This window comes from Sylvia atricapilla, chromosome 5 (genome assembly GCF_009819655.1).
Source record: "Sylvia atricapilla isolate bSylAtr1 chromosome 5, bSylAtr1.pri, whole genome shotgun sequence".
Classification (NCBI taxonomy): Eukaryota; Metazoa; Chordata; class Aves; order Passeriformes; family Sylviidae; genus Sylvia; species Sylvia atricapilla.
In genome coordinates this window covers 32,116,237-32,404,594 of record NC_089144.1, presented here as the reverse complement: position 1 = coordinate 32,404,594, position 288,358 = coordinate 32,116,237, and the positions used below count along the sequence as shown (strand labels likewise).

The window sequence follows — 288,358 nt, the reverse complement described above, 5'->3', positions numbered from 1 at the left end:
AATATTACTTGTCCCAGTAAAAATACTAAATGATCTCTACCATTGAAAGCAGGAGACATGTTTTTCAAGGTGGAGTGTTTTGGCTCCAAAAAACTTGCAGATTTTGAGGTAAACTTTCTCATTTCAATGGCATTTTAAACAAAGGTGGAAGATCTTAATTTAAATAACATCATTAAAGAAAGTATTGCCAAATATATAACCCTGATATGAACCTATGAACCTACAATTCTGAGATGTGACGTATTAAACCACAGCAGTGACATGACTTACAGGTTGACTATTATGAGTTTAAGTAATTTCCAAAAGACTATGGTTGTAACCATGTTGCTTTAGATTTCTGGCATTCACCTCCTATGGTTTTGTGTGAAATGATGTTAAAAGAATTGAAATGACCATTTCAAAAACATTTTCAAGATGCAGGACATCTTGATGCATATTATGTCTCTCTTAGAGAAGTAAAAAATGCTGATCATGCAAAGATGATGCCATCTATGTTTAGGCTCAAAATAATTCTCCCTAACCTTCCATAGCTGAATGAGGCCGCGCTCATTACTATGAGCCTAGGAAAGCTGTAAAGACACTTCTTTTCCACTTTTGCCCTGGAATTTCACATGTATAAACCAAATTGCAGTTCAAATATGACATTTAAAGAACTTCTGATGTCAATCCCTTTAAGACTGATATGTCCAGGAAAATTAAATCAATCATATTTGATAAGTATAGAAAACCCAGTTACCTTATTTAAGAAAGATTACAGATAAATTTCAGCTGTAATAAACCTTTGGAGGTCATCTGTATCAGGCCCAACTAATAGCCACAGCTAAGTTCAAAATCACAAATTGTTGAAATTGGCTTTATCTAGTGATTTTAGTGTATTCCATGGATGAAAATTATGAAATTTTATAGAGGAACTGTTCCAATTTCTGACCATCCATTTAAAAAAAGGAAAAAAAATCAGCTTCATAATTTTTCTGGAACACATGCCTGCTGTAGCATGGTATTGCCTCTTGCCCTTCTCATATGTGCCTCAAAGAACTGCTACTTTATTGTTATCTTTGAATGCTGAATTAATAACTCTGGAGACAGCTGACCAAAGTATTGTATATTCTCTTTGGTGTCTTCCTATATAAAAGATATAGTGCTTATTATATTTTTATTTATGCCCCCTAGGTATTTATTTTGTTCCATTTTCCATTGAAAATCCAAATTAATATGTTTTTAAGAAGTTTACTTCATCTCTACAGGGCTTACAGGACTTTGTTGTTGAGCATTCCTTCATTCAACAGATAATATTTATTATTTCCTGATATCTCTTTAGATTAAGCTATATACTCCACTTGTTTGAGAGTGGATTTTTTTGCCTCTCTTAGTTAAAATAAAAACTGCATATATAGTAAGCTGCTTTAATTTAACTTCAAAGGTTTCTCCAAACTGAAGCTACAGCTCCTAAATTGGGAAAACCTCATTAAAAAACCCACAAGCATCATCAGAATTTACACTTTTTAAAACTGTGGACAGCAAAGCTGTCCTCTTCTAGGTTGTGTTACCCAATAATCCACTTCTGCTGCAAGCTAAAGGCTAAAATCTAATCTTGATATCAGATTATTGTTTCTTTATTTACCCAGTGCAAAAAATTACATTACTCTGGTATATTACTAGGCAAAAATACCCATGTGGTATGGCCATGCAGCAGCTAGAAATCCGAAGTGGCTTCACTGATACACAAGTCTAACATGAAATACCAACCATTGTGATAATCAATAATGTTATGGTCAGGTTATGCAGTTTTTGTAGCTAATCATTATTTTTAAAACTAAACATTGATCTAACCAGGATCCTAATCTGTACTGCTGAGAATTTATTTCTACTAGCTAATACCAGTAAGAGTGTCACATACCAAATTGTCCTTGCTCTGATTTAATGATTTTAGTCAACTAGGTTAGAGATTAATTAATATATTAAGTCTCAATTTACATATTTTTTAAACTTAAACTCATATTGAATAATTGGAAAAATTGACAGAAACTTATTTCTGACTATTTCTGATAAGCAGACCTTGTAAGGGAACTTCATTTTTTACCAGAATCAACTCTAAACCAATGCTGCCTCAGGTTGGTTGATGATTATTTAGTAAGAAATGAGAGCAATTACATCAAGGGGTAGCTGTGCCCTACAGCATTAGCAGCCTTTCATTCCAATCAGTATCTCAGATTTTACATTCCTTTTATGACAAAATTTCTGATATGATTCGTTTTTTTCTAACACCATTGAAGAAATCATTTGACTAACAAAATCTCAGTCTGACCATGGGAGGTCTACTGTAAATTTCTGAGCACAAATTCAGAACAATTTCTTATAACCATCCTTTCTCAAAGTAATTTTACTCAAAGCCAATTTGTTTACTGCTAAAAGGTACAGACAACCCTACCAGCTATACAGACAGCATCTACCAGCCCTCAAAATGGGACATTTTCTATGAGAGTCAGGTTCATTTAGCTGAGTAAAAACATTTCAAAATGTAGGTTTTTTTGGATTTGTGTGTGTGTGTGTGCCAAGACTTTCTGTATATACTTTTAGTTTTTGTTAGTTTAATTCTTAAGTGGAAGTCATTAAGAAGACTAAAGTGCTGAAAGTGGCAAGGTTTTCCTATGTAGCACACATGTTCTACCTGCCTAAATCTACCTTCTGTTTCAAATGAATAAAAAATGAACTGTATTATCTGTGTCTTTTTTTTTTCTTTTAATTAAATTTATTTTTAGTCCTGTGGTATATTTTATAAAGTAGGAGAAATTTCAGACAATGAGAGTACAGAAATAGGTAGTTTGTAGCTTTAGTGTCACTTTGGTTGGAATTAGCCCACACAGCCTGTTGAGAGACTCACGCATTATATCAGTGCAACTACTATGGAATAAATATGCAAACTAGAAGGAAGACTTGGATACAAGATCTAAAAAACTCTAAGAGTATGGTGGCAGTTATTTATTTTTTTAGCTGTGTGGGGTAGGATGCATCTTGCATACTTAAACACATACTTACAATCTCAGAATTAGTTCCAAGTAATGAGGGGCATCAAAGGTTTGTCATCTGTTAGAAGTCCTGCATCTGGATATTATTTCCTGAGGCCTTGTAAGTCTCCCATTAAAGGAAAATTCTATACATATCAGGGTCCTATTTTTAAATCAGGTTTCCCGTTCTTTTTTTTGTTTATTCAGACTTAGCAGGAAGTCATCATAGGAGTCACATTTGTTAAGAACCATGAAGTTAAAAGTTACAAATATGACTCTGTGTACCAGTCTGTGCTCACCTGCCTGTTCTCACCAGGTCACCTACAGTATGGAGCTGCTCTCTGTTATCCTACAAACCATCAAATGAAAGACCTGTGGAAGTACAGAGTAATAACTACTAACACTACAGTATTACCTGTTATCCAGTAGAAAGTATCTGCAGTACTGTTTTCATCAGTTAAGAGGCAGAAATACACTTCTGCCAGAAAACACATGGGGCACTGTGTGTTTTGTAAAGTAAACCTCAACATTTTCTCTGTGATTTAGACAGTTTCATCAGAATAATGTGAGGTGCTTGGGCTGACTGACACCACTGCATTTTTTAAGGAGCTACTTGAATGTATGTTTTCTGCATCCAAAAGCTCAGCCAGGAAAGAGTTCTTGGGGTCGGGCTGAGGTGCTGTGGGCATGCTGGGGGGTGGCGTGGACTCTGGTGCTGCTGGTTGCACCATAGAGCAGCCACAAGACAGGGCTGGTGTGTCTGCAGGGTGGCTCCAGGTGTCTCCCAAACCAGTGAATCAGGCTCAGGCGCAATCAGAAAAATGTCACCTGCAGGGACAGACACACACCTAAGGGACCATGGATGGCTCAGAGAGGGCAGATCTTGTTCTAATAAGTCTTGTCCATTCCAAGGTCTTAATTCAAAGCCTTTGTCTATGCCTGTGCCTGCTTTCACAGCTTCTGAAATTCTTCCTACCTTTACTGTTTCCCACAGGCAGGGACCCTCTGATGCGCCATGGCAGTATGGGTGTGGGACACTTCACCATCTCTGGCTGGGGCAGGATGCAGAACAGCATAAATCAGGCTTGCAGATGCCTCAGCTGCAGGTATGGATGGGCTGGAAGTGAGAAACAGGAGACGGGGCCCCGAGGAAAGCTGGCAGGGCGAAGAGGAAAGTTGGCAGGGTTAAAACTGCACACTGGAACCAAAACTGAGGAAAACAACCTGTTAACAAGATGATGGGTTTGTCACTCAAAGAAGAACTGAAAATAAACAATAGTGAGGTAAATAATACATAAGTGAAGAAAATGGAACTGCAAAAGACAGTGTTACAGTAAGATAAAAAGGGGGATAATGATGGAACCGCAACAGATTATTTATTAACAGAGAGAAAAGCTGCTTTAAACTGCAGGCGTGATCTGACAAATGCAAAGCACCGGTTCTTTTTCTCATGAGACACTTTCCCAAAGCTCTTCCCCCCCACCATTTGGATGCCAGCCTCTGCCGAGCAGGGATGCTCCGCTGCATCCCGCAGGACAGAGGCGGCAGCCGGGAGCGCCGGGCGGTGCCACCGCCTGTGCCGAGCACCATCTAGTGAGCCCCGGCCGGCCGCTCCTCCTGCCGCACGGGGGAAAGCGCTACAGGTGAGATTCCCTAACCTTCAGCCCGCAGAAACATCTGGAGAGATGCACAGATTGCCCTGACACTTGAATTGAGAGTCAGGAGGAAGAGCTGTTCCAGGTGACTTTTGAGGATGCTGATGTTGCCTTCTTTCAAACACACATATTTCTGGGATAAGGAGCAGAGCAGATGTATGTTATAACAGCAGGGTGGTTATGAAAATGTTCCTTAGATGTCAAAAATTCTGTCTTTAAGAAGCTAGCTTGAGTACCTCTTTTTTTAATAATATTTTTTGTTTAATTGAATTGGTGATTAAAGTAATAGTCGGCTACTTTTAGGATATTTTTTAAAATTTCTTAGAAGTAAATTTATATTCCTCTTTCCAACCACGATGGCAATTAATTTATAAAATACTTACAGCAACCAGAATTTTCCTGGGAAATACAAATTAATTTGTTCCTTAAACATTTCCTGCAAAGAGAAGAATCAGAAAATACTATATTAGTATGATAATAATTAGTACAATTTCCATGCACTTCAATCTGTAGTAATTCATGGAATTAGGGAAATAAGAGGCATTTGATCCACATTTCACTTGGATACAAATTAAACTTTGAGAAAATTTCCTTATTAGTCAACAATAAATCAGAAAACAATTTTCAGGGCTTTTAACTATTTGCTCTCGATATCTAATACCCTTTTGAATAATAAAAGGTAGAGTCAAGAAGAGGAACAGGAAAGTCCAGCAGGCACCAGGAGACAGAATGCGGTGATTCTTTCATGAGATCCATTAACTGAAGGACAGTCAGAGGAGTAGTGATGTTATTGAAGCTCTACTTGTCTATGTTTCTTTCTGATAATGAACTTGCTGATAATTTTCATCACTTTTGTTCTTCCATTCCCTCCTGCCCTCTATAAAACACTGCACATTCAGTAAAACGTGTGGACACCTTAGGGAGCATCCAGAGTCAGGAAAATTAGTTGTCCTTCTAGCTGGGTTTAGGCATTATGCTCACACTACCAATCTGTCTTAAGCACATTCATTCAGGGAAGCAATGGTGCAATAAAATAAATATAAAAGAAAAAAAGTCAAGGAGCAAATTCAGGTTTACAAATGTTTATAGTATTCAATACTAAAAGATAAATAATAATCTAGACGTAAAATTTAATGATTTTTGGATACATGAGATAAATGATAAACATAAATGGCATGGTATTAATGAAGAATGTACTGTTTGTTTAGAGAAAACAAGACTAATTTTGAGATATATTTCTCTCTAAAAAATGCTCCTTTCACTCCTTAAACATCCTACTAATTAACTGTTTAACATAGTCTGGATACATAAATTAATGCAATTTATGTGAAGAAAATCTAAATAAAAAACTTTTCCCCAAGGAAATCAAATGAAGTGCAATAGATTTGAGGGAAACCTGGGTCTAATTTAAAGCTACCAGACATAGTTTTATGCAAAATAGGGATATAATTTTAGCTTTCTCTTCATGCAAGCACTGAAGAAAAATATTAATGCCTTCAACGAGGCCTGTCCCTCATATAGTTTCCTACATAAAAAAACCAAAAAAAAACAAAACAAAAAAAACCACAAAAAACCCCACCAACCCCCAAAACACACGCACACAAAAAACAAAACAAACCAAAACCAAACCAAAACAAACCAAAACAAACAAACAAAAAAAACCCCACAAAAAAGCCAACCCACCACTTAATTTAGTATTAAGATAATTAGATCATTCAGCTCTGCCTAAGAGGAATGTTTCTTCTAATTAAGAACAAATTATCAGCTAAGACCCTTGAGGCCACCTGGAATTATACTTAGAACTGATTCAGAAATTAATTTGGAAGATTTTGTTGTTGTTGTTGTTATTTATACAAGTCCAGGAATGTATAGCCTTATTTATGTATAGCCGGATATGTATAGCCCCATCTGCAAAATAGATAACAGTTGCCCATGACCCTCCCTTAGTTAATTGTTCCACTAATCAGACAGCAACTGAGAACCAGCTTACAAAATGTACTGGAGGCAGCAGACAGAAGCTCTGAAGACAGAGCTCCTCTCAAAAAGGGCCAATGCAGGAAACATGGAGAGAGGGAGCAGAACCAACAACACAACAGGACTCCCACATGGTGAGGTTGTATTTCCTCACCTGCTGTAACTCCAGGAGAAAGTGAGCAGTAGGCTCCAGGTAACAAGCAATCTCTGAGAAGTGGGTGGGGCATTGTCAAGGTGCCTCTGACATTTTTTCCATGTGTTAAAGTGCAGGATCTTTTTCCAGCAGAAGACCTTTTTGTTTCAGAGAGGTCTTGAGTTCTCCAAGTTATTTAGCCACTCATTAAAAGCTAACAAAAACATAAGTCATCTTGATAATGTAAGAAGAAAGGAAAACAGATACACAATAAAAAGCGAGGTGCTATCTTACCTTAAGTATCTTCACAGGGTCCCCTTCTGGTGAAGAGTGGTTGCAAATAGTGAAATCTCCCAGTACTAGTAGTTCTGTAATGTCAGTTAAACAAATAATTGTGAAGCATGTTTATGCAATATCATCAAAGAGGTAAGAAACTGTAGGTTGTTGAGAATGAACTCTCCTGTTTGAAATCCCAAAGAGGTCTTTACAAGTTTTGATTACAAGGTGTACACACAGGTTTTTGTGAAGAAATAAAATGGAGACAGCTTGAGGAGAATTAAAATTTCCTCTTTGCAGACTCTTAAGATCAAATGATCTTAATTAATTTTAATTACCTTTGCTTGTCAGATAACAAGCCAGCTGTGAAAACTGGGTGGGGGTATCATTCCTTATCTCTGTTACGCCTTCCATTATCTGCATGGGGACATCATGTGCTAAAGGGCAATTAAGGATCACCAATGACATGACACCTTACACCATCACATTGTCACCTGCTCTACCCCAGGGAGGATGAGCCAAACAATCACCACCGAGATTAAAAGGAGCTACTGGCAGCACCAGACATCCAGTAGACCCATCGGAGTCACATGGTCGAGAGTCAAATGGTGGGGTACAAATCCTGAGGACACATGGTTGGGAGTCACCTGCCTAAAAGGTGGGAGTTGGGAGTCACCTGCCAAATGCACAGAAGGCAGGTGCATGGGATGCAGATGCAAGGAAGCTGGGAAGCCAAGAGCATGGAAGTCATGAGGTGAATCTTCCTCCTCTTCCTCCTCTCAGTTTTCAGGAAAAAGATAGTTACATCATATCTGGCCCGTTGGGCAAAATACTGCTTGAAATACAGTATTGGGATAGAAATTTTAAGAGTGAAATTTTAGTTTTCAGCTGAATATGAGCACAGGTGAAAAATAATCCCTATCCTTCAGAATTTGTATGTGTTCTCCTAACTTAAACAAAGATTAAGGCAAATGACTGTCTAATATACAGAGGAGGGTCAATCCAGGTAGTTGAGGGCTGGAACTGTTGAACACTTTTCTCATACATGGACATGTAACTGCTACACTGTACTGCAAAGTTACATTCTTGTATGCTGCTGTCCTCTCAGCCCAGGGCATTGTCTTTCTTACTGTGCAGCAGCTCAGCTGCATTGAGAATTGTGCAAGGAAATAATGAGTTCTGCACATATACTGATCAGCAGTAAAGTTATACTATTCTTCTAATATTACTGCCAACAACAGGAAATTGTCCTAATCTAAATAGAGTAACTACACATGTTTTAATAATGTCTGAATCCTAATCTATGCAACTTAAATAATGTATTGGTCAGCTAAAACAAAGTTTGCTTTCTGATCCCCCACTAGAGAAAATCTTGTGTTCATTTCTAACGTGAACCTGCTCCCTGCAAAGGGTTTTTGCTATCTGATTTCCTGTTAGTCTGCCTGCAGCTGACCTGATGTATGCTACCTCTGATGATTCCTCAAATTTGGCAAACAACTCTTCACATTTTAATGTGTCTGGGTGCCCAGGTGCTAACCTGCAGTTGGGAGGCATCTGCCTGCTCCATGCAAGCACATCCCTCTGGACCATATGTCTTGCCATGACAGATTGCCATGTTACCTAATATGAGCCTTGATGCCTGACTGCCCGAGTATTTTGAAGAGGGAATGCAAGCACCAGTCTAATGAAGCACATCCCCCGATGTGCACTCACTCTCATTGCGGGCACATGCCATAGCAGAGGAGGCAGACACAGGTCTTTTAATTACTTAAAGGAAGACTATTAGGTTGCTAATGTGATGCCTCTATCAAAAAGACAAAAGCCAAGCTAAATAAAATAGTCTTGGTGAAAAAGTGTTATTTTAGCATGGTATTAAGGCCAAGGTGAAACATCTCTAGAATTGCCTGCAGTCCTGTGTCAGAAAGTCTGATGTCCAGGAGAGGTAAGCCACTGAAATTATGAATAGGTATAAAGCAACAGTGATGATCAAAAGAAAAACAAAGAAGCTAAAAGAGCACACTTGTCTAGCCCAGCATAATAAAGCTGGGGATAGTTATGACAGTGACTATAAATACACTGAGGGGTGAGTATCGAGGAGAGAGACAAGCTATTCATGATGAAACAGATGGGTACAAATTGCCTGTAAATAAAATTTCAGCTGGAACTCAGGAGAAGATTTCCAGATCTCTCAAATGCCTCTATTTCTCCTGGGCAACAAAAGATTAACTTAAATTTAGATCTTGGATCACTTAAACCATCATGAGACATGACTGCCCATGACAGTAGGGGACTGGAATTAGTGACCCAGCAGGCCTGTGTGTTTGTTTGCTACCCAGAACTCTTTAGACATCCTTTACAAACAGGTCTCAAATAATGGCTCCATAGGGTCCAGTTCTGCTAAGAGAATCCCTTGCAGTGGTGCAATTAAAGCTTCCAGCTGTTGATTGACGAGTGATTACCAAGGCCTACATCAAGACAGCATGAGGTGACAGCCTGTAAGTCATGTGAGCTCTATGTCAGCCAGGAACACCTAACTTGGATAGGTGGACAACCCCGCCTTATTTATGACTACTGGATATTTGTGTTGAAACATGGTTCTGGGATGAAGGAATAAAAAAATAATTACATCTTCTCTAAACTCCAAAAGCTGATAGGCGCACAACAAGACTTCTCCCAAGCCTGCTGTGCTCAGCTCAGAAGGGGAAGACATTGAGACTATGTTTCAGCATGTGCTCAGAAGCTTCTTCTTTTATTCTGAAGAAATAAAACTGAAGCAATAAAACAAAAGGAACTGAATCCTGTGGTTGGGGATTTGAACTCAGGCTGGTGACTCAGCCCTGTGACATCCAGAAATAGTTTTCTGCTTCAAAATAAAATGTGTGTCAGCAACAGGTTCTTCCTTCCGAGAAGAGGTAAGGCCACTGCACTGCATTGGTGACTGCAGCAGTGGTGGGACAAGGACAGACTTTGCTATTACTCCCAGCAGGCAGGGCCTTCCAGAACCCTGCAGTAGTAGGTATTGCAAAGACTAGAGGAGGGGGTTGTTGGTGTCACAGTGTCACTTGCAAAGACAACTTTGACAGGTGCCTGTCAAAGACAACATGCTGGCTGATTTTGTTCTGAAAAGGTAGAAGATGAACTTCATGTTCTTCTGTCCAGGTTCAGGAACAGTCTGATTTATGCACATCTTGTGTATTCAGTAACTCTCATTAATGTCACTGGTTTAGGTCTTTTTGTAAATAACGTATCATTCTGTGTTAATAGAGAAGAGTGCTGCAAGACTGTCAGAATAGTAAACAGCTGGGCTACTGCGACATTTTAATAATGCTCCTTCTAAGTATCATGGCCCTTATCAACACCTTAACTCATTGATAAATGGTTTCATCTTTTATTTTCTTTAATCAAGAGCTCTGGAACTAAATAAATCATTTTACTTAATAGGAGCAGCAAACTTGCTTGAATAATACAGTTTCAGAACTCAAGTCAGATGTCACTTTTAAACAATGTGCTATATGGGTCAAACTGTGGATAAAAAAAGGAGTGGAGACTAGGGTGAAAAAGACAAAAAAAAACCCAAACAGAGACAAAAGCAAAAATTTAATCTGTTTCAGTTTAGAGGAGAGCACATCACATTAAAAGGCTAGAAGATAAACACATCATCAGCTCTGTTTCCATTGCTTAGAGGAGATTTTTAAGAAACTTCATCAACTAAATAGGAAGTTGCTGTGTGGCTAATAAGGAAGATTGGACGAAATAACAACACAAATAGCCTCAGGGAAACCCCCATGATATAAACTGATGACTACAGCTAAAAGCTGCTATTTAAACATTTTTTTATTGATGTAAGAGCTATCATGTGTTCTCCATGCTGCAGTATTCACCATGAAGGTCATGTTGGAAACAATGTGTATTGATCCCAGCCTGTGTAAGAGAAACACTGTAGATGCAGAATAATGATTTGGTCCCCGCACCATGCACTGAGGCTGTGCGTGTCTGAGCCCAAGGCAAACCATTTCTGACATCCCTCTGCATACTGCCCAATCCTCCTCTCAGCCCTGGGGTGTGAGGTAAGCTGGGGGTCCTGCAGGAAAAAACTTTCTTCTGGGGGTGTGCAGAAAATGTGATTCCCTGGGCACTGCTTATGTCTCAGTGTGCTGAGGCATAAGAAGTCCCACAGTGTAGTGTAAAGTCGTGTGAGCAGATCATAGCAGTAAGAGCTGAAAGCTAGAATCCATACCAGCCTTCCTATTGATTTGAAAGCAATTATCTGCCTGTGTAAGCCCTGCTCAACTGAGAAAGGGGTTACAAAGTCATGGTCAGAGACTTCTGAAAGCTCCTATCAGTCCCGGATATGTGGGTTGTGAGTCCTGTGCTCTATTTTCATAAAGTTCTTACAGTCCTGAGAGTTTACCCAAGTCTTCTCTGCTTTCCCTTTTTGGAGTTACTGCATAGAGCCATGGAATTGATTCCTTGGTGTCTTAGAAAGATTCGGGATGTGACTGAGTTTGGCAAGCTTTCTAGAAGGTCCTGAAGTAAATAGCCCTGCCAAGGTTCTTTGCTACTAGCTAGCCCTTGACATGGTTTCATAAATCTAGCTTGGGCTTGTGAGGGTCTGATAAGAGGAGAGGTCTGTGTCCAGCTTGGCTGCTGTTCCCTGGAGACAAACCAGCCCTTTTCCAGAGTCCTAGAAGAGCATAATTAGCTGAGACGGCTCCTTGTTCCTGGGCTGTATGGTGTGCACCATGTATTAGGACTGCCTGAAGGCAGAGCTGGAGGAGATGACATCAGCTTCAATAAACTGAGAGAGAGGTGGCTAAAGAGGCAGTCCAAGAACTGGCTGTAACCACAGCAGCCTTGTCAAATAGACATCCAAATTGCATCCTGCTCAGCTCTGGGCACATTTTATCCTGACTATGCTGTATCTGGACTGTAACTGGCCATCAGTTTGTCCATCCATTATAGTCCGCAGAGTAGAAAGAGCAACAGTAAACATTTTGTTACAAGCAAAAATGAACCTTTATCTAGAAGGTAAAATCCTGAGAAGCGATATCCAGCATATGATTCCTAAACATTTACAGCTGTAAAGAAGTTGAGCAACTCAGTGGACTAAGATTATACAGGAAAAAATTTAGTTCTATTCAGCTTCTGGTTTAGTACATAACTTTTGGTCAGCCATTAACTCTTTACACTCTTCTTTATGTGTAATGGTACAGTGGTAGGACCCAGTTCAGGGTGTTCTCTGATATTTGAAACTACAGAGGTCATATAACTGCTGAGAATCATTTGTGTTATGTTAGTTACATTACCTTAGAGACATGAATGGTGATGACAAATAGTAATAGTAGTGTTACAGACATTAGTCCACCTACAAATACAGTTAAATCTTTGTGTGTATTTTGTCCTCAAGTGGATCACCAAAACCAGTCTTTTGCCTCACACACATTAAATAACCTATCCTGAATCTTAAGAATTTGTGGCTATCTGTAGCACAAATCCTCCACAAGAGCTTGCAGATGGCATGAGTTAAGCATGACCTGATTTGCTTTTCTCCTCTCTTTTCAGAGTTGCAGGTCCATATGCTGAAATCAGAAACACTCATTCTCATGTTGCCATGCTTTTCTTGTCATTCATAGACTTTGGTGTATTGAATGCCACTAACATTTAAAGTACTATGAGTACGTTCAGCTACAAACAAAAGTGTTCAGAGTTTTCCCAGCTAATGTTCATCACCTAGTAGTGAAATATGAAGAATGTGTATGCTTGAGCTTTGCCATTTGTTTTTAGAGTACATTGGTTCTCAAAAGCATGATGGAAAATTTTGTAGGATCAGTGTCTGAGGTGATACCCAGAAAGACAAGGGTCATGTAGTCCTCCAGCACCTTGTTTTCCAGATGTTGAAATGGAGATGCTGATTTTTATTGAAAGAGGACAGAAAAAATTGCCTTGACTGTAGCAGAATAGCAGAGAAATAATAACAAAATCACTTTTGGATGCATTTACGATGCCTATAATACATTCATTTCATTAAAATGCATGGGATTTTGCTAAGCATGAATTGAGTGGAGATAAGGTGTTTGTGCCTGATGCAAGGACAACACCAGCTATTCTCGGAGATAATTGCAGTCCTACCACTGCAGATCATAAAAATCAATCTGTAATCATAAAGCTCTTGTACTCTATTTGAAATGTTGGGGGGTGGGGGGGAATGCAATTCCTAGTATTAAATGAAAATGAAGTATGCAATGTGATTTTCCATTTAGGAAGGGACCTTGAGTAGTCTTCTAGTGAGACCAACCCAAAGCAAAATCAGATCTGTAAGGTAGCTGCTGACAGACATATGTCTCATCTGTTCATAAAAATCTCTGTAAATAAAGATCCTCCACCCTTCCATTGTAAATTTAGATTTGAGAAATTTAGAAGTCTGAACTAGTTTCACTGGAACAACATTCTTTTATCAGAAGAAGTTTCATAGCAGTGATCTGTGCTCTCTCACTCCACTCTCTGGAAGAAATTGCCTACAGCCAAGAGGCTGTCCAACCTCACAATGCTGTCCCTCCTAGCACTGGAAAGACTCTTGACCAAAGTAGCCACAGTGTACTGCTTGATCATTTAATCAATTCGACCAATGCAGTTCAATTTCTTCTGCTATGAAAGAGATTTTGCAGCCACTGTCACATGCCACTGGCCCCCCAGGTCCCCTGAGAGGCAATTGATAGACCAGACTCATCATTCTTTCATGGAAGTGGCAGTCTGTGCCCAGTCTGTGTGGGGGAAGGGAAGCTGATGCAGTGGACCTGACCCTTACTGGTAGAGGAAAGCTCACACATGCAGGGCTGCAAAAAGCCTCACTCATGGAACATGCTTTTTCTTTCTGAAGGAACAGCTCTCAATAGCCGTTTCCTTATGTTTCTTTTGCATTTAGGATGTTGAAAATCCCATCCAGGAGGCCTAAAGAAGTTCACTGGTATGGCTGGCTGAGAAAGTCAAAGTTTCTGAGCCCTGATGCCCATCATATTTATTTGTGAGGCCCTCATAAATAGAATCTGTCCCATGTATTGCAAGTCCTCATAATTTTTTTAATCCCTTGATTTATCTTTTTTTAAAATAGACATTAAGGTGTAAGACATTTACTTCTCTCTTATTCTTCCACTGACATTCATACTGGGATGGAAAAAATTATGCATTTTCTCCTGACACGTAAGTGTTACAGCTGACTCACAAGTGTTGCTGCTTCTCCAGGTCTACAACTGCTCTGTCCCTTTCTGACTTGAAAATACCATGAGATTTGGGAATGACCCTTGCTTATATATGTAAGTAATATAATGTCTTACATTTAAAATACTTGCCTTTGTGTCATGTTCCCCCACATTTATTTAGATCCCCTTTTCACTCCCACAATTCAACTGTGAAAGACTTGCAAACAATTTCAAGCAACATTCAAAATACCATCCTTTATCACATCTGTTTATTCCGTTGACACAGCTTTTCTCTCATCTTGTTTTTCCTTTTTGACCTCATAGAATGGTAGACTAGAATCATAGACTTTGCAAAGTTGGAAGGGACCCATCAGAATTATCAAGTCCAACTTCTGGCCCTGTGCAGAACATCCCAAGAACCACACATGAGCCCCAGAGAATTGTCCAAACACTTCTTCAACTCTGTCAGGCTGTGACCACTTCTCTGAGGAGCCTGTTCCAGTACTCAGCCACTCTCTGTGTGAAAATGTCTTCCTGGTATTCAACCTAAACCTCTCCTGACTCAGCTTCATGCCATTTCCTTGAGTCCTATCAGTGGTTACAAGAATGAAGAGATCAGTTCCTGCCCCTTTGCTTTTCCTCGTGAGGAGATTGAAGACCACAATGAGCTCTCCCCTCAGTCTCCTCTCCTCCAGGATGAACAGACTAAGTGACCTCGGTGGCTCCTCATACAGCTTCTCCTCCAGACCCTTCACCATCCTCATGGGCCTCCTTTGGACGCTCTCCAATATCTTGATGTATTTTATATTGTGGCTCCCAAAATTCCCACAGCACTCAGGGCAAGGCCACAACAGGTGTGGAGCAGAGCAGGACAATCCCCTCCCTTGCCCGGCTGGCCATGCTGTGCTGATGCCCCCCAGGACATGCCTGGCCCTCCTGGCTGCCAGGGCACTGCTGACTCATGTTCAACTTGCCATGGACCAGGACCCCCAGGTCCCTTTCTGCAGTGCTGCTCTCCAGCCTCTCATTTCCCAGACTTTGCATACAACCATGGTTGCCCTCTCTCAGGTGCAGAACCCATCTCTTGCTGTTGTTAAACTTTGTATAGTTGATGATTGCCTAGCCTTTTAACTTGTCAAAAGTTAAAGGCCGCTGCAGTGCCTCTCTGCCCCTGAGGGAGTCAACAGCTCTCCCAAGTTAGTGTCATCAGCAGACTTTCTTACTACTCCTTCCAGTCCTGATCCAAGTCATCAATGAAGATATGGAAGGGCACTGCACTGAGGATGGAGCCCTGCAGAACCCTAGTAGTGACAGTTCCCAAGCCTGATGTCACCCCATTCCTTATATCTCTTTATATGCCTAACCCAGGAGCCAGCTGCTCAATAGCATAGCAGGGTTATTTAGCTGAATGCTGGACATGTTGTCCAGAAGGATACTGTGAGAGATAGCAGTGAAAGCTCTGCTTGAATCCAAAAAGGTAACATCTACCGGCTTTCCTAGATGAATTAGGAAATCAGATTCAACAAGCAGGATTCTACCCTCATGAAGCTGTGCTGGCTGTGACCAGTGATTGTGTTGTTCTCCTGGTGTTTTTCAATACTTACCAGAGCAGCATTTTCCATGGTTTTACTGGCCACCGAAGTAAGACTGACAGGCCTGTAGATTCTGTGGTCCTCCTTCTCTAGAACAAATCTCTTTGATAAAGGAGCAATGCGTTTTCCTCTCCTGCCCTTCTCATAAAACTTCACAGTTTTGCAGGCCCTGGACTCACTGCACCATAAAACACAGGGAAGCAACCAGAGATTGCTTTGATTAGGGTTCCCTGTATTTACCTCTTATTTCTCATTATCTCCTTTCTTTGAGGCTTTTACAGTCTTTTCTATCTTTATCATGTTTGACCTCTGCTCAGTTGATATGTCTCTGCTTTGATCTGTCTCAGTCCCCATACACCTCTTCTCTCCTGCTCTCTCCCTTAACACTTTCTCCCACAAGCACACAAAGAAACCCTCCCATTGCCGGCACTTTTAATCCTTTTGGCTTCTTCAGTTATTCTAAATATACTCCGGACCTGGGAAGACGGCGGCTATTGTTACGTCCCCAACGAAGAGTCAGCAAAAAGCCTCAGTGTCCCAGGTCTGCTCAGTGGCTTCTGTTTATTGCTGTTGGCCCCTGGCCAGCCCAGCCCAGCCCATGGGCTCACTGGCGATGCTTGTCCTGGTTGCTCCGGCTGGATTTAAGGATGCCCCTGAGGAAAGCCCGGGGACTGGAGGAGCAGTGTGCCTGCGTGTCTGCGAGCACGCCTCCATCACCACCCGGCGGCAGCCCCAGCTCCTCGTGCGGGCTCCCGCATCCCTTTTATTGCTAAATTGCCGTTTTCCTGCTACCCTGAAGGGGCCTCTGGCTCCTGCACATCCGCCTGGAACTCGCTTAAGTCTCCTCCGGCATACCTCCACGTTTCCTCACCAGTTCTGCGGGAAGAACAGCACTTAGTGAATGGCCCATTCACGCCGTGGTAGACTCACAAACCAGCCGGCAAACCCCGAGGTCTCCTCTGCAGAGCCGGCTGGGGCAGGAGCAGCCGAGCTCCCTCCCAGGACCGAGCAGCCAGCTCCGGGCACGGGCTGGCACGGCACACCTGGGCCGAGAGCACCGCCCCCATCGCTGCCTGCACACCTGGCAGCTCACTAACAGGGGCAATGGCCTCTAAAACGAAACCCGTGCTTCTCCTTCAGCTCCAAGCAAGGAGCTGGATCTTTTCCAAAGGCAATGTTTTGTGTACTCGTGTGGAGGTTGTGTAAATAAATCGGTTCAAGGAAATTATAACTGGGTTTTATGAGCATAGAAGTTGCAGCTTCTTCTCCCTAGACCCTTGGCAAGGCAGCAGTTGGCTGCACAGATCGCTGTGCTCCCTGTGCTGCCCTTGGTCTGGGCAAATCTCTCTGCTGCCCAGGAAAAGTGCTGGTAGGGCAAGGGGTTTCAGTCATTCACACATATTAACTGGGGAACATCTGTACCTTGTGCATACAGGATCTTTCTGTGCTTAGTTGAAAGTAAAGAATTTGGAACCCTCTGAAAGGCTGGGACTAATTTTAAGACTCTCTAGGTAGAAGTTTATATGCTTTAATAGCATTTTCTGCTGGCACTGCTGGTGATGGCCCTGGTACCTGGGCTCCTACTGTGGATAGAATCACTATTACCTTACATTTTAAAAGGTGCTTTGGGAAGCCCCCAGCATGGGAAAATAGCAATGGTGCCCTTATATTGGGCCCAGTGTCCCAGGCTGTTCAAAGAGCTGCCTTGTTTGCCTGTTTTGACAGAAAAAAATGTTGAGGAAACATAACCCTGAACATATTTGGTTGGACTGGTGTTTACCTCTGGAGTTCTATACATCATGTTTTCGTATCACACACTTTTTCTTAATCTAACTGAACTTCAAATTTTGGCAAAGGAAAATAGCATTTTAGATACAATCTGTCACAAGAGTGGGATGAGGAGCTTTCCTTTCCAAGCCTGACTGGACTTCAGTAAATTTTTGTAAAAATCTCTTTTCATGCTTTCATGTCTAAAACTGAAACAAGGTTGTTTGGACGTTCACCTCACAAGTCCCAAATGGCTTTCGAGGCTGAAAATAATTTCCCACTCTTCAGTCCCCTTTCTCTCTTACATCTTGCTTGGAGGCTTAGAACATCAGAGATGCTGAGGGAACTCTGGTTTTTAACAGGATCAGGCTGGATAGGTGTGGCCCAGGGCATTGGGGGGCTAGGCTTGTAATGCTCCCAAGGTTCATGACAGTAACTTCATCTTGCTTGTAAGTGTTCCCTGTGTGTACAGTTCAGCAAGGGCACGTGTACCTCCAACACACACATGCAAGGGCTACATGTATGGATAGCGGTATAGACAGGAGGGTAAATGGGGTTTTGGAATATCCAAGATACTGCTGCTATCATCCAGAATAAAAAAACCCAACAAATTAGTAACTCCATCTTGCTGTCATTACATAGGTAAGAAATTCATTAAACCAGTGTGACTAATCCTATGATTAAAGACTGCATACCAGGTTTGGGGCTTAATCTCTTCCGAGAAAATCCCAGTTTAACAGAAGTAAAATGATCCTAGGGCCAGTCTATGAGAGCTGATATTTAAACATGCTGAAGAAGAAAACATAATTAATTAGTTTGGGGGGATATTTTCATATTTAGGTAATGCTATTATACATGAGGAGCAATTGCGTCTTTGAGTCTCCTGTTGTAAAGTAATGATAGTTTTTATTAGAAAATAAAGATCATCTGAATGCAAAGCTCTTTCAGGACAGCACAGTAATTTTGAAACATGAAATGAAGAATATCGGTTTTTGTGAAAATGCAATGACAGGAAGGAGATGCTGCTTCCTTTTTCAGGAGTCACATTTAAAGGGTAAGATTAGAAGTGCATTATCTTGATGCGGGATTACAGAAAGTCATTTGCACAGCTGGTGCAACTGGCATTGAGAGGAAGACAATCTGCCTGCTCTTCAGCTTCTAAGCATCAATAACATTGCAATGTTTTCAACACACTGTAGGATAACACTGGGAAAGGACCTTACTTAATTCTAAAATAATTTACATATGTATATGTGTGTGTGTGTGTCTGTGTGTGCCCGTGTCTCTATGTGGTTAGCCATTATCTTTTTGCTATTTCCAGTTTATTAAATACTACATGGAGCAGTTTAATTCATTTTAATGTTTTAAAATTTCCCTTGACTCTTATTTTTGAATGTCCGTCTTTCAGTGTGCTTTCCAGGAAGGGAGGGAAGAGGGAGCTGAATAAACATCCATAGTTGGGTCTTGTTTTCAGAGCAGTTCGGTACATTCCTGCAGGCTGGGTAGAAGAGGAAGGGTGTCTGCTGTGTTTTCTCAGCATTACAGGCTGTCCAGACAAATCAGAGGTTATTCATTTGCAGGAGAGTGGCACATATAGCCCATCCACATATACTGAGTGGATCCAGAAGAAAATGAGAGCACAAACCGATGCAGCCAGCATGCCTTCCAGGTAGGATGAGGTGATCTGTGAACTGAGCCATTAGACAGTAGTTTTCCAATACTTTTATGAGAATATCATGTGCTACCTACAAGGCTGAGACAGAGAGACCTTTGCAAGTTATTTCTATAAATAGCCTGAAACTTCTAACCAGTTTATAGCCTTGGTCTCTACAATTATTGTGTTTGTAAGTACCTAAACTGCTTAAATAGAAGTTGTGTGTGCCATTAGGCATTAGCAGGCACAGTGCTTCAAAGGTTGATAACTCAGTTAAATCCTTACCCTGGTTAGCCTTCACCACCCATCCCTAAATATACACATAGGAAATACAAACGTTCAGAAACTAAGGAATCTGGTTTTGTAAAAATGCCCAGTGTGGAAGTCTATATCTTTTGAATTGGTGGATTTGATGTATTTGTTGGAGATTTTTTTAGAGTGTCACTACAAGTGCAGGTCCCCTATGATGTTGGAATGTCTACGTGCAGTGTCACCAATGCTACACCAAGCCCTGGTGTAGAAGGTAACTAATAAACCAACACCAAAAAAATAATAGTTGGCAAGACAGTTGAGATGGTCAGCTCTTCTTCCTTTTGTCACAGTAAAAGTTTTCTCTTTTGTAGCCCCTTAATATGTAAATTCTATTAGCAAAGTTCGTGTTTTCTTCTCCCAGGTAACAAGAGATCAGATGAGAGGAAACAGCCTCAAGTTGCACCAGAGGAAGTTCAGTTTGGGTATTTAGAAAAATTTCTTCACTGAAAGGATTATAAGCCATTGGAATCTGGCTGCCCAGGGCAGTGGTTGATTCGTCATCCCTGCAGGTAATTAAAAGCTGCATAGATGTGACCCTTGGGAACATGGTTTAGTGGTAGTCTTGGGAGTGCTGGGTTAATGGTTGGATTCAATGTCCTTAAAGCCCTTTTCCAACCTAAATGAGTCTGTGGTTCTATGATTATTTTTTATTTTATGCACCCGAAGGATAATAACCTGAAAATACTATTAGTAATGAGAGTATATTAGAACTGGTGTCCTGTCCCACTTGACTTCTTGCTATCAGTTTGAGTCACCCACAGACAGGCTCCTGGCATATTTATAGCCAATAAAGGGTGTTGTAAGATATCAGGAGGTCAGGAGGCATATTCATAATCACTTTTTTCTTGGTGCCAACTGGGACCGTAATAAAAGACGTGAAGAAGGAGGCCACCAATTTCTTATTGCATTTAGTCAGTTACAGAGAAATTACACTGAAAGTCATACTCCAATAATAGCTAATGTCTCTGCTGAGCTCCAAGCCTATTTTGTGCTTGCAATTTCTCTGAAATGGAGTGGCTCAAATAATTGCCTAATGAGTCAGGCCTCCAAGGAGCAGCATTTGACATCCTGGCAGGCAAAACATAGCTTTAATTGTCAACATTTTATAATCTGAAATTTCAAATGCTAACTGATCATTTAAAAGCTGCTGATCCATCCTGATAACACACATATTTTCCTTACAAATGGTATTTCTTTTGATCTTTAGTTTTTGCTTGATGTATCTCTCTCTGCAGTTAACAGGAGCTATCACTCATTTGGTCCTTGGTTGTTTTTTTTCTGGAGTGCTCCATCTGATTCACCTCTTATCCCCCATCTTCTTTCCTCTTGAAAATGCAATTTGTATTTGTTTAATTGCTGGCCCGCAATGAGCTTCCTCATTATTCATCCATCACTATCATCAAGCAACGTAGAAAAGAATAAAAAACAAAGGAAATACATCTTTAGTGTTATTGAATGTGTCTGAATCTAGTTAGAAAGACACAAGAGGGAAATATTTTGTGTAAAAACCCTGAAAATTACAGTGCTGCACAGATCCTGTTATATATATCAGGCAGAAATTTCTTCTATAACTCCAGGGCTTTCTTATGAAGGAGAGAGATTGATTTTGCTTTTCTGTATTCTATCTTTGCTTCCCTAAATTGGATACCTTTGGTTGCCTTTTCTTCTGTAGAAGAATTGTAATCTCGCTCAAACCTCCCTGATTTTTTCCACTTCACTTGACATACAGAATCATTATCATTTCCCCTTTGGCTGTTAAGCAAAATCTATCATTTACCCCAAGCAGTTTTTGCTAGAGGAAACATCTGAGTCCTTTCTCCTCATTTTTTTGAGGACTATGACACAAAACACAGCTCACTTTACTGTGAAGCATTAAAGGTGAGATTTGAGCTTTTCAGCTCACTCAAAGCACGGTGAGGGCCTAGTTGCACTGTCCAGGAACAAGCCAGATCAGGGAACAAAACTTACCTGTAAAATCAGGGCATATTTGAAAGCAAGGCCAATGCATGAAAATCTCTTATGTGACTGTTGCAGCATCCAGTGCTACAGCTGAAGGCTGGGGCCAAACCCTCATGTCCTGCTCCAGGAGACCTGATTTGGCACTGCCAGATGTATGAATGTCTATTCCCAGCTCCAGAGGGAACAGAGGGCACCAGACAGACGTGGCTCTGTTCAGCACCACCAAACTCTCATCTGTTCTCCCCATGAAGAATGTCCCCAGCCCAGCCGCAGCACTCCCTTGAGCACGTGGATGCACACAAAGGATGTGACTAAGGAGAGGGTTAGCCTTGGCCTCATGAGAGCTACAACTTAGGGGGGCATGGCTGTGCCTCATAGCCAGACCATAGCTGGTGCTCTGTCAGATCTTGAGCTACTTAGGGCATTATGGCCAATGAGAGCTTTTTGAGAGCTTTCTAATGAACAAGTCTTTGGTCCCAGGGTGTAAACTGGTTGCCACATGGCTCACAGCAATAGTAAGCAGGAGTGTGCGTGCTCTGCCCCTAAAAGCACTTGCCTCTGCAGCCTAATGAAGGGAATGCTTTCTCTCTGCATGGTATCACTCACCTCTGATACCCATCAGCAAATTCCCATGACAAAATGGCTTCCTAAAATACTACAGAAAATGATCAAGAACCACCAAGTGGATAGAAAAGTTATCTCATCCTAAGTGTATAACAGAAGCACCCTTACACCTGAGCATGACATCTGAGTTAATGTGCCATCAGAATGAAAGGTGCCATTTAAGGAGCAACCAAGCAGGGACTATTTCTCATTTTTGCAATCAGAAGGAAGGCTCTTATTAGCCTGTTTATTTAAACTGATAAGATGGCACAAGGAGCAAATGGAAAAAGCTCCTAAATGATTCCTCTTTGAGCGACATCTGTGTTCTTCTGATGACAATGACCACTCATGGGAGGGCAGGGTTTGGCCTCCTACCTCATGATATAAGCTTGCAATGGGCCTGAGGACCAGTTTACCTATTGTAGGAATTTTACTCACTACAATTACTTCTTAAGTGTTTTATCCATTCTCATAATGAATCGTTTGACAGACTTGCTACTCTTGAAATGCAGTTTCATTCTCCATAGGCTAATCACAAACTTGATCATGGCACAACACTTCTGAGCTCTAGCCACTCACTTCTCACCAGTGGGCAGTTTCTGGAAATGCTGACACCTGATGGCTTGGAAAAACAGCATCAACAACAGAAATCACATTTTAGCAAAATTTATTTGAGCAGCTAAGAACTACTTCCCAAAAAGTGCGGATGGTGATGATGTGGCCTATAGCACAGTGCTGTAAAAAGGCATCTAGAAACTCAGCAGGATACAGTTTAATTTCAAACTGTTCATTTCCATCTGTTAAGAGCTACATCTTAGAGAAGAAAAAACACTGTGGTGTTTTGGAAAAGGTGAAAATCCTTTTCATCTAGAAATACAGAATTTGGGATCCAGAAGGGATTTGTATTTTTTCCCACAGACTTTTGTGCTTGTTTGTGTCTGGATGCAGCAGCTTTACCTCTCTGCCACTGCAGCTGCTGTTAGGAGGTAGAAACAAGGATGGCAGTGCTGCTGAATTACAGCTGGTGCTCACCTGCATCAGCTGTGCCTGCAGCAAGCGGTGTTCTGCCATCTGCTCCCCACCATGGTCACTCTGATATCCCTGCTGTTGCTGTAAATGAGGATGGAGGAAGGTGCTCCTGTTTTACCTTTGACTTCAGTGGACCAAAGAAATTACTTAATTCTTGTAGCCTTGAGCATGAGGGTTTAACTATGGAAAGTCCAAGCAATAGAAATATCAAGTAAGAATCTTATTTTCCCATTAAAATATGGAAGAGGCATCTTCCCCTTTGTAAGAAAATCTCTCCAGCTGCTTTTCTGTATTAAGTGGAACTGTTCAGAAGGTTAAATATGAAATTCTAACCCAGTAGGAATTTGCTAGTCACTCTATTTAAAAAATCACTCTATTAAATTATACCTTGTTTCTAAATGTAGTACTTTAACAATCTTTAGAAACAAGATTCCAAATCTGATTTGATTTTATTTATTTCCCAATACTGTTCAAAGTCTTGAGCTAATGGCTTCAATCCAGCAAGCATTTCCTACACTTACTTGGTACTATGGCAAGTCCAAACAGTTCAAAATCATTAGTCATAAAATTCACTTTCAAATAAGATTTAAAAAAAAATAATATATATATATATCTCAAAGCTTTTTCAGTTTGCTGTTTTGTTGCTGAAATAACTGTTTGTGTTTTAATAAAATTTTGGAATCTCATATAACTTGAGATTTTCAGAAACTGGGTCAAAGAGAAAAAGCATTCAACACTTTGCAAGTTGTAATGAAATTCAGATAAAAAGAACAGTTTTGTTCTCATCTCTGACCTTCAGGGTATTTACTAGCACAGTTTATTTGTAGTAAAAGTAATTCTACACATTGCTATTTGTCTAGACTTGAGCAAGAAGTAGGTGTAAGTTCATAATTTCAAAATTAATTTTTGGCTTTGGGTAATTTGTGTTCAGACATTTTGCTGAATCGCTGACATACAAGCGTCCCCTGTTATGAAAACAGTAAAGTGACTTGACCACTGGCAAGAAACCACTCTTGTGTTGACGAAAGCTGGGAGGGTACAGTGCAGTTATGGCGTTTTTTCACTGTATTTTAATAAGATTCTTCAGCATTATGTATGTAGTTATCCAGGCTCAGGCTTGCTACCTAGTGAATAATCACCACTAGTAAGATTAAAGGAGAGTTTCTTTTGTTAGTCTAAGATGTGCAAAATTGGGAACCTGCCAAGGAAGGAGGATGAAGGTGACAGAGACAACTGCTTGCAGATCTAACCTGACATTGCAGAAGGGACAGTGTGTGTTGAGAGCCTGGATCAGGCCTATTAGAAAATCTCTCCCATTAAACAAGCCCCTGGAAAGCTGATAGTGAGTGCTTTGCTTGGGTCATGGGAACAAGGAGTAAGAATTTCTCTCCCCGGCACCTCCAGGTGAAGGCAAGTGCTGGGGCAGAAATCAGCACAGGATGGGGTGGCCAGGAGACAGGACTTGGCAAAGACTGCATCTTCCCACTGAAGAGGCAGTAATACCTGAAGAAAGAAAGCACATCTCACACAGAGAGGTGAGAACGTTATCAGGCACAGCCTGAGACAACTAGTAAAGAGGCAGATACTGCATGTTCTCAAAGCAGAGCTCTAAACCCCCCGGGGAACGAAAAGGGACAAGAAAGAAAAGAGAGGGATGACTACCTTGGAGGTCTGTATGCTAATACAAGAAACACGAAAAGCTAATTGAAGAAAAATTTCATCCCCAATCAGAATTATTTTTTAACTGATTTGATAAGTGAAGGGACATGATACATTTATGTTTTATTTTGGTAAGTGGAGAGAGAGGGTCATGTTTCTGAGGTGTGCTAGGAGCACCAGTAGTCTTTGAGCATAAAAAGGAAGAGAAGCAGCCCTGCTGCAATGGAGACTATTATCTGTTTCTATGAAAATGAAAGGCTCCTTTGGATCTTGTCTCTGTTGAGAGAAGAGAGATTGGTCCAGAGAGTGAAGGGAGAAGGCAACCCTGTGACAAGGATCATAAAGAAAGGTATTCCTGATATCTAGCAAGAGAATAAGAGAAAAACAGTAAAATAAAAAAGAGGATTTGAGGAAATAGAGCATCAGTCAACTTAGAGAATGGAGAGAGAAGAAACACAGGAGGAAAGGGGAAGTTTAAAGGAAGCTCTTAAAAGGGTAACTTCAAAAAGACAAGCAGAGATTATTTCCTGCAAAGGAGATACAGGAGGTGTAGTAAGAATCCCCTCCTGCTAATTCAGGAGTTTTCAGTGACCAGAAAGTTATTCGACATTGAAAGTAGGTCAAGTTGATAGGAAGATATATGTCAGACTAGCACAAACTTACAAGGGCAAAATAAGAAAGGCCAAGGCGTAGGATAAAATAGCATTAACACAGGAGGCAACAAGAAAAGAAAAACAAAATATTTGGAAAGAACATTTGCTAGAACACGAGTATGAAAAACACAGTACACTGCTGAGTGCAAGAGTGATAGCTTTCTGTCTGTTGGCTGTAGCACTGCTTTTGACTTTGCTTCCCAAGGGAGTCTCATAAACACATTAAGGAAAGTTTTATTGAAAACTCTATGAAATTGTACAGGTGACTGGAAAATTATACTTCTAGAGAAAAGGATGAGTTAATCTGTGCTAGACATTCTCCTGGGTCTGGTGTTATTCAATATTTAATGGTTTGGGCAGTAGAAACTGGAGTTCTCTTGTACAGGACACAAGCTGAAGTACTCAAGGGGAATTCCAAATTATTTTGAAAAACTGAAGTAGCCTGAAATAGATAATTTAGGTTTCAAGAATACAAGATGGGAAATTGTGGACCAAACAACTGCCTTGTGTTAAAGGCTGTGGGTGTGGATGACCTGAATTGACGATGCTGCACAGCCGTGACAATGTAGTTTCCAAAGGATGCAAAAAGGAGTTGTATGGAAGACATATTCTGCTTTTGTTGTAACTAGTAACATGTCAGCTGTGCTTTAAGAAAGAAGGGACTAGGGCAGAAGAAGAAAGACAGACCAAGAGTCCACAGTCTTGGAGGCAAGAATGAAAACACTAGGGCTGTTAGGCAAGCAAAAGCTGAGAAGTGCGATAAAACTTGATCATTTGTAGAACTGTTCTCCAGACCAGGGACCACAGGATGAGAAGAAATGGTCTTAAAAGGTACCACATGGAGTGTTTGTGTTAAACAACAGATTTCAAATAACCTAACACCATGACAGCCTGTCTTCCAGGGAAGCTGTGAGTTGTGGGAATGTGGTCATGGACAGGGGAGCATCTCAGAGGCAAATTAGATCCACCTCTACCAGGGATAACTTGGCAGAATTGAGCCTGCCCTGGGGCGTGGGGTAGACTACATGATCCCTCAAATACCATGACAGGGCTGGTTTCCATATTTCTACAGTGACTTAAACATTCCCAGCACTGAAATTGTTGTCACAGAGAAATTTCACAATTGACATTTTCCCTGTGAAATTCATAACTGCATTGGTAACAGGAGTGACCAGAATACCTAATGACTCATCCAGACAAAAATATCTTAAGGAGCTGAAAAATGAGAGCACTTAACATCATCTGCTTCAGTTTTGAGGGGACACAGGGGAAGATTTAATTTGCAAATGTGCCACATGTTAAAATGGCGCATTTCAGACACAAACAATATATCTGCTACACCGATATTTCAAAGACGAAAAAATATTTATCAGAACATTATTCTGAATTGAAAGTATAGGCTCATCAGAGATAATTCCATTTAAAGATAGGTAATAATTAGAAAACACTATAATAAAAGCATCTGTTGGATGTGGCTTTTAGATCTGTAATGATCTAAAAGTGGGGATCCTGATTCTGCTGCATCAAACCCACCTCAGAACAGTGCTGCCTCCAAGCTCTAAGACAGGCCTGTCTCCCATTTAGGACTAGGTGGAATGGTGGGAGGCAAGTACTGATAATGAGCTAGTTGGTTTGGTGCTTTGATTTTAACCAAATTTTTGGCTCTTATTTGAGTCTCACATGAAAACTTGACTTAAGCAAGAAATTTGTTCTGATGTCTGGTTTGTTCTCTGTGTAAGAAAAATACCCTCTCTGCTCCTTTGCAGTTATGTGGTACACATGCACTTAAATGCTAACACAGAACATTTTGGTAACTCTCTGTAATAAAGATCCCCCTGAGTGTTGAGAAGGCAGGCAACTGAATCAAGAAATCAGTAGACTAAAGCTGAAAATATGTCTTGGACTTCAATTATGTGAGCAGCTTCTATCTGAAAGAATGTATTAAAAAAAAATAAGCAAAAGGAAATGAAGCTGAGAAAGATAGATGGAAGTCATACCCTCTATGATATTTTGATACAGGAAAATATTATTATCATGATTATCTGTACCAAAGCCAAATGCAATAACTTACATAATTGCAACAACTCAGACAGATTTCTTCATTAAGAAATTACCTGGAGAGTTGGTTTAAGATATGAAAACCATTGTATTCACCATCTATTCCCATTATCTTTTCCTCTTGTCTGTTGTGTAGATGGATAAATTCAAAGATAATCTCTTAAACTATATCTTCCATGAACCCAGATCTGATAAAGGCACAGTGCATTTATAAGTTTGAGCACAGCAAGTACTCCGTTTGATTTCAGTGGACTGTCTGGTATATAAAGACAACAGAAATCCTGGTACAGTTATGTTCTGATCTTTACGAGAACGGAGAATAAAGCCTTTTCTTCCCAAAAGATTTACCACTGATCATAAACAACAAGCTAGCCTTTTATTATTTTGTGTATTTCCTGGCAGAAGAGATGATCAAAGGCTAGCAGAGGGCCAGGAACTCTAGCTATAGCCATGCACATTATTTGTAAGGTACAAGGTGAGAAACCTAACAAGAAACACCCGCCACACTCACGTTTTTTACTGAAACTCTGGTTAGGAAATTATTCCCATCAAATAGCTCTTCAACACAAAAGAAGGGATGTATTTCCTTATAAAACAGACTCTCACCTTGATGCGTAGCTAGGAGCAACCTTAGGATAACCTTCATTTCTTAGATGTGGAGGATGTGTAATATGTAACATGGGGCCAGCTGCTCAAGGAGCTGAGACAATCTGTCCAAGATGGTCCCCAACAAAGCTGTGGTGACTGGAACACCTTAGTGTAGGGGGTCCTGCCTCAAGGGGGCAGGCAACTGTCCCACCCAGGGCCCTTCTAGCATACATTTCTGCCATTCTGTGATGAGTGCTGGGGCAAGAAAGTTAGTTTGAATCATATCCACAAAATACTTTGCTTTTGTACTTGCTAAAGGTTTGTGTGTAGGGGCTCTTAACAAGGTTATGAACTTCCCAGGATGACTGTGCATGTATCTGCACTTTGGATAAATGCCCTGGGACTATTAACTTATGCCCCTAGCTAGGAGAAAACATTTGCTGATTGTCATGCAGATTCTAAGGCTTTCAGACAGCAGGACACATTTCAGGGATTGGTTGCTGTTGGGTTACTTGTGCTGCCAGCACCACTGCTCGGTGGGGTCCGTCCTCTTGCCAGGTAGTCAGCAGGGGAGAATAAAGAAAGGCACAGTGTTATCTTGGCCTCTTGAACCTTTTGCAAAGAGGAGTAATACTCTGCCAAGAAAGTTTGGCTGTCTTTTAAGCCTGATAAAATCCTGATGAAACACAAGTATTAATTATTAATATAAATGGCATCAGATAGCAAAAATTCATGCATATAAAATTGACTTATATTTACATTTGAAATGTTTTTCTTTTCTCCAGTGTAAAAGTTTGCCTTTAATGGCCTATTAGTGCTTAGTTAATGCTGCATTAGCTTATTTTTAATGTACTGAACTACCAACAAAGAAATCACAATCCAGACATTACCTCAAGAAGCAAACACAGAAGAAATCATGCATGGCAAAGAGGTGCTTACTTTTTACCTTTTCACGGTCTGTCTCACCAAATAAAATTCATTAGAATATTAGAAATTCAGTCTATGCAATAATACTCATCACATTACAGAAGATCATGTCAAGGGTAATTTTGTCGTGTGATAGCAAGGGAATTCAACCAGCCATTCACATTAAAAATACCAAGTATTCAATAGCTAATCACCTAGGTATGACTTGGAATTCTTCCTCTGAATGAACATTTGAATGTCTCACCTCTTTTTCTAATGAGTTTTCTTACTCAAGAGAAAAAAGGAATTGTAATGAAATTCTAATGCGGTACCTGTAGCTTTATTTGCAATTTGCATAGAATCTTTTAAATTAATTATTCAAGAGAGCTACACATAATTGTTATAAACATAATAAACATTTGTTTAGTTGGTGGATAGCTGATAGCCTGTAGTTTGAACTGTATAGTTTTCCATAGAGACAGGTTATGTGACTGAGCTGTCCAGACTGATGTAAGTCATGCTAATAGGAGCTTGAATAAATGAAAACTCTTATTGTCAGAGACAACTGGTATGAAAGAACTATCCTCCACAAAGCCCTGGCTACCTAGAAGTAGCCATATCACAAATGAACAATCCAGGTAAATTAGTGTGTGGGCTGAGGCCGGGGCAGAGAAGACTGAAGACTCTGGCCAAGACGCTCCTACGAGTTGTGAGCACTGGGAGCACAGAGAGGTGCTGCACAGCAGGAACACCACATCTCCTCCACAATGATGCCCTGGATGGGCAGCTTCCAGGCAGTGACTAAGCAAACCAAGAAATCATAATCTACTGGAAGTAAGATGGTTTTCTATCATAGTAAGAAACTGTATATGAGTAATCTATGTATATGTACTCTAGTCCTTATTTGCATGATTTACTCTTTATTTATTTAGTGAACTGTATGCTCAAGATTTTCCAAACAGACTTTTAAATATATTAGTTCCTTGTGCTTGTTTCTCAGGGGAAAGATCCTTTATTTCTCTTCATTTATATTTTATATTTAATTTTTCCTGTATATCTATGGTATGTATTAAATGATTCCCACTGAAACACAATCTTTGTTCATGAAAGGTAGGATTCCTGTGACTTAAATTTAACTTAAATTTAGACCCATGGATTTCAGAATCTTGCCTAGTGTCTAGGTTCTCTCTATTATCAGCAGAGAGTTCTCTCCCAAGGGGAACTCATTTGATTTATCTCAGAAGCCTTCTTTAGACAGCAATGAATCTCTCTACCATGGGAGGGCTTATATCTCTCTGCTTTGATTTTAGTAAATGCTTGTCTAGCTCTTTTATATCCAATGTCTGGCTTTTAGATGACTGAAGTCAAGAGAGCTGGATTTAATCTCTTCTTGCTATAATGATGTTCCTCCACAGAAGTGGTAGCTTTAGAGGATCTTCCCATGCAGTTGCTGAAATAAGATATTGCTTAGCATATTTGCTCAGAAGATGACATACAGATAATTTGCCCTCTTTGTTTTTCCCTGGCAGATTTATCTTGATAGAATCTGTGTGGAGATCAAAACCCTACCATGGCAGAGCACAGACCATTGAGCCCTGACTACAAATGTCTCCAAGCAAACAGCCACATGCAGATATAACACAATCTGCAGGACTTCCAGTATGTTATTTCTGTAGCAAGCACTTCTTTTTGGAGGAGCTGGCTGGGATCTCCTTCAATCCACAGCTTTTCCAAATACCTCATTTTCATCACTGTGCCACAATGCACAGTAACAAACATCATGCCTTTTTTAGAGAGGGAGATGGTAGTCAAAATTATAATCTAACCTATGTAATTAATGGGCTCCTCTGGCTGGTAAACAGTGATTTCTGCCTGCTAATTGCAGAGTTTTTTACAGGCTTCAAGGCAAAATCAATTTTGTGCAAGGGTGTAATGTAAGATCTACATAGGGCTTAATTTCCACTTTTCCTTGTTATATAACATTCAAGGAACATTTCAAAGCAAAAGCTCTGATCTGGCCTTTCGACTTTTACTGGCTAATTTAGGATCAAGATACTAAATTTTAAGGTCATTGCAAAATACAAAGAAAGTCAAAGAATAGAAGTCAGTTTCTCTCAGTTGCTAAACCCCAAGAGCTTAAGTGTCCTTATACCTAAAGATACTCACTTCCTGTGCTGAAACTGTTCAACATCTTCTACAGAAGCTTTTAAGACCTTTCTTTTAATGCACTTCTACAGATTTTTGAAGGTTCTTAATAACTTGTTAGCATTTTTTCAAATTGATTTCTGATTACTTTCTCCCTGATTATATATTCTACAGCTGCAGTCTTGACAAGGCAAGCAGCAGGAATCTACTCATCTTTTAGCTCCTTTTACTCTTAGAAGGTGCATTTCATTCATACAGAGACGTAATTAAAAACTTTCTGGCTTCTCCACGCAAGCACAGCTTCTAACTTATCATTACCAGAAACAACAGGTTGTTCTAACAACAATTTCATTTGCACTTCATTATGCTGTATTAGGTGACATTGAAGGTGACACTAGGAAAAGTAAAATAGTTCTGTATTGATTCAGTTCAGTTGTTTCTAATGAGATAGATTGTGCTACAGGATGTTTCCAAAGACTTACATAGTGCCTCTCCTGAGAAGTGGAAAGCTGCCTGGTGTTTGCTTTCACTGTAACCAGAATGTTCTAAACTTTTTTGTTTGCAGGGATTTACTCCAATTACCTTCCTCTAATTCCAGGTGGGGTATTTTTTCCAGCCTATCTCGTATTTTCCTAAGAAAACATTGCTATATAACTCCATAGGAAATTGTCCTCATGCTGACTTTCTGCTGCTGCTGCTTTGGATAAGATAAATTTCTTCAGTAAAGATGTAGCCAGTACAGATGTAAGCTACAGAACAAGGTTTCCTTTACAGCAGTTTCTGTCTTACCTTCCCTTAACTATAAGTAATTCCACATCTCTTGGAGCATTATCCAAAATGCTAAAGTCAGTGAGTCTTCCCACTGATGTCAGTGGTCTTTCTCCCCTTGGCTAGTGATTCAGTTATTTAGTACTTAAAAAGCCATGAAATAATTGAATTTGCATCAGCACAATATCCCTGTTATTTGCTTGATACAGCATCAAAGACCTACAGAGCCCAGGGTGATGCCAAAGCATCCCATCAGGCTGCTGGAGTCTGTCTGCTTTGAAGAGGAGCAGCCCCTTGCCACTGTTCCCTGGGCAGCTCCAGCAGGACTGACTTTACTGAACTACATTGGCCCAGTACCAAAGCCACAGATTTTGCTGTCAATATTTGGTGTCATTCACACACTGTATGGTGTGTGTTTAGTGGAAGGAGAAGCAGGAGACTGCACCCAAAGGTGTATGAGCTTCAAATGCAACTGCAGAGGTGAAGGATCTACTTTTTTTTCTGCTACTTCTCAAACACTACTTGTCATGTATTAGTCCCCATTTCCAAAATGGCATTTTGGTAAAGGCGACTAATACATAACAGATTAAAAAATGGCAAACCACTTCAAAAAGTATTTATACTGAGTGTTGTTGTTGCAAGAATATTTTTTTAAATTAATCAGAAGTGTTAGGACAGACAAAAGAGTCAAGATTTGTGCATACAAATGAGAACTCAGGAACAGAGCAGATTTGTACTGGGAATATTCATGCTGGAAACTCCAGTATAATGAGTGAAACAGGAAATATCTTCCCATATGAGACAAAGAATTCTTTCAGAGTTTATAATCCTTCTCATTTTACTGAAGTCCCTGATCAAGTGCAGGACTGAGTATTACTGAGTGCATCAGCTTTTACATTTCTTCATACTATTTTCAGAATAACCAGGAGTGAATAAGTTAAAAATCTGTTATTCTTTCACTATTTATGAGTTGTGGTAGCTCAACAAAGGAACTAGAAACAAACTCAGTGGCTTCTTTCACACAATCTAAGTGAAAACTTTGTTCCAGCTAGTTCTGGCCTGACATTTACTTCAAGTACTTATCTCTGGGACCATACCAGGAAGGAAACAATAAAAAAACATTTGAAGATCCTGTCAAGTTAAAAGTGGTTGACATATAATAAACCTCTGCTGATACTTCAGTGCATTCTATAAACTCATCCTCTTGGCCAGTTGTGTTTTCCCAGTACCAAAATCAGACACTGTCCTTGAATTTTAGTTGTAAGTTTATAAGCCTATTCCCCCTGTTGCTTTCCTATCACTCTACTTTTCTGTAAAATTCAGAGTGATAACTCCTCCATGTATTTCAAGGGAAGAAAATCCATCTAGTTCTTTCTTTGTAAGTAGCTGTTGACCTCCAGAAGACTCAGGCACATGTGCACAGAAGAAGCAAAGTTTCCCAGGCAGAAAGTCAAATCAGTAGAGACTCTGTTTCAGAATTAGCAAACAGATTTAACTCTTAAAAACTTCAGTTCTAATGTCATTTATATAAAGGAAATGGAAATTATTAGACCAGTTTAATGACAACAATCTTTGTATGGCACAATCACAAGTACATGCTTTTATTTGTATACTTCAACCTCTTGCTCATCTTACTCTTTCTGTGGAAAGAGAACAATGCACACAATAACTGTGTATTGCAATAGCAATGTGTGAAGGGATAAAATCTGTGGTCTAGTAACCACTCTGTGGCATGTGGCTGGAAAACTGTGAGTCAGCAGTCTTGGTGAATCTAGAAGACTTTAGGGAGATTGGACATGGTTTCTGCACCTTCCGCACTGGCTTCTTACCCAGGCTAGATGCAGCCTAGCTCTGATATTTGAGGTAGAGGTTCTAGACAGCTGTTAAAGAGTCTAACAAAATAAGAAAATATGATTCAAGCACACAGATGTTCACTTTAGGGTGATTGAATTGCTCTACTCAGCACTAGTAAATATCCACTGACTTCAGTGGGAATTAACATACCCTCAGATTGATTCAGTTGACAAACAGAAGAAAACAGTGCAACTCACATAAGATGTATTAGCTTATCCCATCCAGCTTGCCCTGCTGCTCCAGGTGGACATGAGGCTCCCACTGGTCACAGCTGCCCAGCCTGCATGGGTGGGTGGTTCACATAACCACAGCTCAGCAGATGAGCAGCTCTGCTTGCTCCAGAAACATGTAGTCAAGCGACTGTACCATGCCTATAGCTCACATTCAGATGCTTCCATTTGGAAGTTTGAAGAGAATTAGATGAATTCTATGTTTGGTTGGAAGAGACCTTACCCAACTCTGCCTCAGTTGTGGCCAGGGAAGTGCCAGAGCACTGTTAACTGATGATGAGTTCTCATTCAGAGCCTACTGTGCAGAGCTAGATACTGAGGTTCCAATGCAAACCAGGTGTAGGTGTCACACAAATTTCTAGCATGACTGCTGAGCTTTACGGATAAGGTTTTTTACTCATTTGATAGAGTGGAATGGATATGACGTGATATTTTACAGTGACTTAGAGACAAATCCCCACCTCAAGAAGCTTAACTGACAAAAGGAATTTAAAATAGATTAATTTCCATTGCTTGTGGGAACCTTAAAATATATAGTTTTTGCTTCATTTTCTACCCAGAAAATCCTTATCTTTGTCTAAAAGCTGACACATAATGTGCTACCAGTTCCTAAAGAGCAGAAGCTAGTTGCAGCCTGCATTGTTGCAATCCAGTGTATAGAGCTATCTGCCTTTTAAACTCAAACCAGGTGGTGGAAAGTTGTGGAAAAAGAAGTAAAGCAGAAGGTGGACCTTTAGTGAAAAACAATCATGAAAGTGACTGCAGAACTACAGACAGGAACTCTCACAAGCTCTTGCAGGTTGCAGTGAAACCATTCCTGCCCTGAGCCAACAGTCCTCTGCAGTGTCTGCAATGTTCATTACTTACAGCTTAACACGTGCAGAGCCGTAGGACGAAAGTGCTCTTTATTCACCAGAACAGCTAGAGAGGGACTCAGCATGCAGCATGTTACTCTAAAGTCTGGGTAGCAGTTAGCTTTTTAAAGAACTCCATAAATAGACCTTCTCTTCAAAGCCATGAACAAGGTACATTGTGGAGGTACAGTACCCACAGAGGTTCAATTCAGACATAGCAGAAAGCTTCAGCCAGCAGCAGCCAGTCACAAAACATCTCTCATGTTTGTCAAAATCGCAAGAGTATTGTAACTAAAATGTGAATTTTCAAGTTTGTCATACTCATAATTTGACCCAAGCAGTATGTACCTCTTCCTCACAGCAACTTCCCTCTGTCCTTTCCCTCTTAAAGCAAAAGTAGACTGAGGGAAGCATTACAAAATATTTCCTATTCAGGTACTCAAGCACTCAAAATAGTTTAAAAGGTAACTTAACACCTATTTTAAACCACTTGCTGTTAAAAAGCAGAGGAGGTTTCCCCACAAAATGCTAATTTAAGGTGAGTTGAAACTTTTTATGTTTCAGTTGAAATAGAAAGCAAGTGTTAGGAGGCCAGCAAACCTCACAAACTTCCGACACCATTTTTCTGGACTTGAAACCGCCTACAGTCACTTTCACCTTCACAATAACCTTGAGAAAAATTTTCAGGCTGATGACAACTGTGTTTTCAGAATATTTTATGCAGAGAAATAGACCTTTCACCAAAGCACAAGGCAATCACAACTCAAGCTGTAGGACACTCCTACTGAGACTCTGAGTACATACCCTATTACCTTATTGTGCAAGTTACAATAACAGATTAAAATCTGGTAAGTAAATAAAACAAATCTGACAACAATCTTTGTTATTTCAGAAGTTAGTCTTAGCAAGATTCTTTTATCTAGACAGGACTTGAAGGGAAAGTGTTCTAACTTTTTTTGTCTCTCACTAAACTCTTACAGTCTGAGCAAAATTTCATGGATAATTTTTTCCATCTTCCAGCAACAAAGTAGAGGAAATATGAAGTGCTTTCATCTACCTACACAAGAAAGTAATGGCTGTAGAAGTGGAGTACTGCATACCAAATGCTCACATGAAATTGCTTAAAATCATTCTCCCATAATCATTAACATTTTGAATAATTAATAAATTCAAGAAAATTACAAAGTGTTCAAAGACAATCCATGAAAAAAGCCTAAAACTGCCAAACAAGTTATTCATCATAAATTACTGCTCTGCTGATGCAGTTACATTACATAAAATGAAGCAGTCAACCCTTTAAGAACCAAATGTTTCACTACCCTTTCTAATAGGTGACAAACAGATGAAATGAAGCACAGAGAGAGAACTAACAGAGGAGAAACCTTGCAGTGACAGGAGATTATCCTCAACATATATCACATTTCCTATATTGGGAGGGCTGCAGTTCTTTACAAGTAGAATAATAAATGAACAAGGTAACACCAGAGCAAGAGGGATGCTGAGACCTGAATGAGTGTCAGTATGAATTTTCATTAGGCACAGCTGGAAGGTCTTTTGTGTTGTGTAACCAAGTCTATGAAAATTAAACAGTGTGAAAACTGCTGACACAACAACTGAGCTGCTTATTCCAAAGGCAGCCCCACAGCTGGTGTACAACAACACACATCCCCACACAGACTAGTGAACACCAGTTGATTCAGAGGTCATCAAAGGCATTTTTTAAAAGAACTTTCAGAGGCTGAAAAACAGGCAAAGTTTAAAATTGTCATAAAATTTTCAGGTTTATAAACTGCTGCTAAATCCTTTCTTGTATATGAATGATAGATTTTAATGAAATGTGGCATTTTCTTCCACAATATACTACAAAAAATACGTGATGAAATAAAGGCTATATCTGAGAAGCTTTCATCCTCCTGGTCTTTTGTTAATAGAACACAGACACTAATCAGATTATACCTTTTAAGTATCAGAGGAGAGATTCGCATTCTTAAGAGTATTTTTACAATGCTTCGTCCTACTGTCAGACATGAAAAGTGTGCAATCTGTCAATGAGTAACTGAATATGCCCTGGAATCATTTAAGTGTGTTTCTATTTTTCAGATTTCTACATCATTTCTATAACTCAGATTCCAGTTTCTAGATGCACCTAGCTCTCCTCCCTGCACTGGCCTTATGCATCAGAAAAATAGGTACTTGAGAGGGGATCAGAGTGTTGGGCTGGCCAAAGAGCCTTGTCCTCTTTTCACTGTCTTGTGAAGCTACATCTCTGAAAAGCTCATCTGGCTTCTACTGCTTAGAGAGGGGTGGATGGGGTAGAGAGTGTCGAGGTGGCTGCTGCCCCCATTCCTTACATCTCTTCAGTGGCAGCAAACACATCTCCCAATGACTGCTCTCCCTAATCTGGTTCACTTCCATGTAAGGTTTATCCTTAGGCTTGACGTTCCTTCCCCCCTGGGAAATGTCCTGGCCCATGCTCAGATCACCATTCCTCCATCATGCCTGTTTTCCTGAGACGTCATCAGTGCTCTGTGCTGTTTGACAAGCTCACAAAACAGAGTTAGAAGAAATCCTTATGACTTCAGTTCTGATTCCAAATCTTTAAATAAAGTAAATTGACGTCTACTTTTCATTCCCAAAGCATACAAAACCATTTCTATAGCAGATTTTACCCTTGACTAATAAGATTCCACCTAAAGTGATTTCACCAGAACAGCATCAAATGCAGAAAACCCAATAAAGATCCCTGGCTATTTTCCCATCAAATATCAGTAGTTAATAATTTTATAAAATTTTGCATGGTTGTAAGATAAATGCTTGATTCTTCCAAGGGAAGAGAGCATGCAAGAATTATGCCTCCAGAGGAACAGAAACTTAAGTCACATCTTGGTGATCTTCATTTCTAGTAGCCATGCCCGCACTATGTGGACCAGAGGATCTACTGCCGCACATCACGGCTGTCTCCATGCTTGTGCAACCTTTCCAAAAGCAACCACTAAGGGATGGTGCACACCAACACAGGATGCCACCATACAGGCCCAGTGTTGTCCATGTGTGCACCTCAGCACCTTACCAGGGATCATCCTGTACAGCAAGAAGGACAAAGACAACGTACCCGTCCTTCACCACGAAGCAACAGTCATGTAAGAAAGCAGGGAGAGATAAAGGTCCACTTTAGAAGCTACCAAGTCAGAGATTCAAAGAGCTCTAGCAACAAGCTTGGACACCAAAAAAAGTATCACAAACCCAGCAGAGCTTTAACATGGTTACTGATTAATAAATGAATCAACTTACTATTACCTGAAGTTAAGAATTACCTTACTAATAATCTGAATTAAGGCTGAGAGAGTTGGTGTTTCATCCTGGAGAAGAGAAGGCTGCGGGCAGACATTATTGTGCCTTCCAGTGCCTAAAGGGGCCCTGCAAGATGGCTGGAGAAGGACTTATTACTAGGGTCTGTAGTGATAGGACAAGGGTCAGTGGCTTCAAATTCCGTAAGAGTAGGTTTAGATTAGATATAAGGAAGGAATTCCTGACTGTGAGGATGGTGAGACAGTGGCATAGGTTGCTCAGAGAAGCTGTGGTTTTCCCATACCTGGAACAGTTTGGATAGGGTTGGATGGGACTTTGAACAACCTGGTCTAGTGGAAGGTGTCCCTGCCCATGGCAGCAGGTTGAAACTTGATGAAGGATGTCCCTTCCAACACAAATCTTCTATGATTCCATGATTCTGTGGTAATCTCTATAAAGGAATAATCTTTGCCTCATTCTTGTTAGTAGCTTCCTTCAGCACCTGTCATCAGCAGAGAGTTGGTGTCTCCATGGCCCAGAGACATTCCAGTGGTGTTGTTGGAGGCTCCAAGCCTAAATGCTTCCTGTCTGCATGTCTCCATGAAAGGGGTTTTCCATTCTTCACTCACCCCAACCATTTAGCACAGAGATGATAAATACAAATAACCCTCAGGTAGTCATATATTCAAGTGTTTCTTCACAAAAATATTTTTTCAGATTTAAATTCATAAGGAAGCCATTTACCAGTTTGCAATAAAGGGGGTATTGGCCTCTTGAAAAGTATCACATAACCAGGGTAAGAAACATTTTGTTCTGCTGTACATTTCCCTCTTCATACATTGCCAGGAGATGGTAATGAGCAGTGAGTCATGAGTAGAGTTTCACTGGAATGAAAAATGGCAGAAATAGAACAGAAAGTACACTGCATCCTTTCAAGATGCCCCATCCCATAAACACTAGAACTTCATTAATTAGGATTTGAATGTAAATTAATGTGATTATTGCAAATTAATGCTGGGAACCAATCCAACAGAGTTGTCCAATAGATGTCACTGAGAATGCCAAGGCACATACGCTTTTCTCCATACTGCCTCATCTCCATTCATGGCTCTCAAGTATGTGCAGGCTCCTGGAGAGGCATATAGCATCATGCCTCCAACAGCTTTGAGGCCTTAAGGCACTGAAAGGATGGGGTGCAGCAATATTTAAGTTTATTCCAAATGCAGCAGATACATTTCTAATTGTGCTTGGATATAAGTATCCAGTAGGTGTTCCAGAAGAACTCCAGGCTAACTGGAAGTCTCATCACTTGAAGGTATTCTCACTATTTGTGCTAAGATAGTAACAAGAGACCAGTGATTAAGGATGTCAGAGACTGTAGGAATAAACAGTCTGTTCTCTTAGCTTTCCTTCCTACAAAATATAAACTGTACTGGGGTCATTGTATGAAGGTCACGTTCTGTCTGCAAGGCCTGAGGAGACTGGGAAGCCCTACTGGACAGCTGTTTTCTTGTCAAGGCCACGATGTTAGAGGTTTGGAAATAGGTACCTCTATTTCCAGAGCTCAGGTATTTTCTTGAAAGTGTCACACTGATCCTTAAGAGGCAGTCACATGTGAAATGTTCTTTGGGCCAGAGGGAAAATGGGTTCTTTCCCTTTCCCTCTTACTGTTCATGACAATCTTTCTATTGCCAGAGAAACTTGGTTATCGCCCAATTTAAAAGTAATGGACAAAGTTTCCAGCTTCTTTATGCTGCCATATGCATGTATTTTTGTTCAAATACATCACAGACAAGACAGTATCCTGAGTTTGCTGCAACACATCTTCCAAGTATGCTCATCACCCTGCCAGGCATCCTTCTATTGCAAATGCCTAGAAAAGCTTCCCAAACTAAATTTGTCAGTATTGGTTCCCTGACTACTTACATGGCATTTGATTTGGTTTTGTCAGGACTCAGTCCCACAACTCTATCTACTTCACCCACTCTTCCCAATCTCTTGCACCTCAATGCCCCCACCTAAACTCTGTATTTTTTCATTCCTTCTCCTTTACCTGTGCTTCCACCAACCAGGACACTGTCCCTTCTCATTCGTGCAAGGCAGGCTGCTAGTCTTTAGGCCACAGTCCTGTCCTCATCTTGAGCCAGACCACATCTGGCATCCTGGACTAGAAGCACACTTGCAGACTTTCAAGTGATGTGTGTTTGAGGAAACCATAGCCACCAGAGCTCTGTCTGTGCTGGTTTGCCGGTGGACAGAAGTACCTGGGTCAGGTCTCTTGAAAAGCCCACATGCACACAAAGGTTGTGGCCACTGCTTCCCAGGCAAACCTTTCATACAACACTTGAGCAAGGTCTAGAGTGATAGTTGGAAGAGCCAGAACCAGCATGTAGTCTGTATTTCCTTGCCTTCAATGAACATCTAGATGTGATCTGAGAAGAACCTCTGTTCTTCTGTGACCTTTTTAACTCTATGTAGTGAATACTCCCACGTCTGAAGGGGCAGCCTGAGAAATCCTACTCTGCAGCTGACCTACTGGTCACCAGCATGAATAATCTTATGAGCTCGTAGCAGATGGCCAGTTAGAAAACACAACAAAATTCTTGAAGGTGTACAGGTTTCCAGAGAATTAACAGAATGGTGTGGAGAACTCTGCCAGTTTTGTTTCATGTGCTGGGTTCAGCAGATTTCTGATTGTGAGCAGCTGGAGGGATCAACATCTGGTGGTTGGTCCTTCGAGCAGGGCATAGCCTGACGTGGCAGATGCAGCAGCAGAATTGGGTGACCTGTAGCTCACATCTCACTAGAGCTGCCAACCCAGGCTATGAGAGCAGGGCTTCATCCCAGTACCACACTATAACCAGGAATATTCTTCAGCCACCCTAAATAGGAACTTGGATTTCCAGCCAAGATGCTGTTTGGAGATCCAACTGAGAAAAACTAATAACTGAGGTAGCAGATGAAGTCTAGTTATCTTAATTCTGATCTTTTCATACACTTTACCTTTAAGACTTATGTCTTAGATTCATGATTTTTGTGCGAATTCCGTCTAAAACTTCTGCAGAACTATTTATAAGTTCAGTAAAACCTGGGAAGAGAGACAAACTAGTTAAATGGCCCACTCCAAAAGTCAGCCATTTGTTGTGACATAGGAGATGCAGATCCTTTTAAACTCAAGTTTGAAAGAACCTGCATGTTTTCATCAATGTCTTTACCATTTTGATCCTACAATTATCATTATTTTAGTGGTCCTAGGGTGATAAAAACTATTAGCATGGCATGATGTGCTGTGTAGTGTGATCCAGACACCCATTAGCTGGTTCATTGTTCTAATTCTCAGGCTCAGTTTTTCTAACAGTTTGGTTATAGTCATGGATCATGATAGCATGCACACATGCACACGCTACACAGCAATTACAATAAATTTGAGTTAAGCCTTTACACTATTTCAAGCATTTATTAATCAATATGCTTATCTAGTTGATTATTTAATGTGGTCTTATTCTTCTGGCAGCAAGACCAGTTTACTTGCATATGGAGGGAAAGATGATCACTGTCATCTAATACAAAAGCAAGTGCATGGTCTCCATCACCATAAGAGCCAAACAGCCAATTTGGCTCAGAGTGAGGCTGGGATAGAGCAATACACAGTATAGCTCCAAAGTGCACACTTAAATGCATGATGCAAAACAGCGAGCACTGGGAATGCCACTCAGAGCCATTCATATGCCAAACAACCACCCTCAGCCTTGCTCTTTCTTGCTGGATGTCTGCAAGCAGATCCAGTCTCTCAGCATAACTCTGCTGTAAGTCTCACCTGCATTGAAACAAGTGCAGGAAAACCAGTAAAGCTTGAGACTTCATTGGGTTTCTAATACAGGAAGGTTTTCCCAGAAAAAATAACAAGCTCAGTGAACCTGGGACCAACTTGCTTGCCAAATTTCCCTGAACTAAAGGGCTGGTACAAGCACTTTATGGTGGAAAAAAAATACTAGGTACTGAGAAATGTCTCACCTATTCCTAGGATTTTTTCAATCACATCAAAACTTTTTAAAGTTAGTTTTGACATTAAAATTCAGTGTAACGTACAGATCAGATAGAAAGTACAACAGTATCACTGAAGTTTCTTAAAGCAATTGAAAATGGGGTAATATAAAAGGTTTAGATTTACCTAATAAAGACACCCAAAGAGGACAGTTTAAATAAATAGATAAATGCATGCTGTTTTCAGTACAAAATTCAGTCCCACTGCTCCTGTAAAATTTAGTTTTCATTTTAATGTAACAAAATGTTTGTAACACTACCATCACCAACTTTAAAACCTGTGTAACACAAGATCAACACCATTTTCCGACAGCTGGTTTTTTATTTTGCATTTTGCTTCAGAAGAAATCATTAGTATCTCTCACTGAGGTGCACTCTCTGTGCTGTTATACTGCTGTTATCCAAAACACATTACAGAAGCAGGCTCATCAGCTGAACAATCTGGTCTCATAATATCTTTGTCAGCATTGGAGAAAATTGTCTGGTTTATTAATGGTGACTGTTTACCTAGAGTTTTTTGGCAGAAACAAAATAATGCAGCTCTATTGCTATCGCTGTGTCAATATAAACTATCTTTTCAGAGAGATATTAAAGAAAAGGAAGTGTTCTTTATAATTTATTTTATCGCCATTATCAAGTCCCAGCTGAAATAAGGATCTCAGTGTACTGGATTGCAACCATGTAATAATATTTGTCTCCCATGTATTTTAACTACCTGTCATGGACTTTCTCTCTTGGAGAAAATCTCTCTATTGAAAAATAGAAAATGAGGATGCATTCAGTATCTCTATCCAAAGGGAGATGTTGTTATTTATTTCAAAGGGATAAAAAGGAGTTTGCATCAAAGACATTTGTAGTTTCCTTTGCTATCACTTTATTTAGGCATATTTCTGATATTTTAATATTTGTACTAAATCAGATTGGGACTAGATTTTGTGGGAATAAAACACAAAAAAATTCAGTTGAGAAATGCAGAAATGTTTGCTGGGTGTGTAGTCATGGAACAATCAGGATTTGTTATAGAACTCTGGAGAAGGAATGCCCTGGGCCATGGGAACAAGGAGATTTATTCTAAGGATTTGAAGCACTGAGGCTGTAGTTCAGATTAAGAAAAACCAAGCCAACCTAATTTATTTCCTTCTGTAGAGCAACAAGTCTGTAAATGTAATATTTTTAGTGAAGCTTTATAATTTTGTAGTACTAATGGTTAAAATAATTTTTCTGGGAAAATACCTAATCAGGTCCAAAAAAAAGTGAATCTTAAAGCCACACACTGGCACATTGAAGGAAAATTAAATTTTAAATAAACTCAACTAAGTTAAATGTCCAAGAAAGGACTGTGACTTGCCCCAGGAAGGTCAGCTACATGTCTGAGAAAATAAAGTTTCAACCTGAGAACTCTTGTCAGTCAGCATCTAGGGGAAGGCAATCTGCAAAATGAAATAATCCAAGACATTTGAGGAGATCATAATATGTTCATAAAACCTGGGGAGAAACAAGAGAGAAAGCTTTATATGTCATAAAAAGATAGCTGCTATTCCTTCTAATGCCTTGTAAATAAAGTCATTTCATTTACAAGATATTTAGGATATCATTATGCTCCCTTTTGGAACAGAAGTTGCTCTTCATCAGCTCGTTTAACTGTTTTTATACTATAATTTAGGAATTCCCAAACAAATATTTAACCATAAGGAAATGTTGCAAGCAAAATATGATTTGTGTACAAAAATGCTTCAATTTAAAATACAAGCAGTCCTCCTTTGACAAGGTTAAATGCAACTTTTAACACTCTAAGGATGCCAGCAGATAAAACACAGAAATCAAAAGCAGAGAGCCAAAAGACACAGATGGAGTTAACAATGCTCTTTAAAAACTCAGCACGGGGGGCTGGTGTTCTCACACATGAGAGAGCCTTCAGTGAGCCCTGCAGGGAATGGGTCTACAGCTCAGGCTTCTAGAACGGGAAACAGCAGCTGCTTTGCCCTGCTGTCTTGGTTTTGCCTGGGATAGAGTTAATTTTTTTTCCTAGTAGCCAGTACAGTGCTGTGTTTTGGATGTAGTATGATAATAATATTGATAACACACTTTGTTGCTAAGTAGTGCTTACTTAAGTCAAGAACTTTTCCATGTTCTGCCGACAAACAGGTTGAACATGAAGCTGTGAGGGAGCATGGGCAAGATGGATGACCTGGACTGACCAAAGGGATATGCCATACCACAAAACATCAAGATCAGTATATAAACTGAGAGGAATCAGCTGGGAAGGGTGCTCACTATAAAGGGATGGGCTGAGCATCAGTCAGTAGGTGGTGAGCAATTGGATTGTGCATCACTTGTTTCTCTTGGCTTTTATTATTCACTTTTCTTATCTTTTTCATTGTTGTTATTAGAATTATTGTTATTTTACTTTACTTCAATTACTAAACTGCTCTTATCTCAACTAATGGATTTTACCTTCTTCTGATGCTCATTCCTGTCCCACCAGGGATAAGGAAGGAGAGATACGGCTCACTGTATTTGGGCCAGAACTCCCCAGGCTGTACGGTAACCTCTGCTCTTCACCTTTCAAGTTATTTGCATCTCAGCAGGACATGGTTTAGCATGCAGTTGGCTGACTTAGTTTGAAGTCTAAACACAGTTGCAAGAAACAGTTGACACCTTTTGATCTCAAAAGTCTTCTTTATAATTACAGCTAAGTCGTCTCCTTTCCACTCTGGGGGAACACAAGCATATCTGTAACATTGAATTGTAGAGGAGGAAGGTGGATAGGGGCTGCAAGGAGCTGGGAGTGAAACCAATCTTTTCCACAATGCAACAGCTCTGGTTTTTGTGAGGCACACTTGTGGTAATTTCCTTGGTGAATCACACTGTCTCGCTGGAAACAACACCAGGGGAAATCAGAAAACTGTTCCTGAATCTGACCTGCTTATGTTTGTGCACCCACACAGCAACCCATTTGCACTGGTGGATGCAAACCACGGCCAGTTAGAGTGAGCTGGACACTTATTGAAGAGCAAGCTCTCTCCCAGACAGCATATACACCAGAACAGTGTCTGGGCTGCTCCAGTTACTTGGACACTGAACAGGCATCTTGGTGCCATCTGGCAAGAGGCTGCCCAGGGGTGCAGCCCTGTCTCTGCAGAGCAGCAGGGGCTGCAGGCAGCCTGGGCAGCAGTGTGGATGTGCAGGGGCAGGGTGTGGGGTCACAGGGACCACCCCTGCACACCAGGATAGACTCAGTCATCCCACCCAGACTGGAAACCTCTTCCACTTGAATTCGGGTGTCTTATAGTGTCATAGGCCATCTACAAAAACATCAGGTGTTTTATATTAACTATGTATGCAGGCAGATAAATGCATGTGCATAATACAGCTTTTTAGCTTTACTAGAGAGATAATTCTTTCCCTATACAGAATAAGCAGAAACCTCGAGGTAGCTTTGTTTTCTCTTATACTACATTAAAACATGGCTATTCAGATTGAATTTTAGTGTGAATCACAAGATCACGTTGATGCTTCAGAATGTAAGTGCAGAATTCCCTTTTGGCTTTAAAGGCATTTATGAAAAAAAAATCAAAAGATCTTGTTCAAATTTAAAATGTGGTGATATGTTACCTTCTAGCTATTTTTAAAATTTTATTTTATTTCTGTAAAAGGAAAAGAAAAAGCATTCTGAAGAGATTTACATTTAAAAAATCAAAAGATCCACCACCCTGGAGGAGATTCTCACATAGAGTTTCTCTGCATTAAAAAGGCAAGTTTTCTGCATAGATTCTGTTGTTGTTCTTGTTGTTATGGAATTAATAATTGATCTCTATTTTACTGAGAGTATTCCAAGCTTACATGCACTTTTTATTATACAAGATACGAAACAACTGTGATACTGGCTAGACGTAATATGCAGAAACACTGAGAACTTGTTTGGGAAGAGACTGAAGAGGAATAACATACATGACTCATACAAAAATGTATTGAGCATTGTGCTTCTACAAAAAACAACTGTCTACAAGCCTGAGAAGCACAAGCTGCTGTGAGCTCATGTTCTCTTTCACAGAGCCCCCACGCTGGCTTTGCATCTGGGTGGTGTGAAAGAAAGCAAAGGTCATCTTGGTCTTCAAAAATGGCAAGAAGGAGGACTCAGGGAACTACTGGCCAGTCAAACTCACCTCAGTCCCTGGGAAGGTTATGGAGTGCCTCAGTCTGGAGGCCATGTCTGCCCACAGGAATGACAAAAAGTGATTGGGGTGGTCAGCACGGATTTACTCAAGGTAAATCATGTTTGACCAACCTGACGACCTTCTACAAAGAAACAACTACCTGAATGGATGAGAGGAGAGCAGTGAGCATTGTCTACTTCAACTTCAGCAAGGCTTTTGACAGCATCTCTCAAAACATCCTTATAGGCAAACTCAGGAAGTGTGGACTGATGAGCGGACAGTGAGGGGCATTGAGAGCTGGCTGAACAGCATATGCCAGGCCTAGTGAGGCCACATCTGGAGTATCCTGTCCAGTTTTGGGGTCCTTATTACAAGAGAGACATGGAGCTCCTGGAGAGGGTCAAGTGAAGGGCTACAAAGACGATTAAGGGACTTGACCATCTCTCTTATGAGGACAGGCAGAAGGAACTGGGACTGTTCAGCCTTAAGAAAAGAAGACTAAGAGAGAATCTCATCAATATCTATCAGTATCTGAAGGGAGAGTGTCAAGAGGATGGATCCAGGCTCTTCTTGGTGATAGCAAGCACTAGGAGAAGAGGCAGTAGGAAGAAACCGATGCACACAGAGTTCCAGCTGAATATCAAGAAGAGTTTATTTACTGTGCAGTGACCACACACTGGAACAGAATGCCCAGAGGTGCTGTGGAGTCTCCCTCACTGGAGATATTCAAGAAGTGTCTGGATGCAGTCTTGTGCAATGTGCTCTGAGATGACCCTGCTTGAGCAGGGACATTGGACCCCATGACCCACTGTGTCCCCTCCAACCTTGCCCATTCTGTGATTCTGTGACTTTATTACAGTAGGCCTGGCTGAGAGCACTTCAGTTTACCTAGGGAGAAACAATGGTTGTGAGGAGATTATCAAATATAATACTGGATTTTTCCTCCAGAAGCACTGTTGTTCTAACCTCTGCACTGTTTCATTTCAGTTATATGACCATGACTGTTATCCAAGCTATCAAAACAAAAACCACATGCATGGCAGCTTCCCTTTACTACTATCGCTTGTATAATGATTATTGAGAAAAAAAAAAAAAAAAAAAAAAAAAAAGACAGAAAATATGGTTATGCGCTAATCCTGCCAATGTTGGTACAATATGGTTATGTGCTTATGTGCCAATGCTGGCACATCACTAATTTGGCATGGGTGAGCAATTCTGGCAAGTTATCATATAAAAATTTATTTAGGCATATGAATTCTTGCAGTAATACTATTATGATACAGTAAGTTTATTTTTCTGAATCAGTTCAAGATAAAACTGATGATGTGTATGTTAGGAAACAACAGGAAAAGATGAGTGTTGAAGGCAGCAATATGAGCCCCTACTTTTGATGAATTTTTATCATGAGGACTTTTTTAAAAAAAATTACTATTGAATCAGAAATTCACAGTCAAGTGCCTAACTCCAGATCCAAAATACAGCTATGGGTACCTGATGGAAATGCACTGCTTTTTAAGACTGCTAAGCACACTATTTTGCTGAAGCTAAAAGGTGGCTGAAGCCTAGTGGAAGAACTTTCTAAAAATCAGGTTTGCCCTCCTTGGCAGCTTCAGAAGCAGTTGGAAACAAATTCTAACCATTTAGTTTCTTATGGCTGCGTTTTGCAGAATAACAGCATCAAGGGGGCTTAAATGGCTATGAACTTCCAAACCAAGACCTTCACAACTTTAAAATTACAGGCAAAGTTTATTATATAATTAATATTTACTAAAACCTAGCAAATCACTCTTTGTTAATGAAATCACTAGTTTCCAAACTTCTTTTTCACTGAGAACTGCAGTCTTTGCTGAAACCTTATTATGAAACAAATAAGAGCATCACAGTATTATGATAATGGTCTAAAATTATAATAATCTGTATTACTGAATTAATGTCTTTATAATTGCTGATGCCTTTTTCACTTCAACCTTCTGTTGCCCCATCTTAAAATCTCAACCATTTTCCCCTCTGTGGTAGCTGCTATCTCCCACAAACCACTTCTCACCACATCTTAAATATCTAATTTCTTTCCCAGGAGAGGCAGAGACTTGTTTCCTATTTCCATTCTTGGGAGGATTTCTGGCCATTTGCAAGCCTGTGGTCAGGGAAGAGACCCTGCCTTGAGACAAGCCCTTCCAGGCAGAGGTATCACATAAAACTGCTGGGGCATGGTCACTGCTCTGCTTGGGTAAGCCCCCTGCAAACTCATAGACAGGGACAGCAAGCTCAGCATACTGCAGTGCAAACACCAGTTTCAGTCCCTTGTTAAAAAAAACCCTGGATGTAGACTCTCACTGGATGGCTTTAGGACATTGAATAAAACAATAATTGTATGTGTGAGCTACAGTCCCATGACACAAAGTCCCTTGTGAGTAGCATATGAGAACACAGGAAACATGGGAAAATTAACAGTCCTGTCACTGTTTTCCTTAAACACGTTTGTTTACACTCAGGGCATGGCTGGGTTTGACTGAAAGCATTAAGAGATCAAACTTTCCTGAGAAACTTCTCTCAAAGAACTCCATCCTTGAAAACCTGATACATTAAGTGTAGCTGCCAACAGGGTTGGAGAGATACCTGCTTACCATTTTGAAATGCTTCCTATGCAGTTTATACAAGCCTTCCCAACCAGCTTTGAATTTCAAGCTTCATCAGTTTTAATGGAACATTGCGGCTGTGTTTGTGCTGTCAACACTTTCCTTTGGTCTGTTCTTGAGCAGCAAGACTCTTTCTCCCGGATATCACGACAGGGAACTCTTTCACCCTGACTTTCAGGCCCACATTTCCCCCCAGCTGCTGCTGAAACAGAGGTCTGCTTAGCAGAGTTATTTTGAGCACTGTCAAGGGAAGTTTCTCACAGTGCTCCTCACCAATATGAACTCTTTATTGTTAAATAAATAATGTATAAGTATAGACAATACATTAGCAGATTTTTCTTAATCATGGGTCTTTTTATGGAACTGTAAATTCCTGTAGCTGAGTTATGTCTTTTTGTAAAAGTGCAAATGGAGATATAACAAAATCCATGGAGGAAGTATATTTTTGATTTGAGATAGCCAAGCACAGGCACAAAGGACCAAGGACAAGAGCATAGATGTGACCATAGTTCCTATTTTTTGACTCAGGATGGATCTGTGAGGGCTGAAGCTTCTAAACCCAGGGTGAGCAGCCCCAAAACTTCCCCATCACGTTCACTGCCAGTTCCACATTGGGCTGGGCAGAAGAAGGCATCAAGCAGCACCAGAATTACTTTAATCTTATCTTTGGGTTTTTCCTGAGGCTGGTGACAAATTTTGGACCAGCCATGGGATGTATGACTGCATCACATCCTTGGAGGCTGAGGGCTTGTGCCAGCCATGGACAGCAAGCCCTTGGCACCTCCCTGCATCAGACAGGGCTTCAGGAAAGAACTCAAGTGGAGGGTAAAAGAGTGTGAAAACACGGGACAAAATGAACTTCCCTGAAGCACAGTGAGAACTGTTTTCAGTGGCTAAGCTGAAAAACAGTTGGCAGCAACGAGCATTATGTTATGGCATGCTAATTATTTACTCTCATTACTTGAATGTATTTGAGGTGCATGTGTCAGTCTCAAAAGGGGCTTCAGTTCCATAGAAATAATTAAAGAGTTTTAAAAAAATATTTTAAATTAAAAAACAAAACATTGTAGATAGAGATGTGCAGTCACAAATAATTATTTTTCCAGAAGGTCAGCATGTTCTATGTCAGCTATTTGGTGGAAGATCATGATTCTTGCTTTATTGCTTTGAGTCTGTTAAAAAGCATCTTTTCTATTGGGTTTCTCCGGTTGTTACACACATAGTTGAAAGACCATGACCCATAAAAGCCAGAGGTTAATTTGATTTTCAGATATGTCAGTTGGAGTAAGCAGAAGGTCATGCAGATTGCCTATTGTTGTGGCACTGTGTTTGCTTAGGACATTTCCTGTGGCTGCCTTGGCTGCGGAAGCAGAGATGTTCAGACAGTCCTGTTTGAACATTTTCCCCATCAGCTCATTCCAGACCTGAACTGACTTCCCCCAATGCAACCTTTTCAGCGCTCAGTGCTTATGTTTTTTTCCTTTTTGAGAGCATCTGAAGAAGCCTGGTTTCTGTGATCTTAGAAGATCCTTCAGGTTAGCCTGAGTCCCACATTACAGCACAACTGAAATGGCTCCAGCTCTCAACCAATGAAGCTCCTGAGTGTTGCCATACTCAGGATGGACATTACTGGCACACTGTTAATGCTCTCACATGCCTGTCCCTTGACTGGCAGCACGGTAGTACTGAATTAAGTCCTGACTTTTCATCACTAAATCAGTTCAAATTGGGAGAAATTAAACAGATATAACAGTTACCTTCTTGTGCCTTTAGGAGGAAGCATGAAGAGATAATTATTCCATTATTATTATTACAACTACTACAACTACTACTACTGCTACTACTACTCTTTTAGGGCTTCCCTTCAGCCGAGGCTGGTGGCTGAAAGCAGACCCTCTTTACCCACGACCCTCGCAATAAAACCACGTGTTTCTAGAATATCTCAGGTCTGCAGAGTTCCTCCCCCCTACCCATGGATGCACCTACACCACATAAGGCACCTGGGATTTCGTATGTCCAAGCTGATATTCAAACCTTCAAGTTCTGCCAGAACTGTTCATTTAATTAATAAAAAATTATTTTAAAAAGCACTGCCTAACTCTAAGCATTATGGTTAAGGCTTGACCATGCTGCTGACAAGAGCTGGCTGATATGCATTTGAATGCCAGTGCCTGGCTGGCCTGAAATGCAGGAAAGCTTGTGCTGCAGAAGCCACAGCCTAAATGAAGGGAGAGAATCTTTTTTCATGTTCACCATCTGCTCCTAAGCCACAATCAGCAGGCAAGAAGCCCCTCATCCACCCATTCTGCTTCATCTTGAGACATCGGCATGTAAGGAGTGTCTGCAGTGAATACAGCTGGCAGGTTACTCCAAAAGTCCCCTCCATGTGGTACATATAAATCACTTCCCTGTGTGTTTAACCCATGTTTAAGCCAGGCACTAGCCAAGACTACCTTGTATTCTGAAACATGCTCCTACTTGATCCGAAATGTTGACGTAGTTGAAACATGTGCCTGTACTCAGTCAAGCTTTTAGTACTGTTCCCCACCTCTACAAACACTTATATATCCTTTTACTTGTTTATTTTCATGTTGTCTCTGCATTGAAAACTATTTGATTACTTTCAGCTTGTTTTGCTGAGACTGTCAGCAAAAGTGTTGCCATTGCTGACATTTTGAAGCATCTCACAACATCATCAGGGCAAGATGTTCTTTCACAAGAGCCAGGGCAAAGGAGCCCCAGAGAGGGTATAATCATCTTGCACATCTTCCCTGTGAAAAGCTGCCAACAAAAGCTCATAAACAAACTAGTCCCTATTCCATCCCATTGTTAGCAGATATAGCTACAGGCATTCAAAAGGAGCAGATAATGGAAAGTAGGAAGAGACTGTAGAAGCAAAATCACAATGATGATGCTTATTGTAAAGCTTATTGATGCTTATTGCTATTGGTGCTTAAAACTGGAAAATTCTTTTCAGGATATTTACAGATAGATTCTTGTAGAGAAAGTAATTCCTTAGCCTTTGGCAAATGTGACACTTGCAGGCTTATGGGCAGCTTATGTTGAAGTATTTATTTATATTTATATAGATTGCAAGAAGTGTTATGATTTTGTGACACCTTTTGCTGTGATTGCTAGTCAATTAAGATCCCTCCTCAGAGCCTTTTTTGTGCCTAGGTATTTAAATGAAGGCTGCTTTCATGCAGCTCATAATGTTGCATTTATTAGCCCTCCACTGTGAGAAGGGATATAGACCCACTTTTCTGAATACTTTCCCCACTCAGCTGGACAACATATTTTTGAGTAAGGACAGGGCTTCTCTTGATATCACCTCCAAAATATTTCAGGGAAGGTGCAGAAAGAACGAGTCTGCAAAGGCAGGAAGGAGAGGCTCTGTTGGGAAATGGGACACCAGGGCCCCAGCCCCTGCTTTGTGAAAGACATCCTGATTCAGTACAACAGTTGTGCTCTGAAAGTACTTTCTCAATTAAGTCCTTCTGGTGAGGGACTTAAATTTCTAGTTTTTGAATCCCTAAAAGGATAGGGTTTTAGCCATTCAGCATGACCAAGAACAAAGGTAATTATCCACATGTTCAGAGATAGGAGTAGGGCAGACAACTTCCAGCTCCTGCTCCTGCCTGCCATCCCAGGTCTCCTGATGTGTCCATGTTGCATATTAGCACTAAACCCATGTGTACTACTAGTTTCACACCAGTCTAAAAGAAACTTTTTATATTTGCTTGGCCTTTCCATGTCCCCAACCCACACAGTGCTTCAGCAGGTCTCTGATACATGCAATACTCAGAGGATGACCTGCAGATGAAGAGCACTGGGCCATGAAAGCTAAATCCAGCTATAGTCCCTGTAGCCTAACAAAGCAAAAATACTTTTGGGTTTTGGCCAACTTGTGGTTAGGATGGCAGTAGAAAAAGAACATTTTACCCTGAATTTCATATACGAGGGCTTGGCCCTGATAACATTTTGTGGATTTTGACTCTTTGGATAGCAGCCTTCATTTGGACTACTCAGCTCATGCTCTGTGGGGAACTAGATTAGGCCACAAAGCCTTGGGACCATCACACTAACCATGTTCTGATGGAGATGCTCTCTCTGAGCTTCAGTTGCAGAAGTCTCTCAAAAGGAAATCCATGTATAAAATTAATATTGACTACAGGTTGATGTAGTAGATACCAGGTATAGCAGAGGAAATATACCACTTCAAGTATTGCTAACATTTATTTATTTTTAAGCTTAATTGGTGCTTCTGCATGCAAACTGGCAAGAACACCAACAGCTTCCATCTCATCAGCTCTGATGAGCCTAGAAATGCTGGGGGTTGCTGCAGGCAGACAGAGATGGGTATTGCGAGAAGTAGGATTGATGTCTTAATAAGAGGCATTTTGTCCTCCATATCACTGTGATGCTTCAGGCACTGTGCTTCTGAAGGGCCTTTCTCTAGAGATAAAGAGCTTCCTCATGCTAATTAAAGGTTATACAGTCCTTTTGAAAAGGTAAGAATAACTTCATTGATCACCACATGACGTAGTAATCTTCCTGAGCAGAATCATATGCAAAAATAAGACTTTCAGTGTTTTTTTTGTATGGGGAATTAACAGAGAAGTGCAACCAATTCTTCTGTCAAAGCTTTTCCTTGCCTGCATATACAACTTCATCCCATAATGTCAGGCACCTATTCTGACACACTCTCCGAATTTGTTCAGCAGCTCAGTTCACACCTGTGGATATTGACTACATCTGTGATAACATGACCCAGAAGTTCAAACCTGTAGAAATGGTGCATTCATATCACATCAGACCTACTTCTTCTCTCACCTGTCTGTGTCTCTGGGAGCTTCCACTGCCTTTATTCAGAGCATGAAAAGCACAGGAAAAACAAACTTCAAGAAAGCAAGCAACATAAGGTATAAACAAGGTACAAGCTAGTGAGAGTTACACTGTTGAAATAAATTCCATTCTTATGAGGCAGAGCCCCAAGCATTGCCACATTATGCAAAAGAAACAAAAAAGGGCCTGAACCAGAAATATTTTTTTATTATCAGAAAAATTTTAAACACATCAAGTCAATTCACTTCCTGGATACACTTCCAGCTACTCACATATCATATACTTTCTGTTCAAGTACTCACAAGCTAGAATCGGAATCTTTACAGCCAAGTGGGTATTTCATTTTGCAAGCTTTTTCTTTATTTAAAGTGAATTTTTATAGTTCTCAAAACAGTAGCTACAAAGGCAAAAATAATACAAAAGAATATTGAATGAAGCTGCATCAAGGTAAGGTCAGACTGGACATTAGGAAAAGTTGTCACTGAGAGTTTGTGTTTGTTCACTGCAAGAGGCTCACCAGGGAACTGGTCACGGCATCAAGCCTGTCAGAGGTCAAGGAGCATCTGGACAATGCTCTTAGCCACATGGTTTAGCTTTAGGTAGTATTGTAAGGAGCAGGGAGTTGGACTCTCTTTTCCAAATTTAGACATTCTGTGGTTCTATATAAAAATAATATAAAAATTATACATATATAAAAATAATAATAATAATATAAAAATAATACCTACATAGTACCATAACATAATGTTATGATAGCCCTAAGAATTTTTTTTGACTGAAATTATTTGTCCTCTTTCCTCCTGGTTCTGTGGAGTAAGTTGATAGTTGGAGCGCAAGACTACAACTCAGAGGGATCTCAGCAGCTTGGAGAAATGAGCTGACAGGAACTTGCAGGAGTTCACCAGGCACATATGCAAAATTCTGCAACTGGGATGGGAAAAGCCATGCAGACAGTCAAGAAGACATCTTAAGTGGAAAAAGCCTGAGGATCCTGGCAGGCAATAAAATATCAGTCACCCTCGTGCCTTTGCAGTGGTGAAGGTTAAACACATACTGGAGATGTACTAGCAATAGTCACAGTAAGTGGTCATACCCCTCTGAAAGGCACCTGTGAGAGTATTGTGCCCAGTTTGGGGCTTCCAACTTGACCTACTGAAGTGAGTCTAGCAGTGGGCCACCAGGGTTCTGCAAGAAGAGATTTGAGATTTGAGATTTGTTCTGCTGAGATAAATGGATCTGTTCAGCTTTTAGAAGGCAGGGCTAAGGTGAAGAAACCTTACTTCTGCCTTCAACTACCTAATAAGAGGGTACAGAGATAAAAGAATCTCAGCTGTATTCTCAAAGGTGAAGGGTGATAAGAAGCAACAGACACAAACTGCAACCACAGAAATCCCAAACAGATGGCAGGGAAAAAAAATTTAATGAGTGGTCGAATATTGGAACTGGTGCCCAGAGAGGCTGTGGTATCCACATCCTTGAAAATCTGTCCTTGGAAATATTGAAAACTTGACTGGACAAGTTTCTGGAGAATATAACATAACTTTAAAGTTCTCCCTGCTTGGGTTGCAAAGGAATAGGAGGACATGATCTTCAGAAGTCATCTCCAATCAGAATTATTTTATGCGTGAAAGTTTAGAGTGTTCTTTGCATAAATCTGTTTTCATTATGATTAATATTATTGAATTTGTTGAATGTTGAATGTGATGTATGGCAAGGTGGCACAATTCAGATGTTTCACAGAACTCATATGAATGTGTTTCTGGCCCACATGCAGCTTCACTCCCCAGCACAACTATCCATTCAGAAAGAAAAGTAGATTTGTTACAATATTACAAATAAGTTAATATTTTAAAAAAGCCTCCAAACTGTCTTTCCTTTGCATTAGTCATGGGATTGCAGAAGAACAGAGAGTCAATTTTTAAACATTTGCATAGAGAATTCAGCCTCAAAATTTCATTGGAACTCAATATCCAAATCTTTAAAGGTCTACCTGCCACCAACAAAAACATCTGGCTTGGACCGTGTGGACCACAGGCTGGGAGACATGAGGAACATGCTGAGCCCTGCAGGGACTGAATATTACTTCCTTTGAGAAGTGAGGCTTCACTTCTGACTCAAAAGTGAACATGATCCTCTCTCCTAAAGAACTGAAATCAAGGCATCTTGTACTTTTCTGTACATCTCTGTACTTTCTCTGTATGAAGAGGCCATATCCCTCTTGTTGCACCGTTGTATCCTTATGGCATTCTTGTCCCAGAGGTAAGCATCCATAGAATTTCAAACAGTGCACAGATCTGTTTTGAGTGGTGAGCTGCTAAGTTGTCTCCCCATATGTCTCATCTGGGCTTTTCCTCGTCACCTAGCAGAGATAATAATTTAAATTCTAATGTATTCCTTCACATTCCTCCATCATGTTTTGTGCAGAATAGTGACTGCAGTATGGGGCCAAAGAAGAAACACTGCATTCTCTCTGTTTGAGTCAGTATTTTTCAATGTCTTTGGGTCCAATAAACTGCAAAGTGTAGTGTGTTGGCACAGCTTCTCCAGAAGTACAATTCATAACTTGTGATGGATACAGGGATAGAGGTCAACTTCTGCTCATGCTCCTGCTCTCACTCCTATCTTCTCTGGGTGGCAGGTCCTATAAGCATTAGTGAGGGAAAAGAGTGCTAGATTATCAGTTAGAAGAAAAACAGAGGCTATCCAGCAGACAAAAGATAATATAAAGAGATTATCTTGGGTGGAAGAAACTGGAAATAAATGAAGAGAGGTTTACTATTCCTCAAAATACTTATAATATCAACCCTGGAAAGGTCTAAACAAGAGACAGGAAAAATAAACACCTTGTCTTAAAGAAAGTGTATCTGTAATGCTTAACTTGGAGCAGATTTCTTTCCATTTTTACTTTAAAAGGCACTTAACATGTTCTTAGCATCCCTGTTCTCTAATATACTTTTGGCTCTCTAGAGTTTATTAGTAGACAGCTTTATCATAAAAACTGGTGTCACAACAGTTTTACATTTCGTATGTCTGTACATAAGGAACCTGAGGCAAACATGGGCATTGTTTGAGCTCAGTTCTCAGGATGTTATGTAATAATCAGAAACTGATCAAGCTCACAGGACTCATTCTTCAAACCTTTGCAACTGTGTGTTCAGTTTCATGCCAGCCGGTTTCCAGTATGAGCCAGCAAGACGATGACCGACCATCCCCACTATATGTATGCCATGTATGATGACTAACGAGCTTTCTCCTGCTAGGTTCCAGTACTGCACTACTCTCAAGGTTTGCTGTATCTACCTGCTCTATCTCTCCTTTCAGAGAGACATAGCTCTCAGGAGGGCTGCAGAATCACAGGGTTCAAAGCCTTGCTTTAGAGGACAGACTTCCTATATGCTCCTGCTCCATTCCTACATTTTCTTAAAGCTTGGCACACCCAGATCGGCAACTATTCCACACATTTGGGTGACCACCACACGGTCACCAAAATGACCAAGACACCAAGAGACCTCCCTTTTTTTTTTTTTTTTTTTTTTTTTTTTTTTTTTTTTTTTTTTTTTTAATTGTGAAAAAGTATGACATGGTCTAAATTATACAACAAGGGAAGAAGGGGTTAAAGCATCTATGTCCGCAAATTTGAAGATTTTTGGGCCCGTCCTTTCACTTTTACTCCATGACAGCATCCTAAACGCCTGGCGGCGCGCAGAGGAGCCCGGGGGAGCCGCTCGGACACCGGGAGGCCGGCAGCGAGGCTCGCTTTCGGCCACTGTCCCATATTCTTTTTCCTAACAAATGGCTTCCTGGGGAAATTATCCTTGGCGCGTTTGAGCAGAAGGCAAGTAATCCCTCCGAGAGGGCGTCTTGTCCCGCAAGATCAGCGGGCTCTGCCGGGGCTGGGACGGCGCTGGCTCAGCCCAGGGGCAGCGGGGACAGCGCACTGAGGGCGGCGATCCCCAGCCCCGGTAATGGAACCCCGAGCGACTCCGAGGGCGCTGCCTCCCGGGCGGCTCATCGCGGCGGCGGCCGCGGGCACGACCGCGGGTCCCGGGCCGCATCGCGGCGGGCAGCCGGGGGCGGCCCCGCCGGGCCCAGGCCCCGCCCGCCGCGCACCTGCCGCGGGCCGGCCCCCGGCGCGGGTAGGCGGGCGGGGGCGGCGGCCGCCCGTGCCCGGCGTGTGCCAGGAGCCCGCCGGTGCCGCAGGAGGAGCAGGAAGCGCCGGGGCGAATCCAGCCGCGCTATCACATGACTCAGCAGCCGCCGCCGCCGGGCTGAGTTCGCCCAGCGCCGCGCCGGGAGGGGGAAACCTGCAATGAGGCCTCGGCCCCGCGGCTGCCCCTGAGCCCGCCGTCCTCTCGCCCGGCTCCGCGGGGCCCGGCGCCCCCACTGCGGGAAGGCGGCGGGCGCTGCCGGAGCCGCCCCCGCAGCGCTGCCCGCCGGCGCGCCCCGCTCCCCGCCCTGCGCGGCCGCCCCGGCGCTGCCGCCGCCGCCGGCGGGGGTACTATGCTCACGCGGGTGAAGTCCGCCGTGGCCAATTTCATGGGCGGCATCATGGCTGGCAGCGCGGGCGCCGACCACGGCAGCGGCGCGGACTTGCCCCTCCGCTTCCCCTACGGGAGACCCGAGTTCCTGGGACTGTCCCCGGACGAGGTGGAGTGCTCCGCCGACCACATCGCCCGCCCCATCCTCATCCTCAGCAAGGACACTCGGCGCCTGCCCTGGACCACGGGCTACGCGGAGTGAGTACGCCGCGGCGAGCAGGTGGAGCGCGGCCGAGCCCGCTGCCCGCGCTGCCCGGGCGCACCGGCGGCGGAGGGCGGCGATGCCGAGGCAGCCCCCGGCGGGGGCCGGCGCTGCCGGAGGCGGGGGAGCGCAGCCCCGGGCCTGCGCGGCGCCGCGGGCAGCGGGAGCGGCGGGGGAAGGTGCCGGGGGAGGGGAGCGGCGTACCCCGCGCCGTGTGTCCGGCCCTGGCCCTGGCTCCGTACCTCGGTGCCTCATTCCTGGGGGCCCGGGTATGAAGCTGCCCTTGAAAGTCCCCGCGGGAGTGGCCGCTACCTGGGTCGGCGAAGGATGGCCAGGGGCGGTACTGGGCTCCTCTGCCGTAGTGACGGCTCCGGGGGCGCAGGGGCCAAGGATGGGGAACCCGCCGGTGAACAGCAGTTTAGGTCCTTGACCCTGGAATAAAAAGGGATTTTGGTAGGAAGCCCGGTTTGGTTTGTGCGTTTGTAAATACTTCCCGCTGCCCATGAATGGTGAAATGTGTGCGGTTCGGAACTCCTTCCTGTGGACCCGACAGCCGTTGTGCTCGCTGATGGTGACTGGTCGCATATATCTCAAAGTGCTTCCCAGTTTGGGGAGGTGCTTGAGGACCACAAGCTCCAAACTGAAAGAAAAAAAAAATCCATTGGCTAGCCCCAAGCTGGGCTTTCCAAATGGTTTGTTGCCCTGACTCACTCATATAATGGTATTTACTTTAGAGGGTGTCTGATCAGGACCTGGTTGTAGCCTTGCCAGCCAGGCAAAAGGCAGTGTTCCTTTGGATTTATCCAGCTGGCAGTGGGAGTAGTTAGAGGCTAGGCATGTCCTTGCACTTGACGCCTTTATCGGTAGGCACGTTGTTTTCCTTGAGGATTCTGGGTGCAAGATTCAGTATTTGGTTTCTCTCTGTTTGTTCTTTCTGTGTTTGGTTTCTTTCTCTTACTGCTTCTAAGTCTTGAGCATGTCTGGCCATCCATGTTGCTACCAACTCAGCGATTACTGAAGTTACTAAATTAGCCCTTCCAGACTACGAGTTGTTTTGTATAGTCTCTGCAGACATACGTGAATTCCCAAAAAAGCTATTGCAAAAACTACAGTGAAGGCTTCACTTTGTTAATGAGCAATCACTAGCTGTATTTAAAAGGTTGTTACATCGTTGGGGGTGCTGAAGTGGGAGATTTAAAGGGAGATTTTAATGGGAGATTTAAAGAATTTTAGATTGGATTGTTCTCCTCAGATTAATAAAGAATTGAATAGGTTACTGAGCAAGTTCCCCATGAACTGTAAGAATAAATATTTAAAAGTAAACTCTAATTGTTCTGCCACTATAATAGTCCTTTAAAAAGCACTTCTTTACCAAAATAAGTACGCACTGCTATTTTCGGCTTAGGTGAAGTTCTGTGGCTTTAAGCAAGTAAGTGTAATTGCAATTTTGTGACAAAGTGGAAGGGAGGTTCTCTGGCTCCCAGGTCTGTGCAATCCCATGAGCTTCACCTGAGACTGTTGGAGCAGAAAAATGTGGATGCTGAAAAGTGAATGTTTCATTGACCCTGTTGATGAAACTTGATGAGAGTGTTTGAAGATAAAGTAAATGGCTCTGGTGGTCATGAAAGCAGAACATACCAGGATAGTTTTCATATACTTGTTGCTCTTCCCTCTTGAGCTTTGAGCAGCTTGGTTAACTGGGAGGCGTAAAAAAGTCACTAGCTTTTTCAGTTCCTGTTGGTATCTATGTGAAAAGCAGTTGCCCTTTTGCTTTGTCTCTGGTGGCTTTTTTGTTGCCTTTTTTTGTTTGTTTGTTTGTGTTTGGTTGGTTTCGATTTTTTTGTCTCATCCCTTTCTCTTGCAGTTACTGGCTCTAGTGCTGGTGGAGCAGATCTACCAGAAAGGTGGTACTTGTTCTAGAGAACTAGTGAATGTGTTACTACCCTCTTCCCAGAAGTGCGTATGTGATGCTCCAGAATTGGGGTTTACTGTAACCAGAAGATCTCAAAGCGTTCCCCGCAGAGAGGCTGAGAGGAAAGCAGTGCCACCAAGATTGCACTGTTTTCCAAAAGCAAATAAAAAAAGAATGAAGAAATAGTAGAAAATATGGACAAACTTGGATTTTGCCAAATATGCCCTTTTGTTGTTGTTATTTTACTCATACGGAGCTATTACCAGGCTTTCTGAAAATAATTGCAAGACTTGCTGGGAGATATGTGTTGAAACTGTGTTTTTCTTTTTAAACATGTTTGAGTTACATGGAGAAAAGAAATGAGAAAAGTACCAGGAAGATGAAATTACGATTTTACATATTCTGAAGTTTGTTGGCTTGGGGAAAGCAGGGAATAAAGTACTTTCATGCTATTATTTAGCATTTTGTTACCATCTATATTAAGGAAACTATCAGAACAATTGTTTACCTTTTGTTACAATACAAGTGAGCGCTTATAAGAATGTTAGGAGGAAGTGCAGCGTCCTCACAAGCAGCTTGTGATGTAACACAAAGGTCAACTGCTTAATTCACATTTTGCTAGTTTGCTTTGGAAGACATAAGAGAAGATGTGCCATACCTGCACTGTGCTGACGTGCAGCTTCCCTGAGCTATTGCCTTTTCTGTGTTTTCATGTTTTAGCAAGTCAGCAAAAGTGATTTCAGTGTTTTGTTGGTTGGGATGCCTATGGACACAGGGATTTTTACTTCCTGGAGCTAATGAGAGGTTTGTTGTTGACTTAGAAGGTGGAGATTTGGCCCAGAAGGTGTAAGGGGAGTGTGTGCCACCTGTACTGTGTCTGCCCTGATGTTGTGAGCCATTGCACAGCAGGGTTTGAGTCAGTGGATTTATGTTCCTCACCCGGCACCAGCATCTGTCTCACTATCTTTAGGAAGAGATTGTGGCTCTGAGAATAGGTCACCTGGAGGCTGAGCTTCAGGAAAGCATTTGTAATGTTTATGTTCTGTAGTTGTAAAACATGTCAGTTTACAGATGATACTGGAGTTCCTTGATGTTGTCACGCTGGTGTTTCATCCAAGCTGGAGAAGGCATTTTGGGGTTAGAGCTGGTTCCCATGCCAGACTGAAGCCATTTGTGTCTACAAAATACACGTTTTTTAGGGGGTTCTACTTGTTTCTTTGATTCGTGAGGATTAGTATTTCTTACTAAACAACATCTTGACCCTGTTGACTATTTCTTTTCCCTAACCTCTGTGTGGTATGGGCCTGTTGATCTGACTTATTCCCCGTGGAACAAGCATTTCTCCTCCACTCCACTTTCTTCCTCCTCTTGTACTGAACATTTTTTGTAACAGGTATTTTTGCAATATTGCTCATTAATTTCATATATTTTAACTTATTTTTTAAATTACCTGCTTAGCTCTGTGATATTATGTAGTGAAATGTAAATTAGCCTTTATTTTTTATTATTAACTTTCCTTCTTAATGGTGTGATCATTATGAAAAACGTGTAGGCAGGCAAATGAAATCCTCAGAAACATACTTGCTGCTGGGATAAAATATCATTGCTTCCTGACATTTTAGTGGGAATCCCACAGGGACTCAGCTCTCCTTAGTCAGTAAGCAGCCTAGAAGTTGTCTTCTGAAGTGGCTGTCCTGCTGTCTCTTCCTTGTATGGGGGCCCTGAGACCTTGAATTTCATTTCACCTCATACAAGATGGCAAAAGGCCATGTTTCAAAGAGATGTTCTTATACCACAGACGTTTGTCTAATGTTCATCAAGCTCCAGAGAACCAAATTCCACATCCAGTAAGCTTTTAAATTGTCTTTAAATGTATTGTTTTATTTAGAAATAAACTTTTCATTTTTGATCAACAGCATCCTTAGTTTTCTGCATGTGGTTAGCTGGCATGCATGACCCTGGGAGAGGGTAGTTGTTAACAAACGTTCTTTTAAGTCTGCCTTTAATCCAGAGGAGTAAGGAGATTTGCTGCTCTCTGAAAAGTTAAGTGATTTATTTGAATAAGGGAGGGATCCTGCCTCGCACTTTATTTATGTGTTGCCCTCCCTCTAGTCTGCAAGCAGTGTGCAAGCACTCCCAAGGCCACTGGGATCTCCTCTAAAGTTTCCCTGTCTGAGCTACAAGCTGGTTTTTGAGCTTCTGCTTGGATTGCCCTGTTACTGGGAGGGAAGTGTCGTCTTTGGTCCCTTCCTGTGCTGTTTTCAGTGTGTTGTGATCTCCTCCCTGCAGCACTGCTGATAAGCAGTCTCAGTGTTCAACTCTGAACGTAACTGGCAAACTAAAGGCAGTAGCAGAGAATATGTAATGTGAAATGACACAGATGATATTCACTGCATCTAAACTCTATCCAGAACATTATTTTTCACCTTTTCCTATTTTGCTTTATCTTCTTCTCTCTGTGAAGGTAGAGGATGAACAGGGTGGATCAGAGCCTTCCTCTCCTGGTTGAATTCCCTTGACTACATATGGCATGAAAAAATAAATGCTAAATTTGCAAATGACAAAGAACTAGCCTGCTGTTGGACTTGCAGAGAAACTGCAACAGCATTTTGTGGTAGGAAAACAAGCTTAGTTATTTTCCATCCATTTTGAATGTATATTCCTACAGTCCAGAATCCAGTACTGTAATTGCTTTTCTAAACTGTATGAATCCTGGGGATGGGACCATGGCTGGTTGCTTCTGTGTCACGTGCTTCTCTCTTTGCACTTGCCTTTCTGCCATCTCTTTGGAGAACTTCAGAAGGTACTATCAAATGCACTTAAGGGACAGGGGGAAAGATTTGATTGTATGTTGTCTGGGCCCTCATGCAAACGGCAATTTTTCCTCCCTTTTTATTTTTTTAAAAATTCTAAATGACACTTCAGATGCCTTTGCAGTTCCAAATTATAATAGGTTTTAAAAACTTGACTTTACTGGTATGTGTGTTTCTTGGCTTAAAAAGTCAATTTATTATCCCAGCAGTGGGTTTTGTTTGATGAGACAAAGTCCAGGCTGTTTTCCCATAATGTTACATTTTGGAGATACTCTGGTTTCTCTGCTCTGCAGGCCTGCAGTAGAAATTACATTTTCTCTGTGGTGTTGGTGGCTACTGACCCATAATGGATGTAGAGTTGTAGGTGAAGTATGATGACCATATCCTTCTACAGCATTATTACAGTGGCGAGTTGTTACAGTTCAGAATGAAGAGGGGGGCAGTTAATGGACATTTTCTCCTTCTCAAAGTACTGGATTTTTTTGTAAGGCTGATGATATTGCTTCATGTTTTCTCATGCTATGTTACTTAGTTTGTAGCAAATGAATGCACCTGAGAATTAACTGGAGGTTTTTATTAAAATATTTTCCAGCATTTTTCAGTGATCATAAATACTTTGGTGAGTTAAGATAACATAGAACTATTCTTCTACCGTTCATGTTCTGTCTAGACCAAACTGTTTATTCAAATGCTAAGCATTTTAATAATGTTATGGAGCAGGTGAAAGCTTGGCATGTCTGTGAGCTGAGGTAAGGCAAAACACAGAAAATGCTTATCCCAAATTGAATATTTTGATACTGGGAGAGGATAGCATAGGTCTTGCAACTGATTGCTTATTCTAATCCCCGTTGCTTCTTATTAATAGAAGGCAGTCCTGCTCCTGTGAATTGGAAGTGATAGTCTTTCTAACCCTCCCCTGGGAGCATGACTCAGACCCCATCGGTAAACACATTACTTGTGTGTTCTGTTTGGTACAAATTTCATGATGAGACTTGTGGGGAAAGGAATACTTTTTTTTTTTTTAATATTATTCTGTTTGGTTGTCAGGTTATGTGTACAGAAATACTGAATTACTTTCCTTTTAAACTTTTTTAAAAATTGTTTGCAATTCTCTTTGTCTAGATGAAAATACTTCCATTTATTCTTTTAATATATGTTAATAATATTGACATAAGAATGAGTAGGACCTGATGAATGAACTAAAAACTCAAGTCCCATACATGTAGCTAGAGACAACTGAACAGTCTTCCTCTGTGAATGAATTATTCTCCTATGCATATTATAATGTTAACTTTAATGTCTATTGCCTGGCTCTTGTTAAAGCCTGGGTTCATAAAAAACAGCCTACAGAAACCTCGTGATAATTTTAAGAGCTTCAAAAATCCCTTTCCTTGTGTAAGACCTTATGCTATAGCATCTAATATTTATGTAATGCCTCTGATCTGCCAAGTGCACTGCAAAGAATAATTTCAGAATAACCTTGGGGGAAAATGTACATATGTGTAAATGTACTGGTTCTTCCAAGTGAAAAAATGCAGCAGTGAGGATAAGTTTTGGCAAGAGATTTGATACGAATGTGGAGAATGAATCTCAAGTTTTAGGTTCTGTGTTTTGATGACACAGTTTTTTTTCAGTTGCGTACTTTTCTTTTCCTATGTGACCTCTGATTTCTTAGAACTTATGGGGTAAAAGGAAAAAAATAGAAAAAGGATAAAAATGTAAATTGTGCTCAGGTATTTTTAATACTATTTAAGTATTAAATTTAAAAGTATTAAATTAAAAAAATAAGTATTAAAAATTGCACAAATGTGATTCCTAATGGGACACGTATGAAATTCATCCCTCAAAGCTGTGTCATATTGCTAGTCCCTCAGAGACTTAAGGCTAGTGCTGTCACACTTGTTTCTGGAGGACTTGCTTGGGTGTGGTCCTAGCTTCTGACACCAGAGCATGACTGTGTCCTCCCAGGTAGCCTTCCTTTGGAGCCTTCTCTCTTGGCACGGGCGCAGTCAGCAGATGTTACCTGCAAACACTCCAGCTTTGTTCATTTGTCTCTCTTGCAGCTGCATCACTTGGGATAGGTGTAAGTGGGAATGGCTTGGCACAGTTATCATCATGGCATAAAGTAAACTGACAGGGCAGTGCCCCTCAGGGTGAACTGCTTTGAGCCTGTGAATGTGATCAAATGAAACATGCTCAGTTTGACCTTGAAAGGAAGCCCTGCTGCAAAGCACAGGTCATTCCTGTGATGGGATCTGTGTGCCACTTGAAAAAGAAATATGGTTTGTGGGTTTAGAGTTGGTTAAAGTCAGCTTTGTGAGCTGAATCCCAAATAAGACTTGGAGTGGGGGAGTGCTGTTAATGAATGCAGGGAGATAATTTAGGCAGAGCAGACATAGCTGCTTTGCTGTGGCACAGGGCTGGAGTAGGTGCTATATCTGTGATGGAGCAGCTTTTGCAAGGGAGATAGAGGCTTCTGAACTACATCTATCCTGGATCTTTATCCACTTCCCCTTGGATTTCTCTTCTGATTGAACTTGCTAAAATACAAGAGGTCCTATTGGACAGCAGCACTTTAACTGTGTTTTTTGTTTTCTCAAATGATTTTTTTCCTTCCTTCATCTTAAAGAGAAAGGTGACTTGTAAGAATTGGTTCCCATTTTGCCAGTTACATTTACTTGGTAGGGTATGTTTGGGATGTCCAGCTATAATACATGTGTTATCCAGAGTGGTTTCCTGGTCAGAGGTCAGGTAGAGTAGGTCACAGTTTCAAGTGCTGAGAGCACAAAACAGAGAGTGGAGCTGGCGAGAGAGCTCCCAGCTTGTGTTGAGCCACTACGCTCCTCAAATCCAACTGACATGGGGTGGAAGTTTCATTGCGTGATAATTAGAGAGTCCAGCAGGTAGGAGATGCCAGCAGGTCCACTAAAGCCTTTTGGCTTCTTCACTATCTCCCTCATCCAGCAGCACATTTGCTGTCTAGTAGATGCTGCCAGCTGTACTTGGGCTTCTAAGTGCCATGGTTGCTAAGTGGTTGATGCTGCATGAGCTGTTCAGTAGGTGAAGCTCATAAAATAGCTGGAGGCAGGTGTGATACCTCCTCCAAATACTGTATGTAAGGCAGATGTTTGTCTGAAGAATTCAACATTCTCCAAATAAATACTGTGCACAGTATTTCGTTGGGGAAAGCAGTGCTAGGGTAAAGCCGGCCAAAGGGATGTCTGTGATTCTTGATCACATCATGGTTTAATTGCTGGAGTCTGAGTGGGGGAAGGATAAAAATAACACCAAGCTAAAGCAGTCAACATTAGCAAGTGCAGTAGATAGTGCAGGAACATTATATTCTATATTCAACACAGTGAGGCTTAAGGGGGAGAGAATCTCTGAGGGAGTTTAGAGCTGCTTGAGGTAGAGGGCTATGGGCAGTGCTGTGTCTGCAGAGAACCTCCAGCTTGATAGAACTGAAAATCTTGTGTGGCCCAAATCTTGTGGGGACCTTAATGCACCATCTCCAAGACAAGCAGGAGTTGAATGGGTCTGGTTCCCCAAGATCAGGTCAGTCTCTCCCTCCTTTGGTGTGGGAAGATGTCTGTCCATCACTGTCACTTGTCACAGTGCCAGCTTGTTTTCAGCTCTGTGAATGATGTCAGGTCCTGTAGGCTCTGCACTTTTCCCTCTTATGAGAGCAGGTCTGAGGTCCAGGTGGTGACTGTCACTTAAAGGTGAATAACCATTTCTATTTTTTTCCCCTCCCTCTTTCTTCTTTCTAAAGTGCTACCCTAAGGTGTAGTTGATCTTGACTGATTGTTTTGATGCCATTCAGGCTCTTTTGCAGGCAGCAATAATGACACTGAAACTGTGATCCGAGACAGCCAGCTTTGCCTGATTTCAGGAAGAAAAGGTGGAGGAGGAAGAGTAGAAGACCACATGCTGTTGCCTTTATGCTTTCCATGGTGGTATTCTGCTACAATAAGGGGAGCTTTGATTGCATCTGGTGTCCTGCGTACCACTGCTACAGAAATACTGTGGCAAAATGTCCTTGGACTGTGAGATTGGCCCTGTATAGGCACAGCTCTGTTTCCAAAGTCTTTGCAGTTATTTTCTTCTTTTATTTCATCTGCTGGTCCCATATCTAAGTGCCTTTTGTGCTGTCCTCTCTGTGTATCTACTCCATTGCATAAAGGTACAGACAAGAGGTGAGTTCTTTCCTCCTCTCTGCTCCCCACTGTGAGCCCTTCTGGACTTCCCTGATTTATTTCTCTGTCCTTTGTGTCCTGTTATGATAATTTCTGCTTTCCAAACTCCCTGCAAGGAGCGAAAAAGATCCAGCTCCAGCCAAGTTCTTCAGCAGATCCTTTTTTTTTCCCTGCCAACATTGATTCATTCAGGCCAAGTATGATTTTTCTATCTTTAGGTACGTGTTAGAGACCTCCTCAGAAACAGATGATGCGTAGTGCATGTTTGTAATGCTGTAAAATATCTGTCAGTCATAACTAACATTCTGGTCCCTGGTGGAGTTTTACTTTGGAGGTGGGACTGAGGACACATCTCCAGCTCTTATAACTTTAGCAGTGCTCCATTTTGTGCAGAAGTCTTGTGAAGAGACAAGTTACCTTGCTGTTGATCAGAGATCCCTGACGTGGCAGGTCACCATGTTAACCCATCAGTTTTGTTAGGTTTTGAAACAGTTTGAGGGAAAGGTGGGTTTGGCCAACATTTCCTCTCCCCCCTGCCAACTAAGTGCCACTAATATGTTTTACAATTATTATTCTTTTCTTTTCCCCTTCTCTCTCAAGGGAAGTTGTTTTTTTTATTGTTGGTTGTGGGCATTTTTCTTTTTGATTCGTTGTGTCTGCTGCCTGTCTGGGGAGGAGAGGGCAAGAAACTGTGAAACTTAATAATAGGCAGCAACCCTTTTCTCTCTGGTTGGGAAGAGCAGCCCTTAAATTGATTCGGGCCCAGCCATTTTAAATGAGAGCAGCGTCCTTCTTCAGCAGGTTCAGGGCGATCAGTTTCAAAGGCAATCCACAATCCTGTGTTCAGACTCCTGTGCCTGCCTTGCTGACCAAGCCCATGGAGCAGCTGAACAGCTCTGCTCCTCCCTTGGCTTCAGTGGCCGCGGGGGAGAGCTTTGTGCCTCTCCCTCTGTCCCGCTGTTAATTCCATGGCTCCAGGTCTGTGCAAGTCCCTTGGCAGGCTGAGTGAGGGTCTTGGATTTTTTTTTTTTGTTCATCAGTATGGGGTGCTTTGCAGAAGCCAGTGCAGTAAAGCAGGAGTCCTTAAATTGCTGGTTGCGTGTTTTAAAACCTCATTTTGAAGACAGTACTTTTTCTTCTGAATTTGTATTAGGAATCTTTGTTTCATGAATGAATGCTAAAATTTGGAATTGCAACTAGATTCATCTCAACTAGTTTTTGTTTCTCTTTGCTGACCTTATTTGTAGGTGTCTTGACTAAGAAAGATCAAATCCTTGAAAAAAAATGGGAGAAAAAGAAAACCTTCTAATTTCCTGAGTTCAAACTTGCAACGTTTATCCTTTAGAAAGTTTAAAAGTTGTACAGTGGAACCTTGCATTGTATTTTTGGTGCCATAGGGGGTGGAGTATGGCTTTCAATTTTGGTATTTGGAAATGGAAAACAATAATAATAAAGCTAACCTCAGTGATTATTGCCGCTTATGTCATAACAAAGGTCAAAGTTTTATGTAAGTTTGGTTTGAGTGACATACATTTTGAAGAATGTAAGTAGAAAATTTTCTTCCCTTCTTTTTTTTCCCCTTCGAACAAGAAAAAAAAATAGTTGTTTTTCAGCTCTTTTCATGAGTAATTTGAAGATTAGAACTTAGCCATACATGCTCTCAACCATAATGCTGGAATTGATACGGCATTAAAACGAACACATGCTCATCAGCATCAGTCTTGGAGGGCAATTCCCTCTCCCTTGCTTTGTCACTGCTCTCATTAATCACATCTGCAGACCTGGGCTTTCAGTTCATTTTGTTGTTCTTCTTAATAAACTTTAAAATTAATGTCTTCAGAGCCCTTAAAAAAAAATCTAGATGGCAACTTCTTCAGGCTGTGGCTCCCTCTAGGCTTCTTCTCAATGTCATTTTAAGGTCTATCTCTTTCTGGTAGTGCAAAGCCAGGAATTACAGTCCAGTTAGGTCTTTTGGCAACCTCTTCAGAATAATCCCTGAAAATCCTGGGTCTGTGGATGGTAATTCTATTAGCTGTTCAGCAAGCTGAGTCTGGAAGAATGCAGCTGGTGTGTGGGAATGTGGGAAGTTCCCTATATCTGCCTTTAATCCTGCTTTTAAAGGAGAAAAAAATTATAGGCTAATGTGATTAGCTCTAATTCCATTCTTGCTTGGTTTTAGAGATTCCTAAATCACAAGCTAGTTCTGTGAAGTGCTTGCATAGTGGGGAAGAAGGCACTATTTTGGTAACTTGGCTCATCTGTCTTTTGAAAAAGCATTAGAATCAAGAGAAGAAACTCTCATAGCCAGCAGTAAATTTCTAGTTCTTGCTGCACAGCATAATACAGAAATCTGAAAGTAAGAGCATGTAAATGTAAAGAGGGAATGAGCATAATACTTTCAGGTGTGTGTGCATAAACATGGGCACTGCACATGGTTCTTCAGGGCTTTGCAGCCCAGAGGTTTGTGTTGGGATTGTGTTATCGGCTGATACGTGACAGCTGCTGCTGGGACTGGTGATATGGCTGGTTTAACGCAGACCAGGGGGACAGCTGTCACTAATAAAAGCTACAGCTCCTACCTGAAGTTAAAGATCTGGAGATCTTTTTTCCCCCTTGAGGCACATCGTTTTCTTTTTAGTGCTGAGGGAATGAGAGGATGGACTTGTGTGGGAGTGCCAATGTGAACTGTTAGAAATGCTGTTGAGGGGCAGAAGCAGAAGCCCCCATGACAAGAGTGGAGCATGCTGTGCCCTGTGCCAGTGTGAGCATGGACAGCACACTGCTCTGGGGACAGAGGGCAGCACCCTCTTGTGTGAAAGGCAAAATACAACCTGAGTGCATTAGTTGTCCTTAAAGGTGCTATGCTCTTTATGGCCATCATTTAGGGAGAAGGAAGTGTCACCCTCAGCAGCTCAGCCTGCTTTCTATTTCCATGGGAAACAAGGGAGAAGGCAGGGAAATACCTTATTTGTGTCTTGTCTGGTTGTTGGAGAATTCAAAATAAGTGTGCCTAGTCTTGAAGTCAAATACTGCCTGAACCCTCTGTAGTGAAGAGCTCTGTCAAGGATGAGGTCAAAAGACTTGACTTGTTGCTTTTTTTGGTCAAGCAGCAAATGTGAGATTCTTCAGTTTAGAGAAATTGTGTGAATTGAGGCTTTTCCTTGACTTCCTGTCAGGTTCCCCCTCCTCTCATGTCCTCTTGCCAATGTGGCAGCAGTGACACTGGGGCAGGGAGGTCCTGGAGGCAGCTTTCCCCAGAATCCCAGGGAAGAGTGTGCAGGCGCTGCTGGAAGGGTGTCTGGCCAAGCTGCTTGGTTCTGTTCCTAAGGAATTGCAAGGGGAGAGCAAATTCACTGAAAAGGAGTATTATTCACTCCCATCTCCTGTGTTGAGTTGCCTCAAGTGTTGATCTTGTTACAATAGTTCAAATGCTTGGGAGAGATGATGCTGTAGCAATAGAATGTTACAATACTAATCCTATAAATTTACACAGGTACCTGTTCTGAAGATACAGTTACGATCAAAGCAGGATGTGATAGTAGAAGATAGGTTACCTCTAGAAAGTATACATTTAAAACACATTGAGACTGTGTTCACCCTTAATTATAGGCAGAGCTAAAGAGGAGTAATGACTGAAAAAAAAAAAGTAGGGGACATAGAGGAGTTTAAAAAGGGGAACAAAATTGAAGCCTAAAAAGCCAGGAGAGAGCACTGAAGGCAAGCTGAATGTTTTTGTGTTGGGCGAGAGGTTTAACAGGAGTAGACGTCCCTATGACAGAAAATGAAAGGCTGTAAACAGCAGTAAAGATAATGCTTATCTGTGTCACTTAGAGTATATAGGCAGAATTCATTGCATGAGGACATTCTGAAGAAGTCTGTTAAAGATGTAATTCAGAGTCTCCTGTTTCAGGAAGCCACAAGGCCCTGGATTAAAGGTATTTGAAGTTAAAGACGGGTATCTTGAAAACCTAAATTCTTCCCCTACTCTTCTTTTTTCTTTGAAATAGAGAACTTTTTCATGTTTGCTGCATGACAGGTGTCTACTGGGCATTAAGGAGATTGCTCTGCCATGGTTGGGTTCATTCCTGAAATCACCTCTTTCTTCTCTCATTCCCACCTGTGCAGCAGAAAGCAGTGCAATTAGTAGGGCATAAACTGAGCTGCTGAGAAAATTCTTCCAGAAGTTGATTATTGTTGTTGTTTGGAATGATAATCCAGAGTGTTTTGGTTTAACCGTGGTCAGCAGTTAAGTCCCAGGAGATGTACAGTCACTCCTCCACAATGGGACTTGGAACAGAATCATAAGGGTAAAAGTGAGAAAGCTCATGGGTTAAGATAAAGACAGTTTCATAGGTAAGGCAAAAGCTGCACATGCAAGACAAGCAAAACAAGGAATTCATTCACCACTTCCCATGGGCAGGCAGGTGTTCAGCCATGAAATGTCCCTGCCTTCCTTCTTCTTAGGCCCAACTTTTATTGCCAGCATGATGCCATATGGTATGGAATATCCCTTTGATCAGTTGGAGTCAGCTGTCTTGGCTCTGCTCCCTCCCAGTTCCTTGTGCACCCCCAAGCCATTCACTTGTGGGATGGAGTGAGAAAGCAGAAAGGTTGCTTTGATGCTGTGTAAGCCCTACTCTGCCATAATCAAAGCATCTCTATATTTCCAACCCTGTTTCTAGCACAGTTCTGAAACAGAGCCCCACACAAGCTGCTATGAAGAATTTTAACTCTATCCCAGGCAAGACCAGTACACAGAGGAAATACCAAAAGGTAGGAGAGGGCCCTTCCATGGAGACTGCAACAAAACAAAAGTGGCCACACAAACTACCAAAAGTGGTGTGTAGTTTTTCTGCATGGGGAGAAATTCCTTTAAAAAAGAAAAAAGCTCTTTTAATGGTGGGCAGTATTTTCATTTTAGAAGTGTATATTTAAACGTTGCAGGAGGCAATTATTTTTGTTCAAAGATGAATGTGCTTACTTTATGGTATTCCAGAGTAAGAACTTTTCCCCAGAAAAGAATTGAGGAAGGCTACCTCAGCTCCTCAGAAGCATCACAGATGCTGTGGAGCTCTATACTGCTTTCCCCAGTGTTGCAAGATTACTGTTTGAAAAAGACTTCACAAAAGTCAAGTGTACATCCTGCTACAGTGAACAAGCCAGCATTGTTTCAGGCAGGTTACAAGGCATGACAGGTCTGTGATTAGTGAATGGATTAGTCATAAATAATCATTGAACAAATAGCTCAGTCTGGGGGAGTGGCAAGGTGGTGGTAACTGAAAATAAGAATGGAATCTGAAAACTCTTTCCCTTGTGAGGCCTTTAACAAGACTTGGAGAAACTAAAGTATTGACAAGGAAGTAGCTATACTCTCAAGGAATTACAAAAGGTGGGATTTGTTTTCTGTGCAGAGAAAGGCACTTGCAGTAGTGTGTCACAGTGCAGTCAGTGAGGGACCTGAGTCACATATGGAGCTATTGTAGCATTTTGCCGGAGAGCTTATCTTAACCAAAGTTAAAAGCATGTTAGGAATCTGTGGAAAGAGATGAGAGTTTTCATATATGAGGCACAAAATAAGCTTTTTTGGGAATGCTCCTGCTGGAACTTCTTCATAAGCTATTGTTCTGTGTCTGAAACAGGGAAAAATGCATTATGCGTATCTGCAGGTCAGCACTCATCCAGTATTGGTCGGCAAAGTAAACCTGGTAAACTCTGCAAATTTAGCTAATTAAATGTGCATCTGTGGGGCTGTGGGAAGAAGTGTGATTGGAGGCTCAAAATGAAGGTGAAAGAGTTCCAACTTGTTTTAGGAAACTATGTGAAATCTGAACAATAACTTGAAGTGTTAGAAATAATATACTTCCAGGTAGCTGGGTAAGCTGTTTGTACCCTTGATCAACTTTGGATGGGTTGTAGGAAAGGTCCTCCCTGTTGCCTGTGTCTGTTCACCTTATGCTCTGCTGCCCAGAGATGCAGAGGTATAAAAGCTTTCATTTTGCAACAGTGATGTTACTATTGTAGCTTGATTGTGAACAAGGAGGCCAGTGATTGCATGGGTGTGGAGTGAGAACTTGATCTGTCTGTGGTGGTCTGCAGCTGATGGGAAGGATATGCTACAGAAAGCATTGACTTCTCACAATCTCTCCATGAGCTGTGTAGGAGGTGTTCAGATCTTCTGAAGAAGGAGGTGAAGCGGGTGATGTGACTGAAAAGCTGACTTCTCTCTCTCTTGTCCCCCATATTTCATGGATGCAGTTCCTGTTACAAAAGAGTGAAGTATGTCCATTGAATGGCAGAGTAGTCTGACGATGTAGCTAAAGAAATGTTTCCACTCACCTAGCTGTGAATAGGACCTTGGTCTAGAAATCTGAACACAAGAATTTGACAACTTTTTGAAGTCTAGGACCATTACTAGTGTTCCCTTGTTGCAAACAGGGGCTTCCTGTGTGAGCAGCTGCCTTAGCTGGTGTTAGCAGCTGAGGAATGTACACCACGGCTGAGAGTATAGATTTCATCTGTACGTGTTGGTAAGGACCTATTAGATGATGTTTTGAAAAAAAGCGTTTTAGACAGGTTTTTAAAGAAAACAAAACCCTGGTCTTTGTCTGAAACAAAGCTTTTCCTTATTCAGTGTGCCCAGCAGGCACTGATTGTGTTCTGAAAGTGTTTTGTTTTCTTTTGCATATTACTTTCCTTTGGCCCTTCCCATGAAATTGCTCCTGTGAAGTCTCATGCTGTTTGTTTGTAACAGTTGAATAAAATTGACAACTTCTAATTATATCTAAGAGTGCTGCCACTTGACTCAAGTACTATATGAGATAAAAAAACCGTGTTGCTCTATTTTTCAGCTGGTCTCATCTTGTAGTGTGACAGGTATATTATGTGTATAATGTTGATCATTATTCCTTTTTATTTGTTATGTGGCCAACCAACATGAAATGGAAGAGTTCTGTCTAAAGAGGTACAATATTGCTTTCCTGAGCCAGCTTGTAGTCTGTGATGCCCAGTGTGGCTGTGCTGTCCATTTCACCTTTGGAGCATTAGGGGACAAGGAAGTTCTCATCATGCTTTGATTTCTTGGACCTTGTCAAATTACTGAGGTTTGACCACAGAGCAAGAAATTCTTATCCCCAGAACTAGCAGGCATCTGAAACAGTAGCGAAATGTTATATGCAACTGGTGTTGCACTCACCTTAAACTCACATTCCTTTTCTGCCCTTAGTTCTTGAGCCATCAGAATACCATCGGTCTTACCAAAATCCTTGTAAGGAACAAACTCCCAATGCACTAAACCAAAACCAAAAAAAGTAAAACAACGGCAGCAAAACTCACCCACACAACAACAACAACAACAAAATCAGAGCTGTGCTAGAATAGAATCAGAGAATCGTGGAATGGTTTGTGTTGAAAGAGACCTTAACGATCATCCAGTTCCACCCCCTCGCCCTGTGTGGAGACAACACTTTTTCTAGTAAGTGCTTTGGAGGGTAGAGCTGTAGGAATTTTGAAATTTACATATGTTTTGAATATAGTAGACTCTGTCCAGAGCAGTAGGGATTGTGTGGGTGACTCTGCACCCAGACACTGCTCCAGACAGATGGTGAAGGGTTGGAACACTATTTTCATATCTTCCTGGCCATGATTTTTCTCAGATACTTTAAAACAAATCCCCCCAAAATCCAGAACAAAACAAAGAAAAATCTCGTAAAAAAATGGATCTGAGAAATCAAACTTACTGTAACTCTTCTGGATATGCATAATGGAAAAAAACTAGAGATACACATATGCATAATGGTAGGGATATCCCTAGATAAGTATGATGGCTTTATGGCCTGAGTTGTAATTATACTCTGCTCTCTTTCTTTGCCCCCCTTCATTCCTAGTCTGCCCTTGCATCATCTCACCAACTAGAGCTCTTCTTGTCTGATGAGGTGTCCTATGTTCTACCAGCACTTTGGGTTTTTTTATGGTTTATCTGTATGTAATTAGAAGTTTTCTGCATTTGTTAATTTCTGAAGAAGTTTCTATATACTTTGGGGAAAGCATCAAGCAAAGTTTGAGCTCTGTCAGCTATTCTAATAAAAGATGCTGTTGCTCTCTGGAGACCTGATCTCCCTAATGTTATTTTGATAATGGGTTATTTTAAGCCACAGTCAAAAGCAAAATAACCCCCAAATTTGATTGTTAAAAGAAACACATGTCACAGACTTACGGTAAGTCTCTTGGGAAAAAGCCAATAAGATTAAATGCTGTCTGTGAACTCCCAGATGGTGAAGCTAGCAAAAGATTACACTTAAAGATTGTGTGAAACCCTCCTAGTCACTGAGAAAGAGTTATAATATGTGGGATGCCTGAGAAATATTAAAACAATTATTTGCATAACACTGACTTCCATCATCAAATATAATTGCCATATCTTCAAGTTTTAATAATCCTTATTTTTCTGCATCTTTTAGATCCTGTTAAAACCATCAGGATTTCCTGATTTCAGAATAGAGTGGTATTTGTTGACAGTCCAATCCTAGTGTGGCTTTTATAGATTTTGCTACAAAAAGAAAATGGCTATTTTCCCCTCTTATTTCCATTTCAGAGTCTGTTTCCAACCATTGCTACTGTGCCTTCTGTTTTAATCAGGACCTGGCAGAGGGATGGGAAGTGTGGGAGGACAGGCAATTGATGTTTAATCCTTCATATGATTTCTAATTTATACTAGGGCTGATTATACATGCATCTAGAGCAAATAGATGCACATGCATATGCTAAATAGAGATACATTATGATTTTCTTGCTACAAACAGTGTATCATCATCCAAGGCCTTGTGGTTTGGGCCTGGTAAAATTCCTTATTATGTATTTTCACTTCTTCACTGTTCTTGCAGATCGGAAAACCTTGATAACAATTCAGTGCTTGAGAAGTCTTGTTTCTTATAAGATTTTCTCAAACTGTCACTTCTTAGATCACAATTGGGCCTTTTTTTATACTGAGTAATTAAAAATACTGCATAAACTACAGAATTCCCTTAAGTGGTTGTGATAATTGAGTGGCTGTGATAATTCAGTGATTGAGTGATCATTTTGTGTGAAGGCTGCAATATATCTAATGCTTTGTTTAAAAACTAAATACAAACCCTTGCAGTGTTGTGAAGGCAAGAACAGTGCTGCTGCATTGTTACAGGGCTCAATTTGGCCCTTTTATCTCTTTGGTCCACATAGGCAGGGTATCTGTTTTGCAGAATTTCCCATTACTCCAGGACTGAAAGCTTGGACAAGTCTCATAGCTGGCCCCTAAGGGTACTTTACAGGCTCCCTGGCACCCTGGTGGCATTTGTCAGCAGTGAGGAGTGCTGTGGGGAGAGTTTCATGCAGTTCTTTTGTTTGAGGTAAAGGTTTCTTGTTTTTCTCTTTGATACATAAAGAAAAAGGTAAAAAGAAATTTCTCTATCTTCATATCATACTCTGTATCTGTGATGACTATGAGTTATTTCTGTATTATTGAGCGTTTCCTGCACTGGTAATTACTGGTGTGTAGCATGCTGCCAAATGGTTTTATAAATCTGCAGAGACTGCAGCAAGCACGGGAAGTCTATTAAAATAACACTGACTTTTGATTTACAGGGTTTCTCTCAAATTTTGAAATTTCTGTGCTGCAGAGCACAGACACAGTGCTTACAACTATATACTGCATTTTGAGGTCACCTTGACAAAATCTGAGGTGGCTATTGCACTTCTTGGGATGAGAGAGGAAAACTACAGGGATAGACCCGATGGGAGTGGAGGCAAGTCACTTCCAGTGGAGACCTTTCCACTCTCTCAAAGCATGAAGTTAACAAGCTGGTGTGATTTGAAAGAGGAGAGAGCAGAAGAGGAGACAATGCAGAAGGTTTTAGAGGTTAATCATGCCTTGGCATAAGTGGGCAGAGCTGAAGGCTTTGGGGTTTTGATAACTTGAGCCTTGCTTTTAAGATGAGGTGAAAAGACCCACTGTGCTATATGGGCAACTTGACCATATCTCTCTGATGTCTCTCTAACGTGCCCCAAAGTGCAGGGTGAATAAGGTTTTATCTCTGCGTATCACGTTGCATGGCCACTGGGTGATGTTTTGGTGCCAGTACCCTTTAAAGAATGTTAGAAAAGCTGCAGGGTGAAGAAGGGGGCTCTGGAAGTTATTCCAAAGACTAAGAAAGCATCTTAGAGCAGGAGACGTGGATGTAACCTATCTGGTTGAAAGAAAAAAAAAAAAGGTTGAGAAATGAACTGATTAGATCTATGAAAATATTCATGGGGAAAAAAGGAACTCTTTTGTCTACTGAAGAAAAGCAGAAAAAGAGCTGCGGCCTGGAAGGTAGAACTGTTAATTCAAATGAAAAATGAAGCTCAAATCTTTCGTGAGTTGGTGGGTAATTCAATGTTCCATCAGGGAAATTAGTGAAGCTCCTATCTTTGCTCCAAACTTTTGTGTGAACACATCAGAGACACCAAAATACTTGTAGAAACACAAATGACTGACGTTGAGACTGAGATATTTCAATCACACATAAGGATCTGTGGTACATCAGTGGTCAGACTAGATAATTAACTTTTCTGGCTTCAGGACTTACAAGTATACTTTTCAGAATACTTGTACTTTCATTGCAGTTGGGTATACTGGTTATAGCACTTGGCTACAGTTTTTAATATGTAACTACCTGATGGTGCTTACACTGCTCTGATCAGAGATTGTGACAGCCTTATTATAGCTGTGGAGACGCTCTGCACTTTCACCCATGTAGAAAACATTATCTTGGCTGGGGTTGTAATTAAGCAGGTAGCCAATTAGCTGAGCAGTGACTGAATTCCCAGATGCTGCGTGTGCATACAAAATAGATCTGCTAGGTAGTGCTCACGTGGTGACAGAGCTGAAAAAGCCTGTGCTGTGGGATAGCCTCAGGGAAGCAGCTGGGGAGTGATGTGGTGACAGTGACATTTGGAGTGTTGCCCCTTGCAAGGGTGAAGCCTTCTCACTTCACAGGAGCAGCAACCCACGGTTTCAAACTTATAAGGCTGAAATTTAAAAGTGGATCTTGTAGGTCGTTTCTCACAGTTGCTCTCTAAAATACCCAAAAAAGCATTCTGTGAAAGCCCATCTTTGGTAGTTTACAGTCTTGAAAAAGCCTCATTTTAATTAGGGAGTGCCTGTACTTGGAGCATTTGTATTTCTGCTGGGTTATTTACTGTATGGTCACATTTACCCTAGTGCTGCTTTGACTGCTAGATTACTTTTATTTTGATTAATTCTGATTAATTAAAGGCAAGCTTTTGCGTCACCACATTTCCTTTTCCATTTGATTTAATTTTATTCAGCCCCCAAGGAGTTAGAAAATTTCTATCTATGAGCTTTCTGCAGTATCTACATAAATACTTAATTGTGAGGCAACTGCATTAATGGAATTTATTGTTCCTTATATGAGCTTAATGTTTACATGTCATTTCATAACACAGGCAGTGAAAAGAAAAGCCTGCTAAATTTCCCACACACAGAATGTAATGCCTCTTTGTCAGAAACACTGTAGGGGTTTCTGTGTGTCTGTCTCCCTCTCTAAATATATCTGTGTAAGCGTTAGAATATATTTATAGATACATATCTGCGTTTGTAAATATTTGTGTATTTGTGTGTGTTTTAGAATAAGCTTCCATTAAGATATGACAGACCATGTGAATCAGCTATTTGAGACCTCATGTGCAGAAACCTTTCAGGACAGCTGGTTCAAGGCAGGGCTGACATTTTAACTTGCCTGCTCTGCTTGGTCTTACCTTTATGCTGTAATTGTTAAGAGTAGTTATTTTCTTTACCAGTCTCTTTCTTTCCATTATCTAATTCTAGATTACCAGAGTTGGAAAAATCATAATTGGGATGAAAAAATCAGAATTGTATTATCCTTTTCCTGATTCAAAATATGTATTAAAGTGAAACTGATTTTACAGAACAAACAAAACCCCCCACATAACTCTGTAGACAAAGTGAAGTCGAAATTGAAGGATTGATGCGCACTTGTTTATCACATCTCTCAGGGGTAGATCCATAGCTTGAAGTATGCAAAGGAAAATTTCCAAAACAAACTTATCCAAGGAGTAGGGCTCCAAGTTGAATACTCTCAGAAAATACCTTGATTTATCTGTTTTCTTTGGCCAGGCCTGATTGTCAGCCAGAGTAGGTGTATTGGCCACTGAGTCAGCAGATGCTTAGCTGGGGATTGGACATTACACAAGATGACTCTTCCCCTGAAAGAACGATTGTGCAGAAGGAGCTGGAAATAATCTTAGAAGATTTGTTTCATCAGAAAAGGGGAGAACACAGGGGCTGTGGTGATATCTGGGACAGAGACAGGCATGGGATTATGATGTTTCAAGGGGCATAAGGATGAGAGAAACCAAGTTTCATCATTTCTGCTGCTACCATTCCAGTCTTCTGAAATGCAAAGGAGGCAATGAAGCTCTCTATTGACCTTCATGAGAGCATCAATGCCCTGGTTCCTAATTATTACTGTACTGAAGCAAGGGCTATTTGATACCACAGAGGAAAAATAAAACTTACCAGAAATAAGTGGGGTTTTTTTTTAGCATTATGTTGAAGTATAATCTATTCTTAATGGAAATCTTTTTATAACTTGTTAGAACTGGGCATTTAAAAATATTGATTATATTTCTAGTGGTTTTAAGTGAAAAGATGCTTTATATGCCACAACATAAGGGGGAAAGGGAACTCAGCTTGTGCCCTAGTTCATGGTCTTCTTGAGGTACAGTGAGTGCTGTCTCCCTTCTCTTAAGGGTAAAAAAAAATTAGAAATTAAGTTATGAAAGTGTAATTAAAAAAAAAAAACAAAAACCACCTTATGCCCAGAAGTAAAAAAATAAGTGATAACTTTTTATAATTACAGCTGTTAAAATACTTTATGTTCCAAAATGCTGTTTGGATCATTTACTTCTGAACTCTGACATCACCTAACTAGAATCCTAAATAATTTTGCTAAGAGTTTTTTCTTCTTAGTTGTAGGGCTCATTGAAGCACGTAGAAGAATTTAAACACTGATGTTTCAGTTGGTTTCAAAAACAAATGTTCCCTGGAGCACTCACAACCTTTAGATTTTAAAAATAAGCTGACAAAATATGCAGTAAGATCCATACTGTCTGTGCTAGTCTTTTTATCAAATTTTACCAATGGTGATGACATCCACCATCTAATACAATGTAGTAGTGAGGATTTGAAAGTTTACTGCTGCCAAACTTCTTTTGAAGTCTGGACATCAAGGATATTTGATTAAATCTGATCTTTGTCAGAAGGATTTGACATTCATGGTACCACAATTTCAGAAGAGCTAGAAGTCTAACCTTGCCTCTTAAAAATTCACATACACCAGTATAGTTGAGTTGATGTATACAATCTAAGACATAGATATTGCTGGACTTTTCTATGTTGTCTTGCTATTCTTTGCCCTCACACAAAAGAGCTGGGATATGACAGACAACACATACAGTTAAGGAGATGGTTTCCAGCCATCAATGACCAGGAGTCAAGTCTTCAGCCACCAAGGTCACTCGCACCCTCCCAAACACCTCCCAGCACCACTGTTCTTACACTGACCTTTTCAAGTCAGTTGTTGCTCTTTTGGTCACAACTCAAGACTCTTCCAATCACTTTTACTGAAACAAGAGATCCAATGACAAAACAAAACAAGGGCAGGCTTTTGGCTCTTTAAAGACAGTGGTGCTTAGTCCTCTAGCACTACAAAACACCTGGTGTTCACACGCCAAATGGCACACTGTGCTAGCAGAGCACGAGTATGCACAGCCAGGCAGTTCCAAGCCCACACTGGAACATACAGCACCCTGAGAACAGGAAAGGTCCCTAGAGAACATGAGCTGCCTCACAGGAGCCACATCAGTGACAGCAGACAGAACAGCACTTAGGGAACAATCAACACAACACTCTACTGCAATAGCTTTGGGACTTTAACATGAGGTCACATACATCCTTTTCCAAACTCATGATTAAACACTACATAATAGCAATGCATTAGGAAGAAAAACAAAACAAAATAATGCCCCCCCACACACACACACTGAGGTTTAATGTACAGTGCCTAAAACAGATGGTACCTCATGTGCAAAACACTCCTTTTCCTGAGCTGATTTTTCAGGTAATTTGGGTATAAAAAAACCTTATTTTCCAGATTTCCCTATTGTAGTAACATTTTTACTTGCACATGTCAAAGTGATATATATGTAGCTGGAGAATAATTTTCTCCTTTTTGAAAGTCAAACTACCTTTGTACCAGACTAATGATATACACATAGAAGAAACTTATTTTTTCAGAACCTCTTCCCCCAAGTCATATATATTTCCTAAGACACACATTCTCAAACAATTAAATCCAAAGGGAAGCCACTTAACTGACTTCAACAGATGTAGAATTAAACCCTAAGGTAATAATTCATATGAACAATCAATATTTCATATGTATTGCAAGCTGAGATGCCTCAACATTTTATCAGAAAAAAAAGGCTAACTCTCCACCCCCAATGGAAGCAGGGTACAGCCAAGAGTAGCTGTACATGTCCAGAATGTCAGTCTGCACATGCAGTTACTGCATCTGAAGATCAATTTATGTAGTCAGCTGAAAATGTAACTTAATTATATGGTTCACTGAGAGACTGTGTAGTACAGCTGGAGCTAGTGAAATCCAATGTGAAAGGAACACACAGTTTTAAAACAGATTCATCATCTGTAAACCCAGAGAAAAAGGAGCTAAGTGAGGATTTTAGTTTTCTGGTTTGGAAAAGCATGAATAGAATGATACAGCCCTTCAAACATGGTCTCTGCATACATGTTAAAGTTTTGTTTGTCAGTGGGTTTTTTGGTTAGTTTTTTCTTTGGTTGCTGTGGGTTTTTTTCCTCCCAGAATAGCAGTGGCTAGCTTGTGGGGACTGTCCTGTTGCAGGAAAAATTTTGGTCCAGTATTTCAATTTGAGAATGTAGCATTGCAGAGAGTCAAACCCCAGAAACCTGTGCTTTGAGGACCTGGGTATAGGGCCTTACAGGAACTCTGTTTATATGGGTGTTCTCTAGTTTCGGTGATCTACAGAATGTTGTCTTTGCTTATGGGTGCATCCTGGGAAAATCTTTGTAGTTTCAGTGTTTCTGTGCAGAAACTGTGGAAAAACTGGTATGTCTCTAGGAAACAGGTGCCTTGTTAGATACATTTTCATCTTAATATGTGTTGTCTTTTGGAACCTCTTCAGTAAATATTTTTTTGTAAAGCTCCTTCTACTGGACCAATGGTCTCCGAAATATGGTGTGCAAAATGATCCCTTGGGGTGCAGGAGGGAAAATAGCTGAAAATGTGTGGAATTTATAAATAAATTTTAAATTAAAAATTATAAATATTTCATGAATAAATATACATATATATTTATGTGGATGCATGGTCAAAATTAAATTTTATTGGTGGAATGCACAATGAGGTGGAGTCACTGCATGGAACAGTAATGTATGCCTCAAATAAATACACAGGTATTACAAGAATTAAGTCCTGTTAAAGACTATACTTTTTAGAGGGAGTTTGTTTCACTTAAAAATATCTTTCTTTTTATTTTCTTGTCCTGATGGGATCTCTTCTTCCCTTCTTTCCCTCAGAGTGTGCTGCCTGTGCAGCCAGTCTTCCTTACACGGACAGAGTATCTCAGCTGCTTCAGGTGACTATCACTTCTACACACATTTACATTGCAGCCCAAGAACTTAGTAAAGCCTTTTATTGTTTTGACATGCTATTATGTTAACAAAAAAATGAATTGATGTTTTCTCTGTAAAGGATGAGTCATCCTGATTACCTTTCTGTTGTACCAGTTCAAGCTGTCTTCATATTGAGGCCCACTGTCTTTCCTGTTTGCTCCAGCCTGGACCTTCCTATTCTCAAGAATGGCAGATGTGGAGAGAAGGAGCCAAGAAGCATTTTCTCATTTCACCTGTCAATCTTTGCAAAAGCGGGTGGATGAACCCAGTCCCTTATCTGCTGAAGTTCTGTTGTGATTTGAGGGAATGTTGTAAATGTTCTGATCATAGCTGGCAATCCAGATACAAATGAAGTTTGGTTGGTTTTGAGTGCTTGTATTTAATGAAAAATCCTGTTTATTGCTTTTTGTTATTTATAAGGTTATCCCCTTTTAAAAATCATTACCTTCGGAATAAGGAGTTAATGATCTAGGCTTTGTGCAGGATTTGAATGCATCACAGAGAAGGATGTTATTTCAAAGCAGGTGCATCTTTTTGCTTCTGAATGTTTTTTTAAAGGTGTGAGAAACACCCAGTTTCATAGCCCTTTCTGTGGATAGATGATTACTTTATGTAATGCACCTCTTTTCTTTGATGCTGCTCCATCTCTGCTTGCCCACAGCCTCAGGCATCCAGTGGTTGCAGCCAGCATCCATCCTTGCTGGTGTGGGAGGTCACAGCCAGTGAGCTATGCTGTGCTGTCCTGGGCTTTGTTCATGGTACTCAAGATACCATTCTGGGTATTGTAATATTTTCTGTCTTTTGCTTAGGAGTTTATAATAGTATGTAATTACACTGCTTCTTCGGATCTCTAGACTGTATATATTACTTTTTCTAGAATCACTATTCTAGAGAGTGATCTTAATAGCACTTTTTGAGGGCCTCCCTGCTCATTTAGTGTTTGATGCTGATTATAGAAATCTTGGTCTGAGGGTTCTGAAACCTTAGAAAGGTGCATTTTTATTTATGGAATTTGTATGCTTGCAGATGACCATACTGACCATAGGACTCTGGCTGTAGCTTTCTTTTCTGTGTGTTCTGGGGAATACCACACCATGTAAAATTATTTCAGAAATGGTAACATTTCCTAGGGAGAATCCTGTTGCCCTAACCAAGATGCCCTAGGTTATTTAAGGGAAAAAAAAGGAAGAAAAAAGGAAGAAAAATGGAATTGCTACAAACAAATATATGTCTACTTTTGAAATACCTATTTTAAAAGTCAATTAAAAATAGGAAATATGAAAGGGAATGTTACATTTTTATCTCAGGAATTTTTCTCAAGAGCTGTTAGACTGAGTGCGTACACTATAACTCAGCTTTTGTACTGGATGTTTGACGTGATTATTTAATATTTTGTTGAATTCTACAAAGTTGCATACCTGCCAGCTATCTACTGGCTTCACTAATGACATTCTTTTGCTCTCGTTTGTTGTGAAATCTACATAAGTGATCTCTGGAAAAAAGTGGGCTGTAAGTTCCAGTTGTGACTGTCACTGACCTTGCTGAAGTTACTTTGCAGGCTTTACCCTGGATGTACTTGCCTTACACTACCACAGCACTCTGGAGTTAATAAACAGGTACCAGCTCAAAAAAATGGGATAACAGTAGAGATTTAGTTTAACCTGCACAGCTGCCAATGGTAGCATTTTTACAGGGTGGCACAGGCAGGTCAGGTTTGGGGATTTTTAATACAGATGCATTTTTCACTTATATCTTTAACTGGCTTGAATCTGTTTAACTGCATGGTAAAGGACCATCAGAGGAACCTGAAACTTTGTTCTAAGTGTCTCTGGCTGATGGAATATGCTGAGCTGGGACCAGCCAGACTGAAACATGGGCCACTTGTACCTGGGGTTGTTGCCCAGCTTTACTGCAGGAATCAGAATTTTGCTGCTGCTAGTTTGACTGTTAGTGCTTTTCTTGACTAACTGATGTCTAGTAGTCCTCATTGTTTTTGTTTGCTTTGTTGATCACTAGCAATGATACTTAATTAGCTTTGAAGTTGAGCACTTCTTCTCCCAGCCTAACACTATCAGTTTAGTAACAGACAAAGCTATTAAAAAAAAAAAAAAGAGAGAGAGAGATAGGAAAGAGAAACAGAAACCTTCATTTCCAGTAGAAAATGTGTAGATATCCTTCAAGCCAGGTCTTCCCTAATGTAGAAGCCATCCCATGCAAAGAATGAAGGTTGCCTTCTCTGTTTGGCATGAGCTCCTGCTTATAGCCAGCTTCAGGCTTCCTGAGCTGGAGTGAAATTCAGAGGGAATTAGGAGGCATAGTGACAGATCCAGATCATGTCAGCCCTGGAGCTGTGTCCTCCTGAGTCTGTATTTGAGCCCAGTTGGCAGAACTAACATCTTGTGACTGGGCATCTCCAGTGAGTGAATAAAATAAGTTGATTCAGTTGTTTGGCTGGGCATGGGGAGGACAGACAAATTCTTTATAGTCCAAATTTGAAAGAGTAAATTCCATGTATCCATTTTTATGTGGCTGATGCTGTTGTCTCCCTTACTGGCCATGTTCACCTGCAGCTGGGAATTTGTAGGATTTGTATTTTTACCATAGGGTTCAGTTTTTGTTGTGTGCCTCTTTGCAGGCGTGCCAATAGTGACAGGTGAAGTGATTGAGTGTCAGCTGCTGCCCACTCCAATGTATCTCTGTGCCACAAGCAAGAATTATTACACTGCAGTTGATATATTTGCAAAGGGCATTTTTCAATGAATTTTACACATTCAGAGTTTGCATGATTTCCAGCAGGAAGAAGTGATCATGATGAAGGAAGCTTTTGGCAGCACTGCACTTGCATTGCACCCAGGTCTGTGCTTGGGATGGAGAGGCAATGCTGTGACAGTGTCACATCTTCCCAGGCACAGCTTACGGACTGGCCCAGGAGCTCGCAGCTACTTTCTTCTTCTTCCCCACCAGATACAGAAGGGGTCCTAGAACCAAGCACTCAAGTTCATGGATTGGAAGGAAAGGAGTGCTGCACTAATTAAATTTGATTTATTTTAGTGTTTTGTTTTTACTTCTGATTTGCCTGCTCTCTTTGCAGATGGAAACAGCCCTAAAGTTTTTCTTGCTTTGCTATATGTAACTACTGTGTGGGTGTTGCTAGGAGAGATAAAAACAAGAGGCTGAGAAATGAGACCCATTTTTTTGATTAAGAGTAATGTGTATTATTTGCCTAGTTTGAGGGACAGATGTATATGTGTACATTCTTTTCCCCCAGAGTTGTATTTCTACCCTGATTACTTTTAGCCTATCATATATATAATTTAATTCTTGAAACATCTTGTCGAGCTTCGTTATTTGAATAGTATGAAAGATAAAGTTCCCAGTTCAAGTCCTTGCTCATGACTTATTACCTAAGCATTTACATGTAAGTGTGTGTTGAGGGTTAGGGGTGGAGAACCTTCCCTGCCTCCCTGACAAGGATATGTCTGCAGGTTCTTCACCTGGGCTCAGAGACTCATGCTGCAAGCATTGCTTGTGCATCATGTGGAAGGCAGCACGTGTACAATTACCAGGGTACACTTACACATGGTAAGAAGAGGCTGTGTGGGCACCTCCCATCAATTCTGCTCAAATTAATCAAATCCTTCACAGAGGTCCTACTGATATTTGAATATGAAGTAACAGCTAAAAGGGCTCTGTTAATTTTTAACAGCCCAAATGGCTTTCAGGCTATTGATTTTTTTTTTTAAGGGAAATCATAAAACAGTAATTCACATGTGAAAAAATTGTCATGTTTAAACAGCAGCAGAATCTTGTGGAACTTTGCAGAGGAACACGTTTGATAACTTAAAAATCAGTGGAAGGAGGCCTGGTTTTCACTCTCACACTGCATAAACCTGGGACATCTTCATCATCAGATGTGTTTACAAACGGGAAGGGGCTTTATGTCATACCAGATAAAATGCAGCAGTGCCTGCACTTAAAATCTTTGTAAAGCTGTAATTTTTCAGGAAAAGAATTCTTCTAGTTTTTGACTAGACTTATCAGCAGATGGCTTTGTGAAGTAAGTGTTCTCTTAGGTGAGTCTGGTGATATAACCTCATATTGTTTTCTAGCCCTCTTAATATTTTTCCAGAAGTAACTCTGGGACTATGAAACCCAAATTCCCTGTAGTATGGGACAGTGCAAAGAAATAAGAGCCAGCTGCAAGATAATGATGTTGATTCTTGGATGTGAGCACTGCCAGTTGAACTGCCAGGATGTGTCAATCTCTACTGAATGTTTAATATTCAGTGATATCCTTAAGCTAATAATTAGCAGTAGCATATGTTGCATAATCCAGTATTCAATTTTGTTGGAATCATATTCCTTCCTGACTTCTTACATGCTTACTTAGTACCAGCAAAGAATGGTTTGAATTTTGTGCTTCTTGGTAACTTTAAGTTGAAGCCTTTTGCCTACTCTAAATTTCTGTAGTTTTTAGGATTTTTCTCATGATTTTAACAAATCTGGATTTAATGTCAGAGGGCTTTGTCTTGAATTTTATTCACCTTAGAATGTAAAGAGAGGAGAAAAAACAGAAATTATGAGATGGTATGTAGTGGAGTGATGCAAAGCAGGAGATGTTTACAACTTTTAAAGTGTTTGCTTCAATAACTTTGAATCTTTAAAAGCAAACAGACAACACAGCAGTTGTCTGTGTTGTCAGACAACACAGCAGTTAAGACAAAGAAAGCAAAAATGACAACCATTGAATCATGAAGTATGCTTATTAGGTAGTTTACAACTTTGTAAAGTTAATCTAGGCGATTAGAGCAGGCTCATTCACCTGCTGAAGTGTGGTAAGCAGCACACTTCAGCAGGTGAAGTGCAGGCTTCTTCCTGTTTCAGGTGTAGAGTGTTTGCATTTGGCTCTCTTTGGTTCAGCATAGGCCTGAGCTGAATGTTTAAAACGGAAACCTAATCCAAAGGTATGAAAAGTGACGTCCAAAAGAGGGTGAATTTCTTCATTTTGCTTTTCTGCTATGGTGAGCAAGCTAACCTCAATCTCTTGAACTCAATTTTCTTGCTTTACAGACAAACTCTCTGAGGTGATTTTGAAACTATTTGCTTGTTGCTCTGTTGTCTTTCATTGTATTTTCAAGCAGTGCACACTAAACAGACTTCACCTCCTTAAAAAAAAAAATTGAGAGGCATATAAAATTGGGGAAAGGACTTTCCATTTCTCTGCAAGACTTAAAGGTGTTCTTCCACGCCTTCAGGTATTGTGTATTGGTCATCTGCAGGCTGGAGAGTGGAGTGTCAGTGGGCTTGTATTTGGTTGTCTCTTAATGTTTTACCGTGAAAAAGCCTTTTTGCTGACAGAAGTGTCATATATTTTCTTACATGGGATTTCATGGAAGCTAGTCAAATTATTTTTGCTACATGTTGTAGGAACAGATCCTGCTTTCTGGGAGCATTGCATATTGATACAATTTGTTTACTGTTTTTAAGTAGATGTATCCTACTAACAAGAGTGTCATTTTGTACTTCCACTTATCATTAAATTCCCATTTGATTTACTCTCTGTTTTACCAGTCTTATACGTTTTGGAGCTACACTGTACTTTTGAAATGCCAAATTTGGGCTGTGACTCATAATAAATCTGCTCGGGTATGTCTCATCTACACCCTCTATGAAAGGCTGTTTTCTCACTCTGGAAGTGGAGATGGCTTTTCTGTATTTCTTCAGGAAGGGATTCATCCCACTACGGACCACAAAAACCTTCTCCCAATCTGAATCTGCCACGTAAAATTTAAATATATTTATTTTAAAACAGCTTGGAATGGAGAATAGAGGTGGTGCAAACCAAAATCCTAAAATTTGGATTTATCAGAAGTTTATGGGGGTCTTTCTCTCCATGCTGTTTCTTATAATCCTCTACTGACATGTGCTGCCATTCCTACCAGGCTGGGTCTGAGGTGGGATGCAGCAGAAGATGTCTGCTATACTTGGTGCTAGTGGTGAGATGTTTTTGTGCAAATTGATGTCTTTGTTTTTTTTTTCCAGTCCTGGCTGTTTGCTTTATTGGATTTAAATAGGGAATGGGGGGAGGAGAAAGGCAAAGGAGCAGTTGTAAATTAAACTGGCACCCTTGTGGATTTGGGCTTAGTTGCGATGGTTTTCCAAGAGCTCGTGTTAGAAAAGGGTTATGTTTAAAGTAAGTTTTTCTCATGTTTGGATCACAGTGATAATTTTGCCTCTTGTGTTCTTCACTGTGGATGAGGAAATAGCAAACATAGCATCCAGGATAACAGCATATTTCAACACTGTCAATTCAATGCTGTGAAATTCTTGCCTGGGAGGATGCTGTTCTGAATGTTTGGCGGGTGGTTGGTTATGTATCACCTTCAAAAGTCCTGAGATTTTTAGCTTCTCAAAGAGCTAATCCATCAAGGCTTCATTTAACAGTGCTAATAATTCCCCTTATCTGTCTGGCAGGGGGTTGTTTGTTTTAAAGTGATCTCATTGATATTATTAAAGGAGTTGGAACGTTGAAACATTTTTTTCCTTTTATTCCAGTGCCAAATATATGTAAGTGGTTTTAAGGTGGAGAGTATGCATTAGAATTATAGTGCAGTGTTAATAGCAAACACTTCTCAGATGGTGAGTGAAAGTAATTTTAGTTTATGTTCTGTAACATGCAGTGTCATAAAGATTTGAAGCATCCTATTTTATACAGGTGACTGAAGTGTTGTGGCAAGTTCTGTCACTGTCCAAATGAAACCTTGGTTTAAAAGATACATATCTTGCTCCAGGATTACTCCCTAGTTTTAAATGTTACTCTGTCTATGTATGTTACTCTACATAATTTGTGTATTAGTAGTTCTGTTGAGTAGAGCAATGAAACCAAGAAATGAGCGAAACTGAAAGCAAGATTGTACGCTTGCATAAGAAGTTTTCCAGTCAGAACTTAAAAAAAAAATCACCAACGTAGAAGAATTAGATATTCCAAAAAATCTTGGGTTTTATCTCTTCTCTTTTCTTGGGTGTTGTGTGCTTTTTTTATGAATATTTTCCTTAGTGAGGCATGACCCATCCGTTTTCAGATGCCTTAGTATTGCTTGTGGGACTCTGTAGACCAGGCCTTTGATAAGAATTAAAGTACATCTTTATGGTGTTACCTGTATGGGAATTTGTAGCAGTCGGTTGGTTTGGTTGTATCAGTGACTTTGCTTTGTACTGGATATTAGGCTGGGTTCTTCCCACTCTGCCCCAAAATGCAAAAATCTTTAAAACGGCTTTTATCTTTGCCCTGGGCTTGCTTCAATGATGACCCTATTGATTTTGTTTGCTTTTGTTGTGGGGTGTTTTTTTTTCCTAAGGAATGGCAAATGGTCAACTTCTCCCCCATCTCTTTTGATGAGCAATGTGTTCTTTTTTGAGCATTGCTCTTTATCCAACATGTATAGTTCTAACTCCAGGTTTTATCATTTCAAATTATAATAATTTTCAAGGTCGTTGGGACAAGTCTTTCTGTTCATCAAGAGGAGAGTTTTGACTTGCAGTGAGGGAATCATCTGGGGGAGGGGTAGTAACTCCTCACCAGCTGGAATGTGAATCTGCTGTCAGAAACCAAGCAGTGTTCACGTGTAGTGAGTGTGTTAACAGGTTTTCTCTTTGCTAGGCATGTGATATGAATACCAAACCCAGAATAATTTGGATATTTTTCTCTTCTGGAAGATTAAACAGTACACTGTGTTCAACCAGTCTGCACAGAGTCCTTAAATATTTGTTGCCAACACCTGTTAAATTCCTCTCGAAAGTGTTTTAGGTACTATAGGAAGGAAAATTGTATGTCCTTGTTCATGTACCCCAGAAAGAAGTTTGGTGTTAAAGACTAACATTGATCAAATGGTCGGTAAAAAAACTACTTGGAGCCAGGGGTGGGAAATCTTCCATTGATTTTTTTTTCTGCTGTTGCAATTGCTGTGTCATTCTCCTCAGCAACCAATGCTAAACAAGATTAAATATGACTGGAGAAAGATTTATCTGTATTTATCTCATCAGTGTACACTGAGTAGGCCCTGGAATGATTTTTTTGCTATAATCCAGATGTTATCTTGAAATAAAAATTTTCCCTTTTTGCTATTAATTTTTTCTAAACTGACCATCATTTTAGGACTGTGGCAGTAACCCACTGGAAACATAAAGCTCTTCATAGTAAAACAGATGTAAATCTTGGTCAAAAATACTGTATGACTTGCTATAGTTGCTAAAGTAAAATGGCATCTCTGTCAGTTCCAATCAGTCTGTGGCTGAATTTAAAAGCTTCTCCTGCCCTGTGTTTTGATGACTCATATGCCATCTTCGTGTTCACTGCAGAATTCCTTGAGGACTCTTAAGGTTTGGGCATGCTTAGAATAAACTAAATACTGAGGAGGTAGCCTGCCCAAGGTTTGTCACACAAACTCCTGCTTCACCTGGATCCCTGCCATGACCCACGCTATTCCTGCATGACCCATACAGTTTAGTAAAGGATGGTGCTGTTATCCTTTGAGAGCCCTTGAACTCAATGGCAGTTGAGCATCACGAGAACTCTTCATGGCCTTGGTGGTGCAGTTCTTTTTGTGTACCAGGTGTCCTGAGGTCAGGTTGGTTCAAAGTAAAGATTTGGGTTAAAAATACGTTTATTTGATTCACTACAGGAAAAGTTTATTTTCAAAGTTGTAAAAAGGTGGCACATCAAAATGTATCTTCAGAGTTATGCTTAGTTGGGTTTTCTGTTTGTTTTTTGTTTGGGTTTTTCAGTCCTAAGATCCTTTCTTACCAACTTCATCATGTTAAATAGCTTGTGATAGTGGCTAATGATCCCCACATCTGGGCTAATGTGCCCCAGAGTCGCTAAAAGTACATCTTCCTTTCAGGTAATGTGTCCAGCCAAAGGCACTTTTGCTGGAGCTGGTCAAAGCAGCTACTGAGTTATTTTCCTCTCCCTGCCTAAAACATTAGGAATGTCCTGACTTTTCTGACCTCATTTCTTTCACTAGACACTGGCTTGTTATCTTGTGGGAGATGAAGCAATTTCTCTGTGTCCTTAGACTCTTGATTAAAGTTTCTGTTGAGTATCTCACCTTGCACTTGTCCCATTGTGGCCCTTGGATGCTTGTAAGGCACATTGTGCATTTAATGTGGTCATCACCTATTGTATTTTAATAATATGGAATGAAAAATCATACAGTAGAGATCGAGAAAGATTATGTATTTAATCTAAGATGAATATATGAAATTCAGTTTACCTATATAACTCTTTTCCTTGTGAGTATCATATAAAACCAAATGTGGTACTGTAAAGCTGAATTTGAGTGTTAACATTGAGTAATTTTATCTTCCTGTCATATGCAGTGGTAGTTTTGAAAAGAGGAAGAGGATATTCTAAGATACGCATAAGAGTATTTTTAAAAATTGATAGCGTGAAAAAAGTGTAGTACTTTCAAGCAACTTTTAATTGTACAAATGTGTTTTCAGTTGGGCAATATTTCTATTTAATTGAGGTACAGGACAAAGTATTCACATCATGCTGAATTTGTTGTAGTAGTGGTAGACCAGACTCTGTTGACATCAGATTTCTGATTAAAACCTTTTTAAGCTTCCAGCAATATAGTAAAGCATGGAAACTTTGTGTTTTGGGCATTATCTCTATTATATTGCATTGGAATTACAGTGCAGTTTTATATGATTCTTCATTTGGCAGCTACCTACTGGGTAAAGCCTCATGGTTTCCCCTAGTTCTTAAAAGCAAACAGAGCTCCCTAAAACTCACCACAAAGAAACCGACTTGCTGTTCCTGTTGAGCTCTATAGTCTGGTCTGTAATAACTGCACTTCTTTTTTTATTCAATATTTTTTATTATTCTGATCAATTATTTCTCTATTTTCTACAGAAGCATCCGTGCAAGTGTTCTGTGTACACCTCTTTATTTGGCTGAAAATAATCAGTGTTTCAAACTAAGTTTTACATTTAATACTTCTTTTGTGGAAATACTGACTGTACGGAGTGCTTATTGGTCTAATACTCAGCAGATATCAGATGCTGGAGATGCCACATGTCTTTCAATTTTGAGATTTTCATGGCACTTGAGGTTTTGGGGTTTCATCAGTACAACCGTTTGGGGAGAGATTGTTGCTTTGGCTGTGTTGATGAAAGGCAGATGTGGGTTTAGTTTCGTGAGTTGTTCAAATTCGTTAGCTTGCAAAAGGGCAAGTCACTTGCCATGTCCTCTTGCCTCAATCACCTCTCCTGGAAATTGAAAAGTACCCTCTGGAATAAGCTGCTGCTTAAAGTGAGGATCAGGAAGCTAAAAAGACTCTCTAATCACTTCAGTGTCTTCTCTCTCATACTTGCTTTTTCTTACAGATAGTGAAGAGTTTTCCCTTAAAGTAACTTGAGAATCGATTGATAGGAAAGTTTCACACAAGAAATCTTGTATGGCACAGGATAGCTCTATTATAACCATGTCTGGTTTCTCTCCTGCTGCAGAGTTCAGCTTTCAACCTGTGTTTTGCTAAGTGGAGAAGCCACTTCAAGGTACACATCAATCACATGCAGAATGTGGCTGGCAGAAAGCTGACCTGGTAAATGCTTTGTGGCCAGGGCAGCCTGCAGCTTTAGTGCAAGCTGTCAAACCTGCCTGCAAAGCCAGGACGAAGCTGTTTACTTGCACAAACCGTCTCCACTGGGCTGAGATCCTAGCACATGCACCATTTTTTTCTGGACTGTAAACTGGGACATGGGATAGCATTCGGGACAAGGGTGCAGTAAATCCGAGCCTTAAAATTCAGCCTAAAAAAAATATTAAAAATAACCTGACCTAAATCTGGAGCTTTTTTCCTTTTTGTATCATCTTTAATTTCTGTTCTTTATGCACCTCTTTGGAGTCTTTGATCAGTACTGAGTTCACATTATCGATACTTTAGTTCACATCTCACATCCTGAGACCTCACCAGAACAACACAGGTGTTTTCTGTTACTGAATGCAGCTGTAGAGAAGGAACTTCAGAGACAATACACGGAAGTTGTAGTTTCGCCTCCTGAAACCAGGTTAGGGCAGTACTCCAAGGAGGAACAACAGTTTAAAACCACTTCTTCCTTAATTCCCTCTTCCTGTGGTACATGCAAACATTACTGTACAAAACCAGAAAGACAACAAACTGGCAAGCTGTTATGTTATCCTAGTATGAATTTTCAGGCAATGAAAAGGAGGCTTTTGTATTTGGACTGCTGACTCTTTAAGATCTCAAGAGCCCTTACTGGGAGCAGGACTTCTCTTGTGACTGGCTATCTGGAGGCTCCTGATGCAGTTTTTGCCAAGATTATAAACTGGAGATTTGTCTTAAATGGAAGCAACTTTCTCAAAACCGCACAACCAATGTGTGAGGAGTCTGGGAGCAGATACAGATTTCTAAGCCCAGTGTAGCATCATACTTGCATTGATTTATGCCTTGGTGAGGGAAGGAGAAGTTTTCAAGCTTCTCTCCTAGAACAACCGATGTTATCCAGCTGAAGTGAAGACAGCCTGCTTTGAGCTGCCTGCCTGTGTTCTCCACCAGATGAACTCTTTTGTAAGATCCCTCAGGACAGTGTGGTGTCTGTGGCTTGGCTGTGTCAGCTGTTGATTTGGCACTGGCTACTGGAGGTTGGTTTGCCTGTGAGTGGGTAGGTGGAGAGTTGACAGGAGCAGTAAATCCTATTGGGGAAGATGGCAAAGACACCTGGAGGGTGATCAAGCCTCAGCTGCCTGTTTGCTTGGCTGATGACTCGGGTTCACAAGACTTTATGAGGGCTTATTGCCTGTGCTGAATCCTGAGCCTTTGATTCAACATAGCTTTTTCTTGATTTGCTAGAAGGATAAAAGGCTGATATATGGGCTATTATTGGCCAAAAAATTACAGTTTATCTGATTCAATACCTGAGTTATCTCTTCTGCTGAGGCAAAAAATGCAGTTGCCTAAGGCAACCAATATGTTCAGTGTGATTGCAGGCTGTGATTGGTAAACCTCTGTGGGTTTGACTGATACGACATAAAAAATGGTGTTGCCTTTTTTCAGTGCCGTGCTGGTTGCAAATACATATTAATTTTGCTGATTTTATCTTTCTTTACCAATGTTTGTTAAGAACATCTGTCATCTCCTAATAAATGAGATACGGAGTGAGAGCCAGCTTTTCCTATTTTAAAAATGGTGCTAATATTAGTTTCTACTGAATTAGAATCTGTCCTGAGTATGCAGATAGAGCAGGATAATGGAAAAGTTTGCTGTAATCCTTTCTTCCCTTGGCTTTTGTGCTACAGCTGATGGTCAGAAGTGAAGAAGGCAAGGGGGGTGAAAAGAAGCACTGTACAAAACCAGCCATGTGTCATTCCTGGGGTACAGGGTATGAACTCCCTGTTTGGAGAGATGGGAAAACAGTTAATTCAGCTGACATCTTGGGGACGTGGAACTGTAGGCAGGAAAAGCACTTGGTTTTCTAGGCTTACTCTAAGTTGTCTTTCAGTTTCTTGCAGAAAGAAGTCCAGGGACTTATTGTTGACAGAAATAAGTCTAGGGACACTTGGGAGGGCAGGTGTTGATTCTGTCAGTGCTTTGCTTAGGGCTTACTGTCTCTGAGGTGGTGAACTGTCCCTTTAAAATGGGATTGTTTGAACATTCTGTTAATGTTGAACTTGTAATTATTTTTAGTGACAGTTGAGAGAAAGGAAACTTGGAAGAGGCTAAATAACTGTATATGAAGAAACAAAAATTATTTTTCTTGTTACTTGTAGGAAAAAATACTTCAAATGTAGGCCTAAGTATCCCATGTCACCTTCTTTGCTGCTTTTGAGACTACTGAAGGTTTAATCCACAGTTCTCAGCAGTTTCAGCTGCAGAGTCATCTTCTAATGCTGAGTTGTGAAACTGGTTTTCCGGGTCTTGAAAGCGAAAATGCTGTTCACTGAGTATCAGCACCCTGTCACTGGCTGAGAAATGTCATTGCTTAGCCTGGGGACACCAGCTTATGACACCAGAGGATGTGGGTGCCTAAGCCACTGGAGAGCAAACCCCCAGTTTTGCCCTCCAACTCTTCTCCCAGCTTGACTTCACCAACAAATCTACTGGAAATAGGAGCAGCCAGTGGTCATCCAGCTCAGAAGATACTTCTGTATATTCGCTAAACTGCCTGTGTGGAGGTGTTAGCACAGGTGAAGGAAACTCCATGGACCATAAAGCAGCCCTGCTAGCTTTGTGTGAGGTCAGAAGGGAGAAGTGGAGCGTTTGGATTTGGAATAAGGCATACTTTTCTGTCTCTTGACCTGGGCTGTGTAACCTTTGTGTAGGTGAACAAGGCTATTTCTTCGTTTGAAAAAAATGGTTTTTTTACAGTTCTGTCTCGTCTGGGAGACATGAAGAAAGGGATTACATTCTGATTAATAATATGTATTTGAGCAGTAATGGAGACATACCTGTTGTCAAATACAAATTTCAGATTTAGAGATGTACTTCTAAATAAAAAACTGATTAAACACCTGAAGGACTATTATTATTAATTGCTGGGATGCTGATAGATGGCTCCAGTCTATATAACTTAGTTTTCACTTCAAGACAACCATAGAACATGCAGGGGGAAAAAATAATCTCATTTTCTCTCCTTACACATGTGTTATCAGATCCATTCATCTGTCACTTTCCCCAAACTAGCATTCCTCATGCTGTTTGTCCTCCTTACTGTGCGAGGATTATGTCAGAAAGCTCTATTTAGAGGGTGGTTTTACCTCAGCAAAATGGGTGTGCATAAGCTGTGCTGCATTTTATCTGACTGGGAAGATTTTGTTGCTGTGCACGTTACCACTGAACCCAGTTGCTTCCCAGTGGAATTCCCTGTAGATATGTGTCATCAGTAAAGCTCATCTGAGGTGCAGGAACAAGGCTGGTGGGGGACTGACCCTGAGCCGCAGCATGAGCTCCTGCGGGAGCCTCCCACTGTGACAAACAGTCTTGGAGTTGTCTGTGCTTGCTGGCTCTGTGTGTCCTCTGGTGTTCACCACCTTCTCTCAGCAGCAAATATAAATGAAGCTGCACTCTGATTTTATATGTGAGAGGTAGTTGAAATACATCCTGAAATCAGGAATAAATTGGCATATTCTGATGAGCAGCAGTTTTGCCTGTTTCACTGCATCCTGCCCTCATCAAAGCACCAGGAATATACTGTAGGCTATAGGCCTGCATGGCTGGGAGGTAGATACAAATAAGCTACAATAGGAGAGGGGAAACATTTCATTTCTGTTTTTATTTGCATAGTGCTCTATGCATCTGCTCATTTACAGAATTGCCCCAATAGATTGTGGATTTTTATTATTTTTATTTACCTCCCAAAGGCTTGGAAACTTCATTATTCTTATAATCTGCCAAAACTGGAGAGAGAAGCTGTTTGTTCCATTAGGCTGTTTCAGGCTTCTTCACAGTTTTTGACTTGCTTTTGAAGATACAAAGAGCTTTGAGTATCAGAATGCCTGAAGGGTGAGGAATAAGCACGACACAATGATGTCTCAAGCTCTGTTCATATCCCTGAGCTCTTGCTTGTTTCCATTAACTTCTGACCAAAGTGATAGTGCTTAAGAGCACACCCACCTCTTTACTTGACAAGATGGATAGTATCTTTTCTCACATAGTGACAAAAATAGTTTCTTCTCTGATTAAACAGGCATTATCAAATATATTGAAAGCAATTGTGGTCTCCTTATTTTTGAAAGAGCAATTCTTCAGGTAGATAAGCTTAATAGAGTTGCATTGTTTTTTTGGAGACCTAATATAGATGGGGTTGAGGACTGTTCACCTCATAGTGTAGACCTAAATGATAAGCAAAACAGCTCCACAAACTGAATGTTAGTTCACTGTATTATCCTTTGAGTCTTAAAAATGCCTACAGAGTGGTGGTGATGCAGGGAATATTCTTAGAGCAAACAAGCTGAGTGTGATCTCCCTCTCTCCCTGCTTTCTTGGGCTGCTAATGAAATGATGCTGCCTCTGTTACAGAAGATAACCCTCTATGTGTTTTGAAGACGCTTTGTAAAGGACAAAGCCTGAGATGACTTAAACAGTTTGGGGAGTATTGTTGCCATGTCCAAGCAATGTATTTATTTGTTATTATGTAGTAAAAATGATCGGTCTTACCTTAATCAAGATAATTTTGAAAGTCTGTGTCCTATTGCGGACTGACTATAACAGCGCTATTGTTCAGGGTTTTTTATTGTGATATTTAAAGCCCAGCTGAAGGCCACTGTGGAGTCATAGGCAGATAAAAATGCTGGAAGCACAGAAGTCTAATGGATACAATTATCATTGTAGCACTCTTTGCACTAATTATTGAGGCTATTCAAAATGTAATTGGGTGCAAAGTTTTGTCACTAGAGAAAAAAATTCTACTGGATGTTTGGGTCATGTTCAAAACGTACCATATCTTAAGAGAATATTAGCTGGTGTACTTCACAGCACATTGTACCAATCTGTTAGTTGATGAAGGAAATGGCAAAAAAACCAAGAAGGTCTACCGTGATGGCAACTATCAACTAGAAAATCAGAGGAGTAAAAGTGAGGAAACCCATAGGCTGAAACAAAGCCAGCTTAACAAGGAGAGCAAAAGCTGCACATGCAAGCAGACCAAAATAAGGAATTGAAGGACTGCTTCCCATGAGCAAGCGGGTGCTCAGCCAGCTCCAGGAGAGCAAGGCCCCATCACATGTTATGGTTACTGGGGAAGACAAATGACATCAGACATCCCTCACTTTCTTTCTCTCAATTTATATACTGGGCATGGTGTCACATGGTCTGGAACATCTCTTCGGCCAGTGTGGGTCACCTCTCCAGGCTGTGTCTCCTCCCAGCCTCCCGTGGTCTCTTCCCCAACACGGCAGTACAAAAAGAAGAAAAGGGCTTGACTCCATGTAAACACCTCTGAGCAATAACAAAAAACCTCACTCTATTATCATCACTGTATTCAGCCCCATGCAGGGGCTATGTGAACAAAATTATCTCTTCCTCCATCAAAACCATCGTAATTAGGCATTTAGATTTTCTTTTCCTTTCCTTGTAGTTAAGTTTGTGCTGGTAGGGAGGAGATGAATCAGGGGTGGAGGAAGTACTGTTGTCATAGAGGTAAGTAAACAGTATGCAGTGAAATTTTTGTATGCATATAGAAGTGGGAAAGATGGCATACTTACTGCTTAATCTTTATGGCAGAAATGTATTTATATTCAATGGTTGGTTATGGTCTAAAAAGTACAGTAAATCCAGAAGACTGGGCAAAGTTTCATGCATGTGGAAGTAAGAGGATTAGACAATTTTAGTAATTTTTTTTCCTGTAATTGAAAAAACCATGCCTTCTTAAGCAGAAATATTGCTTGCAAAACAAGAATGAGAAATGAAATTTTCCTTCAGGATCCAGCCTTCTCAAAAAGCCTCTTTCCTTCATAAAACGGAAAAGAAGTGCCAGCCAGAGTGACTTCCACAAGAAGGGAAGGAATTGCACACAGAGACACAGTTATCTAAGCTCAAGTTATAAAATGTGATTGAGGTTGGAGCAGGTACCACGTACACTACAAGACGATGAAGCAGGACATGGACCATTCTTTTGGCATTTACTTGGAGGTGTCTGGTCCCAGTACTTACAGCAGGAGAGTAAAATTCCTTTTAAAAATGTTCAGTAAAGGATGTAAGTAGCTCTGCTTGCTGCCTGCTGTCTACTCCAAAATGTTACCTTGGAGTTCTGACACATCAGGGGCAGAACAGCTGTGCTAAGGCTGTTTTGAAGATGCTTCAGAAAATGGATTTTGTTTTGTTTCAGTTTATGAATGGAAGCAGATCGTAAGGATTATGGGCTGTCAGATTGGCTGGTTGGAAGGCTGGCATCTTTATTTCCTGTTGGCACCACCATCCCCCAGTGTGTAGGGGAGCAGAAGGACATAGTTGCTGCCATTGTCTGCTGCAGGCTGATTTCTTTGCAGACCTAAAAGGGTAACTTGCTCACCCCTGAGTGTGTAATTCTGCCCTGGAGGAGGTCAGTCAGTGTGCCTTCACTCAGAGGCCCTTCTTTCCCTTGTTTCATCCTGTGAGGCCACACAATTTTAAATCTATGTGTAAAAGGAGAGAGGTGTGTAACAACAGGTAGTGTGGCAGGAGATACCTTTGCCCCTGCTACAACCACTCTCCATTCTGTGGACGAACCTATTTCTTCTGTTTGGAAACACATTACTCCTGATCACTTCTTTGGAAGACTGAATTTTGTGCTTACTGATAAAGTCAACATTTCAGAGGAATCGGAATTTTTTTTTATTTTTTTCCTTTCTCTTCCCAGTAGGGGAAGACTCCTCTGTGTTTCAGATCTTTCTTTCCTAATTGCTGTGCTGATTACTCCTGTATTCTGTGGGGCATTTCGATTCAACACCCTGAGATTATATTTCTTAATCTTTGCATAGTAAATAAAATGTGTCCTAATCAAATAAGTTTATCCATGTTTAAAATATACATATGGGAGATATATATAAATATGTATATGTGCGTATGCATGTCTCCAAAGCATAAAGGAAGTATGGGCCTTTAACTGGTTCAGGAAACACTAGTTTTGTACAGTAGGTGGTGTGGTTGTATTTTGTGACTATTTGAGTCTGTGGGGTAAAGAATCTCCTTTTTCTCAATTGCAGAGTTACTCCTATCCTTTAAACACGCTCTGATGAGAAAAGGTTGGTATTCTGAGCTTGTTGATGGGCAAAGGGAAGGAAAATTATATTGATGTCAGTTAAAAGTGTGGGACAGCCTCTGCACTGCTTTGAAGATCATGCACCAGCTCCTTGTGACTTTTCCTTTTTTTTTTTTTTTTTTTTTTTTGGTGGCAGTTTAATAACTATCACTTAATGCTGCTGGAGGTGCTTTGTCCTTGGCAAATGATTTACAACTCCTTTGCTGCCATTTGCTGATCGTTTTGAATTGAGAGGAGATTATTGATTATTTCTGTACTGGCAGTGCTGGCTAGAAAGCTTTCTGTGCCTATCTAAATATCCTGTGCTCAATGATTCCAAAGGTATGTACCTAGGTAGTGTGCAAATATCTAAATATAGCAATAATAATCTCTAGCTTTCTTCTTTTCAGTCACCAGAAGAAACTGGTGGATACATTTCCATGTGTGTGGGTTTTGGACTGAGATAAGTCTATATTGACGTCTGTTTCAGTATTAATTTCTGACATCTCCATGGTACTTTCAGAAGAGGAGAAATTCTTCTCATGAAAAAGTCTCTGAGCTTGTCTTTGGTCCCTGGTTGTAGGCTGGGCTTTTTCTCTGTTATGCTAGAGAATATGCAGTTCTCAGCCCCTTCCCAATCTGCCAACTTGCTGTTCCATTGAAGTTACTTCTGGCTCCAGTCCCAGTATTTGTGGGGAACAATAGATCCTATTTTAGCCTGTACAGATTTAATTGCTGTGAATAAGATTGACAATTATCTCCTTTTGAGTCTGAAAATCCCACCAGCTGTTTTAGATGCATTTAAATAGTTACACCACGCTAAACTCTCATATTGCATCAGGAGCTATAATGCCAATATGTCCTTGGCCTTTATTTTAAAAGTAATTTTTGCTGCATTTATTTCTGTTTCTTCTGCTTCGCTTTAAACCCTAATTCTCTGCCTTGGGTGGCATTATTAGTCATATCAAAGGACTTGCATATCAAAGATGCATTTTGAGGAAAATGCATTTAAAGTAGCAAAAAAAACTTATTGAAAGAGATGTTGATGGGCTTTTTTGGTATTTTTTTCATTTGTATGTTTGTTTTGCTCCCTCCGCCCTCATAAGCTCAGGCATGTAAGTGGGAATCATCTGACCACACGCTGACAACCTGCTGTGTCAGTGTCTAGGCTCAGCTTTATCACCCGCGAAGAGGAAGACATGTTTCATGCTATGCAAACAACTAAAATAGGTCAGATGAATCATGCCCCCAGATGTCTTCTTTCTCTTCAGCTAATCACCCAGACTTAATAAGCAGACTTAGCTGTCTGTACCATAGACATCTGACTAGATCTCACCTCTAGGGACCATACTTGTCACAGCACTCACTTGTGGGTGACTAGACGCGTGTAGACACGTAAGAAGATTAAAAGTACTTGGCTTCTTGATGCAGAGCCAGTGCTAAGGTGTAGGTGCTCTGGGCTCATCTTCTTGAAACCAAAGACAAACCTGAGTGGTTTTTTCCCAGAAAAGAGACATTTCAGTATCTGATGTTCACAGTTACACACCACTTAACTGGGGTGCATCATCTCTTTTTCATTACTAGATTCCTAAGATACAGCTTTGTAGCTTTCTTTTTCAGAAATATTAGACGGGACTTCTCTCGATTATCTGCTGTTTCTACCTTCATATTTTCTCTTCAGTCTTGTTGTGGAAATACATTGATTTGGATTGAAAAAAAAAATCATCTCATTACGTAGGTGTCCTTGTTGGGTAGCACACTGGCATATGAAGGTGGAAGTTGCTTATATTGGGAAAGCCAAGAGAGGGGGTACTTGGAGTTTGATTTTCACCCTTTGCCTGAGAAAAAAATTATCTCTTGCTAGTTTTACAGGTTATTCACTTGCTGAATTCTATGAGTTTTCTTTTCAGTCTGAATACATTGTTTAATATTTATTTAGAATCTTCTTTAGAGGTATATAAATTCAAACTTCTGTTTCACTCTTTGCCTTTGTGCATATTTCACATTTGTGCAGCTTGTAATTTCTGAAAGCGAATTGTTCCTTGGTGTAGTAGGATGCAGGAACGCTCTAATACTTTATTATTTCCTGGTATTTCTACAGATCTTGACACAGTTTTAATTTCCCAGTGGTCTGAGAGGCATGGAGAGGTTTACATGGAAGTTGCAGTAGTCTGTTGGTTTTGGTGTTGACTTTGTCCTCGTTGAGACTTCTCTGGGGTTGCACATGCTTTTGGTCACCCTGTGCAATATCTACCCCATCAGGGCTGCTTCAGTTTCTACCAGGCTATGCCACTTCCTCTTGGCCTCTTTGGGCACAAGTGATTCTCCTTAGTAATTAGTGCTTTTTAAAATATTTGATGTTGGCCCTACTTATTGTGTTAGTGCTAATTATTTGCCAGTCTGTGGGCTTTCCAGAGTGCCTGTTGCATGCGCAAGTGAAAGCTTGGATCGAGGCTTTTTAGGTGCTTGTGCTATTGACTTTGAAAGGGTAAGGTTTGTAGTGGATGCAGATTGCACAGCAAAAGTAGGAGAAATAGTAGTGCTGGAGAAGCATGGCCTTTCAGACTTCACAGGGTGTCAGTGAGCTGTTCCTGCCCAGGGCCAGTTCCTGTGCACGCATCAGGTGAGACAGGCCTCTTGCCTTGTGCTTTGCTCCCTCTGCATTCCCATTTTTAAAATATTTTATTTTGGCCCTACCCACAGGGTCCTGAACAACCTGTTCTAGGTGACCCTGCTTGAGGCAGAGAGGGGGGTTGGACCAGATGATCTCCAGAGGACACTTCCAAGCTTAGCTGTTCTGTGATTCTCTGGTTTTGCACCTCCCAAAACTTCTTTTTAAGCCTCCTCTGCTCTTGAGTGGGAACACATCTCTTCATCCCACTTCTTGCAAGAGCAGAAGGAGCCTTTGAGGAAAATTTACCCTGAGGTTGTGGCATACTATGTTAATAGGTGTTGTGCAGACTCCAGAGCTTCAGTACCTGCCTCTGGATAAAGGTAGCAGATGGGGCTAGGAAGGACACTCCTGTCTCCAAGCTGTGCACACACACACACACACACTCAGTTACACAAAGCCAGATACTCCTTTGATCACTGCTATTTGGCTGCTCTTGGATAGAAATTCTGCATTTGGCTGACATTCTTCTTTTACTGGCATGATTTTACCAGAGTTTATATGTTGCTTTTCACTTTAAATTAACATTGCACCTGAAAATTTTCATTTGTGATGGCTGAAGAACTGGGCAAAGATACTAAGCACTTCGACCTATATTACATGAAAAATAATTGTTTTCAATGGCCTGATAGTTAACTGAATTTTGTATAACTTGCATGAGAAACACCACAGGTTTTTGTTTAGAGGTGTTTGTGTGTATGTATGTGTATATAAAATATGTGTTGAAGTACTGCAAATTTTTTTTAATCTGTTTTGTTTTAATTTCTGTGACTCTTTAATACACTTTAAATTTGGGAAAGCTAATTTTAGAATTGATTGTTAGTCCCAAAAGGAATAAATGAATTATCACTACAAATGTTTTGACGACTCATGGTCTATCAAGATTAAAGGAGTTGCCATTTTTGTGCAATCTTTTTATTCAGGCTTAGGATTGATGATATTTCTTTAGTTTGCATTTAGCTTCTATTTTAACAGCTTCAAAGATGAGGTCTAGGAATGCAATTTTAGGAACAGAAGCGTATGTCTGTGTTTTGAGGCACATTTCTCTGGCAGAGAGTCATTGGAGTGTTTTTTGCACATGGCCCCTTCCTGCAGATCTACCAGCTAATGTTCTCCCAGAGGAAAAATGATGAATGTAAAACTCCAGAAGCAGGGTGTAGTTTTTCTTTAATTATTAAAAATTACCAGCATCTGAGTGACTCTGAATTAATTTCCTACTTGTGATAATAAAGCTGTATGTAATGGGATTTTTTTCCTCCGCCTTGTCTTGCATACGTGCGCTTCCATACATATACAGTTTCTATAATGACTTTTAAGAATAAATTAACAGATTGTCTTCTTTCAGTTTGCAGGGGGTTCAAGTACCTGCTGCAGTAGTGGGATATTTTGAATAAGGCATTAGTGTGTGCTGTGGAAATGTGTACCTTCTCTGTCACACTTGCAGAGATTATCTTGGGGCTAAATTCAGTTGACAGCTGTATAAAAGGGATTAGTACTGTCACCACTCATCTCTTGGGGTTAACTTTCACACTTGCTAAATATGAGAGATAATTTTTTTTAAAGCTTGGACCAGTTTTGCATAAGCCATTTATCTTGATTTCTCTTAACCCTGAAGCTGAGACTGTGGTCTACAGCATCACAGTCTAAAGATGTGGGATTTACTGCATTACTTTAAATACATAATTTGCTTCACTGTAAGCATAAGGAGAACTTTTATTTGCATGTAATTGGCATTTCTGCAAGGAAGAAAGGATTTATTTTAGATGTGCTTTTAAGAGTAGAGCTTTGGGAAAGAAACTTGGGAGGAGGGGGAAGTAGTCTTTTGTTTTCTTCCTGCATCCTTGTCATGTGCATACACTCATTTAAAGGTCTAAAAGAAAACAGAAATATGAGGTCAATTCAAATTGAACTTTTGCTTGGGGTTTGGTGTAGTAGTAGTTGTCAGAGTAGTGGGAATAGTGCTGAGTTTGTAGACAGAGTGAATATTTCTGAAACCCAGATGCCTCTTGCCATAGCAATTAGGGGCAGGTTACTTTTCGTTACCTTTTCATCATTTTAACTAGAATGTTTTCTGTATTTGTTACATCACTCTGTGGGGACAACTGAACTTCCTATGCAACCATTTTATGAGATTGTGTCTCGGCTATGGTGCCATCCTTAAGAGGGTTGTCATGTATTCAGCCTCACATGCAGAAGGCGGTGTACAGCTCATGGGAACTAACATGGTAGTGGCTGCTTTTCCTTTGGGTTAGAGGGAAAGGAATGGCAGAACTTCAATTCTCATCTTGAATGTGAGCTCTAGGATAGATCCAAATATATTCCACATCTAAAAGCAGCTCGTAACCACTTTCCAATGATGTGTTTTCTTGGTGTGCAGTCAAAAATAAAGTATGAACTTCCAGGATCACCCCTAAAGGCTATGACAGGGAAATCATATGTGATAAAATGACTGTGAGCAAAATATGAGAGTTACTATCAGGGTGTGATTTCTTTAGATTGAACCAGGTGCCTCAATTTCAAGAGCTGTCAGTCCCAATGCACAGTCACAAGTACTGTTCACACATGGCTAATAAGACATGATAAAGGATGTTCCTGTAGAAAGGGTCAATTTCTTTTCACTACTATTTAGGGGATTTTTAATGCTTTCTGCTTCAATTTGAAGCTGAAAACATATCACACCAGCCAAAGCTGGTAAGCATTATCAACAATATAATAATGTTATAATGTGGTAACATAATAGCATAAGGTAAGCTTTATCAGCACCAAAAATCTAGAAAAATCTAATAATGCATAAAAATCTCAGAGTTTTTGTGCAAATATATTCGTCTGGAGGCTGACTTCACCAGATTTAATGTGCCCTATTAGTATAAGCAACATAACTTGAAGAACTTTCGAGGCAACTTTTTCCTGAATACCATGGAAATAAGTTCAGGCCCATTTTCCCCAATTAGCAGGATTTGAGTATTTAACTGTTGGAGAGAACAAGAAAAAGGTCCAAGTGCATTAGTGGAAAGTGGACTAGAAGGACACTGGTCAACACAAAGTTGTTTATTCTCATTTTCCTCTAGGTCTCTTGCTTATATTTTGGCAAGCATTGAACAACCGGGCAAAAGTTGCTTTAAATATGGATGATGAGCAGTCTGACCTGGCATTCTCTGCAATTTCACTGTCGTTTGTGGGAAATAAATGTTGATCCTCTTACAATGTCAAATTAATCTTTGCATTTGCAACCCCTTTTTACCCGATTCTGATAGCTAGTACAGAAAGAGTGAGGAAGAAGAATTTGGCAAGTAATATTGTCAACTGTGGCTGAGACTTCTCAGCTCTGAAGTGAGAACATGCTTAATCACCTTTATATCCCAGTGCTCTGGCTCAGCATCTGCCCAGGGCTCATTGTCCCTTGGTTTTCTTCTGCAATACCTGCATGCTAATTATCAAAAAGCTGCTACTCCCTGTGTAGTGGTCATAGAGCTTGCACATTCCTGCAGGGACCTACAGCTGTTTGTTCCCTGGTCACTTAGTATTTCATCTTTTTATGGAAAGGGTAGCTGGATGGTGTGCTGCATTGTAGCATTTTGGGAGGTCCATACAAGTAACACCAGGGTGGACTTCACTTTCAAGATGTCATTGACTTCAGCCCAAAGACAAGCTGTGTTACCATGTTTACCATCATTTACAATGGTAAATTTCCAGCATAAGTGCTATTCTACTTCTATACTTTGCCTATTTCAATCCCATATTTAGTTCTTGTTAGCTTATTAGCAAAGTGAACTTGGCCTAGTATACTGGTGTAATTGCTGGTAGGAGAAACTGTATTTTCACAGCACATCATTGCAAGATTTCATGGCTAAATATTCACTTCTTCCTTGGTTAATAAAACGAAAGTTTTATTTAGTCGCATGGATTTAGAGAACTGATTCAGGTCTGGCTTCAATTTCTACCTGCAGTGGACAATACTAGTCAGCCAGCTTTGGTTTTGACGTGCACGATGTGACAGTTACAGTAATGAATGAATGGAACTGTTTAGGCTGCTTGAAATGCTGCTTTTCATCTGAGGGAGGAGGTGAACAGCTACAAGGAAATCTCTTTCAAGTTGATTCTCAGTGTAGAAATAAATCTCATGTGGGTGAACTGGAGGAAACAGACACCTACCTGAAAATCTAAGACTGTAAGTGAGATGTCACAGAAAAAAAAAGCAGCAGCATCTATTCACATGCATATCCATTAAGGGGAAAAAAAAAATGTGGGAGGAGGAAATAAAGCCAGCAACACTTCTGTGAAAGTTGTTTTTTTATGGTTTCTTGTGTTGCCATTCTAAGACTGTTGAAATTATAACACAAAACTATTAAGAATGTGTTGTCTGTATGTAAAGTATTCATTCATCTGGTTACTTCTGTGTTATTAGTTGGGTTGGATGCAGTGCAGTTGTGGAGTGGTGTGTGTGTGTGGAAAGAGGAGAGGCTGGCTGTAGCTCCTGTTAGGAAAGGAGAGAAGGGCTTTGTGCTTCCTGATGAATTGATTCATTCAGAGTCAAAACAAATACAGGTGTCCGCTGCTAGTCTGAAATCCCAGAGGAGGGTAGAATTGAAAATTGCGGTGTACAAGAAGTTGCCTATGGATATATCCTTTTATTTATAGCTCTTTTTTTCTTGCTAACCCTTAGGAGCTTTTGCATTTGTATGGGATTAATCTTTGTGGAGCAAATGAGCACAGGTTCCCCAAGTAAAAACATCTTTTCAGGGCACATTACAATGTTCCTTCACTGCAGCTCACAGACTGTTTGAAGCTTCTGTTGTGGGCTATATTTTGCTCCAAGTGGGTAAAGCAACTGCATTGGGGGTTTTTTTGGTGGGTAAAATTCTCCTGCTACAGGACAGCTTAGAATTTTGGCTAATTACAACTTAATGTAATATCAAAGAGCATAATATAGGAAGAAATAAAACACCCAAAGAGTATGTACTGGTATTGATGCAAAAAAAGAATAGAGGAATGAATAGAAATGCTTCAAAAGACTGAAGCTTTTATTTTTGGTATGTGTTTGCGTGTGGTTTTGGGGTTTTTGTTGAAACTTTCAAAGCCTGTTTTGGATTTGTTTACCAGGCCTGTGGTGGTTCTCTTAAGATAGACTTAGGATTTCGCTATCAGTGATCATGGCACAGATATTTGAGCTTGTTGAGAGAAGAATAGAGGCACAGTGTGACCTGCATTTCCATCTAGTCAGATGAGCTTTGGCGTCTCACAAGATACCAAGAGAATCCTAATTGTGAGCCAGACAAACTACCTGGTTTCTATCTGGTGGATTTGCTTTTAGCTGAGGGTATGTTCAAGATTAAGACTCTGGAAGTGTCCATCAAGATTGATGCAGATACTTCAACTGGGACCAAAGCCCACCACCTGACTGTGCAGGCTTCAGGAAGCTCCTGTTTGGAAAATGGGGTAGGTTTTTACTAGCACCACTATATTTGGAACTAAGCTTTAGGATTATTAATTTATTACTGAGAAATGTGTTTGATACAGTACAGACAGCAAATTCTGTAAAAAGAGGGGCTTCTAATCTAGATACATTATTTGGGTTGAATGTTGCAGAAGACTGATAGGAGACCTATAGATATTGGAGAAGAGGAGGGAAAGGATGCAGAGAAGTTGATCATCTATAGGTTTAATCAGTGTCTTGAGAAATTTGGAGAGAGAACAAGAGGAGGAGTTCACTTGAAAAGCTGTGTCTAAGTAAGCTAGAGAATTATGTAGGCCTCAGTCTTTTACTTAATTTTAAACTATTTTTTTTCTCTGCATTATTATTAATATTAATGTAAAATGAAATTTAAATGATTGAAGCTGTTTTATTGCATTTTGTTCACTTTACTGGCAGACAACTTGTATTTTGAGTTAGACAGAAAAAATACACAGGGGCAATCTTTGGAAGCTGAGGCACTTCATCAGTGAAAGGAGGGGCAGATTTTCCATAAAATACTTCAAAGGTCTCTTTCAGAGTTACCTTTTGGTGATATAACTAACTTGTTATTCCTGCTTTGTTATTTGTATAAGCAGCGTTTTTTGTTTTGGTTTTTTTTGGTTTTTTTTGGTTTTGTTTTGGTTTTTTTTTTGGGTTGTTGTTGTTGTTGTGATAAGCTGCAGCCTGGGAGAGCAAGGAGGAAAGACAACAGTGAAGTCAGCATTGGAAAGCTAGTTGAAAGAATTGCCTGGAGAAAGGATTTAGGGGGCTGCAGAAAGAAAATTATTTCAAAAGTCAGCAAAGACAGAGCTGTTGAAGCCGAGTAGAAGCTGTTTGAAGCTGAGTAGAAGCTGTTTGAAGCTGAGTAGATGTTACTAGCTTCTGTGCTTGGCATCAGGCACCAACACATAGTTCAAGATTTAAAATTAAAAATTATGGTGCTTCACTGAAGCAGTTTGCCAGGATTTGCCTGTGAAATGGGATGTGAGGATAGAAGAGTGCCCCTGTCAGGAGAGGAGCAGCTTTTGGTATCTAGACCCTGTACTACCTGGTAGGATCCATAAGCACCATTTTGACATATTGATAAATTCAGGCCTTCACAAGGAATAAAATACACTTAATCCTCTGATAAAGAGAAAACTGGAATTCTGGGAGATACAGTTGATTCTTTCATGAAATGTGTTGTTCAAAGCCCCATTCCTCCCTCCTCAATACACTGATGCCCCAACTCCCATGTCTACTCAGTATTCAGTATTGCCAGGTTTGTTTTGATCATACCCTCTTCTAGTGAGTTGCTTGGTACACAATTTCAGCTCCAGGTATTTTGTGGTAGTTGATTGCCAAGCCAGTCTGTTGGGTCACTTTGTTGTCATAGTCTTTCTAATGTATTCAGTGCATTGACAAATTTTCTTCATAAGAGCTTTAAAAATGATAATAGTGTGCATAACTTGACGTGTCATTAAGTATCAAAGCATCTTACACAATACAAGTCCTGAAGTCCATCACTAAGCTCAGGAACCAGGGCACCTTGGCACCTCCAAGAGTTCAGTGACTTTTGTAAAGAACAATGAGTGGTAGGAAAGCAGCGATGTTTCTAAGGAGTAACTTTTTTTCTCTTACTTGTCTTCTGCTTTTTTTTTTTTTTTTTTGAATGGGATTGAATTCAGCAGCATCACTAAGGAGTCTGGTCAGCTAAACTGAATATTGATTAGTTCCTTATGTGATAAAACTACACTTTGTCAGCCACTGCAGTATTTTAATCATGTTTGTAGCATTTCTAACTGATTCAGCTGACTTAAATGCTTTGGTATTTATGGTTTTGTCATGCGTGTTGTGTGTTGTGAGTTTTCAGACTGGAAGCTTATTGCATCTCAGTATTTGATCTGCAATTGTCCAAAGGTTAAGCACTAGAGGGGATAAGTGGTTAAACTGCTCATAAGTGCCTTGCAACTAATTGCTCCTTCATCTCTGTTCTCTGTGTGTTTTGCAAAATAATTTTATCCACAATTACTGTTTATTTACAAGACATACTTGCAAACAAATAGTGATGTGCATACAGATAGACTGCAATGTGTAGCATTTAGCACTTTAAGGAAACTTCCCATTTCTGAAAGCAGTAAACTGCAATGGATGTACATTTTCTTTTTAAAAAATGGCTGTTTTTTCTGTTCCAAGGGAGGAATATTCATTTGTGTGTCACAGCGTCATATCTCTCCTTGAACGGGAGAAGAATGTATTACCTTTAAGCAAGGCTGATACAGACTTGACATTTCAGCAAGAGCAGGCAAGCTGGGGTTCCCTGCAAACCTTCCTTCAGTTTTTGTTTTCATTTAACAGCCTTTAGCAAGTATTTTCCTATTGTGTAAAGTTTTACTGTAATGAAAACATTAGAGATCAAGAAGTCAGGTGTGTCTTGAACTTGCCATCAGGATCGTGATGTGCCTTCAAGCTGTTTTAGTTTCTGGGGAGGCAGCAGTTATTTCTGAAGACATTTTGTGCCTGATGTGAAACTCAGTGCTTATCCAGTAGTGGAAATACTATCTCTGAGTATTGGTCAACTTGTTGACTCAAACTTCACAGTAAAAAGGAGTGGGTGGATAGTGTTTGTGGAAGGAGATGTGCTTGCATCAAAGTCACAGTGTCTTCACTTGGTTTGGAACAAGATGTCGTCCCGTCTTGCATGGGTTTTCCCCTTGTGAACCCAGACTGTCGGCTGATGCAAAATTGGTCAGTTTGTGATGAGATTGTCATGTAGAAAGTGGAAAATGTGTTTGAGCTTGACTGTTCTGAAATCAATGATAGTAACCACAGTGTTTTGAATAACACAAGCTTCTGATTAAGGTTTTAAAAACTTGTTATTGGAATAGCTGTTATTTCAGCCTCTTCACTGATCCAAGGAAAAAAAGGCTGTGGTACAAGTCTCAGGATACCTTTGTCTGTTAAAAGCTTGTACTGAGCTCGTAGTGCTGGGTTTTGCATGCCTGCAGCTCTTAGTGCAAATATTCTGTTTTCTACAGGGTAGGTGGGACAGATGGTTTGAGGTAGGCTTCTAGGGGGCAGGGGGTTATGTTGTGCAGTACTAGAGGGATGTATTTAGCATTCATCACTGTATCACTGTGGTACAAGCAAGCTTGATTTGCCTGTCGGAGACAAAATTTTTCCTTTGTATTTCTGTCATAGCATTTCTAATATGTGCCATTTGAACAGACTGCCTTTAGCAGTAACAGCTTTGTAGATTTATAGCAGGTATTTTGTTTGTGGAAAGACTTGGAACTTGACAGAATGAACACTCTTAGCCAGCAGATTCATTATTTATAGCAGAGATGCTGACAGGTAGAAAAGCAAATGGGTGTCTCATGTTTCAACTGGGAGGCATATGTGTTATCAACTTCATCCATAAAATAGTCTCTTCTTAAAAAAATATGGTATGCTTAGGGGTGAAATATGCTCATGCCACCATTGGTTCTTATTCACATAGTTCTGCGGAAAATGCTTGTTATGTCATGGGTATGTGTACAGAAATAAGCAGGTATGCCTGTGTGTATGTTTGTATCTCTGGAAGGCGGTCAGGTATTTTAATTCAGTCAGTACTTGCAACACTGCTGGACTCTGGTTCTGTACATTTGGAGTCACATTGTGAGACGCAGATGGGGGCTTCTATGCTTTGCTAATCTGGTCACTGTCTTCTTTTTTTTGTTGTTTGTTTTGCTTTTTTCTTAGGGTAATAAATGCAGGGAAGAGCACGCACAATGAAGATCAAGCCAGCTGTGAAGTCCTCTTTGTCAAGAAAAAACCTGGAGGCAGTAATTCTACACCAAACAAGAACTCTTCAACCAAACGGAGGTCATCGCTGCCCAATGGAGAAGGTCTCCAGCTGAAAGACAATTCAGTAAGCAAACTTCTGTATCTTGTCAGTGGAGAAATACAAAATAACATAAAAGGATGTAAGAATATGGCACTAAAGGTGTTCTAAGAATATGGCACTAAAGGTGTTATCAGAATATTTCATATCTTTTCAATTATCTCTTACTGGTTATATCTGCTTAAATGCAGAACATTTTACTTAGCTCTACTTAATTTTCTTAGCTCTACTTAATTTTTTACTCTATTTTTCTTAGCTCTACTTAATTTTGAAAGATGCTCTGTGAATCTAAGATATTTTAGCTTAAAGATGGGTAAGGGATGCTCCTGGATTTTTCTATTTATTTCATTTCTGAAATATAATGTTGAAAATTTTGAAGATGAAGAAGGGGCTGGAGCACATCTTCTGTGAAGACAGACTGTGAGCTGGGGCTGTTCAGGCTGAAGAAGGGAGGCCTCCAGGGAGTCCTTAGACTGGCCATCCAGTACCTAAAGGGAGTTGGAGAGGGGCTTTAACAAGGACCTGTACTGACAGGAGATGGAGTAAGGACTTCAAATTAATAGAGGGTTTAGATTAAATATTAGGCAGAAATTCTTCTCTTTGAGGGTGGTGAGGCACTGGAAGAGTTTGCCCAGAGAAGTTTGGCCAGGTCGGATGAGACTTTGAGCAGCCTGGTCTAGTGGAAGGTGTTTGTGCCCATGGCAAAGGGGTTGGAACCAGATCATCTTTAAGGTGTCTTTCATCCCAAACCATTTTATGGTTCTGTAATTTACACAGATGTCTCATGATGCCAGGAGAACACAGGTCAATCTCCATCTGCTCTAAGTTTCTGCACTGTCTTGTAGACATTTGCACTACATGGAGCTCTGTGGACACTGCATTGGCAGCTGTTTTCACTGTGCCTTCACAGGGGTCAGATAGAGACCTATATGAACCATATAGGCTGTTAAAATGTGTCTTACATCTAAGCAACCAGACTACATCTTCAGCCAATGTTGGAAAGATACTTCGTTCTCTAATTTAATCAGCTACTAAAACAGGGTGATCTTCTGGTTTATACAGGTGGGGTAAGGTCATCCAGCACATGGAATTCATTGATTTTTGCAAACTATAACTTCTCTCATTTGTGTGAAGCATGGTGTATGTCATACATCTGTCTACTGGCAATCATCTGCTATTTTTCATCTGTCTTGTTTCCTGACTGGCTAATTACTTCATCTGCTCTTAAAGCATGAGCTCAGCCTCCAGCAGTGATTGATAGTGTGTGTTCAGTTCCAAGATTTCAGTAGGTAATACTAAATGCCCTGTCTGAATATTGGAGTCAGACTGTGGATATGCTGCATTCCTGCTGCTGGAGGACACAGGTTGTCCCTACATGATAATTAGGTTTTCAGTGGACTGTAAGTCACCTTTTTTGTTAATTTGGGGTTTTTCTGTTTTGGTTTTAGGGTTTGGTTTATTTGTATGTTTGGGTTTTTCGTTAGTTGGTGTGTGTATGTGTATTTTAAATATGCAGTCTGCTTTAGTCTCACTCCCAGAATTCCATGGCTTGGTACACCTGATGGCTGCAGAGTTCACTGGGGTCCTGAGAAACAAGCTCTTGTACTGTGTCCCTCCCAACCTCTTGCTCCTCCAGTTCTTTTTCATATTTCATTATTGCTGCAACATTTTCAAACTGAGAGATTCTCAGGGTTTGCAAATTGCTCTGTTCTCTCCTGTTGAAAAATCTTCTTTTAAATCATGTTTCAATTACCATGCACTGATATTCCTTATTGTATTCAGTCATGATTTCTTTTTTCAAGTACATTTTTGCAACCTCCTGGATTAAGAATTGTGCCCAGAACTTGGTGGGACTAGGAGTTCATGCAAAGCAAAACAGAATTTGCTTTAATTAACTGTGTTTTAAAAAGTCTTTCCTAGAAAGTCCATGCAACTGCCTGCTGTTGGTTTAGGAAGGTGGTTGGTTTCAGGAGCATATTTAATTTTTGTTTGCATTAATTATGTTTACTGAAGCAAGCATTTCACAAGACAGCCTTGAGCATTCTTGGTCCAGGTGATGGGTTCATTTGACACCAAGGGTATCACTGTGCCATGGACACAGGCATGCTGCAAAGATCCCTGTGCACACACCAGCCTGGGTACACACATCCTGATGCTGTGCAGAGATACAAGATTTGGTCTCATACCACGTTGAAGTTCCAGACATGGAACTTCATGTGAGAGACATGGTCAGGGACCTCTGCATCTGTGCTGAATTTGCCTGGTTTTGCATATTTTGGGCACTTGCATTGGACATAAAAATCTTTGTAGCATTGTTTCACAGAGCCTGATTAACTTCAGTTTCAAAAGCTTCTCAGGAGCAAAAGCCACGGTTAATCACCTTCTTCAGAAGGAGTTTTTTTCCAAACATTACTTAGTTAATAAGGTTAAATAGCACTAAAAATACAAAGATCTAAAGTAGTTTCATTATTGGAAAGGCATCTTAACTAACCGTGATGTTATCCATTGTTACAGTTGTTGTACTGTTATGGTAATGTAATGGTAGGGTCAATAAACTGCACGTTTTTAAAAGCTGTTCTTTTTGTCAATTTGATATTTCATGATCCTCAGTAAATTTCTACTTACACCAAGTTTATGAGAAGTATGTCACGGAATGTTCTGATTTTTCTTTCTCTCTTTGCTAGTATATTTCCTAGTTTGAATCTGCATCTTTCATATTGATTTTTGGAAGGAACAGCTTTTAAATCTTCTGTTCTTGATTCTATTTCTGACATATTTTGACCAGAAAGGAGCATAACATCTAAAGTTAGGAGCCAGCCGATCCATGTAATAGAGTGTACTGTTTTCTAGTTACTTGTTATCTTTTTCTGTATATATTCTCTTCTTATCTATTGACTTACTGCTATTTTCTACATGGCACTGGAATAAGTGCTGTCACATCCATTATTTAGTTGTAGAAAAGCTATTCTGCCATTTTCAGACCGCAGCTTATGTATTTAAATTTGTAATGTATTTTCCCAAAACAGGCAGCATATTCCTGGAAAAAGTTTTCTACTAGAGGGCAGTCTTACACTAGCAGTTAGTAGGAATTTTTCCTTGCTACATCTTTTGTTGGTTGAATATATCTAAAGAGGAGGAGGAAAAAAGCACATTTCTATGTTGTGTCATATTTTTGTTTTCATATTTTTTTACTGTGAGCTATAATACCCCTGACATAACACTGTTGGCAAATATTTTTTAAGGAGTATATGAGTTTAGTGTGAAATGTGATGAGGGTACAACTTAATTTGTATGAATAAATTTAGAAATACTAGCTTTAGACACTACAGTGAACAATAGAATATCATCGCAGGAAATATTTACTGGTAAAGCCAGAGGCTAAATAGTGTAAATGCCTCATAGGGAAATCCCACTGTAACACACAATCTGAAATTGTCTCTATGTTGTGAAGCACCTTGCAGAAATACTGAAGGAAAAAGGAATGAGGGAAGGAGTTCATTGAAATGATTTTTTTGAAGTGCAGAACACAAGGGAAATAGGCACTGAAATTTATACTTTATGTAAAAGAGTCTTTTTCATCATCCTCAGATTTTTATTTTTTTCCACAGACTCTTTCAGAATGGCACATGCCATCTTTGTTTCTCCTGCTTTTTGGGAAGTTTGCGAAACATCAGCTACAACTGAGATTGTGTGGTTGTTGTTTAATGCTAACCTCATTAATCCAGTTCTGTGCTTTGACAAAGCAGCATAAGGGAGTTGGAGATCCATGTGTTGTCCACACAGTTTGAATGCCACTATCATGGTCTTGACTCTCTACATGGACTTCCAGGGGTGGAAGGGAGGGGTGGTAGGCCAGAAATGGAAAAGTGAGCATTTCTTTAACCCCAGCACACAAATCCTGTGAAGTCCATTAGCGTAAACATGGTTTTCTTCTTGAAAGGGTCGATAATAAAATGAGCAGAGCAGTGAAAGACTCTCTAAATTCAACCCTAAGTTAGTTCTCTCCCCTTCCCCTCATCCCACTCCATTGCTGCCTGATTAATCATATTGTCCCCATTCAAGAACATACATGTTAAATTGCACATCTTTTTCATTTGTAGTGTTTTTAAATGCCTTTAACTACAGAGTACCTTCATGATGATGCTGAAAACCATCAGCAAGAAAAATAGAGATCCCATACCAGGATATTGTCATAGTGACAATCAGGCTGCAGGACTTAATGTGATGCATTATTAATTGTCATTGTAATGTGAGGATACATAATTATTAATTCTGCAGTTTTGTTTGCCACAAATCTGAGATGGTGTATGTTTCATGGGGCACAAGACTGATAGCCTACCACAGGCAGCTGAACATGTTGATAGCATGAGGAGCCTTTTCTCTGATGATTAGGGTGGCAGTTGCTGGCCCAGTTCAGATTTTATGAGAAGTCAAGTTGCACGCTTAAGTGTTTTGTGACTGTAGTTCATATCTGGAATAATAATAGTCAGGATAGGTTATAGTTCCCAGAATAGATCTTTAGTGGCAGCATGATTTATTTGCCTGTTGTGGAATTCCATGACAACAATCTGAAGGTTTGCAATGTAAGACTGCTTTATAGCTTACCTGAAAAACATGACCCAAATTGATCACTAGCTATTGTTAAGGTTTTTCCCTTTTTTCTTTTCTTCATATCATTGAGCTCAAATTATGTGTATATACATGCAATTTCTCTCATGATTTCTTGTCTGTAGCTTGACCCAAAACTTTGCATGTCTTAATTATATTTTACAATTGCAAAACCCGGGAGACTGCTGAACCTTCCTGAAAGCTACGTCAGCAATTGAGGAGCCTGAAGCTTATTAAATTTCCTAGTACATTCTGGAAATTAATTGTAAGGTCAGTGCAGTGAAGGATCTGTTTTCTCTTCGTGTTTCTGGTAGTTATTCAGCCTGTTGTTAGGTCAGAATCTTTTGAATGAAAATCTAAAATAAATCACTGTGGTGACTGAACACACTCCTATTTGAGGATTCTGTCCAGATAAAAGAAGAAACAAAGACTGGTATTTGAAAGACTACTTTTGGCAGAATACTGCCAGTGCTGGTAAAAATAGACACCTTGTTCTCTGAGTTTGCAGAACATAAGTTCTTTTTGGGAAGAAGTTCAAGCTCCCAAATGTAAAAGAGAGCAAACAGCAATGCACATGAGCACCAAAACAGGTAATCTCTTGGTGGCTGCAGAGGTCATCTCAGCTGTGTGAGGAAAAGCAAGGACCTTTCTGTGTATTTTGCCTCATTTGTGTGTCCTGACTGCTGGCTCTTGTTTGTTCACTGAGTCACTGCTTTAATTGCATCGTATTTTTAATTCCCATTGAATAGGTGTGGTTTTGGGGAATTAATTTCTTTCAAATAGAGAAACTGTTTTTATTCTCAGGGTAGGGGAAAAAAGTTTGTTTTTTCTTCCCTTTTTAGACAGCTAATAGGTTATCTGTGGTTTTCCTCTTTGCTAGGCAAAAAGTAAATGAAGCTTTGTAGGAATACACAGAAGTTTTTCAAGAGTAATATTTAGGTTACAGTAATGCCTGCAGATCTCAACTGAAGTTAAGGCCACAGAGCATCTCACACAGAATATCTGTATGAGAGCAGCATTATAGTAGTCATCTCCCCTGAGTCCTTAGAATACAGACTTTACAGTTATCTAGAGTGCTTCTGCTGTTGCTAGGGAGAAATAAATGTACTTTGGAATGAGATGAGCACAGTCTGAAAATGCAGGGGTTTTTCTGTCTACCCAACATAAGAGCAATTTAGAGAACTGTCTTGGAGGTGTGCAGTGTAGATGTCTGAACTTAGCTGAACTGGTAGCAACATCTTCTTTGTTCAAGTATTACTACTCCAGAAAGGACAAGATGAGTGGACCACCATAGCTGTAGTGTCCATGCCACAATGACATGTGTCAGTGAGAGTCTGAGAATACAGCTCAGGTCCATATGAACTTCTCTGTCCAAATTTGTGCTGCCCCTTGGCTCAGAGGAAATATATGGTAACATTTCAATTTCCAGTCTCATCTTGATTTAACTCCCAAATTCACATGAGGCTTGATCAGTGTAGGACATACCCAGATTTGAGATCTGTATAGTAAATTGTGTTAATAACTGTTTTCCTTTATCTTCTGAAAAGCTGTAACACAGACTTTGCTGGCATGTTTGCTTTGGAGAACTCATGAAAATGGTGGGTGGATCAAACTTGTTCTTATTTCTAAGTTTCTGTTCTAGTATGGAGGCAGGGGAAGAACAACGACAAAATATCTTCCTTTTGGTGGAAGGTAAAATATTTAAATCTCAATCAGAGTTGAAATATCTTGGGATTTTTTCCTCCCAAATAGAGCACGTTTCCAAAGGAGTAGCACCTTTAAAGGACACGAGGACAAAAACTGTGGAAGCATTATCCATGATGCATCATAACATGTATTTTGGCCAGAGAAACAATCACTTAAAAGGAGAATGAGAGCAGAAGTGGTTTGATATACAAATCCCAGGAGGCCCAGTGTTGTCATTTTGAATAGTTTCAGCTTTCAGCTGAAATACTTTCTCTTTGGAAAACTTGTTTCTGTTGGCAAAATACTTTACATTATACATGAATAGCAATCTATTTTTGCAAGCAAGTTTTTGAATTGCTAATCCTGTTAGCCGTTAAAAATTACTTATGCAGAATTTTACAGCCAGGTGTTGTGTGAACTTGGAGGGATTCTGAGCCAAGAGCAAGGTAGTACAACTGGCCAGTCCTGCCTTTAGGTGGGAAGTTTCACAACAGGTTTTTTGATGAATTTACCAGGCTGGGTAAGTGCGGGGGGAGAGGGAGGTGGTGTCTGGCTAAGGAACCATGTTCAGAAATGTGGCCACATGTTTCTTCCACCATTCTAGGATGTGTCCTGTGTGATCCTTACTGGTAAGTAAACAGTACTTTAAGACAATAACCCCTTATCACAGCATTTCAGTAATGAGATGATGAGTGCATGAGGGACTCATGAATTCCTCCTCTTGGAGGGGCTCTCTGCTGCGTAGATGACTATGCTGTTCATAGCGTGGTTAAGAATATATTTGAACTTTACCACATCAGCAATGCTGTATGCAAAAAAAACCCAAACCAACACTTTGAATTTTATGTGATTTTTATTATGATGGCATCTTAGCGGAGCAGCTGAAACAGCAGAAAGTAAAGGAGCTGCAATCCACAGCCCTGTCTATAAATTTGAAATAGGTAGTGCTTTGGACATGAAGTGCTGGGATGCAGGTGGTGCCTAGACTTTATGCTGATCTATAGTGTAAGGGAGCTGTGTTTGGGTGAACAAAACAAATCATAACTGTCCTCCTAAATTAGACCACAGTGTAACATGCACATGTAATTTTGAGGTTATTTGATTGCAGCGAGATCTAGGTTATGCTTTCTTGTTATGAGGTATTTTACAACAGTATAGCCTCATTCCTGTCCCTTGCAAAATTGTTTCTTTCTAAATCTATATTAGTCCACCCACATCCGACTTGCAAGGCAGCCCCACTAGCAGCTGTTTCTGCATAGCTGGGAGAAGGTGCAGAATTAAAAGAAATTGAGGGGAAGGGAAAGACAGGAAAGACTCTTTCCCTATGCTGCTGCCAAATATGCTGTCCTGAAAGGTGGGTGTCATCATGCCTTAAATGGTTACCTGAGGATTGCTAGGTGAGTTTCTCTCCCCTAAAAAAAGTTGAGGTTATCAAGAGGATGGCTCTTTGGTATTTTCCAGGCACATTGGAGCTTGTGATCCCCAGAGCTACTCTGCTTCCAGCCCTGGGTTAATGTCCTGTCTAAATGATAGGATACTCCACCAATATCACTACTATACAGGAAACTGTTTAGGGGACTGTGAAGAACCAGGCGGTGAAAGTAGAGGCTGGATCAGATGAAGTGCATCTGATCCCACTTATGTCTGTCATCCTCAAGGACCTCTGTGCTGGTGCTGTTTCTTGGGCTGGCACAGGCAGGGAAGGCCTGAGTTGTCCTATCTGCCAGCACAGATGGACCTTCTCTACGAGTTGTGGAAGTGGAGTTCACGTTTGTTGCTGGATGTCAAACTCTGAGGTCCTTTGTCTCATGCCTAGTAAAAAAAAGGAGGTCTGTCACTAAATATCAGGAGCTGTCCAGTGTAGAATTTTGGTCTTTCATGGTGGTAGTCTATCATATATTCAAATGGTATTCTTCTACAACCTGTGATGGCTGTAAGGTAAGAAAGATTGTAAGTTCAGCCTTTCTTATTCCTTTTTTTCTTGGGCTTTTTTTTTAAGAGGTTAAAGAAAAGAAAATCATGGTGGGGATGTGTGGTAAAAATAAACTCTGGTTTTCTTTCAACCAGAGTTGTACTAACACTGTGGGTATTTCTGCATTTCTGTTACCTCTGGGGAAATTATCTGTTTCACCTGCTGCCTCTGTGCCACCAGTTACCTTGCTCACAGCTGTGTGACAGTGACCATCTCTTTTCCTTCCTTTTCTCACTCTCTTGCTTCTCCAGGACACAGATGGGATCAACCTGTACTACTGGTCCCTGTTTGATGGACACGCTGGGTCAGGGGCCGCTGTGGTCGCTTCCAAACTGCTGCAGCACCATATCCTGGAGCAGCTGCAGGAGATCGTGGACATCCTGAGGAACACAGCTGTCCTCCCACCCACCTGCTTGGGAGAGGAGCCTGACAACCCATCCACCAACAGCAGGACACTGACGCGGGCAGCCTCCCTGCGTGGTGGTGTGGGAGCCCCGGGCTCGCCCAGCACGCCTCCAACACGCTTCTTCACTGAGAAGAAGATCCCACATGAGTGCCTGGTTATTGGGGCCATAGAAAGTGCATTCAAGGAAATGGTATGTATGTTCAAGGCTCTGAAGTCCTTGTTGTTGTTCACATTGAGTCACATGACCTGGAGCCGATGAAGATTTAGAATTTTTTTTTTTTTTTCCTTTTCATTGGTTTAACAACATCTGAGTGTGAACAGAACTGTTTTAAAGCCTCAACAGCTTACCTGATAGATCCCTGTGAGTCAGGAGCTGCATCTTAACTCTCAGGTAGCACTGTGGCAATGGTTATGAATTACTTGAATTTTCGATGTATGATAATCTTCTTTTTAATTTTCTTCTCCCCCTCCTTTTATAAGATGAAGATCACTATTGCCTTACAGTGCGGATTTCAGCACTGGCAGTTGTTATCAGGCTGAGTATATGGGCATGCACTTCATAAAGCCTCGCTGCCCTACGAAAACAGCAGCAAAGGTTGCTTGGTCCAATGACCCATAGTTCACATTGGTGTTGGAGTAGGGACTGTAGAGTGTCTGTAGCTTTTCACTGAGGCAGATTTTGTGGGTGAGTGGGGCATGAAGTTCATTCTTGCCATCCACTTGACTTGTGTACAGCCTGAAAAACTGTCAGGAGATCATGACCCTATGGGACCAGAATATCCATTTATTGCCCTATGGAAGCTGGTTTGTTTTTTTTTTCCTCTTCTGTAGTTGATGTAGTTCCTCCACAACTTCTCCCTTCACTTCTCCACATTACTGAAAGTCATTCTTCTCAGGCAGAGCAAAGGTCCAGCCTGCCAGCAAGAACATGTGGATCGGGTCTTGGGAGGTCTGATACGGTTCTTTTTTTAAAATTATTTTTTTATTCTGTTCCTGTAGTTTTCAGGAAAGCCTTTTACTTGAAGAGACAGACTGTGAACTATTCAGTGTTTCCCAGTGGTTTTATTTGTTGTCTGAAAAGAAATACCTGATCGTTGTTTTTCCTGATGTATGTGAATTTTGTCCAGTACATGCATTTAGAGACTACAATTGTTGTTACAAGTAGTACTTCACTTCGAGTTCTGAGTAACAATTATCTTTTGCTGGATTGTTCTTTCTTCCCAAGGAAATGCTGGCAAGCAGACCCACCAAGTGGGTTTGGACTTGCAGGCGGTTAGGCCGAGGAGCAGCATTCACAGACACGGCCTAGGCATACTTCACTGAAGGTTGTGCGAGCAGATTTATGCACTGTGGGTAGTGGACTCAGTTTCTACTAGAGGAAAGGAAAGAGGAGTATGCATGAAAATCTCTCCGTTTAGCGCACCTTTTCAGAAAGGGAGGATTGCTCCCTTCTTTGTTGAGAAATGAGGGAGAAGATGACCATGCCCATCCACTGCACCCTAGTGGGTTCAGAGCATGCTTAAGAGGAACACCAATTTCATGCTTCAGTTGGTGTAATTTTGGGGCCACAAGAGTGCCGGGCACTGAGAGCATGAGGTGATTCTCTCCTGTTGAAAGAAGAGGCAAATGCAGGCAAGATGAGAAGTGGAGTTTTGTGGAACTGGGCATTGAAAGTAACAGAGTATAGAAGGGCTGTTTCAAGTACTCTACCTCTCTTAGGAGAGCAGCATCTGCATTACCCATCTCTGCTTTCCCAAATGTGTCTGAGTGAACAGGGCTGATACTGCACTGCTTTGTTTTGACTTCACATCTCTGGTAGGTGTTCACACAGAAGACCATCTCAGCTTATGTTCAGAGATCTGATTTTGAGGGCTTCTGGTGGTAGACAGATGCAGACAAATGCAAAAACCCTTTATAACTTACTATGTTGTTCAGGTATTCCTTGTATAGCTCATACTAATCTGTTCTCTTTGTTTCTAATGGAACTAAACAGAACATCTTCCTCCCTGTGTCTTTGTTCATGTGCTACAGATCCAGTATCTGAACTCCCACTTGCTTTATATTAGAGGGCTGAAGTTCATCATCAATTACAGGAAAGCTTATAAAAATGGTCAGCTTAAGGAAAGTAGTACATAATTAAATAGTATCTACTTTAAGCTCTGAGGAGAATTTTGCGCTTACACTTGGTTTAGGCAAAAGAGTGTTATCTTTCATCTGTGTAAGGGAGTGGTTCATAAAATAAACATTTCTGTGTCTCATCTGTGCTTGCAGTGCTTGATCTTCCTCCTGCCTTTATTTAACTTCCTGCTAGCTTATACTCCTTTTAGTCTTTGCATGAAGTCTTTGGGCCTCTTCCACAACCCATTGTTTAATCAGCCCTTGTTTGTACTGGACTGTTATGGATGTTGGTGAGTTAGGTCAGCACAGTCAAGATGTGCAGCATGTACAAGGGTTGTGTGCCAGCAGAGCGCATCAGTTTACCTGGCACTTGCTGAAAGCTCAAGTTTCCTGGACACATTGGCAGACTTCTTGGTAGTTTTTCCTAGTACACCAATTGCTGCAAAGGATTCTTGTAAACTGAGTTGACAATAATGAGTAGATAAAGATACTGTTTTTCAAAGAGTCCAACCTGACAGGTTTATCTAATGAGGAGCATTTAGTATACCATTTTTCCCCCAACTTGCTTTTGAATTCTAGTTAAAGTCTCCTTGGTTTTGCCTGAGGTCTCAAATAAAATGCAATTCATGGCTTTCAAAAGGCTTTTAAAAATTATTTTTCCTTTATTTGATATGGGTTTTTTTGACAGTTCTTGTCTAACAACTACGTGCAGTAAAACACTGTGGAAAGCTGACACAGATCATCATTGCCTAACTTAGAGATTTAGCAATTAAATTGTCCCTGTTTTGAAGTACATCTAAATTATGTTTTCTGTGGTGAAACTGGGATTAGCAAGTTTGTGCTGCATTTTCAGGTAATTTAATGCCCTGTCTACAAAACAATAAATGTCAGTAATTGTCAGTATCACATTGGTTCCAGTTAAAAGGAAATAAATAAGCTCAAGTTATGAAGGTGTCGTAAATCAAATCCTCTAATTTTCATCTACTGAGTTTTAAGATGTGCATTTATAGATTGAGTTCAAAGGAGCCAGGAGGAATGTTTCCAAGTGCAGTTCCATATTGCATAGAAACATCAAATTACAGTCCTTTCCCTGTATTTGACCTTATATACATGTGTGATGTTGTACGCATTTGCAAGAAAGGTTAAGGGGAGAAAGGGCCCATTCTACTCTGAACTTCATTTAATTTTAGATGGGAAAATATGGCACAGAACTAGTCTGTATGATTTATTGGGAGGTATACCAATAAATTGCATTCATTGTAGGATTTTCTTCTTTATTGAGGTTTTTTTTTTACTTAGATGAAGTCTAGACAGGTGCGTCTTCTAAATTTGGGGCCATTTTAATTAATTGAACAGTCTTGAGAGAATGGCATGTGTTTTAAGTTCACTTTTCTAAAAGTTTCCTCTTGTTATATAGCCAGTAGAATTGAGAGTTTAAATAGAATTACAGGTGTTTGATGTAGGCGTGCTAAGGAGTTAATTTTATGTTTATGCCTTCTGAAACTTTTTTTTTTTTTTTAACCAGATACCTAACACTGTGTGTGTAGAACTGCTTTCTGTCATAGCAAGGTTGAGAACCTGGAGGAAAGGCTGCTGCTCTGAGGACAAATACAGGTGGAAAGAGTGTAGGAAGAGTGTGGCCTGCAGGTTGAGGGAGTATAATCCTTCCTCTCTCCTCAGCCCTGGTGAGGCCACATCTGGAGTGCTGTGCACAGTTCTGGGCTCCTCAGTACAAGAAAGAGAAGGAGCTGCTGGAGAGGGTCCAGCACAGGGCAACAAAGACGATTGAGGGACTGGGGCATCTCTCTTATGAGGAGAGTTTGAGGCAGCTGGGCTGTTTAGTCTGGAGAAGACTGAGATGGGATCTCATTAATGCACATAAATATCTGAAAGGCAGGTGTCAAGAGGATGGTGCCAGACTCTTTTCAGTGCTGCCCAGCAACAGGATGAGGAGCAATGGCCATAAACTAAACCGCAGTAAGTTTCACCTCGACCTCACCTCACGCTGAGGGTGGCGGAGCACTGGAACAGGCTGCCCAGGGAGGTCGTGGGGTCTCCCTGTGTGCAGACATTCAAACCCGCCTGGTTCCGCTCGGCGGGGCGCTGGAGCGGATGATCAGCGGCGGCCGCTGCGCTCAGCCTCCGCCAGGTGTCAGGAGCGGCCCGCGCCGGGCCCGGCGCCGAGGGGGCGGGCGCTGTGTGTGGGGAGCGCGGCCCGAGCCTTCCCCCGAGCCTGCCCCGGCCCGAGCCTTCCCCTGAGCCTTCCCCCGGCCCGAGCCTTTCCCCGGCCCGAGCCTTCCCCCGAGCCTGCCCCCGGCCCGAGCCTGCCCCCGGCCCGAGCCTGCCCCCGGCCCGAGCCTGCCCCCGGCCCGAGCCTTCCCCCGAGCCTGCCCCGGCCCGAGCCTTCCCCCGGCCCGAGCCTTCCCCCGAGCCTTCCCCCGGCCCGAGCCTTCCCCCGAGCCTTCCCCCCGGCCCGAGCCTTCCCCGGCCCGCCCGCGGCTGTCCCGGCGCCTCCCCCCGCCGGGCCCGGCCCGGAGAGCCGCCCCGCTCTCGCCTGCCCGGTATGTCGCGGTGCCCTCTGCAGGCTGTGCTCCGCCCTCCCGCGTCCCGCACCAGGGAAGTGGGGCCAGGCCTGGGACAAGCCTTGGGAGCGCTGCCTCCCGCTGCCGCGCCTTGTCCCGGCACGGACCGCACAGCTTCGACTAAATTAACTGCTGCTTCGGAAAAACAAAAACAGACAGAAACAAACTACCACCACCACCAAAACCCCACTTGCTCTGAAATAATTCTCCGGGTGGAAAGCTTTGTATACGCTCTGCCTAGAATGAGCCCCTTTACACTCGTAAAGGCTTTAGAGGCATTTTGGGGCTTCTGCCCATGTTTGTACTGATTTCCCAGCACCACTGTTATAAAGTATTTCATTAAAAGCTAATGTCTCTACATCAGAATGAGTTGGTGGCATTAGTGAGCTTAATTTTATTTTGCTTTATTTTTCGCCGTCAAGTCTTGAGCTGTCAGAAAGCCTTGCCCTCTTTCCTTGCTGCTGAAAAAGAAAAGGTCAAGCACAGTATGTAATATCAAATCATACGTGACATGATTCATGGTGCTAAACTGAAGTTCTAGATAGGAGAGCCAAACAACAGCAGTGATTTGAGAAAACCCAGCACACAGATGTAGTTTAAGGCAAGGAAATTCTGAAAAAGACGCCCTGAGGATTATCCATCTTCTCTCCTATAATAGATGTTTCTGAATTCTGCTTATTGGAAGAAATAAATTTTAATTTAGGCATTCCAGCACTTGCAAAGTATACATGTGACAGAGCTGAAACCAGGTGAGGAATTGTACATTTGTTGAAGGTCTTGGAGGATATTCTGAACTGTGAGAATGAATACTTCTTAAAATTCCTGACAGTGCTTAGGAAATCCATAGTATTTGTAGTTTTAAATTAGTTTGATGGTTAAAAATGTCTGCTTCCTTTGAACTCTTCTTTTCAGCTTTATTTAAAAATACATAGAAACCATGGGGAGGAGAATCAGCTTCTCTATGGCAAGATTAGATAAAGAGGCATTTATAACAGGCCCGTGTCTGTGACCAAAGGTTCTGCAGGATATGATTTATAACTTGGAGGTGTTTTCCTCCTGGTCCTCACCACATACCCCCACCCCTTCCCCTGAAAAGCTGGTGAGTGCAGTAGAACCCATGTCCCTGTGGCAGCCACGTGCAGTTTGCACACACAGCTGAGGATGGCCCGCTGGGACAGTACCTCAGCACTGTGTTCAGGGCACAAATAAGGGTGTATGTGCTTTGGCCAGCAAGGAGTCAGTGAGTTATTTGTGACAGACACCTCTGCCCACTGGCTCAGGACAGTGCCTGAGTGCTGCTGAGCATCTCTGCTGCTGCCCCAGGTCAGCCCCCTCCCCTGAAATTTGTAGAAGATAAAGCATGAGACAGGGACTTCCTCCCACCTCCACAGATTTTCAATCAAATTGCAGCTGTCATGGTTTGTATTTATTGTAATGTTCCTTGAGATAAATTTAGCTCTAAAATAAAGCTCCAAATTCCATACTCCGAGGCATGAACAATTTGAGCTGTTTGTTGCTTAGTGCACGTATGAAAACGGCTAAAGTATATAGATCTGTGTGTATGCACACACATGGAGGCAAACATAAATTCATAATAAAAATCACATAAAAGTAGGCAGGGTTTAGCTGGAAAAGATCTGCCAGTACTTGCAGTAGTGATGTTAAATGATGTGCCCTGTTTGAATCCAATATTATAAGAACAGACCACTTTGAAATGGGATTTGGTTCTGGACATGGGAGAGAAGGGTAATTTGTAGCTTGTTATTACCTGAAGCTAAACTACAGACAGCAGAATTAATTCATTGGAATACACTTCAGTGTTTGTTTAAAATGTATGGATGAAAGTAGCTAATTTACTTACTTGTTCTGTGTTCTGCAAGCTTTCTTGCATCATTGTATGTGAGTGTTTATATATGTGTGTGTGTGTGTGTGTATTTATGTATATTTTTTCTTTCCAGGACTTTATTGACTTGATGATAAGTATAATTTGTGTTCTTCACTTCTGTTAAGCAGAAGGACTTTCTTAATATATAATATTTCTTCCACTCAGGTTAGCATCCACTCATTCCCTGTGTTTCTAAAGGGTAGCCTTGTAGCACGAGTGCATCTTGCTGTTGTTCTTACTGTGTATACCCCACAATCCTAGCATTTCTCTAGGGAAGTAGGTGGTTATTCATGTTGTAGATGGGTCTCATTAATTATCTGCTGTCTATGTAAAGCACTCTCCAATTATATCACTAGGTACCTGTAGTTAAGCTTCATTTATCTTTGCCTTCATTGTGCTTTTGGTATAGCAAATTCTCTTGCTTCCCTGAGAGTTGCTATTTTTCCTTAGTACCTCATGTTTTCCAGTCTCCTGACCTGATTTTTCCCAAACGTCTTTGTATAAGTAATAGGTACTCCTCAACTTTCTGTTCTCCCAGCTCATGTCACCATAGCTGCAGGAAAAGACAAACAGTGGGACATACAATTTAATAAAGACTCTATTGTATTTTTGGTTTTTAAGGGAGGCTTCGTTTTCTCAGGCATTAATTACAATTCTGTCTTTGTAAATCTTGTTCTCTTTTCCCACAGGATTTGCAAATAGAGCGAGAGAGGACTGTGTATAACATTTCTGGTGGCTGCACAGCCCTAGTGGTGGTGTATTTATTGGGGAAGCTTTATGTGGCAAACGCTGGTGATAGCAGGTAAGTGTGTTGTCACCCCACTAATCCTTCACCCCAAATTCCCTAGTCCTTGTACTACCGAGTTCCTTAGTTCCTTAAATGCAGACAGCATCATAAGAAGATTCTGTTTCTTGGCTGGACACTTAGCACTTCTCACAGAAATGAATGCAAGTGCCAGGGATAACATTCCAGTATCTTGAGCAGTGGTTGCAGTCAGGGAAACTTGACAGCATGTCTGGTCCTGTAGCAGTTTCTGAAGGACTTGATGTTTGCAGAGAAGTGGAAAGGTACTAAAAATCCATTGAAACAGAAGAAGTGTTGGGTGTGCAGTAGAATTGTGTGTCACACTGACAAGGTGACTGCATCCAGAAGAGCTGGTAAGTCTGCATTTGTGTTCTGTTGGAAGTCCTGTGGCTCCTGTTGCCGGGCTTAGTCTTGATAGGCCATTTGGCTTTCAGATTTTCATGTAATTGAAGGTAGTGATCAGTAAGCAAATAGCTGCTACTCTTGTCTTGGAGGAAGAGGAGAGGGGAGTCAGGCTATCACAGTATAAGGTTTTTGCCTTGTCCTGTTCTAGCTCATATACTTGTCCATTTCTCAGAACTGCTGTTGCTCAGGAACTATTGCTTTGTTTTATTTTGAAGTTGGGTGCTTGAAGACTCATGATAGGAAGCATTTTCTTTGTCTTCTGATGTTGCTAGAGATAGGAGCACACTGGAAATCTCTCATTTGCATTCTTTTCCCCCTCTCTAAGTTTGCCCTTACCAACATTGGAGAGAGAGAATGAGGCTCTTCTTGCAAGACTTCAGACTTCATGTGTTTCTTTTGGCAGTGCACTGCATAAACAGGGCAGGGAGAAGAGTTCCCATGCAATATGAACTGCTCTCGTATTCTGTTCATTAATAGCTAAGTAATTAGCATCTGCAAAGGTGTTGAACCATGTTGTCTTTAGGTGAAGACTGCTGTGGTTATAAGTTTGTGTTTAAGGTTTGTGCACCCAGTTCATGTTTGTCGTGTGTACACCCACGTAGTTACAGAGACAACAATCAAAAGTTAAGGGGTTTGTAGTTTAAACCTAAGATTTTTATTGCCTCTTGCTGCTTTACACTGTGTAGGAAGTCAGATACATCCTTTGTGCTAAAATTCCAGTTGTTTTCATGTTGGTGATTGTTTTTAAGATGCCAAATTTGCTGTATGTATTGCAAGTTGCTCACCCAGTTTCTATTGGCAAGTGACATATTTGAATCTCCTTTTGTATCAAATGTCAAGTGAGTCCTCACATGGTAGCTGCAAACATGTTTGAGGGGATCACCTATTGGGTCAGCAGAACTACTAGCTGAACTACATTCTATCTCTCCTGCCATTAAATTAGAAATAATCATGTTTTCTTGTACTATTGCACTTGAAGTGCAGTTGAGTCTCTTTCTTTGAGTTGGCTAATTTGCTTTATTATCTCTTAAAAGTGTGCTGTGTAAAACTGGCCATGCAGAACTTACCTTTGAGTAGCCAAAATATTTGTTCTTAAATGACTGGCACTGGCTGCTTCCAGTTCCCTCAGGATTCCTTCTGTCCTCCCTGAGAGCAGCCTCAACTCCACTGCAGCTTCTGATACCCAAAGGCAAGACACTCCTGTTGGCAGTGATCTCGAGTTGTTGCCAGAGTATTGGTGTAACTGTAGTTAAATATACTAAGTCTTCAGAAAGTTCTGCATGTTCATTAAGTCCACCCAGAACATCTCTTCAGAAAAAGAGGGAGAGCAGGAATCAAAAAGGAAACCATCAGCAGAATTGGGTGTTATTTGAACCAGGATTCAAATTCTCATTCCTAACATCTTGTTACAATAAAGTAAGAGGTAATAAATAATATAATAAGGTAATAAAGTCCCTCCAGATTCAAAATAGTCTGGTTTTGCAGTTCCCAAATGGACCTCACAGAAAATTTTTGTATGCTGAGGAGAATTATACCAAAATCTTTCATTTTCAAGGAAAGCCATTCCTAGACTTTCCTAGCTCAAAAGAAATTTTAAAGCTTTAAAGCGTAGATCAGTGTAGTTGGTCTGGGTCTCTCTCCCACCAAATCCCCTGTTTCCCACTTACAGGAAAAAAACAGCTGTTGCAAAACATCTGAGTTGTTGTCATGACAAAAAGGACATTTTAGGACTAGACAAGCCACTCTGAGGTTGTCTGCCCACTGCCAGGGTGCACAGTGGATTCCTGTATTTTGAAGAGCCCAGTTATGTAGTCAAGAAATTTTACTTGTGTTAGTTGGAAAAATAAGTTTCTTTTTGCCATCTCATGTCTTGTGTGGTCAGCTTTGTTGTTTGTACAGATAAAAGGGAGGGCAGTGAGAAATACAATAAGGAAACTACTTCAACAAATAGTTACTTGCTCTTGAGAAGAAGGGTGAGTTTTTTCACTCAAACGGGGGACTTCCTCTCGTTGCTGTTGGAACTAGATGATGAAACCCTTAATTCTTAGTTTCTTTGAGTTCGCCTGCTTATTTGTGCCTTTCCCCTCTCCTCATTCTCCTTCTTCCCTCTCTGGTATCCCACTGGAAAAAGCCTGCAAATAAATCAAGTTTCCCACAGATAGGAATTTGTGAGAGAAGGTTTTGTGTGGGAAATAAACATTTTGGGTTCATGCAAACCTCAGTTATACTGCCTCTCCCCAGAAGGTTAGGTTTTATAATTTCAGGGAACTTCAAAATAGCAGAAGCTTTTAAAGGTGGGTTTTGAACAGCTTCTGCTGTCAGAGGACCAAGGTGTGTGCAACAAACTTACTATCACATTGAGACTAAGGAAATGTTAAGTGTGAGACTTGAATAATAATACACTTTGTGGTGCCAGCTATACCTCAGACTTATGTCTGTGGTATTCAGTTTATCCACCAAAGCTTCTCAAATCTAATCATTTCATGCCACGTACCCTGGCAGTGTTGTATAGCAGCTGTCCTTTTGTAGTTGATGTGTAATTACATCATGAAAAGACTTTAATTACCATATTACTAAATTACCAGCCAGCAATCCTTTCAGGTTCAGCCCTAGCTCACTTCTGTATGGACTATTAGGCTTCTCCAAGCTGAACACTTTTGGTTGGTGTAAAAGGGAGGAAAAATTGTGCTAATTGTAGGTTTTGTTATGAACTATTATTGAGCTTGATGTTATGGCATCACTAATGTCAATGATATAATTAAACTTCTACTAACGATGCAATCACAGTTCTGTAATAATTATATGTTAACTGCACATGATACCAGAACCCTACTAAAAATGAGGTGATGTATTCAGAGCCTGATAAAAACAACTTGGAAGGAACTGCTTTCATTCTCTAATGGTTTGTCTGATCATTCTTGGACTCTGCCATAAATATACCTACTTGTACAGTCAAAATTCATATCTGAATATTGGCCAAAGCTTTTTCTAATGTTTCTTTCTCTCTCTTTCTTCTTTTCAGTGATTAGCATTGTCCATGCGAGGTTATCTGATTAGGGACTGATAGTGCTATAGTCAGCTATCCAATATATAGTGCTTTTTTTGGTGAGCAGCGAGGCACTGTATTTTGCTTACCAGCATGACATATTTTCTATGAAAACTAGGCCATTAGAATAGCTGCTTTTTATTTCTTTTCTTTTTAAAATATGGAGTAGTAAATCTTCTCTGGTCATTGTTCTAAACAGTGTTGTTCAATTTTATATTGCTAAAGTGACTTTTACTTCTAGACTGCCATAACACGCCTTGTTAATCTCAGTTCTTTTTAGTTTTATGCTCTTTATTAGGATGTTGTTTTATAGCTACTGATGAAGCAGTTTTAAAACAGAGACTTAATGTTTTTACTGATTACTGCCCCATTATTGTATTGCCTCATGCAACATAACATTTGTCCAATGTCACTACAATGACTGTAATGCAATATGATCATATTAAACATGTTTGGCACGAGCATTGTTCTGGCTTTTGTGTTGTCTGGAGCTGCTCGGAGACTGCAGGCACTTCCATTTTGTGCTGTGCTCGGAGCCACGTAGGGAAGCTGTGCCTTTATCATTATACAAGAAGCAGAACATTGCAAGTTGATTTGACTTTTCCATACACCCTGAAACCCTCACTAAATCTGCAACTTGGTTCTTGGGCTTTTCTTGATTTATTGGCAGAACATGGCATCAAAGCAAAAAGCCTGATGTTTCAAAGGCTTCACAGACTTTTAGGGTCACTGATTTTTTTGCTTTGCTTCATCAGCTCTTTTTTGTCATTTTTTGCCTCCTTGCTTTTGCTTCCCTGTACTTATGTTTTCAGGGTATATTCACACTCTATTTGAACATATATCCTCGTGTCCAGAATAGATTGTCTCCTCCTTTTTGCAAGCGTAACATTAATGCTAAGGCATTTTGGCTTGTTAATGGTAGGAGCTCATTGAGTGAATATTTTTGTGATGGTTTTGAGTGGGTGCAGGTGAAGTAACTTTATTGGTACTTCAAGAGACCAGGTGTGGGCGAGTGTGTTAATAACACAGTCTTCTCCCAGTGCAATAAAATAGTGAATTGAAAATTGAATTTGTTTGCCATTTCAATTCTTTCTGGATTTGCTGCTTGTGTTGAAGTTTACTACATTTATACTTCCTTTACTTTGTCGTGGTTCTTGTCAGCTGCTTCCCTCATGGTTAGTTCTCATTATAGGAAGTCAGATTTGGAGCCTAAATTGCTTTTATGAAGTAAATGAGAGCAGCATGGGAACAGCCACATGTCTGCTGACTGGCAGTGTAGCTTAAATAGAATTTCTGAGAAGTCAGAATTGGTGATTCTGAGCCATTTTTGTGGTTCATGGTATCTGACCTCTTCCTCGAGGCAGTCCAGCAGGGTCATTTTTGCCAGAAGTGCTAACACTGTAAGGATGGAAACTGAAAAGTGTTCTAATATATTGCTATTGTAGAGCTAGTTGACTTTAGTCTTTGGTTTACTGTATAGGAAGCTTTAATTTTCTGGTTTTTATAACTACTTGTCTTCTAATCTAAATGGTGTGTATTTTCCTTATTTTCTGTGAGTGGTCTGCCTAAGCCTTCTCTGTCTTCTTACTGCATAAACAACAATAACTGTGCTTCATACTAGTGACTTAGAGGTCTCCAGAGGAAAGACTAACTTAGTTACTAAGCTTCTCCAGTCTGCAGTATTTGGAAAAGCATTCTTCTTTCTGTCTTTCCCTAAAGATGGGGCAAAGAAAGTTGCAAAACTGAACAAGACACTTGGGGCTGTGCAATTGCTAGGGATTTCTCTTCGTTCTCTGAAGTTCTTATTTCTCCAAATTCTCAAAAGATGCCTCCCCAGAGCAACACTTAGAGAATGTAGCTTGGTCAATCTATGGTACATCCTGTTTTTAAGTTATTATTAATTCTCTGATAGAATCACTTGAAAATAAAAAATATTTGATCATTTCAGGGCAACAAAATATTTGATCATTTCAGGGTGAGGAGAGACTGAATTTGAAGCAAAGCAAGTCTCTGCCTTATACATTCTCCTTCACTGCAGTTTGATAGGTGGAGAGGTCTGATCCTTACTAGCCCAGAATGCTGGAAAAGCTTAGCCCGTGTTCAGGAGACATGGCCGTGTCCACTCTCTGTTCCTTCTGTCTCTTTTCCTTAGAAGCATGATCCGCAGGCCTGCAGAAAGCCCTTCTCCCCTTTTCCTGCCTGGCCTCTTTTCAGGGAGAAGCAGGAGCGCAAGATTCATTGGAATAACAGCAACCTCGGATACTGCAGGATTTTGTGCTGCGTAAAGCTTTTGAAGGCACTTCAAGAAACACTTAAAGTGAGGTGTGAAGAAAAGGTGTTGGATTAGAAAGGAGTCATTTCACTCAAAGGGCAGTGCTAAGGAAGAGCATTTTCTAGTTATCCACTGAATGACAAGTTCCAGGTTACTGGCATGTCATATCCAGCACTGACTTGGCAGAAATTATTAATTTGGTAGTAAATGTTTGCAGGTTTTGAAGCTGAAACAAATGTCCTACTTCTTTTCCAAACACAAACTTTTGTTTTTCCTGGGAGAGCATATGCCTTAGCAATACCTATGACAACTAGCAGGTATTGAAGCCATTGTAAACATTTGTAGTGAGGAGTATGTTCAGTTAAATCCTTGGTTGTAACCACATGGACATTATCTTACATTCCAGATAATAAAGAAGGAATAGAATTTTGGCTATTGGAGTAATACCAGTAAACCATAAAGCTACAGTTCATTGATACTGGTTTCTAGGAATAAAGAATTCTATTAACTTTAATTCTCATGGGGTTTCAGCATTTAAAAAAAAAAAGAAAGCAAGAAAAAATACAAGGCAACAAACTCCAAACAAACTATCTTTTTAATGTCTGCCTTTGTAGCTGACCACAGAGACATGCAAGTTCTTTGCTACAGTGTTGCAGGGCCAGGACCAAGGCATGGAAAAGCAGGCTGGGCACCTTGGTCCTCTAGTTTCTATTCTGTGCTGTGGGAGGAGAGGCAGAGGAAGCACTCAAGACTAGCTTGGTGAATGTTTCAAAGTCTGCGCTGATCTTTACTATGTTAAAAAACTTTTCAAGTCACCTGAATTCAGCAAACTCCAGGCAGCCCAGGCTGTTCAGTGTCAGCAGCAGCTATGCAGTGCTGCTGGAGCCCTGCTCCTGGGACTTTCAGTGATTGATCTGGTCACTTCTGTGTGGGTGAATGAAGCAGGGCTTGGGTAAAAATTCACCCATGAAGAGAGCAAAGAGTGTGAGTTGTGATCTTTGCTTTTACATTTCAGTCCAGCTTGTTCCAATACTCTGCAACTGGTACCGAGTTAAGCAGAAAAGCTGAGATCAAAGTAGATATGACTTTAGGTTAAAGTCATTCTTTTTGTCTATGGTAAGACAGTGAAGGGCAGAGAGATAAAAAAAATCCTTGCTACTTCCACCTTACATGGACAGCCATATTCCAGCCATATTACTGGCAAAATAAACACTTACTTGCACAGCAATGCCTTCATCCACTAAGCCCAGGTTTAGTTGCCATAGTAACTTGTCTTGGAGATGAATGTGATATCCTGGACAGCAGGGAAAAAGACTTTGATTCCTCAGATATCAGTCCTGAGGCTCAGAGCTGGTCACAGAGATGTGACTGCATTTCTTTGTTCATTTCCCTGGCATGGCCTGAGTAATAGGTGGAACGTTGTTCAGCTGTGTTACAGAAATGTGGTGGTCTGTCATCATTGCAGCCTTGTACTTAGCTGTGTTCAAATGAAGAGTACACTGAAATCATCAGGGCAAAAGGAATGCTAAGAGAGCAGTAAATCTCCAACCCAAGGGTACTGGAACCAACAGTGGGCAGTTTTTGTGTGCTAGTGTCACTGTAAACTGGCTTTTAATAGCTTTCTAGCTGCCAGCTGAAGCCCTTTCTGAAAGATTGATGTGTTGAGATATAAACCAGCAAAGTACACCCAATTAATTACACAGCATTTTAGCTTAGTTTATTCACCTTTGGGTTAGTACTAGTGGAGCTGGAGTAGACATTACTTAGAAATGTGTAGGTAAACTTATAAAATCACTAGTGGTTCAATAGCAAAAGCTACTTTCCTGATTAGTTAAACAAGAACATTGCATACAGATAGCCAGTGCCATCACATTATTGGGGGGTGGGCATAGCAAAAAAATATATAATTTGCCCTAAAATAAAATACCATTAATAAAGCCAACTGCTAATATTAGCTTCATAATTAGATTTCATCAGCCAAGCAACACACTTGAGGACCTAAACAAGAGCAGGGAATTCGCTCACAGTAGAGTCTCATGGGAATGGAGCTGCAGCCCACTGAAGAGGCAATGACAACTAGAAGTATACTGCTCCAGAGGTCAAAAATGATGGGGCAACGTGTCTTCTCCAAGCAGTCTCCTCTGTGGGCAGCCCTCAAGCTCAGCATTACATTTAACTTAGAACTGTACAGGAGTGATGCAGAAACAACTGAAGTAATATAGTTCCATTTTTGGTGACAGCCAGGTGCTTCTCATGGTTAGATGCAATATATAGGGTAGAGGGTGACTGCCAGCAATAGAAAATCCTTTTTACTGATGCTTTCTATGTTAGTGAATACATGAGAAATACATGAGATGGAATACCAGATCAGTTCTAAAAATTCTGATTTCTGTTATTTTTGGTGGCAGTAAGGAAAATCGTGACTGGCACAGGTGCTGTTGAACATGAGAAGTAAGCCCTTCCATGGAAATCTGTGTTATTCTGCTTAAAGAAAGTTTCTATTTGCCTATTTGTGATCCTTTATTAAAAATAATACAATTAATTCAGTAAAATCAGACCACCAGAATAGTGGCTTTAGAGTACTTCAGCAGCTTTATTGTGCCCAGAGGCCTTCTCCAAAGGAATCACTAAATAAGCACTAAAAATATAAATATGAATGAGTCAGGTAATTGGAAACAGCATAGAGCTCTACATGTGTGTGCACAGGAACAGCTCATGTGCTGGCAGGTGCCTCTGAAAGACAACTTTTCAGGTGGGCTTGCAGGAACTAGATTTCATAATTTCTTTCTCTGCTTCTTTTCAAGGATGGGAGGAGGTTTTCATCTTGCCACAGGAGAGGTATAACATGCTTGGCTGCATGCTGTGGCAAAGACATGAAGAAAGGACCCTGAATGAAATTGTTGGGAATGCCCAGTCAGTGTCCTAGTGGAGCAGGGGCTGCCCTTGGCAGTTGTGCTGCTGAGATACTAACCCTTGGAGCAGCTGGGATGGCTGGCAGTCTGCAAAAAGCCTTAGCAGAAGTTTGGGAGTGATCTTCATTGTTCTGGCAGGAAACGCCAGAGCACACTCCTGTAGGAAATTACTTTTGCAATACTTCAGCAAGGCAAGTTTTCACACTTTTTATTGGTTTGAGGGAACTGAAGTGCCCCCAAGTGATGAATGAAAGTGTCTGAGCAGGCTGCTGTAACCCACAAGGTAACACGAAGCTACATTGTCACAGGAAGAGCCACAAGCAGGGAGAGTCTGCTCCGGCTTAGCATTGGCTGTGTTCAGCTGAAAGAAAAATGATTCAGTGTTTCTATCCTGTCACAACGTTTCTGCTAACAGGCTCATGTTTGTGCTGAAAAATACTAAGAAATCAGGGTGGCACGACTGTTGAGTGGCAGTAAATGGAAAATGAGGACAGAGACAGTTTTCACTGGCTCTACTCCTTCCCTGGTTTGTTGCTTGTTTTCTTCTTGAAAGTGATGAAATAAGAGTTGGGGCCTTATCTTAGGTATTACAGGTGGGAGGCAGAGAAGGTGTTTTTTCTGTTGGTGTTGCTGAGGGTTGTTGCTCCCACCTGAGTTATGGTGATGGATATGTCATCACTGGAAACTGGTTTAATGCCAGCTAAATGTTATATAATAGTCTGTTTCACTATCCTCAGCCTGCCTTAATTAATGAAATTAAGGAAATAATTTAAAGGCTTTGCACTGTAGTTCTACATAGTTAGTGAATACATGGGATGGAATATGAGATCAGTTCCATACTTACTGCAGCCACAGTTGTATATATACCTGGTTTCTAAAGAAATGTTGAGAAATGGGTGTGCATGGGACTACGTGAGTGTAATTCAGTTTGAAGAAGTAAAACTGAGGTGCCAGTGCTGAATGTATTAAAAGTCATCAGTAATCGTGATGGTAACAAGTTCCAGTACTTCATTTAAAGAAGTGAAAAACTTTCCTCATTTTGATTGTTTTATCGTTGTTATCTTTCACTTCTTAGCAATTAACAAAAGGTAAAGAAATGAAAAAAGCACAACTGGTTTGAAGCTTACCAGCCATTAGCATTGATCTTCCCTGGATTGTTTAAATATATGCATTTAGTTTTTAAAATAAACAAGTACCCATATAGACTGATTCAATAGTTCTAGGATTTACTTTCTTTTTTCCACAGCTATCTTGTGACACACCTAATTAAAATCTACTGCTTAATTCCCCTTTGAATATAATAAACCCCTGCCTTATTCTTTCTGTCAGTTTAATCCCTCTTTCTTTTTCATTGACACATATCTAATACCTTTGCAGACAGGCCAAACACTTCTGCTTCATCTGTACTGAATCCACATGCTTAACACCTTTTGACAAAATGGATACAGCCTCCCTGTGGCTTGGAATTGATATCAACTGTCAAAAAGGGTTTTCTGAATGGTCTTTCTCTGTCACCTTTACCAGATTTTTATCCTGTGTTGTAGAAATGTGCAGTTTAATGTTGCGTTTCAAATCATTTTTGGCTGAAAAGTGTGTAATGGAATCAAGGTATCCCCTGAATACTCCTAACAGTTGGAGATGTCTCTTTGTTTTGAACACTGGAATCCCAGTAGACCTGTGACAGCAGTGGAATTACACTTTTGACCTTGTTCACTAAAGTGTTGCTTTCTCTGGATGATTAAATGAGACTAACCAACAAGAGCTTCCTCTAAAATGTATGAGTTTCCTCTATTTGTTTCTCATAAGAAACAGAAAGGATGCTGTGCAATTCTCAACTGATTGTGTTTTCCACAAAAGAGAAAACAAACAAAGCCAAAACCCTGCTTGATTCAAGGAGAGGTGGTAGTTGTTAGGCATATTAAAAATGCAAAAGCAGTTGATATATCAATATTTTCCTTAAGCCAGTGTTGTTGCTACATCCTGAGCATCACAGCAGCAGTACAACACACTGACAGATTTTTATCCTTTTGTTGCTTCACTCTCTGTGTATTTTTAGAGTGAATATATACTAAGGCACCAAATACAATTTCTAAGTATTGAATCTGAATGTAGAAAATAACCATATACTTAATGTTCTGTGCGAATGTAGCTGATCATTATGGACTGCACATATCAATATCATATCAATCCAAAAGATAAATACACTATTTTCTGCAGATGCACATGCAGCCTTTGAAGCTCCTGGTGTTTCTTTTCATTTATATGTGACCGAGCAGACATAGCCAGCTGTAGGATTTGCTGTGAATGCTGGTCCTGCCTTGTGCATTAAGTCACTGCACATCTCTTGCTCCCCATTTACTTTTTCAGGGCGTGGCTTTTCTGGATCAGAAGAACTCAAGAGGACAGAAAAGACACAAAATCAGATTCTTGTTTCTTCAGTTTTAGGCTACTTCAGCTGTGTTTTGGGGAATTTTTTCTCCAATATATTCCTGTTTACTGTGAAGTGCAATGGCAGGTACAATCCTGTAGTTCCTGTGGGTGAGGAGTTAGGGTTCAGTAGAGAGGAAAAGACTCAGGGAAATCTAGTTTGTTTTTAGAAGAGATCAGCATAAGTGACTTCCTGGCCTCTGTGGCCTCAAGACTTCAGAGCCTTTTCTTGCGGTAGACAATGCTGTGTGGAGAGGGCATCAGAGCATGGAGGGCAATGCACTGAGGAGGCTGCAGATCTGTGACTCCCAGTTTCCAATCCTGCCAAAACAAGCTTTTGTTTTTTTTTATTACTAATTCATTGGTGATATAAATTAATGATTGGTATGGGTCTGAAGCAACCTTGTCATCAGAGAATATTTGGTTAGTGTTGACATACTTGTTCTCTGCAAACATGAATCATCCATCTGCCTTTGGCAGGCTCACCCTGTGGCTCTGCTATAATGTGTTTCACCAGTGTGGTGGAAATTAAAATGTCACTATTAAACATGGCAGAATCAGATGCTCTCTGGGCACTGCATCTATTCAAGGAGTTCTTGCTTCCTATGTAGTTATTTTTGACAATTTAATAGGACAGCTGTATTCCGGCATAAATGAATATGTGCATATATCCTCAGTACATGGGGAGTTAAATGCTTCCAGAACACTATTTCCTTGCATACATGCATGTTTCATGCATGGCAGAAGCAGTAATGCTCATGTAATACCATGTTGCTGCTTAGTCCATTAGGAAGTGTAAAGTCAAAATTAATTGTCCTGCAGGACTGTATAGAGTGGGTCTCTAAAAGCAGTTGCTGGAGCTGTTTGCAGCTGCTACATCAGCCAGGCTCCCTTCATGTGAGCAGTTATTGACTCTGGGCTATTGAATTCAGGGCTCTGGAGGTTGCTCGGTGGAAAAAGCCTTCAGTTGCTGCTTGGCAGCTCCGTCACTGCAAGGTCATGGAAAGGGCACTTCAGTCTCTAAACCAAATTAGGGCCTTTTTCGGCACCTTTTCAATCACAGGGGGCAATCCCCCTCAGCAGGGTGGCTCACAGGCCAGGCTTTTGCACCCAGCCCCCTCAGTGAGACAGCCGACAAATGTGTCCCCTTTTGTCACTTGGGCCATCAAGAAATGCTCTTTGCTGCCGTGAAACATCTAAGCAGTTAGTGCTGAAAGGTAAAGAGCCCAGGACGGGCTTATTAGCTCACCATAGCTGAATTTGGACCAGTGCCTTGTTACATGTATGTCTGTGTCCCTCCCTTTGCTCATATCTAGAGCTGTCTCATTCCTCAGATCAAATCCTTTGACTCTTATGAACAGCTGTAACTTGCAAGTTGAATAAAGTCCAACTGCTGAAAACATTAATGAAAAACATAAAACTCTCTTTTACCAGGTATCAACAGTATTGCTTTAGTTCCTCCCCCTCTGAAGATTTATGTGTGTGTGTGCTAGGTTGTTCTTTTCATCCCAGGTGGCTGCCAATTCTGGTGAAAATAAGTTGAGCTATGAAAGGTTGACCCACTCGCCTTTGAATTGCTTTTTATGCGATGTGAGTCCCTCAGGGCCCAGTTCTACCCACAGTGAGAATGACAACTATCAAAATATATAGGAAGTATGTCAATGTGCACAAAGAAAAAAGTGAACCCCAATGTACACAAAGAAAAAGGTGACTGGTTTGAGTGGTCTTTAAAATATGGATTTCCTGTGAAATGGTGATTATAGGGGAAGCAAAGAATAATTAGAAAATTAGCCTGATGTGCTAGCAGTTATATCAATGTGTGGTTTTATATGAGCTCTTTTAGACAAGCAAAAGATCAGAAAATCCCTTATGACTCACTTAAACTAGTGTGTAAAATTTGGTTAGTGTCTGATTAGCTCCTTTGATCAGTCTGGTCTAGACTGTTGCCAGAGTATATACTCCATAGTAAATCCACAGACCCCTTAAGGGGAAGCCTACTCAAGTGAACCAAATAACATATTAAAAAGTTATATAAAATGTTCACTGTCTGAGTAAATTAATCTGGTTCAAAGCTGAATACCTTAGGAACTGCAAAAATAAGTGTTGTTGCAGAAGAGAGGTGGTAGAGTTCTTAATTCATATTTAAATTACTGTCTCAGAAATGTGAAAGAAAAATTTTCAGCAAACTTTTATTTTTTTAGTTGGATAGGCATTTTTGTAAGCCTATAGTCAGATTCCCTAAAGGAGAAAAAAAGTCTGTCAAAAATTATGCACAATTTTTTTTAGGAAATTAAAGATTTGCAACTACCATGTCTGTCTCAAGTACACAATATTTTTTTTAATTGTGGGCCAGTGGGAACCTTCCCGTTTGTAGGCTGCACTCTTGCCACCTCTAATGTCTACACAGGATTCTTTTACACAAGTGCCAGAAGTCCAAGAGCAGTAAATTTGTTACATTTCAAAGCAAGGCAGTTTTCCCTTCATTGCCAGAGCTTCTTCACACATCTACCACTGTCATACATCATCCTGAACTTATCTGGTCTTTGCCACATGAATCTCAGAAATGTGAACAGTTCATTTACTCATAGATAATGCTGCTGCCTTTTGTGTACTAGCTATAGTAGGTGACCATTTGGAGGCAATTTTAGTCTAATGACCAATCCAAAGACTTGGAAATCTGTCCAGTGCCACTAATTTTAGAAATTCAGGTTTGTACTTGAGTTGGTTTTCTCAAGATGCCTGTGTTTTGAATTTAAAAGTCTTAAGTTTTCAGTCTTTGTGTGCCTGCTGTATTTGTTGGTTGCATTACAATGCCATCAGAACACCAGGCACAGAGGCAATGACAGCAAATCGATGGAATTATCAAGGGAAGTAAGCTAGCTCATAAATAGGACATAAGTGGTGTGAAAATATCACAGAAATGGGACCATTTAAAACATAGAGAAGCTAGAATCCAAGTGGCAAATACTTTTTAGCTAGACCAAATTCAAGAGGAGAGCTGGTACATTGCTGTTATCCAAACACTGAATTTATCTACTGATGGCTGAGAAACAGTTCCACAACAAGCATTAAAGTCTTTGGCATGATACATAGTTTGTTAGATGTGCTAGGCATTGCACTGCTTACAGAGAGATAAATAATGGAAAAATAAAGAGACTTAGTTCTGTGAATTCATGATTGTAGAATGCAGTAGAAATATTGGGTAAATCCTTCCCTCCTGTGACTTGTCTTCCAGCCAGTGGCATTACTTCAGGGAAAGATTGGACCATATTTTGTGTGCAGCATCTCAGATTGTTAAGAGGCAACAGGCATGTGCTTGAGAAATTTTTCTCTCTGCCATTTGCAGAAATGTGTATGAAATCTCCTGGCTAATCTACGGTCATTCCGTTACCTGCCATCTTTCAGCAGGTAACTAGTTAAATTTGTGTTAAATAGGATTTGCTTTGCTATTTCCATTTACTGTTGGAGTAGAAATGTTCTGACATGATATATGACCAATTAATAGTTAGAAAGTGCTTGGCTGAATCATTTGAAGCCAGTAGTTTAGACCATGTCAGCCACAACTGGTATTAAAAACTGCTAAGAGTTGTTCTACAATCAGTGATTCTGCAGCATCTCCTCTGGGTGTCTGCATTTCACTTAATAAAGGTGGTCCTGTAGACATCAATTGAAGTAACTCTTCCCTTTGTTACTCGGATGTTTTTGTGAGCTCTAAATAGAACTTGGTTTATACAAGTATACTTTGTTGGCCAGCCTAAAGGATGCAGGGCAGGAATTATCTTGTTCTGCTGACCACCTCAGTAGAAAAGAAATGGCTTTATTTGACTGTGATTCTGAAGAGAGTAAGAGTGTGACTACCTAGTGGTTTTCTGAGGGTTTTAAACTTTTTTTTTTCTGTCCTGATGATGTTTTATTACTTTTACAGAGCTATAATAATCCGAAATGGTGAAGTCATTCCAATGTCTTCAGAATTCACTCCGGAGACTGAACGCCAACGACTTCAGTACCTGGTAAGAGACCTGAGACCAAATCAGTGCTGCTCATGACAAGCATTGCCCAGTAATATCAAAGGCTCAGAGAAATGCTGCTGAGTTACTGTGGCTCAGTGAAGGATGATGTGTTCACTGAACACCAGTGACTGATCATGCATGTCTCTAAACCATCAGCAAATGTGGAGAAAACTCTGGTGGTGCAAATCTCAATGAAAGGAGTATTACCTCTTCAGCAAAGGCCATCAATTAGCATGGCTGTGCTAGTGTACATTTTTCAGCTGCAGACCCTTCAGCAGCGCACTGATGTTGGCTTTTGAGAGCTTAGACGTAGAGCTACTCAGCCACAGATGTATTTCAATCTATCCTAGTGCTTACTATATGACAGTATAAAATACCACAGACTGCTCTTTGTTTGTATTTGAGTGACATTGCAGAGTTTGATTAATTTACTCTAGCAGTATTCTAGTAGTATCTCCCATCAGGAGAAAGATATCCAGCTTAGAGGTGATCTCAGTGAACATTAGTAGCTGCAGCATAGGATGGGTGATCAAAGATTAGTTTTATTTACTGTAGCATCACCTATAAAGCTGGGACAAGATGACAAGCTAAGGGACACAGGGAATGCTTTATAGACCAAGCTGTGTTGGCTGATAAGCTGGCAGAGTAATAAAAGTCTAAATGTATGGTGTTATTTTTCATACAAACCATCCCGTTACTTTTTAAGGTTTTCATCAATGGACAGATCAGTTGGTTGAAGTTGATTAAGTTGTCAAAATGTTGTTCCTAACGTTTGGGTGAGAGATTTCCTTTGTGCTTCTTCTGTTCTCCTGCTTTTTCCTTTTAGAAATCTAAGCTTCAGCCAAGGCAGGCTTGCTCTTAGCCTTGCCTGACTCAAGGTGGACAGGACAAGGTTAGTGGTGTTCCTAGGTCTTAAGGTGTCTTCTGTTTTCAGCCTGAACCAAGCACCATGGTTTGAAACTAGACAAAATGCCAGTGTTTGAAAGGTGGTGGTGGGAGGTTTTAAAGAAAAAATTGTGTTTCCTCAATTGTCACATTTAATTTCAGTCGGATTCATTGGCTTGAAGCTGAAAATTTCAGAGATAATACTCCTTCGGGACTATTCATATTCAGAGAACCAAATGGAAAAGAAGCCTAATAAATATTCACAATTCAGTTACATTTAAAATAATTTGTTTGCCTCTAAAATAAAAGGGATCTTTAGCATCTAGGGAGTCTGCTACTTCTGTAGGAAATATGAGATAAAACATTGCCTACAAGGGTTTTTTTTCTTTTTTGATGTCCTTTCTGGCTTAAATTTGAAACCAGTAGCTGATCTGAAAAGCATTTCTGCTGTTTCCTGTGGAAAATTCCTTTACCTTCGTCTATTTTAATTCTGTATGTAACAAATATGCCAGGTCTATGTGTATCATGTTTAAAGAGAATACATGCAAGACAGCAAGAGTGTGAAACAAAATTACAGATCATTTCAAACACAACATTCCCTAAGTAAGATTTTTACTCTTCTGTTTGAAAAAAAAAGAAAAAATGACCCCAAATTTCTTGCAAGGTTGGCATAAGCATTACACTCCAAAGTTTGCATCTGTCCTGCTAAGTAGATCCCAAATAATTCCTCTTACTCACTTGTCTGTCCCCAGGCTCTACTATTAGTCTATTCTACCATCAACATCTCTGATCTGTTGTTCTGTCTGGAAGTTAATTACTTTTAGTCTATTTTCTTATTTGCAGTTATTTCTTTGTTTCAAATATGTTGCACTGCTCTCCCTGAACGAAAGGAAGAAAACCCCTTAATCACTTTTGCATTAATATTTGACTTGGTAATCGCAGAAATACTGTTCACTCTAAGGAAGTCACTGTACAAGCAAAGGGGGGTATGGATTTATAGCCTGCAGGCTGTTCCCCATGCAGCAGACACTGTTGATCAGTCAGGATGAAGGAGCTTCCCTCTGCCTTTGGTGTCTGTTGATTGCTTCAGTCACACAGGATGGTCTTGTAGGCCTTTTTTTTCTGAGCCTAATTTCTCTGTGGAAAGAAATCCATGGGGTAATGAGTTCTTTGGGTCATGTGAGTATCTTTATATGAAGTCCTCCAGTCTAGTCTTAGACAAAACTGTGCTTCAGCTAGTAGTGATTGAGTAACTGAGAGGGGAGGGAAACAAATGTTTTCCCTGTCTTGGCAGGTTTATTGCTGGACATGCAAGAATGGCCTTGGCAGTAGATCCCTGGCATGGAAACCTGAAAATAACAAGTTGACTATCCAGCCGCCCTGACTTTGAAGCAGCTCTGAGCCTGATCGTCACTCCATAGGAGGGCACTGGGGGGAGGGGGGGGGGGGGTTAGTATCTAGCTGCAGACTTCAGGCAAGCTGTATGGCAGAGACAGACTTCTGTGTCAGGCAGCTTGTGAGAGTATTGCAGAAGGCAATCAATCCTTCAGTCAGAGAGCACTTCTTAATATGTAAAGAGTGAAGTCTTTGCACCACTATTCCCTTGGCCCTTCAGCTTCTGTAGAGGTTCAGTGTGCCATGTTGCTTCCCTTCAACTGCCTCCTTTTCTTCTGAATTTCTGTGTCTCTTGTTTTTCGCACTGTAGCAGGAGAGCCCCACACAGCGCTTGGGAAAAGTGCTGACTTCCCATATCAGTGTATCTTGAAGGAAAAAAAAATCCAGTATTTACTGGGACCTGCTCTGGAACATTCAGCAGTTGTGCAGGCAGTGACACCCAGAAGCAATTTTTCTTTCATCTTCTGAGGAGACTGTTAATTTCAGTCATGATAGTGTAAATTGCAACAGTAAATAGGATAGATTTTGTTCCCTATTCCCTTGGAAAATGTGTTTTAAATGAATGGTGAATTGAGCATACTGCAGATGGATGTATTTCTATTAGTTACTGAAGTTGCAGTTTCAAGATGTTGTGAGGTCAATCAACGTGATGTTTGTAGCGTCTTCATGTGTGCACCAAACAGCCCCACAAAAGTACACCAGAAATGGTGCACCACTGCTGCCAGTGCAGGTGTCCCTGCTTGTAGAGACTGGGTGGCCACCATTGCAGTGACCATGGGTGCCATCTGTGTTTGCCACCATTCAAGCAAAGGTTCATGAGCCCAGAGGTCATGGGCTCAAAGGGGATCTATTCTTATTTTGCTGCTTGGGTGAGGATAAAAGTGACACTAACTCACCTGCTGAAGGATGCCTGCAGAACTTGAGCCTGAAGAGGAAATGCACCTAGATCTCCTAAATGTCCAGTCAGCACTTTGATTATAAGTCAGTCAAGATGTAATTCTCTTACAGGTTTTGGCTCCTTGTATCACCCAGCATAAGATTGCTTCAGCCATCTGACACAGTGGATGATGCTGTGGTAAAAGAGATGTATGGTTCCATGGAAGGGGTCCTGGCCTTTCACAAGATGAGAGACCAATCAAGAGATGGATTTGACTTCTAGTGCTCTCCTTCCTTTTACCACCACATCCTTTACTTTTAATCTCTCTGTAGTTTAAATGTGTCCCTATGATAATGGCTGAGTCATTTCCAAAACTTCTGGAAGTGTTGGGCTGTGCATGCTCATATAGTAGAATATTCTTTTGGAGAAAAGGGCACAGTATGATTAAAGTATAGACTTGTAAGATATAGTTGGTGTAGGGGAAAGCAGCAAATCTGAAAAATAGCACAGGATGCTGAGAAACCACTAGTGCCAGCGACTTTCCAGTGCAGTGCCTACTGAAGGAGCTGGAAAAGGCAGTGGCAGGCCTTACTGAGATACAGATGAGATATACGCAGTGTTTCCTGCCTCCTAATTAACTGGCATGCGAGTGTGTAAGTCTAGGTTTATCTTAATTTCATGTTTGCTTTTCTAATCACCAGGAAGCACAGCAGGAAGTAAATGCCATTTTAAACAACCATGACTAATACTTCTTTGACTGAACTCCATTTTAAACAACTAATTTTGTAGGCAAAACATCCAGCCACAAAATACACCATAAAATGGGAGAGTACCAAAAACATACAATGCAGACTATGCCAGATTTATGCCAAAAAGCTCTAACAGCCTCTGAAAGAGAAAATATGAAAAATGTTCCAGTTCCGTAACACAGAATAACAGTGTGGTCTGAAAATACCTTGTAAGGATATAGGAAGTGTTTGATAGCCACACTATTTGTTAAATTTCAAGTTCTCTGAGTGATGTTTCTGATCTGAGGTTCTTGCAAATCGAGACTAAACAAATTTTAAAAATGGAAAATACGTTGTGTCATCACAGATGAAATTCTGGGAGTCAATTCACTTGCCTTTTTTTTTGTTTGTTTGTTAGATCACTTGAGGAGATTTCACAGTTCTGCTTGTATATCTGTCTGAAAGATCTGTAGATTTTTAAACTGTTGCTTTTTTTTATTTTTTGGTTCTGCTGCCCAGCATGGTTTTGTTGAGGTGGGGAGAAGAGTCCTTCCTGCCTTGTACGTGGAGAACAGTTCTCAACAAACCCAACTGAAAGTTGCATCTGAGTTTTATTATAGAACATTCTTCTTTCTGTAGCATTGCCAGTGAAGCATCAAAAATAACTGTTTAAAAAATGGTAAAAAAATATGGAAAATTAAAATATAAAGCAAGACACAATGAAAATCCCCATTTCTTCACATAAGAATTCAGGTCACAGACACCAGAAACTTCCAAATTGCTCTTTTCCCTCTGTTTCACTGACGCCAAAAATATTAGAATCAAGTTAAGATCTCTGGATTGTAAATCAAGCATTGAGGGTTGGCTGCGGAAGAGAAGTCTTATTTGAACATTAGCAGTCCACGGTAACTGTGCCAGCTTTATTAATCTTATTTCAGTTATAACCTCAGACTTTCCATCTGAGTAAATCTTTATGCAGTGCGGTCTCTCCTGATTGCTTTACCTTTTCTATAAAGGAAATTCTTGTTTGTAAGTGAAAAACTGCTAAAAGCCTGTAATGTCTTTCTTTTGGACCTCTTATTCCGACTGATAATCTCACAATCTCAAGGTTAGATAACTTTATTTTGATACTAGGTGTGATTTTTTTTTCTTTAAGTATGACCTTGTTTTGTAGGCAGGTGATAGTATTTAGCTGGTAGTGGTTTGTAATGTTTTGATCAAGATAAGCTGTGCATTTTTAGAAGTGAACTGAATTGCACTTTCAGTGCAGACTGACTTAATTGTTTACGGTATCATAGACTAGGAAAAAAAAATTTAAAATACCAAAGCAATACAGCTCTTTGTTATCATACAAAGAAAAAATATTGTTCATATGTTGCGATACATCAAATCATTAGGAATTTTCTGTCTTTTTCAAAACTGCAATGAAAATAAATAAAATGAAAAGCTTACTTGTACTTTTAAATGAAGAAGTTCCAGAGTTATGGAAGTATAAAAAAGCTTCATCAGGACTAATACTCCTGAACCTCTCAAAACTGACTAGTTCTTCTCAACCATTTCTGTAATGAGGAGAGGAATCCAATTAGTGGACCCTTGTCAACAGTATTTGGGTGGAGAAGGGGACCTTGGCTGACTGTAGACAAAAATGTAATTCCCTTAACTGTACGCAGAGAGAATTTGATGGAGTTCCTGTTCCAGGAAGGGATCGTGATGTCAAGATCACTTACATGCTTGAAAACCACCTCTTGAAAGCAGAATCCAATCTTGCTGGCTGCGCACAACAACCTTCCTTAGTCCTGTTCCAGCCAAGCTTGAGGTGTTTTCTGGAAGGATGTCTGGTGACAGGAACAGGGACAAGCTGATAGAAAGTTAGCGTTGTGATGTGCTGAGCCAGATAGAGCTCCTATTAAATTGAGTGGGAGCAGGCTCAACTGTTAAATGCAGGAAATGTTTTATTGTGAACTATCTGCATGACAGATGCCAGGTAGATCAATAAGGACTTCCAGTGCTTCCTGCTGCTTACCTTTGATGAACACTAGATTTATGACATACACACAAACTAAACCCCAGCTCATTTCATCTCCCTTGATGGCAGCTGCTGCTGAAGATAAGACAGACTTTATTGCCTTAACTGGATAAGGCTGGATAAGGAAAAAGAGTTATCTGCAAGAAGGTTAAGAAATGCAACTTTTTTCAGTTTCCTAGACAATTTGACTGTGTCTTTTATAAGAGCTCACTCATAATGCAGCTTTGAGGAGGAAGAGAGCAAGGCTTGTTTATTTGAGTACTAAAGAAGAAGGAGTGAGATTTATTTCAGAAGCAAGAAATAGAGTACGTTTAGGATTAACCTATCATGTCAAGTGACCTGTGTAAAAATTCCATCCAAAAATTTACACAGTGGACAAAGAGTCTCGCGATGCTCTCAACTATGGTCAGCTTTGGAGGACATGAGCCAGAGGCGCAACTCTGGCAAAGAGGCCTCTCAGCATCTGCAGAGCAGTGCACCAGAAAGGACATAAGAGTGTTTGAACATTAAAACCATGAAAGACCTTAGTTGCAGTTGTGACACAAAACTGTTGCTGCTTTTCTAAAAATCTATTTTGCGTGAAGGATGTAGTTTTTCAAAACCGAGAAAACAAAATGCTCTGTAGCTTGTGTTTATTTGCAGTGTCGTGTGATGGGGTGAATTTTTCTCAAGGTGGTGACAAAGTGTGGTAGCAATGTTGGGTTTTCTGTGTTGTTGGCACAGCTGAACTATTGAGAGTCAAAAAAGTTTGAGCTTCACTGCACACTCACCCCTCCAAGTCTCTCCATGGCTTTGTGTTTGATCATTCTTTTCTCTCTTGCTGACTTACAAAACAGTATGTGTTCTGTTTTACAAAGTTCTGCAGACTCCTTCAAGGTCAATGGATGAAGTTTAGTTTAGAGATTTCAAATCTTGAGGAGCAGGGAGAAGAAATGAAGGATTTTGAAGGCAAGAGGAATGCTCCTTATAAGGCTGGTGCTGGATATCAGGCAGGGACAGAAATGGTGTATGTGTATTGTTTGCTGAAATGGAGCACATCATCTTCCTTATTTAAAAAGGAGGGTAAAGGAGTGGGTGGAAATTGTGTGGGAAGGGACCAGGAAGGGATGGTAATACTACCTCATTAAAAATAGATGATGTCTTGTTTTATGTGGTATCTGTGGTTTGATTTCTGCCCACAGGCTTATATGCAGCCCCACTTGCTGGGAAATGAATTCACACATTTAGAATTTCCACGGAGGGTGCAGCGCAAGGAAGTTGGAAAGAGGATGCTGTACCGTGATTTCAACATGACTGGCTGGTAAGAATTTGTCCTTCTTAGCATGGGGTCAGCCTTCTCCCCCAGCCAATGTCTGCTTTGTACTTGTCTTTGATTAGTGTACACTGCATCAAATATATAAGTGTACCCCTGCATACTAAAAGAAAAGGCATTTCCTTCTTTCAGGTATATCTTTCTTCTAGAAGATAATGTTTTAAATAAGTGGACCTCCCTCCAGAGAGTTCATTTTAATGTGTGAGCACTCCAAGCAGAACGAGCATATAAAGGCAAAGATGTGCCAGGGACTCTTTCTGAAAACTAAACAGTTTTCCTGTCTTGGAACTAACTTTTTATAAATTCTGGATCAGTGGGTCAGACTTTAGTTTTTTAAACAAAGATGTTGGGCCATCATGCCTTCGCATGCTGAGGAAAGCTTGCAGAAGGGAAGAGCTGCCTTCCCTACTTCACTGCAGCTGGCCCTTGGTTTGGATATCCCTTGAGGAATTGTTCTACACATGGGCCCATCTGAACATAACTAGCCTAAAATGAAAAGGCTTGAACGAACAGCATGGATTTCAAGAAATGAAGACAGAAAGAAGGATTTTGGGTTTTTTTTGTTTCTGGCTAAATGTCTTCATTGTTTTTTGTTGATTCAAGAGGCTCCTTGGAGAAGCCCTATTCTTTGCTGTTGTGAGTTCTGTGCATGACCTATAAAGGCAAAAGCCCAATATATGCAAATGGTCTTCATTTCCATGACATCTGTGTTTTACAGTCTGTAGTAAATGACCTTACAGGAAAAAAAAGAACAGAGGAGTTAAAAAGAAAGCCTATTTTAAGTTTAGAAGCTTGGATGCTCACATACAACTACAGCTTTGCATAACTTTTGCTTTGTTCCATGTTTTATGGACCATAAATATAATGATGTTTTAATTGCAGGATAATGATCTAAGTTTAATATAATCTGAAGTGCAGAACATGTAAATCTGAGAATAACCATCATCTGTCATCTTGAACAGCTGCTAGTAGAATATGCAGTTTCACCCTGAGAATGATGATGTCACAATTTAAAAAGGCTCCAGGCATGAGCAAAAGAATAGGAGCAGAATGAGAACATTGGATCAACTGAGGACTTAGACAGCAAAACATTTGGAAGATCATGACACACTCTCCTAATTTCTGCAGAAGGAGGGTTTTTTTGTTAAACTCCCAGATGTCTCTGGAGGCACCAATAAAGAATGGTTTCATGTAGACTTCCAAAAGCTCTTTTTCAAGATGTGACATGCCAGTTGGGACAAAAAACATGTGGAGGAGAGCTACAGAAGTATCATAGGCCAGGAACTTCCTGAAGGCAAGGCAAGAACAGATTTCTGTCATCATGGTTGGAAGGCAAAGAGGGTTTCTTCAGGGAGTTGTTTTGCATTTCCCCAGTTGGTTCCTGGTCTGGAAAGAAAATTAGGTTGGAATGCTGAAGTTGCAGTATTGGCAGGTGACACCACAGCTCTTTTCCTATTAAACAAGAATGACCATGAGGTACTGCAAAGAATTAAGTGATTAATGCAAATGGACATCACAGTGATCAAATTTGGTATTGATAAATACAAAGTAAAACATAAAGGGGAAAAAATAACTATTTATATACACTAGAGGTTCCAAATAAAATGTCAAAAAATTCAGTGGAAGTTTTGCTTATTACAGTATTCTTTCCAGTCCAAAACACAAGCAGAATGTGAAATTCGTACAGCAATGGAACAAATCTTCACTTAACTTTTAAACACAGTTTAAAAGTTAAGTGAATAGATAATTCTGCATATTTGTTTCTACCTCACTTATGAATGTGAATGCACACTTGTGAATGTGCGCAAAGCACTTTACCTTATTACATAGTTAGTACTGTTTGGCATTAGAAAAAGGAACAGAAGTTCTAAATGTGGGATAGTGAGTAAGGTAGAAGAGCTTTGGTAAGTCAAGCTGGCAAATTTGATTCAATGTGTTGCTTTTCAATACTGGTTTGTGAACTCTCTTAGCTCTAGCATATAGCAGGAAGGAGAAGACAGTTATTTTCCGTTTGATTTTTCTGAATTTCCTGAAGTCTAGGACACGCTGATCGAGTTACAGATTCTAATATGGTCAATGCAAAAATTATCACCAGTTCAGTACAAATATGCTTAGCTGTAGGCAGTTCTGGAATAAATGCTTGAACTGTGCCTTGAAAATTCAAGTTTGAATTCCACAGCATTGTCCCAGGAAAAGGTGGCCTGTGCCAAGCAGAAGCATGTGGAAACTGTGATGAGTCTATCTCTCCCTGCTGTTCCTTTTGACTTCTGAATGGAAGTGAAAAATGGGGCCTGCATTTTTGTCCTAGTAAAAGAATTGGAATCTTTCAGCTGCTCCATATTGCTCAACTAGTGCATCAGTTACCTCTTTCTTTGGTTGCCTTGGTACAATAAAAAGACAAGAAACATTTGTGTAAAACAGAGCCCTTCTAAATAAGGATCCATTTCTTTTTGCAAGGTTCTGCCCAAGGTGTTTGTTATCTGTTGAATTGTGTGCAGTGATCCCCTAGGCAGAGGAGAAGCAATCTGTTTTTGTTTGTCTAAAAGTCTGGGTCACTTTGAGTGGTTGTGATTGTGGACAAGACATTGGATTTCCAGTTTAGTGGAGGTGACAGTTTGAAGTGGCAAGGTTTCTTAGCGGCTGTTTTCCACTTCAGTGATTTTGCTTCTGTTTTCTTCCCTTTCTTATTCCTGGATTCAACCGATGCATCAGGACACAGTGGCCGAGGACATGTCTGTTTTGCATTTGTTTCTAAGGACACTATCTATCATGGAGAATAAATTAGCATATATATTCCTTTTCTAGAAAATGTCAGATGGCGCTTTGGCCAGCCAGAGCTTGATACACTAAAAGGCTGCTGAACTTTTATCACATACAATGCAGATGATCAGTTGTCTGAATTGTTCTCTGGTCACTAACCTCAGTGTATTGACATATGCACATACATGTAGAGAAGTGCAGGTAATATTAGGAAGAAACAGCCACTCTTACACTACTTAATCCTTTAGTGAGAGAATGTAAAACACTCTCTGCTTTGATGTTTCCTCAGGAAAATAGACTGTTTTATTTTTCAATTCAGTATACTTTTTGTGTTTTGTATTAGAAGCTGTATGACTTTTCTTCTTCATTTTTATCCTCCTCCTTTGCTCCAGAGCTTTTCAGATTCTCAACAATGCCTTGGCTTACCCAGCTTGTTTGGATTACAAAAGATTATTGTCTTTGGGTCTGTTATAATGTATTTGGCCCTTTATTTTTTCTTTCTGCTTTTTCTTTCTTTTTTTTTTTTTTTTTTTCATGTGAAGTTTCCACACTGGCTTTGTCTCCCCAGCCCACAGTGGTAGCAGAGCTGCCAAGTTTCCCCACAGCATTAGGACAACCACTGATCCGGCAACGTGTACCGCATCACTAGTCCGGGCTGCTTGTAACTGCTTTGAGACCAGCCTTTCCCTTCTTGCTCCAGCTTGCCTACCCTTTCTCCTTTCTTTTCAGTGGCAATTGCAATGAGAAATCATGCTATATTAAACATATGTAGAATAAATCCCACACTGCTGGGAGCTGACCATGAGCTGCCCTTCCTGCACGCTTGCCCCATGTGCGTTGTGGTTGAAAAACGTGTAATGTAGCTGGCAAGGCATCTTAAGAGCAGTGTGTCCTGCTGAACAAGCTTTTGAGCTGTCTCGAGCCATAATTTGCTGGCAGATATCTGTGTTACTGACAGTCTTTCACAGCTGGGTCTCTGGGTTGGAGTTTTCAAGCCTATGCCTTGCAGAAGTTAGACTTGTATTGAAGAGCGGTGTCCTGGTGGGTTGACAAGTCCTGGCAGCAGAAGGAACAGGAAAAACTCAGAGGCCATGTAAGCAGGGAGTGGTCAGTGCTAAAAAGGGGGGTGAATAACCTGAAGTGGAAATATGGAGGGGAAAACAGCAGACCTGGTGATAGGTGCTCCTTTAAAGGACTGCACAGAATTACTGTTCTCTGTCTCTGGCTTTTATTTAAAGTTAAGACACAGTTGGTCAGATTTCCTTCATGTGTACATCCAGGATGAATAATTTTGAAGTACTTTGCTTTGACTGTATTCTAGAACCTTCCTAAACCTGGCTTTCTGATTGACTGTGTCCTTCACTGTGGCTCCTTCCAGAGTTCCCATCTCAGCCTTCTGTGGGGCTGGAGGAGCCATACTTAACCGAAGGCATCCAGAAGGCCTTATCAGTTGGCATCAACTTTGGTGGTTTCAAAATTAGTTTTTTGCTCCTCCTTGGAACAAAACCAGTGGCTTTTCTACTTAATGCATTGAAATGGAGTTCTTTAAAGGCTTGTTTCTAGATCACAACTTCAGCCTTCTGACTTGATTTTAGCATGAAAGAAGAGACCTAGGTAGCAAGTACGGGTTTTGACATGTTTACTGATTGCATCCTTTGCCCTACAGGAGAGGCAGAGCTGAGCAGCAGAGCTGAGCTGCACCTCATCAGAAATGGTTTGAGGCAGTGTAGTGCCCACCACATACTATGGGCTGAAGCCCAAGGCAGCAGCGAGTGGGAAAATTGGGCACTGTCTCTGACTACGCCGTCTTTGCAGCAGCAGTGGAGCCCTTGCCAGCTCTGTGTCCATGTGTTTGGTGAGGGGGTGCTGTGGCACATGGGGTCAGCCCCCGAGGGTGAGCCCGTGCTGGAGAATTGCCTGCCCGCATGATTTATTCCAAAGCAGGGAGGCTGGTGCCCTGAGGCGAGCACTAAGCAAAACCCATTTTATTCTAGAGTCAATATTGTCCACTGCCTGGAAAGCTGCCAGCCTGCTCTGCACTCGCCCTTTTCTTTCCAACAGGGAATGTCTTTCGGCCTCTAAGCATCTGATTAAAAAAGCAACTTCACTTTTCAAGCCATTTTATTTTGTTTGGGATGGATGCCTTTTGCTTTCATTGTGCAGCTCGCCTTGCCGTCTGCGGTTCAGACTCCAGCTCACAAAAAACTGGCTCTCATTAATCACTTATTGGGGATCCAGAGTACCCCGGTGAGAGCCAATGTACATGTTTTGCTTGGTAATGTGTGAGCTGATTTGAACAAATATTGCCGATGTGGCTGCTATCTTACTCTTTATTGCTGGGCTCAGTGTCTTTTGGCACCACGTCCAGGTAGCCTGCCCAAGGAGTGCCTGAACAGATTGAGAAAAGCCACAGAAATACTTTATGGAGCTGGCACCTGTGCTGCACCCTCCTTTAATATAAATTGATTTATTGAATCAAGCACAGAAGCCCTGCTACAGAAACCTCAGGCTATAGTCTCTAGAGAATCACCTAATAAAACAGCCCCAACTGACACTCCTCATTAGCTTTTCCACCGATCCCAAGGCAGTATTTAAAGTGACAGTGTCCCTCTTTTTGGCCTGAATTTATCTGCTGGCTAATGCCTGAGGGTCTAATTAGTTTAGCATTATTAGTCTTATTCAGATAAGCTGCATTTCCTAACAGCTTGATTCCAACTTGTAAGAAGTAATTGGAAGTCTGCAAACACTGTGCTCTAACCTGCTTGATTGCACCTTTTAGCCAAAATCATGTAATTTACAAAAAGTCATCCTTTCCCTCTTTTTTTTTTTTTTTTTTTTTTTTTTTTTTTTTTTTTTTTAATTGAGCTTTTTTGTCTAGTGAAACATTCTGTGTTTCTTTTGCTGAAATCCTGGCTGTATCATTGTTTAAGACCTCAGCCGTATCCTTTGTGCAATCGCCAGGGAGAGATCAAATTTTAATTTCATAATTACTTCACAAGAAAGCAACCTTTTCCCCAGTCATGCCTGGTATTAATTTCCTTCCAGCAACTTACATTTTCATAATTTAATGATTATGGGGCACCTTTGCAGCACTGGGCCGTTCTGGAGAGAGAGAAGATATAATTTTTGCAGCAGAAACCATCATCCGCAGTCACCTGCCTTGCTTTCTGTGTCTGTGCTTTTGTCTCTCGCTGCAAGGTGGCGGGGAGCAGGAGGGGACATGCCTCGTTGGTGCACACAACTAGAGCAGCTTGCTGGGCTGTGCCTGGGTGTCTGGGGCACAGCTCTGCGATGATGAATGGCTGTTTGCAATGTGCATGCTATGCATCTTTTCAAGATTTGCAGCCCTCACTGCAGGAGCAGCAGGAGGGGAGAGCTGACGTGCTGTGCATGTCTCCTGACGGTGATGAATGGCTCTTTCCCCCAAGCGTGCACATGCCACAGGAGCTGAGCCAGTCTGGGGCAGAAGAAAGCAGAAGCAGGAAAGAAATACTGCTGCAGCAAAAGAGAAAGCTTAAGTCTGGAATAAAAGCTCTGTGTAAATGGCCTCTCTGGCGCCAAACGAGAGTGATAAGAATGAAGTTGGTCTGAGTCATGTCCTGCAAGAGCATCTCCTTCTGGAACCCATGCATCTAAGACCTGTTCCTGTGTCGCTGTGCATCTCCACTTGGGCTTTGCCTTGGCATGGAACCAGGTGCTGCATATGCAAGGGCAAATGAAAGAATCCCAGTCTGTTTTGTCAGAAGGAAACTAATCTGGAATAAGATAATCTTCAATCTGAAAATCCAACAAAAACAGCCCTTCTTCCTGATAAGGTGAAGTCTCCTTCCACACTCATGCTTTCTGTGGCTTCCCATCTGCACAAATTTGACATAACCTCAGCTGGGTCCATAGAAGTTCTCTTTCTTACCGAAGATTGATTTATGGCTCTGCTTCTGGCTGAGAGGAGGCCCTTTGCTCCTTGGAGGAGTTTCCAACACTTCTGTGGAATGGTGAGGTCTCTGTTTGCTGTGTCTCACTGTCCTCCTCCATCCTGCACTACAGAGATCTTTCCCAGAAGAATTTGCTTTGTGATTCCACCTAAACCTCAATCTCCTTTGCTTCCAGAGGATCCCAGCTAGCAGTTGTGGAGCAGGCACTGTGAGTTTACATGCAGCCTTTCTCCCATCTGCCTCACAACGACCTTTTAACAAGAAATATGGCAAAATACAAATTTAAAAATGGTTTTTCTGTCCATCACAGTGCAGTCCAGTGCACTCAGCCCACAAAGTGTTAGCAGCCCACTTCCATTACCCCTCTGTCTCCAGAGTAAATTGCTGACAAACCTTCCTGTTTGTCTTTTAAGAGTAGAAGAAATGAAATAAATGTTAAGAGGTGCTCAAGGCAGCAAGTTCACTGGGGGCAGAAAAGAAACTTAGCCTGCTGAGGCTGTTGCAGAAAGTGAACCTGCTTAATGTGCAGCTGCAGTATCTGCACACAGGTTTTGTCACTCAGTAGTGGAAGCTCAACTGGTCACAAGCACTTGAAATGCTCTTGCTCTGTCCCTCCCAGCCTCTGCTTTTAAATACCTTCATTAATTTTTTTTCCCTGATCTATCTTTTTTTGCGCAAGGACCTCTCTGAATGCTTGAGATGCTTGACAATCCTGTCCCTGACTTTTCTTCTACGACTTTCTTTTAACGCTCCAATAGAGGTAGATGGACTAAAAAGTCAGTCACATTCTGGGAAGTGCCTGAAAAGGTTCTGATGCTTGAGTCTTTAAACTGGGCTAGCCAAAATGGATAGTTTGTTTTGTTTAGGAATTACTTCCACAGGAGTACATGGTGCTGGTGCGCTCTAAAGTCCAGACTCCATCTTAGGACTGTACACAGCAGTGAAGGCTCCCTGGAGGTCATGTATTAGTCTGATTTGACCAAGCCAGAGATCATAGATGTATACAAGTCATGCTGAGAGACTACTATTTTTTTTTTTTTTAGATTGGTGGACAGAACTGGGATTTGCAAAATGAAGCATTATACACTTTCCGGTTCATAAGAAGGTGTTTCTGAATTTTCTGTGAATAATGAGTGTTTTTAAACTTGTATGTTTTCCTCTTTACTTGAAAAAAGGCATATGAGAGTATCTTGGTTGAAGTAGATCTTCCTCTAAAAACTACTTTGTGCCTATGTGCACGTTCATCAGTCTTTGATTTGGCTTTGCCATCATCTTTTCTCTTAACAAAAACTGCTATAGTTTGTGTGCATTAATTATCTTTGTTTATTGTAATTTTGTTTCATTAAACTATGTGTCAGATGAGCAATAGGGGGAAAATACTGAGACACTGAACATTAGAGCTAACCTATCTAGAGGGTACTTAGTATCAGACAGTGCTATCTGGATTTAGAGATCCTGATTCTGCAGAAGCACAAGGATAAGGACATTTTTTAAGATTATGGCTGAGTTGAGACATAAATTGTGTAATTTTCAGTGGATTTGTGCCTAAACTGCGCTACATGTCTTTTTTCTTTGATAATAAGCATGCACTTACACTGTTTAGGTGCCTGTAGTTCAACAGATAGTAGAGATGAACAATTCCTTTTGGACTGGTGGTTTAAACTCTGTTACCCAAAGGGTGAGCTCCATTCTACTGATTACTTGTGTGGGAGGGGGAAAAAAAGAAAGAGTTTCTATCAAGTTTTGTGTTGCTTAAAGATTAAAATATGCTTTTCTGTTGGTATGACCAAAGCTAGTTGAGCTTGAGAAGGAGGTTGTTTGGATAGCTGGGGTAGTTTGTTGTTTTGGGTGAGGGGGAGAGTTGGGGCATGTGGAGGGTGTATGGATGGCCCTAGGTTTGGGGGATTTTAGAGTGGTAGCAAAGCAGTGCTAGAAATACATTAAATCTACAAAGCTGTCTCAGAGATGCCTTTAGCCTTGTACTCACTGAGAACTAGGACTTCAATGAAGCAGTAGTACTTTCTCTTGGTTGCTTTCCACGAGTAGATTTATTCTGTGCTTCAAGCTAAGCCCTTTGATGATGATGATTTTCTTTGCTCTTCCTTAGGTTTAATTCTCAGTTTACTATTGGGTGTTAGAAGCAGAGATGTGAAACAGACAAACTTTCTAAAGCCAAGTGCCATGAAAAAGCAGAGCTCTGAGTCTGGATTCCCCTGTCATGCACAGAACTGAACCTTCCAGGTCAGAGTAGGTTGTGTTTTCAACACCATCTGTTGTGCCTGGGGATGCCAATGCAGTACTTTTCATGACCAGTAACCTTATACAGTTTGCCATGAAAGAAAACAGAATTTTGGTTTTAGTCATCAACTTCTACTCTTACATGAATTTGTATGTGCTTTCAGAAGGCAAATTTTAATACATCTTATATGGCAGGAGAACTCATAACACATGTAAGATGTTATCTAGGATTTTGGCTCTGAAATTTGCAAATGGGAGCTGACTGGTTTTTCAAGTTCTGACCTAGAAATATGCAAGTAACTTTGATAATCTTTTATTTAAAGAGTGTTAAAGCATTGACAATGACCCCAACACTCTAAGAAACTTCTTCTGTAGATTGTGTTGTTCATTTAATAGCTCCTGGTTATTTTTCACCATGCATTTAGAGCAGATTCCAGTTAGCATATGAGTAACATCATGTCAGTCCTAGTTCTTTTGTTCTGACATCTCTTTTGGCTCCTGGTGCGATTTGGCCCAGTTTTCCAAAATGTTGATCCTGAGTCCAAATGTAACTTTGTGGGTGGTACATATGTCAAGGCCTAGTTCAGTATTTTTGGACAGCAGTAGCATTTCATAATTCTTTTGAAATGAAAAGAAGAAACAAAGTTAACTGAAAAAAGTGCAGCTAGATCTAGCTGGGCACGAGCTTGCCTTTTCTACTCTCCACTGCTCCCCCTGTTTTTCCATTTGGAAAAAGAGAGGCTTACGTGGCAGAAGCACTTAACAAGCTTTAGGCTCATTCGGAGCTGGAAGCAATAGCGTTGCCTTGTCTTTATAACCTTTCTTGTCATTCCCTAGTGGCCACTAAAACCTCCTGGGATGTGGACAAGGAATACAGGGAGAAGAGAGGGTCACAACACTGTGTTGTTAATACAGTGAGCTGGGCTGAATTACACAGAGGGCTAAATAAGGCCATGCTGGCACTAAAAGAGTCGAACCACCTCCTCAGGTTCTCTGTCTGTGTTTGATGAACTTACTGCCATATTATATCTTTATATACAATACATGACAGTATAAATGCAACTTTATTACATAAAATCAAGAGAAATAGTCCAGAAGGCTGCAGCCTGTGTGAAATAAACCCACATACAAAATACAGGAGGTTTCACAAGGCATAAATTAAAATGCACTTGATATCTTCTTTCCATTTCCCGAGTACAGTTGCTGAGTTGTTAGCTGAAAAGCTGTGCTTCCTGCTTCTCTTGCAGCAAACCTCACACTAGTATATTACTGATTCTGTTTCTCTAGTAATGCAGGACATACAGGTACTTTTCTAGAGTGTCACATGTTGCTTTTCAGTGTGCCTGTGCTTCCTCTGCTACTGTGGGCGCAGTTCTGAGCATTTTTTTTAAATTATGGTAATTTTTTAGGCAATAGCAACATCAACAGAAAAAAACACATTTGAGATGAGTTTGACACCCAAGTTTTAAGCCCAAGAGGTGACAGGCCATGAGAAACCACGAAATAAATCACTGTAGCTCTCTGGGCCTCCCTCACTTAGTTGCACAGCTTCAGGAGGTCACAGGCTAGTCAGCTGTTCTCCCTGATCTGCTGATGGAATAAGTTAGCTGCAGCCCTTGGAACATTGCCTCCCCCAGTGTCCTTACACGGAGGTGTCACAGTTGAAGGCCTGAGGGACAGTGGTTTTTGTAATGGTTCCATAAAAGAAGCTGGACTCAGCAGTGGGGAGCATTCTTTTGAAGGACACTGGCCTAAATGATACTTTTTTCCCTTCCTAAAGCACAGTCAGTGTGAGCTGTTGTGTAGGAGAATATAAGGAGAAAGAGGAGAGAAAAAAGCTTGGTCCCTATTTTTGTCAACTTACAGGACAGTGTAAAGTGAGGGGTTTGGTCTTAAATATTTCTAGTTACCTTGCAGATAATATAGTCTGTGTGTAAAGAATAGGCATGTTTTTTACTTTTAAAAAGGGGGCTGCAAGTAGTTAAGTAACATCATCTTAGTTTTCTTTGCTATTTTAACAAATACATGCAACAATGTGAATGTCCAATAGGATGGTTGTCTTCTCAGGTTTGTGACTTGATTAGTCATTTGACTGATGCCCAAAGGACATTATACCCATTTTCTTGGTGGCAGAGCACAACTGGGTCTGTGCAAGGCATAATTCAGACTCCTCAAGGATGTTTTCCCAGGGCTTCCAGTACTATAGGTCCAGTTGGAAGCTTGAAAACATGTTCATGAGCAGTCAGAAAGAGTAAATTTTTTTCCTGCACATTTAAACCAGGCTATCCAAGTTAGAGAGTGAGGCAGAGATATTTGCTGGAAATGAAGGAACAAGAGCAAAATCCATGACTGACGACTCCTTCCCAAATAAATGCTATTCCAGGATTTAAACATCAGGGAAGTATTATCATGTTGGCTACTTGTAGTAATTTGTGGCTCTTTGTCTGGTTTAAGAGCTAATTTATTTGCCCTCCCCTGTGCAGAATGCCATTTGAATGCCTTCACTGTACTGTGTCTTAGAGAGATGGCCAAATATTATGGTTATATATTGTAAGATATTCTTGACTACATGAAGGACCCACTGTATTTTGCAAAACTCACCTAGTTTTATTTGGGGATTATATACATAGTAATGTTTTTTAGTATGTGAAGTGAGCCCTCCACTACTGTTTCTTCTATGCATTTTGGTTGCTTTTCTCTTTTTCTTGATCCTTCCTCACCTCCAAAACCCTAATTTGATCCCTTGTGATTACTGGAAAATGTAAAGGTGGGGCTTAAATGTCTGTGCAACTCTCAGTAAGTCTGAGGCTTGCCTGGGTGATGCAGCATGTGTAGCACCATTTATTGGTCCCAGACCTGTGCCATATTTTGGTGAAGCAGGGGGCAGTTTGATTACAATATAAGATTTCACATTTAATTTTTAATTTCCTGCTGGTTTACGTCACAGCCTTAACATTGCTTATACCCAATTCCATGTGACTCCCTGGAGCTCAGGCAGCCATCCCGGAGAGCTGGAGAGCTACGCAGCAGGGGCTGGCAGTGGCTGGCAGGGGACCTGCCCAGCACTTCCCTCACCCTCCAGTTTGTGCACTCGGGGTACTGAGGGCTTTGGGCATGGATGGGCCAGGAGGGAAGCACAACATGCAGGGAAAGGCTGGGGAGGGATGACTTTGCCCCAGATGGGCATGCTTCCCTTCATACCACAATGTACCTCAGCCAGAAAGGTACCCCAGCACCTGAGCTCAAGCGTGTATTGTACAAACCACAAGACTCTATAGCTTATGAGAATGACTGTCATCTTCTGTTGGTTTGAGCTTTTTATTTCTCACTGGCAAAATCGCTAACCTCACCTCATCAATGTCAACAGCTGGATGTGTAAAAGGTAGAGTACGCAGGCATGCAGCAAACAGAATCAGAGCATGAGCATTTATTTCTCTTGTCTCCTGTCCATGGGAAAGCTGCTGTGAAATGTGAAACCTCTGACAACCTTGACTGTTGCAGTCAAGGTCAAATGAGCACTAGATATCCTAAGACTTCAGCACGTGAAGCTTGTCTTGGTTTCTACGGTCCTGGAGGGTGAGAACAGGATCAGAAAGCTGTTTCATACCGTGTGTACACATCCTGTCATTGCTCACATTTCACCTTAACAGTGTGAATCTAGGCATTGGTTAATTTCTTGGCTTGGGGTTATTTTGTTTGGGTTTTTTTTATTTGGTTGGATTTGGGTCGTTTATGACACTGTATTATGGTATAGCTGGTACCATATCTGACAATATCTTACCTGATTAGGATGTTATTTCAGTTCACCTCTTTCTTTGCAATCAATAGGAGCAGCCTGGCATGTTAGATATTTTCCCATCTTCACTTTTCCTTTTGGTGAAATGGATAACTGTTTACAGAAAACCTTCCTGCAGAAAAAGAAATTTACATCTTGGTTCAAAGACAGGGTCCCTAGGAAAAATTATTATTTCCACGTCCCCCTCCCAGTTTTTGAAATCTCAGCTGCTTGTTTCAGGGCACTGGGTCACTAATTGAGTACAAGCTTCATAACTGTTGTTTGTCCTCCCCCACAGGGCATACAAAACCATTGAGGAAGATGACTTGAAGTTTCCCCTTATATATGGAGAAGGCAAGAAGGTGGGCGCATTTGCTTTCCTCAGACCAAAGGAAGAAGGAATTCTGTGCTATTTACCACTCAGTTTAGCCCATGGCAGTCCAGTGTTTTCCACTCAGTATCTCTTTATTATATTGTTTTGACAGCTTGAAAGAATATCTTGGTTCTGTCATAAATCAGTCGCATGTCTGGGGGGTGGTGGGGAGAGCTCAACATAAGCATTTTACAGCAGTCATTTGTTTAGTTTGCTTTTGTTTTCCTTTCATTGTAAATAGGCTACAATGTGACCATTGTAAGTAATTGACTTTAAATGTTCCTGTTTCAGTGTAAAATGTAACTAGAACAAAGCAGGAAGATATTTAATAGTGCTCTGAGATGCAAAACTCTAATTTAGGAAGAGGAGGGATCAAGGCAGGATTTGTAAAGTATAAGACCTTTTAACCTTATCTTCTTTAGCTAGTGTACATGAACTCACTGTTGATTTTTTCTGATGTGTGAAGACTGATAGCTGAAAGAGTGAAACACTGTTCTGTTTGTTATACTTTGTCTTCAGCTCTGTGATTAAGAACAGTGAGATCGTTAGTGTTGGTCCCGGCAAGCTTAGCTGGATGCAGCAGTAGGATCAATATAAGGACGCAGTGGTGTCAGTTTGCTGATATTGGTATACTTGCTGTGTTTCTAAATAGTGCTCCTCTGCTGCATTAGGTTCTTATCTCCATGCAAAAACAGACACTCTTCAAAATCAGTCCTTGTTTTGAAGGTTCAGACCTGCAGCTTATCTCTGAATTTCATTAAGTTTATAATTATTTGAAAAACATTTCATGCACATCTTTGTAATTTACTTTCTTATGGCCCTGTGGACCTAGGAGTCACTGAGGCAAAATGATTCAGAGTCAGGTGCTTGCTGTTAGTGATGCTGAGCACCCTTGCTCAGAAGCTGTTGCGGCTGAGCTCGAGTTGGGGGAAGTGATCTGCAGAGCACAGAGAGCACAATTCCCTGGGAGGCTGAATGCCTGGTCAGTCTTTGGAGCAGCTTTAATGAAGGAGAGCCCAGAACCTCTTGGTACACCAGTCATGTCACAGAGGAAGGTGCTGGGGGGGGGAAGTGGTAGATGAGAGGGAGCTGCAGACCTGCTGTAGAGTGACTCTCCCTAGAAGGGGAGCACTGTTGTGTTGAGCCTTTTAGGGTGGCCTTTGCCACTTTTCCCTGGTAAAGGGATTATACAACAATATGTCAATAGGATGATGCCATGGATGCCTTATGTGAGTAATTAAACTCTTTGTCTTCTTTATAGAACCTATATTAACAGTACAGTTTGCTGAAGGATTGCTCTCATAGACTGGTGTGGACAGTGAGGTGACTGGGTTAGGTTTCTATAGACCTGGTACCTTCGAGATGGTGACTGAGTGGGATGTGGGTGAAAACAAAGCTTGGAATAAGGAGATAAATGGAGATGGCATGAGTGTGAAAAGCTTTGATGTTGATTAGCTATGTTAAATCTAGAGTTTCTGGGAGAGAAAAGGAAATTCATCCCTAACCATAGCCTGTGTGTTGAGCCATTTAGGGTGGCCTTTGCCACTTTTCCCTGGTAAAGGGATTATACAACAATATGTCAATAGGATGATGCCATGGATGCCTTATGTGAGTAATTAAACTCTTTGTCTTCTTTATAGAACCTATATTAACAGTACAGTTTGCTGAAGGATTGCTCTCATAGACTGGTGTGGACAGTGAGGTGACTGGGTTAGGTTTCTATAGACCTGGTACCTTCGAGATGGTGACTGAGTGGGATGTGGGTGAAAACAAAGCTTGGAATAAGGAGATAAATGGAGATGGCATGAGTGTGAAAAGCTTTGATGTTGATTAGCTATGTTAAATCTAGAGTTTCTGGGAGAGAAAAGGAAATTCATCCCTAACCATAGCAGTTACACAGGAGGAATGTTATCTCACTCCCTGTTGACACAGTCCATGTAACAAGATTTTATCCCATTTCTTTTTTTATTTCCAGGCTCGGGTTATGGCAACAATTGGAGTCACCAGAGGACTGGGAGACCATGACCTGAAAGTGCACGACTCCAATATATACATCAAACCTTTCCTGTCCTCATCTCCTGAGGTAAAACAGCCAAGGTCCAACTATCTGATTTGTGAGAGGGAAATAAATTTACTTAGTGTGTTTATTTGTTCTTCTCAAATCCTCTGATCTGATTGTGATCCAGTCCAGGTAACAATTGCTGCCTTTTCCAAAGGTGCAGCATGATAGTAACATCCACATAGTAGGAACTAAGTTCATAGTAGATTCTAAATTCCCCAGCTGTGTGCTCTAGCTCTGATTGCTCCACATCCCTGCAGAGCACTGATTCTTCCTCACCCCCTGTTCCATGGTTATCCCATAGCCTTGCCATTCAGTGTGACAGACGCCCAACTCTCCTTCACTTTCATATGCTCCTGCTCCTATCAAGGCTGAGATCATGCTGCCTTCACAGAAGATGTGAATCCATGTACTGCAGAAGGGATGTCTTCCACAGCACGGTAGTATCCTGCATTACACAGAGGATACCAAATCAGCTCTTAAGCAGGAAAATGCCAAGAGCCACAGGGAGCATACTTTATGCTTCCATCTGTCTGCCTCTTAACCTTCAATTCTTAATTCTTTTGATAGTTTTGTGTAAACACCAAATAATGATGTGTGCATTCCCAGATGATGGTGTAATGAGGCGATTATGTGATATTCGAGTTAGGGGTACTTTTGAATGCCTCCTTCATTTTGAATGGCCTCATCACTAACAATTCCACCCAGTTTCTGGCCGCTGGAGACTTTGCAGTGAAGGATATCAAGCCTTCCAAAGGGATTTAAATGTATTTGTTAACAAGGAACATGCAGGCCTTGCTCTTTTTTCTCCCTCTGTAACTGCATTCCTGTTCCTACGTCAAGGAACAGATGTCACATATTTTTCATAAAATATTAAGCAAGGGCAAACCATCTGATGACAGCACAAAAAGAGGCAGCTTTGCTTCCATGGCCCAAATGCTGAAAACTGTCCATTGTCAACTCGACTGCGAAAGTTTTAACCATACCCAGTATCTGACCTTGAATTTGTTGCTTGCTATAGCAGTATGAGAGAATGAAAACACACAAATAGCATCATACTGCTAGGAAGGAACCAAATTATTAAATGAACCTTACTTAGGACATCTCCAAGGCAAATTTGTCATGAATGTTTCAGGCTGCTCAAAGAATCATCAGCAAAAGCAGGTTTAATATTAAAATGAAAGCACGACAAAGTTTTTTGGCAGACTTCACTCTAATACTTACTAGATGGTTGGAGCACACAGAGAAAAAATTGGACTGAAATCTAAAATCAATCAATCTAAAACTAAAGTCAGCCAAAAATTATCTATGTGGGAGCTGGGGACAAAAAAGCTTAAGGGTAAGGAATAAGGATAAGGGAAAGGGTAAGGATAAAAAGGAATAAGGGAGACCCTCCTGCTGAGTCACAAGGTTCAGAGTAGACCCCCTTGCCAAACTTATCCTTGGACTTCACAACCAGCTTAGGCCTAAAGGTTTTAACAACACATAATCAATAGCTGAATTTAAACAACTTAACAAAAGATTCTGTAGAATTTACTGTAAGCACAACAGTAGCTGACTTATAGGCTTAACTTACGAATCTAACATATTTAAGAATCTAAGAGAGCAACATTCCTACACCTTGGCTATAGTATATTCTAACTTAGAGGTATGCAGACCTAAAAGAGTATGTGTGTATGTATGTATGTACATATGTATGTACACAGCCTGCTGTGGTCCAGGAGAACTCAAAGGGTCTCACTTGAACCCACTGTTAATAAGGTTGCAAGAAAGTTGGCTTTAGACATAGTAATTTTCAATTCTGGCTGCAGTTTGGGTGGTAACTTTCTCTGAAAGTTTGATAACTTTGTTATAATATTGTTCCATTTGGGTTGTTATTCAGGTAAGAAGAATAAGTTTCCAAGGCTGTTGGAAAAAAACACAGGAGCTTAGTTAGACAGCACAAGTTCCTGGGAGCAGATGGTGTTTCTGATAAGCTTGAGAGGAGCTCAGCCCGGGTGCTGTTCATCAAGGCTAAGGCCTGATGTTGAGCTCATAGTGTGGCCTGAGGAGGGGCAGGGAGAAAGGATGCGCCACCATTATCCACCCCACAACTAAAGAAAATCTGGTTTACTCCACAGAGTGGCGGTGTGGTCCCCCTCTTGCCTCTGTGCCTATAAACAGAGATATAAAATTTATATCTAGTTATATTTATTATATATAAATTATATAGTAAAATTCCAGTTACAAAAATAAAAATTTAAAAAGTGCTGAGAGAATCCAGCCCTGAAGAAAAGAGAGATATCTACAGACAGCCTCTTCTTCATGTTTCCTTGCTATCAGTTGTGTACATTCTCCCTTTGAATGTGTGGTGTCCCTCACTAGAGACCAGCTCCTGCTCTCAGCCATGCAGGCAGGAGCTCTGCCCTCATCACTATGATGGATTTGTTTAATGCCAGAAAAATTATTTATTTTCCTTTCTGGCTTGCTGAGACCCAGTGCTTCTGGGATACATAATGGCTGCAGTACAGTATACCAGCAATATAATTTCTGCCAATTGCTGCTGCAGTGTTTGTCGATGTCTATAAACCAAAGCTTCTCATGGGCTTTTCTGATTTGTAGGGAATGTGTCCATACATGTTCAAATTCTGGAATGTGGCATCCAGTTCATATGCTAGCCACGTTTCAGGATCTCTTAACTGCTTTGCAAAAGGGAAGCAAAATTGGCTTTGTTTCCACAGCCTCTTCACAGCTAAATTCAGCAGAAATGTATAAGGGCAGGAGGAGGAAAGACAGAGCACCAGCCACCTTAATTTAGAGATACTGGCAAAAAAACCCCTGAGTATTATTAGGAAGTAGCATATGCTCCAACTTGCTTTCCATTGCACCTCCTCCTCTTAATCATCTCTTCCCAGAGAGAGCCCCAGTGCTTAACTCCTCATGTTTTTCCCTGACTTGTTCTGTCCAAACTTGGGCAGTGCACCTTGCACAGAAATCAACATTAAGAAACAACATCTTTATTCTGCCATCTGGGAGCCTTGGGAGCAAAGGCAGTGGTGTCAGGCAGCAGTCACATTTGGTCCCTGTGCAGCATTGGATTTTGAATTGTTTATATAGAGATGGGGAAGCACAGTTTGCAGTTTCCAGACGTTGAAAAGAGGAGGCACAGGAAATTAAGGCACAGAGTGAGTCGTGACAGAGGGAAGATCCAAGTCCTCTGGCTTCTGTTTCTGTGCCATAATTGCAATGTCCTTTCTCAAGTAAGGGACAGTGTGGTGAGTTTTCTGAACATTTTACTTCCAGCATGACAAAGCTCTGGTATGCCATATCCACCAAAATTTAGTTCAAGGAAAGGTAAACATCCGTGAGACTACATCAGAAATAGGCGTATAATAGTAATTTCAGGGCGGTGTGAAATGATACTTTGACAGAGTGCCAGACTATGGGAGGAAAAGTCATGCAGCCAAGACTGACAAATGTAATCAGTATTCACTGGCTCAGCTGTTATGAGACCAGATTTGGAGGACTTCTGCAGGTTGGTGAGCTCTAGAGATTTGAACCTCTTATAATGAACTGGAATAGCACAAAGCAGGCAAGCCATGGCTGAGGCTCTCTGGCATGGAATTAAATATTTATTTTTCATAATGGAACAGTTAATTTGAAAGCTTTCAGCAGGAAATTCTGCTTTTCGAAGCTTCGTAAGAGCCACCTTGTTGCAGATGAAAAGCAGAATTTTATCCCAAAAATTTTTGAATGGCAGCTCAGTTATTTGGTGGGGAAAGATGTGGCTCTGATGGCAGCATTTGGCCCTTGCCAGGAAGGAACCCAAAGCCAGCCACCAGAGCGAATAATAAAAAGGTAATGAAGAAGAATTTTTGTTGTATCATAGTATTAGTAAAATCTTTCTGACAATTCCACAAATAGGTCCAAGGAGACCATTTTGAATTGATATCTGCCTTCTGGAGAAATCCTCAGGAATTAAAAGAAACAGAGAAGGCAAAAACATAGAAAAGTACAGTATGATCAAAAGGAGTCAAAGTGGCTTCAGGAAGCAAACATCACACTTTAGTGGCTTAAAGTCCTTGAGGTTATGTCTACAAGAGAATAATAATAATAATAAATGCAATTGATGCTCTTGAATGAGCACTTTGATTCCTCAGAAAACATTTGAGAAACTTGTGCATCACAGTATAAAAGATATACTTTTTCATACAATATAAAAGATATGAAGCTGCAGACAAAGTGTAAAGTTGGCACAGTCTACTGGAAATTGGCTAACGGGCAGGAAACAAAGGATGGCAGTAAAAAGCTAAAAGGAGATTAATTGGTGAATGCTGCAGGGAGCAGTGTTGGGATCCACTTTTTACTATTTACATATAAATTACATGGAGACCGGTATTGAAAGATCTCATCATTTGCCAGGAAAAGCTGCGCTGGATAACACTGCAGAATAAAAGGGACGATACAATTAAGAAAGGGCTTAATTTATTGAAGTAGCTGGGCTGATCAATAGTGCAGGCAAGTGAATGCAGGCTGTTGTTTAGCTGGAATTCCCCCAAGGCCAGCTGCTGAGGAACACCTCAGGTGGCTGCAGGCTCGCATGTCACTTTGTTGTGAATGGTTTTCCAGCCGCAGGGACTCTCGTTGGCTGCCTCTTAAAAACAAACTTGGCAAACGAGGCACAGTGCCTTCACAGGGCTGCTGTGGTCCTTTGCAGCAGCCAAAGGCAGGGTTTGCCTGGTGGGTAGATTTGTTTGAAATGTAAATAAAAAACAGCCCACCTGTTTGTTCGTTGCTTGCCCAGAGCAGTTTTCTCTGTGCTCTTGACTGCATGTAGGTAATATGTAATATGAGAAACAAATACCTAGATTGAAGAAAGATGTTATTTGACAAACTGCATAATGCATGTTCAGAAAAATGTGTATGACTGTGGGCTCTAGTGGTTTGTAGCCACTGTTATCTGTCCTTAGATCTGCAAGTACTGATAATACAGATTAACTATTATTATTCTGTCTGTAGGATATAAGGGTAACCCAATGCTTATTGCTGTGGCTTCATGATTGGCAGTGCTGCTGAGGTTCTTCTGCTTCTTCCTTCCAGTTTTTACATTTTGTGGTTGCTAACATCAAGTTCAGCTAGTTAACAAGTCAGCTGCTTTACATCAATAAGCCATCCATGGATGGGAGAAGTATGATGACCAAACTTGACTCCTTCCAGGGCTGCCCTGATACTCCAGAGAGATTAATTTAAAGAGTGAGAAATTCGCTTTTCACACAGAAGCGGCTGGTAGGCTGGAGGGAGTTGCTGAGAGGGCTCTCAGGACATCATGGGAGGCTGAGAACAGGAGTTCTGTGGGGCACTCTCAGGATTGATATCTGGCTGCAGAAGCAGCAGTTCACAAGGAAAAGACTGAAGATTCAAGATGGCATTGTTAGGAAATTTGTCAAGGGTGCTGCATCAGTTAAGGAGACCTCTGCACCGCCAGTCATTGTCTGGCCAGCTGTGACCTGAAGGAGCAGGGCTCTGCAATGCAGTGTGAGCAGCTTTGCACAAACTTGTGTCACAGACAGATCTTTCCTTAAACCTCACTCTTTCCTGAAATACAGCTACAGGAAGGAGGCAGTCATTGGGAAGCTTTAATCTGGAATTTAAAAAAATTAAAACAAAATAGGCATTTTCATTGTAGTCATTGAGGTGCTTTTGGACACATAAGATTTAAAGAGCTATGGGGTTGATTGCTGTTGCAGGCACTTAGGTAATTCCCCACATGTCTCCTCATACTTCAAAACTGTGGCATCTTACTCTGTCACGTTTTTTGTACAGTGTTGAGTGTGCTATGGGTGCTGCACAGCATGTGGAGTGGGTGTTCAGTGAGCCCTGCTGGGCTGTGCTTTTGTTCCACGTGCCCTGGTGGTGCTGACCAGCCTGTGTGCCTCCAGGAGCTCTGCTGTCATGCTGCTCACAGGGCTCTACTGCAAGAGACCCTCATTGACCCAAGTAAGAACTGGAACAAAGGTGCTGACAGAAAAAGGGTTAGGAGCTGGTTACTTTCTGCATCTGGACAAGGCAGTCTGTGAGCATAACCTGACCCTGCAATAGACTGGACAGCTCTAGCTCTTTTTTGTCAGCAACATATTAGGGGCACCTACAGCTGAATTTAAGAAATCCAAGGAAAGGACTTAAGGCAACTGAAGGCAGACAAAACTACATTTCATTGAAAGTTTTGTTGCACGCCCAACTAGTTCTTGTGTGCAACAATTTTATGTCAGTCGCCCCAAGCCTGTTTCCTGTAACCTTGCCACTCTTTTCCTTAGCCTAGGGACTGGTCTAGCACCTCACTGTCCTCTGCATCTCTTCTGACATCTAGTTTCTTCTCTACATATGCCTTTCTGCTTGAAGTGCTCAGATCACAAAGCTTATCCTTTTTACAAAGCTTACCCTTCTTCCTAGATTACATAATAAATCAGTGAATGCATTTTTCCTCCTATTCCCCTAAAAAACTCCCATATTCTTGGTAAAGCGATCTCTTGTTGATGTTGCTCATGCATTTTGACCCGTGGACCGGCTGCAGGTAGCTTTGAAAAGTTTCTTATCCATCCCAGTGCCGCTCCTCAGTCAGACAAAATGGTTCGTTTCAGGAGGATTCCAATCAGTGATGCATATGGTTTTGCTTTCTGCCTTCTTCCCCACCTAAGCTGCAAAAATGGCTCCTGTGGTGTAATGTGTCTTTTGCCTCAGTTGGGATGTGCTTTTCCCAGCACAGATGTTTGAAGCTTGTTTAGCCCTGCCAGGGGCTTGGTGCTGAGTGCATCCCTGAGCATTAACTCTGATGCTTTCTCAAGTGTTTGCTGGTCCCCAAGAGATCTGACCAGAACATGTGCTGTATATTGATGGTTGTGTTGGCCAACTTACCCTCCACACCCCAGTGGTTTCTGAGTTCCAATTGTGGGCTGTTAAGGCTGAACTAAATTTTGGGAGACGAGGACTATGAGACCTACTGATTTCTGTACAATAAGCTTGAGATGAGAGCTGTGCTGCATATAGGAGCCTTTTCTGTATTCCCACTCAAGTCTGAATAAGCAGATGTGCTCTAATGAAGAGAGAGTATCTTGCCTTGAATTTAATCTTCTCCAAACTCTTTATTCAGCTGCTACCTTAGATAATGAAGTGAAGGTTACCTTTTACAAATTACCTTCTTGTGCTTTTGAGTGAAAGTCGAGCTGGTAAGGATTAGCAGTGAGATCTAGGTGATTTTTAATTTTTTTTTTTTCTTCTGGTACTGGGTGAAGGCCCATAAAAGCTAATTGCATTAAAAGGTCCAGGCATTTTATATGCATTGCCTGTTCCACAGCTCCTAAAGGGAGAGTGTACCATGAGGAAGAATAAAACAGCTCATATTTTCTTCTTATGCCAAGTGCTTGTCCTGACTAACTGCTGTTAGTGGAATTCAGGACTGGAGTAGGGTGCATGATGAAGTGCACCATTTCTGAATTTCAGTATAGGTGATGCTTCCTTCCTGTCTGCCTTGCCGTGGTTGTTACAGTTGTTTCAAACTGTGGTTGTTGCTGGGGTAATTAAAGGTCTCTGTGGGTGCTTCCTAATGGCTCCCCATCACAACCTGGGAAATTCAGGCATTTCTCAGCTGGAGTACAGCATGTGCTGGGAGGGGAGTTACACCAAACTAAAGGCTTGTTTTAAAGCACTTTCTATGGCCTTTGCTTGCATTCTGGCTCAGCTGATGGCCTTGCAGCAACCCCCACCATGACTGCCTCTGCCACTCCAAGCCTCTCTGGGAAGAGGATGATGGGAGTTGTTCTAAAAGACAGGGTGTTAAGAGGTGCCAGCAGCGATCAGCCTGAGTGGGGCTGCAGACAGATGAGTTGAAGTCAGTGGGTATTTGAATAGTGTGAATAAGCTTCACTTTTGTGCAGATCCTGAATCGGTCTGTAGCTACTGAAATCCTTACAGATACATGTGACTGAGCAGTTTTTCTGCATTTCATGGAACAACTCACTTGCTCAGGCAAAACTGTTGAGTGCAGCAGCTGCATCAGGTTTAGAGAAGTGAATACAATGCTGGCTGTCAGACAGGCATTTCCAAACATGCAATCTGGCAGACTTAAATGGATCTGGACAAATAGTGAAAACAAATATTTGTGAATATTTTATTAGAAAATATCAAAAATTCATCAAATAAATTATTCAGCTTCCATATGACTAGTCCTGCCAATGATAGGAAGGAGCCTCATGCACTGAAGCCAGGCTGCTTAGTGTGGGAGGCTTCAAGTGCTTCTGGCATCCAGCAGCACAGTGCCTTAGAGCCTGATTTCAGAACGCTTGCATCCATCCTGTATGGGGTTAGCACCTGAGCCACGCTGAGCTGCAGCAGGAAGGGTTGCTGTGTGGAGGGCTGAATTGGAGACAGACTCTGTCAGTGCCATGGGAGATTATTTCAGTGCCCTGGCTGAACCTGATAAACTCACAGCAAAACCCAGCAATGTTTCACAAACAGGTCTGATAATCACCTCCTTCATGAATGTCTCCTGGGTTTTTTTTCTTTTAGGTGCGAGTCTATGACCTCCTGCAGTACGAGCATGGGCCAGATGATGTTCTGATCCTAGCTACTGATGGACTCTGGGATGTGCTGTTAAATGAAGAAGTGGCAGAAGCTGTCACGAACTTTCTACCAAACTGTGACCCTGATGATCCCCACAGGTTCGTGCTCATCCCTGATTTTCTAGCTTCTCCATAGAAGAGCACTTTCTGATTACGTATTTTTGTAGAAAGTATGATATGAATAACATTTGGGAAATATGCAACACTTACAAGAAGATGTTTTTATAGGTTGGATGTAGCAAATGTGAGCAGTTGGAGCAGGGGCTCTGTTATAACTCAGAAATGCCCACCTTCAGAGGAGCAGGTCTGGGATCACAGTATCTTGTCATGGGATCCATTTTGTTTACTGTGTGTGGTCCTGTGAAAACTGTAGGAGGTTGGGGTCTTGGAAGAACATGGCAACAGGTCTCTTCTCTGGACAATCTCTTAACTCTAAAGATTGTTTCTCAGAAGGACATCCTTAACATTTCCCTCTCTCTTCCACTGTGTATATATATAAGTACTGCACACTGTGGTTCCCACTCATTCCTAGTCATGGTGTGAGCTTTAAACCCACTTTCCATAGAGGATGCTCAGTGCTACCAGCTGCAGGACAGGTGTGGTGACAAAACAGGTGGAAAGTCTGACTTGAATTTAATTTAATTAGATCCTGCTTCATTTCACCATTTTAATCTACCTCATGCTCTTCATTTTTCTATATTTATCACCTCTTAGATTATGAGTTTCCATCTTTAAAACATACCATCATGCAAACAAACAAGTTCCCAAACAACCGTCTATAGGCTCCATGGGTTTGTCTGCTGCTGAGTTCAGTGTCACTGAATTAAACATTCTGGCAGAGATCAGAAATCTCTTGCTTGTAAATGGGACTGTGAAAGTGGAAAGAGCTTTATTTGTTCTTAGGGACTGTTCAGGAAGGGAAGTGCGTGTTGCTAGTGAATTTAGGTCTGTCTACCATTGTGTTCTGCCCTCACCCTGGGCTGAGTGGGGAAGAGAGAATTTACATATCCCCAGTTGGTCTGTGGAAAGTAGAGTTTCAGAAATAGCCATGACCCATCTCAAAACGCTTGCTGTTCCTCATATTCCTAAGTGGTCATCTTCACAGGGTCAACCCTGTTCATCAACAAACAAAATAACTGAGTATGGATATCTTGACAGTGACTTGGGTTTTAAAGAGAAAACACCTTCAAAATAACTCCACAGCAATATTTCCTTGCCCTGACACAAATCTGGAATGCAAAAAGAGGTTTTTGCTGCAATCATCGGGAGAATGGATGACTGATGATTATCATGAAGCTGCAACTAGAATATTTTGACTTTGCCCAACTCCTTATGCCAAAGATAAGATGTGGTATGAATGACAGTCCTGCATCATCTCTACTTCAGCAAGACATGCAGCTGTCTGCCCTCTCTCTGGGAAGGGATCAGACAGGATCAGCTAAGGGCACTTCCAGGGTATCTGGCAGTGTGCTATGCAGACATGCAATTAATATAAGGTAGGAGGAGATGGCCCATTAGTCATCTTCCAGTTATTGCCTGACACTATTCAGAAGTGCTGTGGTGCTTTTGCTCTCATTCCTGGACACCTGAGATTCTTGCAAAGGCACCTGGTAACATGCAGTGCCTCTTTCCTGCCCACTTCCCATTCTCATCTAGTATTTGGGAAAGTTGGCCCTGCCTTCCATCCTCACCAGTCCCATCTGTTGTGAATGTAGTCAGGGTGTTTTGTGTCTGTCTTGCTCCTTTTGGTTTTTACTAAGCTGATGGTGATGGCCACCATTATTGCTGTAGTAGGAAGCAGGATTCTTCAAGCTTTTTGACTTGTTAAGTGAATAATTTTTCATCTATTATAGAATACTCAGAGCAGTGAGAGACACTAAAGGAAAATTGTTTTGATTTAGATTTTCTCATACTGGTTTAGTAATTGTGGGGGATTAGTCACTGTTTGTGCCAACGTGAATACCACACATACCAGAGCTGAACCTGCTGTTTATAACTTAGAACACATTTATTGGTGTTTGACCTACTGGTCTTTGAATGGACATCTGAATTGTAAATAAATTTGTTCTTTGAAACAACTTTGGGCCAGATCATTTAGAAGCTTACAAATAGTGATGGCAAGACATTTCTCACACCAGCACGCAAAAGGTAATTAGAGCAGTCCCTCATATAGTTTATAATGATATTTATGAAAACTGCCTTTGTGGAATTGCTCTTGCTACTTAGTTTTAAAGAATATTTAAAGGTTTTAAAGTACTGTGTGAGAGGTTCTATGTAATTATTTCACAGTGGTCTAAATGAGGTATAACTAATGAATTTACAGTAGCACTGAGCTGCATTCATTCCTCTCACTAGTCAGTGACAGAAAAATCTCCTTTGCCATTTTATAAATGTTATGTTTAAAGGAAACGTTATCCCAGAAAATGTCAGGTTCTGTGATGGGTGCAGTGACATAATCTGTGGTGAGGTGATCAGCTGAAAATGTAATATCTCTAGGGATGTAGAAAACTTGTCAGAATGTAGGAGACTTGCACCCTGGGTTTGGCAATGCTGTGGTCTTCAGGAGAACCAACCTGTGGAGCAGCCCTTGGACCCACCTGACCCAATAACCTACTTATTCTCTGACAGCAGCATATTAGAAAAGAGGGAAAAAAAAACTAGAGATGATTTTAGAGCTGCAGAGTACTTAGCTATTACATAATTAGCTCCTCGTGGGAACAATATTCCTCCCATTTGAATTAGAAGTCACTTTATAGCCTGATGGGTAAGAGCTTACAGCCCTCAGCAATGCTTCCAAGACTCTCTCCTGGCAATACTTACTGTGAGTATTTGTTGCCTACATAAAAAAATCTCTGAATTCTGTCAAACATAAAATGTGTCTGGACATCTTTGATTGAGGACTTAAGCAAAGTCCTCAGGTCTCTCTTCATACAGCCATGCAGACACAGCCTCAGGGGATTTGGGCACAGACTTGTTTAGAGAACAGTTCCCATGTAAGGACTGTGATGCAGTGAAGAGGCTGGGATGGAGCTGGATTGCCTAGCCAGCTCATTTCTTATGAAAAAGGGTGTTGTGGCAGGGAAACATTACGGGGGCTCCTAGTGAAGGACAGGTGGCAGTGCCATGGCTGCTGTCCATACATCAGCTGAAGAGGTATGAAGATGGAGAACTATGACTCTTTGCCAGCTTCCTTCAGCTGCATGTATGCATGTTTACCCTCTAACCTTGGGAATCTTTTATTTCTCATCCTTCCTTTTGTCATTTCTTGTCCCCTCATTTTCCCTCTCACACTCACTAGAGATTTATGAGGATGTTGAGGAGCTCCTCCCCCGCTGCTGGGTGTGAGGAGATAAGAAGCTGCTCAGACAGCAGCATGATTCTCCCACTGTCACCATTTCTCCTTCAGTACTTTCACTGATCAATACAGAAAGCTTTGGCATAAGAAAAAACGCCTCCATATATTTATTCTTAAAACACAAAAGTTGTATTCCAGCAAGGCTATTCATTAGGAGGAAGTGGATACTTTAAAACTACTTCAGCAGTTCTCTAATGCTGTCTCAACAGCTGAATCCCAATTTCACAGCACTGGAGAATAATACATTCAGTAATGGACTGCTGCTCCTATTCATCTCCAGGTACAAGAGACTCACCCTATCTCCTCTAGTGCCAAGTCGAACAGCATTGCTTCAATTCAGCTCTGCACAGGAGAGGAATATGTTACTTCACTACTGCCTTCACCTGTTCCTTTTTCTCTGCTTCATTGTGCTGGTTTTCTTGAGTATTTCATGGTTTGTCTACAAGAGAATTTCTTGTTTATTAAAATTCCTTTTTTTTATCTTCCCCTCTCCAAACATTCAGCAGCAAAAGCCAAATGCTCAAAAGCAATACTCATTCCTTTATACTCCTTAGATGTGGAGAGTCCTTGTTAATTAGAAAAAGCAGAAAGGCAAAGTTTTCTTGCAGAATTATGGGTGTTTCTTTCTTATATTCTGACAATAGCCGAGAAATCCTTGGGAAATAAATTCTTGCCAAAATTAACTCAGCATCATGCTGTGAATAAATATTTCAGTTTCTTGCTTGCCACGTGGAGTCCTTTTGTTCCTTACCCCTGCATCTGATTTGAGAACTGAGGAGTGCAAGTATCTATGTTTGGGTTTTTTCCCCTTAGAAAACACCATTTCATGTTGCATTAGGACAGTAAGGGCAGTGCTTCTTGTTACATCCTGATGTTTGGCTCGAGGTTGTGGCACAGACTGATCTCAGAACAGTGGACAGTGCACGTGTGTATGTAAGCATGTGTGTTAGATTTCGTGTCTTTGGGCCCTTCTCTTACTGCTAAAGTAAATAATTTGTCAAAACTAGTGAGGCCTGGAAATTTTATCACTCAGTAACATTAGAAATAGTGGGTGCATTGCATTGAAGCAATCTTTCTAGTAGCACAAATATATCCACTCTTGATTCAAAGGAGTCCCCTGAGTTCAAGTCATCAAAACTCTAGGCACAAAACATAACTGGGTTTTTTTTAATCTTCTTTTATCCCCAGAGACTGAGTAAAGTCTCTGTGATAGAAATTAGAACTTAATAAGGAGTTCTGTGGTGAAAAGTTCTAAGGTTAGAAGAGCCCTGGGTAACTGACAAACCTAAACACACACAGAGTGCTTCTGATCAGCAGAGATATTGTTCTTTCCCTTTCTACAGATGAGACTTGGGCAGATTATTTCTGGTCAAGGATCCTCCTTAGAAAAGGGGGTATTGAAATGCAAATCCTTCTTGTCCTTTCTGCTTTTGGAAATAAAGGTGTGCTTTAGTTCTTGGAGCCCTGCATCATCATGGAGGTTGATACTTACATTTTTAATAAAAACTGTGCAGATTGGTGTTTTTTTCTTGTCAGTCTTTTAACTATTCAGTTATTTTTAATCATCAAATCATAGAAAAGCTTGCCTCCACCCATTCAAAACCTCTTGGCCAGGTGTTCGGCTCATGAGGTAAAACACATGACAGTAGCTGTTCACCCATAATGAGATTTCTTTCAGAGGACACTTCTAAGTGAGTACACAGATGTGTTGATGTAATAACAGCAGGTAAAGCAGTAAGGGAGAACAGGATAGAGCACTGTCTGTGCACCTTTTGGACTCTGACACCCACTCTTCCCCCAAGCAGCATGTGGTAGCTTTTCAGGACAGAAAAATAACTCCCATAAATCCAGTGCCACTCAGCCCACCACAGGCTGGGAGTTTTGAAGCAACGTTAAACTTGGTATTTGACTAAATTAAGCACTTGACCACTCACATTCACACAGTTTTCATTGAACTCATAAATGTGAAAGAACTGTGGGACTGTTAATCTGATCATATTAACTGTATGTTTCCTTTTCCAGTTTCAGAATAAGAGAGATTTAAAAGTCATTCCTATGGTCAAGAAAAACAGACAAGTTAGTCTTAAAGTGAAATTTGGGATTTATTTTTATGTTCTATTACTTGCTATCAAACTACTTTCTTTGATACAGTTAATTTCTGAAATAGTTGACCATGTTTACCTTCAGATGTGTGAAGTGAACAAGTGAACAAGTGTGTAGTTTTCAACAAGTAATGTTATTTGGGGTCCTCAATTTTTCAGACTACTACTAGAAACTCAATTTGTTAAGGTAAGTGTGTTTAATATTTTTCTCAAGATGGGTGAAGCCAGGCTCTTAGAATGGCCAGTGAATTTTGATCAAGTGGTGCCTGTCAAATAGCTTTACATTCTTATTCAGGAGCTGTCACTGAACTGGAAGGGGTTGCTTTGTGTATATGCCATGGTTTGTGTTTGTCCTGCCTGCTTCTAAAGCACTGGGAAGCGTGTCTTGGTAGGTCACAATATTAAATCTGGCAGGCAGCAGGCTGTGAAAAGCCCCTTTCCTCACGGAAACAACTCTCCCTGGCTGTACTGTGCCTTTTCCACAGGTACACGCTGGCGGCGCAGGACCTGGTGATGCGAGCCAGGGGCGTGCTGAAGGACCGGGGCTGGCGGATATCCAACGACAGGCTGGGCTCTGGAGACGACATCTCTGTCTACGTCATCCCTTTGATACACGGGAACAAACAGTCCTGAAAGGAGCACCAAGAGTGGTTATAGGATGGAGATCTTTTTGGGAAGGGCCTGTAAGAGACAATAGGTTTTGGTGGTCTGACCAGGACACTTCCAGTTGATGTAATCTAGTCAAAACTAATGCTGGAGGAGTGTTTTTCTGCCCAAAAGGTAGGGCTCTGCACATATACTGTATATGATTAAAGATAACCCTTAAGATTCTGATTTCCCTACAGAAATGGTTTTGGTGCTTAAGAGGAATGGGATTTAAATGCTGCTAGCATATTATGGATTCTGTCATCCCTCTAGGTGGGGTGGGGAATTAATTTTTTTCTCAGTTTACCATGTAGCTTGGAAGAGCCATTTCAGTTGTGAAAGTAGAAGTGGGTATCAGAAGCCAAGGAGGCTCCTGAAGTCTACCCCCAAGTATTCAGAAGGGGGCTTGGGTCACATCTCATTTAAGAATATAGATATACATATATGAAACTCGAGAGTTTTCTTCTTTCAGAAAGTTGTATTCATGATTTATCTATGGACAACTTCAAACTTGTGTAATCCTTTGAGCCCCCATTTCCTCTCCTGTCTCTTCTTCAGTAGATTGTACCTCCTGTATTTTAGTAGGAAAACTGAAATTGGTTTCATTGTGACTATGCCTGTTTACTGCAGCTAAAAGAGTCACCTGCAAAGTTGTCCAGGAGAAATAGGTCACAGTCCTGTATGACAGAATTTATTTTGGTATGAGGAGTTACTTGTCGGGATTTCTTCTTGTGTGTATACCATGATTATGCAGAGCACGCAAACTCAGCTTTATGTGATGTTTACCTGGAGGCCGTGGTTTCTTTGGGATCAGAGATTTACATTCATTGAATGGTTCTGCCTGCTTTATCCTGTTGAAAGGATCTCTGACCATAAAATTTTTCCATCAGTTGAGATTTAGTAAATTTTTTTGGGCTTCAAGTTGGACGTCTACTTGAAGTAGTGGTATTGTTCTCATTGGCAATCTGGATACACAGATAGTGATCTATTTCAAAGGTGTTTCAGTTCTTCCTGCCTCATTTATTATTTGGGATGCCTTTGCCTGCTTGACTTCGGTGATCAGAAAGGGGCAGCTTAAAACTTTCTGTCCTCTTGGCACTGAGAATTGTGCACAAGGATCACAAGATGACTGTGATAGATACAAGCCCTTGCTTCAGCAGCTCTTTTCTTAGCAGTGATAAATCAATTTAAATAAAGAAAATTTGTGTGAAATCTTACTGACATGAAAGCAGTAATCCAGGAGAGAAACAAGTGAGCAAGTCTGCAGTGTAACCTGCTGCCTAGTCCATGCAGAGAGCTCTGTTACTTCATTGGCAGGAATTTAAGAGAAAACAAAATCAGAAAGCTCTAGCATACAGACAGGTATATTGGCTGAGGAATCAACTTCCACCTCATTTGTGCCCAGACCACACTGGTGTGGAGGTGTTCATCTGGTTTGTACTTCTTTGATAAGAAAATAGACAGGGAGCTGACATCATTGTAGGGCATTGACTCGGGAGCCGACAAATGCTGTGTCCTTTCCAAAAGAGAAAAAGATGCTGTGCCCTTTGCAGACTTTCTCCTGAACAGGCGTGGCCCAGAGCTCGCCAGTTCTGTAATTTATGATGTGCTGTGTAAACACAGCGCAGCCCAAGTGCAGTGCAGCTGCCCAGATGCTGTGTTTGACTGCATCTGCAAGTACAGTTTGGTGGATTTAAACTGCTCTTGCTCCAAATCTCTAGACCCAGAAGAGTTTCAGGATGAAAGCAGGCAATGTGGAGAGTGGAACAGCTCAAACACTGCAGCAAGCTGCGTCATTTTAGCCTGAAAACTATTCCATGAGTTCCCCAGTGCCTCATGTGATAAAGCTGTACAGAACGTGGATGTTTTATATTCTAGAGCTTCAGTATAAATCAGTGGCATATCTGATTATGTGTTTTCATGCTTTCTTCCTTTTTTTTTTTTCTCTTTACCTTTTTTTCTGTGTGCATCTGGGTGAAAAGAGAGGCTTGGAGTCTAGAATATTTCACATGGCCCTTCATATGTTTTAAAGTTTAAGCAAGAGATCCTCTTGCATTTTTTTTTTTTTGGCCTAATAAACTTGTAAACATGCTTTTCATGCTCTGTGTAACTCCTGTTGTCTCTTTGCAAATGCAGTTGTGTAGTCTTCTGGTAATTCAGATCCTCTTTGACAAAAACTTATTGCTGGCAAATCTGGGGAAATCATCTAAACAGCTAAAATGCTGATGCTTGCTGGTGCTAACCAGAGGCCCAAGTCAAATATTTCAGTGCTCATGCACTGTTGGTCTTTGTTAGGTAACATGGTGTCAACACACATACCAGTTGCTATAAAACCACTGAGTGCAGTGTGGTAGAAATAGATTTCTAGCGTAGCATTTGCCCAAATTTGAAAGTGAAACTTAAAGGCAATGGAAAAGGCACCTTCTCATTCAGGAGTGTTTTTAAATGTACCCCTGAAGAGATGGGTTAGAGGACTGCATGACTTGGTGGGAGCAAACTGGCAGGTGACTTCTCAGAGCATGATATGGTAGGCTGGTAAATCAGCCTGCACAGTGTTTGTTGTTCATCTGAGGCACTGCCATCAGTCAGGAGCTTCTCTGCAGCAACTGGGCCCAGGCTGAGTTAGGTTCAGTGTCAGCCCCTCTCCTGGAAAGGGCAGAAATATGGTGTCAACAATTAATATCAATTAGCATCAGTTAATGAATTCTAGGAACTTTAGTAAAAGGTTTTATACTCAGATGTATGTGACTGAAACTATGCTGTGATGGTTTTTGTTTTGCCTTTTTGCAAAATTTAGGTGCTTTGCCTCCCTGGAGTGTCTGGCACACTTCTGATCCATGCATTAATACTTGGGTTTTCACTTTTAGCTGCTTTTGGTGGGAGATTCTTGCATACCTGAGCTGGAGTTGTGCTCTGCTTCAAGGCATAGTATAAATACATATACACGCCTAAGGCTCACAGAAACAGCACGCAGGATTCATTTGTTGGGGAGTCATTTATTATGTGAGAACCAAGAATAATTAAAAGCACTTCCAATTCCCTTTAAAGGCCGAATTACTTTGCACAGCATCAGAAAACACGGATGGCAGGGAGGATTCCTGGTGCACAGTGGCATTTTTCAGATGGGTGCAGGATGGGTACTGCCATGTTCAGACTTGCAGTTGCTTTAGGGCTCAGTGAAGCTCCTGAGTTAGGAACAGACAGCTTGTGTCCTCAGACTGAAGTTAGGTGCAAGTTAGGCACCAAGTCCAAATTTTAGATCCCTGGCATGTCAGTTACTGCCTGATGCCAGCAGTGCTCTGGCTTTTGCCACTCAAATTCCCTTAGTATCCCAAACTTCTACAGCCTCAGCAGCAAGGAGCCTCAGCCCTGAGTTACATCTACGTTCGTGTTGCTATTGCACACAAACAATAGTGCAATAGCAACACGAATTGCTCTGCCTTGCCTGTGCACAGGCACTGCTTAGAAATTTGGGCAAATTCTTGTCCTTCCTTGGATAATGGCAAGGAAAGGCACCAGTAAAAGAGTTCCAGTTAGCTGCAGTGTAATACTCTCTTCTGCTGCCTAGACTAGTCTGATTTCTAGAAACGCAAAAGCAAGAAGATTTTACCATTCTCCCAGAAATACTGTTGTAGAAAGTAGAATAGCCATTTCAAGTCTTTTTCTCTTGCACTACAGCCTGAAATTTTCTTTATTTAATTTGATGAAGGTGGTTAGAAATTTAATTACACCTGATTATGTAAGGCACACAGCCATCTTTTGGTGTATTAAGAAAATAATGCTTCCTTCATGAACACAAAAGTGTATTATCTGAGAGGACTGCTGTTCAGTGGCTTCACACTGGAGAGAGAATTGTTAAAATAAATTTTGAAAAAACAACAAGGCTAACAGGCTAAAGGAAAAGTGGTCAGAATCTGCTGTTAATAGTGGATTTCCATTTGCAGTTGTTTCTATGTTGAACTATAACAAGAGGTTTGTGAGGTACTGTCAACTCTATCCCTCCAGGATGTTTCTGAGGAGCTGCTCTTGATGTTTGGGCAGATTTTGGCTCTGAACTTCTGCTAGATTTTAAAGAACACTACATGCTTTGAGCAAATCTGCTGTGTTTCTTCCAGCATTGGTGTTTTCCTTTTATTTTACATTTTATGTCAGCTGAATTTTATGTACTAATACTTTTTCAGCATTTTTCTATCAAACATGAATGGCAAACTGTGTGGAACTGTTGTTCCTCTTGGACATTTTAGGTATGTAAGTAGTTTTCCTCCATGTGTCTTAGATGAAGACTCAGTGATGTGGCTGTCATAGAGAGAGTGACCAAACAATGCTGTAACTGTGCTGCTGTATTTCTACCTGTGATGTACTTGAAGGAGGGTGCCCTTCTCCACCTCCATGCTCATTGTTTTCTTTTTTTTTTTTTTTTTTTTTTTTAATCCATTGCTGTTGGGGTTCTTTCATAGGTGTCTAATTTTGATTTTTTTTTTTTAATACCTGCCACATTTATCTTTCCTTCAATGGCCACTTCATCTTAATATCTTGAGGGCTGTACAACTCTCTAGGGTTTAAATTTCCTGAAGAAAGAAGGACCCTGCTGGAGGAAGATGTTTTGGACCAATGTACTTCTGCTTTGTGACTGTGAAATGTTAATCTTTTTGTAACCTAAGAACAAAAATGTTTAGTAAAGGGATATATTTTGTGTTTTTTGAAACTTTTCAGTGCAATGAACAAAAGAGGAGGATACTGAAGAAGTGTATGTGCAAAGTTTTAAAATAAAATTTTAAATTATATATTATATAATGCATCTAGATGTATAATCATTTTTATTCTGTGTTTGTTATGAGCATTCCCTGAGTCTCTTTATGTGTATTACTAACTATGCAATGTGGACAAGTAGCACACACTGCTTTACAAGGGAACTGATGATTCACTGACAAAAGGTCTGACTCTTGAGTTAGTGAAGTGAAATCCTTTGAGGTGCATTAGTAGATGGGCTGATCTGGAAGAGTTCAGCTGTAGGGTAGCTGTGAGAACTTTGTGCTGCCATCAGATCATGATTCATCACTCAGACTGCCAGTTGCCATGTTCTGACTCAGTGAAGAACTATGCAAAGTGATCCAGTACCAGCTCTCTGAGGCATGGAATGTAATTTTGGAAATGACAACATAGTTGGAATAAGTTTTCCCTCATCCTCAGTTGCTTAGGAATCACTGTCTGAAGTTCAGCTCTGAGTTTGTTTGAGTAAGGGTGAATTCATAGGTTCCACTAAAGCGAGCTCTCACAGTTATTTAATAACCAAAAATGCTTTTGCAGATACTGAAGATGCAGGAATTGCCATCAGCCTTGCCCTGTACCAGCACAGCCATGGACAGTGCCCATCTGGGTTGCCAGCAAGAGAATGAGAGCTGAGCATGTATCTACTCATTATATTTTGAAATATTGCATTGTAGCACAAGTAGTTCTCCTGCTTCCTCTTTCACCTCATGCTTAGTAAAACAGCACTGAACACATCTGTTTGAGTGCTACTGCAGTTTTTAAAGTGCTGCACATGCCCTTTATATCCACTGAGCACAACGGAGAGTGCAAAAAGAAGCAATGTTACTTTCTTTCACTCTTGCTTTACTACTCTCCCCTTAAGTCCTACAGTTTATTACTGCAGTCCGATCTCAGTGTCAAGTCTAAAATTGCTGTGCAAATAAAACTTCAGCACAGCTTTGCCTGGCTTGCTGGTGTCAGCTGAATAATAAGTGTTGCTAGCATGCAGTGACAGGAACTGTTGCAGTCCAGCTGGACCTAAAGGACCTTACTCCACGTCATCCTTTTGCATTTCCTATGCCCTAAATTCTGTAAGCTTGTAAATCAAGTAAGGCTTCTCATTTTAATTTTTTCTAGGTGGTCCATACACCTCTTAAAATTTGGACATCAGTTTCTTACATTCATGTAACCAATAAGTCAGTGCTTTGCTAAATAATCCATTCATGTATCCTACTCAATGTGCCCAGTTTACTAAAGTGGCATAAGGGAACAATCCCAGTAACTTAGTGTATTTTGTACAGTTTCTGTAAAACCAAGGCTGAAATTTTGTCTTCTTAATGTATTGTGGTAGAGCAATGTACTTTCACAGAAAGTTGACTTCTTTATGCTTTTACACAGTGGCTTTTACTGATTCCAGAATTTCTCTCATGCTTTCCAGGAAGGCTTATATAAATCAAGGTTTTTGCACATCCTGTTCTTGTTAGGAGGAAGGATGAAGGTTTTTTAAAAAAATCCTCCACTTTGACAAACAAAAGATGCCGTAACTTTTTGGGGATGTTAAAAGAGTTTCAGGGGAAATGATGCTTTGAGGGTGAGATGGCTACAAAGGAGTTTGATGAAGGTGGACAAATGTGTCTGCAGGTAGATAGACACCTTATTTGGAGACTCTTAATAATTTAATAATAATTAATCATAAATTTGAAGTTGTAGCAACAGTCCATGACATTCTGCCACAAAATGGTAAGGGGAGAGGGAGGTAGCTGCAGCAGAAGAAATAATTAGATCTTTGCTGTAGCTAATTTAAGATTGATTATTTAGATGTGTAAATAGATAAGATCTCTGAACCTTCATGAATTTGAATATTGAACCCAATTCTAGAATTACATTCTAATGCATAATTTCTCAGCCTCTAAAGAGTCAAAGTATCCCTCACTTTGACCACAAGCATTTATCCCCTTAATTGACAGAAATCAATCCCTTGTAGTGTTCCTCTGTTAAGATGGCACACAACCAGCTCTAATGGTTTGGTGTTTTCTGTGAGCTTCTCAGTCATCCCTGGATTTACAAGTCTGTTGGTTGGGTGTTCTCCCTGTCTGTGGTAGTTCAAGGACTTTCCCAACATACTGAATTCCAACAGAGCATCTTGCAGGTTTATTTATGCTATGGGGTAGTATTTATCCTTCCTTTCCTCTCTTTACTGTGCCCCTCTCAGATTTAAAACATTTTGGAGTAGTTAACTGCTGTTTGATATGAGCTACTGAGTCCCTGGCCATCCACCTCGTCCCACCACTTGCTTCCTGCAGGTGCTGACAGTGAGAGCATACCCAGCAATGAAGGACTGCTGGTGGCTAAAGGGAGGACTCAGTAGAAAGGGAAATGGTTTCTTCATTATCCTAACATTGCTTATTACCTCTAAATTAAAACTTACAAGCGTGTAATATTTAAATTCTCCAATTTGAAAGGGGGAACTTGAATGGTTTTTAATTGGTTTTAGAAGGCTCAACTTTTTGCGCTATTATTACCCCAGCTCTTTGGCTCAGTTGTTCTCCAGGAAAAGTACTCCTCCAAATTAAGGGCTGCCTGGGAAATCCAAAGGTTGCCACACAAGCTCAGGTAGAGCATTTAGCTTCTCATATGATAGTCATTGTGTATTTCTGTAATTGCTACAACTTTTCGGGGACTAAGCAACTGAAATGTTGCTATTTTTGCTTTAAAAGAATAAGACTTGAGGATATGGAAATTCTGCAAGATATCCATGAGCAAAATTACAAGGAAAGATCCTGCTTTCCCATGAGAGTTACTGTGGAAGACAAATGACTAGGCAGTCACCTTATGAAATAGCAAAAAATTGCTCCTAAATAGATACTATTTCTCTGGCCAGCTCAGAGATGTAAAAGCAGCTGACAACCCTGCAGTCATTTCAGTCTGTTCAGAATTTGGACTGACCCTGCCCATCCAGATCTCTTAAACGTGTATTAGTTTAATTTTTAATCCTGCAGCCCCTTGTGGCAGATGTGCACTGAGGCAGCTGTTTCAGGGTATGGTGCAGTATCACAGCACACACACTGGGATGGACAAGAGGAGACAGAGAGAAGCCAAACACAGTTGTTGCAGTTATCCAGGACCAGTTATTTAAAAAGGGAATTGCCAAAGAATGTACAAAAAGCAAGGGATCCCTGCAGCCATGAGCTGTTTAGGCCTTAATTCTGAAAAGTCCTCTCTTCCCCATCTTGTGCCTGTTTACTTTCATTGCTGGTTGGTACCACAGCTAATGGCACCAAATGTGTTATTTCTTACCATCCGCCAGCTTTCCCTACAGCTTTGTCTGCCAAATGCCAACTGCATCTCATCTAGCTGAGATCAAGGTACTCCAAGAACAAGCTCCTAATACAAAATTTTTATGCTGCATTTTCTGAGGATTGTGTTCACTGTGCTGCCAATTTAAAAAAATAAATTTACTTTGCCGGTCTTTGTGCCCCTCCCTGCCTTAGAGTTTGTTTTTTTGCCAGCACTCATGCAATTGAATTTTACATCTGGGAATTTAGAATATGTTAAAATATCTGGATCATTCTTACTCCTCTGCTTGAGCACCAGCATAGAAGCAGTTTAAATGAACTAGTCAAGAATCAAAACACAACTTTCAAACTCAGTTTCATGTCCAGACTTAAAAGTATTCTGTGAATGGCAAAAATATAAAACACAATGCTGAGACGGTAAATCTTCCTGTGGGTACATTTTTTTAAGGAGATTGTTTCAGGGAATGTCTGTTTAGTGCCAAAAACAAATTGTTATATAAATTTTCCCAGTCATTCTTTTCTGCTACTGCTCCTGCAAGGTTTCCCTGGTGCTGGCTTCATTAGGAAACCTGGTAGCTAGGGACTTGGGTACTCAGTCAATTAGAAAATGGCGGAAAAACACCCAACAAGCCTGGAATCCTGAGGTTAGCTGTATGGCACAGACTGAGTTCTAATAAATAAGATTTTGTAGATTTAAAATCAGTAAAAATTGAACATACATAATTATATATATGTGTAGTTATACACACACATACACACATATATATGTATGTATAGGAAAAATTAGTAACTAACTTTAAGCAGCAATAAGACACTCATTTTTTCCAGGCACTTTATACTCAATGGAGATAAAATTGAGTTTTAAAAATTGAACTGGGAACAACTCGATTTTATTTGTTCTTTGGAAGATTCAACAGCTGCCTTTGTACTGAAAAGCTGCATCTCTCCATTACTACTGGGAGTGCACCAGACAGTGGCTGTCAGACAACTTGGGTCAGTGAAGCACCTGCCCCTGACTACCAGCAGCCTCCTGGTGATGAGTTGAGCCTACACCTCACGAGGACCTGCAAGGTTAAGCAATGGCTAAACAGATGACTTGAACATCTAAGTAAAGGGATAAATCCCTCAGGATATAGTGCCTTGCCGTGCCTTGGCCTTTCTTTTTTCCGACATGAATGCTTTTATTTGCACACAACCAAAAACAAGATTCAAGAGCATGAACATCAACACTGGTAAAACCTCTCAGTAGAGTCACTGCTCCTCCACTTAGGAAAATGGAAAATAGAACTCATCTCTCTTTCTGCTCTGGAAACAGGCAAAGAGACAAAAGCATGGGTTTGCCTGCAGTCAAGAACCAGCACAGCTGCTGCACTTCAGGTCATGGGCTGCCTCACAAATAGAGCTTGGTAGAGAGACTTGAGGTTCTGGGGGGTCTCCTCCATGTACTGGGCTATAGCTGGCACTTAACAATGTTGGTTGGTGTCTTGCAACAACTGAGATGGATTGTGTTGCTTTTCACCAATCTGGTGTTGCTCTTAAAAAAACAAATGTGCTGAGATTTCTGGAGAAATAGTTATTGGTGTTTTTTTAAATCCATCTAGGGCCACAGTGTGATGATTGCCTGCCAGCCTTTCCCAGACACTCTCCCCTTGCTCTCCCCATAACGTAACATGCTGTGTGCAATGAGCTGCTTGCCCTCCAAGGAGGTGATTCATTTCCAAGGGGCATATTTGTAGGAGAAAAATGCTTTGAGGGTGTTTCTGTGGCTCTGTGTGACCTGCATTGGGGATGAAGTAGAAACTTCAACATTGCAGACGTACCCAGGGTCATGTTCACAAGGGTAGCAGTGGGGGAAGGATGCAAGCAGAGCATGAGCAGCTCTGTTGCTTCATGTGAAAATAAACTCTAATTGCAATTAAGGGAAAGGAGTAGGAAATTAATAAGGCAGGAAAGATTTTTCAAAATTGGTCACAAACCATTGGTTTATCCCTTGAAAAGCTTAGTTGACAAGGATTCTCTCATCCCTTTGTCCCCCTATCTCTTTCAATAATCATCCTTCTTCATGCAAATATAGATGGAAAGGGGGGAACAGTGAAAGGTTAAAATGGAAGCAGGCTATCTTTCATCGACATGGTAATTTCGCTGCTTGGCTCAATGCCAAGCGCTTACTGCAGCCACTAGCTGCCATTCCAACATGAGTGAAAGGATCTTTAATAAGAGTGTAAATAAAAGCCAGGCTGAGAAATGAGTTTTCCATCCCAGCAATCACTGGCCTAACCTCGGCTGTAAATAGTCTCTCAGAGCAGCACAGATGGAGTACCAGCACCTGGGGATCAAGGCAATCTCTGCACAGTGCAATTTAAACAGCTGGGTACAATTGAAACACGAATTAGCAGGGATAGACGGAGGGATTCCATTTTGTGTGTTAGGTAAAAACAAATAATTCAGTTCTTTCTCCCCTTTTTAAAAAAAGGTGGTATATGGGGGGAGAACTTTTGACATGATCTTCTGGGAGGTGCTCATTGCTGCAGCTGTTAGATTAATTTAACCATGAGAATTTCCCACAAGGTGCTGTAAAAACAGAGCCCTAATTTATGATCATTGATTTAACAGCTCGTAAGTGATTTATCTGACCTCAGTAAAGATAGCGAGGACACCAGAAGAATGATCGGTCATTCTGGTCTTTGTGTGGCTGTGATTGGCCTTATTAATTTAGAGCAGAAGGTCTGTTTCAATGTCTTATTGAGACAGTCAAAGGCAGTTGGCAACTGAACCATTTAAAATACTTTTTTTTTTTTTTAAGCATTACTAATGCTGCTAAGAACTAAGGATTTATTCCACATGGGAAAGATTCTCATTAGTTAAGAAATGGTAAGACTTCATTTAGAATTGTGCAGAAACAGACGCCTGGTCTTGGATTTGCAAGTTGTTTTTCTCAAGGAATTTTTTTCTGCTGTTGGGAATCTAAAGCATACTGTGAAATGGAATTGTTAAGCGTAACAGTAAATGAGAAATAGCTTTGCAAGAGATAAAAGAGGTTGGCACAAGGGATTGCTGGCTTTAGCTCTTTTTAAGGGTAGATTTCAGAAACACCTAAACGCTTCACATATTTTACTATTTTTATCATTCAGTTCTTTTTATGGAAGTTATAGAGTGTATCTGTTGACAAGTAAATATATCTAGGTTTTATTTCAGAAGAATATGCTTTTGCTTAAAATGGGTGTAGCATCCACTACTGAAATGTCACAACTGAGTGATAGAATTTCTTCATACAAATAAGAGGAGGAACGATGAAAGGCAAAGGGAAAGGTGACTACTCTCTCTCTCCAGAAATAACAACTCTTTTTAAGAGGAGTGTGAAATTAAATCCAAGTGCTTTAAAAGTTTACCTGAACTGGAAAATTTGAATACAGGATAAAGTGTTTGCACAAGTGTGTGCAGCTGCAGAGAAATCACACAGGAGTGTGTGATTAGAAGCTCTAACCAGGAAAATGGGCTGGAAACAGTCCTTACCAATTTCTCTTACCACCTGGACTAACGTGTGGTGGGGTTAAATGTCATTGATTTGTATGGTCTGCATTTCATTTACCACTGGATTATGCCCAGCTTTAAAGCCCATCTACAAAGATCTTAGTAATCAACTTTTCAAGGTGAGAGACAGAAATGCTGCAGGTTGGGATTTCATCCATGGGAGATGAATGCTTACAGTCATTTTACTGTCCTAGTGACATGCTGTCTGACCTGAAACTAAGATAGTCCACTTTATCTCCATACAACAGGGGAAAAAGCAGAAAACAATATTTCAGCCCTTCAAAATATGAAATAATGACAGTAATTTTGGGAAGTAAAAAGACTAGAACAATAGAATAAATTATGATGTATGTAAAGCTTCCACAAAAATCTCAAACACATTGTCATGAGATTGAAGAATACATGCACAAACTGCTATAAATCTCACTAAAAGGTTTGTGGCACCAATGGTAACCATAAAACCTATTCTCAGATCCCATACAAATAAGACAAAGCTGAAGGCCATGTTTGAGGCCTGAGGAATACAGAAAGTTTTATGTCAGCCTGAGCATCTTCTTCTCATCTTCTTGTGCTGCCATCAACCTTGTGTTGTGCCCTACAGCACACTATAGAGACTTCAGAAGAATAGACTGTGGGAGCATTACTTTGCCTAATTCAAAATCTACAGGGAAAAAAATTAATCAATGAGTAGCATACTAAAATGTTTCCTCACACTGTTTTTACCTGTGACAAAGGTCTCCAAAAAAAATAAAATAAACCTTCAGAGTACTGACCTGCATCTTTGTTCATCCCAAAATAATGCTATGTATTTCTTCCCACTTAAATCCCATTCTGGGTGCATTCAAATTTGCTTCTGGAAAATTACAAATAACCATCCTCAAGAGCAAAGACATCACAAACACTTTGGAAGAAATGACTGCTTCTTAGCAGTGGTTTGTCTTGGTTTTTTTCCCTGTCCCTTAATTTACCACTGTCTTATTCTAACCCTTGACATGGTGGCACATATAGATGTAAATGAATGCTACAGGTTAGTTTAAAAGCACAATTATTTTTCATCACGAAAACAACAACCTGAAAGATATTCTCTTTTAGGGGCTATAGTCCACATGATATCCTGCAGTATTGTTCATTTCAGATTTCTCTTGTTTAATATTCTTAAGGAAGGCTTAATTGGCATCTCAGGATCTAAACTATGATGCAACTTGTTTACTGCTGAAGCACTAGCAGTACAGGACTTGAATCTAGAATATACAGATTCACTTGGGTTGTTGGGATTTTTTGGTTAAGAAAAAAATCTCAGTTACTGCATTCACAAAAATATTCCTGCTTAATAAGAGACAGACAGTGTGAGAGGACAGAAACTTTTAAAAAATGCTAATAACTGATGAGCCCTACAAGGTGCTCTTTTACACATCGTCCTTCATTTCTTTGAACTTTCAAGAACCATTTTCATGAAAAGGTGTCATTAATTACTGCAAGAGCGATCTGCAGACAAATGTGCTCAAGTGCCCATGTGTTTACCATTAAGGCACGGAAAGAGACATTCCCTTCCTTTGATGCTACTTGACCTCCCCAGCTCTGGATCAACCCACTCCCACTCCTGCTTATGGTCCCAACAACAAAGACCAGAAGCAGACTTCTCTTGGAAAACACTAGAAGGAAATCACTGACTGCCCAAGGCTGTGATTAAAGCCACTCTTATATAGTTGCTTACAGAACACAACAAAAACTGGTGTTGCAAGTCTCTTGCAAGTACCCACAAGTAAAAAAAGTACAGTGCTTGGGGGTTTGCTGGGCTCCAATTACGTGGCATGACCAGGAAAAGACTAGTTCTGCTTAAGGAGTGCACAGCATAAACAGAACAGGCTTCAGGAGCACTTCTCTGCAATCCTCCAGTCAAAACACCACACATCTTACAGCTAAGTATTCTCCCCACAGAAATGCACAACCTACACAAGAGAATTAAAATCACGAGCTAAAGGCACTGCATGTGACATGTGGAGGACCACAGGCACGAGGAAGCAGCGTCTCCACTGTGGGCACAGGAGCCTGGTGTGAGCCCACCCAACACCACAGGGCACAGGCAGAGGCACAGGCAAGTCCCACCGTGGGACACCAGCCACCACCACAGCAGGCAGAGCACTGGCAGCAGAGAAGCCACAGAAATTCAAAGCAAATCTGCCTGGGACTGCAGGTTGGGGGTACACTGCTCTGCATATGAAGGACTAGAGCTAACTCTGGCAGCTGAAGTGAACTTTCTGCTCATATTCACTTCAATGCTAAGAAAATTGCTGGAAATAAGCTCATGGAACTAGGACAGCAGCGGGGTGGGGGGGTGTTTGTTTACCTCTGCACAAGTTTTAACATTACGTGAGATCTCCTGGAGAAAGGATCAGGCCCAGTAACTTCCATCCTGATTTGGTCTTCAAAAACAAAAGCTGTTAAAGATCTGTCAGGTGTACAGCATATTGCTTATAAATGCAGAGGTAAGAGAAAGCCTCCAAGCAGAGTTTTAAAGCTGCAGGACCATAAGGAAAGTCCTTTGTAAAGCTCCATTTTGCTCCCACACTGGCAACTTTGTTGCCATCCACAGACCTATGAAAGATGGGGTCACCAGGAGTTTTGCTAGAGAGAATTTAAATCATCAGTTGCTCGTGTGCAAATGCAGGACATAACTGGCTGGGGATTAGCAAAGTGAGGGTTTGTGAGATCAAAGATGTATGATCAGCCTTGCCTACTTTTAGGTTAAAGGTGCTGACTCCACCTCATCTTTAAAGAACTATCTGTTGGATTACAGCTGTTACTGACAGGTGGAAAAGTGGTACAGAATGTACATGTAAGCTTTGCACAAAAACAGTCTTGTAGATGAGAAGAAGGAAATGGAATGTATTTGTGTAACAGAAAAATGCTGAATTCTGTATTTCCTGCTTTCAGTTGCCTTCCTATGGAAAGGAACTAAATTGTTCATTATCATCAGTGGTAAATACAGTCAGAGTTATTCAACTTAAATTTCGGCCTTTAGTGGAAACATGTTTCATGTTTCATGTTACTATTGCTACCATCATTGCATTCATAATCATTTCTTGTGGCTGATGTTGCGTTACCTTCTGTCATCTGCACTGATGGGCACAGATAGACAAGCAGGCTTTCAAGAACTTACTGAGAAGAATAAAACTCACCAAGTCATAATTTCAAAATAACTACCCTATGTTCTTAAAAATTTCACTTCATAAAAGAGCTGCCATGAAACAGTCTTGTTCTCAATACATTCTCTTTTCTCCCAACAGCAGAATTTTTATTTTTAAAAGAGACTGTTTGACTATGTGTTGATTGTGCACCACTGCTGAGAAACCCTATGCTAGTTTTTAGCACGCTTTCTGTAGATACTTATTTAGCTGGGGATAATCATAGTCCTTTAGAACTGGGACCAACAATGATTCAGATGTGTATGCCATTAGTTTAGCAAAGTTCTAGAGTTTCCTGTGTTTTTCTTACACTGCAATTTACTCTGGTGTTGGGCCCATAGGATGATTTCTCATGTGGGTTTTAATGTAACTGATGAGACCAGGCTCTTACAGCCTCCACTAGCAGGCTCTCTTCTTTATGCAGCTGCTTAGATAAAGGCATTATTTTTTTTGAAACTTAACATTTCTAATTTTTCTTCCTGTTGGTCAAATCTGGATGAAATAGGCCAATGAATTCAAGGTTCATAAGGAAAGATTAGCAGATAGCGCAATCAAATAAACCGTGATCTTTAAAAGTCAGGTTAAAAGTATTCAGCCATAGCAAACTAATTGGCAAAAAAAGCAAGTGAAATTACGTTATAAAGCAGAACAAGTGTTTAAGTAAGAAAGTACAACAAAGAAGCATGTGGCTATGGATTTATTTTGCCCTTCTGTTTCAAGAGACATGGGGAAGGCTGAAGTGCTTAGAACACCCAGCTTCAATGTTAAGTGTGCAACAGTGACTTGACACTACAAAATGGCAATTAACAAAAAGAAGCTGTCATAAGACAGAATCAAGAGAAACAGTAAGGGACCATCTTGATAAACATTTAAGACCATACAACAGGAAGGGGCTCTTGGAAACCCAGATTTTATTCCTCAATGGTTTTAAAGCTGTCTCACATAAGCATTGTCATCAGTTTACAAAATGCTTTCTTAAAACTAGTGTGGGTTTTTTGTCCCAGCAGTCTGCCTGGGGTGACCGTTGCTCTAACAGCACACTTTTGTGTCTTTCTCCATGCCATACTCTGTGATGAGCCTTCATATCGTACGCCCTTCCATGTGTTCATCTAGTCACGGTTTGTACACAAACGTAGCTCTATCTCAACTTTATTGCCCACTGCATGGGTCTAAACTGAATCACAGAAAGTATCCATAATGTTAGCATATTCATTATGAAATACTGTTTTACTTTAGTGTTCTTAGTAATCAAATGATCTTAGCACAAACTCTTGAGTCATCTGTTGATCATCACACTTTTACCCTTCCTTCTTCAGGAGATGGGAAAACTCCACTTGAAGTTTCTAGGAAATCTGTACACTTCTGTTCACTGGATCATTGTAAGTTTCAGAGCCAAATATTTAATTTTTATCTTAGAAAACACGCTTCCAGATCCATTATCATGACAGCCTACCCATTTTTCTTCAGAAGGGAGTACCAGTTATATCATGTCTTGGGAAGGGACACAACTAAGCCCCTGACTCAAACTGACCAAAGAGATATTTCATACCCTGTATCATCTCAGTTATAGAAACTAAGAAAATGAGCATGAAGTGGGGCATTCATTATTCACGTTTACCTTTTGGGGCAACTGCTATGTCTACTGAAGCCCTGGTTCCTGGGAAGGGCCAAACTTTGCTTGCTGATGGGAAATGGAGAATAAAAATACTTTTTTTTTTTTTCTCTTTGCTTGTGTGCACACAACCTTTTGCTTTATTAGACTATCACCTTACAAGTTGTTTTCCATCTTGTTCTCTCCTCTGTCCAAGAGAGAAGGGGGAGTGATAGAGTGACTCAGTGGGCACCTGGTATTCAGCCAAGGTTTACGCACCACAGAGAAGTAAAAAAATAGCAATATTTAACTGCAATTTCCCACCATCTTTTCTACATAATCAGATTAAGTAAGGTCAGAGAGCTTTGAGAAAGGGCAAGTACATAAACTATTTCAAAATGCATGTATAAGTGTTTATAGTTCAGCATTTCTTATAAAATACTAAGCTTACTGCCAGAGTTTCAAACACCACTAGAACAATAATTATGTAATAATCAACTTGGTCATCAGAACTTAACTGCAACTAACTAAATTTGCTTTCTTTGAAGGGGAAAAGTTTAATAGAAAAAAAATACTGCTATTAGTATAAACTGGAAGAAGATTTAGAAACGTGTTCTATTAGAACCCATTCCTACAACACACTTCTCTATGTAGTCATTAACAACTAGGGGTTTGTGTAGAGAGAACGAGATTTTTACCAGCATTATTTGAAGCATAAAAGAGTAAAGGTCTAGTCACTGTAGACTCAATACTATGTTGATAAAAAAATCACAGAATTATCTAGGTTGGAAGAGACCTAACATCAAGTCCAATCTTTGACAGACCACAACCCTGTCACTAAACCATAGCACTGAGTGCCATGACCAGTCATTTCTTGCATGCTTCCAGATATGGTGACTCAGTCACTTCCCTGGGCAGTCTGTTCCAATGCTTAACAACCCTTTCCATGAAGAAATTCTTCCTCAAGTCAAACCTGAACCTGCCCCAGCACAGTTTGAGGCTATGTCCTCTCTTCCTGTCACTTATTGCCTGGGAGAAGAGGCTGACCCTCACCTGGCTCCTGTCAGGCAGATGTAGACAGTGATAAGGTCACCCCCGAGCCTCCTTTTCTCCAGGCTAATAGGATTTGTGCTCCAGCCCCTTTGCCAACTCCGTTGCCCTTCTCTGGACTCATCCAACCCCTCAATGTCCTTCTCGTAGTGAGGGGCCCAGAACTGGACACAGCAATTAATGTGTGGCCTCACCAATGCCACGTACAGAGGGACAATCCCTGCCCTGGTGCTGCTGGCCACACTATTGCTGACACAAGTCTGATTGCCACTGGACTTCTTGACCACCTGGGTGCACACTGGTTCATGTTGAAGTGCTGTTGACCAGCACCCTAAAGTCCTTTTCCACTGCATAGCTTTCCAGCCACTCTGCCCCCAGCCTGTAACACTGCATGGGCTCATCTTAACAAAAGAAGTAATGATAAATAAACAAAACATCATGAGGATGCAAAGTCCTCTGATAGGAAGAAGTACCAAATTCAGAAAAGTAGGAAAAGGTTAAATTATAAGAACATTGAATCAGCAGATATATTTTATGTTCATTACATGGTAAGGTATTCCAACAAAAATAAACCCCATAAATTTTATGCAAGACAAATGAGGTCATTAGTTTATGTTTAAAACTGGTTTGATTTCAGTCACAGGCCTAGGATTCTCTCAAGTACAGTGTATTTTTGGGAAAAGCTAATGAAAATGGTCACATGGGAATGGTAAAAATAATTTTTAAAAAAAGGAAAATAAGGTCTGTCAGGCAAAGGTGTGAAAAAGTGCCTGAATAGATGCATTCATTTTGAGAAAATTATTTTCCACATGTATGTAAAGATCTGTCCATTTTTCAAACTGCTAAATCACTTGTGGGAGAATGGAAGTTTATTTTTAAATGCAAAAAAACACCCAAACAGCCAAAATGGAAACTCAATAAAGAACTGGAATTATTGCTGGAGAAAATGATCATAGTTTCATTTTAAACTTGTGCAGCTCTTAAGGATCTGCTTGTTTACATATTTCTTGATACAAAATAGCACATTCTTAATCGAAGCAACAGTCACTATCAAGTCAAAGAGTGTAAGAACTCTAATTTCTTTCCATCATTTGCAAACATTGACATAAATCCCGCAGTTTGCCAAATTCAGGTTAAATTAAAAAAAAGGGGAGGTGAGAGTGAAAGAAAATATAAATACCTGTGTTGCTTTTCAAGCAGTTCCTTCTTTTCTTTTGTAGATACCACGGGCATTTCTGATAACCTCAGCATGACAGTGAGATAGAGAAGATTGTTTGCTCCTTCACCTTTTTCCTGTAGCTTTTAAGACAAGCTGGGCTTTGCAGGCTCTAACTAGAAATACAAGGCAGCTGAGCAAGTTGTATTACACAGCCACACACCTGAACCACAAACAGGAAATTATGTTCTGGGTCAGGTTCGTTATCAGATTTCAGAATACCAGCTGACAATGCAGTGACTATGCCAGTCTGTGTTTGAGGTGACAATGCCATGGCGGGTGGCTGCAGACTCATCATATGAGTGCATCCAGGTTTCACAGAAAAGGTAGTCATTTTTGGCATAGCTTCAGACTACTTCCAAACTACCAGACTCATCTCTGTGCCACTGTGTTTGAGTCCCTGTTCTCTCATTGCTTCCACAAGTTAACCTTGGGCAGCTGAAAAAAATCTCAATCTATGTTTCCTGAAAAATTCTGCAAATGGCTCCTTTCAAGTGTTGAAAAAGGCTGAGATTAGGTTTAGCTGGTCATTCTGTAGCAAAACACACAGGAGTGCCCTTGGAGAGGAAGAGCAATTTCTCAACACTACCTGAAGAGAAAAATCTGTTCGCACAAACACACTTAAATGTATAACTCCTGTATAAAAGAAGGAGAAATTTAAGGAAATTAGCTTTTATCACAGTTTTTTGATTTTTTTAAAATTGAAAAGCAGACCATAATGTAGATTGATCTAATGGCCCATGTTAAGTGATAGTTTCTTGCTGCAACAGCTGCTCACATGCTTCCATAAATAGAGCATAGGACACGTATTACTTAAAAGGAATACTGACCATACTGGCAGTGGATCCATCAATTCTCCAGTTGCCTTCTGTAGCCAAAAAAGACCTAAGTGGAAGATCCACTGTTGAATGAAGATTCATATTTAACAATATAGAAAACAAAACCTGCTTGAATTAAGATGAGAACAAAGAAAAGGGAAGTGTTTGAGAAGACTAACATTCCTGAAGAAGAAAACTTGAGTTTGTTTGAGGGGTTTTTTTTTGCAGCTGTACTTGAATAAGCACCCCAAGAGAAGCAAAGTGCTATTCACAACCAGAGCCAATGATGACAGCAAAGGAAGAGAAGCTTCAGTGAAAGCAAAGGAAGTATTCTGTTACAGCCACGCCAAGACACTAAAATGATTGTAACCTGCTTGCCAATGCAGTCCCACTGACAAGCTTTATCTTATAGCATTGAAATTCTCCATTCATAAGCAGCATTTTTAAATTTTAACATCAGCAAGTATTTACTAGGTATTTGCCACTGATTGCTAAACACCCCTCACCCAAAAAAACAAACCAAAAAACCCTCAAATAACAACAATACCAACAAACCAAACTAACAGAATCAACAACAAAAAAATTCTTCCTACAGTCCAATCAGTAGTGCAGACTGTGACTTGTGGAGATTTTCTGATTAGCCCTTTTCCTTTCAGGTGACAGCATAACACTTCCTGAGTCTGTTCCCACTCTAGCATATAACCTCCCACCCACCCCCCCAGGAGGAAAAGAGAAAGGAAATCATTGACTTTGAGTATTCAGCTAGTAGCTGTAGGCATTCTGCAGATTTTTATATTACAGGAAAAAAAGAAGAACCATTACCATAGTCATTGAGTCATTGTCTCTTTTAGACTCAATGGAGCTGAGGTCTTTAAGTACAGTAAGGATGACAAGATTACCATCTCCTAAAAAAGAGGAGTCTGGGGCCCAGACTGCTAGGTAGAAGGAGCTGACTGTTTAGAAGACCAGACTTTGAAATCACTGCAGAAGCTTACTCATTAAGTAGTCATGGAGTCTGATGCTGCAGACAACCCCAGGTAATGTTTTGACCTAGTGGTACCATTATTGTCACTTGCTCCATACAACAGCTATATAACTTTTTCAAATGTCAAACATCTAACATAGGTCAGGTTAAAAACATGGGCATTGTTTAAAGACACAGTTGTTAAGAGCTATAGCATGCTTCAATTGCACTGCTTTTTGCAGTCAATTTTCAAAAGTTTAATCACTCCTACAACTCAAACTGTAGAAATTAATGGCATAAGATACAGCTGCATCTTCTGTGATTCTATGTATTATTAAAAGCTGCCCACAGTCTTTGGTATATGTAAGTGCTATATTACCTTCCATCCTGTTCTTTGATCTGCTGACTACATATATTGCATGTATCCTGACAGTTTCCTCCAAACCCTTTATTTTTTGAATTCTCTCCAATAGACTCATTTTCTTCCTGAATTAAGATGATAAGTTTATCAATATACAATAATCAAGTGTTGCATACCGGGAAGATCATTTTGTTCTGCTTAAAAGCTTTCTTTCTATACAGTGACACTTCAAGAGGACTATGCCAGCGCCTTTCCTAAATCTTTGCTTAATGAGATACAGTCCTAGTGGTGACCACCTTGCTCCTTGTATAGTGCCAAAATCGGTGCAAAGGACATCACGTGATGCTGCCTTGCACTGTATGAAATGTCAAAGTTATGCACTCAGCACTTTCATCCTGCTTACTTCCATTGCAGACTACCATACTAGAAACATGGAAGCAGTTTATAAAGAATGTGGGGGAGGCAGTACTAATCCTACCCAGTTGAAGTATTTGAAGGGTAACCTAAATCTTCAATTTTATCCCTTTCCCATTATGTTAGATATACAAAATATAGAACAGAAATAATAATCCTATTTTCACCATCTTGACAAACCAAAATGTTGGTAATAGTGCTCATGGTATTTTTAGGGATGGGAAACCAAACTGAAATAGCTGAGAGATTCATAGCATGAAGCCAAAAGAGATGTATAAACACGAAAGAGAGAGGGTGGAAAAAAATACTAATTACTGAATACTGAATACTAAACAAGTAAGAAAGTGCCATTTGGTCTTACAATGTTCTCCCATACCAGCCACTATTAATGACAAGGTGTCATCTTTCAGTCACTTAAAGTTCTGCCAAAACTACTGTGACATCAGACACTGCTTTTTACCTGGCCACAAGGCTTCAGAAGACATGTTTTTGGCTAATTAAATGAAACTTGACTAGCATAAAGGAAAAAATCAGAAGACTAGAAAAGAAAGAGGGAGAAACAAAAGCACAAAGGGGCAAAAGGAGTGAAGTCTTTGGTATTCTGAATAAGGGCTGGAACTAGCTCAATCAGTAAAGATGGTAAAATCACCTTAGTCCTTACTATCTTGGTGTAGTCTGAGAAGTTTAGGATTTCAAACATCATGATTGAACCCTGAAGTGTGGTGACCCACACTGGTGTTGACTTTGAAGGTAAAAGCTGCACATCTTTTTACCCAATCAACAAATTCCAAAGGATATGAAGAAAGGGGAAGCCCTCCTCCTCTTCTAGTATTTAGGCTGAATTTCAAAACACTGGGTTCATTGCAATAATTTTCCTGTCAAACACTCCTATTATCCATCAGATATAATCTCAATATGTTCTTTAAACCTGCAGGAATTTTTGACTGAATTAATTCTATTTTTATGTTTTTCCTGACGTTTACAAATAATTTTATATAACAGACTGAGAGTTACCATCTGTTACCTTAAACTACTTTTAGGTCTCTACACAACACATCCTGCAGATGTAGCCTACTTTTTTTGCTAGTGTATATGGTACTTCATGGTTGACAGCGTTAAATATGTTGGACTGTGACTAAAGAAAAAATTTGGATTGCTTTGTAACAGTAAATGCTCCACATGTACTATCCCATCAATCACTGTCATCTGCAGCTGTCATTATGGATGGTATTTTGCCTTCTTGGGCATTGCTAACTGGAATGAACAATACTAGCATCCATATACAGAACTGCAAATTTTAGCCTTGAGTAAGCTCTGCCGGACTAAGAGTGCCAGAGTGGAAGGACCTTGGGAAGCAGCCCTGTGCACAGCTCAGTTCCAGTGGTTCAGTCTCTGCTGGTTGTTGACGATGGGTTGTGCCGCACCACAGCTGCCTGCAACCCCTCCTGCCACTCCAGTCAATAGGAGGCTGTGGGGGGTACCACAAAGATCTCAGAATTACCATAAAGGATTTTCTGGGCAAATGCCAAGTCCATCCTTGGCATAGGCTGACCACAGCCATCTGGGCAGCATTACACATGATCATCATGACCAGCTGAGCCACCTGCATTAAGGCTTTCTGACACCGAAAGTCCTAATAGCACCTTGAACTGTTCACAAACCACCTCCAGATTCAGCTTCAGCTGGCTGCAGCTCATGGGGTGGCTGCTGGAGGTTGTCAGGAGCCATGAGATATCCTAACCACTTGATCAGCATGCTGCTACAACAGTAGGGCCATAGGTAGTACAAGGCTGGGAAAGGGAGGGGACAACTTACTGCATAAATATTTAAGCACCTCTGCTCCCACTAGACCTGGCACTGATAATTTTGTGCTTTGACTAGCATCAGTACTATTTATTTACTTTCTTTAAGCCTTGCACTTGTGTTATTAGACCATTTATACTTTTCAGCTGTTAAAAAGAATCAGTAAACTTAAGCACTTGCTTTCTCTGCCACCCTTCCCTATTTTCTTTTCTACTCTAGCCTATAACCATGTACTAATGTAGCAAAGGGCACCAGCTGGGTACAGGATGCATGACAGATCATGTATGACATCAGGGACTAACATGATGAGAAAGCAATCTTTCAGGTGCTGGAAAGAGGAAAGATATTCATGAGGCTGGGGAGTAGTGAAAGTCAGTCACAAGAGGGAAGAAACCTGAGGGACCTGGAAAATGATGGCATCTTAGCTGAACACTGGCACATCTATATACATTTAATGTATAGCACTGCTAGCTCTCACTTGATACCAGTTCAGACCTACCTTCCTCTAGGCATTCTAGCCAAATCTACATGAGGTTATACAAAAGTAACCTACTGCATCTTTGCTGCAGATTTATTGGGTCCATACGCAGGTTTTGCAGCATGAAAGGCCACCATGACACTGATGGCACCAGCAATAAGCCTAGCCCAAATGATTATTATTTCACCACCACACTGTATCTCTAGGATACCAAATTCCAGCATGACTGAAATCACTGTGTAAATCAGATAGGATTACATGACACAGAGCAGCACAAGGCAAATCCAGACTGTGACAAGGCACGTGTGCATCCTGACAGCACTTAAAATTTTCACCTTGGGAAAGAAGACCTCAGATCCCACATCCTCAATACAGCCCACTGGCTCCTAATGAAGTAAGCAGGTAGGTAAGTGGAAGTAAGGAAGCGATTTATTTTCTACTTAGCCTGAGAACTGTAGAGAAAACATAATGTAGTAAGTTTTTGCATCATTATCCCAGTATAAGATTTGGACATCAGATTTACCCATTCTAAACTGTCCACTCCACCAGCTGACAAGAACAGGGTGCAGCAAGGCTCATAGAATATTGAGGAGCCTATCAGGACCATTGAGCCCAACTCCTGGCCCTGCACAGGACACCAAGAAACACACCATGTGCCTGAGAGCCTTGCCCAAATGCTTCTTGAACTCTGTCACGCTTGGTGCTGTGACTACTTCCCTGGGGAGCCTGTTCCAGTGCCCAAACACCTTCTGGGTGAATAACCTTTTTTTCCTAGGACCCAACCTAAACCTCCCCACAATGTACAAAAGCACAATGCATGTCAGGCATCATTTTTCTGGACAAGACTGATACAGCTTTCTCTTACACCCACCTAAGGAAAAAAGGCACTACTTCATATTTCAAATATACTATCATGAGCAAAGCTTCCAGTAATTAAAGCTTAGTATTTTTATGCTTCTTGCAGAAGCTTCATCCTGGAAAGTTAATTGGACCAACCTCCCCTTTAAGAGCATGGTGCAGAAACTCTGGGGCTGAACAAGACCCTTTTTAGACTGAAAACAAAGCTTCAGCCTGAAACACAACACCTCAGCAAAAGCCACACACACAAAATACACTGATTTTTACCAGATAAACTAGAAAGCAGATTAAAAAAAAAAAAAAAAAAGTAGATTTCAAAGCAGCTGAAAATCTGTTGCGCTTTTTTTTTTTTTTTTTTTTTTTTAACTTGCCTTCACACCTGCTATTTTTCTTTGCAGGTGGCACACAACAGATGCTCTTCTTGCCTTTCTGGTCAAAAGCCTTGGCACCACAGTAATGTTCCTTCTAGGAAGATACACCTCAGGTAATACGAGGTCACTGGGCTATCACTTGGAGAGTTCCTCCTAATGTTGTACTTCAAAAGTTAACCAACAGCAAAATTAGCATCTCTTCTCTTCCAATCCACAAAAACCTCCACAGAGAAGAGAGGATAAATAGGACCTTGTCTCATTCAAGGTCAGCATTTTCATACCAATTCCTTCATCTCATTTTTGTGGGACAAGGCTGGTCAATTTTAAGACAAAATCCTCTCTTCTTGCAAAGGGTAAAATGGATCGCAATGCATCCTTCAGAATGGGATAAGGCATACTCCAAGTTCTCATGTGAAAGGAGGAATTTCACTATATCATACTAATTTAATGAGATGTTTAAACCTATTTTTGGGGACGTCATAATTTTCCTCTAAAACATCAACCTTCTTTCAAGTGGCTGAAGAGAGTTGAAGTTACTGTGGAGAAGGCAGAAAATAGGGATAAAGTGATCATGGACCAGGAAGGGATCTGCTAACTAGGTGTCATGGATGCTTTTTTCTTAGCTGGCCTAGAATAAGACACTTCCAGGACTTATGAAAGAATGTGCAAGGCTGGATTTCTTTTCCATGTGTGTACTGACACAAGGATGTAGTTAATCTCATGCACTAACACAGTTCTTTGTTGCAGCCACTGCATACCTTCACCAGAAGCCTAAAACAGGCAGGCAGACTTCAAGTGCTATCACCTGAGAAAATACAGGCAGTTTGGCTTGGGTTGTAGAGACAAGCAGGCTAGACTAATTAGTAAGACGAGCAAACTTCAGGTACAAGGGAAACAGCACAACAGCAGAAATAACCAAGCTTGGGAAGAGAAACTGTAGGGTCAGGTAAGAGAGCCTTTTCTGCTGGTAAAGTCCTGGACAAGTAAAAGAAATGAAAGTTCACTTTCAGCCTTCTGACTTGCCTCCCAGAGCAAACATGACAGCTTTCACTGTGATGCAGCACTTCCTATGTCCAAGGAAACACTCTTGCCCCTTTCCATCAAATGTAAGCCTTTCTCCTCAGGGATTCCAGTAGATCCCCAGTGCAGGTAGCTTTTGCTGTTATATTTCTCCTCCTGTCTAACACCTTCAGTGGCAGGATGTGTTCGTTTTGGACAGAAGTTCACAAAGCCTATACATTAATGTAGCTGAGAGGCTAAGACTCTTAGCTAGAAACTCAACTTGCTCAGATGAAAAGATCGACTACTTTCTTAAAAATAAATTTATACATTTGTAAAAAATATGACCCCCCCCCAAAAATACTTTAGAAGACTAATATTCAAGACATTCTAGAGAAATGTAACACATCTGTAAGACCAATGTCCCAAACATTCACATTTATTTTGAGTGACACTTCCATTGCTGCTACAAAAACTCTGTAGAGGCATATACCCTGTGTGTATGCATATATATGTATGTATGTATGTGTGTATATGTAACAGATACAAAACCTCCTCCAGAAGCAATGTTCTAGTACTAATTTCTCAGATAGCACTGAGCAACACTTAGGTACAGAATAGTGCCTAAACTATTTAAACATAAAGAATGTGGTCCACTTTCATCTGTAATTACTAGAGTAAACACTTCCTTATGTTAATTTAGTACTCATTCTTATGGGGAAAGTAACAAATTAAAAGCCACACACAATTTATCTAATGCACTGAAGCATTTTACATAAGTGCTTATGTATTTAGAGATGTAATTCTCTAGAAACTGGCATTTCCTCTTACTGTCTCAAGCTGCTGCCCAGTGTGAAGCAGGAGCTCTCAGTCATTATGATGTGCATCGTCCAGGACCTAATAAAGTAAAAGGCTCAAGCCAGCCCACAGTGAAGACAAGTTCTCAAATATCAATTTAGCTAGCATGGGAACACAGCACTCTCCTTGGTGACAGAGAGGGCAACTGCACCCTGCAGGGATGCAACTATCTTGGATCTAAGATTTTAGGTTGATGCATGCCAGTATCTTTAGAAGCAGCACTGACAGACAGTAGCTGGAGGGGTGAGCAGCTGGTGACTGCTCTTCACAAAATAGGTAAGACAATAGCACAAAAAGACATCAAACCAGGGAATAAGAGCATCCAAAGGTTAATCGACTATGCCATGAATCTCAATGCATTTTTATTATTCCATGTGTCAAAAGAAGTGCTCAGAAAAACTACAGATGAACATTTCTTGCAGTACTTTCTCACCCAGCACAGCAAACAATACACAATAGGGACACTATAAACTAAATAACTTTGCAGAGAAATTCCATCAACTCAGCCATGTGCCTATTTTAATGTTTCTATAAAAAATTCACACAAAAAGTTTGACTGACTGAAATCTCTGAAGAATAAAGAGAAAAATCTCAGAGAGACTATGCCATAGACAATAACGTGCCAGCAGTACTGCTTTTTAACTTGCATGATGAAATTTTTCTTTCCAAACTAATTCATCAAATCACAATAAAGAATGACTAAATTTACAAGATTGGAGCTACTCTTGCCATTTGGGGCTTTCATAGTGTTTTCAGAGCCTTGACTTTTACAACATCTCTAAGGTGAGGCTCTCCATTCCACTGAAGAATTAATCTTTTTGCCTCAAAGCTTGATGTTGCAACCTTCATTATACATGTACACTAGAGAAGGTGGGCAGTTAAAACAGTGGTTGAGATTAGGACAAAACTAAGGATGAAATCTGACTGGATTAATTTCTGTATTTTGAAATGCTAGATTGAGTAGTGTTTTGAACCAAGAAATTTATGGATAGCCCTAAAGCAAAGCTAAGCATCTTGTATGCAACTCCTCAAAGAAACAATTCACTGTACTTACCTAAAACCTACTGAGTAATACACAACTAAGACCCATGTGGACATGGGGACAAACCCCCTCATGGATTACACAGCATCTCAATGGTCCATTGCATACATTATTTCAGTAGCACTGCCTCAATTTAGTACAGGTTCTTAATATTGTCATTAAGCCATCCACAGAATGAAACTGCTGTTCAGGTGGCAAATGAAGTTTAAGTGAGATACTTTACACAGGAGATAAAACAACTAAGTGCTTAATGGCAGCATGGCCAAGCCTATTTTCTCTCACTGATTCTTTTCCTCAAACCCAAAAAGCTACAAAAGGAGCCAAGACCTCTTCTACCCAAGTTGCCTGAGCATAAGGCAAAGCAACAGGGAGGAGAATTTCACACAAGCCACCTACAGGCACTTAGATTCGCTGAAGCACCTTCACCTCGTTTACAATCAACACACAGAGACAAGCTCAGTGAAAGGCTAATTCAGATCAAATAACGCTAAGGCACTTGCCAGCATGGTTTGTATCAGGGATATTTCTCTGCCATTTCCACTGAAGAGAAAGGGACTGGTGGATTAGCCAGTTAAAATAAGATGCCTAAAGGTAGATGGTGAAAATACCATCCTAACTTCTAGATCAAACAAGCTCTGCTTGGTATATGCTGTTTGTTGGGATGTCAAAAGCAGGCAGCTACAGCATCCTTTTTGACCCTTCAATTAAGTTTGGACAAAAACCCAAGGGTGTTTCAAATTTGGAGCAGTCAACAGCTAGGACTGCTATTTTAATTCACAGAAAAACTAGTAACACCACACAACGAGTTGGTTTATTAGTGAGCACAAGAATACCTAGCTTGTGTAAAGTTTAGTTCATGACAAAGGTTGAATTACCAGAATAATGCAGTGCACAGGGTAAAAATGAAGTATCACCAGTTTAAACTTTTTCTCTATGTTCTGCAAGACACTTTACATTCAGCAGAGGTGGAAGAGCAACTTTTGCATGTCTTTTAAACACATAATGAGTTCAAACAGTTCAAAAAGAGAGGCTGAGTTAAATATCTGTAAGTTTCTTCTCAATATTATAAATACAATAGAACTCTGAATCAGAAGAACTACTAAAGCATCGACTAAATTTCAAGTGTTTAACTACAGCTTCAATTTTCACAATAAAGTTAACAAACTCATAGTTAGGTCTTATAAAAATTCGGACTGGAAAATTAATTCGTTTTTAAAAACACGAGACAGTTATGCACATTTATTGTAAAGGTTTTGATATATTACAAGTTTAAGCCATTGTAATACTAAAATTTGTATCAAAAAGACACCTTTAGCCATCACTATAAATATACCAGAATTTTAATTAATTCACAACAGCAAATTCATGACTTTGCTTTTAACAATAAGTTAAAATATACAAGAAAGATATCTCAGAAGTTCACCTAAAATTGTGAGCACCAAGCAGTACAAATGTTCAATTATACCGTAAAAAGACTCTCTTATCAATATAAAGTGGTAACTACATATTTTTGCTTTCATTAGAGAAACACTCAAGATTTTTTACCATTCAGACAAAACACTTAATACCACACATACAAGTTTTGCATATTCAGGACACACAAAATACAAGTCTGTTACTGATCTCCATCTTCACAAAATAAAAAATCCACCTCTTTCAAGGACGCCAGGTGAGTAATAAGGTCTAAGCATGAGAAGAAATGCAGGCACTTGCTCTTCAGCCCAAATTCAGGTACCCTCCAAACAGCATGAAACTAGTGATTTTTCATCCAGCTCTGCGAAAGAAGGAACATCCTACTGACGGGGTCGAACCCCGGCTACTTGTCTCGGTGGCCAAGGCTAGATTCCTCCGGCAGAACTAGGAAGAGAAGGAATTGTTGCCACCTCAGCAGCATGCAATCCCGGGAATACAAAGGGGATTCCCATTGTCATTGTCTTCATCTGCAGCTGATCATCACCAGCACTAGCAAGGCAGTAGCTTGCGCAGTTATCTCCACAGCGGGCAATGTCACAACCCGACCAACAGCACAAACTACTACCTCAGCCAGGGCCCTGGTGCTCCCGACCCCTTCTGAAGGGGGAAACAAGCAGGCAGACAACACAGCAGCGACAAATGAAATTAGATGGAAAAACAGAAGGAAGATAAAAGGGCTCTGAGGTCTTTTGATGATCCTCGTCTCCTTTATCTGCTGCAGACATCAACCAGACTCCTCTCGCCTGACTGTGAAAAGCAAAGGGAAACCCCGCCCAGCTCCCTCCCCAGATTTGCCCTTTTCCTTGCATGACCTGAAACCGACGGGAAGAGCTTCATTTATCAGATACATTACAGACCCCAGCTGGTACAGTAAAGATCACGTTTAATTTCAAACAGCCACAGTTCCGCAAGCCTGTAACAGATGGGGCGGGGAGGGGAAGCAGGGAGGGAAGGAAGAAAGGCGAGGAGCCGGGGGGACAGAAGGGGGGAGAGAAACACAGCCGAAAGACACCCCCACCCCCTCCCCGACCCTCCGGCCGCCCTCCTCGCCCCCCCGCGGGAACGGCGGCGGCCCAGGAGCTGCCCGCCGCCCCTCCCGGCAGCGCGCCCGCCCGCCGAGCGACGGGGTGCGGGGCCAGAGGCGGCCGCCGGCCCGCCCTGACCTCCCGCCACCCCCGCCGGGCCGGCCCGCCCGCTCCCCGGAGAGGCGGCGACGGGCCCGGCCGCTCCGGACCCGGCCCCGCTCGGCCGAGGACGCGCCATGTCGCCGGCCGGGGCGAAGGGGCCGCGAAAGGACCTCCGCCCCGGCCGCCCCAACGGAGAGCCCCCGCCGCCTCTGCCGGCGGGAAGGAGGAAGCCGCGCCCTCTGGCGAGGACGCCGGAGGGCCGGGGAGGGGAAAGCGCTCGCCTTGCCGAGGCCGCAGACAAAGGAGGCGCCGTGCGGGCGCCGCCGCTCCGTCCGCCCGCCCGTCCCTCGCCGCCGCCGCCCGTGTGTCCGGCCGAGCCATAGAGACCGCGCGGCGCGGGGGGGCGCGGGGCGAGCCGCGCCACGTGACCGGGCATGTCACTCACCCGGCCGCCGCCATCTTGCGGAGGGAGGGGGAGGGCTGCCCCCGGCGAGTGCCCAAGATGGCGCGGGCGGCGCGGGGCGCTCCTCACGGGCGGGGGCGCTGCGCTCCCCCGGGCGCGCCGGGCACGGCAGCGCCGCATCTCCCGCTCCCGAGACGGGCCCACGGAAGGCGCAGGCGGGGCGGGCGGGAGCAGCGGGCTCGGCCGGCGGGACGGGAGACGTGCCGCCGGGCTGTCACCGCACGGGCCGCGCTGGGGCGGGGATTTTTACCTCAGGCCGAGGGGCACAGCGGGCACAGGCTTTCGGGGTACATACGGTGCCTCCCTTGGCTCTGGACTTTTAATTTGGAAGCGCTTTTCTTTCCAAATGTAAACAGACTCCGTGACGATTATTCCACAGAAACTGACCTCAAAGAAACCCATTGTTAACCTCTTAACGAAAGATACAAATACTAACGTTGTTATTGTTCTATCTGTCCTTCACCACCAACATACCTATGAACAGATCTATTAAAAAAACAGCTACCAGCAAAGGAGAGTTTAAAAAAATTAAAATGTGTTATTGTGTTTACAAAAATTGTATTAACATCAGTGGTGCAGAATATGGAAATAAGAATACGGACAATAGTCTTAAAGTTTATAATGCAGAAATCTATCTACAACATGAGTTAAGAAATGCAATGTCTTTTATGACAACTTGCAACAAATTGGCAGTTGAGAAAGTCCCACTGGAAATGAGCCAAAACAGTGCCACCTTAGAGACAAAGATAAAATACATTACAATCAGGTAGCTCCCCCTTTTTGAACTTGCTACCTACATAACACATCAGGCATTATCAGATCACTGATCACTTGTTTAAAACACATTTAAACCAGTGACATTCTGTTAGAGAAAACAGGCTAAGAGATTGTGTATATGATGAGGTGATCCTGAAGTTCATGTGGTTTTGGTAGCATACAGCACATTAAAGAACATGCTACAGCTGAGAAAATGGACACATCCAGTAAAACTCAGGAGTCCTTTACTTCTGGTTTTGGAAGAGAATTACTGATCTCCTCCAGACTGCTTTCTCTCAATTCCTGCTTTCCTCCATAAATCCATATTTTTCAGAGGGACAGTGGGACTTAATTGATGTATTTCTTGTGGTCAGCTAAGGAGAGGCAAAGTATTACAAATATGGATACACCAAGGAAATGTATGCTCTGTTCCTACTCAGTTAAGTTGGAGTAGACATAAAAACCCAGTTCTGAGAAAGAAACACAATTTAAAATTGAGACGTTTAAGCATTTATTAAAAAGAAAAAGCAGAAGCTAGATATTTTCATTCTTTTTTCCTATTAAATAATCAGATTTATTTAAAGTATTACAAAATATATTAGCAGTGGGAAAAAAATCCTCCAAACTTAGACTATTAAAGTTTTTATCTAATTCTGGGTTAATTTTTACCTTTTTCTTAAATGTACTCCCTTCTGTTCTAAGGCCACCTCAACTATAATGTAAAGCAACTTTTACACAAGACTATCAGTGTTTCACATCTCAACAACTTATTTTCCTGAATTAAGGTCTCTTTTATATTTGTTAATTAACAGACTGAAATCCATCTTAATACGAGAATATTTAGAAAATTTCTTAGACAGGGAACAAGCAATTTCTTTTTTAAGAAAATCAGCACTTCCGGGTGAAAGTAAAAAGTAAATTCAAACCACTTCATTTGGATAAATTTATTATAAGAAGGGGAGATAACTAGAATATTGTGGTTTTTTGGCAAGTTAAATAATATAAATATTTGTCATTTATAATGTCTAAACAGAAATTGTTTTTAAAATTGTAATTGGATATCTGTACAAACTACTGGCAGATACTCAGCACACATCACAGTTTATTATATAGCAAATCACAAGACCTACACATCTTTTTGACTTGCATTTATCTAAAAAGTAAAAGTCCAAGATCTATTAAGTAGATCCTGGAAAACAATGAAAAATTACCTAAAAGTTTAGGAAATATGCCAGGATGCAGCTGGATACAGGCACCAATCTGCAATCTTTGTTGGAGCCACCCACCTGGCTGACTCATGCTGTAATGCAAAGCTCTGAAAGATTTTTAGGATGGGAGCCCTAGTTACTTTCAGTAATTCAAGTTTTGTTTACCAAGAGTGTAAATGTGCAGGCACTCTCCAAGAACTTATGTTTACTGGCAAGTATTTTCTCATTTTCATAAGAGATGACAAATTCAAATGCCAAAAATAAAGATTGCACCCAAGTGGACAGTATGAGAAGTAACTATAACCTTGCTGACCTGAAACACTTATGAAAAAAGCAGCAGTTATAAAACAATTATAAAACAATTGGGAAAATTATCTGATTAGTGTACAAAGTGTAGCAGTGATGGGCATGTTTAGCTCTGTTTACTGAGTTTATAAAGACAATACCATCATGTACTCATCCAAACTAGGAAACCAATGGAAAACCAAACCTGCTCAGTAGCAGGGAGAATTTAGGGCTCAAAAACAGCTCAGCTTTGTACAGTAACAGTGACTGTAGATTTCTTAACTCTTCATGTAATTATTTAGACTAATGTCATGACTACCAGGAAGTCACAGCTTGTTGTCCCTTGCAGACAGAGGGTACAACAGATAAATATTTGAACATTATCTCCACCCAGAAAAAAAAAAGGCAAGCCTTAGACCAAGCCCTTACAAAGGATATGTAAAAACGCAAAAGGCAAACAAACAAAAGCCACAAAGAAGATACTCTTAGGGGAACTAAAAAAAAAAAAAAAAAAAAAAAAAAAAAAAAAAAAGTAGCACCATCCACACATTGCAATAGCAAAGTCAAATGTTTTTACCGTGGCTCTCACATCGTCTTGAGATGTCTAAAGTAAACTAAAAAAACACCATGAAACACCAGATGCCTAAGCCTGAGGAAGTTGTCCTATGCTCTGGTAGCAAGGACTGTCACTTCCACACAGCAATTTAAATGACCTTTCAGGATGGAATGACTCTACTGCCAGGCTTGCCTATTTTGTCTTCCCTGATGGCAAATGAAAGGCAGGCTAGTTAACCTTGTAGTAAACCTCAAAATTTTAGTTACCTAAATCTCAGAAGAGAAATCCAACCTATGCATCTCAAAGTAGAGGCTCCATACTACCTCTCCTAAGTTTGATTACAGGAGGAATGATTTCTGTCAAAAGTGACTTCTATTTAATAATGACTTAAATAAACAAGAAGCTACATTTTTAGCCTGATTTTGCATCTGCATTCATCTCCTCTAAAGGATTATTATTATTATTTCATTAGCAATTATTTAAATGTTTGTTTGCAATTAAATATAGCCTCACTAAGTCTGGTAACTTTTTAAAACTAGGGAATATATTTAACATAGCTAAGATTATATTGCTTGTTAGATGCTAAATGGTTGCATTTTATTTGAAAACATCTGAGTACATTTTTTAACTTCATTAGTTTGACAAGCGCTCTGTTTGGATTCAAAGTACAATAATATGAAAAATGGCGTTCAAAATAATTCTTAGATTATTTAAAACTTTTATTTTAGTAAGTTAAAATTATTTTAATCTTTTAAATATATTGGATACATCCATGAAATACATTTTGTTAACAAAGATTACAGAACTGATTGTTTCTGGTTGCCACTGCCTTCAGCTTTTAGAGAGAGCAGATTTTACCTTCACAGGTCTACCCTGCATATGGAAGAGGGAAAAAAAGGCAGAACTTTTAAAATTCCTAACCCATTTCCAAGTTTGACCTAGTTGTCTGAATTGAGTTGGTCAAAGTGATATTAAACTGCAAGAAAGAGCTACTACTATCAGACTAAAGTTTAGCACTTCAAAAACTTGCTTCCCACTCTATAAAGAGGGAGGGGCTTGTACGCTTCCATTCATCAGTTCAGTGCATTCTCTTTGAGACTCTGGGAACACAACTGCTTGAAATTTTACGACAGTATAATGCATACAGCTGTAACAGACATTATCTTGAGAAAAAATATTAAACTTAAATAACTCTGTTCTAAGATAAATCTTTCCTTCCTCATTTGTTCTAGGGCAGTACTTTGTGTAGACTCTCGAGCTCATTTTAGTGGTAAGGTAGTACTGTATAATGCTTTGCCAAGCCCAGAGGCATGAACAGATGTTCAGTAAGAAGATCTGTAAGTAATAGTTGTGATGTACTCCAGAAATCAGTTCTTTGTATATGTACATCCCAGCAGTACTGTGCACTTAATATTCCTGTCCCCTTCCATGTTTTCTCATGACAGACATTGATCAAAACCAGACTGCTCTCTCTGAATTGGTGGCAATCCAGTTTTGGCTGTCATTTTTTCTATGGAGCCTCTCACCCCACCCCTCATGACCAGGCACTGGTCTGTGATGTGATGGGGGACAGAAGTGTGAGTTTTCTGGCAAGAAAGCCAGAAACATAAGCAATTCCTTGGCAACTTTAATTGTTCTAAGTAAGAAATAGTTAACATTAAAAACATCAGACTGAGTGATATCAGGCTTCAGGTTTCCAGCCACCAGAGCCTCATGAACTTCTGCAGTCTTGAAGCACCTTCAGCTTTGGAGATACCACTGGGGACTCATGTCAAGTCTAAGGCAGATATTTTGTGCAGAGAGCAGCACTCTGAACACTCCAGTTTGAAGATCAGGGTGTTCAGTAACAACACTGTGAAGATGCCAGATACCTGACTTCCAAGGGCTTTCCTTTCTTATTTAGTTATTGGTAATCTCTTCTAAAAACAAAACAGACCAAGGGGCTGATGCCTTTCACTGTGTTTAAACATCACAATATTTTTGATTGAAGAAAAATATGGCAGCTGTACTTAACTCATTCTTTCCATAAGGAATACATTTTAGGTGAAAAGAGAACTTCACTGCTGATAAATTATGAAGTTACTTATGAGATGACTTATGAAGTAAGTTCTTAAGGCAGGCATCTGAATCACCAGTGCAAATAAATGTCTTAACATGGAGAAAGAAAAGCTTATCAAACTGATTATATTATTTGAGAGTTCATCTAAACATAGACAATAAAGTAAATTCAAGCAATGAATAGTCTTATCTCTTGCTAGTAAAATCCTGTAGTTAGGACAGCAAACACACTGGTAAATCTTATTCTTTTTATCAGCTATTTCATAATCAAGACATAAATTCATAAATAAGGAGCTTAGAAAAAGAAGGATCAGTTTTTAGCATGTTACTCTCTGATAGGACACAAAGACATCACAAAGATGATCTTAATGCTGAAGCTACTCAGATCAGTTCTTCAAATACTAGAAATCCTTCAGACCCAGTCAATTTGACACATAACCATTTTCTCTCCTGTTTCCCTTTTTCTAGACAAGTTTCTTCAATCTTTGTCACTCATATCAATTGCAGAAGCAATAGACTGGCAGTAGATGTCTGATGTTTTTGATTAGCCATCACCATAACAAACAAAAAATTCAACACACTAATTGCAGCTCTGAACCAAACACCATCACCTGTGTAAACAGCCATACCCTTTTGGGTAGTCAGCACTTTTGTAAGTGAGAAACCTTTTACTACTTATGCATTTATTCTCTGTTAGCTGACTTTGATCCCTATCTAACATTCATCTTTGGTGGTATCTGACTTCCTATCTTTCATAGGCCTCTCCTTACTGTTTAAAGTCAACAAAATTCCTCGTTTAACTGAGCTGGTCTCTTATTACAGCTTGTCTGGTACATACTTTCAGTCATGACCTTCACATCTCCAAGAAACTGTCTTAACTCCTCAGTTCCTCTCTTCAGAGCTGTCTTGTGTGAGATCTTAGTTATCAATTTTCTGTGGTCTGCCTTCTTCAAGTCCAGTCATTTTTATTTTGAGGTTCTCCCTCTCCACCAAGAATTGTGAATATTTAATTTCACTTTCTTACACAAGTTGTCTGAAACCACTCATCCAATACTTTGCTCTCTTGCTGCTGCTGTAATCATTCTTGAGCCCAGCAATTGGTTCCTAGTGGGTGTAATGTTGTCTGTCGTAAATTAGACAAGAGTCACATACTTTGAATATGACATAAATCTGAACACTTCAACTCAGCTATGAACTCTCAAGAGTATCTACTCTCCAAATAACATCTGTTTTCTACACTGACAATTTTTTTAATTGGACTTGTACTTGCCTTGATATACAAATGTTGTTTAGACAAAGAATCCACGCCTCCAAAAGTTACAACCAAAGCACACACAGAAAGCACTGTCAGAAGGTGGGGGTGAAAAATCCAGGGAGAAAAGAAGCTTTTCTTGCAATATAAAAATACCAATATTTTTGCTGATGGTCAAATGGTTTTCATCTACTGATACAGACAATGTCTGTGCACTGTTTTGGATTCCAATTCAAACAAAACCTACACACTAGAGTTGCCTTATTTGGAACTTTTTGACACATCCCACTCTAAGCTGTTTTACTGGGCCTGTAGCAGTAGCACAATCAGAAAGTGCACTGTTCACAAGGGAGCTGTGCACAGCAATTTCTTCTCACGCTTGTGGGGGTCTCACCTTATTCAGGAGGACTGAAGTTGAAGGTTGCCATACAGAAAATGAGTAGTTAGCTGCAAATGTGAGGTGAACAACTAATGAAGAAGCACAGAACTGAGCTGTACGGAAACAGATGAGTAGAAAATGTGCTTTCCTCCTCTCTACTCCCAAGAACATTTGTATCTTGAACTTCTAAATGAGTTTCTGTAAAATACACTGATGACTAGTAATTGTGTTTGCCATTGTGAGGAAAAGAAAGGCATGAGCCTCTCAAAAAGTATCTTGCCTGAAGAGTTCAAGGCCAACTATGAGAAGATTTGCTCTTTGGCAAGAAGAAACAACACAACCTGGGTAAAAAATGAATCCTATCTGCAGAGTACAATGTTAAACTACTCAAGTTTCACAGACATACTCTTATTTACTCTTGTAAATAACTAGCAGTGACCGTGTGTTTCATGTGGTTTAATGTCCAGTAGTACTCCACAGTTCACCAATAAAGCAGGTGGAGAAGTAGCCTCACATATGAGGGAACAAAACAAATGTCCAGTTAGATAACCATCTCTGACAATAAGCAAATAACTACTCTAGGTTACCTCTGGGAATAAGACTTTCTATAAGAACTTCTCAGCTTGAGACATCTGTTCTTTTTTTATAATCAGTTACTATGCAATCTTAAATCCTCACGTACATTAAGGCAGTGTAATATCTCATGGCACTGAGATGTACAAGTTTTCCCAAGTAATCCAAAGTTTTGATATGAACATCCTAATGATCTATTAATTTTCTCTTAGGATTCCCATGTGCATATTTGAGAAATATTTGAGTGTTGGACAAGAAGTGCCAGTAAAAGGAATAATTCTTGTTTACAGACAAAATTAGTCAATGAAAACATTTTCTAAGATAAGTAGCTTTGTTTTTAGTTTTCAAACTATACAAAATACAAAAAAGCAGTTTTAGTACAGTCAACCTCAGATTGCATGTCAAAAACATGCCTCAAATAGCACAGATATTATTCATTTTGTAATTCAGAGGAAAGGATGGTAAGTTAGCTCGTTGGTAGTTTATTTCAAAACCTTTTGAAGATTAATATTCATAGGTGTAAAGTAGTCTAAGCTCTAGTCAAGAAAGACTCATGCACCCCTTTATGAATTACAGAAAGATGAAGATTTGCTTCAATGGACAAAAGCATCCGTATTATCGCTGAAAAATCCATTCAAAACTAATTAGAAACAAATTCACCCATAGCTGGGACTACATACCTACATATTCTAAAAGAAATTAATTCCTCTTTCCTGTCCTACAGTTTGTTTCTTTAATGACCTTGACTTATTCTTCAACTAATTAGGAGAGCAGTTGTCAGGTTTTCACTTTTGGAATATGGATGATGTTACTTGTATGTAAGATCCAGTTCTGCAGTACACTGGAACTGCTCCTCCAGAGTAGGTATTTTGACATAAATTCTATTAACAAAAAACATTTGTTTCCTTAATGTAAACTGTGTACTGTCTTAAAACTATTCAGGTTTGACAATTAAGTTCCATGCAACTTCAGTCACAGAAATGTGCAAGGTCTTGAAGCCTCTTTAATATTTACCATACTTTAAAACAGCAAGCTTTTAAAAGGGACCATAAACTGGAGACTTGTGGGAGCAAGCTGTCCAAACAACTGCCTGGAGAACATTATTCAAACAGGGTAACCCTGACCAGTTCATCACACCTTCAGCTTGAAGCTTCTACAACTTCTACATCTATTCACACGTACTAATCAGTGTTTCTTTAGTGAGGAAAGTGCAAAGCAAACAAATGTAATACCATTTCTTATGCATGACAATCTTTTAATATCTACAAAAGACTTGAAGAAACAAAAACCTAAAGGTAAGCTCTGAAATTCTGAAATCCATAGAAAGGCACCTGTTTTTTGTTTGTTTGTTTTTGTTTGTTTTTTTTTTTTTTTAACATTTGGCCTTTGTGCTTTCATATCACAGATTAAAAATGTGAATACAGGTGAAACATTACTGAAATCAAAATTCATTAAATAATAGTTTAAATACTAGATCACAAACTTTAAAAACAATACTATTAAAAGTGGTTTGCTTCAATTGTGTATTATGGTAATGTGAAACCAATTCACATTTACTTAATGACAAATTTTACTGCATTTCTAACTGACTAATCTCCAAAAATACACTTCTCATGGTTTTTAATCAGACACCATTTATAATTAAAATATTAGAACAATTAGTTTGGGTTGAAAAGACATTACAAAACAAAACACTTAAAATTACTGAACAAAATATTACAGCCAAGTATTTTAGATATTTGAACTCGCCTTTCCTGGGCCATGATTCAAAGACTGAGATACTTGCCAAGGAGGTCAAAAAAGGCTAACAACCCTCAAATACGTTTATTTTCTTTTTAAAGCAAGGCTTCGACTGCAAAAATGGATAGAGTTAAGTAGAACAAACAACTTGAAACAAATTTATTATGAAGTGAGGTATGGTAGTGTTGAAGTGCTACAGTGGATTTCTGCATATTCAAACTTAATTCAGGTCAACTACTCTGAATTTTGAGATCAGCAGACTCTGACTACTTGCTTCAATCTTTTGTTATATGACCCTTTGCAGATGTCCAATGGCCACAAAGAAGATACATTCAATTAAGCAAAAACTAACATGATCAGATATGAATGAGCATATCTGGCAATTTAGAAGGCAAACTGTAAGTAAAAATGCAAGCATACAGCTTATTCATAATAAATACATTTTCAAGCATTTGACATTATCAATATTTTTAAAAGAATTTAAATAATAAATGCAACTATTTTATACATAACTGTACCATTTATTATACACACAAGTATATCAGTTCCCTTTGTTTACAAAGGCTGGTTACAGATATATGGAATGTTACAGTACCATCTTGCATAAAATTTTAGTACAATTCGTACTTCAAAAAAGGGTGCAAAACACCAGCCTAATAAATCTGACTGAATTGAAATATTTTTAATTACATCATTAACACATACACAACAAGCTGTACATAAGCCCACTTTTCAATCACCACTTCAAGATACTGTAGCAAGTACATTAGATTATAAATGATTCCAACTAGTCAGTTAAATTTATTAAAGGTTTGCACTGCTACTCACTCTGGAACCTTTGAGATAAAGCCTGTATTCACGACTTACTGAGCTCTTGTTAGTACTGTTAAGAGGCAGTCAGCACTGGTTGCCAAAGTACTAGTCACAAGAGATTTCCTCAGAGAAACTTCACCCGGGAGCAAACATTTTTGGATATTCCCTTCAAGAATAAAAAAAGAAGTTTTATGGGGTCAAGACTCTCCATTCTGTACCTTGGCTGCTGGTGGATGCATGAAGTCCTTAAAAGGAACCAGTGCCTCCTTCAAAGCAGAGCACACTTCTGAGGATGAGCAGGAGATACATTCTACTAAAGTCGGGTACAAGGCAATAACTTGTGCCCATGTGCTAGAATCAACTGCAGGGAAGAAAAGAACAGACTGAATCACTTACCACTGTCAAAATACTGACAACAGATTATTTCCAATACCTCTAAGTAGTGGCAGATTCACAGTGTGCCTAAACGTAGGTACTTAGTGCTATACAGACACTATGGCATCCATGCAGGACACTCAGATACAGGCAGGATTTCTGCAGGAGAACTATTTGTTTTTTCAGCTGCAGCCAGAGGCCATATGGGATAATATCCTTAAAGTGGGGCTACACACCTACATCTGTACATATGTGTCATTCACTGTGTCTTTGGGATGAAGAAATGACAAATTTAAGACTATACTTCTATCCAATCTATAATACACATGTATTTTCTGCCTGCTTTTCTCAGCTGTTGACAGAAAACAGAACTGGATGCACATTTCACTTTTGGAAAATTGTCAGCAATGAGACTTTCTATTGATTTCAGATCATTTCAGATTACAAGATCTATAGAAAGCAAAGGTAGAAACACTGGACAAAGATAAAAAATACCCATGGTAAAGTTTTTTTAGTCCAACAAGTAAAATCAAACATTGTAGCCTGATTCTTATTATAATGTTACTTCCTTGCTTATTTCTGTTTTAGCTCTGCTTTCAAAGGAGAACAAACCCATGGCGTCAGACAACATTTGTAATTATCTTAAATAAATAAAGTTATTAAAAGGTAGAAGAAATGGGAGAGAAACATTTGTAATTTGTCCAGCGGTTCTTTTTCTAAGAAAGTGTGTGGGAGGTGTGGCAAACATTGCTGCATATGGACAAGAAGAAGCATGTCTCTCATTGCAGGAAGAGGGATGTGGGGAAAAGTCCAGCTGAGTTGGCTTCTCTACCCCTCTAAGAGAAAGATGCATCAAAGTAGCACTTCAGTTAGCTTCAGAGTTAACCAAACGGCTTTATGCATCCTGGCATAGTTCTGCCTGCACACTTTTGCCATGAATCTTGGAAACGACATCATCATAACCCTGGCTGCTCAGTGATGATGCAAATGAAGCCACTGCCTCTTTCAGAAACCCACCTGCCTACATTTTTCTGAAAAGGCTGGTTGGTTGGTTTGTTTGTTTCAGGATTAAAAAGGTGTTTTTTTTCCTGTTCCTCCTAATACCAAAAGCAGGGAGGTAGAGGGAAATGTTGTATATACAATTCTGTCAGAATTTCAGAGTCCAATACATTGGACTTAAGCAAGACTCATGATTAAGTTTCCTTCCAAGAACTCTCCACACATACTGGAGATGCAGCTTGCAGGAGGAACAGGATAGGTGATTATAAATGAAGTTGAGGTCTTTGATTTGATTTAGCCCTTTAAATATATCTGTCAACCATTTACTCAGGCATCAGTGAGCTAAACTCAATACAGGGGACAGAAACTAACAGAACAGGAAGAGAGGGAAAGCAAGTTGTAAGTATTCACCAGCCTATCCATGCATTTAACTTGTACACCTCTTTAATTGCAGAGTGCACCTATGTGAACACAATCCACAGCAACCTAAAAAGGTACCATGAGAAGGAAGAAAGGATCTAGCCAGGCTCCAGATATTTAAGAACTCTGGATAAAATTAATATTTTATGGAATGGAGCTTTTTCTTTGTTTTCAGAAGATGCTAAGCATTATCTAATAAAGGACACCATAAATTGAAGTTTTCTCTTTTATTAAACGTATCTTATGTCCTTATACTTTTAGTTATACTGGAAAAACTTTGTGGGGTTTCTTGCCATCTACCTGTCATCTACATATACAAAGATTTACAGAATACTGATTCTTCCAGAGTACGCTTTTCTTTCAAATTTGTGGGAAAACTACTAAAGGAAATAATAAATACATCTTTGGGGCAGATATAATGTTACCGTGTTTGGAACCGTGTTATTTAACAGTAACTTACCATTTTCAGGTTGAGTCTTTTTAAGTGAATCTATGAGAGTACTGACAGCTTTTAAAACAAATATGATTTCCGTTACTTGCTGCCTACAAATGAAAAAAATGCAAAGAGTCAGCTACTCATTTTTGTTTCAAGAACATAAGTTTAGTGGAAAAAGTTTCCCACCATCACTGCTGTTGTCTCAGCTAGGAAAGCTTTAACTTTGATACTGGAAACAGTAACACTGTACAAACTTCAATCTGAAAACGCTCATATCAAAGTATGTGATAAGGCTAAGATAAAGATAATCAATTTCCACATTCATGATCAAAACCTTCAAAAGTGAAGTGAATTTCAACCAAGTTCCCATTTTAAAGAATTTCTTCTTTTTTTTTTTTTTGTCAAATTTTGCCATTTCAAGAACAATTACATGAGTAATGATTCACAATATTGCTGTTTGGGTGTTGCATGTTTTATTTTTGAGGAGATTCTACTCACATCTCAATTAAGAAACTACACATAGCTCTACTGGGAATAAAAGGAAATCAGATTTCAGAAATATAATGCTGGAGATATCAAAAACATTTTTTCAGTAACTGAAAACTGTCATAATAGCACAGAATATGACCATTGCTACTCAAATGTTTTTCAAAAAAAATTTTTTTAAAATATTTTCAAATTTTTCGAATTTGAAATACCAGCATTTTCTTTGAAATATCTTCCCCATAAACATTTCCCTGCCTTTAAAATTTCATTCTCTCCCACCCCCTCATTTTTTTCATGACTAAGTGATAATTTGAATGCAAACTTCTTCTCATAAAGTCTCGGTAATACTTTTATTTTCTAAAGACAATGCACATACCGTGGAAGAGGACATTTGCCACTCAATCTCTCATCTTCTATGTAGCGATGCAATACATCCTGTGACCTTTTCAAGAGCACAGAAAGTGCCATTCTAGAGATGTAGCCTTCTTGAGGAGTTGTGACTTTATTACTGAATGAAAACTGGAGCAGTGTTTCAAAACACACCTTAGAAAACTCTTCTCTCATTCGAATATCTATTTCAGCTTCTGTCAAAGCAAAATTATGCATTTCAATTGTGCAGTGTGTATGATGCTGCATGATTTCAATCCATTTATTATATGCTGAAAAAAGGTTATTACTCCTCTATTGTTAAAAAATATTACCAGTGATAAGAGCAAATATTAAGAATATATTCTAGGAAAAAATGACTGTGCAAAACCCACAATAGTTCTGAACATGAGATTAATTATGCCACATTCTCAGTAACATATCACATACCTGACACTGCTTGTTTTAGATTATTTCATGTATTTTGTAATTAAAGCAAACTTAATCCTACATCATAAATACTCACACTTGAGCACAGTTTAAGGGTTTTTTTATGTAACAGCTTATGTCCATTTCTTTCATCTTTCCAAAAATCCCTACAAATATTTTTTCTTAAAGGCAGAGAAGATATCTGGCTAGCTACACCATATAGTTACACTAAGGTCATTTAGGTTTTAAGAACAGGATGTCTGTGTTACAATTGTCTGAAATGATTATTAGAATAGGCACAAAGGAAAATAAACTATGTAGAAAATAACAGAAGTACAATATTATACATGATACTGTCCAAGCAGTAAGGCAGTAAGTTTTTAAAAATTGCAAGGCAAGGAAAGTTTGGCAACTTCCACAAAATATAGTTTATAAAAAAAGTTGGATATCAAACAGTCTATAATGAATATGTCCCAGGAAGCTTCAAGTCTTTATCATAAGTACACTCAACATTTTAATTATTTTCTAGTAGATTTAAACACTGTAATTTTTGTCTTTCAGGTACCATACCTGTAAAGGAGGATGACTGTGAATGTATTGAGCCTTTATTGAGCATAGTCATTATCTGACCGACAAATTCCTTAGGAATGAAATTAGCATATGGCAGTATCTCTGTGCTGATAAGCTGCACCACCTAAAATAAATTACATATATTTATATTTGTCTTCTAAATACTAAAACTGTAAATCTAGTATGAAGAAACATTTAACAAGAGAAAAAAGCCTAATTAGACTTCGCAAAATCTTCTATTGCTAGCATTTAAAATTTGCAGATATGTCCAAAAGTCCAAACTTCTGCCAGAGTTTCTGATCAGATTTCAAATGAAATTTGAAGTATATTCTTCAAGTCAAATTTATGGTTTTGAAAAGAGAAGATCTAACATTAGGAATCTCTCTCTCCTTCCAACCTAATTCAATACCCTATGACATTCACACACATACTGATCCCTAACAATCTGCAAAGCAGAACAAGTGTGTTAATTATATAAATGGGCTTAAGGCAATACACATTAACAGAAATGCTCTCTATCCTCTTCTTGATGGTCCCATTCAGGAACAAAATGGGTTTAGATCTAATTAAATTAAAGCATCAGATTTGAGAGCTCTGCACACTGCAGGTAGAACTTCTCTCACTTTTCATCCAGATATTTTTGTGTCCCAGCCACCCCTCTGGAAAGATGATGGGTGACGAAACCACAGATACTGCCGTGTCTTCTCTGCAACTCCTTTTGCTTTGTACCTCTAATCCCTGTTCTGCCACATTTTTTGTCCAGGAGTGAAAGGAGAGACATCCTCACTTCAGGTACCATCTTCTTCCAATTTTTTTTGACCATATGCAACCAAACATTATCTCCTTACAATTGCAGCGATCTCTGCACTGCACAAACTACACATAATTTCTTCATTTATGCCAAAGCTTCTCAGTATAGCGAACACATCTGAAGGGCAACAATGTCTAAGAAAAAATGAATTTTTGCTGACTGCCCCCACAACATAGAAGGCACTCACTTCAGGTTTAATTGTCAACTTTCTCTGTGGTCTAAAATTGCCAGTGTAAATATTCCGCAATAACATAATAAGGATCACATAATGAGTTAGAGACAGAAACACATGCTGGTTTAGCCAGTCTATACTGTTTTGAAGTTGAGATGACAAGAAGCAGCATCCCACTTCCTACTTTTTGCATCACCCTGAAGCAGCTGAATTCTGGACCTATGAATTTCCTGTCTTGTTTTCAAAAATGAAAACAGTACCACAGAAAAATTATGAAAGGGTAACTTTTCAAGAAATTATTTCAGAACCAAATGCAACTTTTGAATGTCACTAACTCATTAATTTCAACAGTATATTTGTTATAGGTTCCTTACCTCAACATCAATACTCTCATTCTTCTGAAATTCTTGAATTGACAGATTATCAGGAGGTGTACTAAAAATAAACATACTACATTATACTTTAGATTTACAACATATGTAAGGAGATAAGTATAGGAAGGTGCATTACATTCACAATTATTATATGCATCAAGTTGGTACTATTATATGGTAATGATTAATGATGATAAGATCAGGTTGGATGGGGGCTTTGAGCAACCTAGTCTTTTCACTTGCTATGCAAGAAAAATACTTTTGAGTTTCAATGGTACATCTAATTTTTTTTTTTTAATTTTACATTTTCTTCTACATTAATGAAAAATCTTTCATTGATGGGATATTACCATGTCCTTTTCCCCTGCTAACTGAAATGATGTATTTGTTCTCATTCTTAATTAATTTTATTAAAAGAAAAATCCATTTTATAAACAATAGTTTTGAAGAAATTTAGAACTTTCTGGAGTTCTTCCACTATATATATATATATATGAACTTAGATGAAGTGTCCAGAAGTGATTCAACAGACCCTGTGGTCTGTTGCACATGCTCACAGGCAAGGCAGCTGCCCAGGATAGGACTGTGGACTGTGCCAGTCTTGTCCTCATAAGGGTACTCATCTGGGTCTGTCACCTCCATCCCATTGCCAATTTTAACAGAAGTTTAAGAACCTTGAAGGTTTTGAAATCTCATTCAAATATGATTAGTTTAGCTGACAGACATTTTATTTTGCATGAGTTTTTCTTCCAGTGCTCCTGTATGTTGCTGACAAAGACAAATAAGATGTTTCTGATAGAGGCTTTTTTTCCTCATCTTCTGAATACTTATCATAACACACCAGAAGATCAGTCTTCACACCTACAGCTAATTTTCCATTTTGACAATTAGGAATGTATTATGTTTGTATCAATGGTTTGGCTTGAAAAATAAATATATCTCCTAAATATAGCTCATCAAAGAGACTTGATGCAGATAAACTCTAGATCACTTTATCTATGAAATGGACATGTGGTACACATATGAATAGAAAAAAACTAAAGAATAAATTATGAAATTACTGTATTTATTCCTAGGTTGTGTATTTGGCAGTCAGGAAGTTTGGAATTTTAAATAAAATATTAAGTAGCTGTTCAGTCAGTACCTTTTCTAACACACAGAGTTGTTAAATATGCAAAACCCTTAAACAGTAATGTAAGCTATTATGATGCATAGAAATGTAGGCCATGCTGAAATACATGGGAAGATTTCAGTCTGACACTTCCTAATTTATGACTCAGTTTCTTAGCTGAGGTTTACATAGAGAGGTTTTAAGGCTTTTCTACCCAGCCATCCATATCTAATCTACCTTATCTTCTCCATATATATTCATGTGGCAAATTATTCCCAAGTAAATAGATTTTTGTCTATATGGATACATCTATCTAGGGGCCAAATGCTTTGCTGTTGTGACCCATATGCAAACCGTACTGGAGGGTCAAGAGGCAGGAAAGATCAGAATGTGATGCATGACTTTCCTGAGTACAGAGCTCCCAGCCACTGCTCACTGGACAGAGAGGGCTTCAGAGCCAAGAGCAAACACCTAACAACTACCCGGAGTCCTGCTGTGCACAGCACTCTGTTCAGAGGCATCTTTTTGGAAAGTATTGATTTAATTCCCTCATGTGAGCATAGACTTCTGCTCTAATAAATTATATATATGTGTGTATATATATATATATACACACACACACACATTTGGTGAATTTAATTGTATATAATAGCTTGACATGCTTCTATGAAAGCCTCTGGGAAAGAAGAACAATATGAAATAATTAACAGACCAGCTTCTTACTAGGAGACAATTTTGTGTAAATTAAGTTATATGAAATGCATTAATTTCAAATGTTATCTAAATTTATGACAAAAATCAAGATTATTGAGTCTCCTCAGCTGTAGTGTGCTTTAAAAATTTTTTTAGAAAGCTAAAACTTCTGTCTTGAAAGTCATTAATTCTCTATTACAGTAACATTTTCCTTTTTCATTTACCTGGGCTCTCTTGGCTATATTTGAAAGTTCTTGTTGTACAAAGCTGCAGAGACCATTTCTGCTGTGCTTTCTACTTTTTAAACATCAGTGAGTATCCCCTCTCATTTATGCCCATAGCTGGCTTGAAATTCTATTCCTGTCCAAAAGACAGAGGTGGGACCATGCCGGGGAGGTTCACTAATTTAAATACAGCTATTCACAGAGCTTAAATTAAAGTCAAATTCAAATTACAGTGACCTCTACTCTAATCAATGCCAACTCAGTTTCACTGCCAGAAGCAATATTAGGCTATCTACATATGATTTCTAGGACCATGGTGACTAGAAGGGTTACAGGTTAGACTAGAAAAATGTTTGAAATATTGATTAAAAATTTAGAACATCAGCGAAATAATTTCATTTTTCTACCAAGTGCTCAGCCAGGTATAAACTTGGAGAACATGCATACAAAAATAAGACAATGTGCACTGGCATATTTTAATAAAAGCTAAAGGAAAAAAACCTAATCAAATCTGTTATGCAGTGTTGCTAGGAGGACTGACTGCATGAAGGCTTTTCTGAGTCTTACAGAGATACAGATGTTTCATATTTAGAACCATCCCAGCAGTGCTAAGTTGGGCTTGGAAAGTAAAGGTTTGAAGAGGAGGTACAAAAGGAAGCCATTTACCTAGCTTTGCATAAAGCCTGGGACAGATAACAGCACAGAACATTAATAGTGAAAAGTGTAGAGTATGAAAATGTATCAGGACTGAAGGAAGAAAAAGAAGGGGGTTTCGTGACATAACATTCCAGTTTCACTGAAACAAAGAACTTAAGAAAAATTACAGAATACCAGCATAAGAAAGTGAATTTTCAGTTCTGAATATTCAGGTCTAACTGTATATATCGAACTATTCCTGTCACAAGGGGTGACATGTTAGAGAAGGCTAAAATCCCAGGTAGCATGGTAATGGGGTTATCCTGTCTCACTGTCAGCCTCTTGGGGAGTCAACTGAACTGCATTTCCCAAGTTCTTTGTGCTTCATAACCTTTTCAGTCCATGTTGGCCTTAGTAAGATTTGTACACTCCTGCACCTAACTTAACAACCTTCCCTGTCCGGCATGACACATTTGCAAGTTGGAATGCCACCAGAGATGACCTGACTCACAGCTGCAGTAAAGCCACTTGGTCAGGTTCAGCAGGGTCACTAAAACCAACTGAAGTTTACAAGTCATGAATCTAAGCAAAAGCACTCTCCTCTCCTCAGCTATGGCTCGGTAAATTGATTTTGGTGATATGGACAAAAATCCGAGTAATACCAGAATTTTAAAAAGCACAACTCGTTAATATAAATGAATCAAGAAACACACCAAAACCAGTTCTATACCATCTGGCCTTAAATAAAGGATTAACATACTCACTGCCTTCCCCTGCAACCTGAAAGATGACATGCACATCAACTCAGCAATAAATTTTATCAATTACTTTCAAAACAGTGCACAGATTCTCTCTAATTACCCTGGAATAAGGCACCACTACAACTAATATATGTTTTCTATTAAAATTACAAAAACCAAAATTTAAATAACAGACTAAATTTGAAAATTCTGAAATCAATTTCCTTACAAGTGGAACAACTACAAATTTAAGAGACTAAGTAAACTGCAATTATAGAAGACACAATTTAGCAAATTTCAAACCAAAAAGGACAGGCTGCTCTACTTGCCAATCTTGCACAGAGTGCAGAAAGATTTTGCCAAAGGAAATCAGAAGAGAATTACCTCAATGTGGGGAACTTCCACAGCTATCTCTAGAGCCCTCCTTGCATCACAGTGAGAGAGACACGCTTCAGTAGCAATATGGGGAGAAGGAGGAGAATGAAGAGGATGAAGAAAAGGAGAAATGACTGCTATTACTAATTGTCCTGACTATTGGCATGAGGAAGAGGTACTCCCTTTTCAGCTTTAATGTTTTTCAGGAGCACAAGGCTCAGGCTGATAGAACAGAAAGGGCTATCTATCTATCTATCCTAAAGATACCAAGGGACAAGGCTCTAACTGAATGTAGGAGAACCATACACTTGGAAGGCAAATTGCTATTTAGAAAAAGATGAACATTATGGAGGTAAAAAAACATTCTGTAGCCACACAGAATACAACTACATAAGCAAAATTCATCTACTCACAACAAGCCTGGAAAGGGTAATGATATTAGCCATTAATTATATTAACAGGTCAAATTCCCTTGCTCTAGTCATGTGGTTCTATAAAATACTAGCCTATTTTTAGTGCTTTAAATTAATTTGAACCTTAAAGTTTCTAAGTGAAAAAAAGTTTCCTACACTTTTCTAAGAACACCTTTAATTATGATGAAAAAAAAATTCTAAAACACATTTTGTATGTTAAATTATAATATACACTCTAGTTGCTAAAGAGGCAAAACCAGACTTAAGTCAAGACAGATCTCATAAGGCATCATAAATATTCACACAAGTACTATTTTTTTTCTACCTCCGGAGAATATTTGCCCATGTCTGACAAATGACAAAAGGTATTTGAATTAACATAAAGAGTAATAGTTTCTGCAAGCAACACATTAAGATGAAATTTTCTATGTTTGAAATAATATTCAAGTATAGTATAAATCATGCACTGTAAATTACAAAAACCCAGACAACATATTTGGCCAACAAGGTCATGCAGATGATAGTGGATTATCCTGAATTACACTGAAAAGCTGTGGTAATTTTCCTTCCCTGGATTTATGAACAATTAATACCAAAAAACTGTAGCACTTCTAGTCTTGTTCAGCTAAGAACATGCAAAATGGAAACGTTTAATTTGCTTTGAAAATATTTAGGAATAATTACATTACAACAGTAATATGTATTCCCAATGCAACTTTTAAGTGAACATACATTCTTCTACAACAACCTGAAAAAGCTTAATTTGAATCCTGTAAACCCAATGATACAGATTATAGAGCGTTAACTGATGTGGACTGCCTGTCTCAGAATGGAAGCAAGAATACTAACTGGTGCTGAAAGGAAACCAATCAAGATTCTTGTCTTGGGTTTTGTAACCAGAAATAACCCCCAGTTTATTCCATTCCATCTGTTGAAACCCAGCTGGGGAGGTGTTTATCTGTTGTAACTCCAGGAGGGCGGGTGCAACTGCCTTTCTGATAACAAGCCAGCCGTTAAAACTGGGTGGGGCATTGTTTCTTATCTCTGCTCATCCTCCCATTACCTCCATGGGAGTATCTTCTGTTAATGGGCCATTAAAGCTCACCAATGCCATGACACATTACATCAGCCCCTTGTGAGATGCTCTACTGAGAGAGGAGGAGCCAAACCATTTCCATCTAGATAAAAAGGAGCCACAAGTGTCACCGGACGTCCAGTGCTCCCATGGGACTCCCAAAGGAATACCAGACCCATCTCTGGACCCTTTACTCTACAGGACCATCTCTGCTTCCAACAGGACCACATCTGCCACTCCAGGAGGGCTTACTTTTGGACTGTTTCAAATACGCTGACCAACAGGGTGCTAGGTTGTATTTCTGACTTTGTCAGAATTTTCTAGGATTTCTTGTTTGTTTGTTTGCTAATTCTTTTGTACTACAACATTTGTATTTTTAATATCTCTAGTAAAGAACTGCTATACCTAGTCCCAAAAAATCTTTGCCTGACAGCCTTTTAATTGCAAATTTATAATAATTTGGAAAAAGGAGGCGGGGGGGCGCTTACATTCTCCATTCCAAGGGAGACTCCAATCTTCCCTAGCATATACCCATCTATCTAAACCAAGACAATTCTGCAGAGATTACTTTACATTTAAGAAACAGTGAAGCATAAAATAAAAACTTGTCTTTTAAGCCATCATGATGACCTTTTCTATTTTAAGGTCCTCCTACTTAATAGAATTTTCTTTCAAGTAAATGCAAAAACAATAGGAAGGTTTTTCACCTGATTGCCATGTAATCCTATTGATGATATTCCAAACCCATTCATTAGTACACACATTTTCACTAACAGATGTGTCTCTAAAATAAATTTTTACTGGTATTTATTTTTTTGTTTGTTTTGGGCAAGCTGATGTTTATCCATCATTAGTAAATACAGCTGTGTTTGTTACTGACTTTTGTGTGTTTCAAAACTAAACACAGAGCACATTACTGTAAGGCACTGAGGAGCCTTACTGTTTTCTGTTAAAAAGATTCATTTGTTACTGAAAATCAGGGAATTAAATTTTTCATGTTCCACCTTGTTCTTTATTCTAAAAGACTATTAGATATACTTAAATTGCTCCTAAAAAATGCTTGCCCATAGATGTTCACAGAAGATGGAAATTCCATACCACTCCTAAGCAACTAATTATCTAAAATACCTAACCTTCCTTAGAGTAAAATGTTCCCTTAGTGTCCAACCTAGAAAATCTTTGCTGTACTGAAATAGATTTTTATCCATTGCCAGGCAATAAAAATATTCTTCTCTGAAGCAAGCTTTTATTATATTCTGAAAATTTACAATATTTTTCTAATGTTATAGTCTTTTGGTTGAAGAAATTAATAGAACCAAGTCCAGGCTGGATGGGGCTCTGAGCAACCTAGTCTAGTGAAGGGCATCCTGCCCATGGCAGGGTGTTTGGAACTAGGTGATATTTAAGATCCTTTCCAACTCAAACCATTCTATGGCTTTATGATTAAATTGTCTCTGATCATTACTATTTTTTCACTTCTGGACTTTCTTAGCCTGCTCACTGTAGACTGAGAATGTGGTGTTCCGTTCTTGAGAGGAATCTGTCCATCTTTATACTCATAAATAAGACTATTTAGCTACACTTTTCATAAAGTATCATAAATAAAGTGTGGTTAATTATTGAGGTGCAGTCAATTCATCTTAGGTAGAAACAAATACAATGTAACTATGGGCTTCTAAGTGAACAGCAGTGTACGCAATAATTTTCAAAAACTCACAGTAAATGGAGTTTTTCAAGATGGAACTCAGGAGAAATACATTTAGTTACTGCTGGTCCCCTTAATTAGCAAAAATACTGTTGCAACTCTGTTCAAAGTGAAGAAAGGAACAAACTGAGTAGGTATCAGCAACTCTTCATCAAATCTAGAGTAAAGGTCCTTGGGAGTACATACAGAACTCCCTGTTCTGTTCAGAAAGACTATGTCTTACATTGAGAGTTCAGCTGAGCTTTCTTGCTTTTACACTTCACCTTTTGATTGAAGCCTTTTGTACTGCTTTCTAAAAGTATAGCTTTTTGAAGTAGACAGATTGATTACTTTTTCTCCATCATTCATTAAAATAATTTTCGTCTATCAAATAGTTCTACTGACACATATAGTGAACAAATTACTTATTAATGTTTTCCTTCAAAAAAATTAAAAAAAGGAAATTGCATTTACCTTTTTGTGAATAAAAAGTCTTCAAATGTATTTGCTAGCTCTGGCCACATACTGTCAAATTTTCCAGAAGATGCATGCTGCCTTGCAACAGGTAGTCCAATGGAGAGAACTTTGAGAAGAGAGGACACAGCTAACTTCCATGTGCTTTCAGAGGGACACGAGTACTTCAGACTAAGAGGTATTCTAAGTGTCTGCAAAATGAAAGTCAAAACAAAATTTATAGTTGCTCAGACAGATCTAAGATTACAGCAAGTATCTGCACAAGATCTTGGAGGACACTTATAGATGGCAGTACACATCCCTACCTTTTTTGCTAGTATATGAGATGGCCTTTTACAAATGCAATTCTGAAGACAATTTATCATATACCAGCTGGCTAAAGTACAGGTATGTAGCCAAGTACAAGGTTTGAAGTCAGAATTGATCCACTGTCATTTACACTATGAAATCACATATTATTTTTCTTTTTCTGTATTGTCATCCCCCATTTCTGCTAAGTCTGAAAAATGGGCTTTCCTAACATTTTAAGGGACCGCAGGCAGTCTGTTATAATGACTGTATTTTCAAGAATTCAGTCCCATTCCTATAAAGCCATTCCAAATGCTTCCACAGTAAAGGAAAAGAACCTCATTGAATTTAAACTTTTCCTAGTAAAGTTTAATTTAAACACTGTAATATAAACACTGGAAGAAATCTGGTCATTACTGACTGTTAAATCACATGAAATTTGAAAGAAAGAACAGTAAGTGAAATTCTAAGATAAAGACTACAATACAATATAAAGCAAATGTAAAGCAGATAAAAACACAGCAGATTTTAAGTCTGTTAGATAGTAATCTTCAATATCTATTAAAAAAAGTCATTAATAAATTTTAAAACATTAGGCATATGAACTATTTACACTTATATGGATTCCTTTTAGTATTGTTAGTCAAACCTTAGAACTTGATAGTAAGTTATCTTGGAAAACCAATTATTTATTTGACATTTCAAATACATGGTGACTAAATTCAGGTACTATATGTATGCCCCCCGTTCCTTTAGTCCAATATCTGATCTGAGGAAAGCAAAAGGAGGAAAGACTCATTGATTCTCATGAGGGAGTAAAATATAATTAATGCTTTATGGCAAAAAATTATGACAGCTAGAATCTAACCCTAGAGACAAACAAAACATTTTTTTCTGCTGCTGTTAGTCATATGTGCCAAATCTAATTCCAAAATCAACATGGACTTTAGAGACATGAAAAATAAATTTAAAAGCATTTTCATATATCACAATAAATCAGATCATTATCAACTGCAAATGTTACCAAAAAGGTGGTATTTCTATCACTTTCAGCAATCCCATTAAAACGGAAGTGGAAAACAACTGCATTAACTTTGAAATACAAATATTTAATTAACAACAGATTTCAAATAATATCATCTGATTTAAACACATTCAGATTTCTAAAGGTCTATACAGGAAAATCCTGATGTCAGCCAAGTCAAACAAGCTAGCTCAGATAGATTTTTATTTTCCAGAAATATTACTTCTATTATTAACTAACTTTTTTTTTGCTGAAATGAAAGGATCAAAGAAAGTGAAGCATTAGACAATTTGACTTTAAAGGTATATTTGCTCACCTGTAACATTTCATAGCTGCATTGACACATTAAGTCATTGAAAAATCAAATCAAAAGTATCAGAGCACACGCCCCTGAAGCATATATGCCAGTCTAGAGAAACTGGGCTTTGGCCTACAATGCTGTATTTACTAACAGCCCTATTTACCACGCTCAGGTGTGCATAACACTTTCAATAATGAAAATTCTGTGGCTAACACATTTGTTAACTTCTATCCTAACACTGAAATACTGATGCTGACATTACCCAGCTAAGAACAACACATATAGACTTATAGTCTTCCAGCTCCAAAAGAAATTATTCCTTGCTGCTCACCTTCATAAAATACCCATCTGTTCACAACAGCTTTAAGCTTCCCAGGAAACGTTTGTCAACACTAGCTAAAAATAAAATTCATGATTTTCAATATAAGCTTATTAAATTCAGAGCACATGCAGGTCAAACTTTTACCTTAATAATGTTCTGAAGAACCTTCTCTGTTACCACAGCTTTATGGCAAGCTGTCTTTTGGTATAAGTCCACCACAACTTCCAATGACCTCTCTGCAAATGGTACGTAATTCAATGCCACCCACTCCGCCTAGGAAAAGGAATTAGTAAACAACAAAATTATACGTGAAAACATATTAATTAAGGAACAGAAAGTGTATGTTTTGCACTGAACTCTCAGTTTAATGCATGCAAGGTTTGCTAAGAATATGGTCCAAGCAGCAAAACTGCAAATACATCGTAGTCTGGCTATGAAAACGTACTCTACATTGAAGTAAAGTACATTTAAGTAGGAGAAATGTTGCAGTCTAAGCAAGACAACTACATTAGGACAATCTTGAAGGAAATTTAACTCACCGGTGCAAATAGTTGTATCTAGTGTGATTCCATTGTGTTGCAGGACAAACAGAATAAGAAGAATTAATACATACATATATATAATAGTTACCTCTTTGATTACACTGAACGAGATGCTCATGCTTAGTGAACAGCAGTGCACACAGATAAAAAGAATTACTGAACATGTTCCATTTCTTTACAGCACGTGCAATTCATAAATCTGCAGCTTGAGGGAATTTTCTCCATTCAAAATTATCATGCCTCTGTGCTTTATTTAGTATCTCTTGTAGAACAAGCTATTTTAGATTAATTCATGTACAAATTCAGATACATTTGTCTGGTGTCCAAACCAGACCTTTCCTACTTGAAGGTATACAAAGTATAAAAGCAAAGAAGAATGCAAAGGGAGTAAAAGAAGATAATAAAAGCATGTATGACATGCAGCTAAGTTTTTACAGATTGAACAAATGCATCTTGCTGAACAACCTATATCTGAAGCTGAATTTGATTAACCAGCCAAGTGAAACAAGTGAGATTTCTAATTAATTACCTGATTATACTTTGCATTTGCAATGTGCTTTGTTTCCAGCTGTCCGTACTGTGGTGGCTTGCAGGAGAATTCTACAAAGGCCAGCAGTTGGTCAAAGATTGCAGGATACATTATCTGCATACCTTCTGAGCCTACACATATAGCCTTTATCAAAAGAAAATACAAAAAGTTAAATACATATTTCTTGAGCTTTTGCTTTAACATCTGCATTAGCACAAGGATCCCCTACAGAAAAACCCCCATATAAGAATATGCAAGGGTGGAGCTGTATTAAAGATAGTGTATAGTTCCAACAGTTTAAGGAAATTAAATTTTGTTACTTTATTGAAGTAAGTAAAGTGGCAAGATACCTGGGCATATAGAGTTCACTAAATACAGCTATCTCATCCAATAAAAGATAACTTTTCTTCACAAACTCTGCTTTGACTTGTCAGTAAAATAAAGTCTTTTATGTCTTGCATACAGATCTCAGCCACATCTTCTTTAACTTCTACTTCAATAAACATTTAAATCTCAAAAGTAAATCATAGAAGGCTTCAAAAAGTAGTTAAAAGAATATCTTATAGAAAGGAATATAAATAAAATGAGAATTAAATGGTTTGGTGTAGCTGAAACTCATAATCTTGCTTTAAAATGGAAAACATTTCAGGAACAGTGGACTTATACTACCAAAAAGAACCCAAACCCCCCTACACTACAGCAGTGAAAGTCTAGAAGATGAGTTCTAATGAGAAATAAAAAAAACAACAAAGAACAAAACAAAGGGTGTAAAATGGGCTCAACATATGGAAGCCTGAGAAGAGATCCAAAGCTCCCTTCCATTCCCATGTTCTTGAGTTGCAATGATGTTTGTTGGTGGAATCACATTATAAAATATATTTATTCAACTAGTCAGGGTTCAGTCTGAAAAATGTTAGGTTTTTTTCGTGCTATTCAAACTGCAAAGTTGTTCCACAACTTCTGAGAATATCAGAACTGACTCAAGTCTTCCTGGACCAGCAAAGAACCTGATCCTACATACAAACACAGAGAAATGTTTTGTTTCAAAGATTGCAAATATTTACATACTCTTCTTTAATGCTTCCTCTAGCTTCTGTGTGTACTCCTGAGAGTATCAGTTGATTTCAAGAGCGGAAGAAGGTACTCTGGCCTAAAGCAAAACTATCTGACACATGGCCTTTGCTTCACATCAGCACTGGCTGGCTGCCTTGCCACGTGAATTGTACTGTGTTTATACAGCCAAGAGAAGCAATCACGAAACTTCACAGAACTTCCTGATGTCCAAAAATATTTTAGCTAATGTTTTTACGAACTTCAGTGCTGTTGTGTTAGTAACATAAATATAGGTGGGATGGGAGATTTGAGGTACCATCTTATGGAAGTCTGTATTTGCAAACGCTTATAACTGCCATGGTAACCCATTGACTCTGGGAGTGGGGAAGGGGAGATGTCTCACTTCTCCCGTAGACTTATCGGTTTTGTTATTGTTTAGAAACCTTCAGCTACAACATCTTGACAAGAACAAGAATATAACAATGTGCAGTTTTTCCTCATGTTAAAAACTATGGTAACCCCTTCTCCGAAAAGCCCTAATGCCTGCAGCCTTTGGGAACCAAGATCATCTGGATAAGGAGACCCAAAAAAAAAAAAAAAAAAAAAAAAAGTAGTAGACATGACTGGTTTTAAAACTTCATGTTATTTATACACCCACTTACGAAATTGAGATTTAATACCAACTTCTATCCAAGCAAACTGAATTGAAATTTAAACAAAAACATCACTCCATAGCATTTCCATGGCAGGGATGGCTGGAACTAGATGATCTTTAAGGTCCCTTCCAACCCAAGCCTTTTTATGATGCTATTCTTATACCTCTGTTTTCAAAATACATGAATGAAAATTTGTTAAAATCATCAAGTACAGGACTGGCTGCAAGACAATGATTCTGCTTTGATCGTTTATGTTTGAGATTAATCAGCTCACACTAAGCAAAAGAGAAAACAAGACACTGAATTGCTGCTCATCTGGCAGCGACCATGTGTTCTATGAGCTAAATGGGGCAGGATCCTGACAGCAGCAGAGGGAGGATGTATGGCCACATAATTAAGTAAGGTAGCTGTAACATGAAAGCCCAAAGGAAATGAAGTCAGGTCACATGGATATTTTAATTCTGGCATTTCCCAAGTAACTTCTTGGGGGTGGGTTTTTTTTTGTTTGGGTTTTTTTTGTTTGGTTGGTTTTGGGTTTTTTTTTTGGGGGGGGGGGTTGTGGTTTTTTTGTGGGGTTTTTTTGGAGGGGAGGAGTGTTTTTTTTTAAAGTAGTGCTTAATATAAATGCATGATTACATTCATTATCAGCTCTGCTTCTTCTGAATAAATAATTTTTGTGAATGAGCACTGAATTTTGCAAAGAGATATTTTACAACTGCAAAAAGAAAGAAGCAAGCAGTACTATGTTCTTTTTTTGGCTTTCAGAGAAAGAGCACCCTCATTTGTTGTTTATAGATTCACTTGCATGAAGGGTGCTCTTTGAGGACGAGTTCTATAGTAAGAATTTCTTAAGCAGAGAAGCAGCATTTTCTTTAAATAACGGATTAATAAGAGGCAAGAATGCAGGTAATCTGCTAGAGAGCCTTCTATATTTTATGCTTTGTGTAAACTGTAAGTTCTCATAATCACTGTTCTTTCTACACTGCTCATAACAGCACCTGGACATCATATGGAACACTGTGGGACTGTTCCTCCATCTCCATGTACAGACCTTCCGTATCAACATCAGCAGTACTTCAATATTAAATGGACAAGTAAATGGCTACAGCACAACACTTAAGGTACTTCTGCAATCAAGCAAAAGCACATTTCATAAAGATTACACCACTCCTTTCAATGCAGAGCACCTATTTTGCAGCCAGAATGGAGATCAGATTGTTATAATAGAACACACTGTGCAATTATAAATAATTTTTAAAATCTTGTTTAAATCATCACACTATAGTTCTATAGAGAAGGACACACTGTAGTTTACCTTTCACACACTAGAAGTTACATTATTACCTTTTGTAAAACATCTAAAGCTGTAAGCACCGCTTCCTGTAAACTTGTCAAAACTGCTTCAGTGTAAGATGGAAGGATGAAAGGGGAAGCATCTGAACTGATTGGAACTGAAACAGCACCGTGCAAAATGACACCCAGCTTTTGTAGATCATCCATGCTGAAACCGGTTTTGATGTGTTGGTAAAGAGCTGGGAATATTTGAATTAAAGCTGTAAGAAAAGGCTGGCTGGGAATGAAAGTCAATTTATCACAAGTAATTGGAGGCCTTGTACTTTCTGATCCAATCCTGTACCAGCTGTTCCAGGCTGCCCACCAAAGATTCAAATCTTCAATCTCATCTGTTATTACAGGAGGTTCAGATCCATTGTATCTTCCTATTCTTTCTCCTATGGAGTCAGTTCTCATGAATGATCTGCCAAGACTAGTGGCAGTTGTTGTCCCTACCACCAAAGGTACAGAAACATTGATGGCAGGTGGTGTCTCAGGCTTCTCAGAGTCTCGAACAGGAGAAACAATTTGGAGGATCTCCTGGAAGCTTTTCAGAGCAGCCAAGGAAACTTCATTATTTTTGCTAAGTGCTGCTGACTGGATGTGATCAAGAAGAACATCCCAGGCTTGGGAAAAGTCTCCTATTTAAAAAAAGAGAGAGGAGGGGGAAAAAATCGATTTGAAACTTGCTTCCTATTCCCATTCCCACCTGCCCTGCCTCTCTAAAAGGCTGCTCATGTACTTGTTACTCTAACACACAAAAATTTCGAGTGATTAAGTGGCCACTTGAATGTCTTATGTATCACTTCAACCTTAACCTGAAAGAATGAATGTGACAGAGAAACACATAAATATGGAGAATGAAACAATATACCTATCTCTATCTTCATGCTAAATTTGCTAGCCAAAAAATCACGTACCACATCCCATACCAGTAAAATACATTTTCTTCATTCAGTATAGTGAAACAGATTTGTCCTTATACATACCAGATACCTGTTCATTTCAAGAAGAGTTAAGCCCACATAAGGAATTAAGGGTTAAATATATATTCATGCAATGCATTTATAAAGAATTGATTTGAAAATGCTCTCATAATTGTACTGTAGAAAGATTTCATTTGAGGCATTTGAGTTTTTCATTAAATTTAGCCTTAACCTTCAACTTTCTATATTACTAATTATTACAGGGTTTGAATAATTAAAGTTCTAATTTTAGTATTCAGTTTTAACTCAAGTTTAATATAGCCTAATTTCTACCACATTTTTGCAAATTACTAATATACTTATTAGCTGTTAATATGTTGATACCTGTATCAGAAATGACCAAAATGAAATAAAACACAACTTATATCCAGTAAATATACATTAATTGTATACTATATGATGCTGAAGGTAGATTAATCTAATGAGGACTTTTCTTTGTAAGTGATACATTCTCTATTCCTTTTGTACTTTTTCCTTGTAGAAATTACCAAGCTATTGTAAGATATTACTACATACAGCTGAACAATGTAAATGTTCCACTGACTTTACAGGTAAGCTCTCCTTATGTTCTAAGAGAACTGTTAAATTTGACACACTTATGCCACAGAAGAGTTCCAGGCAAGTGGTGCATTCCAGACGAAAAGAAAAACTATGTTCTGACAACAACAAAGAACAGACAAAGTATTATTGCTATCAGTCTACTGTAATTGAAAACTATTTAGCACTCAGAAGTGGGACTGAATTGTCACTACTGAGATTTAATGTCAAGTACTGTGACACACAAGAGGAAATCTGTAGTTACAAATTTTGGCTGTATGGATCATGAATTAATAACTCCATAATTTCTGTAACATTTGAGGTGACACAACAAAAACCATTTTTGTGCTAAGGTTAACATTCCTGTCCAGTACTTAACTGAAAAGAACATACAAAAGCAGGAAGTTTATCACTGTGTTTTTCAATAACTATAAATTTTACCTAGAGGCTGCAGTAAGTATCTCCTGGTGTTAAATATTCTTGCAACTCCAGCCAGTGTTAATACCCATGTCTCAGCCCACTGTTTCTCAGCTGTATCCCTTGAATGATGAATGAGAATGTTGCCTCCTCCTGATTCAATCTTCTCTTTGTCAGCTGTTGTAGAAGATTCTCGAACCCTATCCAACAGGTGAAATAAAACCTGTAACAACCAGAAAAAAAGAGGAAAAATGCAACTTTTCAAGTAACGTAGTTGTATTCACAGTAAACCAACAAAAATGTAAACCAGTAATTCTTTCATTATCCTTTCTGTCACTATATGACCCTGAAAATTCCCTTGTTCTAAATAGTCTCCACAGCAGCCAAGATTAACAATCAGTCAACTGATGGCCACTTGAGAAGGGCTGGAAATAGCACACTCAGACCCACGAGAACAGTGTCAGCACCAACAAAACGTTAAAACCAGCGGATCTCAGACAGTACAACAGGTACTTCACAGGTACAAAATGCAGGCTCAAATATAGCCTGTAGTTTCCATAAGGCACAACAAACACGACTGTAACTTAGAACAAAGCATTTGATAGATCCTCTCAAAAGATTCAAAACAGAATGCAAAGCAAGGCTCCATCTAATAACAGATCAGCCCAGTCACATGACTCTCAAACATCTCCATTTTCACACAAAAGTCATTCATTCTTGTAGGAAGTAAATCATCTTTTTACGAAACTCCTGAGTAAAAAAAAAAAAAAAAAAAAAAAAAAAAAAAAAAAAGAAAATAGGATATTAAAATTATATTTTAGAAGAGGCTTTAAAGGCCAGAGAAGTGTAAAAAACATTCCCCAAACCCAAGAGATCAGATTACTGCCACCTTATGTTATCTTTTAAAAGTCTTAATGAAATTATCTAAATGATAACAGTTATTAAATGGGAAATGGTCAATGGTTATTAAAACATAAATGCTCTTTACAAAACCTTCAGAGGTTTTGTAATGCCTCATACCTTCCATATTACTGTATGCCATGTTGAATGCTGCAGTAAAGTTCCATGAGCACCAATAGTAGAAAACAATGTCTGCCCAGCACTCTTTCTAACTGCAGGTCGGGGATCCACACACAGTTCTCCAAGTTTGGCATACAGGCATAACCAAAGACAGTCAAATGGTGATGCAGGATGAAAAGGTCTGTTCAGCGTCACTCCCTTTTCTTCTGCCTGTTTCTGCAACACTGCTTCTTCTTTGTTTAGCTCCTTTTCAATTATTTCACCTCTTTGGAAAAAATAATCTGAAATATTCCACTACAAAATAAATAAGACACATGGTGTTGTTGTACAATAAAAATAGGGTAATGCTCTTAATGATCATGAAATAAATTGCCTCTGATTTTCACAGAGTATATTGCAAAGTACATTAAGATACAAATTTCCCTAAACAGGTGAAAAAAGATCAGCACATAAATATTTCAAGATCAAAAACTACTCTTCTTTCTCAGATTTTAGTTTCCTGTTATAGGGGGCACAAAAAAAAGGTATTAAAAGTAAGATACTGATGAACATGGTTACAACCCAGTACTACTTCTTTCAGTAAGCCAGGAATATTGGAGATTAAAGGTAAGATGTGCTCACTCAATTTACCTATGATTCCAAATGACAGCATAGGAGTTCAGTAAAACCCCCAAAAGCTAGGTTGTGGCATTCATTTGTATAACTGACTACAGATAAGTTTTCATTAAAACAGAAAAGCAGAAATGAAAGCCAAAAGCAGCATCACTGTAAGTAAATAAAAAACTCACCAGCAAACCAATTGAAGTTAAGCTAATATTTAGCTCTTGATTGTGAAGTCCAAAGCTTCCTGCAACTTCAACAACTATCTGCAGACAAGTACATGGCATTGTAGGAAGGAAGTCCGTAACAACCAGCTGAAGACACTGGAATGCAGTCCGTATTAAGGACTCTCTTAAAAAACAAAATAAAAAAAAGCACACACACATGCTCATTTCACATTTCTTCAAGAGCATGGAAATATTCTGAATACAATACCTCAAATCAGTGTTTTTGAGAAGAGTTTTGCACCATTTAAAATGGGTTTCTTGAGACATAATTTCAAGTTGAAGCTTAAAATTCTGATCAAGTAGTTTAGTCCATGTTAACTACCTAGTGGAGTTGAAGCTTAGACTTTCCAGTGGTCCTTAGCTAATTTTATTTAATGAAATCCATTTCTCTGTTTTAGAGTTCTAAGACTTCATAGTTCAAGTGTTGTGTTAGCCAGAACAATAGAAAAAACCGACAATGAACAAAAAAGAGCTTAATTTAAGCATGATAATCTTCCAACGAGTAAGCTGTTCTGAAGATTTTCTTGAATCAGCAGTTAGAAATTACTTCAAGTATGCCAAACAGGTGGGTAAAATTTGTTTTTATTTATTAGGAAAGATGCATGCTAACATAATGGTAGACTTACTTGCTTCAATAATACATTATATCAGACAAAAACTTTTCAAAATGTCTACCATTAAACTGAGCTTAAATAATTACTTTGCATTCAGAGTTAAGATTCTGAATACAAACAAAAATATAGTACAGAACAGGTTTGCAAGAAGGAGTTTTCAGAAGCAGCAAGGCCATTTACAACCAAAATCTTGTTTAGTGAGAGACAAAATGAAGGAATCAAAAGGAGAGGTGGAGTGTAGGTAACACAAAGTAGGGAAGCTGCATTTAAATTTCACTGTGAAGTTTTTTCAATGTTTAATGTACTACAGAAATAATTTAAAAGCTTTGTAATACAGAAACTTGGTGTCCTTCAGGATATATACCCTGGGAAAAAAATTCAGACTACAGATATGTCAGTTACCTATTGCAGAATTATAAACGTAATTTTTTTTTTTATTAATCCAAAGTCAAAATCAGAGGTGGGTCATTTCCCAAACATTACTGTATTGTAATAGCCAACATGATATAAAACCAGAGGAATACACAAAAAACTTCACATGGACAATGGTATAACTAATAATTCTCTAATATGATGAATACTGCAGAGAAACATCCATCCTACCACGTAAGATCCAAGTACTTATCATTGCTATACTGATGGAGGATGGACTCACACAACACTTCCCCCCATACTCATTACAGGAGTCTATGAAATGAAAGACCCAAAACTGCTGCAGCTCCCCCTCCAGTTAAAAGTTTCAGAGGTATGTGACCTTCAAGGTCTCAAAGAGAAAAGAGAAGGAGGCAGAACTCAAAGTATAGTTCCACTACTCATTTTGAAGTACTGACTTAATGGGAAAGCAACCTCTCTTTCTAAACTTCAAATGCAAGGCTACAAGAACAAATTCTGAACAGTTTTTCCTAATTAAGGTCCCACACTAGTATGTGCTTGAAAAAGGGTTTTAAAGTCCCTCATGCAAGTAACAACAGTGATACCACTCTTCAAACTCTGGAACTATCCTTGGTGTTATAGGTGACCACAAAAAGGTAACTATAAATGGAAGAAACTTAAGCTTAGTGAGAAATCTTAAGATTGTATAGGGCTATATCTATGCTCAAAACAAATAGAGGCTTTCCACTGAAAAAAGTGTTCAAAGACAGGCTTCCTTTTTTTTGGCAGGCTAGTACTGTACAATCCAGAAGTGACCAAAGTATGGGTTTTGGCTATCAAAACAGTATTTTCTGTCTGTGTTTATAAAAGCCTGGAATTAAGTTCTCCAGGAATGGAGGTAAAGGAATCCAGGATGCTCCCTGATCAGAGGGAAGAGACTTGTGAAGGCAGTGTTATGGTTAGTAAGTTAATATCTGAAGTATGATAATAGTATCTGCATCTTGTGATCACAGCTGCAAGTACTGTAGGTAAGAAATTAATTTTTTTCTCAAGGAAAAGGAGGCATGCTTATATTTTTCCTACCGCACTTAATATGATGTGGACAAACAGTGCTATGAAGTTGAAGTAGATTATTCCATATGCTTCATAGGAGGAGACTAAGATACAACGCAAGATGTTAGTAACATCTTGAGATGTCGGCCAGTGAGATATGAGTTTGAGATTTAATGGGATCTGAAGACTGTCCTGAGAAGGAATTTGTCTCATCCATCACTAACAACAGTGAAAATCAAAAGGCATGCAGGAACACATTGCACCAAGTGTGGAAAAAAAAACTACCAAGCTTAATTACAAAAAAAGAGGATACTCACAACCAAGAACACCCAAATCCTTGGGAATTTTGGTAGGTACTACTGCCAGTGTAAACAATACTGGTCCAAGAGCAAAATCCCTCAAGCATTTGAAGGGGCTTTAGGTTTTTATATGACCAGAATACTAAAGCTAAGGTGGGACAAAAGGAAAGATATGCCAAGGAGAAGTCTACTGACACTAGAGTGATATGATGACCTATCCTGTTGCTAGTCTTGACTAGCACCTAAAAACAATAAATATGGTTTGAGTGTGTGGGTATAATTCTTGGTGCTTACAGTTGAAAAAGCAGATGTTCAATTCACTGCTCATTTCAAAAATACTCCTTGCAACTTCATCTCTCACTTTCCCTTGAGGGCAGAGAATAAGTCCATCTCTGCTGGCAACAGAGTCAATTGTGTAAGTCAAGGGATTCACCCACAGCCAGTAAATAATCTTCCATCCTTCTGCTACCAGCAACCATTTAGATAGGAAGGCTTCAAGAAAAAGAGAGAGGGATCAGAAGAAAACACACACTAGAGACTACTGGAAGATTTAGGAAGAAAAAGAAACAATAGATAAAGTGAGCAACAGCTAATTCACACAGAAGTATCAGCAAGCACCAAAGGTGTGTCCACTAGAAGGTCAAGATCAAATAAAATGGCACACTAAGTACTCCTCAGTGTATACTGCATGCTAACTACAGGAGAACATAGAGTGGAATAATATTCTGGTCTTTTGGAAAATTATTTCAGTAAAATAATGTGTGCTTCAAGAAGAATTAAAAAGTGTATTTTTGTTGAGTAAAATATTTCACAAGTGAAAAATTACAATGAAACTATGATTGTTGAAGTGGCTATTAAAATATAAAATATAAGCAATGTTTTTTTTTACTTTTCTTTACTTACATAAGTTTCAGATTTTATTTGCACCACTTACCCCTGATCACTTTGGATTGCCCCCATGACTCCAAGCACCAATGGCCAACCAGGTCCTAAGCTGTCACCCTGACTCTGTAAAATCTGTAGCACACACTCCAACTGCTTGATCCTGATATCAGGATGACTAATGTTTGACAGCTCCTTCAGTGGATTCAATAAAAGCAACTGGAGTCTCTAAAAGTAAACAGTAAAGCATATTAGGGATGTTAACATTTAACTGATTCTTAAGTATTTCTATGTAAAAGTGAAAACATACAGTACAAATTAAAGATTCATTGAATTAATTCAGTAGCTTATTCACTAAATACTCAAATTCAGACCAAAAAGGGTCTTTGCAGAAAATCTACCTTCCTGGCTCCTGTTCTCCAGGTTCCTCGTTAAGCAGCTACAGATGCTGCTACAGTTGCATAAAAAGTGTCATGCAACTTTATGCTCACTCAGCAGGGCTACACTCAGCTTCCTACTCAAGAGAGCTTGGAAAAAATAACCAATAAGTCTAGGTAAATATATTAGAATGTTTTATTAATCATGGATTGAACAGCTGTAATTTAGAAGGTTAGGCAACACATTTTTTACCTGCCACAGCATCACATATATACTTCTAAACATTTTGGAATTGTTTTGCAGTCATGAGAGTGACCCATAAGTTGTTCTAAGAAATGGACATAATATGCAAGCATACCTCTTTGTTACATATTTGAAAAATGAAAGAGGATAGTTTATTAGAATGCATGTGGTGGTTCACAAGTTACATCTGATGCAACATGTTACAGCTCCAGACTTTATATACTCAATATTAAAGTTGCTTTGTGAATGAAGGAGAAAAGCATTTGCTCTTAAACTTACTTTACCTGATTTTGAGATAATGGAGGATCATGTCTGAATGTCAGTCCTGCTTTAATGAGAGAAGTTAAAGCTTCTGCTCCCCATTCTCTCATTCTGGAGTTGGGATGCTGACACACCTGAAAATGCAGCAATGTTTTGTTTGAAGTCTCTTTTATTTAAACGACATATACAATACACTAAAAACTGGTGTTTTAATTACATTAGAATGTACATACAATACTATAAGAATGATACAATAAATCTCTACATGATAAAATTTGGCTTCATAGTAAAAAAAAGAAATTTATCTTTTGGATAGACATACCTTCTGAATAAGGAAGCAATAGGAAGCAGTGAAAGACACAGAAGGAAACATAATGAAAATTACGTATATAATTCAAGTAAATAAATTATCCCAAATGAATAAACTAACTAATTCTGATAATGATTAATTAAAAAGCACCAAACATCCCTTTAATAAATGTCTAAGACTCTCAGGTTTAATTTCACCTAAAGCTACAAAATTGGAAGCTTATAACACTGCTTAATATACTCAAGTGACAAATATGACAGTAGTCAACAAAGAAACTGTCTTCTATAATTTCAAATACAAAAAGTAACTACATATTGAAGATAAAATAAACCTCACACTCCATTATTTTAAAAACTTGACAAAGCAATAGCAAGCATCCTTAAACTTAAGTTTCAGACGCATACCTTCATTTCTCTTTGTTTCTAAATTCTCTAAACCTAACAACTTTGCTAAGTGCTTTTTTTAGAATATAAAAATTAAAAGCAATGTGTATATTCATTTCCTAGATAGCTAGTATGAACTGTGCTGTATCTAATACATTGCCCTCAAACTAATATGAGAAGTGTACAGTTCCATTGACCACTACATAATTATTCCCACCTACCCTTCCAGCCCTAGCTCTAATGGTGGGAGAATCCAGAGTCAAGTCCAAGGCAGTATCATAAAGAAGGCTGATGCCTTTTATTGGTGGACCATTCTCTTATCAACCACTAGCCAAACTGAAAAGGAGAACAATGTAAAAGAGCTAATGTTTAAAAATGCATACAAGAAATAGCCACTCTCCTGACTGACTTACATTTTTAAAACTATATAAAATGAGACGATTTGAAGTACTTGATGCTCTGATTCTGCACAGATAACCAGTTCCAGAACCAGGGAACAAGCTATTCCCCAGATTGTGTTTAATTGAATTATGGCTGATGTTTTCTCCTTCCTTACTGTACCTCAACAAGGCAGTACTTCAAAAGCATATGAAAGACTCTGTATTTCCTACAAAACAGTGGCAGATTACCTGCAATGCATGGGTGGGTAACAGACTGCTCCCTAGATGAAAACAGTCTCAAGATGTGGATGGTGAACCTTACTGTCTTGTAGGGCAAAAAATAAGCAAGAGAAAGAGATGCCTGTGCTTTAAGTCTTTAAACCCAGAAGTATCCATTTTTTTTCTCCTTGATAAAGCAATATGTGGCTTCCATAAATAGACATGGCCAATACTTGATACTGGTTGAAACAATGCACTAGTGCTAAGGAAGTGTCTGATACATTCTGAATTATGAGGAGAAAAGCCTTCTCCTTTACCCACTCTAAAGCAAATCCTGTTCTTACATTTTATTCTGCTATATACTTGTGTGGAGAATTAAAAATAAAGTTACATTCAATCACCTGGTTTTAGTCTTCAATTCAAAATGTAAGGTTTTTTCCCTTGATAAAGTATATTTTTTGTGTTGAAGTTAAAATAGTAAAGAAATTGCAATAGGATTATAACATTTATTATACTTGAACAATATTCTCCTAAAGAAAGCATTCAGAAGTTAGCTTAAATATTAAAAAACAACCCTTTCTTAGTAAATCTCCTGGCTGCAATTCTAGGAAGATCTATCTCAGAATCTTCTTAGATATTTGTACTGTGTGAAACAATAAAACATGTTTGTGCTACCTTAACTAGAACAAATATATGAAGTTTAATTACCTGATCTTTTTAAACACTGCTGTGTCAGAAACAGATAAAGACAGAGGGCACCATAAAGAAAAAGCTATCAAGAGATATTAAAATATTGTAATTTAAATATATAACTTCACCTTTAAATTTAAACCATAATGCATTTAAATTGCAACAATAAAGTGCCTAAACCAAAATATATAATTACAATTTAGAAATTTCTTTTAAATTACTAAAAACATATACATATCCTTAATACAAAGTAAATTCTAGCATAAGTGATAAAATCCATCAATTACCTCCAGAAGATGACCGGTCAGAGGTCTCCAAAGAATCTCAATCCTGCGCATGTTAACTAGTCCCGTTTCCAGTAATTTAGCAACAGCAAAAAGTGACGGTTCCTTAATAAAACGTAATTTGATCATATGACTTTGAGGTAACTGCGGTAAGGCAAAGGCATTTTACTCGGGGATAATTTCTCGCTCCGCAGCCTCCAAGGCTGGGAAAGCCCCGCGGCAAGCGCAGCGCCGCAGGAGCGGCCACACGGGGGCAGCAGTCGGACAAAAACCAGAGCGCGGACGGCCCTGTCCACTCTCCCCTCGGCACAGCCCTCCCTCCAACCAGCTCTGCAACATCTTGACATGCCCTACCGCCTCTTCCCCAATGCAAGTTTCCAACTTTAAATTATATGTGAAACAGTCTGGAATGTTTCATTTCATAATACCCCAATTCTTTATCTTTCATTGCTTCATCAATGCTCGGCAGGAGTATGACAAATTTCCCATTCATCAAATGTATCTTCAAATATTTCTGATAAGCTTCGTTCAATTTTACTTTTTTTTAAATCAACATATAGTCAAAATGACTGTTGCACTGAAATCATTCTCTCTTCCCATTTCTGCTGATTTCTTACTCTAATTTTCAACTGATTTTAAACACAAACTTTCCTTATTAAATTCATTCTCTGTTGTTGTAGTAGTGAAATATTATAAAACATGTTTGCTGCCTTCATTATCTTTTGTGTAACAGATTAAGGACAAACTTCCAGAAACTCTCCTCTGGGATTAGATTATGACTAGGAGAATATATATTCAATCTTACCCAATCAGAGGATTTTCAACCTTTCTGGGCTAAACATTGTTTACTGAAGCAGACATGATTACTAACTATGGTTTTCCCAAGTAAACACGACTTATCAGGTTTTTAAATACCTAACTTGTCAGGCTTTCTCTGAAGTACATGGTAAGAGAAAACTGAAATGAAAATTAGCATCTCACAGCACATACTGTGCTACTCAGCACCTCTAACCTCTGAAATTACAAGGGCTTCTAAACGTTTCATCCACCCACCATCTTATTAATGGAAACAGACAACATTCCTTAACTGATAAAAAGCACAGGAACACAGTGAGGATATTCAGAGAATCTAGTAACTGTATGAATATTAAATCAAGACATTCTCTGGTTCATATTTTATTTTTTAATCTAGAGTATCAAAGGTATTACTTGTTTTAGTATTAGAAATAGTTAGCTTAAAGGATAAATGTACCAGTCTTCTGCCTGTTCCATAAAAAAATTCTAAAAAACAACAACAACAAAAACTCTTTATATACCTTATTGTTTCCATAGGCCATATCCATGGCTTCCAGGGACAAGGAGCAAAGGGCATTTATTAAGTGATGTAAAGATACGTCATCGAGGTACCTGAAAAATAACAGCTATCAAAATACTGTCAAGTTTGATATACACATATTATTTTAATTACAAGATAAGGTTTCTTACTGTGAGTTTTCAAAAAGTTTTGAAATCATGCTGGATATAGATGGTAGATCAGTCATAACAGCTGTAGTCAGAACCTTGAAAAAAAGACAGAGATAAATCTTACAGATTATAATAGAAAATACTATATAATCATTAACTGAAAAACAATCGTGCTTACTGTGCTAGGCCCTTCCACAGCTCTTCCAGGTTTTAATGCACCCCCAACACTAGGCTTCAGTCCCAGAATCCACACAAGATGCTGAAAAATACAAAAGGATCCTTTTTCAGGCAGAAAAGAAATTAGCATTGTACTCAAGCTAACCACCAACCTTCCTGCTAAACAGAACTCAAGAGAAATGCTACAGTACTTACTCAAGGCAATCCACAGTACACAATGAGAAGACTCAAAGCTTCTTCTGTTGCTCACTGAGCAACTGAAAACCAAATTATAGCAAAACACCAAGGCATAACAGTAAGGCATAAGGCATTTCCTGTGAGGGAAATATTACCTGAAGAGTAGCCAGGACAAGTTGCCATGATGTACCAAGAACAGCTCCATGGAAGTGAGCTAAGTTGAGTAATGTCCTCATACACTGGATATTTTTCGATGTCAGCTACGAAAAAAAGAAAACAAACAGCCATCCAATTTTTATCATTCCACAATGATAGCATTTCTATCAAACTTCAAATTTTTACTGAAGTGCTTGAAAATTAAATTTGGTATGCACTATTGGAATGTATTTTTTTAGAGTAGCTCAGTATCTCTCCTCCTCCCAGGCTTATCTTGGTGAGGGCAAATATGAGTACTTGAGTGCTGCATCCATCTGAGGTCCCCAACACTGGAAGGACATTGATCTGTTGGAGGGCCACCAAGATGTTTAGAGGGGTGGAACACCCCTCCCATGAGGAAAGGCTAAGAGATTTGGAGTTGTTCAGCCTGGAAAAGAGAAGGCTTTGGGATCACCTAATTGCAGCCTTCCAGTACTTGAAGAGAACTTTCAGGAAAAACAGGGCAAGACTATTTACAAGAACATGCAGTGATAGGACAAGAAGGAATGGGCTCAAATAGAAAGAGAACAAGTTTTGGTATGAGGGAAGAAATTTTTACTGTGAGGCTGCTGAGGCACTTGAACAAGCTAGCTTGCCTGGGGAAGTAGAACCCCATCCCTGGCAGTGTTCAAGGCCAGGCTGGATGGGACTCTGAGCAAGCTGGTCTAGTGGAAGTGTCCCTGCACATGGCCAGTGGGTTGGGATGAGATGATCTTTCCATCCCAAACCATTCTGTGATTCTACGATTTGATCACTGCCCTCTCCTCCCAGTTTCACATTATTATTAGACACAGTTCAAGTACTCCAGCTTAATTGCATCATCTCCACAAAATCAGTATATCTTAAGTGAACCTTCACACATAGGTACATAACACAGCTGAGATCTAGAGTCTTACAAATAGAATGGATAAGAACTTCTGAGCTGAAAGTCAAAAAAAACCCAGAATAGGCCTTCTTTGCAATTAGATAACTTTACTGTCCAGGGCTGTTCCGAATTAAAGCCTTCAGAAGACAGTTCAGCTGACCATTATTTGTAACAATGCTGTGTGTCTGTAGCCTGGTTTTGAGACATGATGAGATACAGGAAGAAGTAGTTAAGAAAAGTAAGATCACTTACATGTTGTACTTACCATAACTGTTCCCTGTGGCTGAAGAGCTAAGGGTTGCCCTACTGCTACAACTTGCTGGTGAGACTCACTTGAGGGACTAATCATCTGAACATTCTGTCCCTGAATGGAATATGCTGGAGGAAAATTGAAAAGACAAGGGGGAAAAAAACCCCTAAATTTAAAATTCAGTACTTATGTACTTATAAACCACCTTCTGGCAAACAGACTCCAGAATTTTTTTTACAGTATTAGCTTTAAACATACCTCACTTTGAGACCTTTAGTTATATTTAGATTACAGTGTCATTGCCCTAGAGAGTTAAAGATTCAGCAAGTAATCCCTATTTCTAACTATTAGTTATGGCTTGCAATACATTTATATATTTTATGTCAAGACTGAAATATTTATGCTTGAAGGTATAAGCATTAGACTGTCTCAATTCAGTTTTTGGTAGTAATTGTGTGTAAATGGTATCACTGTGTGCTACCATTGTACCAGTGCACTCAGAAAATGATGGTGCCATCAATGTTATATCATCATATTTTTCCAATATAGGACTTCAGGACACCCATTTTATAACTCAATTGTAAAAAGATGAGCAACCTACATAAAATAACTGAGGTTGTCTGCTTTGTTTCTATAGATATCTGTGTAGTTCAGTCATGTGTACTTCCTCACAGACTTACAATCTACACTTACCTGGTAGACTGGATTGAAGTGAGGGTACTGCTCCTTGCTCCTTGAGTAAGATTTTTGTATTACAGTAAGAGCCCTAATGTTAGATTCACCTGTATATTTTTCATGTAGTTGCTTTTCTTAGTAAGCAGTTAGTAGTAGCACCTTCCAAGTTAGAAACAGAGTGCATACCAAACAAGTATATATTATAAATTACAACATTCTCTCAAGATGTAGGATCCATCAATTCAGCTTTTTGTAGGCTGAAGAGAGCCCAGAACTTGGATCTTCCACTTACACATAAGTATTACGTCACTAGAGAACTGTAGAAAAGACTGCAGTACATCACAAATGCAGAATGTTCTAGCTTTAGAATCCAAGTTGCCCAGAGACCTTTTCAGATTTTGAATGCCTGAATTACATATCCTATGAGATCTTTACAATGGTAGACAGATCTCCTTAGAATTTGAACTTTTGTCATTTGTGAATCATCAGGAATTTTTAGGTTGATCAGAATGATAGTCAGTAAATACTGCAAGACTAACCAGTTCTGGAAAGCAGGTGATTTAGGTGCTGTCTGAGGATTCTAGCTTACTTGAATATAGCCAAATACTACAGCTGCATGTCTGTGAAATCATATCCTGAAAAAAATTTGGTGTTAGAGGACAATACAAGAAAACACAATTAAGGAAAATGTATACACTTACATTTGCTGGACAGGGCTGCAGTTGTGCTGTTTAATACAGTAAGGGCATAGTGCGGAGGCAAGGATCCTTTGCAAATGGCAGTGATAAAGGCATCTCTTGATGTTACAAGACCTAGTCTTCCGCAAAGTGCAGCCATGGTCAATTCTGCTTTTAGAATATTTTCAGTGGCAGCTTCATCAGTGCTGAAAGAGTACACATTGTTCAGCAGGAATTAATAGAGAGCGCAGAAGCAGGCAGCTAATCAAAACTGAAAGCCATAAGAACATATACTTTAAACCCATTAACACTAAATATTAAAGAACAAGCATAAGCAATCAACAGAATTCTTCTGAACCATGTGTACAAAATTGGACTTTACTTCTCAGTGACTTAGTAAATGAGACTATGAGAAGATATTTAAAACTAATTTCAGAAAATGGTGTTTTATTGCAAAAGGCTCTTTGAAGGAGTCAATTAATTTACCACAGTCATTTCCTAGTGAAAAGCTTTTCCACTTTAAAGATTAGATAGTACTAACAAGTACCAAGACATTACTTAGTCTCTTACTTGCAATAATCAGGACATGGAATCACTTCAATATGCTGAAACATGCAAGCAAAGTAAAAAGAAATAAAAATAATTTAAATTGTTTAAATGCAACCCTTTGAAAATACAATTAATTGTTCTGCATTGAAATACATTAAGGTTGATGTTGGACTTCTGGAGACTTCTGTGTCATTTACTCATTCAGTTTAAGCCACAAACCTGACTGCATAGACGCCATGAACAGCACTTATGTTGACAATTGACAATTCGACCGGTATCAAAAGTCAGTTCAAAATATAGCTCGGAATATCAGCTTAGAAAAATCAAGAGAAATGAAAGACCAGATACCTTGCATCAAGTAGGAGGGACAGAGCAGCTAGAAGACCACACCAACAAGCGTTCACCATTTCTTCCCAGACAGCTCTGCTAACTGAAAAGAAATAGATAAACTTTTTTATAGCAGAAACACAGTAGTTCCCTTAATAACTTTCAACTGTATAATGAACAAAATGCTTGCTACTGCATCTTTTGAAGTGTGTTTTTGTATGCATGTTTACACAGCCAAATATATGTGCATACAGAAACACACTCATACCAGTATTATTTAAACAGCTTGCATTTAAAGTAACATTTCGAAGGCAAAAAAAAGTCACCAGGCAATGCTTTTTCTAAATAGCCTCAAAAAAACCCACTAAAATCCAACTCACCACAGTATATATAACCATTTTTGATCTTTGTCTATAAACATTCCGAAGTGCAAAAATATGGGACAAGAAACTCACTGAAATTTTGCAGTGAAGTAAAAATACTCTCCCGTGGTAAAAAAAATTCTCCATAACTTTTTCCGTTCCTTTCTTTTAACAGGGAAAAAGATACTGGTCTAGCAAACAGGCAGCACCACGGAGAGCTCCCGGCTCCCGAAGCAGCGCCCAGGACGCAGCCCTCTGCTTCACCCCCAGCCTTTCAGCAGCCTGAGTGCCTCGGCTCAAACTTCAGCTGTACCACTTTGGCTTCCTGAGGCTCAAGCCAAACTCATTGTTGAAACACAAACCTTTCTGTACATACACACCCCTATATAGACTCATCATATGTTCCACAAAAACAAGTCTCACTTCACAGCAGTTCTGCTTTTAAAGAAGTCCTTCCCTATATCCTGCAATGTTGCTAAAAATTTCTCCATTAAAACATTATTTTTATCTTGTTACTAGAAATATTTTTTTAACGTGGTCATAACTCCATTTCTGTCAGTCAGGTTGCCTCTTGTGACCTTAGATCTCAGTGTTAAGTCAAAAGCAGAACACCAAGTCAAGTATTTTTTAAAACAGAATTGCTGTGCCATTAAAAAAAACCAAAAAAACAACAAAACCCCACACTTAACTGAAAGTGAACATATATATATATAAATATAAGTAAGAAACAATAAATTTAAGCAAAAAGGTATTTAAAATTTCCATGAAATTTTAAAATCTGCTTTCCACTGTTGCATTTCATATAGTGTTTGCATTTTCAAATACCTAGTTCTTTCTCTGATTGGTCAGAAACAGACTGCAAATCTTGTTCTGAAGACTGTGCTGGTAATAAAGTTGCCTCCACTGTGGTTTGAATAACAGTTTCTGCCTCTCCCAACTCTCCTTCAATCATGGTAGTGATACCACGGACAAGATCCAGCAAACAGTGAAATGCCACTGACATTGCATAGCCTTCAGGAATTGTAGGTGGCTCGACTTTGTCCAGCATCTCCAAACTAAAAAATTGAAAACATGACAAGTGTGTAGCAATACCACTGTTTTTAAAAACAATCATAAAAAACAAGATTCCAAATGAATGTTAAGTACAAACAGACCCCAAATACAATCCTTCAAGATTTATTGCAACTCAAGAAAAAAAGCCTTTAAGTCACTAAGTAAGAGTACAGGAATCACTAAATGAAACAACAACCAAAAGGGTAGAAACCCTGAGTATAGATCCACAAAAATATTTCTAAAAACTAACACAAATAAGCAAGCACCATTAATAATTCTACTTGCATTATTATTTTACTTAGAGCCACTGCAACGGAACTTATTCAGAAGAATATATGTATCTAGGAACAACAGAGGAAATACATCAGAAAGTCATGACAGTGTGAACATAGTTATAACAAAATGAGAACAAGTCAGACATTCTATTATCATTATCTTTGAGCCCACATGACTAGAAAAGCCTGTCTGTAGCTAAATATTACATGGCCAAATATTCACCTACGTGCACAGGTAAACAATGGAAGTTATATTACGAAGAGGGTATGTCTACATGACTCACTGCTGAAATGCATGCAATTAAAACATCACTATGCTGGAACAGCAGCCTCATTGCCACTTTTCTCCATCTTTTACTTTAAAAGCACATGAAGAACTGCTGAGTTGCAAATCCAACAGAAATTGTAGCTGACACAGCAGCAGCATCTATACAAGTAGAGACAGTCTGTTACAAAAACTACCTGCTACCACAACAATCATTATTTCATCATTTTTTACTCTACAAACTACTCTTAAAAAAGCTACATATTCCAGCTAAAATATACCAAAGATATTATTATACTCTAGTGTCATCACTCTTGTCTGCACAAAGGATTTTTCCCTCTCCCAAACATACCACACTTCATTTTATTACCTCTAATTTCCTGAAGATAGCTGCATCAGATATCTGGGGGAGCAGGAACTACAGCTAAATCAAATGATCAGCATTACATCCTCTATAGATAAATAAGTGGGAATATATATACAGCTCTAATTAAAACTATTAATGGGTTTTAAAGTTACAATAGACACATTACAGCAAGTCATCTCCTTACATACAGGGACTGCAGACAAATGCACAAGACAGGAAAAAAAAAATTGCTGTGAAATGCTTGTGACAACTCTGTAATCTTATACAAAAGAAAAAACGCAAAAATTATGAGAGAATATCACAGAATCACTTGAGGTATCCAAGGGTAAAACACAAGCTAGTTTAGAGCAGGACAAGAGACCATAATGGTGGCTGCAAGGTTCTTGAGCCAGTTAAGAATAGATAGTGAGGAAAAAAAAAAAAAAAGAAGAAAAGTAGAGGTTGTAGTAGCTGACCAAATTAAAAATTTGCATTCCTTGAGAACAGCCAGGTAAACTAAACCAACATTCATGTCCACTGCTGGAATAAATTCAACATATATACATTAACTATTGAAATCTGAGGAAGATTTTTTTCTTCTGCATCTCAAAGGCAGATAAAGGACTTCCTACCCTAAAAATATTGAGATCCAGGAAATTTGCAGATTTCGCTGAATTTTAGTGTGCCAAAATTTTATGATGGTACAAATAACTTCAGGTTTGGAAGCACTTGTCCGTCAATGGTCGTGAGTGACATGAAAAAAATTGCACTATTTTAAAAGTAACAGAGTATTTGTGGCATCAAACTGAGAACACCGTCTCCACTGTACAAACTCATGACAAAATAATTTGCCATTCTACAGAGCATTCAGAATCTAGCCATGGTATATAGGTCAATATTGTCTGAAATGACAACCAGACCAGTATCTATGACAATATTCTCCTCAATAAATAATGTAAATACAGTAAAGCTGGTGTGAGAAAGCTATTTTCATGCCCACTGATATCCCACTTGCTTAACACCCTTCATATTTGCCATTACAAAATGCAGCAACAGGTATTCCAAAACTGTTCTATACTCCAGGGAGGCCTAAAAGTGAAGAGTTAATACAGATAATATGGCAGGAAAACAGAATCCTACTGATGCTAAAATCATAGGGAACATTCCAATCACAATCCAGGGCATGCAGAAAAAACAGCAAAAAGACCAGAACACCTCATGGCACCGATGAAGAGAAAATTCCTGATAGACTTCAATGTCAGTGGAACCAAACTCTCAATATTCACTAGTAAAAAAAATCCTTACATCATCAAATTCAAAATAAAAATACATTTTCAAAAAGATAAAGGTACTCACTATGTAGCTTTAGCACTGCCTTGTACTGTTACATTCAGGATGGGTATCCAAGTGCCTCTGTACTCAAAGGCAGGTAATACAGTTGCACCTCCACCCATTCCAAGCACTCCTGGGTTAGTTTGTGCTGAGCCAGTATTCCCTGATGCATTGCTTCCTGTTCACAAAAACAAAGGTATAAAATCAACCAATCTCATATTTATCATCAGCAAACATCTTTTTTAACATTTTTCTTTTGTGACACCAGGATTAATCTGAGACATCCAGTTCAACAACAAAAATCAATAACACAAAAAAACTATTTTGTGAGCTCCCTCTGCTGTCTAAAATATAATCTTATGTGCAGTTCATTGAATCCATCTGCCTAATTTCCAGTCAGAATGTAATGTTTCTGTGAAAGGTACAACAAAATTCATAACATTCTGCGAATGAATCACTTACAGATTCTTGATATGTATGTAAAACAATGTATGTTTTCGTGAAGCTTTAGACAGATAGTTGAAAGTTAAAGACTAGTTGTATCAAGAACTCAGTAGCTAGACAGTTGGATTATTTTAATAACAAACTTCTAAGATTTCAGAAATGCAAAAACCACAAGAAGCGAATCAAAGAGAATGGCAACATTTGAATCTGTTCCATTCCAAGGTAGAATAAAACAAACCCCCATCAGGGAAGAGGTGACAACATGTCAACCAACAGCTAGGAAGGGACAAAATTTTGGTTCCAACTGAGGAAGCAAAAAAAAAAAAAATCAGTTAAAAGTACAAGGAATTCTGGATATATACACTTCCTTCATAGAGAAGGACATCTACACTTACATAATCGGTCCTACAAGTTCAGGTTCTCTTTGAAGAGACAATGGGGAGAGCGAGCAGAGTCTCAGGATGGTGACTCACAGTCTAACTGCCATTTTGGTGTGCTTGTTTTTAATATGTCGGGAGTAAGCTACCAATTTAGGCAATAAACTACTAACTTAGACAATATGAATACACAGAAGCTTATGCAGACACTTTAACACAGTAACATTTCACAGACTGAAGCAAAAAAAAATCATGCTGCTAAACAAATGGTTAACTGAACACTGCCACTAGCACAGTTCCACTGGTGTCATTTTCTATGATGCCACTGTGCAGTCAGACATTTGTAATTATTTTTGCATTAATCTAACTCATTAAAGTGGGCGGTAAACATTGCCCAGTATAATAAAAGTGACACAGAACTTCAGTATATGCACCTTCCAACTTCCACAAAACAGGTAGTCTGTTGCAAGACTGAGGCTCAAAAATCAGGTGCATAAGGAGTGTAAATGTCCAAAACCAGGTTGGATAAGGCTTCAAGCAACCTAATCTCTTGGAAGGTGTCCCTGCCCATGGCCAGGGGGCTGGAACTAGATCATCTTGAAGGTCTTTTCCAACACAAGCCATTCTATGATTCCAAAAGACATCATGCTAATGAGAGGACTGCTGTTATAATCAGAAGACTCAGTTCAAGAATTACATTGCATTGATCTGCTCTTTGCATGTCAAATATGGCCATAGGAGGAAACAAAGTAGAAAAAGAAAAGCATGAGAAAGTGACATGAAGAATACTCAGACAGAAAGAAGAAGTGAAAAGGAAAAGAGAAAACAAACTGAAATGATAACCCAGAGAAATACACAGCATAGACGCACGACCCTACTGCAGCGCTGTTTCACTTCAGACAAAATTTAGGTTTTCAGAATGAATATGATAGAATAGCTTCTCATATGTGCACGTTATGTGGTGAAAAGTATGATTCTGATTTACTTTAAGATAATTAAGCTAACCTAGAAATAGTACTAATAGAAATGTTCCACCAGTTGCTGTATAGACAGCTAGTGAACAACAGACACTGACTCAGATCTCCTCTCTGCTAACTCCAGCAGAGGATTCCAATTTCCTGAGTAATCTCTGAAAGGTATGAGTCTAAACCCAAAATTACTAATGTTTCGTCATTTAATAGTAGATACGATAGACAATGATTATACTTATTATCTGGGTTTTATCTCTTTTAAGAAGGCAGATCAAAAGACAACCTTACAAATTATTTTTATGTTGTTTGTTGCTAAGGACTCTGCTTCGAGAACTACAGGAAGAAACAGAGAGCCTTAACTTGGGACATAAACACAGGCAAAGGCATTAACAGGATAATAATTTCTTCTTATTAAAATACAAATATACCTAGTGAAATGCCAAAATTATGGCTGCAAGAAAAGACAATCAAGTTTCATTTCAACATGTGTCTGATTTCAGCTTAAAAAAAAGACAGATTATTTGTAAAATACAAATCTTCCGTTCTGCCTCCTGGCTCCCTCTCTCCAGTTTTGGCCTTGAACAACCAGAAGAATAAGTCACTGCCCCCCACAAACACACAGTGTCTTGTCACTTAAATTGCACACTGCCATAAATGACATCCCTGCACAAGGAGACAGAAATCAGACATGTTTTTAATAGTCAGAAATTAGAAATAACATCACTAGAATTTCCCTCTGAAAAGTGGTGAAACAAGGACTTTGGTCACTGCAGAAACAGAAATCAAGGCAGGAGCACTGCTCTGCTGACTGGGGTCTTTGCCTTCCCCACAATACAGATAAAATCCCCTGTTGTACCAGAGCTGAGAACACTAGTTGGTCTCAAGCTAGCTTCTCACCAAAATAAACACAGAAGTACAGAGCTGTACTAGAGCTGAACCAAAACAAATTTCATTATTACAAGAAAATGATGAAAAAATAAAATTATAATAAGGAGAAGGGTTTACCAGTTTGGTTTGGTGTTGCTGATGCATTCCCTGTGCTTGGTACGAGAAATAGAGACTGGATGAAGGAGCCCAGTGCATTCACAATATCACGGAAAACTTTAGTGGAATGTTGCTTCATATCATATGACTGACAAAAAGACCTGGAAGGTATTTTACAAAACACTAAGCATTTGATAACTTGAGGATGAAAAGAATATTTTAACAGCAACTTCACCCCCCCACACACTCCGAAGTGTAGACTAAAAGCACATTTTAACAGCAAATATTTAGGTAAACAATATTTAATTTTAGATAAATGTTCTTTTGACAGTGCTAAGACACAGACATACTCAAATAACTGTAATTCAGCCCTTCCTGGTTAATAAGCATTGCCTAATGGATTACATAAAATTCTCATGAGGAGCTTATTGCATTTAAGTTTCTACACACTTAAAATGTTTTAAGAAGCATTTTCCATTACAGAAAAATAATAAAAAAATATCTTAAACTTTACGTAAAAGCAAATGATAACATATTTAATACCTTAATAGCTGAGGTTGCACACAAAGCCTGTGAATAGATTCTACTGCAACAGCTCGTAGCCACTGTGGTTTGTCTGCATCCAGAAACTTAACCAGCAGTGACAGAAAGATTTCACATTCTGTTACCTAAAATATATAGTTTATAATAATTAAGAAAAAGAAAAAGACTCCTACAAAATATTTTCTCAAAAAAGCCTTTCATCTCAGGAGTCCTATCACAGCAAATTTTCTACAGAATCTAAAAAAATCCCTGGAATTAATATTTACTCAGAATTGAAACATTTTTGTTACAATGTTTACTCAGAAACACAACATTTTTTACTTTGACAAGCTGAACGGAAGGAATTAAACTCCTCACAGACATTGTAATAAAGGTCATACATTTGCTACCGTACACAAATGAAAAATATCTTCTTTAGCAAATACCCAAAATTCAGGATATAAGTACAGCAGAATAAGTAGTTTTTACCCACATTCTGTCAACAGCTTTTGCAACTCAAGTCAAAAGCCTCTTAGAAAGTATTAACAAGGCACAGTAATCATCATTATCTAAAGTGAAGCAAACAACAGAAGATCAAAAATTTCCCAAAATCTGAAAGGCAGTTAAATACAGAAAAGGCAACAGCTAATCTACTATAAAATTAATACAAGTCCATGCTTAACAAAATCATACATTTAGAACACATGTAAACACAAATAAATGTAAGTGGAAAAGAGTATTTAGCTTTCTCTTTCGTCAGTAGACATAAACAGTTCCCAAGAACTAATCAATACTACTACTGATCGCAGCACTGGCATTTACACAGAAAAACAAAATTGAGAAAAGAAAATTTGAGCATATTTCTTACCAGCAAACTGTAAAACTGTTTAATCAAAACAGAAACTACTCGCAGCAAACGCATACAGATGGGAAAGTATGGTTTTTCCACTGGTGCTGGGGAAGATGAGGTGGTGGAACCTTGCCTGAATTTGATATTTGGGGAGAAGAGCTTTATAACAAGAGGGCATACCCTTTCTTTAAGAAGAAAACTGAATTCTTGATGCTGAAAAAGAAACCAGAAAAAGTTATATGCAGATATTCCTTAATTGCTGCCGGTAGCTCTGATTATGCATCTTATTTACATCTGTAGTTATGATCAAGCAGTCTGAAATCATGTAAATCTTGGTATAAGTTACAATCAGGAAATGAAAAGGCAGAACTGCATACACCATTGTAAAGCTACCAAAAAGCATGAAATTACAATGGTCAGGTTCATGCCATGCATCTTTCTTGTATTTTGCAAGTTGAAATAGACTGCTAATATATCACTTCTAAATATATAAATTTTTCTAATTTACCTACAGTCAGCTAATAAAACACATTACTGCAGGATCATGGTGCATTTAAATGCAGTAGATACACACAACTAAGTCTTGATTCTTACTTTACAAGTGGGGTGAGGTTAATGTTTTTGCAGAAATAACAATTCCACAAATTTAGTGACAGAGCTGTCATAAATAAGGCAAGATTAAAAAGTGCATCTCTGGAGGAGATATAAACACCAAAACCAAAAGTGAAACAGAGTAAAACAAACAGTCCTACAAAATGTATGAACATAAATAAAACATAAACAAAGTGTATGGAAAAAGAAAAACATTCAAAATCACACCAAACTTTTCTGCCAAAAACCCTCCCAAAACGTAAAAGCTACAAGTCCTTCAGGAAAACAATATTCATGTTAAATTAAAGAGGATTTAATGAAGTGTAGATTTTACTACCCATGTAAGTAAAAGTCATCCTGTTTTGCCATCCAAGAACTACTCACTTGTAAAAACACTTGTGGAAAGTCATTGAGGACTGACTCAAGAAGTTCAAGGCCAAATGTCCGTGTCATTTCTGTCATGCCCACGAGCCAATAGGGAGCATCAGCATTAACCAACTGACAAAGATCCTTAGAAGGAAACATAGTAACATTGACATTCTCTGTACAGACCTGTACCAAGAAAGTTTCCTGAGTTTGTAATGAAATCTACACTATCCTATTTTGTGAGTGATTTTCTGATTTTAATGTTATTTCTCTTTAAATACTTTTTAAACAAAAATTATAAAGCATACAAAATGTTTAAAAGAAATTTTAAACTTTGCTGATATCCATGTAGTATGTATGCTCATTCCTACCCTCAAAAACATCTCAAGACCAGTGAATTTGCTAAGTCAAGAAGATTTTTATTGGTATGATGAATGCAACTACTCTTTTTCATTACCTTTTTGCCTTTAATGTCCTATATCAACCACAAGAAAGAGGACTGAACTACAGTTACAGTGTTTTGTTCCATATTGCATCTGGCTGAGATTGAGTTAATTTTCCCTGCAGCAGCCCTTACAGTACTGAGTCTTGCATTGGTAGCTGGAAAAGTGCTGATAACACACCAGTGTTTTGGCTACATCTGAACAGCACTGGCACAGCCCCAGCACTGTCTTCCAGGATTTACCACCACCACCAACAGGCTGGGCAAGATCCTGGGAGAGGACACAAAAAATGTCATCCCAAATTAACCAAAGAGATATTCCATACCTCAGTTACAGAACCTAAGAAATGGAAGAGGAAGGGAGGCATCCATTATTTACAATGTTTGCCTTTGGGAGCAACCACCACGCGTTCTAAAGCTCTGCTTCCCAGGAAGTGGCTGAACATGGCTCATGCATATGCAAACTTTTGCTTTTGCTTTAGTGAACTGCCTTATCTCAACCTATGAATTGTTTTCCATCTTATCTTCTCTCCCCATCCAGCTGGGACAGGAATGGGGACTTGACAGTCCATTCAGGGTAAACCCACCACAGGCTCAGGGAAATAAGAATCTTGAATTTAATGCAGACAGTATGCTTAGCTATTATTTAAGATTTATGGTAAAACATTTTCCAAGGCCACTTTGTCTTCATTTTCCCATCATTCCCTTGTGAGACAGCATATCATCACCAATTAGAATAAATAGTATTAGAAAGCCCAAAGCTCTAGTTAAGAACATTGTCAATATACCAAATGTAAATTCTTGAAAATTTTTAAAGAGATGTAAAAGTACCCAATCTTAACTGTCAATACATAAATATATGCTTCCCAACTACCTGAAAAAGCATATATGCATCCTTAGCACAAGGCTTTAGTGTACTGACAGATCTTCTATTACTATTCCCTTGCACTGCAGCTGGCTGGTCAACAGCATCTGTGCAAAAAAACAAAACAAAGTTTTGTGAAGAAAGGAACTGTTAAAAATCAAGTACACATTAAGTGTTCTTACAGGAATATTCTATGAGAATGGCCAGGTAATTCTTCTGCAACTTATCATGTCTACAGAAACAAACATTAGATTGATTACCAAAGACCATCAATACCAAGCATTGCTTTCCAATGTTCTCTTCAAAACTACTACTGCTACATATTTCCCACTCAGTTATCTATGGTACCTGCAACATAAATGACACCTTCACCTCAAATCCCTTTACAGTGCTAACCTGAAGACTAGCTCTCACAACTTGAAAAAAAATTCTAGGTTTTATATATTGCTGCACTGAATTGGACTGACACATGGCAAAGGACTTCATCTAATTTAAATATAAATAAGTGTATAAAAGACAGCTAAAATTAATGATGCCTGTGACTTTTGTTATAACACCTATAGATATTTCACTACTTCTTTATCTGAAAGAGAAACCTCTGATAGGTGTCAAAAAGCAGGTAAATCAAAGCAAGCTGAGTAAGCAGTGTGCCCACCTTTGTATCGTTCATCTTCAGCAACCACCCTCTCAAAGACGACAGTAACCACCTGCCGCACTGTAGCTGCCGCAGTGTTATTTGTGATATTATCTTTTGTGAAGTGCAACCGAAAGCAAAGTACGATTGCCTGAAAGAAAAAAAAACAGAAAAAATATCACCTTACAACAATACATTTCATCTTTTAGCTAAGAGTCAAGAAGGTCGATGGATTGAGAAATGCTTTCTGCTACAGTCTGCCAAAAGGTTGTCCAAAAAAAAAAAAAAAAAAAAAAAAAAAAAAAAAAAAAAAAAAAAAAAAAAAAGTGGTATTTACTGAACACAATACAACGTGCCAATAAAATTGCAGTCATCATACAGAGAATACACAGTAATCATCACACAGAACAACTTGTATGACTATTAACATCAAAAGGACATTAGGATTGTAAGGTTAATCACAGAAAGGTCAGTCAACACCAAAGCTAAAATGTCATTTCTCTCCTACACTGAATCACACTGCTTTCAGAATCATGTTGCCTTGACTGCTATTATTCCCAAGACACGCATTTCAAAGTGTCATTGTGCTGGCAATGACCTGAATACTTTTTCTCACTGGATTTTGTTATTACCTCTAACTCATAGTTTAATACTTACCTGTTTATAAGGAATTTTGAAAATTAACACCTGTATGTGTAGCGAAACCTGTGTTTCTTGTTCTTCTGTTCATATACAATGTTCCTGCACTTTCAAGAACCTCAACCACACCCGGCCATAGCGCTACATGCAGTGAGCTTTACAAGATTCAGAATTTTCTTTTGCCTCTTTTTCATGTCTGTGATTTGTGGACTCTACTCAGATGATATTGCCACATTAGTTTAAAATCTTACAAGACCTAGACTGAAACACAAACATGCAATGCATGTTTGGCTGAAATCAATTTTCTACAAGGTAATCTAGAAGAGAAACTTAATAAGCAGAGTTTCACAATGCGTAGATGGGTAAACAGTGTTGCTTCTTCAAAGAGAAGCATTTTATAATTTAAATTAAAATGGACTGGGTCCTTATTTTTTTTTAGTTGAAACATATTATCCAAAAGGTTTCATGTTTAAAACTAAGACCTAAAGTTATTACTGAAGGAGCAATAACTGGACTGTTTTCAAAAGAGATTTAAGGCAGGGTGGAAGGCAGCTTCTTTTAACATCTTCTCTGTCAGCGAGAGTTTACACTGTGCTATCTACTCTGATTCCAGTTCAAAAACATCCAACGAATTTAACAGATGAGAAGGACAGGTATTGGCTTAGTGTTTTTATTTCAAGTTCCTATTAAGTCTGAAATGCATTATTGTGCAGGAATTACAAAACACATGGAAAAGGAAGCTAAAACAAGTCCTGTTTTCAGAGTCTAGTCATACAGACCATAAGGACACAATAGACTCAAGAAAGCCCCCTCCTCATTCATTGCTTTCCCATGCTTCATACGTGAAATTTCCCCATTTTTCCTCTTGGATATTTTAAATTCTATAGTTGACCCCAACAAATTCTTACCTTGGATAGTGCTTCATCATGCACAACTGTATTGGTTGTTAAAAGTACAAGAACTGTCTGGAGTAATTTAAGTTCTTCAAGACTGTTCTCCATCAATTGCCAAAGCATATTAATAATGTTTCCTGCTGCAGCCTACAAAGAAATAAATTTTTGTCACCTATTACAATATGTATGTATTAGTATATAATGTACATATATAAGAATATCACTGTCATAAAGGCATATCATAACTGAATGTACCTGTTTGTCTATACCATAGGACTACATTGAGAATATAAAGCAAATTTCATTGTCACAAGTTTCCCCAAGTATTTTAAAGAACTGACAACAGAAATGTCTTAATATGCAGTACAAACTAAAGCCTGTACTTAATCTTCTACTTGGAAATATGGAAGACACAGTAAAAATATATTTTACCCTCAGAATTCACTCTTAACAGACTGAAAACAGTGTCATCTTACATTATGTAAGCAAAAATGAAGGTGTATTTTAACAGCATTATTTTCATCAGCTTCCTAACACATCACATATGACGTACCATAATATATCATGACATCTACTGCTGTAGAAAATGTGCATCCATTTTACCTTATTTTTAAAAATAAAATACTATGAAAGCACAATAATGTTATTGCACAGAGTATATTTTGTGGATGCTCAAGGTTCATTACATGTTTAGCTCCTGCAGTGTAAGAATGTGAACTAAATGAGCTGATTTCAATTTTCATGAATTTCCTTCTAGAGGTTACTAATACTGCCTCACTTTTTTTTCTTAAATTGTGTACAAGGTTTTCCTTTAAATTACTGAAAAACAAGATATGAGTAAAATATTTTGTGGACTGTGTCCATTATAATATAAAGAGCCTCCTAAAACAACACATTCACCTTCTGTTTGAGGTCTGTATTCCTCACTCTGAAACACTTACGTTTTTGTATAAAGATCAATCTTACCTCTGAAACAACTTCGTGAGACATAAGCCTCTGTATGGCTGCCAGACACAGCTGAGTGATCTTTGGTTCTTTTGTTCCACAACCCATCAGAAAAGGCTGAACCACCTCTGAGCTGTTCTCTTTCAATGCTTTCAAAGAGAAATATGGAAGTAGTCAATGTTTAATACTTTGAAAAATACAGTGCAAAAATTGTTAATCACATCTATTAACAAAAAGCAATCTCCAGTCTTGGAAATATGGGATTTACACGTGGACCACAGGGAAAAGCCAAGTGAAGACAGACATGATTGACACAGCTGACTTCCACAATTACCCTGGCCAAGGCTCAAATTCCAAGTACCTTCTCCCTTACACACTCATGTGACTTTCCAAGTCCAAAACATCCACTTAAGAGTCCATGTGGTTAGCAAGAAGGTGTAAGGTTCTGCCAACCCCAGAGCTTTCCCTGGCCTTGCCACAGGAGCCAGTCTCAGGCAGGTAGCATTGTCCTTCTGCTCTGCTTCACCTCAGCATCTAATGCAGTAAGCAACACAGCATGGCACAGAGCGACATTCCAATGCACAGAGCAGGAAGGGGAAGAGCAAACTGCCACTGGCAAAACAGGAGGAGAAAGAGACTAGACTGACAAAACAGGAGAGAGAGACTGGACTGTTTGTATCCTGGGTACGTTCACCTGGCTGTGGATTTGTCAAATGGTGTTTTAGTGACAAAGGGTAGCTTCTTAAAATGCACTTTCACCAGGAGAAAGCCGGTTTCCATAAACTTCCCTCACACCTCCCCTTTTTTTTTTTCTTTTCCTTTTTTTTGCTAAGGAGAAAAAGCTTCATAATGAAGCTTTTTATTCATAATGAATACAACATTCCACATCGGCATTTGAAACAGTTTTTTTTTCTCATAAAAGTAATTAAAGAAATCTGAGATAATAAAATATAAAAATACTAAAATATTAAAGGAAAGCATTGCTCTGACTGATGAGTGCTTTTCCATTTGCAGGTAGGTTTGTGGATTCATGCAAACGTCTAAGACTTTAGCTGCTCATGACCATTTCAGATACTAAAAATTTCCTCACGATTGAAAGTTCAGTGTGTGTTCTTACACTGAATGTCACACACTGTGTTTTAGTCTATGTGTAGTAGAAGAAATGTATTCATGAAAAGTTCCACATGCTTTTCAGAGGACAGTAGTTACCACGAACAAAAAATACATTTTCACATAAAAATGCAAACATAATCTATACTACTAAGCATTGCTGCAGCTAATTTGGGAAAAAATTAAGCAAGTTAAAACTACAAAAATATATTTGAGTGATATTTTCCAACTGAAAAACTAAATGACTCAGAAATTTCAACGAAAAGGATAGGCTATTATAAATTATGGATGCCAACTTTCCATAAGTTAATAGTTCTTACAAGGTGGTATCAACACAGTCCATTTCATCAGTCTCTTCAGAGCCAGAGCAGGCTCTATGTCCAGTTGATATTTCTGAACTGCCATTAAATTCTAACCATCAAGAAGAAAAAAGCAAGCAAAAAGATACCACAAAACATTTATCCTTAACATGAGACTCAAGATATAGCTCTGAATGGCAAAAATGGGATGAGTTAATAAATAACAAGACAAAGAATAAATTTAGCCTTTTACAATACTTTCTTCTATAATCCATTAAAAGCAATAAACTCACAACAGACTCTATAAAAGTATTTTTAATTTCTGAAGCAGAAAAATTAATGTTTGGTAGACCTGCTTTGGAACCCATCTGATTTTATGGCAACCAGGGTGCTTCTTGGGACTTTCCTGTTCAGAGGGTCTGGAGGTAAACTTTGATGATCCCTTCCAATTCAGAATATTCTTTGATCACATGATTCTGTGCCTATTTTAGCTTCAGTCTTAAAATGCACAATGAATTTATTATTCCCATGCCTGCCTTCATTTTGCTACCAATTTATGGCAGAATATATTAGAAAGAAATCTATCTTACAGAACAATAACAAATGTGTAGGTTTTGGAAAGTATAACTTACCCATTCATTTCATCAAGCAAGATTATAATTCTGATTTTTTACAAGAACTCCTAAACCATAAGATTTTGCACATCTCAAAGGCACATAGCCTTAAATCACAGGAGATAAATTTGAGAAATTATTTCTTTCTCCTCCTCTGGTATTTCTCAAATTTTTATAAATAAATAATAAAGCACGTACATACTGGCAAGAATGAAGACTTTGAAACAGCTCAAGTTAACTTTTCCAAGAGAAAGAAAGAAGCTAGATCAATGACCTCAAATTTCTGGCAGGTTAAACATATCCTACCAAAAATCACAAAGATTTTTAAGATTTTTAAAAAGATTTTAAGCCTGCATCTATTTTCCTAAAAATTATAATCCTACACAATTAAATGATTCAAGAAAACATCAGATCAGCTTATTCAAACAATCTGATACAGCTGTTCTTATCTATGCCAGTGAATGATGGTTTACATCAAAATATTTATTTGTATTACTAGAAGGTCTCATAGATGTTCCTAAATCATCTAGCAGTCAAAAAGTATCCACTAAATTTCACAATTACATTGTAGCATTTTGTAGCTTTATTATTACTGAAGTACATATACAATGTTTCTTCAGAAGATTTTAAATACCAGATAGACAATCTCTTGACACTAACTTATGTGAAGATTAGCTTATAATGGATATTTCAAAAAATACAGGAGTTCATAAAAAACTGAGTCTGTTTAATGGCATTATGATTTAACTGTGGAATGCTAGGATAATGTGCAGGCAAAGTACGTTTTCCCAGTACAGAACTGTGGAACAGAGGAGGAAAAAGTTATGATCCTATTAGCAAAGATTAACTAATCAAAATAACTTTTAGGATGTGCTAGTTTCCCAAACCTCTTAACAACAAATCTGTGCAGGTTTTTTTAATGCACTAAATACTAAGTACATTCTACTTTAAACTTACCAAGAGAAAATTATTTAAAAATTTTTACCAACTTCAAGGAAGTGTTTTCTCAAAAAGAAAAAAGCAAAGACTGCTCAGCCATTACTAAATAGAATGATCCTTCCTATCTCTTCCCTTTGAAGACCAAAAACCAATGAATTTTGCAGGATTAGAAATTAGCTTTCTAAAATACGAACATCTTTATGCAGTAATATGTTGACAGCTTCCCAAATGGCTAACTACTTCTTTCCCTTTTTCCTTTGTGTATTTTGATATAGCTGACATTACCTGGCATACTTTTCCCACTTATGTCAGCATTCATGACAGCAGTGAAAACAAAGAAAATAAACAAATAAAAAAGAGGCATTAAAGTGAAATACTGAGGAGTGGGTCTGTTAATTCAAATAATCCTAGAAAATGCCTCCTTAACAATATCTGATTTACATACCCCCAAACAGTTTTGCAGCTATTTCACTGGACCTTCCGAACAATCTAGCATTTCAAGGATTTTGACTACATCTGGGGTAGACACTCAAGTATTAATGCAGGGACATTCAAATCTGGCCAAGGGCTTTAGCAGCAACTGGCAAGAAGCCAACTTTATAAAGCTGAACACAGTCAAGAGATATTGTTTAAAGCACTTACAAAGCTGCAGCTCACAAGATATGTCCTGTCCCTTAAGGCATTGGAACATCTTAAATTGAATGACCTTGTCTCAGATAAAGATGGATTTTTGCCTGCCAGTTACAAGTCCCCAAAGGATGGACTAATACATAAATGTGGACCATACTGCAGAACTCCACACAGAGCATTCAACCACAGCAACTGAAACACTGAAAATGTAGGGTCTAAGTATCTCATCTTATTTTTCTAAGTGGATGATTACTTTTGTAGAGCATAACTGAAAATGGAGCCCTTCCTCAGCATCCTAACAGCACTAACAAGAAACAAGTAGTGTCAAAAAACTTCTATGCTACTGGATTTTTTGCTAGGTGCCAGAAGTAAAGCATCAACAATATAGCACACACGAAAAAACACGTAGTATTATTAGACATATCCAAGACAACTTTTTAATATTTTGATCTGTAACTCAGCTTTATTTTTCCTATTACAGAGCAAATAATTACCTGCCAAAATATCTGTGTTCCGTGCAGCTATTGTTTTCACTTTTATTATTCCTGATTCAGCAGCCTAGAAGAAAAGAAAATAAGTAGTTTAGATGCTACATCATACATCAATATCTGCAAAGAAATAAAAAATATTGTAGATAAATAAAAAGGTATAGTCTGAGAGCAAGAAATGTGTTTGCAGTGGTTTCTGCCAGCAGAACTAATGCAGAAGGGAAATGTTTGTTGCTGTTAGAATTCCTTTCTAGAATACCACATGAAGGGATATGTTCAGAATTTTTAGAAATCATGGTTCTCATTATATTACTTTCCAGTTTTATCAAAAGCCCCCCCCCCAAATCACTAGTAAGCATAAACACTGCTACATAGTCTCTATACAGTTTCAAACTAGGAGTATAAAAATGAAACCTATCTTCCCCCTGGATTTTGGCTCCCAAATGTCCTATACAAATTCTCCCAGGACAATGCCACAGAGGTGACTTTCTAACAATACTCTCTGTTCTTCCCAGCATGCCATACATACAGTGCACAGCACCGGTTCCTCCCCTTCCCCACAAACACGACTTGGCAGAGCAGCAGCACCATCCTCTCCCTGGGGCACTTCTTCAGCAGGGCCAAGGCTGTGTGGCCACAGCGTGGCCGGGTGACAAGCAGGGCTGCCCAGCCCAGCCAGGACATCACACACAGCCCCAGGGGAACAGCAACTCCCTCTGCAATGCCGACAAACACTTCCCTGCAGAAATCACTCAAGTCATGTTCCCTAACGGAAAGCAAACCAAACTGGAAATGTAACATGGAAGCTTTGCAAGACTATGACTTCTGAAAGCTTTGTGTACAAAACAAAAGATACACTGTAAATTATGCCTTTCCAATTTGTAATTTCATTAATACACAGTAAGCCTCTGGAAAGAATTAAATAAATCAAAATAAATGCAACAGGTTTTCCCAAATGACTGGATATAAATTGCTGGAAAATACTGTTCTGCAAGTTTGAAAGCACACTTCCCCTTTTATTTCAGCTTTGTATTTCTGTGCACTTTCCACACTAAACATTTCTATTTTTCCTCTGATATGACTATTTAAAGATGTGTACTGTCACCATATAAAACAGATTAGAGAAGCAAAGAAGCTGTGACAGCAGAAATATGAAAACAACAGACATAAAGTTTAATAAAGTATTAATATTTCCCCTCCATCAGAACATTATTCAAACAAGATTTCACAGAAAGTCAGGTTAAGGTGACTGTATAAGTTCACAATTAAATATTTTAATTAAGAGCTGATACACATATTTCTCAAAATAACTAAATGAGAAATGCAAAGCTGAGGGGTTTTTTGTTTGGTTGTTGTTTTTTTTTTTTTAATTGTCATTTCCCAAAACAATATAGGAAGACTAAACACTGCCTTAATATTGCGGAGATTTATTCAAGTTTTTCTGAACAGTTTTCTACTTTAAAAATAAAGTCAATAATATCCACAGTGCCTGATTAACAATGCAACATGCTAGATGAGCACAAAGCAACATGAACATATATATTTTGCATAACTAAAATAAGGTGTGCCAAAAGCAGCTCTCATTTATTTTAATTATATTAACCTAATGTGTTGAAGTTCTCGAGATTTAAGTCAAACCCTGTTCTTCTTCAGTTATAAACTGTCAGCTAATTGGAGAGGTTCTTGTCACAACACATCGTTCCTATTAATTAATATGAAGGATTTGTCACAGTCCAGCTTCAATTATCTTTACACTAAAGATAATCACATCTACTGGCAATTGATTTCTGTCTTGCCAGGAGTGTCAAATTCATTCTGATTCAAAGAATATTAAGCCTGCTCATATTAGCAGCATTCACAAACACCATGCACTTTGCACAAGAATTTTCTGACATAATGGCTCTCAGTAGTTTCCATGCTTTACATAAAACAGTATGCTCAAAAAAAAATAAGGTAAAACAAAGCAACTGCTGAATATAAGCCTTCTTCTCCATGAGATACAGAAATTTGTATAATCATCTGCATTATGCTACGGTTTCTATTCAGAGTAGAAAAAAAAGTTTACAGTTAGAAACTAATTACACTGTGCACATACTCCAAAAGAAAAATAAAGTACTCTATCGTATATGTAAAAGAGACAACGCACTAACTTTATTTAAAAATACCTCAGTTGATCAGAAATAGCCAACAGAAAACATAACTATACACACTTCCAATCTATATACATGAAGGTAAAAGTGTGCCTGGATCGCATCAATTTAAATGACAAATTAAAAGATATATTCGTAGCTTTTAAGTTTATAAATTTACATCAATTACTCTAGCAGTTTGCAGGACACTGCAACATGAGAAAGGGATCTTATAAAACACTAATCAAGGAGAGAGAGCATTATCTTGTATATATTTATGGGTATAAAAATGATGATTTACTTTCACAAAAATATAAGGCACCATGGTTTTAAATCAATCACCAGAGTTTTAGATGTAAGCTTCCTTTAGCACCACAACTCCTAGTAGTCTAGTGAGCAAGTCAGTTCTCTACTTTGAAAAGAACCAAATACATTTAATTCCTGAAAGATAACAAAGCTTAAATGCTAAAGCTTAAAAGCTAAAAACCTTCTGCCAATTAGATTTCCAATTCTGCTGCTTTAATAACTGTGAAATGAACTGATATAAAATGTCTCAAAAATGCCCCTGTCATTACTGAGTTTTGGTTCATGTTTCTCTTGAAGCAACTGCAGCATCCAGTCTGGGAAGGTGAAATATTAACAAAGAAGAGAAACTGTCAGTGATAGCACATATTCAAGTCAATCTCTTCCAGTACTTTGATTGGGTTTTAATCAAACAGTCAATAACCTCACAGTAAAATTCAACAGGATCCTCTGGGATCAAACACTTGCCCCATCATTTCTGCTTCCTTGGAAATTACCAAGTATTTGCTAATTAAGTGGAAATCACCCTTCACAGAAATTAAAGTAAGGCAAATAGAGAATTTATGTACACCTTCCCCCCCCCCAAAAAAAAAAAAAAAAAAAAAATTGAAAATCAGGACAGTTCCATTTCAAGCAGACTGAAAAGAAGTCTGTACACAATATCTATCTCCTGGCCTCAAAGATCCTCTCTGAATGTACAATCTGACAACAACATTCACAGCTGCCTTACAGACAGAAGTTCTCTGCACATGAGTGACCACAATGTGGAAACACATAAAGACTTCCAAACCCAGCTTCAGGAGTTTCTCAGATCCAAAACTCTCCCCTTCTTAACAGATCACTCAGTCTTCAGTTGAAACAGGGAAGAATCTCGGCCTTCCTGTCATTAGATGTCCTGTGAGCATCTTCCCAATTTTTGGAAATTTTTACTTTGTTTCAGATCTAAAGCACTTTTTACGTAACAGAGGCAGGTAATTTCTGCTCAGGAAATCAGGAAGGAAAGATTTAATGCATCCTCAAGCAGAACCAACATTTACCAACATGCAGGTAACATTCACAAGCTGAATTTCTCCACATTGTAGTCTCTGTACATATATTTAAAGATCTCATAAAAACTCATAAATAGCATATGAAGGTATTAGGATTACTGGGATATTCAGTTCTACACTAATTCAACATGACTAAAGGCAAGCTATCCACACTACAAGTGGTGAGCACATCTAGACAGCACCAGTCTTTCAAATCTGTCTTCCGGGACATCATGGAAGCTCTTAAACCCAGCTGCAGCAGGCAATCTACATTACCTAAAGATACCACTACAGTTACTCCATGCTCATCATCATGTTACCCAGCAGGCCAAGAATGGGACTCGTCTTGGTAGTAAAAATAATGGCATGGCACATGCTTGAACATTTAACTCAGATGCCAAGACATTTGCACCTCTACTACAATGCATACAGACAGGCAAGTAAGGGACCAGAGGGGCCAGCTGGAATGTGATCTGACAGTACATCAGCTGCTCTGCAGTAATCTCTATGGATTTGTCTTTACTCTGGTAAACATGAAAGAGTTACCCTTCTTTTACTGAAAAATAGTAACATAGTTAACAACTTTTCCTAAGGGAAAGATGACACAAAACTCAAATCTAAAGTGAGAAAAAGCAATTGTTTCTGTCATAGCAATCTTACTTTTAAAAGTTTCAAACCTGAATTTTTAAAAAAGCTTTAAAAAGGATAAACATGCTGATCTTCAAAGGAATTTGTATCTAACAATTAGGAATGGAAGTCAGCACTTTTTTGGCTTTATTAACCAAAAAAATACATATTTCTGTATGGATATTTAACACAACAATCAAGCGTGTGCTGATTTCTACTAAAGTTTGATCTAACGTTTAGGATATTTTTGTATAAATTTCTAAATGTGATAGCATTGTTACCTAAAGTTAATAAAACCAAGAATTTTCACTGCTAGTGCTTCTGAATGACCATTTGTATTTTCATTGTACATTACAGCCAATTGCTATTTCCAGAGACACTAAAATTTTTTTTTGCAGTCCTTAGCATACAAGTTATTGATTTCTCTATTCTAAAAAGAAAAGCATTCAGGAACAACAGTTTGTATTGGTATTTACATTACATTGTTTGCTGACCTTTTATTAAGACTGGATGAGAGTAATATGTTCTCTATAGTCACTTCCATATCTATTACATGAAATAAAAAGAGCAATCTTTTTCTATCCATGATTGTCTGCCTTTCCAACTGGAACACTAACCCTATATCCACCAGTTTAGATAAGAGGTCTGCCTGTCCAAAGCACAGTTTCACTTCATTGTTATTCTGGCTAGCTGTGCAAAAGCACATTCTGGACCATTACTGTACTGCTAAACTATTATTTGGAAAAGAACACACAAAAAACTCCTCACTAAATCAGTTTCACGAAAGCACTCAAGTGTTCCACATTTATGTAAAAAGCATTGCACTTGCCTTCTGTATTTTTATCTTCCTCCCCCTGAGTACAATCCCTACTCTGACCCTTCTCTTTCATACATCTACTCATTTCACATGTAATTTAAACTGGCAAAATGCCAGTTTTGATCTGACATTGCTGTGCACTCACAGGGGTTTATTACACTGAACAATTTATCATTTTTTTTACAAAATTATCATAAATTAGGGAAAAAGAGCATTAACAGATTCTATCATAGACTTTCTTCTCCAGCTGAAGATTTAAGATATGGCAGTTTATGCCTTTTGTTTTTTAAAAACACACAACCTTGTTCATTTCCAGCACAACTATATTAGTTGCTCTCATATTCAGAGTGCTCTTTCACACTTGACAAGAGTGTTTACTCCTCTGGCCCATTAATCTTCTGAAATTGTCAATTTGGAGCACCAGTAGTCAATTCAGAATCCTGAAGGTTAACCATCACTAAATCCAGGAGAATCGCCAGAGTTATCTAAGTGCTTCAGAGCTGCTGCCTCACTTGACATGAACACGAAGATATTCAAATACAAATACTTAATATCAGAAGTTTTCACTTGACAGTCAAAATACTGCACCTCAGCTGCAAAAAACATCACATGTAAATTAATAGATCAAATCACAATGCATAACAAAAACCACCTCATTACCAAATGTAGACAGAAAGGCAAAAAAGCTAACACCTGAAAGAAACACAAGCCACTTAGCAACAAATTTTTTAAGTTGTTCTCTCTTCAACAGACAGAACAAGGATGTGCCTCATATTCTATATTGTATTCTATATAAATTATATGGATACCTAAATATTATATGTAATATATAGTAAATAGTACATGAGATACCTATGTAGTGTGAGGATATCCTGAGAAAGCCCAGGTCTACTACTAAGAGATTTCTGAGTGATCTGTTCAAGTACCACACAAGTGATTCCAAACCACTGAAACAGAGAACTGGTACTTGAATTTTAGTTCTTCTGATACAACAATTATCACTCTATGTTACAAATAAACAACACCCTGTTTCAGAGCTTTAGAAGACATACATTTGAAGTTCAAACTAATGTTGCCTTCAGCTTGTTGATCACAACAGATGGGACTAGGCAACTTTTGAGGACTCGCCACAGGTACTTTATTCAGTCAGCAATGTCCATTTGCCAGACATCTGGTAAAGAGAAACAACAGTTGACAGTTTAGGCACTACTTGAGAACTGGAGTCACCAAGGATTTCCAACTTCTGCTACAGGTTTCCTGGATAATCTTCAAGAAGCCATGGGAGGCAGATGGGAATTAAGTCAGAGATTAGGATGCACAAATTTAAATATTTAGACTCCCATTACAATGGAGATTGTCTCTCCTGAATGCTCCTTAATTCTTAAAGCCTCTCCTTAAGCTAATTCAGCTGACCCACTAGCAGGGGCTCAATGCAGAGGTCTAAGCTGAGGTCTCTGTATCCACAACAATTACATACAGACACCAGAAGACCCACACCCTTCTGGACCAGGGGCTGGAAGCCAAGGAAGAAACATTACTGTATCTCAAGCAGCAATGTAGAACACCTGGTGTGTAGGTGATAGAGGAATCAATCCCCTGGGTACGAGATATTTGGAATAGTTCTTTGGCTCTATTGACTGTATTTCCATAACAAGCCAAGCCTGCATAATCAATGAAACTTAGACACCCAACATTAGGCACCTTAAACCTGCACTGAAAAGTGTAACTTGGAAAGCATAAAGACAGACCAATATACTGAAACTTTAAATAATTTTCTTAATTCATTAAATTGCAGGGTATTACCTGATGAAGAAATTTGACCTGTGAGCCTTATGTGAATCACCTCAGAACATGTGACATTTCTTCTCAAAGACTAAAATGATCACATGAAACTTATGATTTACAGTGGACCACGAAGCTTAGAATACATCTGAATAGATGCTTTCCCCTAGGAATGTAAGAATTCACTTTTAAAAACATAGTTTTGAAAAAATATTCCTATATAAGGGTCAATATGGAATAAAAATTAACGGACTCCAAACACAAAGCTAGCAGACACAGCAAGTGGTAAAGATCAGAAATTGTAAAAGAAACTAAAAGAAGTGTTAGGGATTACTGTTTTCAAGTTACCAGCTCAGCTATGGGCTGGCAACTCAAGAATGCTACAGAGTAATCTCCAGTCACATGCACAAAACACATGCTTTAGTGCAAGCTGCCTAAGTGTGACAACATACATTTTACAGAGCATTGTTTCTCTGTTTCAAAAGAATCTTTAAAATATCCGTTAAATGAATACCCGTAAAAACAAACAAACAAACAAAACCAAAACAAACAAAAAAAAAACCCCACCTCTATTTTCATCCTTTTAATGTTGTGAAGACCTGAAAATAAACCAGCCTGGAATGTTCAGTGTAGGTTGAATTCCCTGTGAGCTACAGGGTCAGAATTACTTAAACCATTTTTATTAAAAAAATTAAGCAGGAAACCCAAAAACTTGGTTACTCCTACAGAAAATGGTCTATGTACAAAGGTTTCTTCTTTCCTAGGTTCATTTGGCTCACCCTTTTACCTGAAGTAGCATGAATGCAGAGCACTCAGAAACTATTCAATGCTAAAAGTACATCAAGTGACTCAGATGCTCAAATCACAAGACAGTTCAGCATGTAATTTTCTTTCTAAGCCTTCTCAAATATGTCTACTGCACTATGTTCAACAAAATTTCTGAAATATTTTTACCATTACAGAAAAAACAGCTAACAAATATCCACACGTTTTAACTGTTCCTTCCAGTTGCATTAGGAGCCCTAATGATCACTTTGACATTATATACTAAATTGATCTGTATCTTCTTAATGTGTTTAACTTTTGCAAGACATCCTCATGTTTAGTTTTACACAGCTACTCAGTGACATGAGAGGTTCTCTAAAAAGGACAAGCTTCCCAATTAATTTTCTGACATTAGCTTTTAAAATGTGTTTGGCATATCATTCCTAAACAAGAATGATTTAACCCAGGGGACTGAACTGTCCTGTATGACACTCAATGCAAACAAGACTGGACTCCAAAGGAAGAAATTAAGAATAATGCTTGTCTTCACACAATGCAACACACAGCAGCTCAGAAAGGGCAAATCCTAACTCTTGCCTCAGGCTAGTCCACACCACATCCACTGTAATGAAATAATTTGAAGTATGCTTTGTCCAGAAGTCACTCAAATCCTACCTTTTTAACTTTCACCCTATGAGCTTTGTAAGGCCACTTGCCTGCAAAAAGAGTTAGTTATAAAAGAAGAAAAAAAAAGGTTGCAAAATTGAATTCTATTCTTTTCCCTAGATACAGCAAATCACAATACAGTTTCAAAAATATGTCAATGTGCCAAAGGCGCACACAACTCAATAAGTAGTTAAGTAAAAGCAATGCTACTCTTTCTGACAAGGATCTGGTAAAGAAATAGTACAGTGAGGCTATCAAAAGCTTTTTTCCAAGAGATTCAAGAGAGCATTTCTACTAATCAAAGTATTCAAAGCTAATTCTGTGCTGCTCTTCCAGCGGAGGCAAGTTGAGCACCAGTTCTTTTCCAGCCCTATTACAGTAACAAACATCTTAAAACAGGCACCTGCAGCCCATCACACAACTGCTATGAAAAGGGCACACCCTGGTCAAGGTGATCCTGCCACAGGATGATGCAGTAGCCCCTGTCTGCCCCAACACTGCCTTGTCCTCTCCCTTCCCCTCTCCCACCAGCATAGATGTGCCTGAAACTGTGCAAGGAGCTGGATAAAAATTAATTTTTTGTGGTATTTTTTGAAACTCACTTTCCTTTTACTGCTCTTTACAAGCCAAGAAAAAACACAGAAACTACAAGCCTACTAGAAAGCTGTGACTGCTTAATTGGATCTGTGTAAACAACAAATATTTACATACAACTGAAATTCAAGCTGTGAGAAACTTTTGAGTATACTTATTTCTCATTTTAACTCCATTATTTCTGCCAATTGTAAATATTTTCACCTTGTATTTCTAAGATTTTTAATGGAGTGGAATTATCTAAAAAATCAGATGCAGTTTACTGAACAGTATTTTCATTCTGTAATAAGAAACAGCAGGTAACTTACTTAGGACACTAAACCATTTTCAGTTCTGTGATAAGAGAAAATTCTTACTCCAGCTCACTAAGGAGAGCACCACCAGCTTTCCACAAATGCAGCACACAATACCAAAACTCCAGTCACTGGCAGGTTAAAATAGTATATAAAGCTCTATGTGTGCAGCATGCAATTCAGTGCAGTGTTAGCAGCATTACAATACTCTCTAGTACAGAGCAAATCTCAGAGCCCACTGTACTAAAAATTATGTATTAATGACCAAGTAGTATTGTTTTCTACGAGAAACACCAGATTACCTTAGATAACATCGACACGACTGATACCTGTAACAAACACTGTTTCATCCTCTATAATTTCAAACTCCGAAAGACAGTGTTTTATTTACACTTCCCTGTGAGCTTCTATCTCATCCAAGGCTGGCATCTACCCTTCTAATCAGGCAACAGAAATACATCATGAAAATACAAACACATTTTTCAGCAATGTCATTATTCGTATGTCTGCCTGTATAAACAGGGGTTTTGGCATATCAGAGACATAAATGCCAAATCACTTCTTGGCCATAGTGTGTATCATTCACACCTAGTTCACCTCTGTAGAATATGCTGATCTGAGGAAGTATCAAACAAAAAAAAAAAAAACACTTAGCAATAAAGAAAAATGGGTTTCAAGCGTAATAGTAACTGGTATTCTCTACACCGGTAAGAAAAAGAAGTCTGTTATTTAAATCCCAAACATCGTCAGCAACATAATTTCAGACCTAAAGGTTCTTTCTGCAGCTCCCATTTTTAAAGCCTTAAACGGCATAACCTAGGAAAATCCTACTTGGGTATTATTTGTAACACAGGGCACAGACAACATATGGATACTTTGGAGCCAACCAAATATCCTGTTAGTTCTCAGTTAAAAACTCTAAGGGGAAGGAAGTTGGCCACATATTTGTGTCCCAAGTGTAACACTGAGAGTAACTCAGTAATTTCAACGGCTCTTAACAGATTATTGAAGTCAGCAAAAACCTCAGACTCTACTTCTGTAAGTTACTGGACTTAAAACTACACAATTTTCACATAAACATGACCTACTAAGAAAATTTTACAGACTCAGAGTAACAGAAAAATTGAAATTAAAGTCCTCAAAACATTGAAGAGTTCAAGTTACATTTTCAATAAGGGTTCATTAAGAAATTATTTCTACTTCCTAACTGAGGATAAGATCTAGATCCCACAGGTGGCTGTCCTTTTCTCTTCTGCATCCAAACCCCACCCTCAGCCTCCTCCCCCAAAAGAACTCCAGAAAACTTCTTCAGGTTTGTCATGTACATGCCTGTTCAAAGAATCATTTAATATTGTTCTAGTCCCTCTGAACCTAAGAGATACTGAAGGGTGTTTAAAGTGTGAAAACTAAAACCCTTTTCATAAAAAAGGCTCGTTTTCTGATCATACAGCTGGTCTAGATTCTTACAGTATTGGTTAAAGAATTTACTCAAGTTAATCATCTGAGCAACAAGCAGAGTTAAGAGAAGTACACTACAGCTTTTATCACAGCAAACCTATCAGCTAAATTCACTTAGTAGAATTGTAATACCATTAATATAAAAACAAAACAAAATAAAAGCAGAACAGACAATGCATTTTAGAAGTGGCTGAAGATAACAAATGCAAGCAAAATCTTTGACTATTGTCAGACACTAAAAAGATAATGAGAAGCCATTTACCTTTATAAAGTACCTGTCAAATCTAACAACTATGATATACATGTCATAAATATTAATTTGGGACTAGGAGTTTTTCAATAGTTTTATACTGGTACAGTAAGCTTATTTAGTGACATGAAAGCATATGCATCAACTGCAACATAAACTTATAGATTACAATGCATATGGAAAAGTTTAGTTACAGTGCAAGTAAAAAAGTGAGCTTTCAAGTAGTATGAATTTGTTTTTAAAACCCACTATTTAAACATGGTTTAAAAAAACTGGTGCTGTTTCAAGTCAGTAAAAAAGAGTATGCCATTCCCCTGATCACTCTAGCCAAATCTAACCATGAATCACACTAATAGCATGTAATTAAAATATCTCTTTAGCAGTTGAGATTTGACAAAAAAAAAGGACACCCATTTTCTTTAAAACTAGAACTAAAAAAGGACTTCCAGAAGTGAGGAAGTAAGACTGTTTCCTGCCACTGTGTCACACGTCCTACAGTAGGACTGCTTTAGTCTCAGACTCTTCGTAAGAGCACATAACACTCAGGAGAAAGTCCCACCTCTTTACAATCATCTTCCAGTACTACTCCAATAAACCTATCCAAATCCCAGACAATTGTGAAGAAGTTCGCTAAGTACTTTTAATGAAGAAAGCTATACAAATTGCTGTCAATTTAAAGCGAACAACACAGAAGTAGAACTTACACAAGAATATGACACATGTGCTGAACAAGTATGAAGTACATGCAGTACATATTCAGCCATGGCAAACGTAATGAAGCACTACTAAAAGTACTAGCTTACCAACAACACTGCCCAACTCCTTTGTAAGTCTCAAAGAAAATAAACATTAACACAGTGGGGAAACTTGTTCAGAGACTAAACAAATGTTACACAGTAACACACAGAAGGGAGTGCAAGCAGCACTCCCATCTCCCTCCAAACACACAGATTTCTGTTCAACTGACTACAGCTTTTTCTTATTTACATGTGACCACACACAATTCCTCAGGACTGATCACAGCCTTCTCTTGTGTTTCTGTGACCACACAAAATTTCTCAAACACACCAGCATTCCTCTGCAAACTAAAATAGTACATAACATGCTCTGCTACAGTGTGTCACTTCATGTCTTTCAAAACAAGCACAGTCGCTAGCTGGTAAAGTGTATAATATTTCATACAACATTAAACAGCCTATCACTTAATTAGAACTTAAGTCACATAACACAGGCAATGCCTTTCTTATGTGCTTCTGGGTCTGCATCCTAATCTGACTTAATCTTTTAGTATTTTTTCTCCCACTATTTCATAGAAAAGTTTTTTAAACGGCAAGTGGCAAACTGCTAACAGGGAAAAAGCTAAAACTATATAAAAACAACAGAAAAATACATGGTTAAAAAGTATATTTTAAGCTTGCAAGAAAAATTCCCATTGCTCTTCAATTAAAGTAATCCTGTTGACCGAGATTACTGAGGTCTCAGGCTGCACAGCATAAACTCAGGTTTCAAAACTAAAACATACAATCCTACTGGAATGAGTTTACTAAAGGGTTTTTTAAGAAGAGAGAAAAAAAAAAAAGGCAGCCCAAACTCCTGTGTCTCCCAAGCTTCCTCGGTTGTGTCCGCACCGCTGGAAAGCCATACCACCCCAAAACGACGCGGTAGCGATGTCGAGCGCAGCTCACACCGGCAGCCACGGTGTGCAGCGGTGAGGAATAAGGCACGCCGGCCGGGCACCACACCCTTCGGGAGAGGGGCAAGGCACAGACCCGAGGGGAGACCTGCGGGACCCCGGGCCCCCGCCGCAGGGCTGAGCTCGGCCCTCCTCGGCCTCAGCCGGCCCCTCGGGCTCCCCGCTCGCTCGGTGCCCGCACGCCGGGGCGGCCAAGCCCCAGCGCCGAGCTCGCCCCCGGCGAGTTTCGCTCGCTCGGTGGTGCCGAGAGAGCCAAGCCGAACTTTGTGTTTTCCCCGGAGGGCGCCGAAGGCTCAGGGGGCCGCTCCCGCTTCGCCCGTCAACACACGGTCTGTCCGCCAGCCGCGCTCCCGGACGGGCACAGCCCGGCCCACGGCGCCCGCCTCGGCAGCGCACTGAAAAGAACAGCCACAGAACACACGACAGGCACAGCCACGTCTGGGGACAGCCACGTCTGCGGACAGCCACGTCTGCGGACAGCCACGTCTGCGGACAGCCCGCGGCCGTGGAGGTCGGAGCTCGCCGGGAACAGCACGGGGCTGGGTACTGGGGCAGGGGCACGCCGGCAGCTCCGCTCCGCCCGGGCCCCGGGAGGCCCCTCCGGAACGACGTCCGCCGCCCGGCTCGGCCCGGCCCGGCCCGGCTTGGCTCGGCTCAGCGCCACTCACCTCCTTGACGGGGGGGAATTTTTTCCGGCACTCCAGGCTCAGGCCCCGCAGGTCGCCCTGCATGTTTTCCAGCAGCTTCTTCACGGCTTCGGGGCTGCTGGTCCCGGCCATGGCGCCGCCGGGCCGGCCCCGGGCCGGGCGCTGTTCCGAGCGGGCAGGGACAGCGCCTGTCGCTCCGCGGCCCCGGCCGACACGTCTGCGCCCCACACCGGAACCCTCCGGGCCCGGCCGCGTCCCCTCCCCGCGCCGCGTCCCCCCCGCTCCCACAATCCCGGGCGCCGGCAGCTTCCGCACACACGGCCGGGGGCGGGGAGAGCGGCGGCCGCCGGCGGGGAGGGGAGGAGGCGGCCCCGGGCCCGTCCTGCCGCGCTGGGCCCGGGGAGCGGGGCTCCTTCCCCGGGGTCCCTGCCCCGCAGTGACACTGGCTCGGTGTGAAGGGGCAGGAGAGGCGCTGGGACCCGGGCCGAGGCGGGGCCGCCGGCGCTGGGGAGCTGCCGTGGGGAGGGGACAAAGCGCGACATTTGCGAAGGGTCACTGAGGAAGGAGGTGGCGAAGTTCTTTGGGTTTCAGCAGCCGCCAGCCCCACCGGGCGCCTGCAGGGGTGTAGGGGTCGGTTCCCTCTGCCTAAGTCCGGCTCTCAGGAGCGTTTGATTTAAAAAAGCAAAAAGCGAGGTATACTATTTTTCTTTTGAATGTTCTGAAGTTCTTGCTTTCTTTCCAATGCGAGTGACTGCGCTCTGAAACACTGCCCAGAGAGTTCCTGGAGTCTCCCTCGCTGGAGATACAGTTCTGTGCAATGTCCTCTGGGGCGGCCCTGCTTGAGCAGGGAAATTGGACGAGATGACCCGGAGTAGCTCCTTCCAGCCCTGCCCAGTCTGTGGTTCTTCAGGAGTGAAGCTTTGCGCCCTTCTCGGCCAGTGTCTGTGCGAAGCACTCCGTGGTTTCCTCTAAGCGAAGCGAGGGTCATTCCTTTATCGATTGAGAAGCTTTAGGATAAACACGGGCAGGAAAAAACAAGGGCATGTGGAATGGTTGGGTTGGGTCCCGGGTACCTTCCATGTCACCAGTAGTATCCCTCAGAATTCCATACCGGCAATTTTTAACCCATTTCTAAAGCTGACTCCTGAACAACCAGCTCTTCAGTATCTGGAGCGTGCAGTATGCAGGGTGCTTAGGCCTGATGGTTGCCTGGCAGCTTCCTTCTGGAGGACACCACTCGTCATTCACCGTAGCAATCAACATTTCACAAAGATTTTGGTCTCTGCAATAGTAATTTTTCCATACTCTCAGTACTGCAAATGCTGTACTGTGCTGGCTTCCTGCCTGTAATGCAGCATGGTTCTGTTCCCCATCCATAAACCCAGGGAGCTGGAAAACATCCGTGAGTTCTGACATGCTGTAGTTTTCAAACCTGGGAGTCTTGAACAAAAAATTATGAAGAAGACAAACGAAGGACAAATTTTTACTGCCATACAATTTAAAAAATTTTAACAGCTTTTCTTCAGACTTTCCTGAAAGTCTTCAGTCTTACTCAGGCAATGCTCTAATATTTTGGGATTTCTGTCTTGTAATGAAAAAGTAAAAACTTTTCACAAATTTGAGCATCCCTACTTGTATGTTGAGTTCATTTACTCTGAAAACTATTGCAAATGATACAGTAAACAGGCTGCCACTGGCACAGCATTGGCTGTACCTATATACATAAATCTTTAGGAGTGCTTTGTGAATCAAAGAATGCAAGATTGTTTTATAAGTAATTTGTTATTTTAAGATCTTTATATTGTTTCCATTATAGTGACTGTTAGCTTGACAGAAATGGGTACATGGATGTGAGTTTTTAGAACTGTGTAATGCTGTCACAATTGAATTAGGTGGTCAAGGTTTATGTGCCATCAGACAAGGAATTAGGATTTCGCCCCATGTCCAGTGAACACAAACATGATTCTATAACACTGTTATACTTTCAAAGTGCATTGGTCTGTGTATTATTAAAAGCTTTGATTTTTCTATGCTTAAAAAAAAAAAAAACAAAATAAAAACAGCAAAAGAACAAGACTGTTGTCTTCAGTAGAATGATGTACATGCTTAACCAGTAAGCATTTTCCTAAAGATTTTCCCACCTTAATGCATCTGTTCTGAGCTTCAGGCCTGATGTAATTCAAAGACTAGTACAAATACCT

The 288,358-nt window shown here is 39.7% G+C and overlaps 2 protein-coding genes across 6 annotated transcripts; one reads left to right on the top strand and one right to left on the bottom strand.

Annotated features, from left to right (window-relative positions):
• Positions 1 to 58,325: 58,325 nt before the first annotated feature.
• PPM1H (protein phosphatase, Mg2+/Mn2+ dependent 1H) lies at positions 58,326 to 185,979 on the top strand. The gene is made up of 10 exons (XM_066319098.1): positions 58,326 to 58,576; positions 112,850 to 113,018; positions 121,509 to 121,853; positions 128,938 to 129,050; positions 144,041 to 144,125; positions 151,218 to 151,336; positions 164,352 to 164,415; positions 166,402 to 166,509; positions 175,027 to 175,178; positions 181,022 to 185,979. Exons 1-10 carry the CDS (start codon positions 58,341 to 58,343, stop codon positions 181,167 to 181,169), a joined length of 1,539 nt encoding a protein of 512 aa, XP_066175195.1. The 5' UTR covers positions 58,326 to 58,340; the 3' UTR covers positions 181,170 to 185,979.
• Positions 185,980 to 219,357: 33,378 nt separating this feature from the next.
• On the bottom strand, positions 219,358 to 286,499 carry MON2 (MON2 homolog, regulator of endosome-to-Golgi trafficking). 5 transcript variants are annotated; one of them, XM_066319094.1, is made up of 35 exons: positions 286,179 to 286,493; positions 273,112 to 273,175; positions 269,047 to 269,174; positions 268,096 to 268,227; positions 266,570 to 266,699; positions 265,924 to 266,021; positions 264,626 to 264,751; positions 263,669 to 263,863; positions 262,822 to 262,946; positions 262,300 to 262,439; positions 259,527 to 259,680; positions 257,057 to 257,286; positions 255,891 to 255,972; positions 255,018 to 255,199; positions 253,657 to 253,769; positions 252,487 to 252,591; positions 252,156 to 252,236; positions 251,999 to 252,072; positions 251,830 to 251,920; positions 250,517 to 250,618; positions 248,271 to 248,381; positions 247,418 to 247,593; positions 244,107 to 244,269; positions 243,319 to 243,612; positions 242,323 to 242,521; positions 240,371 to 240,999; positions 237,318 to 237,461; positions 236,786 to 236,803; positions 236,391 to 236,519; positions 234,312 to 234,502; positions 226,887 to 226,947; positions 225,530 to 225,653; positions 224,541 to 224,748; positions 223,703 to 223,785; positions 219,358 to 221,809 (listed from the first exon to the last, which is right to left on the bottom strand). In XM_066319094.1, exons 1-35 carry the CDS (start codon positions 286,287 to 286,289, stop codon positions 221,646 to 221,648), a joined length of 5,157 nt encoding a protein of 1,718 aa, XP_066175191.1. In that variant the 5' UTR covers positions 286,290 to 286,493; the 3' UTR covers positions 219,358 to 221,645. The 5 variants fall into 5 exon arrangements, 4 of the variants coding, with proteins under 4 accessions (XP_066175191.1, XP_066175192.1, XP_066175194.1 ...); XM_066319095.1 differs by lacking the exon at positions 236,786 to 236,803 and having other exon boundaries at positions 286,179 to 286,492; XR_010743609.1 differs by lacking the exons at positions 219,358 to 221,809; positions 223,703 to 223,785; positions 226,887 to 226,947 and having other exon boundaries at positions 224,616 to 224,748; positions 286,179 to 286,499.
• Between the last annotated feature and the right edge of the window lie 1,859 nt (positions 286,500 to 288,358).

What these genes read in the sequence shown, in the direction of transcription:
- PPM1H (XM_066319098.1), top strand. Translation starts at nt 58,341, where the DNA reads ATGCTCACGCGGGTGAAGTCCGCCGTGGCCAATTTCATGGGCGGCATC. An exon ending in TCCAGCTGAAAGACAATTCA is followed by an intron (nt 113,019 to 121,508) that starts GTAAGCAAACTT and finishes TTGCTTCTCCAG; the next exon opens with GACACAGATGGGATCAACCT. An exon ending in TATATGGAGAAGGCAAGAAG is followed by an intron (nt 164,416 to 166,401) that starts GTGGGCGCATTT and finishes TTTTATTTCCAG; the next exon opens with GCTCGGGTTATGGCAACAAT.
- MON2 (XM_066319094.1), bottom strand. Translation starts at nt 286,289, where the DNA reads ATGGCCGGGACCAGCAGCCCCGAAGCCGTGAAGAAGCTGCTGGAAAAC. An exon ending in ATGATGAAGCACTATCCAAG is followed by an intron (nt 266,700 to 268,095) that starts GTAAGAATTTGT and finishes TTTTTCTTTCAG; the next exon opens with GCAATCGTACTTTGCTTTCG. An exon ending in ATGAGAGTATTGATGTTGAG is followed by an intron (nt 225,654 to 226,886) that starts GTAAGGAACCTA and finishes AATTTATTTTAG; the next exon opens with GTGGTGCAGCTTATCAGCAC.